Raw genomic sequence first — 259,287 nt, forward strand, 5'->3', positions numbered from 1 at the left:
TAAGGAAAAACAATGGTTACTGTATTCAAACTGTTACGTGATCTGAGTTATTTACGTTGCTTAGAGTTTACCAGATTCTTCACTGATGCACTGTAAAGTCCCAGACTGAACCCATGGCATCAGTGCATCAGTGAGCTCAATGTCAGCTTGACCCATGGTGGTTTGCCATCTGTGAGAAGGCAATCAAAATATAACCCACTGTAGTAATGAGCACTGTGATTCTAAGAGGAACTGGAGCACAGATTTGCACAGGATCTTTGTGTTTGGACTCATGAGCCTTTGACTATTCTTGTATTGAACAATAAGCAACTGCGAAAGCCCATCTATGCTGATATGTGCAAAAATCAAGCTGTTGGCTGTGCTTGATGCTACCTGCAAGGCTGGAGCAGATGTGTGAGTATATCCTATATTGTTTTCTTCACTCCTCAAAAGAAGACAGCAAGGCTTCCAGTGAAGTTTGTAGAAAGCATTTTTAAGTCTTATTGTACTTTAATGAAAACTTGCCCACTTTTTTTCAAGTATATAGCAGGGGCTCCAAAAAAAGTTATTGTCTCTGTGGCAAATTAGTGCTTCACAGCTAAATCCGTATTACCAGTATCCAAGAAAATACTCCTTATATAATGACAAGAAGTCATTTCTACTTTGAATTGAGTCCATTGCTGAAGGGAGAGAATATAGCTAGATGCAAAGTACAGTCTCTTAAAAGCCGCAGCACAAAAGTAGAGATTTTCCCCCTTTCCTGATCCAAAATACAGTAGTCACAGACTATTTTTAATTCATGTAAAATTATGATAACCATGAAACCATAAACTTTATGGTTTGGTGAGAAGGCTCCAATTTGAATCCCCTCAAGTAAAGGAGTACTGAGATCAGCATAATAAGATATACAACGGGAGACCCTGCAGATAACTTGTAGGCTGAAATGAAGATTAGGCCAGACCAGATGTAGCTACATTTATTGCTAGGCTGTACACCAGAAAATGTTAAGAATAAAGCATAGGGAATGAAGATTTCCAACCATATTAGCAGGCACTCTTGGGACGTGATCATATCAGTTTTAAGGCCAAAGTGGCTGGCAGGCCATCAAGTACTGTTTTTTTTATTGTTTTGTTACTAACACCATAGATAAATATATATGACCCAAAGCTGACATCTAGTGGATAGAGAATGAGAGCAGGATTTTCCTTCCCTTCCCAGGGATGCGCTTCCTTGTGTGAGACTTTGCTCTTCTCGTCAGAGATGAGACTTTGCTCTTCTCTTCAGAGGTGACTCGAAGGCTGTTTGCATCACGGGAGGCAAAGCGAGCCAAGGAACTCATTGGCACTCCAGCAATGTGTCACCTTGTCTTCTGCATGACACCCGTATCCATAGCTAGATGCCAGAATCAGGCTTCACAGTGCTGATGGACAGCATGAGCCCTGAAGGCTGAAGTTTGAAGAGTTTCAAAAGCAATAGTCATGCCTGGCACAGTTTGGGTAGAGCCTCATGAATACACCCAACAGAAGAATAGGTGTCAGTGACCTAGGATTTCTGCAGTCCTGGATCAGATCAGTCTCTTGGACACAAGGTCCTGAGGCTGCAGCTCTGTTCAGCTTCTAGCTGTTTCCCAGTCCTTTGGCTCACTTGCTTGCCCAGCTTGGGTGGGGAAAGCAACAATCCTCGTAAGACTTAGGGAATGTTTTCAGGAGTTCCTGCCTCACCCTCTGCACCTGGTATCATATGTTTATGAGAAAAATACCTTCATTGTCCATTATTAAAAATCAAAGTTTCAAGCTGTCATGGAAAATTTGAAAACATGAACCCTAAAAACTAAGAAAAACAAAGGTCAAATAAAACTGTCCAGTGTTTGCTTTTCATATCTTGCAAATTTAAGTCAATGCCATAAATCTGTTGGCACCTTAGTCGCGATTTGTAATGCTTAGCAGGAGAGAAGGAGAGAAGCTAAGAGAAGTCTCACCAGCTCCAAGCAAAGGAAAGGGAGAAGAGGGGTGGCTCTGCTGGGAGCTGACTGGTTGGGGAGCCAAAGGAGGGAATCTGCAAGCTCAGTGGGAGAGAAACTGGATCATGAGAGCACTCATAGTCCTTCAAAAATGGCAGAAGACAAGAGGGTGCTTCACTTGCTCATATACTGTAGGAAGAAAAACGCCTCCTTCACACACGGTGGTAAAGATTCAAGGCTCTGTAGCTGTGGGCTGTAGCAACTCACACTGTCTGTGGATCATCATTTTGGTGGGATTTGTAACACATTCAGCAGCAAGTTACCAACAGTGTAGAGATGCAATAAAAACCACTGAAATCCTGCTGCTCCCCTAAAGGAACACGCAGTCTTCAGCCACTGCTAAGGAGCACAACTCCAGTGCTGCTGACAAGGCTATGCATGTTTTTTGAAGGAGTTTTTAATCACCTGATAGCAAAACAAAGCCAGTGTTATACAAACAGTACAAAGTTGACTGCAGGGTTGAGCTTTAATCTCTGGTGGTTGCTTATTGACTCTGTTAAAAACAGCAGCTACTCAGTGAAAAGAGCTCCTCTACATCCTGTTTGCAGGTGAACTTGAAGGAGAGGATCTCACCACCTGCAGCTCTCCCTGAAACCCAAAGTAAGTCTGAGCTTAGATCTGAATTGGGAGACGATGAGGTCTGGGCCTGGGTTCTTTAAATTTCCCATTTATTTGCCATGGGAGGACTTGGTTTATCTTTTTCTGATTGCCAGCTTTGACCTTCCTAACAGTTGGAACAGCAGAAGTCGTGATATGTGGTTTATGGTATATCATGATGCATGATATACAAAGACTTGTGCTATCAGCAGTGCTTGATGTCTTGAAGGCATACAGAGAGAGTTTGGGATATTTTTATCACCTACTACCTAATGCCTGTCGGAGGAGACAAAACAATACCGAAGAGAGTCACATTTCTTCATCTTCCAGACAGTCCCTCTTTTTGGGCTCTTTCCTAGCTGAGAATCAAGAAGCCTTATTTTCAAGTATATACAAAGAGACCTCAGTCAGCGAGACATACCCATGTCTGCAGTTTGACAGGTTGGATCTGTGTACATAACACGTGTTCTGTGCCAGAAGTGCACAATGCTGGACACATAGAAAGGGTTCTGGTTCCCTTGCAACCCCTGCTAATCAGAGGTGGGAGGCTAATCCTGAAATCTCGGATATTTACTTCTTCCTGGACATTTTTAAGAGGTTCAACCAAACCACACTGGTTTAAAACGACATGTTTCTAGACACTCTACACAATGCCCATTTTAATCCTAGCTGTGGAAGTCATTGCAACAAGCAATTTAGTAAATTGATTTTGTCCGTGCTTTGTACATGTTGCCTCACACACAGGCATGGTTGGCCAAAACATTCATTTGCATAGTTTTTGGGCCTGCCTCATTCAAAAGCATCGAGGTGCAGGCATTTGCTAGGAAGCATTTATATTGGTTTATTTGGACGTGTGGGTCACTCAATGCCACTTCTGTTCACTGAGAGGCTGAGGACTTTAGAATCATGTTTCATGTTGTGGAATTTGCTTTTTGACAGTGTTTTCTCCTAGTTTGTCCAAATTCTGTATGCTCTTTTTTCAGTATGTATCAGTGCTCCAGTATGTAATGCAAACACCCAGAAGATATTTGCTACAAAAGAGAAATGAAGATGCTTTGTTTTTCCACAGTGCTGGCCTTGACAATGACTTGCACTCAGCGTCTGGACATACTTTTACAATGTGTTCATGCTGGAGCAGACTAGATGCAGACACTGTATTTACTTGCTTCCAGATTTCATGAGCTTGAATTTAGTCGCTGTGCTCTATAACAAGTTGTTCCGTCAGGGAGCCATCCAAAGGGGTAATCCAGCAAAGGATATTCTGGGACAACCTTTGGGGAGAATTAGTGGAACAAATGGCCCAGCTAGTTTTAAGGTGGAATTTATGACAAAATTACAGAATTGCTGCGTCTTAAAATAGCAGAGGACCTAAAATAGACAGAATAAAGAGGGTCACAAAGATTCAAGCTTCTTCCTAGACTTATGGCTACCTCTGCAAGTTTTCCTCATACTAGGGGAGAGAATGCACGGCTAGATAGATTGAGACAACCTCTCAGCAACTTTTCTATGAGACAAATGGGTCCAAGGTCTGCATTAAGTGACATTAGAGCCCCTGGAAGAGAGAAGGAGAGATGAAAAATCTAACTTCTGCTCCATGTTACTCTTTTCTTTAAGGTTTCCAGAGCCTCTCTCGGCAATGGCTATGGTGTGTCTTTCAGACTTTGAAGCTTATGCTAAAAAGCATTTACCCAAGATTGCTTGGGATTTTTTTGCAGCTGGAGCAGATGACTGTAGCACCCGCGATGAAAACATCCTGGCATATAAAAGGTAATGTGAGGAGGAAATGTTGTACTAGAAGCTTTAAAACTATGGTTTTGTGCAAGTGTTAGGGCTTCACAAGCAAAATACCTAGCACCTTGTGCTTTTAAGGTGGCCCTGAAGCAAAATGCACTTACTGGAATGACATACAGAGTATACTCTGATGCTAGGCTGAATATGACAGGTTGTATGAGGTGTAAAGGATGCTGAGGTTCAGACAAACAAACAGTAGGGTGTGGTATGGTATGGTGTGGTATGGAATGGTGTGGTGTGGTTGTGGTTGTGGTGTGGTGTGGTTGTGGTGTGGTGTGGTGTGGTGTGGCATGGCATCAGATGGCATGGCAGGACAGGAAAGGGGATGGATAGCTGTAATAGAAAGAGGTGTAATGGGGAGCATCTGGCAAACGGCAGGAAGCCTACCTGCAAGCAGGATGGGATTTGGGGAATGTGCTGCAGACAGTCAGAACAAGCACAATGTACAGTGAGGACAGACATATGAACAGTGGGGTGGAAGGCCTGAGTCTTGGCTGTGACCTGGGCTGGGCTGCAAGTCAAAGGAATCTGTGAGATGGAGAGTGGGAGAACAAGACCCAGTGAGCTGAGGTGGGAAATGCAAAGATGATGTATTGTGGCCAGTAAGCAGGAGTATGAGGCTAACGAAAAGTGAGAGTGGCTGAAGGCTGAACTACTGGCTGAATTGATGTCTAAAAGCAAGGAGAAAAGACAAAGAGCCTAGGTTATATGATGTTTTCTCTGTTGGCTCAGGTTCCTGCATTGCAACAGGTAAATGAAGACCTGGTTTCCATGAAACTTCAGAAATGCCACTGAACAGCCATTATCCTGAAGGATTTTTTTTTTTTTTTTTTTTTTGCTTTACAGAATTCATTTCCGGCCACGTATGCTGCGAGATGTATCCGTGATGGACATTAGGACTAAGCTCTTGGGGACTGAAATCAGCTTTCCTGTAGGAATCGCCCCTACTGGCTTCCATCAGCTAGCATGGCCTGATGGAGAGAAAAGCACAGCCAGAGGTACTCTTCTGCTTCATTGTCATGTAGCAAAAACGGGTTTCTGGAAAATGTTTCAAGAAGCTGTTAGGATGACTTGAAGTGTGTCTGAAGAGAATCTGCAGGCTTGAAGGGGCAAACTCCTTTTCCACTTTCTGACACCCCTTTTCATGGACGGCCCACTTGGGTTGGGTGACACAAGTGCATGGGAAGCTGTTTAGACATTGCTTTTATCCTCCAGCTACCACTAATGTGAGATCCACCCTGTTGAGGCTGCTCCAAACTTAAGGCAGAGGCAGTGGACACATTTCTGACTTACATCAAGAGCAATATGAGGTTCTTAGTCCTGGGGGCTCTAGATAGCATGTAAACATGGTGGATGGGACTCAGCCTGTAAACTCCTTGTTACTGGTTAAGAGCAGTGTCTGCCTTGGAGAAAGGATAACCTCTCTTCCCAATTCCTGTGGCAGATTTGGAGGCAGATCCCTAGAAATGTTAGCTTGTTTTTTTTCCTGTATGTGTTTCCATCTCCAGTGAGTGCCTCTGACATGCATTCCTACAGGGACAGAGTCATAAAGATAAAGCTGATGCTTTAAAAATAAACAGTTGCAAAATGAAAGCACCACTTGGTAGCTTACATCCCTTCTCACTTTCTCAACCATGATCCTACAACAGTGCATGGTAAAATGGCCATTTTTAATCCCCGGGGGCATAACTGCCAATTAGTCTCTGTAAGCAGGACATAGTTTTGTACCTGATATCTGGCAAGACTGTTCAAATAATTTTGGTTCTGATTGTTCTCCAATGCCTTCCAAAGCGGCCACAGCGATGAATACCTGTTACATTGCCAGCACGTACTCCACTTGTACATTGGAAGAGATCGCTGCAGCTGCCCCTGGCGGCATCCGGTGGTTCCAGCTCTACATCCACCGCAATAGGGCAGTTTCCCAGCAGCTGGTCCAACAGGCAGAGGCCTTGGGCTTCCAGGGCCTTGTCCTCACCGCGGATCTGCCCTACACGGGCAAAAGACGTGATGATATCCGCAATGGTTTCCGCCTTCCTCCCCACATGAAACTGAAGAACTTGGAAGGAGCCTTTGAGGTTTGTAAAATGAGCCTGTCCGTTCATTCACTGTGCTGGTGTGTACCACATGAGACAAAAAAACCCACCAGATAACTGCTGCTTTGGCATCTGCTGTATCCAGGATGTATCTTCTCCCTTTCTGGTTCTCCAGCGTCCTGGCTTGACCTCCTGCCAGCCTGGCTTCTGGCTTCAAAATCCCAGGCCAGCTGCCTTAGAAACACTGATCTCCATCTCCACTGTAATTATTCTCTTCTGAAGACATGTGCTTTCTGGAGCTGGTGAACGTGTCTGTTAGCAAGTTTAATTAATCTGTTTCATGGCAGGGAAAGACTTTAAGGGGCCTCTGTATTGCTACAGTTCATGAGGTTTCCTTCTGTCCTATGGCTGTAGGGGGATGACTGTTCCGAGTACGGACTGCCACCCAACAGCTTGGATCCTTCGGTAACCTGGAATGATATCTACTGGTTGCGGAGCCTGACCCACCTGCCCATCATCGTCAAAGGCATCTTGACGAAAGAAGATGCAGAGCTGGCAGTGAGACATGGGGTTCAGGGAATTATTGTGTCCAACCATGGTGGAAGGCAACTGGATGGAGGACCTGCCACTGTAAGTGAGAAAACAGATGTCCCATGAGTGTTTATTGTATGCACATCTGTGCTAATGTGGATATCTCTACACTTGTTTTTGTCTTTATGCTTTTGGTGGACTAGTGTGTTCATTGTGTGGCTATGGATGTGTGCAGATGTGCTTTAGTTTTAAACTGGCAAGATGCATGCTTTAGCATGTGCTACCACTGAAGTATTTTCTCAGCTTCTTGGGAGGGTCCTGTGAGCAGCACTGAACCCACACAGCTGCAGATAAACTAATGGTCTAAGTTAGTAATAGTTTTTTGCCTATGTCTTCAGTAGCTGGTGCAGTGCATAAATACTCTTTGTGCACTGCAGCAAAAATAAAATGAAGCTCTGGAACCAAAAATGTACGAATGAGAGCAGAATGTATTCTTGTTATTCACATCTGCCAAAACACACACAAACAATGCAGCTAGATTGAGGGAGATGTCTGCTTGTGTATTTACACACTCAAGTCTAAATGGGAATTTGTTGACTTTCATGAGCCAGAAAAAGAATAACTTATCTGAAGAAAGTAATCTGTACAAAGAAATCATGGTTTGTTTGGACGTATGCATGCTTCACTGGTTTAATTTGTCTTCTGTCAGTCTTCTCAGTTGTTCTTATTTTACAGTTCTATTTGCATAGTATCTTACGGACTTTCTTTTCTTTATATTCCTCTGTCAAATAAAAACAGGTCCAAGGAAATTCTCTTTTATTCTATGTGAAGACTGACAATAATGAATTAAAAATACATTAATCTAAATGCTAAGGACATAATAATGGAAATGGCATCCACATTGAAGTGCTCTTCTATCTTCGAAGTTTCTTAACATATACAGACAAACCAGTACATACGTAGCTCAGCTGTGCTACTCCTCTGGTACCAACCTTGGCAGCAAACGCTATTGTACCTTCTCCTGCTGAGTTGCTCCCGGAAAATTTCAGCCTGAAAGTTTTCAATCTGAAATCCTAAAAAAAAAATAGGACTGTTTGAAAAAATCTACCCAGTAATCTTAGTTACAGCTGCTCTGATTAACAAAGATGAAAACAAGGCAGAAGAGTATCTAACACTGCAGAAAAGGGTTTGCTGTGGAGTTATTTAGGTCTAGTGCAATGTTCTGTCACTGATTATACTGCCTTTGGGACCAGAGCTACCATTTCTGCGTGATACTGCCCTGCACTACCAGCCTGGCATTGCATTGTGCTCTACAAAAAAGGATCCTTAGAGAATCAGGAGACAACCTGGAGGAAATGTTACACTGACCATACCACATAGCAAACTAAATCCTTCATAGATGCTTTAGGGGGTTTGAGGAGGCTTTTGACATGTGGTTACCAGGATTAGATTGAAATGTAAGTGTCAGGGTAAAGTTTGACATCAGCCTTTTTTACAGACTTTTGCATCATTCATCGTTGTCTCAAATGAAAGTAAGATATTAATGAACATTATTTCCTTAGAAATTTATTTTCTAAATCTTTCAGAAAAAAACTGAAGAAGTTGTTTTTTCACTCATCAGAAGTGCTAGCAAAGAATATCAGTATAAGCAAAGCACTGGAAAATGAAACTCACTATCTGGCAAACAGAACAGGGAACTGCACTTTATTCTATAGCTTTTGGTGCTAAGCTATTTGTGAATGCACATTTAATTTCAAGCAGGTATGCTACCCAGCATTCCTCTTCAGAATATGTCCTCTTTCTCTTGGAATTAAAAGCTGACCTCAAAATGAGAGTGGCTGCTTCTTTGCAGATTGATGCTCTGGTTGAGGTTGTGGATGCAGTACAAGGAAAAATCGAAGTCTATTTAGATGGTGGAATACGAAAAGGAAGTGATGTATTGAAAGCACTGGCACTGGGAGCAAAATGCGTCTTTATTGGAAGACCAGCTTTATGGGGTTTGGCTTACAAGGTGAGTAAGGAGCTTTGATTTTGTATGTCTACTTCTCATACTCTCCAACACCCTGTTGTTATTTTAAAGTCATATAGTTTTCAGCAGTGAAGGATCTACTCTTTTGTTTTGTTTTGCTGAATTTTAAGTGGAAACACATCAAATTGAGTCAAACCCACGCATTCTCTGTGCTTTAAAAATACCACTGAATTTTACAGTTTTACACATGATTTTGACGCTGATAACACTGTTCTGTGGGACTTCCTTGGGGTTGTAGTTTGGTGCTAAAATACTGTAAGTCTTAGGACCATCAGTGCTTCAGAAAATTAGAGGCAGGCTTATTTGCTACATAGATCAGTCTGACAATTTTATTTGCTGTCAGCTTACTTGGAAACAATCTATGGTTTTAATACAGCAGTTTCACAGCCATGTTGAGAAATCCATCCCGAACTCCATCTCACTGATGTCTGTAACATTTTGAACAAGACCAAGCACAATCATGTCCTGTAGGTGCCTGAGCCACTACTCAAGCTTTGCTCTTCTTGACATCATCTTTCTATGATCCAGAGTCACAAATTAGGCCTCTGATGCAGATGGTTAACATAATATAATTAATATTAAAATGTAATTATACCAGTTGTTGGCTTTGCTGCATTTTTCCTTTTCAGCTCCTTGATTGGAGCTTTCAAGCTTTTATCTAAAAGAAAAGAAATACTTATTTTTATGGCCTAGAAATATTTCCTGTCTTTTAAATGAGACTCCTGTCCAGTGCTGCGATTGCTGTGGGTTCCAGTAGCTATGCTTTGAGCAAGAAATCACCTAAATCTTCTGAGAAACATGGAGGAGTTGGCAGCACCGTTCTGTTGCCAGCAGAGAAAAAGGGCCTGACATGAAAAGGATGTTGCTGTGAGTTGCCTGCCTTTTTCTACAGTGCATACAGGAAGGAAATGGGTTTTTGAGTTCATCCATGGAGTAGAATATCCTAAACATTGCAACACATCCTATCTCAGTGGCATTACCCAGCATGCAAGAGCAGAAGGGCATGAGCGAGCACTGACATTGGCTGCAGCCAAAGCATTCTTTATTGCAAGAAATGAAAATAAAAATTAAGGAAAAAAAAAGACAAAAGAAAGAATGCCCCGGTCTTTTATAGTAAGATCAAAATCATTTTATAGGATTTTGAGCTTCTTGGTGTCACTTGCTCAGAGGAAAACACAGAGTGTACTCTTTTTAAAGATTCAGTCTGGTGTTTGAGTAAATTGAAGTTTTTTAAGCTGTTCCATATTTAAAACTCTCATTACTGTCAGCATTAGAAGTCTTGACATTTTAAAACAATCCCATTGGTGGGGGTTAACTGAAACCTAAGAAAAAAACACCAAACAAAAAAAAAAGCTAGAAAGTATCAGCAATGAAAACCAGCTTTGTTTTCTTTCCCTGTTCATAGAATCTTAGAATCTCAGAATGGTTTGGGTTGGAAAGGACCTTAAGAGCATCCAGTTCCAACCCCCCTGCCATGAGAGGAAGAACATCTAAATTAATCTGGGAGAAACTGAACACATCCATCATACCATTTTAATCATTCATCTGTATGAGAGACTGGAATTGGCATGGACTGAAAGGACTGTCCCAGCTCTCACAGAGCAAGCATCCTACTGCATTGCTCTGTGCCAATGCTCCTTTTACCCTGATTGCTTTCTCTGTTGGAGCAGGGCGAAGAGGGGCTTCAAGATGTGCTGCGGATTTTGCAGGATGAGTTTCGCTTGTCAATGGCTTTAGCTGGTAAGCATTTGGCAGGTTGCTTGTAATTGCTGGTACAGAGGTTTCTGCATGCCAGCCATCTCAAATCTGATGGATGGGACACAAAAAGGGAATCCATGTGAGCTGTGCTGGTTCTAGTTGCTATATTTAAGGTGATTCTTTGCTTCCTGTGAAACCATTTGGCATTTCAGGTGTTCTAGCAATGAAGCTTGCAAGGAGAAAGTTCAAGCCGCTTTCTTACCCCAACTAAGGAGATGCAAAACTGCTAACTAGAGTTGAGCAAAATGTGGAATTTCTGTTCTTCTGGTAATTGCAGCATATGTTTTTGAGTATTTAATTTAATGTTTACCAGGGTAAAATGCAACCAATTTTCTTCCTGCATGAAAAATTCAGAAAAAATAGATGCAATTTTTTTCTCTATGTATTAGAGAACATGGTCTGTTGGTGCAGGTTCTAATCTCTCCATCATACATCCTTTAAAATCCTCTGTATCTCTCCAAGCTTTTACTGTTGTTCCTCATTCTGCATTTCCCACTTTCTGCTCCTACCTGTACCTGTGACATCTGACCCCCTCACTGAACAGCAAATTTACACAGCCTAGTACAAACTCCAGTTTCATACATGAACAAGTACAATGTGCAGATCCAGTGCAGAAGTATTCAGACATCAGCAAAGGATCTTATCCCACTTCAGGTCATGTTTTAAAGATTTTTGTGCTCTAGCAACCCTGAACTCAAGTGGATAGAAATGTTGACTGGGAGACTGGAACTGAAATCCCAGTGAGTATTTCTTAACAAGCTGGTTTTTCAGGTTACTCTTTCAACTATAAAGATTCCTACAAGTTTGGGGCTTTTTTTCCAGATTCTTTCACACTTCCTGAAATGCAAAGGGCACCGAACTCTGCAAGAGTAGCAGGCTGGGACCTTTTTGGCAGTGCTGTGAAATTCCACCCAGAAATTTACCAACTGAAATGGCAAATCTCTACCTCTGGTCGCTTGACACAGAACAATCCCTGTGTCTCCTCTGTTTACCTTTCACTTCTGGATGGATCAGATAGCTTCCTGCTCAGCTTGTTATAAGGAGCCTTTTTATTTCACGTTTCATACTCCTGTTGTGTGGCAAGCCCAATGCCTAAGCTCAAGGCTGACGATGCCATTGAGGAGTAGGGCTCTGCTGAAGGAGCTATTGAAGTACCAACCCATCCCCAAATGGCTCATACAAGACTGGAGTGGGGGCCTTCCAAGTTCCACCCACAGACCTTTCTCTTTCACCAACATGTTTCCTTTCTCTGTTTCAGGCTGTGCCAGCATCTCGGAGATTGGTCGACACCTAGTTCAGTTCTCAAAGCTGTGAAGGGCCTCCTGCAATGCCCACCAAACAGAGGCACCTCACGCTGGGGTCCCAACCAGACTGAAGAGAGAAAAAGGAGGTGCAGACATTGAATGTGCAAAAACTATCGGATAACGCCTGCAGAAAACTTCTTAGGAGATTAGGAAAGGCTCCATGTTGCAAGGGCTCGTCTCTGCTTTTACTGAGATCAATGAGTTCCTCAACACCTTGAGTAATCGTTGCTTGCTTTAATACATTTTCTTTAAACCAGATGCTTTGTGGCATTACTTGTATTGAGCCTAACTCCCAAGCTCTGCTGTAGTAGCCAGACATGGAAAATTAAGTCCCTTGATGTAAAATATCCTCCTAGTCCCTTCTCCCCTTTCAGATCAGCATGTATTCCAATGCCTGTACACATGGCTTATTCTGCATGCCCCTGGGAGGAAGGGGCAGGGAAGATTCTGATGGCCAGGTTTGTGCGAGTATGATGCCACAGGGATCACTACCAATGGGGAGCTGCTACAGAACTGGACATGTGCATCCTGGGCCAAATAATAAAGCTCTCTTTAGGTGAGGTTCTGAGGGCAAGCCATGGCCTGTGGCAGAGTACCACTCAGGGAAAGAGGCAGCTCACAGTGTCACAGCCCACTTTGTCACTGGCAGATGCCTCAGTGCCCACTTCCCTGCCATGTGCCGGAGGAGCCACGTTGTCAAGAAGTGACCTTCTGTAGAAGCCCTGCTTTCAATTTGCCTTAATGAGACAGAAGATTGAGCCCTATTGGTTTACTCTGTTTAGACCTGAATTTCTCAAAGAGATAAGAGTGTCTGCAGTGATCTTTCAAAGGCCTTCACATTGAGGCCTTTCCTCTGCTCCAGTAATAACAATCCTTGCTGGCAGACTGACAGCCCAGCAGATAAGACTCAGGAATCACACTACATTGCACACACTGATGGATTTCAAGGATGTACAAGAGACTGAGTCAGCTGGATGTGCTCAGTCCTGAGAAGGCTAAAGGCAAGGGGAGGGGGTGTCACATCGCTGTCTTTTACTACTGAGTCAGAGGAAACAGGAAAGATGCAGCCCAATTTCTTGGATGTGTGCAGTAAAAGGCCAAAAGGTAATGGGCACAAGTTGCAATGAGGAAAATTCCAGCTAGAAATTAGTGGGAATAAAATCAGCATGAGGGTGGTCAGACACTGCAACAGAGGGTTTCTTGAACACTCATCCCTAGTGATATTCAGAGCTTGACTGGTCAAGGGCCTGAGCAATCTCATCTGATCTGATGCTGCTTTGAGAAGAGACTGGGTCAGAGACCTCCAGAGGCTCCTTTCAATCTAAATTGTTGGAGGACATCACAGAATCATAAAATCAGAGCCACCCATCAGATCTGTACCCTGCTGTACTGGTGTGTTGCCATGGCCAGCTACCATGAAGCTGCAGAAGCAGTACTTTCCCTCTGTGGAAAAGGCTGCAAAAAGCATTTTCTGAGAGAAAAATAAAGCTATTTGGTGAGTGAACTTAAAAGAAGAGCTCACAGGGTTTGACCAGCTGAGAGTATATTGAACAAGGCCATCCTACAGCTTTTCCAAGACTCTGAAAGTTTTCTATGGTCTGGATTAAACCGACATGTACCAGTCTCATGCCCCCCATCCTGCTTTCTGTATTTGGTTATTGTGAATGTCCCTAATACAAATTCAAGTAAGGTCAAATCTTTCAAAAGAACTGTGCCCAAAGAGATCGTAAACATGTAGTTTAAGGACTAATCAAACCGTGCTGCCCCCAAGCATCTCTGCAGGATGTAGCAGGGCCAGGGAATCAGTCCATTTATCTAAAAAGTAGATCCAAATATAAGCATTTTGCTTTTGCATATGGTGCAAATATCTACAGCATTTAAATACATAATTCACTCATCAGTTTCAGTTGAGGAAACACAGCTCTGCCTAATGCTAAAGGGAAAATTAGACTAAATGGTTTTAGTTGATTGCCCAATTCATGTGCTGTCTAATATAGCAAAGGATCCTAACAAGGCTTTCTGATCTTGAAGATCATGTAACAAAAGTTTACAATCACTTTCTCCTTTCTAGAGGAAGAATTTTGGTATTACTGGAATAGGAGGTATTTTCTTTGTCAGGTTTGAATATACAGAAACACTGAGGTTTCTTAAGGTGGTTATCTTCATACCTTGGTTAAAGTATCTTAAAACTGCTCCCCACTCTACAAAGTTGTGTTTATTCAGAGTCTGATTCAGCACAGCTGTCCAAAAGTTAATCATTTAAGTCTTCTTGTCTCTTGTCAATGTGTAACCAGAAGAGAGAAGAAAGTGTTTCCAGGAGGGAACAGTGTCTCCCACCATGAAGGGGAGAAGCTTTGCTTGACCAAATTGATATCTCAAAGTACAACCTCTTTCCTAGAGCTGCAGGCATGTAGGCATCTTTAGTTTACAGGTATATGATGGCTCCTAGTGGTCAGAAGTCTGGTGGACTCTGGTCTTGTTGCTCGTTGACACTATTTTGGGGTGTACAGCATCTGCCTTTACGCCCTTCAGGGAACACCAGAGACAGTCTTGTTTGCAGCACAGAGAAGCTGTCACACCACCCTGCATTCCCACAGGGCAACATCAACAAGAAACAGAGAGTATAAATGTTGTCTTTAGGTGAGGCCACAGGAAGAACCAGCAGGTCTGCTCTGGAACTGAGCAAACTGCTGCTGTCTGATCCCTGGCATCCACAAGCAGCAGTTCAAATGGAGGCTGCTATGTAGCAATGTATAAAATTCCCTCAAACTAAGCCAGGCACCTGGCCCAGTAGTGCCTAAGAGGACAAAAGCACACCAGCACTAAATCACCCTACAGTCCCCAATGTAGCACTCATAGAATCATAGAATAGTTAGGGTTGGAAAGGACCTTAAGATCATTCAGTTCCAACCTCCCTGCCATGGGCAGGGACATCTTACACTAAACCATGTCACCCAAGGCTCAGTCCAACCTGGCCTTGAACACTGCCAGGGATGGAGCATTTACCACTTTTCTAGGCAACCTGTTCCAGCACCTCATCACCCTCACAGTCAAGAACTTCTTCCTTACATCTAACCTGAACTTCCCCTGTTTCAGTTTAAACCCATTACCCCTTGTCCTATCACTACACTCCCTGATGAGGAGTCCGTCTCCAGCATCCTTGTAGCCACCTTCAGATACTGTAAGACTGCTCTGAAGTCTCCACACATATTCTTTTATGAAGCACTACTCCTGCTAAACTTGGCCATTCTAATAAGTAAGCTTGGTTTAAGAGACTATTTTCTATCCTAAGAGGCGATGTTGTATTGCCTGTTTTTATAACGCCTCTTTAAGGCATTTTGTTCCCTTTCTAACAGTAAAAAGGAAGCCCTGTTTCAGAGAACATTGGTTGCAGCAGCAGGCTTTGGTCAGTTATTTTCCCTTGCAAAATGCGTACACTGCACACAATTGATTTGCAACAGTTTCTGATAAGAACATACAGTGTCAAGGTTCTTACTGAGGGAAGCCAAGGAAAGAAGCACTGATAACAAATTGTTTAAAGCTTTGTGGGGGTAAGGGAAGGATTCTCAAGGACTCTGTGATTGAAACAGTTGTCGCAACTCTGCCGTCTGTGTCAGCTAAAATGCTTCTCTTCTCCAACAGAAATGGTTTGGCTTTCTTCTGTCACTTGTGGGCTCAGTTTTGCTCTAAGAAAGTAACAATGTGGGGGTGCTGCCTCTATAGTTTTTCTCTTTAATGAGGGAACAAAATTCATGACAGAATTAAAGAAACGGGAGTTTAGCAGTTATTCACATGAATGCAAGCAGAGCATTTTTAGAGATCCATTCCAGCTGTGCCTGGGATCAGTGATCCCCTTCCCAGTAGTTTCAGCCTCAGTCGTTGCATTTCTGGGCTTCTTTGTAACTCCCTTCTTGCTTAAGCAGCTATGGATTTATCATCCTGCTTCAGTAGGGATGTCTGCCTGACCCTGTGTGAGGAGGAGAGGAAATACAGCCCCAGACAGCGTGTCCTGACAGTGCACAAAGATCCAGGAAGGCAGTGAAGGTATTAGGAGCTTCAGGCTAAGACCTAAGCCCTGCTCTGGTCCCACACCAGAAAACAGCTTTCCTAGAACTGAAGTGAAACCCTAGGGAGAAACTCCAGGGCATTTTCCCTATATTTTGGAGATGTAAAAGGTAACAACACAGTTGGCTGCAATGACACAGCCAGCCAGCCCCAGCCTTACTTTAACCAGGGGCCCTCACATCAGACTTTGCAGAAAGGAATCTTTTTTTCCCGCTGCTTTAGTGTAATTTTAGTGGTACATCAGACCTTTTCATGCCTTTGAATGCTTCAAGTGTCCTGAACAAATACAAAATCTCAGAGGTTAGCTTTCGAGCTTGTACAGAGGAAGTAAGAAACCCATGCTGTCATGAGGGAGCCCAGTATCCAGAAAAGTACAGCAGCAGAGTCCACTCCTCAAACCCTTACATCTACTCCTGCTATTTACATTTAATTGTAATGCCCTCTACCCTCATATTAACACTGTATTACACAAGCAAGTGCAGATACAGGGAATTATCAGCATGAGGTTTACCCTCCAAGGATCCAGGCACACAAGACCTTGCTGCATTCCTCCTCTTCGAGAGGGGGAGGTGGAAACACCACATTCGTTTGCAATGTGAGAGAGAGGGGAAGCAAAATGACCGAGGTGGTGCTCTGCAGCATATAAATACAGGCAAGTCTCCTCCACAGGCTTTTGAGCTCTAGAGAGGTGGAGCCAAGGATTGAAGCAGACTTTAGTGGGGTTTGTTTGGCATTGAAGTTGATTGGGGACATTTTCAGATTTGTTTATTTCTTTAATTTGTAATAGTCTGTAAAGAGTTTTTTCTTTGCATGGAAAAGTGTGTCGGCTACTTCTGAATAGGAATAGCTAGCAAAAGTAAGACATGCTTTAAGAACTGCTGTTTAATGCAGGCACGAACGTTTGTTTTCCAGGAGTCTCTCCTTTTGATAACAGCCTTTGATCTGTAAAGACTCCAGGTTGATGTTGTGTGTTCATTTCCTCAGGCAGGAGGGGAACCGGCTGGTGGAAGCTCAAGACGCAGCCAGTTTGCCTCCGAGGAGCAGCCCAGAGCAATGTCCCTGGCTGGGGTAAGCTGCCTGGTGACAGGAGCAGGAGGATTTCTTGGCCAGAGGATTGTGCGCTTGCTGCTGGAAGAAGAGGAGGCGCTGGCTGAGATCCGACTGCTGGACAAAGCCTTTAGCGAGGAAGCGCTCAGGGAATTTGGAAGTAAGTCTCCTCTCTTAAGGACTGTGTGTTGTGGGTGTATGTGCTGTTGTCTCATGTGAATGCCTGGAAGTCTTTGCCTCTCATCCAAACCAGTTTTTGCAGGTAGAGGTTTTATTTCAAGGAAGTCTTGCTTTATCCCTTCCTCTCGCACCAGCAATCAGGCATAAAACATTTTTCAGAAACAGACATTTATAGATTGATTGATGCTTGAGCATTGAGTGGTTTTGCACTGCTAACCCAGTACTGCTCCAAAGGGGAAAGAAAGTAGAGGAGAAGGAATATGGGTCTTTTTCCCAGGACTTTTGCTGCTAGAAAGTTCCTTCTTTGGGAATCTTCCTCATGGCTTTTCACTCAGTTTCAGACGTTCATTTGCCTTTATCACTGTATTCAAAACAGAAAGGCAGAGTAGCAGTAGAACAGCCAGTAGCTTGCTTAGGCCAAACAAACCAATAAATTGCTTTACCCTTTAGAAATGAAAATAGGATGCAATTTGTAATTTTCTCCTATGAATACACAAAGTAGAGCATTTGAATGAACCATCCAGTTAACCAAGGAGGTGAAGGTCTCTCATGAGGAGTGCCTTTCCCCACCATCTACCCCATGGCTGTTAGGACCTCTGTAAAACAGCACTAAGAAACTTAAGCTAAGTCCCACAAGCCATTGCTGTTTGCTTGAACTTTAAACAACACACAGAAAAGAGAAAGACAGTTTAGGGCAAATAGTCTGACTGGACTGGCCGCTGAGTCAGGCACTGCTCACAACAGGACACTGAATCTTACTGAATAATCATTGCATTTCCAAGCAAAAATTATCCCACAGAAAGCAGGGAACATTGCTTATGGCTCAGAGAGCACAGAAACCATTGGTGAAGTAGAAGCAGCTTTCCCAGTGGGTACTTCTTCATAATCACTGTAGGCAGAGATAGAGACCTGAGTTGAATTCATTTTGTATCTCCCACACACACATGCTTCTTCTGATCCCTGGGCAATGGTTTGTGCAGATGGAAATCAAGTTTCTCTCTGCTGTTCATCTCAGTCTGAAACCCCTGTCTGTCCATCATTTCTTCTTTCCTCCCCCTGCTTCCAAGATCACCTGCAGCTTTCCTTTTCCCCGGAGCAAAACAAGATCAATCTGCTGATTCCTGACAGGTAGCTGATGCTGGTAAAGTGAATCAGGCCCATAATGTACTTAGCATGACAACTTCTGCTGGCTGAAGTGGAATGGAGGAGCAGCTTTCCTACCTCATATCACACACAACTTAAATTGAAACCCCAAACAAGGCACAAAGCAGCTAGATACCAGATTTCTGGTGACTGATACCAACTATGCATCTAATGAGCTTTAGAAGAGATGTATCTCTTTTATATTTTTCCTGAAAGATTTGATCTGCATGTACAGAAACTCCATTTTTCTAACTCCTGCCTAGGCACAGTGGCAACTCTGAAGGGGCCACATGTGAGCATTTACATTGTGAAAACTATGTATGTCAGTCCTTTGGATTATTGCAACCTGCAAAGCCTTACTCATGGAGAACATCAGCCTAAGGGCTGTACAAAGATCAATGTTTATTAGAGCAAATCTAACTGCCAGGTGCTTAACAAAAAGCCTAGCCCCATAATCTGACTCTTTTGCATCCATGCAAGTAGAGGTCAGTGTAAAGCTTCTGGAAACAGAGCCCTAGGAAATGAATGCACTCTGTAAAATGAAAGAACATAAGGGAGCACGTGGCAGTGACCGGGTGACCGTGCCGGGCAGTAACTCTAGATTTAGGAACAGTTTTGTAAATGTTTCACAGATTTTACATATCAGACCAACTGTGATTAAAAAAATAGACCCTTGAGCCTATTGCCTCAGAATAATTGTTAAATTAATACAGGATTACATTCTATCACGCTACAGAGATCATGGGATAAAACCATTGTAAAAGCTACTCTGCTCGGTTCCAGATCCCAGCAGCTGTCTCTCTTCTCCATTAAAGACATGGGATGAAATCCTGCCTGCTCTGGAGCTGGTGACACAGCACTAAGATGGTTTCAGTAAGGGCTGAGGCTAAAAGCTGCATAAATGAATCGGGTTCTAAAACGGGCATTTGGTTGTGCTGGGAGAAGACAGAGGATGCCCCTTTGCTGCAGCCGCTTCCTGGGGAGCCCTCCAGTGCAGGCACAGCAGGGGCTGGCCAGAGCGCTTGCTGTAATGGCACCACCTCCTGAAGGACATGCTGAGAAAGTCCTCACAGCTGCAGCCAGTCGAAAGACGGGCCAGAAGAGCAGCATCGCCTCCAGGAGGTCATCCTCTGCTGCCTCAGTTTTGTTAATGCAGTTCTGGGCCGTATTAAAGGATGCTTCTGCCCAGCAAAACTTAGGAAAGGATGGCTCTGAGACCTAGAGCTCCACCAGGATCACACACACTGGCTCCTGGGAGGGCTTCTAAAGCAGGAATTGAAGCAAGCCAGGGTTGAGGTAGCTCAGGAGAACAGCCTTGAGAGTTCAGCTTCGGACCAGAAAGATGTGCATGCTAAACATGACCGCCCAGCCCAGACATCGAAATGAAGCCAGAGCTGGATTTAGAAGAGGCACAGTAAATCCTGGCCAAGATACATAAAAAAGATGTGTCAGAACTGAAAGTAATGTATTAAAGGAGCTGCAATATGGGCAAGGTCAAGGGGCAGAAAATAGGTGTGAACACAGCTCTGTGCACACATGCTGTGGGAGGAGAGAGATCATTTATCACCTTGAAGACAGGAGAATGCAATGTGTGGCTCTTTGGTATACTTGGATTATCACTTCTATAAAGAGCCAGTCACCAGAACAGACACAAGCGAAGCTATCCCTGCTGTGAACTTTAGAACAGTCACACCTGAAGGACGCTCCAGGCCCTTGATAGCAGTGGGAAAGGGTTTTCTTCTAAACAACAACAAAAGAGAAAGAACCATGGTGAATATTGGCTCCAAAAATATGGTAGGTAATTCAGCATACACTTCTAAAGCACTGTAGTTAGCACTGAATAATATAGCACTGGAAAATGCCTTCTGTTTAGCTAGCTTTAAAATATCCACTCCCTTCAGTGCTCTTCTGAGGATGCTTGGGAGGCCTTTTGCTTTGTTTTCTGCTGCCTTTGCAGAGTTCCAGGGTAAGACTGAGGTGAAAATCCTGGAAGGGGACATTCGGGATGTGATGCTCCTGCACCGTGCCTGTCAGGGCATCTCCCTTGTCATCCACACGGCTTCCATCATTGACACCTTGGGCCTCGTAGAGAAGCAGCTGCTCTGGGAAGTCAATGTGACAGGTAAGCAAGTGAAACAGCTTTCCCACAGCCGTGTCTACTGTGTCCTGATCCTCATCTGCTCAGGAAAGGGAGCACCCGGCCTGGTTTTCTGAGCCAGATTACCTGGGTACATCTTGCACAGCCATACCTGCGAGTGAAAAGCATGCCTTTGTGCAGCCCTACAGAGCTGTAGACCTCTCCACACCCAGTGTGCACTGGTCTTCTACTGCAGGATCATTTACTCTAGTCAGCACTCACATATGCCCATCCTGACATCTGCACAGATCTGCCTTCAGTGGGGATAGCCACAATACCATGCTCAGTGGACCTTTCTGGAAGCAATTAACCTTCTGAAATCTCAGTACATATCCGAGAAACCAGTTCTTATTCTCCCTCCTCATGAAGCATACTGCCTGTGTATATTTATCAGTTGCTACAAACACTGCAGGCTTTGGCTGCAATTACAGCAACCTTGTGTTGCTAACATCCCACCCCCTGTGGCTCTCTGCATCCTACCCTTTTTCTTCCTCCCCTTTACCATTATGTCTGTGTGTGCATGAATGCAGTTCAGAGAAGCAGCTGCTCTCCCACCTTGGTCTTATCATTAAATATCCCCCACCAAACTCAAAGCTGTGTGAGGGAGGGGTTTCAGTAACTTCTCAGCCAGTGATGGGACCTCCATTTCTACCAAGGAACCCCTGTTCCTCATCAGCTCAGATGAAGGCGAAAGCTTTTGTCTAGGCAGTGTGGCATCAGCTGCCAAGAAATTTAAATGTCCTAAAAGAACAACTTCATCTCACTCCCTGTGATCCCAAAACCCTCTGTGCCTTTCAATGAACTGGTGCTGCCTAACCTGCATGCACACTCACCTCCCTGGCTGTACTGCTTCAGTTCCTTGGTGAAGACCTGAGGACAACGTTCTTACTTCTGTGAGTAGTTTTCCTGGTTCTTTGTTCCTCTCTGCCATTGATACAGGGCTTCTTCACAGAAAAATAAGGAACATACCCCTACAGGCATCACATTAACAAATACTGGCTACTCACCAGCGTTCATAGCAAGGGAGCGTTCTTTGTAGTTGAGTTGTGGGGTTGGAACTAGATGATCTTAAGGTCCTTTCCAACCTTAACTATTCTATGATTCTATGCACCTTGAAAACAGTAGGTTGGCACTTTGGCTGTTTTCTCCTGGCTGTACATTCAGCTTCCAGACCCTTTCATTTCTGCTCAGTCAAAGCTTCAAACTGTCAGTCACCACAAATTAGAGCCCAGCAGGCAGCTTCTTAGCTCCCTGCCAGGAAGGAAGAGCAGAAAGGTGAGTTCCTGTAAACCTGTGCATTGGGTACTATGACAAATACATATACTGGCATGGTAGTTCAGAAAGAGGACTTGTGAAACTCTTTCTTTATGAACATACTCCTGCTACAATCTGGCTTTCACAGCAGAATGTGTTGCCTGAACCTATGGGGGGAAACAAAAACCACAACATAAACCTAGACAAATATTAAAATGTCCCTAAAGCAGAAAGCTCTCTAACTCTGAGCTAGAGTCAGAGCTAGAGAGTTTGAGTGTGCTCCATCATTTCTTTTGGCAGGTCTAGGCTTAAGCACAAAGTATTGAGGTTTGCATAAACCCTTCAGATCTCCCCAAACAGTGTACCTGTGGATGAAGTAAAGCCCACTGGGCCTGTGAGGGTTAGCTGATAACACTTGGTAGAACCAAAGCCCACACCAGACCTGCTCCTAGAGCCAACTGACCCGAAGATCAATCAGTAAACACTGCTGTCCTCTTCCCTCTTGGCCTCCATTTCCATTCTGATGTTTTTCTGGCTTTCTGACCAGCCAAGACAGTATATACTACATAGACTTGCAGCAAACGTGTTTTGGTTCTCCTAGAAAACAGAACTTTTATAACACAAATATGTCAAGAAATCAGCTGTCAATATTCACAACCCAGAACAGAAGCAAACAAACGCAACTCGTTGTGATGCAGGGCTTTGCTCTGCCTCACACGTCACACACGTGTGTGGCCTCAGCACAAAAATAGCTCTGTAGAAGGGGAGTGAAATTTTAGGTTGGAAGGGAATTAAGAAAATAATTGAATATAATCCAAACAAAAGTAGCCTGTGTGAATCAGAACCCCATCCAGAAGGGCTTCGTGTGCAAACAACACTTGGAGACCTGCTCCATGGCAGATTTACTTCATTACGTGTGAATATATGAAAGATACTCAAATTCTCATTACTGTAAGAATCTTTTCATTTTTCACGTACAACTTTGGGCTGCAAATAAACCACATTTTATTTGGGTGAACTGGATCTTGAACAGATACCAACTGTTAAGATAATTTTATGTTTGCTTCATTTGATTTTATCTAACCCTTCTGCACTTTATTACTTGCCCTCATGTTCTAAACAGCATTGATAGCAAGAATTGAGCTATTAGTTTTTAAAATAATATATTTTGTTAATTACTGTTCCAGATGAGCCTGGCTCGAGTGTCACCTAAACATAGTTCCTTGCATGGTTCCTTCACATTTTATTCCTGGCTGTGTAACCTTTTTTTCTTTGCGCTTCTTTGGTATTTCTTAAACCTCTTTCTTTTTCTCTTTTGAGCTTAGAAAACATAATTTTGGTGCCCTGACAATATTCAATTCAATAATTCTTTGCATTTTTCACTCATTAATGGGTCCATGTTTTGCTGCCAATATTCCTTGGTCCTCTGAACCCCTTTTATTCATTATATTCTCTCTAGCAACACTAGCCTGCTCTGCATAGTTCTGCCTTGAGTTGTGACAGACTCAGCAGACTTGTTCGATCATTCCTATGCCTCACTGCTAGTGTTTGATATTATCCCTTAGATGTTAGGCCACACCCTTGTGATATCTTATCAGTCATTTGGGTTTAATGTTCCTTTGCCAAAGACATTTTGAAACGTCTTTGCACTGTGTCTTCTGTTCCCAAGTCACTGGCCCTTTCACACATAATTTCTGTTGTTACACCATGCACAACAAATGAGGCAATTTGTGCCTCAAAGCTCAGAAGTAAAAGAGAAGAGTTTACTTGCAATTAAACCAGCACAACTGATTTAAGTATTTATATCCACTTGAATGTGCTCTCCTAGCTTAACCCTCTTGGCTATTTGAAAGACCCTGAACTTGCCAGTTTACCTCTACTCCCCTTGATGAAAGCATTGTGATAGGATTTTAAAAGTAAGAAATCCTGTACTACTGCAAATAAGAGCCAGAATATGCTGAAAAAGGAGGCATACGTACACAAGCATCACTTTGCTCACTGCACTTTATGTTCTTTTATTGCATGGTGTTGTGCATTGTTCATAAGATCTCCCTCTTCAAGCCCTGCATTGAACACAATTAGATAGTGTACAGACTTGCATGGGGTGAAGCTGATTTTGGAGACAACTTCTGAAGGTTCTCTGCCTTAAGCCAAGCCAATCCAACCGATCTCCAGCTGCAGAGAGGGGAGATCTAGCCAAGCTCACGCCAGAGATGCAGTTTCTGACCTAAGTCCCCCACTTTTTCCAGCCTGCGGAGCTCTAGACTGACTTGCATGTTTCTCTTTTGAAGGTACACAGCTACTGCTGGAGGCATGTGTCCGCTGTAACATCCAGCACTTCATATATACTAGTACTATAGAAGTGACAGGCCCCAACTGCAAAGGTGACCCCATTTTCAATGGTGATGAAGATACAGCTTATGAGAGTGTGTCAAAATTTCCTTATGCCCAGAGTAAGAGACTGGCAGAAGATTCTGTGTTGAAAGCAGATGGCCAGGTGCTTAAAGATGGTGGCACACTGATGACCTGTGCCCTGAGATCCATGTACATCTTTGGAGAAGGATGCCCATTTCTTCTAGGTCATCTGGATAAGTGTCTGTTGAACAGAAATGTCTACCTGCGCTTCTCCAGGAAGGAGGCTCTGGTGAACCCCGTGTATGTGGGAAATATCGCCTGGGCACACGTGCAGGCAGCCAGAGCCCTGCAAGACCCACAGAAAGCCAAGCACATCAGGGGGCAGTTCTACTACATCTCGGATGATACTCCTCATATGAGCTATGCAGATCTGAATTACGAGCTGACCAGGGACCTGGGGTTTGGGATTGAGCCCCAGCTCCCCATGCCTCTGACAATGCTGTATTACTTCTCTCTGCTGCTGGAGATTGTGAGCTTCTTGCTCCGGCCCTTTGTCAGATACATCCCCTCCACCAACCGTCACTTGGTCACTCTACTGAACACCCCATTCACCTTCTCTTACAGAAAAGCACGGAATGATTTTGGCTACGTGCCCCGCTACACGTGGGAAGAGGCAAAGCAGAGCACTGGTCAGTGGATTGCTTCTGTGGTCCCACAGAGAAGGCTGTACTTGAAAAGCAAGGCTGCCTAAGTCTTAGGAGGAGCTGAGACCTGGCTAAACAAGTAGGGCCTTGAGCTAGAGGAGAGCTGGGTGAACAGCAGCAGCAGCAGATAACTCAAAGTGTTTAAATGGAGACTTTGTGTATCAGCCTCCTCATCTCCCCTCCCAACCCATGGCAAATAGAAGTGAATCTTTCATTTGTTTGTTGAGTACAGGCTGACCAGGGTGACTTCACTGCACAGGCCATATCCACTTCTACATCTTGTGCAGCACAAAGACATTGCCTTAGTACAACTCCACACAACCCATGTTGTGAACACGCCCTTCTTTTCACTCCATGCCACCTTTAAGGCTTTTGTAAAGCACTATTTATCCTAGAACTGTGACTACACTTTACAAATATATACTACTCAGCTATATGCTGCGCACTCAGCTCTTGCCAGCCTTACCAAACACGGAGTAGGTAGAAGCCACATGATTGCAAAAGCTGTTACAAATCTTGCTCACATTTTCAAGAGCGTTGTCCGGTTTCATGCGCCATTCACCTGATAGTCAAACTTGAGAGCAAATCTGGGCCCTGTAAGCATTGCGAGGCCTAAAGTACAAAGTAAGTGAGACATAAGTTTAGTTAGTATGGTGTATGGAAGGAGAGAAGGGTGAGATTTTGTCAGATGAGTGCTTTCTCATCCATTGTCATTTTCTTAGTTATCAATTCCAATACTGCAGAAGATCTGGCTGCCCAGAAGAACAACAGCTTCAACAAGATGAAGAGGAGAAAAGTACTGCAGGACAACATCTTGGTTTCTGAAGGGTTTCAGCTGCAGAGTCATGGCATTTGTGAACTCTGAAGAAAAATAAACAGTGCTGAAAGTGAAAAATCATGCTGTTTCTGGGTTTCAGCTGTGAACAAAGGCTACCTTCAGCTGATAGCTGCATGTGTGCTGTCCCTGTGCTTTTCTGATAGCCACATGAGTTTCTGCAGAATGTGTGACTTGACTTTCAGACCAAAAATGTAGAAGCTGTCTGAATAAATAGATGTGATCCTCTGTTTGCCTCTTAAACATAGAGCTCACTTGTTGAGAACGACTCTGAAAGATGGGAATTTCTCTGTTCTGTTCAGGATGGTGTCACAGAAGCATTTTATCTGACTCAGTACTAATGTAAATAAATCACATTTCCAGAGATGTTGGCAGCTTAAAGTCTGTGTTCAATTATTCAGTGCCCTGGACATTAGATACTCCCAGTGCAAATATCACCATTTTCTTTACTAACATGTTGGGTGAAGTATGTGAGCTCTGAAGCAGAAAAGTACCAGCCACCAGGACTTCTGCTCATACTTTGGGGAGCCAGGAATAAGTTTTCCAGGCTCCCACTGATGGCTGTGTAAACACTTAGCAAACTAATACTTTGACAGATAACCATGTCAACATCTCTACCCTGCTCCACCGAGCAAACAGTATGCTGAACACCTTCATCAGAGTTCCTCCTTTATCACTGAGCACACGAATCTATTCCATCCTGAAGGATACCCATCCCCAGCCCCTTTGCCCTCTGCCCTCACACCACCAGAAGTCAAACCTCCAGGATCTAGCCCCCTGCTCTAACCCTATACCCTACTGCCCTCTGATGGGAGCTCTCTTCCTCTCCTGCTCCCTCCATCAGTGCTTTTTCTCTCCCTTCATGTTCTTATTCTGTCTAGACCTCCCTGGTGACAAATCTGTTTAGCTACAGCCCCTCTGTTCATGTCTTCTTCCCTTGAGCCTCACCAGTCACATTCTTTTCCCTTTCAGTCCCCTACATTTTTGGCTTTTTTCTCACCAAATGGCTCCTTTCCATTCCCCTCTGTACATACTTGGTTCCCCTCGGGTTCCCTCCATTTCTGTTCCCATTTACAGCCCCTTCTGGGCCCTTTGTTTGCAGTCTTTGTCCCTCCAGTCACCACCATTCATACTCTGCTCCCTTGCAGTTTCCTGCTTTCACTCTGTTCTTAGGCAGAAGACACTGAGCTGGCCATAAGCCTCCAAAAGATTCCCAAGTATGTAAAATCCACAGACCTCTGAGTGCTGCTCCTAAAGCTATTGATCAGCTCCATATACTTACATATACACAGTTATCTCCGTTGCCTCCAGGGTGGAATAAGGCTCTTTCTCTTTTGTGTAAGACAAAATACTGCTGAAGGCGGTTATTAAACCCTGCTTAGAAAAGCACAAAGAAGGTGTTTAACACAGTAACACCCATTATTTTTCTAGGCTAGTGGTATTTCATTCTGCAGTCTAGTGTAATGATGGGTGCAGCCATGGCTGCTCTATCGCTGAAGTAGGAGTAGAAAGGACAATCCGGGCACACGGAAACAGAGCAGGAAAGGAGTGGGGAGAACAGAAGAAGAGTGGCTATTTAATAGGGGAAGGCACTTAATACTTCAGAGAGCTAGCATATTACAACACGAACCAGAAAACTGGGACATCTTTGCCCAGGTTTAACAGAGCTCCTAAAATACCTACATACGCTGCCAGAGCAAATATAAAACAACTCTTCTTCCACAGTTCAGTGACTCATTTCATGAATATAGGCTCCCACTGTCAAAGCCTACTTTGTCATTTCTGCCTTCTCAGTAGGACAGTGGGACATCTTCATCTCTCCAACGGCCATGCCCCCAACAATCAGATTTCTAAGTATGGAATTCCTCTTTTGCTGAACTTCCTCCCTGTTTCTTGCTACCACATCCCTTCCTTCAGTCTCCATGACAAGATTTTCCTGCTTACAGGAAGCTTATTCCCACTTTTGTCCCTACCCTGCCACCCTCCTCACACCTCATCAGCAACCCACACTTACTGTGACAGGGGACCTTGCCTCTCCTTAGTGGTTTCTTCCTTCATTCAATCACACTATAGAACTTATAACTGATTTTTCTTTAAGGCAAGGCACCAATACTCATAGACCCCAGAGGAATGTTCTCCCGCTGCCTATTTCAGGTGAAGTTTACAGGGGTTGTCTTGGTTTCGAAGCACTTCCTGCAGAGGACACATAGGAGGTTTTTCTCCTGTATCCAGAGTGCTTGTCTCCTATGTCATCTTTTGGGTGGAGAACGATATCATGGAGGCCCTCAAGGGCATGAATGCTGTCATCCTGTCTCCCCCAAGGAGGTCTCCAGTGCATTTCTGACGTGGGCTGGCTCTCATATGCCTCTGCCTTGCTACACCACTGAAAAGCATTATCTTCAAATGCCTCTGGTAATGTCTCATATTATTTCATGTTCTAGGGACCATCTGCCAGGCGACCATCATCTTCATTTCTACTCATCAGCTTCATGAAAGAGAAGCTAACTTGAAAGCTCAGCAAAAAAGCAAGATAAGGGAAAGGACTTAGAGACTATGAGCCTTCACTACACTTGTTTAAGGTTGGACTTGGAGGGCAACAACCCTCCCTCACCCAGGGATTCAGGATTGCTGCCATGCTTAATCCCTGGCAACTAATGATGACCTGGCTCTGACTGTAAACTCAAAACCGAAGTGAATTTCCTGGCTTTATATTATGGAGCTACTGAATTAATTTGGTGTATTCCTCACCTTTGGAGATATTCTTGGGTAGAGCCTTTCCTACAGCCTCCTTGAAAATGGCTGCACACAGCTCCTTCTCTCCTTCCATCTGGAGACCACCTGTGAATGGATTCTGAATGAGGCTGCAGAGCAGCAGTAAACACCTCCCACACCATCATATCCTTCCAGTGCTGGAAGGACACTCTCCACTCTACAGGCTATCCCAGGTAATCACCTCTTAGCATGATCACTCCCCCATCCCTCATCCCATCGCCTGGTGAACTTGAGTGCTTGAGGAGCACCGGCCTCCTTGGCACTGCCCTTGCCTCCAGCATCACCAAGGCAGGGAAGGTGTCTGGGAGAAGCCCTGACCTCAGGCTCAGGTCACCATCTGGTTGTATGAGGGCAGTTATAATCTGCCTTTGAGAGTCTTCATATGTATGCCTCAGTTTTTGCCAATGATGACATAATTTATGGAGTTTTAAGGTCTCAATACACAGGAGAGTTCCCTTAGCTTGTTGGCCAGCTTGTTAACACTTCAAAGCCATGGTCTCACCCATAACCCTTCTCAAGGACTTTCTCCTTCAGCCTGGTTTGAAGATCTTTCTGTAGAAGTTATGCTGTAGCACTTTCTCCTCAGATTAATTACCAAGTGATGCTCTTCAGAAAGTCGTCCAAGCCTCTTAAAAATTATTACAACAGCTCTCAAGGCTAAGAGGACAATTGCACGGTGAGTTCTTACTGCCTGAATAATGTAGTCTGGAGCCTTTCAACCCCTTATGTCCAATGAGCCTAGTAACTTGGCCCCAGCTGAAACATATCATGCAGAAAAGCATCCAGACCCCATCTCTAGGTGTCAAGGGAAGAAGAATGTATCACTTTGCTTGGTGATTAGGCCTTTTCACTGTTAAAAATTTATAGCTTATTTTCTTTTATAATTTTATGGCTTTATATTTATAAATACAGATTTATAGCTTATAGTCTAGATCTGTCAAGGTTCAGTTTCTGGCTTTTGATTCTTGCTATGCTTGCTTTACTAGAATAAAAAGCTTTTGGAAGGCTGATGTTCCGCCCAGTGAAGGTACTTAAATACTCTGCAATCACCTCACCCTTTCATTTTTATTTCTTTATAGAAAAACTACCAGAATGGAGCATCTTCAGTTTCTCATTATAAGATGTTTTCTTTATCAAATAGTCTTGCACCTCACGTTATTCAATGTGGTGATTTCACTGGAAGCTAGATACACATTTTTATGCTAATCCCACGTGCAACTTTAGGCATTTAAGGTCTGTATTAAACTGAACCAAAAGCACACTGGATTTTTACATGCACTTGGGCTTTCTACATGCTCTACTAGTAAATGCTGATGACATAAGAAATGGTTCATACCCACCACGATGTTCAAGACAGCCACTGTCATGCCAGGCTTCTTTTGATGTCTCTTGTCTATGAGGCTCTTGAAAGAAACTCTGGCCCAGAGGTATTGCTGATACAATGTGGTCTTTCAGCTCCAAAAGGAATAATTAAGACATGAAAACCGTTTGATGCTGAGCACAGCAAGGTAAGTTTTGCCTTGGAAAATGTTGTTGAGGTGGATTTTTCCTCAGCCCTCCAAAATTTACTAGTTACACATCTACAGAGAGAAAACCTTCACTTTTACAATGATCTCATTTACTTGGAACACTCAGTTCATGGTGTGCTATAAATGAGTGAAGGGAAATAAGAAAATGTCACCACGGGAGCTTGATCACCCTTTGTCATAAGTGTTGTGATAGGCTGTGACAGGCTGCAAAGCGACCAGGTGTCACTGCAGGACACAGACCCTGGTTGGTAGCTGGATGCACTGTCAGCGTCTCTCTGCTGGGGCAGGGAAGCAGGAAGACGTGCTCTGAAAGCCGTGCTGGACATCAGGGCCCAGGCTGCGGGAGGCAGAGGCATCGAGGGCAAAGCTTCCTGCTGTAGTGGAAAGACTGGTGGGAAGTGGCCACTGGGCAGGTGTGGGTGACATCCCAGTGTAAGGACCAGGCCCACACGCTGATTTCATCACCCCTTCACAAAGAATGTCATGGACTGACTGCTCAGTGGGTGAATTGCTTCTTACGTGTCCCCTTCCTGCAGCTCTTGGACTAGGACACACCGGTCAGAGTGAGATCTGAGCCTAGTGCTTACTCCTCGGTGGCATCCTTTGCTTGTAAAGGCAGGAGTTTATGATCAACTAGGTGGTAGGAGTGATGCTTGTTTCGTGCAGTTTAGCTCTGCTGGTGCTGTCGGTCTATGCCTCTTACTACCACAAGATGGTATCTTAAGGAATAGTTTCCCCTCACTCGCTCTGAGAAGCTCAATTGAATATTCTGGCTGCGAGTTTCTGTGTTCACAGAACCTGCACTTTTATCACAGATAACACAGTGCAAGGTTGCTGGGGCAGGCTGCCTGCTACCAAGTACAGTAGATTCTGACAAACAGAGCCAAAGGATTAAGACTGATATGTCCAGCATCCATGCAAGTGTTCATCCTCCCTCCACTCCTGCTTACAACCCTGGGTGCTCTGCAACCCCTCTCACAAGTCAAAATTTCACAGTGTAGCTTGAAACAGATGCTTGACATGATGGATCTATTTCAAGAAAAGATCTCTTGTTCTTCCTCTAAAGACTGCTCAAGTGAGAGTGATGCCATGCGTAGCTGTGATGTCGTTCCTCCCTTCCCTTGTCCCTCCAGAACTCCTGCAGCAAGTGGCAGGAGAACAAGTGATAAAAGTCAAGTGTATGAATCCCATTCATTATTCACTTTGGAGTGGAAAAATAAACCTACTTGTATAAAGATCAGTGCAATAACCCTACAATAATTGTGGGGCTCACATTTATATCACAGAACATTGTACTCGGACATCACGTTATTCAGTGTTGTGTTTTGTACTTGGTTGCTGCGAGCCATCTCACTAAAAACAGGATGTTGCCAATTTTTGGAGCAGAGCAGTCAATAGGAGAAATTGCCTGCTCTGTCTGGAGAATGAAAATCTGTGTCTGTATTAGATTGAAGTTAAAAAACATTTGCTTTCCAAACAGCAAGTTACCCTTCCTTTAGTATCTTTAGCAGTGCTCAGGGCAAGCTTAATGCTGCAGTGCCCACCCTTGATCATTTCATGAGGCTGGAGACTCTACCAGACTGGGAGATGTGCCAACTTTTCTTTTTCTTTTCCTTTTCTTTCTAAAAGTGTTTCTCATCATTCTGAAAGAAAAGGGATGGGAAGAACTCGGAAATATTAAACTATGAGTGACCCAAAGGCTCAAAGTAAAAATCCCAAAACAACTGAAGACGTGGAAAAAGTTCCTCAAAGGTGTTATTTAGAAGCACTCTCAGGATTCTTGCAGCCTGCCTCAAGTGTGAAAAATGGGTGTTGTCAAGCAGCTAAAAACTCAACTACAGCCTTTCCTCAGCAGGAACCAGTTGTAACCCCACAGTATCCACAGAGGTTACTGAGCCCTCCCATAAGGTGTGTTTGCCCCCAGCCAGGAATAAGGTTCCTCACGGTCACAGTTCATGTCCCACATCACAGACTTGCCACTGTCCTTTGTGTTGATCAGTTCAGAACATGATGCTGTGTCCCCTGCACTCAGCTGGGTCTGCTGAGCCTTGCTGGCTCCTGAATCAGGGCACTTGGCACATCCTGGTCAGGCAGCTGCAGTAGGTGTTACACACACAGAGGAGGTTCAGCATCTGGGAGGCAGACGATGAGTGTCTGACGTTTGAACCTCATGTTCACCATTTTGGAAGTCAGTCTGATACCATGACTGAAAACAAATCACAGTTTTCAAATTTTGGGCAGACTATCCTGGATGTGTCTTGAACACATCAGTCAACAGAGAGGGGAGCAAAGTTGTACCAGCACTGGAGTACAGCTGTATCAGTGGACTTTTACTGACAGCTCAAGTTGGCAAAGAAGTTTCTACTGCAGGCGTAAAATACGGATGTGGGCAGAGTATTTTTCTGATGCAGCTGACAAGCATCTGGCACTGAACATAACCTGCTCACAGGGAACATCTCCAGGGCTATGCACCGTGCTCTGCCAAGGAGCTGTTTTCCTCATAGACTTCTGCTTTATTAAGAAATAGCAGAAGCAGGAACTGGAGGAAATCAGAGGCAGTATATAGAAAGGTTTACTTAGACTGCACACCTGGAAAAGTAGCATCTCTGTGTTATTAGAGCTAATAAAGAAATCAATGGAACGATGTCTCCTGAATGCGGCAGTAAATTTTCCCCTGTTGTCACTGAACTCATCAAAGTCTGCTTCAGAGGAAAGTCATTAATCCATAAGCTGATGACTGGTGACTACGCAAAGATTTGTGGGAGTTTTTTTCCTGGGGGAAATTTCCACTTCAGTTGAAATATATTCTAAACAGAACCTGAAAAGCTAACTTTGCTGTGATACAAGTTGGAATACAGATTCTGAGGTTACAGAAGCTTGGCATAAGGCTTTAGCAGACTATAGCATTAGTTTTATAGGAATGGTTGCTCAAGTAACACTGGTTCTAAGATTTGAGCATACTTACACCAATAATGTATGGGTTTTTTGAAATTATGTGCTTGGCTAAAGTTTAAACATTTATAACTGTGTCAATACATATTTAATAAGAGGACATTTGCAAAAATCCCAGTGACCTGTCAGGGAAATTTCTTGATGTAAACATAAATGAGTGTAGAAATAACTCACAAAGCACCTTAAGTAATAACTAGATACGTACCCAAATAAAGGACAAGATGAGCCATACGCAAGTATGGGCAAAATAGAATGCAAGAGCATGCATGTCATGGCAGTCAGGTGAAGTTCCCAACGACTGGAAAAAGGGAAATATAACCCCCATTTTCAAGAAGGGGAAAATGGATGACCCCGGGAATTACAGACCAGTCAGTCTCACCTCTGTGCCTGGCAAAATCTTGGAGCAGATTCTCCTGGAAGGCATGCTAAGGCACATGAAAAACAAGGAGGTGGTTGGTGACAGCCAGCATGGCTTCACTAAGGGGAAATCCTGCCTGACCAATTTGGTGGACTTCTATGATGGGGCTATGGAACTGATGGATCGGGGCAGAGCAGTTGATGTCATCTTCCTGGACTTGTGCAAAGCGTTTGACACTGTCCCACACGACATCCTTGTCTCTACATTGGAGAGACATCAATTTGATGGGTGGACCACTTGGTGGATAAAGAACTGGCTGGATAGCCGCACGCAAAGAGTTGTGGTCAATGGCTCGATGTCCAGCTGGAGACCAGTAACGAGCGGTGTCCCTCAGGGATGGGTGTTGGGACCGGTCTTGTTCAACATCTTTGTCGGTGACCTGGACAGTGGGATTGAGTGTGCCCTCAAAAAGTTTGCCGATGACACCAAGCTGTGTGTTTCGGTTGATACGCCGGAGGGAAGGGATGCCATCCAGAGGGACCTCGACACGCTTGTGAGGTGGGCTGATGCCAACCTTATGAAGTTTAACCATGACAAGTGCAAGGTCCTACACCTGGGTTGGAGCAAAGAAGAGATTCAGAGCAGCCCTGCGAAGAAGGACTTGGGGGTGTTGGTTGATGAGAAAATGAACATGAGCCAGCAGTGTGTGCTTGCAGCCCAGAAAGCCAACTGTATCCTGGGCTGCATCAAGAGGAGTGTGACGAATGAGGTGATCCTGCCCCTCTGCTCTCGTGAGACCTCACTTGGAGTATTGTGTCTGTTCTGGTGTCCTCAACATAAAAAGGACATGGAACTGTTGGAACAAGTCCAGAGGAGGGCCACGAGGATGATCAGGGGAATGGAGCACCTCCCATATGAAGATAGGCTGAGAAAGTTGGGGCTGTTCAGCCTGAAGAAGAGAAGGCTGCCTGGAGACCTCATAGCAGCCTTCCAGTATCTGAAGGGGGCCTACAAGGATGCTGGGGATGGACTATTCGTCAGGGACTGTAGTGACAGGACAAGGGGTAACGGGTTAAAACTTAAGCAGGGGAAGTTTAGATTGGATATAAGGAAGAAATTTACTGTGAGGGTGGTGAGGCACTGGAATGAGTTGCCCAGGGAGGTTGTGAATGCTCCATCCTTGGTGGTGTTCAAGGCCAGGTTGGATGAGGCCTTGGGTGGCATGGCTTAGTGGGAAGTGTCCCTGCCCATGGCAGGGGGGTTGGAACTAAATGATCTCAAGGTCCTTTCCAACCCTAACTATTCTGTGATTCTATTATTCCATGCAACAGATGGCATCTTCAGAGATTCTGTCTCTGAGGGTACTGATGATCTTTACTTATTTTGCTGTGCAAGAATAATTGAATAAAGTACTATTTGTGGTCTGCACCACTCTACCATTTTGGTATCATATTCCTTGTTCCTCATTTCTTGTTCAATAACAAATCTTCAGATAAAAGAGATTGGTGTCATATGTTGATAGCACTGTGTTTCAACACACTGCAGTCTCTTTCTGATTCAGCCACATCAAGTCTGGTGGTGAAAGTTCATCAAATAACTACATTAAAAAACTCCATAGCAAGTATTTGGGTGATTTTCTATTCATTTATATTCTATTCTACTCAACCAGCATAGCAAATGTGAACCAATTACTCCCATCCATGTAGATAAGAAAGCGGTTTTTTTCTGATCCAATGGCATTTTACACTTGACCTGTACTAGAAAGAGGTAATAGCACAAAGGAAAGGGCTTTTGTAAATGTGGGACAGGAAAGGACCTCCTATATCTTCGATATATATCAATATATATATATAGATATATATATCGATATATATAAAATATATATATATATATAACTTCGATATATGCACAACCTCATCTGCATGTGAACCGGCACCAACAGAAGAATGTTTCCTTTCCAAAGCCCACAGAATGCCTTTGGACGGAGAGAAGTCAACTCCCAGGGCTATGAGATGAAACCTAAAAATAGCCCATTAAGGATTAATTTTAGGATTTTAAAATAAAGCTAATTAACAAAAAGAGGAAAAGTGCATGGTCTTCAGGAAGGAGCACACACACAGAGTATACGAGGGAAAGAAGGGGGGGCGGGTGCCATGCAGGAAGAGCACCAAAGGAGAAATAAGAAGATTTTTGAGGATATTTGCTATGTATCCTTGGATAGGGGACATGCAACAAAGGTGTGTTTCAGAAGCAGAGGGATGAAGCACTTAACTTGAAGAGGCAGAGATAATGCAGTGCAACCACAAAGGATCCCATTTGAAGAGCAGTGAAGATAGCCTTAGGCATTGGCCAAAATGTTGTATAGAAGGAGAGAGAGCTTGGTAGTACTAGACCAGGAGGCAAGGTTTTGTGTGTCAGGATTCAGTGGCTGAAACAGAACGTCATTGATAGACACAGCAAACATGCTTTGCTACAAGAAATGAATTTCAGCAAGGTAGCTTAAGGGCTGAGCACACCACGGGAAGATCAATGGATGCAAAAGACGCTGGATTACCAGTGGCACTATGGTAGGACACTGGGTGCACTATGAACATGCAGTGCTTTTGTAGAAAGCTGAAGGCATAACTGGATCTGGAGATGGATGACACATTAGGAGGGCAGGCATGTACCTGGTCTTATGTGCTGCGCTGAATTACAGCACTTTGGAAGCAATTTTCTCTTATGAAGTAACTGACAGAGCTCATGCATCCTGAGGCAGAAGGACCCTGGCAAGTCTGAGCAACACCAAAAGGGTGACAGATGAGGCCCTTAGTGACGTGGGTTAGTGGTGGACTTCGCAGTGCTGGGGAACAGTTTGGCTTGATGATCTTAAAGGTCTTCTCCAACCAAGATGATTCTTTGATCAGATACAAAGCACCGAAACAGGACAGGATGGTAGTCATGGCATGCCATGGAAACAAGGCACTGCATATGAGCAGTATGGCTGATGTCAGGCAGTAAGCGTTATCTACAACTAATGGGAATCAGAAAGCAAATCAGGTTATTCACTTGCTGCACTGCAAAATGGAGAGCTATAGCAGCAAAAGGTGCAAGGGGGAAAATAAGCTCATCCAAAGTCATTTCCTCATAGCAATTTCCCTGTGAACAATATTAAACAACTACAAACTTCTTCCTTTCCGCAGAAGGCAGAGGAATGGATGGACAGAATTAATTGCCCAATTCACCATTGGGCTACTTAATATCAAGAAAAGCTAGGGGTTTAACCAGGTGTCTTATGAGAATTAAGTTCATTTAGTAACATCTTTTCTGCCTGCTCCATTTAGAATCTTCAAACTTTTTAGCCACTTCCACACAAATGCAATAGAAGGGTAGATTTGTTTGTGGGAATTGGTGGGTTTCTCAACAGCACATAGAAAGAACCTCAACTTGCTGTTGAGAGAAATCTGAGCAGTACAGCAACCTGTTCAAAGCAAACCAGGGTACATGGGTTTAATTTTGCAACAGGGACACCTGATACGTGTTTGACAAAGTCCCTAGGAGAGCTGCAGGGGAAAGAAAAGCTGCAGCACCATCAAGCCTATGAAATCAGGTCAGCTTCACAGCCTTCACAGCTGCAGGAGGTTGCTATTGGAGGCAAAGGACACAAATGGTACCTTTTTCACTTAAAGACATTCTTTATTCAATCTTTTTTATATACAATATTATTTTTAATCTGTAAAAAGTACATATGCAGGATTCCAGGTCAGAGGCAGAAGGTTTCCACATCAGAAGGGAGACTTTTGCCCTTTCATTATTTTGGAGGAAAAATAATCTGTCCATTTTAGACAAAGCAAGAATAAAGGCAGAATTCAAATCCAACCTCCACCAAGCAATTAGGATTAAAGGCAACAATTCACCATAACAAGTCAGGCTGTTTCCTTTGACTTTGATGGTTCCCAACTTCCCTGGGCAATTCCAGAGCAGTTTGTTAGAAGGGGCTGACAGCCAAAGCAGCTAGTGCTTATCATCTCTACTACAGTTGTATGCACATAACCTGCACATAACCTGCAAAAGAGCTTGGGTTTCCTCTTTGGATGGCAACTCAAACTCTTCAGTCAGAAGACTGTTTCTCAACATTCAAGGAGTGGAAAACGGATGTCTTATCAGGGTGAACAGATCTCCAAACTACAGTGTGGTTCAAGAGCTCGCTTTCATATTGCTCTAGTAACAAGAAGCCTGTTTCTTATTTGTCCCCTTAAAAACATGCACATAAAAGCCCAGCAGGGCTTTGCTTACATGTAAATTAGCATACGGTAGACCATTAATCTTAAAGGATGGTATTACAGGGAGTTTGTATTCTTGCTTTTCAGAACCCACACTCAACATTCAAATCTTGCAAAACACTGGGTGGGAATATGTCAGTGATTGGGAGGTAGAAGACAGTGATCCACAAATTTGAATTAGGGAGATAAAGAAGCCTCAGAGCTGTGACTGGCACAGGGAACTACCATTTTCTCCCTTTATTACAGGGTACTTACTATTTTTCATACTTTTCTTAAACATTCCATCTTTAAGGACTACATTGTGCAGCAAAATGAACACCCCACATATTCAGGGTTTTTTGCTTTGCTAAGAGGACAAAGCTAAGAAGCTGACTTCTTGATTGCAGGACACACAGCTCCAGGGTGGTCAGTGGAAGCTGCAGAAATCTGGCTTCTTTGAAAATTCAAGCTGTAAGTGTTAGGAAAAAGTTTACTGCAGATCCTGACAACAGGCAAGCTTAAGGCTCGGGTTAGGAAAAGAACTGAACATCCTTGTTTTGACTGCATGCAAACAGGAAATAGACAATTCTGGGATTTCCAGGCTCTTGCCCAAATCCAGTGTGCCAAAAACGTACATTATTTTCTGTTCTTTATTTCATCCTGTAAGGGGAGAGGGCATTGTAGAAATTGGTAAAATGGGACAGCTACCTAAAGAAAAGGAGGATTGTTTTGTTAGAGAATACAGTGCAAGACTTGGAAACAACTAGGACTAAAAAGTCATTTTGTGCTTAAATTTACACTCTATCTTCATGAAAGTAAGACAGCAGCCACAGAATGAAATGGCAATATTCTACTGTACCTTCTGTACCCAGAGGGGAAACAGTCTGAGCTTTGGGTTGTAACACCATTCTGCGCATCAGAACCTACTTCTCTGTGAAGGACTCAGGACAAGGACACGTCAGAGGTTTCAATATCCATAGTGCTTAGTTATTATGCACACACCTCACCCAGAACCCGTTACCTCCAAACTCAGCTTGCTCTAGGGAAATCTCAGGATGAGATTCTTGAATGACACAGTAATTAGTCCTTAAAATTCATTATTTTTGATAGATTGTGCACATCAGTAGCTTCTGGAGGAAAAGGGTAGTTTGTGTTTTAAAAAATGACAGACATTGTCACAAAAAGTGACAGCCATTGGGGTAACCAGAAAATGGGAAACAAGTGTTCTTTATTTGGTAGCTGCTGCTTATCTACACAAAGAAGAAATAGCAGTGCTGTATGTCTGTTTTGAGAAAAATACCATCCCAGAACATGAAATGGCTTAGGTCCTCAATGCAAGCATTCTTGTGGTGATGAGTTAAACCCATTGGGATTCATGGAGGAACTAATTTGAAGGGTTGCTCTTTAATTCATGAGAGGGGCTAGAGGAGCAGCAACAAGAAGTTTGCTGTTCTGGGACTCCAGAATTCTGTCCTTGCCCTTCCTCTGAACAGACTGGCAGCCATTCTACATGTCCATTCATCAGATGTATGGGAATGGGTGATATGGAGTGGAAAGTGCTTTTTTTTTTGGTATTTATTTTTTTAAACAGAAGAATCTGCTCTTCCTCTTTCTCCTTTGTACCTGGAGAAGTTGAGAAGAACAAGGAAAATCAAGTGCAATTTTAAACGAGCAATGGGAAAAAACTCAGTTTGAAAACACAACCTATCTGAACTTTGGGAAATGCAAAATGACCAGCTCTTCAGTAAGCCACTGAATACCAATTAGAAAAATAAGTTAATGTGGGACTGGTAAGAAGAATCCATTTATTAAGTGATTTCTGATTTTAGATAAACAATTACTTGATTCAGTATTATTTACTATATCAATTCCTTTCTTGGTTCTTCAATTATTTTTAAGCAACTGCTTCAACTTAGAATAACTAAGCAACTGGTATTGAGGTAAAAACACAGACACTGGAGTTTTCTCCAAGCTCTGTGTCTTCCTCCTCTGAAAATAAAGTAACTGTCTGGAAAAGAGCATCTGATAGCATTTTTTTCTTAGATCATGATTTCTATGTCTAAGTTAGTGTCAGAGATGAGTGAAGGAAAATTTTATGGGGGACATTGTACTATAATGTACAGTCAGATATGATAGAAAAGCTTTTCTATATAAAACTTCATATAAAAACATCTTTTGAAGGGAAAAATAGCACTCACTCCCTTTCTATCTGATGCTGCACTGCCGTAGCTCACTGAAGAGTTCTACCATTCACCTCAGTATGAAAACACAATCAAGATCTTTTAAAGACTCAACCTGTGCGCTAAATAGGAGGGAAAGGAGCGCCTCACAGCTCCTTTTCAGCAAAGGGGTCAGTCACCATGGCAAAAGGATTTGAGAGCTATAAAGGGGAATAGAAAGAATAATTTGAGCTGTAAGGATTCTGGAAAAACATTTAAAAAGAAAAAAAAAAACAAAGAGAGATTGAGATGTACCTGAAGAAACTAAAATTTCTTTTAGCAACTAAGTGAAGACTGAAGCAGACTCCATGTAAGTGATGCATAGCACAGTCCAGGAGCTCTTGGAAAAAAAAAAAAAACCACGCAGGTAGCAGCATCTCATTTCTCATAAACTAATGGAAAAAGAGTCTTTAGTTTCTTTTTCCACCCCTATGTCAGAGATGTTTCCAAAGAAGATCATGCTGATTTGGTACCAGAGCACCCAGGAGAAAAGGAGTTTTCTAAATTAAATGAAAGGCAGCTTTGGGCTTCCACACAAACCTGCAAAGAAGGTTCCATCAATAGTATCCAACTGAGGAAACTGTTTAGAAAAATATAAACCAACAAACTCCTGCTGCTTAGCTCAAGGGGAGAGAGCATTTTTAAGTGCCATCTATTGTATCCACCTATAGAAATCATGAGAGACAGTTTTTCTCATTTTGCCATCTCCGTTTTTTTAGCTAAAAGAACTAGGACTAATAGGAGAATGTTTTTTTCCATGTGACATGATTTCTGAGGAAGGGAAGCTCAGGTTCCTTCCTACTCCTGCAAGTTGCTCCAGATTCTGACTGTAGCTTGCCAAATGAAGAAAGCCCATGTTGCTGACAGAGAGCTACATAGCAAATGCTTACTAAATGGGTTTTTTTGGTTGCAAGCATACAACACAGATCTTTCAGCATTATTCTGAAAAGGGGAAAATGAGGAGGCAATAGTTTTTATAGTTTAAAGTTTAGTTTTAATAGCTTAGTGGCCCTGAGAATGGCTGCCAGTCTGGACAAACAGATGCTCCTTAGGAAATTCAGAGAAGGTACAGAAAGCAATTCAAATCCTGCTGCTGCTGGTGCAGTGATGTTGCTTTTGTTGTTGCTTTGCTCATGCCATCCTTAAGCAAATAAAAAAAAAATAAAAAAGAAAAAGAAAATCTAGGTATTTGGAAGCCACCTGATCTGAAGAGGTGACTGGTGTGTGTTCCTTGTTCAGAACAGCAGCAGCAGCAAGTTCCTCTCCCTAGACGGGAAAGCCTCTTCTTCCTTAAGCTGCTGTGCTTCTATTAAACAACAGATTCCATGTCTTGCTAAGGTTCAAAGCGCATGAAGTCTCTGTCCTGCAAATACCACACTAATGTGTTTTGGTCATGTATAAAACAGAACTTTTAACTTATCTATATGTTGAAGAGCTTCATTTCTCACGCTGGTACGTGCTTGACTCAGGTCTAGTTTTATCAAGCGTATGTCTCCTCTCCTGCTTAAAAGTCTCAAGTGGTCCATGTAAACAAAACAGAGCTGAAAACAGTCTCTCTTTCTCTTCATAGAGCTGTTTTTATCGATATGTAGGGTTTCCTGATAGTGTGGTGTTGGCTAAATGTAAAACAGGCAGAGGATGAGCTTCTGTGTTAAAAACCCAGTTGTCTAATGGTAGAAGATCATCATTGGAGAACAGCAGATACAAATACCTAGACATGAAGAGAGAATGGAAAAACAGTGGGTATTAAAGCAGAGCAATAGACAAGCAGGGGCAACACAGCAGCTTCAGGCCCCACCAGTCAGCAGTTAAAGCTATAAACAAGTTACTTGCTTTCAATCTTTGTATAGCACCTACAAAACCTTCTTCATTATAATGATCTGAAGAGTCATTTTGATCATGATCAAGCCCTTCAATGAAAAGTTGATATAAAGGCAGCATTTTAATCTTTCCAAGTAACTTCTGTTTTTCAAGACTCCTTTTGAAGGCTTGCAATGTAAAACAAACATCAAGACACCAAGCAAAAGGATTTGGGGGACAGGGGAGCAGAGATTAAGTTGGCAAAAAAGTCTTCTTTATAGAGTAAACCCACCTGGAAATGATTTATTCCAAATCAAAGATTTCAAAGAAGCACAAGAGAAGCCAGGTATCTGACTTGTCAATGCCATGCTGGAAGATGGTTCACCTTCTGATGGGAGGAAATGGGCCAATATATTGTGCAGAGGGGATTCATAAACATTGTACATTATAAAGCAATGCAGAGTAAATGAAGCATGGAACAAGATTAAGGTTTCTGGACATACATGGATGAAGAGTATTTCTTGGTTCTTTTTTCTTAATACATCCTTTTGATGTGGCTGTGCTATACTTTGTAGAAGATATTGGTGGAAGAGATCTTTGTCAAGGCTTCCAAACTCAACTGCTAAAATTCAAAAGACATTTATTTGTCCTGTTGCAGAAAACCTGACTGTGCAAGTGTAACATCATGGTTGCACAGGATTTCTCAGCTCCTGCTGTAGTTTGCTTTCCTGCCATCCAGAAAATGACAGGTCTTGCAGTATGTGACCAGGCAAGAGTGTCATTCCCATTAGTGGGCTCTGTCACATTCAGAATGTGCACACGTGTGGTTCTGCCTTCACTCTGCTGAGGCTGCTCTTACTTTGCTCTCTCTCAATCAGTGGCTGATAGTGTCTACTGTCTGCAGCCATGTGTCACTGCTTGATCATTCTCCCGTGGCCTTTATTTACCAGTTGTATCTGCAGAACAACTCAGTGAGCGAAGCTCTACTTCTCCTTCCCTTCCTCCCCAGTTAACTTCTTAGAGATGAAAATTTCTAGTTGAGATGATTCAGTTTTGTCCTGCATGTCTAGTCTCTTTCTCTACATTTTTCATTTGTCTTTAAAGTGTCATTCCTTTTCTTTCCTCCTTACTCCTACCTTGCTTTCTCTCCCTGTAGCTCTCCAAACTCTTTCTCACCACAGCAGCAATGTTTCACCTTACTCAAATTCACCTTCATAACTTTGTTCACATTTTTCCTTTGAATAACTTAGCAACCTATTTCTATGTCTTGCTCCTTCCCACTCAATAGCTACCTGCTTGCCACTCCTACTGGCCAAACTCTCTTAATTTGCCAAGTATATATGCTGAGCCAAAGTATCCAAGTACCAACAGAGCATGTTTGGGAGGGGCATCAATTTTGAATTTCAGGGAAATGAAGATGCAGAATATACCATAGCAGAAAAGATCACTGTAGGCATTCCATAACACACATTTCATGTCCCTCTTCTGAGGGACATTTTCATTTTCCTTATGGCATTACACCCAACCCTTCTGTCTTTATTTTCATTGCCATCTGCACTATCCTGACCTTTTGTTCTCTATTTTATCTCAAGGTGATACCAGTTTCTGGTTTGGCTATGCCAATTGCATAAACATTAGACATCTAATACCCAGCTCTCCAATAAAACTTCGTTTTGTTTCACAAATAGAAAATGATCCAAACCAAAAGTCAATAAAAATTTCTGAGTTCTTTCCTAGAACTGTCTTCTTCTACAATGCTTTCACTGCAGTACATCTGAGCGATGCATCAGTGAACTTTCAGATACCCTTGTGATTATTTAAGATGCAGACAGGATTCTGGTGATACTTCAAAGGTCAGCCTTGTCACCACAGAAATCCCTTAGGAGCAGATTTCATTCTTCAATTTAACTTTTATAGGCAGATCTATCACATCAGATCAGCTCCTGGGGAGGTATTGCTTCTCTGACTGGACCCATTTGAAACTGCTGCCTCTCTCTGTGGGAGTACAGCTTTTTGTCTCCAGAAAATGAAAGAGCAAGTAAAATAAAATAAAACAGAGGAAGTAGCAGTGGCTTTCTTTTTATAACAATAACATGGGGTAACAAAGGATTCTGACCATGGAGAGCAATTTGGTAAGGAGACAGAAGAACAGAATAGCCAGACTCTCCTTTTACACATGATGAACTCAGAGCCCCATCTTGCCAGTGAAACATGTTGTGGTTGCCTGAAGCAGACACCCGTACTGCCGCTTTCAGGACTTGCTTTCTCCCTGCTGCATTTTGAGCTCCCAATACCCGAAATCAATCTTCACGTACATCAGCTACAGCTAAAGCCTGAACATTTAAGATTGCCGATATATTGCTGTATAGAAACACTGTTTATTCTGCAAGCCTGCATGACATGCAAGACTGCCAAGTGGTTACAACTGTTTCTTTGTCATATAACTGTGTTATAAAGACAGAAAGGGCACCTAAATACATCTTTGCTGCTGACAAAGGGATGTATCATCCCTTCCATCACACATTGGCATAAAGCGGTGTAGATAGATAAGCAGAGGCAACAACTTCTAATAGCAGTTCTGGCTTCATTCACACTGCCAGCAGTGGCTTCTGGCTATGGATTTACCCAACTAAAACATTCTCCTAGGTGTTATGCAGGAGGAAAAAATGAAGGATAGGGAATATAGCCATCTCAGACACTTTTCTTCCAGAAGCAGACCATTCACAAGATTTCAGGGAGGTAATTCAGGAATCCTGGTAGATTTCAATGCCAGAACTATATAACTAAATTTACTGATGTAACTTGGGTATCAGGAAAATTGTCACACATTAGAAGTCACTGTTTTACAGGCAAAACCCCAGAGTGATCACAACCATGTGACAAGAGTGCTCTTGATTGCTGGTTTGTGTCAGTGCTGGAGGAGATGAATACATGCTAGCTCAGGTTTAATAAAATCCCACTAACATATGCCTATCTTTATGCTATTTTTTTTTTTTATACTGTTATCATGTCTGTAAGTCAGATGTTACAACAGAATTTCTTGTTATTAAATAGAAACATGGTGGAAAACCAATGACTTTGAACATTTTTACCTTGAATCAAATATGCAACAGAGTGCATTAGCTTATGCAGGGTGGACTACAGGTACCCTATTGATTTGACTAAAATGAAAAATATGCATGTAAGTATGTAAGAGATTATAAAATAGGCCTGAAACTCTTGCTTAGACTAAAAAGCATTCTAGAAAAATTATGGGATACAGTCATTCAAGGGCATGAAGGACTTTTGTTCTATGCATTTCCTCCTTTCCAGTGACACACAGAGGAGAAACATGTTCTACAATATCAGAGCATAGCACATACTTGTATGTGACATGTCAAGTCAGTGTATCTGTCTTTAAAACTAAAGGTCTCCCAGTATAAGTGTCTTGTTTGGGAAATTCCACTTGTATTTTCTGCTGGTAGAAGGGCTATCTGGGACCCTAAAGCTGGGAAAAAAAGAAAGCCCAATGCATAAACCACCCTGACAAGACAAGGGTTTATTTGCTGAGCCACCACATTCTTCTTGAATCATGTGGTTAGCTTTTAGAGTCAGAGGCAAGAGCGAAGAGAACTTACTTCAAAGTTTCAGCAAGGAAAAAACTCTGCTGTACATCATCATATGTAGGAGATGAGGAATAGACATCCTTGACACCAGAAAAGCCACCGCTGACTCGGCAATACTTTTCAATTGCCTGCAAATAGGAAGGGAAAAGGAAAATTTAATTGTAGAGCAAAATTTGGAAACATGAAAGGCTCGGGCTCGATCAACGAAGGGTCCATTCACCAAATTCATGTCTCTCAGTTTAAAGACAAGGATGTTGTGCAAGACAGTATCGAATGCTTTGCACAAGTCCAGGCTGACGACATCAGCTGCTCTGCCCCTATCCATCAGTTCTGTAGCCCCATCATAGAAGGCCACCAAATTGGTCAGGCATGATTTGCCCTTAGTGAAGCCATGTTGGCTGTCACCAACCATACTGTACTCATCTTTAGGGACTGTTGATTTCATCTTATAAACTCCTCTAGCTGCTGTTCTCTCCCCACATTTCCATCTCTGATATGTGCTCTTCTCCAGTTCCCCTTTATACACTGGCAACTCTAGTCAGCTTGTGTGTTGGACTGCAGGAGAGCTCTTTAATCTTTAAAGCATAAAGTTTAAATCCATAAACATTCTGTGCAGAAAGGGGCCAATGGATCCATGATTCAGAAATCACCCAGCTAGTCAGCTGCAACACAGTACAGCAAAAAGCACAATGGAAGAGGAGGAGACTGGAAAGAAGGCGTTAGTAGCTCAGAGGACCCCTCGCCTACACTTTCATTATTCCACTCACATGCACGACCTTACAGCACACAAGGATATCAGCCATTAAAACCAGCTCCAAAGAAATAACTCTGAAATGATTCACACGTTATTTGTGCTTCCCTGCTGCCTTGGCAGTGCTTCCTCAGCAGACGCCAACTCTTTTAATAGATTCATGCAGGGACAGAAAAGGAACAGTGATGAAGGAAAATATTTGGTTCAGGATGTCTGTCATTACCAACTACCGAACACAGCTACATGTAGTTCAGTAATCTATGATTCTGCCCGTTAGCCTGTATGAAGTTTTTTCTGCATGATGCTTTAGGTCTAGATTTTAATTAATTCTGGGTTTTGCCAGTTATACTCAACAGAAGCTGAGGGGAATCAAGGCAGGGGGAACAAATAAGTTTTGAATGATGTCCCTTTTTAAGCAGAGAAAACAAATTCTATCAAACTTAACTCTTCAAGGTCCTTACTATAGCCTCTGCATACTAGAAATACTTGGAAACAAAGGAGAATTTGAATACAGACACAAAGAATGCTGGCACATGCCATTACTGAAATCAGGAGAAGAAGTGAAAAGATAGTGAGTCACAGCACATCAGGTACTACAGCTAACCTCCTGCTAGTACGCAGGAGGTTACTTACTTACTTTCCACTCCCACCCTGTGGAAATGTGAGGTTGTTCATAGACCAAAGAATAATCCAGACTGTACAGAGTTCTTTCAAAATTCTGAAGATTTAAAAATTTTCCTTAAAAAGAAGCAACAGGCACTGGCAAAAGGATGTTACTGGAATGGCTGTGGCTCTAGAGCCTGAGCTTATGCCAAGAAAGGTATAGTGTTCCCTGGCAAGCTGGAATCCTCACTGTAATTCCTTATCTCCAGTGGAGCTTTCTCCAAGTTCAAATGGCAATGCTTACTTTCTGTTGTGACTTGAGCCTGAAAGGAAGAAGTGGCTGGATGAATTCTTTTCAGATGCAGTTACTGGTGCAGTCCAGGCTACACTGAGACTATTCACATGCTGGGATTTGGCTTGACCAGGTTTTTCTCTACAGTCTAGACAGAAAGGTGTACGCGACACACCTAGCCTAACAGCATCGCATGTGTGATGATCCCTTTGTCTGCATGCTCGTGCACAGCACAATTGATGCTGGATACTGGATATCACATGACAGCAAACAAGCAAAAAAAAAAAAAAAAAAAAGAAAGGAAAAGGAAAAAAGTAATTGCTTGGCTGACTTCTGCAGAACTAATGCATATGCTGCTTGGGGAACCATTTGCATGTTCCTTCCAACAAGTCCTACTGCTGCTAGGCAGTTGTTACATGAATAAACAAGAGCCAAAGTGCTTTCCTTTCTAGGCAGGAAATGAAGGCCTCCTCTTGTCACTGTCCCCTTGTTTATAATACTGCAGAATGTGACCTTGCCTCTGCTCTGAGCATAGCAAGAAGGCGGGAAAGCTCCAATGGTTATAATCCTGCCAGAATTTCTAGCATGCGTTGTCTGACCTTGAAGGTGCTCCTCTGGTCAGTGACTCGGCAACCCTGACACTGCATGCCACAGCTCAGACAGGAAAAACTTGAAATAATGGTGGCAAAATTAACAGAAGGAACAAATGGTTCCCTTGTTAGGGCACTGGCTCCTTCACCCTCAAGAATTACATTCCCAAATGAGCATAGGAAACACAACTTGTTTACTCTGGAGAGTGTAGATAACAGATAGCACTGAGATCTCACTCTGTGCTGTACAGGTCTCATACTTGGATAACCAAGTGCAAGGCTGGTGAAGCTAGCAGGCTAGGAACCTGAAGAAAGGAAATGTGTGGTTTATATTGATTCTCTCCCTCTTACAATTACGAAGTAGCCTTACATCTTCAGAAATTTCTCTCTGGGGAGACAGTCTCTGGCTAGACTGGAGTTCAGGATAGGTTGAGGATTTATCCTAGTTTATGAGAGATCTAGACAATGCAGGTAGTAGCAATGAACTGTAGAGGAAATGTTTCCTGGAAGACAGCTATACAGGTGTTCATTTACCAATGCATAAACAAACTGTCCTTGATTCAAAGGTGTACAGCACTTAAGGACACTGGCTGAAAAGCTTGGTGCTGTAGACAAGCTACTTAAAAAGCACTTGAAATTTGCAGTGTTCTGCCTTCTCACAGATCTCAGAGTACTTAATGTAGAGGCATCTGATTTGTCACCTAGATACTCTTCCACTCAAGAGCTGAAGACCACTCTCCTTGATAAAACGATGCTAATGTTATTGCACCCCAGAATACAGAGAAATCCTAGATGACTGGAAGGGTATCAAGGTAATGCTACGATTATGTGGCATTGGCAGTCTGAATAATTTTAGGACAGCAGACCTGATGTTAGTTCCAAACAACTACAGAAACACATGTAAAAAATATAGGAGAATAAGAGTACAACTGACACAAATCAGGACGATTTTACAGGAAACTATCCCTCTCACAAGCTTGCTCTCATTCTTTGAGGTCTACAGAACTGACAGATAAAGGGAACTGCAGAGGCATAATAAACTTGACAAGGTTTTAAAGCAATTGTCATGGTACCAAGAGATGTTAAGACAAAGCAGCACTATACCATAGCAATATCACTATCTTAATTTAAAACTGACTGACAGTGCTCTAAGCACACACTGGCAATATAAAATCATCACCAAACAGAGCTGCTTCTCACAGAGATCCACGAGGAGAGGTCTGAAGTTTTATCAACCACTACAACACTACTGCTGGCAAAAATGACATAGGTAAATAACAGCAGACAGTGTAATCTGTATTTAGCAACTGGAGCCCAAACAAAGTGAGTTTCATATAATCAGGCACATATCCCTAAATCTAGACAGAAAGGCTGTCCAGATTTAGAACCAGATTAGTCTGGAAAGTCAAGACACAGAGACACTTCAAAGAATTCAGTGGCCACATGAGACAATTCAGTCTGAGTTCCTGTTAGGATATTGTGGCAAGTGCACACACAGGGACAGTAAACAGGAGCAGGGACATCATTTGACTTTTGCAGAGGGCTCTGGGTAAAGTCAAAACCGGAATATAAAATCCTAGAACTCATTTTCATGCGAGGATGATGAACTGGCGTGGGTGCAGACATGAGGAGAAAATGCTTCACAGCAAGAGACAGTACAATTTGTTTACCATCTTAAGTAGACTCAGTAGCAAGCTTATTACAATCTAGGAAAACTCTTTGGAAAGAAAACATGAAGGAATAAAAGACATTTCAATATGGATATAAAGTCATACGAAAATCCAGTGATTGACAGCTGAAACTAGACAAATTCGAATGTAAAATAAAGCATGTATTTTTAACAGCAAATAAATAATATATAATAATAAGCAAATTAATTAATGGAACCAACTATGAGAAGAAGTGGATTTTCTAGTTCCCTTTATTCAAATCAAGAGCAGAACAGAATACGAGATAGTGAACTCTTGCCAAACACATGTATCTCAGCTCAAAAATGACACAAAGGGACATTTCAGGGGCTATGACATACAGGGAGGCCAGCTGATCTATGCTATTCAGAAATAAAATAGGAGGTGTCTCTAGATCAGACCGCAGCTCTCTCAGCTTCTCTGAGGGTGTTTTTGTGGTTCCATGTGTGGTGGTTCTTGACTATGCCAACAATATGCTCATAAAACTGTGCTACTTTCTCACCAGCTGTGGTACTCACAGCTTCCAACGGGTGAACTCTGAACCTGTGTTTCTTTCACCTCCAACCTATGCCTGGCTCTTTTCTCTCTTCCTGGCTTCACTAAGTAGACAGCTATAGGTCTTTCCACAGCCTCTTACTGTTAAGCCCCAGTTTGCCTGAAGTTAGCCTGAACTTGAGATCTTCTATATTATTTTCACTGTAAGCAGAAAGTCTGACTGAACTCTGCAGCCTCCATGGTGCAACCCTACTTTGTCAGGCATGCAAGTCCCCAACAAATAGTTGAACACTTCATTCACACAACTTAGATTAGTAATTGGCTTTACATACGTAACACAAAGAGGTGGCTCTTATTGCTTTGAAATAATTAGCCTAAAAAAGATTTTAGTAATTTTCTGTATTTAACCTGAATATCTTGCATGCATATTTCTGTAATACTTTAGCCAGCCCCCCAGCATACCATCATCCAATTTGGCTGGTCCAATATAAGATGGATGTTGTCTCTAGTACAGTAGTACTGTCTCTAGCTAAGTACAGTATTAGGGAAAACTAGCCTGCTGTTTATTAGGAAAGAGACAGAGAGCCTTGATTCCCTTGATTGAGGGAATATAAGATTCAACTTCCTGGTTCTTCCTCACAGTCACTGGATTTGGAGCGATGTGACTAAACAGGCCTCGGTTGAAGCACATTTGTACTAAAATGCTCAAGTTTTGTCCAAAAAGTCTAGATTATAAGGCCAAAAAGAAGCTTCCAATTGTGAAAGAGATAAAGAAAGTACAGCACAAAGCTCTGCAAACACACACAATCCAGCCCTCTGTGCAAATCCCCATTAGTAAGAGGCAGAGAGAGCTCTGGGCTGTGAATGCTAATGAAACTTCAGTCATGCAGTATACTTAAAAGCCAGGTGGTTCTGCAATGTATCCCTGATCATCTCTAAAGAGTTCTTAAATTGACAGAAGCAGACATCTAACATATCAGTGAGTTAACCCAAACCCATTTGGGTGGGGATGTATTCATCCATTCAAACCAGTAAACAAGGGACACCACCAAGAACTCAGGCATCAAACAAGTTAGACCATGTTCAGTGCAGAAAAATAAGACCATTTAGAACTCAGAAACAAAACTCTGTTTCCACAACAGTTTAAAAGAACAACCAGACTTCTGATGAGGAAACTATCATTCACCACAAGAAGTCTGTAATACAGATTTCAAAGTATGCTTCAGTTGTTGAGAAGCAAAAGGAAAGCACAGTGTTGTACAAGAGCAGCAAGCCAAATGCTCTGTGTGGCATACCAGATTCTTCTCTATTTATAAAAGGAGGAATAAACACAACCAGAGCTGTGTGTGGTAGGGAAAAAGGAAAAGTGGTGAGTAGGTGTGAGGAGTAAACACAAGAACTTATTATCTAAATGCAGGTAACAGAAAACCCTGGGGAACAAAAAGCTAAAGCTTCCCAAACTTCTGTGTTAGGATGATGGTGGGGTAAGAAACTCTGTAATTGTTGGAGGGAGGGGTATGCAAAACCATTTCTGAAGAGTTCAGAAATAGTTTTATGGCTATGTTGGATAAAGAAACTTTTTTATTGAGGAAGCAAGTAAGAAAAGGCCCTCTGTAAGGACAGAGGTAGTTCAGCACATGGGTTGCTTGCTTTACACAACTTCAATACAGCTTGACAGAAGGATAAACCAAAATTGTACCCTGCACACAGAGAAAACTGCAGACCGGGGAGGAGGGAGGGAGGGTTTGGTTTGCAAACATGAAGGCAAATGGAGAAAAGTGAACAAAATACAATTCAAAGACATGCTTTGCAGTGTCCTTAAGAGACAGATCCTGGCCTGAAACATTACATTTGTGAATTCTTTAACATAGTACACAGGCCCCCATCTCTGCTCAGATCATCCAGCCATAGCTTCTGCCAGGATCTGGTGCTACATCAGCAAGCCTTTGCAGTACCCACACCAGCAATGAGCAGGCTGCTAGATCTGTTTGTTTGTCATATTAGAGACATGCATAGTTTGGGCAGGAGGGATGATCTGACTCCATGTTTCATGCTTTGGAGAGGGAGGCAATGCATTCTCTAACACAAATGTGACAAATGTTGAACCTCTTTCCAGAGTGACATACTGTTAGTTATATCAAAACAGCCTACAAAGAAAAACTTTGTCCAGACTAGGACACAATGTTAAAATACTTGAACTCTCTATGTAGTTGTGACTGCACTGAAGGACTGATAGGGATGAGCTCAGCTAAATACTCTGACTCATTAACCATCTTTCACCTGAGGAATACAAGCTTCTCAACAGAGCTTTTCCTCAAAGTACTTTTTTAGGTCTCTTGCCTCTGGAACAAAGCTGGTTTTAACCTGCAGAATAAAGTTTCTCCAGGCACTTGGTTCATCTCTTCCTTTGCTCTTCCTCATGGCCTTTGGCTGTAGTCAAAATATTTCATTAGTGTCTTCACATTTTTAATATTCACTCTCATCTCTGAAACTGGCTTTGACCTGTGTTGCCACAGACAGCTGGAGCTGTAGTAGGGAAGTAGAGGAGCTATAGTAATCCACAGATCTTGAAGACGACCAGAAAACTGCTTGGACAGCAAATCAGTTTAGCACAAGCCCAACACAGACCAGCAGGTGGAAGCAGTGAGAAAGATGAGACCAAACAGCCTCACAAGTTGCCTTTTAAATGCTTCCGAGGGTTCAAACTCTTTTGGGGATTACAAATAATTTTTGCAGTTAGAATATTACACTGTTATGTGAAAATGCTGCCTAGTTATTCACATAGCACATAACCAATGAGTGGCAGATGAAGGAGTTATCTAAGTACAAAGGATGAATGAAGGAAGGCCATGAGCACAGATCTGTGTCTAACAACGAATCTAGGCTTCTGTAGACCAGTACTAGCATTTCTAATGAGAAAGACTCAGAAACATTTTCGCACTCAGGAATTTGACTAAAACATTCAACAACCAGATTTAAACCCGGGAAATCAGATAAAAAAAATCTCTAAAGTACCTTAGTAACAATTTTTAAGTTCTGCTTATATGACATTACTTACTGATTTATCATCTACTTCTTATAATGCTGTAATTTTTGTTATAATTAAGTAAATCTAAAATGACTGGCAATTTTTCTTCCTTCCAGTCAGACAACTAAGAAAAGAAAAAGCCATGATACCAACCCACATATACGTATGTGCACGCTATGTAGTCTACAAACCATTTGAGAACAGTCGTCCTACCACTTGTGTGATAGCTGACAAAGAAGAAACTGTAAGAAATAGCTTAGCTTTTATTCTGAGTGAGAACACATGCTTAGCAAAGTTATTTATAATACACTTTCATTTCCCAAGATGAATTACTTCTCTCAGGGGCCTGTGGACTACAGATAACAGTAGAAGTCATAACCAGTAGATTCTATTTCCATGCCTAAAACTCATCAGCTTTATAATGCTGAATGCATCTCTCATCTGTGCATCTGGTTCAGCAGTTGAAAAACAGGAATATCTGTGCACACCCCCATATGTATCCTGGTTTATGGGAACTTGTGAAAATCAATTACCATTTGAAGCGCTTCAGTACCATGAGCTTAAAGTAGCTACAGAAGAAAAATACATGGAATTAAATTATGGACAGATAATTAATACAGTTACCTGTGTTGCCTCCCAGCCCCACTGCCTGTACTTGGGATCGTGGGTAAACCTCCACATATACCAGTAGGTCTCAATCACCTCTGGTCTTAGGATGTAATACTTCTCATTCTGCCGCACAGCCACTGCCTCTACGCCACCATCAAATTTGAATGCTTCTGGACCCAGCTTTAATGCTGCAAAGGTAAGAAGAAAATAAAAAAAAAAGAAAAAGAAAGAAAAAAATGATTCAATGATTCCTTACCACTCTTTGCAGGAAGGGTGGGTGGGAGACTGCTAGATCCCAAGCATGTAAGAAAAACAAAATGAGCTTGTCTTTAAGCAGTTTCCTAAGTATTTCCTATTGTTGAGGCCTATAATTTGTTATGAATAATTTACCCAATTCCTGTGAGAAAAGTACCTATCTTGACAGTAATCCTCTTGAAACCTAATGAAACACTAAGAATATAAACACATTCATCATTAACACCTTCAATTCTAGGATAAAATTAAAGTGCCTGACACCAGTTCTTACCAACAAAAGGAAAAAAAGTCAGCAGAGGTTTGATGTCCTTTGATCCCAGCCAGCTCAGCAGGAAAACAACAAAACCAGGTACCACCATCTCAATTAACCTGCATCTTTAACCAAACTCTCTTGGTTTACGCTAGTGACATGCTAACTGATGTGCTTCATAATGTGATCCTCAAGTAAATGGTTTACAACTAGGCAATGAAAACTTAGCCACACCTGAACATAAATCTCTGAACTAAGAGATTCACTATTTCAGCCCTTAAAGAAGCTATAACAGCCCTGTGCCAGCATCTGGAAGTCTACTCATTTAAGAAGGCACCTGCAGAGAAGCTGTCTATAATATGAAGATGCAATTACATACATTTTTTATTATACAGCTACACATAATTCCTCAAAAATGCACCCTTATCTACAGCTGCACCCCACTCTTTACTTTAGCAGAGTTTTTAAGGTGCTGAACTTTGAAGCTGCCCTCAAACTTTAAGTATTATCAAAGCCATTGTGTCATTCCTATGGGCTAGAGGCTCCAATTAACCTTGGTCTCATGAGTCAGAGAGGGGAGCCTTAGAATACTACAATGAAAAATCTGAGCACTCCCAGTGTGTGCCCCAGCAGAAAATCTCCAACAAAGAGTTCCCTATTATTTTTGTTTCAAGGGAGTACAGCTCCAGATGCCAATAGAGAAAAAGCACTACTCTTACACTTCAGCCACACGCATGGCAAAGGAAAACCCCATCAAGAAATGGTTACAATAGTTCTTTCAAAATTGGTCATTTTACTAGCTTCAGTAAAAAAAAAAAAGTACAAATTTTACTGCAATATCAATGAGACTAGATACAGAATTTTACCTATCCAAAATTAAGAAGATAAGAATGGCCATTCTGGACCAGATGGAAGCTCTGTCTGGTGCAGTATCACTTCTCCAGCAATGGCTAAAATCAGACACAGATGGGGAAGAGAAAGAATGGGCCAAGTATATGAGAGACCTTTTCACCTTCGCTATCAGTCTGCAAATTTTTTGAGCTCAAGACTTCTCCTAAACTAGACATACTTTTGAACATGGTGGGTAATTTTTGATAGATTTATTTTCCAATATTTATCTGGTGTTTCACAGAATCACAGAACGGTTTGGGTTGGAAAGGACCTTAAGATCATCTAGTTCCACCACCCTGCCACAGGCAGTGACACCTTCCACTAGACCAGGTTGCTCGAAGTCCCATTCACCTGGCCTTGAACACTGCCAGGGATAGGGCAGCCACAGCTTCTCTGGTAAAACCTGTGTACGTCTTAAGCATCCAGACACACCTCTGCTAAGGCATTCCACATGTCTAATATCTCGTTGGTGTAGAACCACATTTTTTGTTCTTTTCCACTTTCAGCTCGGTCCCTGCTAGACTTATTCAATAGTCTGGAGGTCTTGCCTTAGAGAAGAGAGCGAACAACTGATTCCCATCCACTCTCTCCAGTCCCTGGTGATGTTGCAAATCTGTTGCATCCTACCTAGAATGTGCCTTTTCCATGCTGAAGAATACTACCTAATTCAATTGTTCTTTGACCGGAAACTGTTTCATATCTTTAAGTTTCCTCCTAGCCTTTCTCTCTGCAATTCTTCCAATGTTGCTATATCCTTTGTGAAATGAGAGGACCAGCCTGAATACAGCACTAAAAGTGTGGACAAGGTTAATATAGTGACATAATGACATTTTCTATTTTGCTCTTGCTCACTTTGTTTTTCCTGACTGCTACTAAGCTGGCATTTTCATAATCTCAAGAGCAATTTTCTGAGTTGTAATGGTCAGTTCAGAGCTCATTGTTTTATATGTGAGGTTATGAATAATTTTTTTTGCAGGTGCCTCACTCTACATTTAACTACATAGGATTTAATTTAGTAATTTATTGTAGAATTACTCAACCTCATAAAACCTCTGTGCAATTTTTCTGCTTTCTTTCATCCTTGGTATCCTGAATAGGTTTTTGAATTATTATCAGTATCTTTGTCTTACTGTTCCTGCCCTTTTCCTAATTATTTATATGTGTGTACATAGAATCATAGAATCAACCAGGTTGGAAAATACCTTTAAGATCAAGTCCAACTGTTCCCCAGCACTGCCACCACTAAACCATATCACTAAGCATCTATGGCCATGAATCAGTCCACACCAAAGCAGGTACATCTTGAAGCATCTATGGCTATAGTCATGTCTGATCTGCAGTAGTTACACCTCTGAAAGGGACTGTGGCTCAAGGATAGGTGAAGGTACACCTTGAAGCATCCGTGGCTGTGGATAAGTCCATGCTGTGATAATATGCGTATATTTTTATTTATATATACATATATGCATGTATTAAAATATAAAATATAAAATGTAAATATACTATACATATATAGACATCTATACACACACATGTATAAATATATATCAGAGCATCACTGGTTAACTACCATTTGTCCATTGCAAGACCTGACTAATTTACCTCTACCCTATTTGTTATACTACAGCCATTTATTTTCTCCATGCAGGTACTTGCTGTTTATGCAGTAGCTGCTTAATATCCCTGAAGGGCCTTGTGAAAAAGCCTTTTGGAAATATGGCAAACCGTGCAGCCGCATTAGTCTTATCTACCAAAGAAGCAGGATTTCAGGCAATTCTTGTGATGCATAACCTGCAGGAACTGTGACACCTCCACTTGCTTCGTAGCCTGATGGTGCATTGGATCTTTACTTATTTACTCAGATCTACTTCTAATGTTATTGGGCACTACAAGAAATTCTACCACCCAAGGATGGGTGACCCCTACATATTGTGACAATCTCACTGAAGTTTTACCTGAAACCAAGGATGAAAAATTAATCACAGCATTTCTACTAATAGCTGACTAAAGTAAAGAAGCTACTATGAACATAGTACCTTTCAAGGGAGTATTCTAAGCAAAGAACTATCTAAGGCCATTTTACAATGCTATAGTGGTCACACTTTAACCCAGGTATTTTAGCATTATTGGGGCTGATAGGCTGGGCAGGGAGAGCAGATGAGAACATCTCACATTATAGTGCAAAATTGCAAAGCTAATTAGAACTATTTTAAAAGATATTTTAACTGATGTAACACTTCAATGAGAGCTGTATTTAAAGCTGCTAAAACTAAGGGCAAAAAGGACTTCTAGATAAATATCTATATAGCTCCTTGTAGAAATAATCTTGAAAACAGTGTAATTTTTTTTGCATGTTCCTTTAAGACTAGAGTCAATCTAGCAATAAATTTCCTGAAAGTAATAATAATAATAGCAATAATAATAACTATTATTATTATTGCATAATATTATAATAATAGTTTCTAGGGCTTAATTCATATAAAATTTGAGGAAGAGAAACTCCAAGATCCTTTTTTATTGAGACTTTCTGAACCATTCCATCAACATACATTGTTATTTTATACTTCTCAATTATCTTGTTTCTTCCATCTTTCCCTGTTTAGTGCTTACTGAAAATCTTGGGACAGAGACAACATCTACTCATACCCTTACCATGTCTCATCTGAAACCTCAAGTCATCTGGCTTATTCTGCATTGGAAACGTCACATACATGAACCAGCTAAAGCTGTACCCAGACTTGAGGACAGTTCTTCATGAAATTTTAAAGACATGCAAAAAACTTCATCCTAAAATAATCTGTATGTAGTATGTAAAGGATTGACTGACTGTCAGCTAATGGCTGGGAAAATTCTCATGTGTAAGGGATGATATCTTTTACTAAAAACACCGTGTGCTATAAACCAGTACACGCTGCCATCTATATAAATAATCTTGCTAATTAATCTAACCTTTACAATACCTATGAAAGCTCGTTATTCACATTGATTTGTTAGTGGTCTTTCTGTTCTTTCAGTTTCATTGGACATTCTTTTTTTTTTTCACCATTCACGGATTTTGCATTAGCAGTTATTTTATGCCTTTGCCATATTTCTTAATTCTGCATGGAAATTAAAGTTGTTTCATAATGTAGTAATTTTATACTAAAATATTATAACACCAGGCATGTACTGCAGTTTATTATAAGCAACCCTGGGAAGACACAGGAAAGGACAACTCTGGTTCATCTGAAGAAAAGAGCTCTCTAGCCTCAGCACTCAGCCTCCTCAGGGGACAGCGAATAGGGAGAGTTCTTCCAAGTCTATAGGAAAAAGAGATCAGGCTCTCCCCTTTGCTGAAACATAAAGGTATCATTTGAATCAGGATGACTGTCTGCCTTCTGAAAGAGAGTGTTTTTCTGCAGCCAGATAGCTCTGCATTGAAGTGTACAATTCTGTTTCAAATCCTGTTATTAAATCATAATGAAGTTGATATTTTGCATGTAACGATTATTTGCTTTGAAAAATCAGTCCAGGGAGAAAAAAAACCCCACATTCCTGAGATTGCAGGATTGAACAAAAGAAAACTAGGGCACTGCAAACGTATAGCTGTCTGTACAGCTTCCAAACTGCTTCCTGCATGTGTGTGTGTCCTTATTCAGTCATTAAATATGCAACCCTAACTTCTACCCCTCACCATCTTTTGACTTATTTAGGGTACAGAAGAAACATCTGAAGGAATAAAATTAGGAGGGCACAAACAACTGTAAATTTGGCAGTGCTTACTTTTAAGTGTCAAATGAAACATTTAAATTAAGCTTTTCAGAATGCAACAACAGTTACTGTGTCCTACCTTTTCCCTTAAGCATTCTCCTGTTTTTTTCTTCCTTTTTCTTTTTTTTTTTTTTTTTTTTTTTTAATGCTGTTGCTACCCAGGTAAAAGCATCACTTATGGGATTGAATTCTTTAAAATGACAGGCAATTATACAGTGATATTACATAATCCTGTGAATAACACATGAATTCTCATCTTAAAACTGATTTTTAGTTACAATTACTTCTACTAGGAAGTTATTCTGGAAGCTCACTTCTCTGACGGCTACACAAAGCTATTTACAATTTCCAACCTACATTTATTCATGGCAAGCTTACTAATCTTGCTCTTGGTACAACTGTGTAGTTTATATCTTAAAATAACTCCTTCTTTTCACTCTTTACCCCTTGAGATGACAACAGATTTATTTCCTTTTTTGGCATTATTTTTCAAGGCTGAGCAGGCCAAGCTGTCTTATTTTTCAACTGTAAAACAAAAGCTCTGTTGCTCTAATAATTCTGTTGGTTCTTGGTTTGCATTTGTTCTGCTTGAAGTTCAAATTCGTATAGCACATTCTGGATGACAAACGATACATGTCTTCTAAGGCAGTGTTAATATTCCCTAATCTCTGTTGAAAATTCCTCACCTGATACAGACAAGGACTGCACTGAGCAGGTTCCTCTAAACTCCTAGTTTAGAGAAAGAGTTCCTGCCTTTTTTACTAGTGAACTTACTTCTGACAGTCCAGCCCTCAAGATCTTGTTTGCTATTCTGCGACTCTTCTGTTTTAATTGTGTCTTATGATCTTATGGCCACTGTAATTCCAATCAGCACACTCCAACTTCATGCAGAGGTCACTATTAAAAAATGCAAAATAAACCTGTTCCAAAAGACGGAACTTGGGAACCTTCCAGCTCAACAGCGAAGCCTGTATTGCCTCCTCTCTAGTCAGGTCTTTGGCTGTCTCACAGTTTGCATAATAGTCATCATCTTCTCTAGTTTAATTGTACTTATCCAGAATGTACTATCGCTAAAACTAATAAAAGCTGTATTTACAAATTTTTAACTCTACATAACAGTAAGAACAGTATATATGAAATGAAAAACTGCCCTATATATCTGGGAGGACAAGAGTCCACATACAGTCCTTCCTCCCTGCACTCATATAACCTATCTTAGCCGACTGATTCAAAAATAGGAAGGAACCACATGCAATCTGTTTTTACATTTACTCACCATGATGTAGATCACAATTAAATATGTGGATGTTCAAAATTTATACTGGTATAGAAACCACTGCATGTTAGATAAGACATAGGTCCATAACACATCTTAAAAAATAATTACAACAATTTCTGTATTTTAACTAGTGAAATAACTAGATTAGGAATAGATCTTACTTGTCCTGTCATATGACTCGTGACATGTATGTGCAATTTCAGCTCCAAGCTGCAAATAATGTCCAGCTTTATCATCTCTGGAACCATCTGCTCCAAGGGCAAACATTCCCCCTGCAAAACAGGTCAAGTGGCCCATCTTTCTTTCAAGGTGCCCGTTCTTCCACTCCCCAATGAAGGTCAGTCCTCCATTGGACTTTCTGACAAGATGCTTTTCTATGGCCTACAAGAAGATTAAGAGAACTTTTAAATACTGTTTCACATGCACTGTTTTACGTAACTAAACTCTCTTTGGAAGAATAAAGTACTGCTTTTAAAACAACAACAAAAAATTCTTCTTTCAAATTCACTTCTTAGCACTTCAGGAGCAAACAGCTATAATATAATTTCAATACATGCAAGAAATACCCTAACTGTTAAAAGATGTTAATAAGATCGAACACAGGAAAATAACAACACAGATAAAATTGTACTTTTAGCTGAGAACTCAGCATGTATTTTATGGCTCAAACAGTGTTTGTCTACTCATTAACTCTGAGAAGTACCTATACGTTCTGCTGTACAGTTTGTGTGTACTCCTAAGATACATCCACATTGGAATGTTTTGGTCAGCAATATATGTACAGGTAGCACCTGTACTTTCAGTCAGTCTTTAATAGGAAGTGACAGGAATGATCCAGCCCCCTTTTAGCTGCTTCTCTGTGGCAGCTTTCTGATTACATGTGGTCAAAGGATGGGTGAGGGTTAGAGTAACTGTTAAAAAAAAATATCACCTTACAGGTGAGGCAACTGCTGCCTTCTTTGCGCATTTGTACCTATATTGTTGCTTGTGGCTTGTAAATGGATTCTTCTGGTAGTAGGAAGGAGAACAGCTGACCTAACATTCCGAAGTTTGCAGGCTATGTGATACAACACATTTATGTAAGCCTCTTTCAGAGAGGTTCACAATCCCCACCAATCTACTGAAATACTATCTTAAGCATTAGACAGTTTTTCTTTTACCTAGGATCTTGTTACAATTGAGATCTATAATAGTAAAGGCAATTATCTTTTTACCATGGAGACATTGTTCCTATCTTCTCTTCAGAAATCTCCTTAGTACTTCCACACATAACCATCTGATGGGTTCACAACTTTCTTCAAAGCACATGACTGGTAACAGTACTCCAAGGCTGATTGGAGTTGAAGGATTAAAGTGCCTTTAAAAAGGCATTTTCTACTCTCCTTGCCATCCACAAGATCTATTACAGAAGTGAATTACTATCCCTCTTCATTAATTTTCTGGTATCTACAACAAATTACATCCCAAATGCCCACAACCGTTTGCACTGAAGCTTAGATATACTGAGAACATCCAGGCAGAGGATCCTGCATGTAAATGAAGCGGTTATTGTGGATATGGAGGTCATGTCTGCTGCACACCCTTGTCTCCTTGTTATCCACACAGTGCCAACTACGCAGTTTGCTACAATAAAGATTCAAGCAATAAGTACATAGATTAATCAGCTTGCAACCTGTAATTCAGGTTCAAAAGCAGAGAGCAAAATAGCTTTTCCCTCAAAATAAAAAACGTGAGACTGTTTTATTTTCAATAACATGGACAAATGAAAAGTTTCAAGGTCTTCCTGTGACTGTAGTAGTTATACTTCAGTGATACAGGACTGTTAGAGCAGATGCACTGAACCCATCAATATCTGGTAACATGGAAGTCCTTTATCCAGATACACAGTGCAGAGAGAACACAGAAATAACTGAGAGAGCAGAACCCAGTCCATCTCTGCCAGCTGCCAGAGTGGTTGTCCAACAATCATGCACATTGGCATTGGGTACCATGGCTTTCCGCAGAGCCCTGGGAGGAGCAGTAAGAGACTCTGGAGACCAGGAAGCTTTCTCATCAGTCCTCCTGATCACTGGGAAGGGGTTTGAAAGGGCCAGTCGAATTGGGCTATTCAACAATGGTTACAGGACTGGTGCCACAGACAGGGTTTCAACTACTTAGATCATGGGACTTGCTTTGAGAAACATGGGGCTTTAAACTAAAGTTGCTGGGGCAGGGGAATCTCAATCAATCCTGCTCCTACCAGTTTGATGCTATTGCCAGTAAGAGATGCCCAGAGCTTGCAGAGGGGTCACAGGTCAGCAGGAGAGCACCAGAACATCAGCACAAAGGAATTCCAGCCACTCCAATGAGTAAGCTGGCAGCCATATATCAGGTTAGGAAGGCTGAAGACCCAACAGAATTAAATCTGGCCAGGGATGTAAAGAACAACAAAGAAAGCTTCTGTAAGTACAGTGGGGATAAAAAGGAACATGAGGGAAAATGTGGGCCCTCTCCAGAAGAAAATGGGAGACCTGGTTACCCTGGACATGGAGAAGGCTGAGGTACCCAGCGACGTTTTTGCCTCAGCCTTCACCGGCAAGTGCTCCAGCCACACCACCCAAGTTGCAGAAGGCAAAGGCAGGACTGGGAAAATGAACTGCCTGCTGTAGGAGAAGATCAGTTTCAAGATCATTTAAGGAACCTGAACGTGCACAAGTATATGGGACCTGATGAGATGTACCTGTGGGTGCAGAGGGAACTGGCTAAGCCACTATCCATCATATCTGAGAAGCTGTGGCAGTCTGGGGAACGTCCTACTGACTGGAAAGGGTGAAACATAACCCCTGTTTTTCAAAACGGAAAAAAAGGAAGACTTGTGGAACTTCAGGCCAGTCAGTCTCACCTGGATTATGGAGCAGATCCTCCTGGAAACTATGCTAAGGCACACGGAAAATAAGGGTGATTGGTGACAGCCAACATGGCTTCACTAAGAGCAAATCGTGCCTGACCAGTTGGGTGGCCTTCTATGATGAGGCTGCAGCACTGGTGAGTAAGGGAAGAGTGACTGGTTTCATCTCCCTGGGCTTGTGCAAGGCATGAACACATTGTTCCACAATGCATAGAGCAGTATGGTTTGTAGAGGTTCAAACAGGTAGGTCTGGCTGAGGGAAAGCTGAATAGGAAACCATCTAGTGGTTTGCACATATCACAAATGAAGCAGGAACAGCTCAGTTCTTTCTCCCTTCTCTCCACAGTGTGTTTTACCTAGTCCCAAATTGCTTTGCTGTGTTTCCATTCAGAGACAGAGATCTGCCCATACATAATGTTTGCAAGACTAGGCTTACAATGGAGAGGATGAAATAATCACAATGGATGTTAAACACCAACTGCTATATATTTGTAAACCAACGGGACCCAATAAACTGTATTTTAGACTATTAAAAGCACTCAATTAATGTTTTGAACCACTGATGTTGACTTTAACAAAGCCTGGAAAGCTAAGAAAATTCAAAAGGACTGGGAAATAGCTAGTGCTTTAACAGTATTTTAAAAGGCTAATTGAACAATCATGTAAAATGAATGTTTGTTTGACACGTGCATACTGATATTAGGAATAGTAGGAATTTCTGGAATTTCCTTGGTATTGCACAAAATATTAGTCCTAAATGAAATCAAAGCAGCTCATAGGAAGTGGATTAAAAGTTGGTGTGCTAGAACAGTTCAAAGTGAAACCAACAATTGTGAAAAATCCTCATCCCGTGAAGATTCTGCAAAAACACTTCTATACAATGCTAGGCAGCATTTCTACCAACAATCTGCAAGAAACAAATGCTAAAAGAAATGTGCAGATTGCACAAAAATTGATGGAGCTATAGATAGTGATAAAGGAAAAGTCAGTCTTGTGAAATCATTCAGAACAGGGAACGAAGTGGGTTTTGCCTGAACCTGTTTTGGTAGGAATCGCACATCAAGGAATCATGAATGTAAATCACAGTAGTAGGAAAGCAGTAAATCAAAATTACTATAATCAACTTCAGAGCAAAACCAAGTGGAAAGCAGATGACACTGAGGCAAAGGTTAAGAGTGCAAACATAGCTCTTGGCTGGATGAAGAGGCGAATATGGACAGGAAATCAGGTGTTGAACCATTACATTCTTGTCTCCATACTGAAGATACTGGAAAGTACTTAGAAAAAAAGCTTAAGAAATAATTCAGAATCTGCTTTATATTATGATACTCAAGAAAATAATGCATCTCTTCTATGAGAGAATGTGTGTCACACCTTGGTTAGATACATAATGCAGATAACCCTGGAAAACAATGTAGGGGAGGAAAAAAGGTCAAGTATCTGAAAGTCAAATTCAGGTCAGAAATAAGATATATTACAGCTTCAAAGCAATTTTAGACTAGAACTTTCACTATATATCTTTTAAAATGTGAATTTTTAGGTGTTTTTTGCTTTAGGAGCTTGTGTTGAAGAAACACAGCATGCACAGATCATGGAACAAGTTAGGCACCAAGCACATATCTGCACTTGGACAAGACTACGCAGTCCCAGCTGCTGTTGGTACCCCAGCCAACTTGATTAAAACCAGCTTAGTTACTCTCCACATGTCTTAACTGTAGCACCGGCATGTTAGCATGTATAGGCACAAGCAAGCCTGACAAAAGAAGATGCCTGTGTATGGGGAAATTATAAGAAAGTAAGAGCTGGGCAGCATAAAGCTCAGAGCCACCACTAAAAGGCCACTGCTCCAAATCCCACTGAACTATCGGGCAGCGCTGCTGTGCTTGGGCAAGCACTACTTCATCTGTGAGAGGGAGCAAGATCACATCACAAAAGAACCACGAGCAAGGAATAGGTATGAACTACATTTTACAACATAAATATGGAATATAACCTCTAAATGTTTTGTAAAATAAAGAATAAAACAATTCAGAACTTCAACCCCTAAGTGATTCTGAACACTGGAAAGAAGTGACTTGGCTGTTCTGCAGACATCTTAGGGTTGTTCAATCTCTTTCTAATAAACTATAGCTTAGGCATTTAGATTATACAATTTTGGACAAGCTGATTATTTTTAGCACAACAATCTACATCAGATGTGTTCCACAATAACACTTCTTAAACTACGGAGAGTGAAAGCTAGTATTATTCACCACTTGATTTCTTAAAGCTTACATAATCAAAACCAGCCCTGGGGGTGCTTTGGTTGGGGTTTTTGGGGTTGGGGTTTTTTTTTTTAAGTATTAAGGATGGTTTTGCAGTTCAACTGTATGGGAAAACTCCATGAATTATAATCACCTCAATGGCATCGTCGTACATTTTTCTTGCCTCTGTGTCCATCTTGTCTGACATAAGCCAGGCTTTCAATAAATATTCATAAAAACTGTCTCCCAGCCCGCCCACGGATGTGTGATCTGTAAGAGAAAAAAAAGAACACACAAAAAAAAGAGTTGAATTTGTTATATAATAACACCTTAAATTTATTCAAAATAGAAACTTACGGTGTTAAGGCCTACTGTTGTAGTGTTACCAATATTCCAAGCCTGCTTAGCAGGACAAAGTGGCACCGTATCTCTTTCCACTTCAAACTTACTTGCTAGGTATGGAACCTGCTTTACGTGTTCACTGTCATTCTGCACAGGCTATCCCTCACATCAAAAATTAGTTTAACCTCTGTTTTTCCTTCATTCCACAGAACCTGACTGTTTTGCTGCTGGGGCTTAAAATCTTTTATATATGTTAAAAATTAAATGCAACACCCCCCCCCCCCCCCCCCCCCCCCCGTAAGATCTCTGTATCCAGGATACAATCAGGTCATGTGGCTGGCTATGAACAGCCATGAACTACACCAAACCCTATCTTTCCAGGAGCTTTTTATTTCCAACAAGGTAGTTACTTTCACAAGCACAGACACTGCTACTCTGTGCTGACAGAATAGCTCACACATGTAGGTAGTTCTTACACAGAGGGGTAGGTGAGGACTACCTGCATTCGTCTCTGGGTGAACTATCATGCATTCCCACAAAAAGCCAACTGATGGGGTGAGTCAGCCTCAGAGCTCCTGTGACAACCACAGTAAGCACTCCCTCAGTACACCCTTCATTCAAAAAGCAATACACTCACAGCATGAGAGTGACTTCAACCAGAACAGCACATAACCTTTTCTTTCCCAGTGTTACAGCCCACAAAACACTGGCACCAGAACAGTCTTAGTCTGCTCAGGCTAGGCGAAGGAAATGTTTAAGACCAACTCTGCCACAATACCAGAAATTCACTGCCCTAAACATGGCTGTTACACTCACACAAGTTCCCTTTTATTGGATGAAACAAAGATATGATACTTCCTTTTCCAAAGTACCTCCAAAAAACTGTATCATTCACAGCCTTCTGTGATGAAGGTGTACAAGAGAGGTCTGGAGCTCTCCTTCTGTGCTTTTTCTGTCCAAGCACTGTCCTGCCCCTGCATGCCTGCTTGTCTCTGAAGAGGTGAATAGGAGGTTAGAGCTGGTAGATGCTTCTAGCCTCTTGACTCCTCTGCTACGTACCAATGGATTTCTAAACAAAGGAAGGATCAAATGGAAAGCCTGTAGCCTTTCCACTTGGCTTCAGGTTGTGAATTTGCAGGAAATGACTTCATACTCATCTATCTCAGTATATTCTAGACAGCCTTTTCACACCCAGCTACTCAGTGATTTAGCTGCAATGAGTTTTCATAAGCTTTCTAGCTCTGAGCTGTAAGAGGACACGCAGGTCTGAAAATTAAAAGCAGTCTTTTTTGACAGATTGCGGGACTTTGACAACTTGCTCTCACCTGCAGTGAACATGCTGAAGACGTAGCAAATATATAGCTACTGAAATCTGTAGATCTGGGTCATCATGTGTCATTCTCTCCTATAAACAAGGTCCCTACCCAAACTTATCATCAGAAGGTCCACGGTGCTTATCACTCTCTTCTGCTTATTGAACTACAGCTCAGATGGATTCAGAGATTTAACTCAGCTCAACTCAAAATGTTTTGCTCACAAAAGTTTTTCAATCAGTGCTAACCTTGTATGTCAATGCAGAGTACTAAGAAGGAACACCTCGTGATTTGAATAACTGAGTTTACAATAGCACCTTGGCACTGGGTACTCTTCAGTAGACAGCTGTGAAGGTAATCATTATATTTAAAATGCTGTATTTTGCAAATTAAAAAAATGGATTTCATTTTTATTATATATTTGATCTACAAGAATTATCTGATTATTTCTATGTAATTCAAAGGCTTTTACTGTGAAGAAGTGTTTCACAGTGAAATCCTGAAGAAAAATTCTTTCCAGGTTAAGATAAATACAGCAAAGAGAACAGAGTATGAGGGCATATCAAATATGGCAGATGCCACATATTCTCTTCAATGACATGTACACATTCTTAATAACACTCATTCCTTCCAATCAAGACAAATTAAGATACATTTTTCATTCCCCAATTTTTTCAAATGCAGGCCCAGATGACTGGGCAAACATAAAAGGATTCCAGTCAAGGATTCCTTGGGAAGTCATACTTTACATTGGCATGCATAGTAGCTGCATTTGCAAAGAATACCTTCAACTATTGCCATAAAAAGTAATTCCAAAAAGCCCTGGTTTTTCACACACTTGAAAGTATGTTTTGTGCAAATCTGTGCTGTTAGTCTGTAGTCTGTCTGTCAGTTGAAGGCTTCCTCCTTGCCAGAAAGAGCCAAATATAATCTTAATAGAACGACAATGATATTTAACATTCACAGCACCATTTTTGCTCAGCTACTTCAAAAGCTTTGTATCCTGTTCAATATTGCCATTTTCCATAAACAGCATGCAATTGCAAAAAAAAATCAATTTCATAGAAATATTTTAATGAGTTTTTAATTTATTGATGAAAAGATCTATATTTAGTCAAATTTTAGTCATATATTGTGTCTCAGCTAATACTAAAAAAATCATGTCCACCTCTTTCCCACAGACTGAACGGAGGATCTTCTCTTAAATTCTCACACCATCAGTTATCTAATATTTCTAAAGCTAGTTTCACTCCAAATGATCTTAGCGCACTGCTGAAACAGTCTTCTCTTACAAGAACCCAGCAAACCACAGAATTACAGAGCAGGTCAGAAAGGAGTGTACATACTCTCTAACTGAAATGACAATGAATCTCAGCTCGAGACAGGAGGGAGAGTCTCTGGTGATTTGTCCTTTGTCAGTGAAATTGTTTCTTTACAAATCCGGAGAGACAAATCAACTTGTTTTTCCACAGCTAGTTTTTCAGGGCACAGGCTGCAGGGTTCCCTCTTCGCAATTACAACTGAAGCACTGTGATGGCTCTGGCTGCTCTTCCTCTCCAAGACTCATTTTTGGGGATAGTAGTAGATAATAGGGACAGTAGGCATTCACATAACTCATTCTCATGTTACAAATATGTGCTGCTTCCTTTAGTTTAGAGGGAAAGTTTAGTTCAGTAAGCAACACAGTATTTTCCACAACAACTGAAAGCCCCCTAAAGGTAACATTAATAACAAAACTTGCTCTAATGAAGGTCTACCTGCTCTCTAGAGCAAACTTAAGATGGGTAAATTATTTTTAAGCAGATGGCTTTAAGTAGTTAACAGCAGCTTAATGAGGCAAATGAAAAACAGTTCATGATTTGCTAAACCCTCTCTGCTTTGTGCCTTAATTGTTCAATTGTCATTTCTTGGCAATGAGCAGGAATAAAGAAAGAAGCCAGGCATTGTTTTAAAAGCAGCACATCAAGCCAGAACTGTTGCTGCAGTGACAACACCTGAGGGCGAGGCTTCCTGTTACCCATGAGCAGATGGGTAATGAGCTGCTGTCCCTTCTTGACCCCAGGGCACGTCCTCCTGTCCTTCCACTGTGCCCATAAAGGTTATGCATCATTTACTGCACGTGGAAGGAAAAGATGCAATAAAATGCTGAGCAGAAATATGTTTAGTGTGCATGGGCTGCTGTGCTGAAAAGCAGTATGGTGAGATAACATAGCAGCACATAAGCACAAGCAGGTGGAGATGAGGGTCAACTATACCCATAGCATTTTTAATTCATGAATTTGTAACTAAAACACTGATTTAATATTTTTAAGTACAGACAGCTAGAGAACAGCTAGTTGTTAGTTATGGCTCTAAAGTAAAGGAAAACTAACTTAAACCTGCCTCATGTTAAACCAAATAGACTGGAAGCATCAAGATGAACCAACTACTGATTAATTTAAACCATTTAATAGTACAGAACTACTTTGCAACAAGATAATAAAGGGGTAAAAAGGGGGGCTGATTTCCCTTAAGGGTTACAAACACATAATCTTTGGCAAAGTGCTATTGTAATATGTCAGAGAAGGAGTTCGAGTGGAAAAGATAAGTGACCTGGACGGCAGTGAAGTGATTAAGCTACTATTACTTTTGTTAAGAAATCCACACACTCCATGACCATTGGTTGTTCTGGGTATCAACTGACCTTGCACTGCAGAAGTCCTCTTTCTCTGTATTGGAAACTCTTAAAAAACTGTTTTCCTGTTTGTCTTTAGAGTAGCTCTGATTAAATTTCAGTTCAATCTTCACTTCATGTAGCTGGGCTTAGTGCCCCTCAGTTGCTCCAAATAGGTGCAAGCTCCCTTTCTAATCCTTTAATCCAGAAAGCTGGGGGCCTGGAAATTGCAGCAGCTGCAATTCACAGTGGAAATTCAACCTAAGGATGCCATAAACAATAATGGATGGCTTAAAAGTGCGAACACTTGTAGATTAACTGTAGCAGAGGCAGCCCTGATAAAAGGAGGTGGAGGTACAATTTCTAGTCAGCTACGAATCATTTATCACTAATGAACATGTTACCAGCATGAACATTTTTCTAAAAACATGCAGGTTGTCACATAACAGAACTACATTAAAAGAAGAGTTAAGCTTGCAAAGCCAAGTATTTTTAAGTTAGGAGATAGCTGAACAGACACTGCTTCCTATTCTACTGCCTGGTGCCACAGAACAGAAGATTCTAGGAACAAGAAGAACCCAACTCTGCTCCTCCCAGCCTGGGAATGTGTGATGGTGCCTGCTCAGCACACACCGCTCTACAGAACGTAGCAGCTCAACTCTGAATACTCCATATGGAGACAGTAGATGTATTTTTTAAAGACCTGGAAAAATACGGATGGTTTTCTCTTCAAGCAGTCCTGAAACAAGTAATTCCCATAGTATTTTATATCCAAAACATGATGGTTCTTGAGATTCTTAAATAAAACAAGATTTAACCTGGGTAGAATCACATTCCACCTCTAGCTTCACTGAGATACGGCTGAAGCATTTTTCTCAAAGCTGTTTCATAAACCCCAACAAAACAGCTTGAGGCAGACAGAATATTCCAGCTGGAAGAGTTGAAGTTTGGCAGCTACAAGAAACTGAAAACACAATCACTTAATGGAAAGTGTTGAACAATATTAATTGTAAGTGCTACCAGTTTCTTTTAAAATAAAACTTAAGCAAAACAGCCTCCTAGAACTGCAGTGATTATCAAACTAAAGATTAAAATTCTGAAGCTCACCCAATTCAAGTGTGTGCAAAGACACAAATAATTTTAGACAGACCAGCAAGTACAACTAGCTGAACTGGAACATATGCTTAGGTAACTCATGTTGTTAGAACAAAATGCATCTTCAAATTGAACGTAGTTCAAGGTTCTGTAATGTCAAAGGAGTATCCTCATTTGGTAGCTTACAACAGGCTCTCCTTTCACACTCAGGAATTCACAGCTGGAACAAGTATTTTCCTTTTTGTATTCAAACTTCCCTAAAACTTCAAAACATTCCAGCTATTTATAATTCTGGAGACTGAGCTCACCTCTCAGTGACCTAAATTCACAAATTAAAGAGCAATCATAGAATAATAAGGGTTAGAAAGGACCTTAAGACCATCTAGTTCCAAACCCCCTGCCATGGGCAGACACTAGACCATGTCACCAAAGGCTCTCTCCAACTTGGCCTTGAACACTGCCAGTGACGGAGCATTCACCACTTCTTTGGGCAACCTGTGCCAGTGCCTCTCCACCCTCACAGTAAATACCTCTTTCAATTAGAACCTATGACCCCTTGTCCTATCACTACAGTCTCTGATGAAGAGTTCCTCTCCAGCATCCTTGTAAGCCCCCTTCAGATACTGGAAGGCTGCTATGAGGTCTCCACATAGCCTTCTCCAAGCTGAACAGCCCCAACTTTCTCAGCCTGTCTTCATATGGGAGGTGCTCCAGGCTCCTGATCATCCTCGTGGCCTTCCTCTGGACTTGTTCCAACAGTTCCATGTCCTTTTTATGTTGAGGACACCAGAACTGTACACAATACTCCAAGTGGGATCTCACGAGAGCAGAGTAGAGGGGCAGGATCACCTCCTTCGACCTGCTGGTCACGCTCCTTTTGATGCAGCTCAATACACAGGGAGCTTCTGATATGCAAGCGCACACTGAAGACGGCTCATGTTCAGTTTCTCATCGACCAACATCCCCAAGTCTTTCTCCACAGGGCTGCTGAATCTCTTCTCCACCCAACCTGTAGCTGTGTCTGGGATTGCTCCAACCCAGGTGTAGGACTTTGCACTTGGCTTGGTTGAACTTCATGAGGTTGGCACTGGCCACCTCTCAAGCGTGTCCAAGTCCCTCTGGATCCCATCCCTTCCCTCCAGTGTATCAATCGAACCACAAAGCTTGGTGTCATCACAAACTTGCTGTGGGTGCATCAATCCCATTGTCCATGTCGCCGACAAAGATGGTGAACAGGATTGGTCTCAACACTGACCCCTGAGGGACACCACTCATTACCGGTCTCCAGTTGGACATTGAGCCATTGACTGCAACTCTCTGCACGTGACCATCCAGCCATTCAAACACATGAAGTCCATGTGCAAAAATCAAAGCCACATTACCCCTTTACATTGGTGCTTCTACTGAAAAGTGGCCTTTTATCACTTGAAGTTGTCTTTTCCAGATTACTACACTCACCAACCGAACCACCTGAATGAAGCATACTTGCCTCTCTGTCAAGTCTGGAGTCAGTGTAAATCCCACCTGTGCTGCCAGCTTTAACTAAGCTGTTGGAATTTGCAGTGGATTCATGGGAAGTCATACACATGTTTACCTGACAAGGTGGCTGTAAAAAACAGCTAAGGGATGATACCATCTACTACAAACAATACGCCTCTAGGTATGTGTCCACAATGCAAAAGAGTCCCTTTTGAGTAAGAGTTTCTACCTAGGGGGATTGTCAACCTCTTAGGGTCATTACAACCTTCAGTTTATTCACCTCAGTCTTCCTATAAAATCTCAACTCTCCTCTTGCAGAGTAAAACCAAGAAGCTGGGAGAGAGAAAAAACCTTTATTAGATTAAATCTAGCCCAATATTCTTCTATGCAAAATTAACTGGCAAAACCATTGTCAACAACTTTGCCCTCTCCCTTCAAGCTGTATTGATACATATTGACCATAGCAATTTACATGCTTAGATATGTACGTGTGTATATACATGACACATGAATGCTGACAGTCAAAAGAGATTCAAAGAAGCAATGAAAGACACTCCCTGTTTTTGATGTACTTACAGATTTCACCACATGCAATATAAATCCAGGCTACTCTGCATGTTTTCTTTCTCCTAGACTTGTGTCTATGTATGTATTATTTTTCTTCTTATGGTACATGCCTGAAATTGCACCTAGAGCTATTTGAAGTTTTGGTCACTATGTAGGTGCAAGAAAATTATGCTAATTGTAAGACTTACTCTGTCCATGTTCTGTGACTGAGACTGAGCTACCACACCCTACATTTTGACTGCATTCATCACCATCTCTCTCTTACTTTTGACTACATAGGCCAAGAAGTTCCACAGTGTGATCTGCAATAAAAGTCAGCTATGACTTCACATAGATCTCCAAGATGAGATGGTATTTTAGCTTGCTGCTAAAGGTAACTAAAGGTGCTAAAGCAACAGGACAGTCCAGCTGCCAGTGCCACTTCATGATTAAAAGAACTTACCATGAAGATATCTTAAATGTCCACTGAACAAAATGATAGACCCTGTCCCCTCAATGTCACCACAATGGAAACAATTCTTATGTGACCACCAGAAGGTAAATCTCCACAAGTAATTCAGAATATGAAGTCTTACATATTGATGACAGAACGAAAAGAAACGGACTGTTATGTGTCATCTGAATCTATCAGTGGTTGAGAGACCAATGCCAATATAAACACCTAGGTGCATAGCCTCCAACAAGTGATACAGAAGGAATAATATAAAAATGAGTAACTGTAATTCAGGATGTAACATGTTTGTAACTGGACTTTGATAGGCTTCCCTTTGATAAGAAATGAGTAAGTCAAGAATGGGTCAGAAACACAGCTTAGGTAGATAGAGATCAAGTACAAATATTAGTTATTGAAGAAGTAACGAGATTTCACAGGAGCTCAAACTTTAAAAGCTCACAGACCACATGTCAAAGGATGCCAATCATTTTAAGTTGGCTGTCTTCAAAGCCAACAAATTAAGCTCTCAAGAATATCAGGCAGTACCCTAAGACATGGGCTCTGTGTGAGGAGAATAAATGTTAAAGCAATTGCTGGACAGATTTGAAATTCTAGGTATCGATACACTCCCCACCAAGATCATGCTCTGAAAGCACAGTTTGGTGGTGTAGCAAAAGAAAATATCCACCACTTGCCGCAGAAATGTGTGCAAGCACTTTCAAAACCCAGCTCTGCCATATCCAAATCCTTTTTTTAGGAAGTTTTTACAGACACTACGTTTCAAATCCTTAACTCATATACATGTTTAACCTTCCAGTAACTCTAGAATCTTTAACACACTAAAAAAAGCTTTTATTTGTTCAGCTTTTGCAACATCTTGCTCAACAGACCAGCAAAATGTCTTAACCTTGTAAAGTTATAAAAGCACATTCTCTGTAACACACAGCTCTGCTGTATTTCATTAAAACAAAGTTTTAATAGATTAACTTGCTCTTGGCTTCTAATGAATAAACAAATTTGAATGCAGCCTTTTCTTGGAACAGTTAATTACATTTGTACAAGGTTGTAAAGCAGAAGGGCAAGGGGAATTCCCCAGTAGAGATGACACAGTTTATTTTCTATTCAAAACACATGCACTTTCCTAAATACAGAGCACGACAGAATATTTTGGAAAGAAAAATTAAGGACATCCTCCAAGACAGTGAAGAAAATGAAACAGCAGAAAGCCACCCCCACCTCCTCATTTGCAACTGGTACATGCATGCCCACTGCTGGAAGTCTGGAAGTCATGTTGTAGTTTTGTTTTTTATGTACTCAACTGAAAGCAGATTCAAAGCAAAAAACCCTCACCTCAATAAATGCTTGCACCTACCTCCAAACTAACCACCACATAGACCACATAGCTTGAGTTCTACAACCGATGTTCTTAGCAGAACTTTACTTACTCTATCAAATAAATGATGAAGTCAGGTCGGGAACTACCTCTACAACGGACAAATTAATTATTTCAATCCTTCCCCATTTCTATTTAAGAGAAAGAAAATCTTTCCTTATGCCAAAGGGGAAAAATCACCCCAAAATGAAAGCACTGGAAACTATCATCCACAAGTTCAAATTGAAGGTAGTTATCTTAAGAGTTCTGTAAAGTGCTTGGAAAATACAGGCTTACCTGGCACTATTCCCTTTCACTTCCTTCTAGGTTATGGATGTTTTGCCAGAATTTGACTTTAAATTTCACAACTTGATTTTTAGCTACTTTTGGCAATGCTGGTTTCTTAAATGTTGTCTAGAGCAAACAATGTAAGGAAGGAGGGAGAAAATGCAAAGTACCTTCATAGATAAAGAAGACTAGTAGCTTCAGTTGGCAAAGACAGGAATTTTCCAACATTAGCATCTTTCTCGTCACCCAGAACTAGACCATCAACCTCTTAATTTATGCTACAATTATATTTTTATCTGAAATATTTATCTGCAATATTTCTTTAATCTTTTGAAAGACCACTTTATTCTTCAGTCTTCTTCACTTCACCTAATCTCCCGGAGGTAGATGTAAAGACTGAAAGGGTTTCTTGCATCATTTTAACAATGAAAGTCCCAGTAATAGAAATTTGCATAGCGGTTTATTTCTCAACCTCTGCAGCACCTTTGAAAGTTTGTATTCAAGAGATCCACTCTTCCTATATGTCAGATAGAGCTCCCACTGCCAGGACAGCACTCTTCAGCTCACATGCTGACTGTTCTCAGAATTAGCATTCTCCCATGCAGGGATACGCGGAATGTGAGAGCAAAGATAAAGAATTATTCTGGACAAGGAGTATTCAGCATTAAAGAAATAATAAATGACAAGGAAACTGGTAAATTAAACACACAGCCATTAACAAGCAGGTGGTAACAGACAATAACACAGACCAGAAGCTTCAGCTACTGATTGATAGGCCATAAAAGGAAATGCTCTGGCACAGCCTCAGAGAGCCAATCTGAACTTTGTCACTGATAAGAAGGGGGAAATGATTGTCATGAGCATTATGAGGTATTTCAGGGGCCTTGCAGGGCTGTGCAAAATGTATTTATGGAAGAGCAGAACAGGGCTGTGACTTCAGTTAAAACTTACTATGGGCCATTTTAGGGCCAAAGGAAGGGAAAGGGAATGATCAGGGTGGATTAGGGAAGAATGACCAAAGGGAAAATGGAGAGGAGATGATTTAAAAGTACCTGGTCACATGTAAATAGGCTGGGGATTACCACACTTGTCTGCCTGCACCCTTGACCCTTCAGGAGCACAGTCTGCCTCATTTTCTTATTAAATCCTTTATGTTCTTGCATGTAATTCCACTCACTATTCTATCAGCAGCTGGAGGAGAGGCCACAGGTAGCAAAGCCTGCAGACCTAAGTGCCAGCACCTGGAGAACGTGGCATGCAGTGGAGGTCTGGGTGTCAGTAACTGGAGGAACTGGGATGTGTGTTGTAAGGTTGGAGTGCCAGCAACTGGAGAACGGGGCCTTCAGCAGGTCACAGGGGCCAACAGGTTAGGGTGGCAGTGGCTGGAGAAAAGTGGGCCAGAGGGGCCTAGGTTTGTGTTTCAACAACTGCGAAGACCCACGTGTGTTTGTTTTCCCAGTGAATTTAATCCTGAGTGCATATGTGTATGTGGAATTCACATCAGCAAACTTGAAGGTGAGCAGGAGGAGACCTGCATCTGAAAAGCCTGATGGTTGCATAGCCCTGGTCAAGGGTTCAGGCACAGGTATTAAGTAGACCGAGAGCCTCTGCTAATACTTGAAAAATCTGTGAGTGTACTTGTGAAGGGAGTGCAAGTGCATGCGTTTATCTGACTGAACACCAGGAGGATGAGCAAGACCTAGCCACCTCTACGTATGTGTTACATGAATTGTAGCAGTACTATGTGTGGGTGCTACAAAGGAAGTGTTGTCAGTGGCAGTCTGTGTGGACAGCCACATTAGTGTCATAGAATCATAGAATAGTTAGGGTTGGAAAGGACCTTAAGATCATCTAGTTCCAAACACCCTGCCATGGGCAGGGACACCTCACACTAAACCATGTCATTCAAGGCTTCGTCCGCCAAGGATGGAGCATTCACAACCTCCCTGAGCAACCCATTCCAGTGCCTCACCACCCTCTCAGTAAAGAATTTCTTCCTTATATCCAATCTAAACTTCCCCTGCTTAAGTTTTAACTCGTTACCCCTTGTCCTGTCACTACAGTCCCTGATGAATAGTTCATCCCCAGCATCCTTGTAGGCTCCCTTCAGATACTGGAAGGCTGCTATGAGGTCTCCACGCAGCCTTCTCTTCTCCAGGCTGAACAGCCCCAACTTCCTCAGCCTATCTTCCTATGGGAGGTGCTCCAGTCCCCTGATCATCCTCGTGGCCCTCCTCTGGACTTGTTCCAACAGTTCCATGTCCTTTTCATGTTGAAGACACCAGAACAGTACACAATACTCCAAGTGAGGTCTCACGAGAGCAGAGTAGAGGGGCAGGATCACCTCCTTCGACCTGCTGGTCAAGCTACTCTTGATGCAGCCCAGGATACGGTGGCTGCGAGCGCACACTGCCGGCTCATGTTCATTTTCTCATCAACCAACACCCCCAAGTCCTTCTCTGCAGGGCTGCTCTGAATCTCTTCTCTGCCCAACCTGTAGCTGTGCCTGGGATTGCTCCAACCCAGGTGTAGGACCTTGCACTTGGCATGGTTAAACTTCATATAGTTGGCATCAGCCCACCTCACAAGCGTGTCGAGGTCCCTCTGGATGGCATCCCTTCCCTGCAGCGTATCAACTGAACCACACAGCTTGGTGTCATCAGCAAACTTGCTGAGGGTGTACTCAATCCCACTGTCCATGTCACCAACAAAGATGTTGAACAAGACAGGTCCCAACACTGATCCCTGAGGGACACCACTCGTTACTGGTTTCCAGCTGGACATTGAGCCATTGACCACAACTCTTTGCGTGCGGCCATCCAGCCAGTTCTTTATCCACCGAGTGGTCCACCCATCAAATTGATGTCTCTCCAATTTAGAGACAAGGATGTCGTGTGGGACAGTGTCAAAGGCTTTGCACAAGTCCAGGTAGATGACGTCAACTGCTCTACCCCTGTCCATCAGTTCGGCAGCCCCATTCATAGAAGTCCACCAAATTGGTCAGTCACGATTTCCCCTTAGTGAAGCCATGCTGGCTGTCACCAAGCACCTTGTTGTTTTTCATGTGCCTTAGCATGCCTTCCAGGACAATCTGCTCCAAGATTTTGCCAGGCAGAGAGGTGAGACTGACTGGTCTGTAATTCCCCGGGTCATCCATTTTCCCCTTCTTGAAAATGGGGATTATATTTCCCTTCTCCCAGTCGTCGGGAACTTCACCTGACTGCCATGATTTTTCAAATATGGTGTCCTCGTAGGTGTGTGTACCTCTAGGATATATCCTCAGCCTCTCTACTGGCCAACCTGCAAATGGGAACAGCAGCAGCCACATCCATTGGACTGGAATGGAGAGACCTGTACCTCTCTGGACTTTAATAGCCGGGAAGGAGGAATAAGCAGATCTTGGATTGCTGGATGCAGTGGTTTTCTTCACATATTTAACAAAGTGCATTTAGATCAAATTTATTTAAAATTTTCCTTTGAATATTACCAAATAAATATAGACATATGGTGCTATGTATTTGATAAAATGTCATATCACAAATGAAAGTAGATAGAGTGTATTCCTCATGGTTTGTCTATTACATGCAAGAGTTTAAATTAAGCAGTTCAGTTAATTACCCAGCCCAGCCCAAGAGAATTAGCCTAACCCCAGCTGTACAAGCAGGCATAAAAAATGATGAATATTCACTCAGTATGTGCACTTATTTAATGACAGTGACTGAAAACTGGTTTTGTTGGTTTTGCTACATGGTGAAAATGGCACCATTTTAACAGAAGTGTAAATCTAATCCAGTTCAACTAAATTAACAGAATCTTTCCGTAAAAAGTATTTTAAAATTGAAAATGCTTGGTTTGGTTTCATTTAAGCACCAAAAGGTGCTAAGGCAGTGTGTGCAACAAGGCAGGCTGAACACGTGCATGAATCCCCTTATTTGTCTTCAGAGGACTTGTACATGACTGACAGCATTTAAATTTAGTGCATTAAATACACACCAGATATCACAGTGCTGGTGAGTCCTTGTAAAAGTGCTGACAGAGTGCCCCTCATTGAGTTTTTAACTTAATCCACTTGCAAATTTGACCAAAGGATCTTGGTTTTGGTAAGGAGACACGAACAAAGCACTGTAGAACAGACCAACTCTGAATGCTCATCACATCAACATTCAGTGATTGTAATTTCAGAATCTGCTGTTACATTCCTAATACCAACGCTCAGCTCATGCACCGTAAATTCACATACCAGCTTACTTTACAGCAATTAGTTTACATGCTCACATATCACTGAAGCATAACAAACACAGAATGGATTACTTCTTGCTTATTTACTTGTACATGGAAGCCATATACAGCCTAAAAACCAGTTAAACTGACAACTTCCAACCCAGGTAACTCCCAGGTGCAGGTAGTGAGATTTGAAGGCAGATATTTGAGTTCCACTTCAATAATGTTATTACTTCCAAGAGATGTTGGAACCAGATGAAATGCAAGAATTTATTCTCAGTACTGGAAAACAGAAAGAAAGAATGCCCAATCTATAGACATGTGCAAACACGAGTGGCACGGCCTGACCTGGCAATAACATGCAGATTGGCATTTTCTCTGCTATTGCTGTTTTAACTGGTATTCTAGTCTAAGCTGTTTGCAAATGCAAATTAGATTTAAATTTTCTCAACATATTTCATTTAAAATAAATATTTTTTCTTCAGTACAAATTCATTTCCATCATTCTGAAATCTCTTGCTTTAATCAAAATTCTAGTTGTTCTATCTGCTTAGCAGGCTTCTCTAGAAAGCACTGCTATTGGTTTTGAAAATAATCTAAATTCAAAGTTCTGACACTTGTACCAAACCAACTACTTACCAAGTGGAACAAAAAGCTAGCAAAGTTAACTGTAGGTTAACGTGAGAGGTTAGAAAATGCTTCTTGCCAACTATTTTGCTTTCAGTCGTACAGAAATGGAAACCCCAAGGCAGAAGTATTTTAAATCACTTGTTCCTACTGCACCATCACCTTACTCCATAAGTAAAAATTGCATCTGTCAACATTCCTGTGGGCATTATAGTTCTGCCTTCTAGCAAAAGCCACAGTGAGCTGATAAATCCTGAACTAAACCACCCTTTCTGTGATTCAACTCATGCTGTAATAACATCTGCACATTACAAGCTTAAACACAAATATTTAGCCTACACATATGTCGTGGTTTAAGCCCAGGCCGCAAATCAGAACCATGCAGTCTACTTCCCCCACACACACCTTTCTTCCCTCCGCTTCTGGAGGGACGGGGAGGAGAATCAAAAGAATGCAACTCGCATGGGTTGAGATAAGAACAGTTTAATAACTAAGGTATAACACAAACCACTACTGCTACCACTAATAGTAATAATGATAAAGGAAATAACAAGGAAGAGAATACAACCGCTCACCAACCGGTACCTCACCCCCACCCCGCAGTCCTCCAGCCCTTCCGGGGACTCTCCGTTCTACATCCTGGGCATGACGTGCTGTGGTATGGAATACCGCTTTGGCTAGTTTGGGTCAGGTGTCCTGTCCCTGCTTCCTCCCGGCTTCTCCTCCTCCCTGGCAGAGCATGAGACTCACAAAGTCCTTGGTCAGACTAAACATCAGTGTTATCAGCTTTGTTCCCAGGCCAAAAGTCAAAAAACACAGTGCTGCAACAGCTACTAAGAAGGAGAAAAACTGACTGCTACTGCTGAACCCAGGACAGTATAACATCATTTTCCTCCTCGGTACAATGAATTCCATTCCTGCAACACAGCAGTAAGGGTCCAGTTATGTATAGCTGCATTACAATGCATTTCCACTGGAAACTATGCAGATACAGCAATGACCAGTAAGCCGTTCACCCAGCAGATTTTAGGACTGGGTTTTATGCCATTCAAATGGAAAGAAATGATGGGATAGAATGGTAGTCCCTGCGCAGCCCTGCCTGCTGCGGCCCCCAACCCTGCCTGCTGCTGCTTCACAAGGTAATCCGTCACCAGAATCCTTCTTCAAGTGCTATGTCAAATGCGTTAAACTCACAGAGAAATATATATTCATAAAAACATACACATTAAGAAGACATGGCTATAGACTAATGTCACACTACATGACTTTACTCATCCCTGCAACTTGTTAAGGACCTGGAAGCAATGGTCACATCATTCTTGATGAACCCATACTAACTAATTGACTGATAATTACTTTACTGATTATATCTTTTCAGGTATATATATAAAGGTCTAATCAGAAGCACTGGCTGGATTGAACAAAACCATGTCTTTGTAAGCACCAGCAGAAGCAGCAGAACAATGAACAAACAGAAGAGTCTGCATGTCTCAGGTCACTGTCACCAAACATCATTCCCCAGCAGTGAAACTGCAGAACATGCTGTTTCTATTGTGATCAAAAGGCCTGCACTCTGATAAAGTAGCACTCTGATAAAGTAAACCACAGGAGAAATGACTCATCAGCCTTTGCATCCTAACATCTAAAGGATGGTAACACGGCTGCAGCATATCACATACAACATACTAACCCAAACCCAGAACAGACCACGTTTAAGCATACAGTTAAATGAGCAAAAGCAGACAAGACATAACAACATGGCCTAAGCTTTGGAGGCTAAAGACAGAAATATTTTGAGGCATAGAAAAAACCCCATAACAATTGCTGACACCCAAAAGGCCTGAAAGATCTGTCCAAAAGCTAGCTCATCATCATCATTCAAGAACCCTGCATAGGTAAAGAGGACTGGCTAGCTAGTGTCTCTTTTTCTTTGAGTCCAGATAACTTGAACATGTCTTGGTACTTATGAGTATGAGTGAATTAGACTTAGGGGAAAATCACAGTAGGTAAAAACAAGCTTGCTGAATGACCCAACAAACCCCCTAATCACTAAATTCCAGGAAGTAAGTTTGTGACTCATGAGCAGCACAGAAAAGTTAAAGGCTCTGTAATAAAGTTGTATTTCTTTTTATCCTAACAACTTAAGTCTCAGCCTGTAACCCTAACCTTTCATCTTGAACATATTATCTTTCAAAATTCAATTAATGAGTATGTTTGAGCTCCATCAAACTTCTGCAAAGTTACAACTCTCACTGTATGTTTATTCTTGGTGACCAAGATTCTTTTCTTCCCCAGAGCTGCTAATTCTGAGCATTATGATGTTGTGATATGCCACATTAGACTACTTCTGACAAAAATAGCAGGAGCAATTGGTTAGGACCAGAAAAAGAGGAATAGAAAAAAATATTTCAGAACAACAACATAAAATTGTGTTTTCTATAAATAGCGGGTGAATATTTGTATTCGTTCACTTTCTTTTTTTCCTGAATCCGTTGTTAAACCTAAATTTGTCTGAAGAATTTTTCTCCTCAATTCATGTGTCTGTCTCAAAGGGTGTCACTACTCACCCAAAGATATTAGATGCTTTGCAGAGAATTTTGGCTGTAACAATGGGATTAGACAACTCACTGCAGTGGCAGCTGCATTCACTTCCCTCATACACCAGACTCAAAGTCAGAAGCAAATACTTAGTTTGCAAGCCAGAACATGATCTGCTGGGTATTTACAGTGAACCACTGAAACCCCTGAAACCTGTCAATGATGTCAAACAGGACAGAAATAGATAGTCTTGCTTATTTTTCCTAAACGAACTTGAATTCATAAAAGAAACTGGAACAAAAACCTTGAAGGGAAAGATTCTCTTCTATCACACCCACTATGAAAAAACTACACTACTCAATTTTTCTTGGAAGAACCACTTAAAGAAATCATGTTTGCGTGTCTTTGTGTTTCTCTGACATCGTCAGAATCAGCAACAAAAACCTATTTTTCCTTTTCACTCACAAGCCTTTTTTTTCTTTATACGAGACACAATGATACCAGCAGGATCTATAAGGAAGGTCATCATGCCATGTCACATGGCACTAAGTATAACTATGTTTGTAAATGTCAGTCCTTAACACCAGGTGAAGGAGCTCAAACTTCACCACCACAAACATACATTACTTCTACACTGCCTTACAGTAATCCATTTTGCAGATGGTTTGCAGAACAAAACCAGGAACAAAGTCAAAATGAGGAAACTCCAGCCTCATTTTTTATTACTGAAGATTTTACTGACTGATAAAAGTAAGGGCAAGCAACAGGTTTAGTACGAAGCTGTTTTCAGAAAGTATCATGAAAACCAAGCTGCATGACTTCAGAGAGAGTGACAGGCAAAAATTGGTTTTGGGAAGTCTCAAGTCTAAGTAATCCTTCTACGCTGCCTGTTCTCAAGCAGTGCTGTTCGTACCCTTACAGAATCAGTTGTCTGTTCTCCTCAGAACAACTCAGTAACACAATAAGAAGTAGAGCCTGAATTCATAATGAATAAAATAGGAATACTCACGCTGACCCCATCGGCCTGTTCTTGGATTCAAATAATTTGGATAAAGTCCATTAGGACGATCCATTTTTTGAAGTAACTTCCGAATGTGCATGACCTAAATGAAATCAAGAATCATGATCACCACTAACAATGTTCATCTGCTCTCTCCACACAGTGAAATCTCATATGTTTTCTTTTTCTTTTTTTGGTAGTAAATTTTCTCAATCTGAACCCATAAGCTTTGAGGGCTCTCTGCAGATTTGTATGTTTTTGTTTGCAAAGGACTGCTCACATAAACATGGTTAAAACCTATAATTTTTAAATGTACACTGAAAGAAATAAGGAAACTTGTCATAAATTTCTACTTGAAAAAGACATTTATTTGGTAACAGAAATACCTGCATGCAAAAATTTACCTGCAACCAAGAATGCAAATAGAATTCAGTACCGAAAGTACATCTCCTCAAACACAATTTATCATGAAACAGTGTAAAAGACACTTGTATGATAAAAAAAACCTGAATTTGAGACCCACCTTGTTGTAGTATACAGGGTCCCCTGTCAAATAGCTGAGGTGGACAAATTCCATGTGCAGAGTACCAAACTCAGAGAGGATGCTGCTGCCAGCAGAGGCCCAGCCCCAGTTTCTACCTACACCACTGGATTCCAACAAATATGCATAGAAAAAAGGAGAAAACAACAAAAGAATCAGAATTACAGCATTAGTAACAATCACCACAGCACATTAAACAAGTAACAGCAAAATATTAACCCGTACTTAAGATTACAGGATTGTAGTTTGATTGATCGGTTGCTTCATTGGTTGTGTCTTTGTGGAAAAAAGATAGCATAACCTCATCAGCAAAAAGTCCTGTGATTAAAAGTTATAATATTTTGATGTCACAGAAATATAATGTCTTAACACTGGGCCCAATCTCAATTTCTTATTTATTGTAAATTTTTAAGAACAAGAATCAAAAGCAATTATCAGATGAGTATACTTCCAAAGGTGGCAGCATTTGCTTCCTTGTTCTGCCAAACATCTGCTCTGTTCCCTTTACTTGTGTGACTTGTGCTTCAAGCTAGTATTAAACATTCCAGTAGGATGGGAGTGGGTCCTATCTGTATCTACATAAAACAGTATGTTTACTATAGGCAGAACATTGTGATTTCCTCGAGCTGACATAAAGAATCAACAGAAAGCATCATATACCTTGAATCTTTTTCACTGTAAGAGATACCATCTTGGTAAGTCATAACTCCTAAACTGCCTCTGGTTTAACTTAATTTGGGAGTTTTCAACACCTTTCAGGATTAGGTCTTTTAATTTTCCTGGAGATGACTTCTACTTTTTCTCATAAAAGATTTCAGTTATCAGTAAGACTATAATCAATTAGGAATGACTTCTTATTTTTTCAATTACAAATTAGAAAGAGGAAATGTAAAAGAAAAATGTTGGTTATGGAGCCGTATTTGTAGCTCTGACCCCACCTTTTTATAATACAGTAACTAGAGTGTAGAGAGACAAAACCATAGCTTGTCTCAGGGTTTTTTTTTTATATGGGTCTGATAAAAAGAGAAAATGCAGTGTTTCATTATGAATGCAAAAAGCTAAAAAAGCCACAAGACAATAAATCACCAACTATTTCTTTAAGGTCTTGTCTTCTATTGCACGTGAGCCTCATGATAAATGTTCTCATATATGCCTGCTACTGTCACTGCCCTCTGGCATGCCAGCCACTGCTGTCTTGATAATGTATAGAACCAGTCAGCATCAGACAAGAGACTGATGCAGTAAATGCATAAACAATACCATCATGCAGGAAATTTCTGCCACTCCAATCTTTTCCCTTCCACCAACAGCAAATCCTGTTCCCTGGTCCAGCCTTTCTGACTGTCCTCTGTATGCTTAGCCTCCATGTTTTCCTGATAAGTACCCATGCATCTACTGCTTGCAGCTTCTTAAACCTCACCATCTGTGTTGCTTAAGCCAGTGAAGCAGATCCTTTGCTTCCTGAGGAGGATGGCCACTGGGGCCCTTCAACCATACTGGAATCACGGTGCAGTGATTGCTAACCAAAGCAAAAAAAAACCCCTAACTTATGCACAGAGGAATTTCAAGCCCTATGAAACTGCAGAAGGAACACAAGACTGAGTAAACCATAATTCTGTGCAGAAAGAACGTAAGGAAATTTAACCCAACAATAATTAATTGCACAGAGATCCAATAAATGGCCCTAGAGGGGGAAGTGCAGCACGAGCAAAGCAGAGAAAACCAGGGCAGGGTAGTGAGGCCCTGCGCCAAAAGAAAGGCAAACCACATCTCCATGGTCTTCACCCAAGGAATGACAGCAAAGGGAGAATTGTTTCCTGATCTCCAAAAGTCATGTAAGGCTAATGCTCTCAAAGTCATCTCAAACCTCAGCACAGTCTAATAAAGCACAGCAAATGTCTCTCCTAAAAGGAAAACAATTTAGAACAATTCAAAGCTCTCTGCTATTTACCATCATGAATTGCTTAGGAGTATACACACAATCTAGACATGCATCTCAACTCAGCTACTGTTTAAGTACATAAGAAAGATGTTAAAAACGCCTTGCATCAAAAACACTCTCCTAATCTAAGGGAAATCCCAGGACTGAACAAGCAATATAGGGCAAATTAACCAAGGCAATTCTCTTCCACAGGGCAATGAAAGACTATCTAAGTTCAGTGTCAGTCCCAAACAGCCACCTAAAGAAACCTCTCCTCCACGCATCATTGTGGATTTCAGCACACTAGCCTTTATAGCTCAGCTGAACTGTAAGATGAATGAATATCTGCAGCTTCCCGTTGTTTTCTCAAACACTGTGAGTCTTCTAAAGGTAACATACAGCTCACACAGTACATAAAACCCAGGAAGTTCAACCATGGCCTGCAAACTATTTTGTTTTTTTCTATAGGCTCTTTAAAGAACCAATGATTGAGCTCTAGGGCAACACATATAATAACGCACTGGGTATGTTCCAATGCCATATTGAACTCTTATTGCAGAATCAGGAGAAAAAAACCAACATGGTCACAGTTTGTTGCAGTTAAGGAGACAGGATGCTCTGAACTATTCTAAAGTGCCCAGAATGCCAATTTGTCTTGCAGCATCTTCTGCAGTCCCACTACTAAGAAAAACTGACATATGCCATTACTCATTGTAAGTTGGGAAGGAGGAGAAGGAACACACTTCCCCACAAAAGAAAATTCATTACCTTTTCAGATTCACCATTGCCCATGGTATACCCGTAGGTGTGTTGAAGGCTGGAAGAAGTTTTCCTGCCAGTTGCACTGCTTTGATCTTGAAGACCTAAGATAGTAGGATCAATTGCAAAGAGTTACAAAGCCTGATCTACCTCCAAGAACTAAAAAGACTGAAACCTCCTTGCCCCACCCACCTCTTTGTATTAAAAAGCTTTACATTGTAAAAAATACGGTAAATTATATTTTTTTTTCAGTTGTTCACTTTATAAATTTCATTAAGATTTGAATGTGGAAAGAAAACTTGTCATTTTCATTTCTTTCCTTCCCTATTCACCAGCAACAGTGCTTAGGTTCCAGTTAAAGAAGGAAATAAATTCTCCTCCCACCTCCCTCCACCAGTATAAGGAATTTCAAGTGTTTTCTAAAGGAGTCTTTAAACCATACTTTATATTTTGTAGCTAAAAATCAAGAGAAGAGAAAACTCCCCCATCCCACACACAAGTATTTTAACTTTTACAGACTTCCAATCTCTTTTTAACAAGAAATATATATATAGTGCAGACAGAGTTTCTATTGTTTCATGAACATTGTGCAAAACCATATATACACAGTTCCCTGCCGCTTTTCCTTCATTCAGAAAGTATCAAAAAATAATTATAGGCTTCATCTTCATCTCAAATCTGACTACTCATAGAAATACTGATGGGACAAAATGTCTTTCATTTCTAGTGTTGCTTCTACTTACTTTTGGGCGATAACTCTGTAATAGCCTCATTCATAGCCTAATATTTACTAGTTAAACGAACAATTGAGAGAAAGTTCCTTCTAAGCCTATAAGAAGCACCTTTTTCAAAGAATGCATTATTTAGTAGATCCCCATGACATAAAACTGGCTTTACCAGCTAGTTGCTAGCATACATTTTCAGTATTCACTCCATTTCTGCAGAAGTATCTTCTTTATTTGGAGATAACATTATTAATCAGTTTGAAGCATTGTATGAACATATAACTAAAAGAGCTACCATGCCCCCAAATAACTTATGAAACATAGACATCGGACAAGGGGTACTGGGTGTAAACTGGAGCATAGGAGGTTCCATGTGAACGTCAGGAAAAACTTCTTTACTGTGAGAGTGACACAGCACTGGAACAGGTTGCCCAGGGGGGTTGTGGAGTCTCCTACGCTAAAGATATTCAAGGCCCGCCTGGACAAGTTCTGTGATTCTGTGATCTGTCTGGTGACCAGCAACAGGACACAAGGAAATAGAATGAAGCTGTATCAGAGGAGGTTCAATTGGACATAGGAGAAGGTTCTTCACTGAGAGGGTGGTCACAGCACCAAGCCTGTCAGAGTTCAGGAGTGTCTGGAAGATGTTCTTAGTGAAATGGTTTAGTTTTAGGTAGTCCAGTGAGGGGTAGAGTTGGACTCGATGACCCTTATGGGTCTCTTCCAACTTGACATATTCTGTGAGTCTATTATCATCAACTACCTGAGCAATATTCTGTAATCAAGAAGAATAAAAGCTTTAAGAAGGACTGTAAGAATGGATTTATAAAAGGCTTTGTTGGATTTATAAAAATGATTTCTCCCTTTTCTAAAGTCTATGGAGGAAAACAGAAGAGATACTCACTGAAGAAGCAAGCTGAAAAGTTACTGAAAAACAAGCAATCAAGAGCATCCTCATATTTCATATGAAGGTGGGAAAAGATCAATATCTTAATATTTGAAAAGATGACTAGTGAGACGTGAAATAAACCAGAAAAGAATATTAAAGCTGACATCTAATTGTATTTGATGCAGTGGAGTATGGAGAGATGGAGGTGGATCTGAAAGCAATGAGCCAGGAAAAAGAACTTTTACAGAGGTACTCTAAATGAATTGTAAGATGGGATATGTCTAAACTGAAAAAGAGGACACCTCAGAATATAGTTTGATAGAACTGTGAAGAGAGGCAATATGGCTTGAATGATTTTTAGGAAAGATACTGACAAAAGACAACCTCTGAGAAAATATGCATAAATTTAGCAATAAAATCAAGATAACGCATTCACCTTGAATAGAGGACCAAGTCAAAATAGGAAGGCATAATATAAGTAAGAAGTATAATACAGGTAGAGTCTATGGTAACTGGGGAGAAAGAAACCCTGAAGAGAACTGAAAGCTCAGTTCTATATAAACTACCTGATGTGCATACACAAATACATGTCAAAAATTCATGCTGAACTTTTAGATTTGCAAGTAGTAGATGGGTCAAGACCAGACAGAACAATCTATAGAAAGTCATCCAAAGGGAGTTCTTCTAGTTCAGACAAGCTTCAACACCTAATCCAGAACAGAATGTTGACTTCCAGTTAATTGCCCTAGTTTGGAAAGATATTTGCTTAGCTTCAGCTTTTGGATCCTGCACCCTCTGGAAGTGCTACTGTATTATTCATTAATAAAAGATACTGAAGCATTAAGGTAAGAATATTCAATGAGAGAACCTCCCTAGAAAATTCATTGCTAGAATAATATTCTTAATGGGTAACGATCTACTGCTATCTAACTTTTAATCAATTTGAAATATACAATGATTTTGGGGAACAAGTTATAGCATTAGGAACAGGTTTTAGTAAGAGTGTATGAAACAAAGTTTGAGCTAATCTAAATGTGCGGGAAACTAGACAAGGTCAGTTAAAGCAAAGCAATCAATATGCCGCTTCAGCATGTGAGCAAACCAGAGCATCAGCAACCACTGCTACTTCACATAACCATGTTCAGACAACCTGCAAAAACTTGCTGTGCCCTCCTGGCACCTCTGTTGGCTTCAAGACTCTATGTAGCATCAGAAGTTAAAACATTACCTCTCTATATCCCTCCAAGACTGAATGCAAAGAAACACTTAAAAACTTGTCTGAAGACATATCTTTACTTTCCATTACTGCCACCTCAGTCCTATCTCACTGCTGTTTCTGGATAACAAAACCACCCAGTGCCTAATCCACTATTAACATATGCAGACTGGAGTGAGAACTGGAAGACAGTTGCATATGTTTTTATCAGAGCAAAGTGACCAGAAGAGCATATTTGGAGAGATGTAAAGAAAGAAATGTAGCCAGCAGCAGCGGATGAGATGCCCTTTATGGGAGACTGCAGATGTGATGAGAGTCCTCTGTTGAGCTCATTACAGTGACTTCTTTTACTGAGTTTCAGACTTACCATAAAAGCTTTAGCTTTTAGATAACATGGTGGCATCAGGCAAAGTGGTTGCTGAGCACACAGGAAAGATTTTTACTCCTATTTTTTTTTTTTTAATAGGTTGAACGGATAGACTCTGTTTCAGCCCTATCAGTTTCCTGTTGGCAGGCAATGCATTTCAAGAAATATATAGGCAGAAAGAACAGAGAGCAACAAAATGAGTGGAAGCCTGGAAAATAGATCTCATTAGGAAACAGCAAAAGAATCGAGGTTATTTAGTTCAGAGAAAAGACGTTCAAGAGAGGACAAGATAATGAATGAATTTCGGTATATAAAAGGCTAATACAATGAAAAAGACAGGATTTTGTTTGTTTTTCTGTGGACATGAAAAATACAAAATAACACCAAAATGAAGCAAGAAAAAGTAAATTAGTTATTAGAAAAAAAAGTTGGTTATAAGGATAACTAATACCAGAGTGTGACTCTGCTGCAGAGTCATCCATACAGCTTGTAAAAACACACTGTACAATGCATGCAACTACAAAGACCAATGTGGTTTGACTCTGCCCGGGAACAGAAGACTAAGATCTACACAGCTTCCTTACTGCTCTTCCAGCTATACTGCTCTAATGGGTTTATCTGGCAAGGTTTTGGTAGTGGGGGGCTAGAGGGGTGGCTTCTGTGAGAAGCAGATAGAAGGTTCCCTTTTGTCACACAGAGCCAGTGTCAGCTGGCTCCAAGATGGACCCATCACTGGCCAAGGCCAAGCCCATCACTGACAGTGATAGCACCTCTGGGGTAATGTGTTCAAGAAGGGGAAAAGACCTGTGCAACTACAGACAGAGAGGGGAGTGAAAACAGAGAACCAGCTCTGCAGACACCAAGGTCAGTGACGAAGAAGGGGAGAAGGTGCTCCAGGTGATGAAAGCAGAGGACCCTCTGATGCTCCCTGCAGCCTGCAGTGCAGACCATGGTGAGACAGACTCTGCCTCTGCAGCCCATGGAGGTCCATAGTGGAGCAGATAACCCCCTGCAGCCCATGGAGGTCCACAGAGGAGCAGATATCCTCGACCAGCCCATGGAGGTCCATGTGGAGCAGATTTCTCCCTGTAGCCCATGGAGGTCCATGGTGTAGCAGACATCCTCCTGCAGTCCATGGAAGTCCACGTGGAGCAGATATTCACCTGCAGCCCACAGAGGTTCATGTGGAGCAGATATCCCCCTGCAGTCCATGGATTACCCCAAACCAGACAGAGGAATGGCCGAAGGAGGCTGTGAACTGTGGGAAGCCAGTGCTGAAGCAGCTCCTGGCAGGACCTGTGTCCCCATGGAGAGAGGAGCCCATGCTGGAAGAGGTTTGCTGCAGGACTTGTGACCCTGCAGGTGACCCATGCTGGAGCAGACTGTCCCTGAAGGATGCACCCCACAGAAGGGACCCACACTAGAGCAGCCTGTTCCTGAAGAATGCACCTGTGGGAGGGACTCACACTGGAGCAGTTCATGGAGCTCTCTCCTACAGGAAGGACCCCACACTGGAGAAGGGGAAGAGTGTGAGGAGTCCTCCCCTGTGGAGAAAGAGGGTCAGAGACAATCTGTGATGAACTGACCACAACCCCCATTCCTAGTCCCCTGCACCACTATGTCAGAGGAGGTAGAGAAAATCAGGAGTAAAGTTAATCCCAGGAAGAAGAGAAGGGTGGGGAAGATGTTTTAAGATTTGATTTTATCTTCTTGTTGGAGCTGATTTGACCGGCAATAATTGAAACTGGTTTCCCCAAGTGGAGTTTGTTTTGCCTGTGACAGTAACTGGTGAGTGATGGCCCTTGTCCTTATGTTGACTCACAAGCCTTTGTTGTATTCTGTTTTCCTGCCCTCGGTCCAGCTGAGTGGGAGTCATAAACAGCTTTGGTGGGCACCTGGTGTCCAGCCAGAATCAACCACCACCAGTGAATCAAATGGCTTGTTCCATGCATGTAAGAGGAAAGTGTTTTGTCTCTCTTGGGATCTACTACCTATCCTGTAGACTCACACAGCACCTTTGTAACTGGTGCATAAACCATAGAGACCACCCACCCACCAGTTTCTTTGCTATGTGCTCCAGAATACAGAACATTGTAAGAGAGAAGGGGCAGCACAGAAACTGCTCTCCAAGAAGTGCTGTTCCTGCAGGCTAAATCCATCTGTTTTCAAATGTGCATCCCCCACCTTGCATTAACGACAGAATTTAGCATGTGCAGGTAACAGATCAGAGTTTTCTTAAAGTAAAGACCCTCTAACAGCTCTAGCAAGACATCCTAGTTTGGAGATGCAAACCTGCTGTTCTAGGTAAATGTGTAGTAATCCCAGGGGAGTTGTTCTGTCCAGTCTCAACATACAGACATTGATTTCAGAAGTGTTTCAGAAGCCACCACAGACTTGGAGAAGTATTTCCATTTCACACACCAAAATCTAATACACTAAATCTATCAGTTTACATGGTCTTAGGTAGGCTAATGCTTCCTTCTGCAAATGCTGTAAAGCAATGGAAGAATTTTTCCCACATCAAATACAAATCAAGCTGTTTACAGGTAAAATGGAAGAGAGTGAAAATTACCAGAAAAGGCAAATCTCAACTCTTAAATTGGGTGAATCTTTCATTAAGATGAAACCGTCAATCAGTATCTACAGACCAGTTGTGAGGGCCTGAATCATTTTCATCCATTAAATTGATGCTGCCACCCACCCCACAATATGAAAGCTTGGTTCTGAGTCTATTAATCCAAGTAAGGCAAAAACATTTAGCAGAAAAGGCCTTAAAGATTAGGATGAGCCTTCAAAAGCCTTATTGATGTAACCAATGACTGCTGAGATGCATTGCTGCATCTCTAAGAAGACTAGATTATGCTTAATACTGCTGTTAGGTGTTCTATTTCAGCACTGTGAATGGCAAACAGCCTCGACTGGCCTCTGTTTCTAACTCTAAGGGGGGATTATAGATGTTTTATACAACTAATGAATCTCTTTTGTTTATGTGCATAGATCAGTCTTTGAGTCATTCTTCTTACACAGTAACAAAGGCCAGATTTCTGCTTAATCTGAGTTATTAACTAGTGAGTGTGTGTGGTTATGCAATGTGGCTGGTTCTGTAAGTTTGGTAACTTTTGATCCTCAAGAAACCATCACACAAAACAGACATACTGCACAAGTTCACAAACACTCCTGTGTTTTACAGTGTTCCCAGGGCATTCCCTATTACAAGCAGGGACCACCCTGCTACCATGAAATGAAGAAATTACTACCTCTTTACATATTTGCTTCTAATAAATTTAATGGATTTAATTACAAAGGCATCTTGTGAGATAAAGGAGATGCAATTTAGATTCTGGTAACATTTCAGCTATCATAGTATGACTTGAGAGTGGGAGAGCACTTTGGATATTTTTTATAGATGTTTGTGAGTGATGATTGAAGAACTGGTCCCAGAGAATGCAAATCCATGTTCCTGTGAGATTTAGTAAGGCAGCTACAAACTACACCACCTATAGTGCCAAAAAAATGTAGAATTACATAAATACAACAGCATCTCTTCAGCATTGTAGGTCTCTTGAGCCATAGCAGATGTTCAAGGAAGGAATATTTGCAGATACTGTAAAGACAATGTCATAGCTAAAGTACTTCTTCTGTCTTTGGTGAGCTGTAATGACTACCAAAGTACTTGACGAAGAATACTTAGCATTTCTGAAAGAGTGAAAATCTTTAAACAAGAGAAGACATATCCTGAAAAAGGATGCTCTAGGAATTTAGATTCATGACAGGAAAAAAGTAATATGAAAATTAAAAATCAAACTCCAGCTCATCAGTCTAAGATTAGAGCTAATAAAAAAGAGGAATCAACTTGAATCTGGACTATGGTGTCAACTTAAAATGGCTGTGGTGTCAATTTGCTCTGCTTTCTTTACTTCTTCCCTTCAGATATCTGTACATATTGACAAGGTCCCTCCCAAGCCTTCTTTCCTCCAGGCTGAAGAGTCCCAGCTCTCTCAGCCTTTCCTCAGATGAGAGATGCTCCAGTCCTTTAAACATCTTTCTGGCCCTTCACTGGACTCTCTCCAGTATGTTGATGTCTCTTTTCTACTGGGGAGCTCAGAATTGGATACAGCACTCCAGGTGGGTCTGCACCAGCACTGAATAAAAGGAAAGGATCACCTCCCTTGACCTGCTGGAAACACTCCTAATGCAGCTCAGGATATTCACTCTCTTTGCAGCAAGGACACATTGCTGGCTCATGGTCAACTTGGTTTGCGAAGCTGCTTTGCAGATGGTTAACCTCCAGCATATATTTGTGCATGGGGTTGTTCCTCCCCAGATGCAGGAGTTTGCAATTGACTTCATTGAAGTGCATAAGGTTCCTGTCAGCCCATTTCTCCAGCCTGCTGAGATTCCTCTGAGTGGGTCCCAGTGTGTTGTCATCAGCAAACTTGCCAAGGGTGCACTCTGCCTCATTAATGAAGATATTGAACAGGACTGGACCCAGTATTGATACCTGAGGTACACCGCTAGTTACTGGACTCCAAATATATTTTGCACCACTCATCATTACCCTCTGGGCTTGGCCATTCAGCCAATTTTCAATCCACCTCACTACCAGCTCACCCAGCCCATACTTTACCAGCTTCATTTTGAGGATCTCATGGGAGACAGTGCTGAAAGCCTTACTAAAGTCTAAGGAGACAATATCCACTGCCCTCTCTTCATCTCCCAGGCCAGTCATTTCATCACAGGTTTTCAGGGTTGGCTGAGCATGACTTCTCCTTTGGGAATCCACGGCAGCTCCTCCCAATCACCTTGTCACTCATAGTCCAGGGAACAGAGTAGTTTTTCTAGAGTAGTTGTTCCATCACCTTCCCAGAGACTGAAGTAAGACTGACTGACCTGTAGTTCCCTGGGTCCTCCTTCTTGCCCTTTTTGAAAGTAGGAGTGATCTAAGGGTGATGCCATTCATCTTGTGTATTAGCTTTGGTACCCAATGACACCAATTTAAACCTCAGCCTCTTAATGTACAATTCTGTAAGGCATGCAGCTGTTTGCGCAGAAGATGTTGACAGGCAGACAGAAAGAAACTGGGCTTGATGCCTTAATTCTAACAGTCTCCACAGTTTTTAAACACTGCCAAATTCACCCTGATGGAAGTACAGGACCAGTTGTTCTATTCATGCAACTGTTGCTGCAGAGTCCTCCTGTGCTAGGATAATTCTGGTCAAGACCAACAGGATAAAGCAGAAATTACTTCATACGTCAATACTACATAGCTTGCTGATTTACTTGTTTCATAAGACACTAAAATGCTTCATGAAACATTCTTTCTTCCAAAATAAAAAAGAAATAACACCAAAATAAAAAAAAAATAAAAATCAGGAAGTCAACATTTAAACACTGATGAACATTTATGACTGCCTCCTCCTGCACCCATTCTGATCCAGACCTCTCTTCCCTTTACAGGTTTCTAAAGCCAAACCAGGTATTTTTTTCCGCAAAAAGAAAAATAACATTCTGAAGCGCTTTTATGAAACTCCTTTAGTTTTCAAAACATGCAGACTAGGCTGATGGTTTCTTTAGCCAGTGAGACCACAATCAGATTTCTACAAAGAGAATCATGCTGCCTAACTCCCTGAAAGATCTGCTTTGAATGACAATTTGAACGAACGGTAGGATGGCAAGAAAGGCTGTTCAGTTTCAGATGATGCATGAAATTAGGTGATATAACAGTTGCTTCCGATCTAAAAATAATGGCTACACAGTCCTGCTGTCTGTTAGTATGTCTGTCTGAAATTCAGAGACTCAACTTGTAAAAAAGATTTAATGCCATGTATCAGAATTATCCTGACTTCAAAGGAAAAGGCAGCAACTGTGCACATTCTCCTTCTGAAATAAAAAGCTCAGTAAAGCCCACACAACTGTACAGGCCCATTCATACCCCCATGCTACCAGGTCTCCTCTTTCCTAGAGACTCTAGACTTCTGAGATGAAAAATGTCACCTTCTTAGTGTAAGGACACCTCACACTAGACCATGTCACCCAAGGCTCTGTCCAGCCTGGCCTTGAACAGTGACAGGGATGGAGCATTTACCACTTCTTTAGGCAACCTGTGAAAGCGCCTTACCACCCTCACAGTAAAGAACTTCTCCCTTGTATCTAACCTGAACTTCCCCTGTTTCAGTTTGAACCCATCACCCCTTGTCCTATCACTACAGTCCCTGATGAAGAGTCCCTCTCCAGCATCCTTGTAGGTCCCCTTCAGATACCAGAAGCTAAGGTCTCCTCACAGCTTCTCTTCCCCAGGCTAAACAGCCCCAGCTTTCTCAGCCTACCTTCATACGGGAGGTGCTCCAGCCCCTGATCATCTTCGTGGCCTGCTTTGTACTTGCTCAAATACTTGAACTGCATTAGTTACATGCAGATAAGACAGATTACCTGGTTGAATACGACCTTTCCTATTTATATTTTACAAATTAGCAAATATATGTTCAAATGCTCCTTCTTAGATACAAGATAATAAATACTATGGTGGCTTTCTACCACCAGCAGAGAAAGAATTGCAAACAGAATTCTTAAGTGATGTTATCTTTATCTTTTACTTTAAGTTTTCCTAAGCTGCTTTCCTGGACAACAGAATCTAGTTACTGTTGACTGAAACATCTTAGGATCCAATGAAATATTCATTGTTTTCACACTATTTATTATTTGTTTAAATCCACATGAGAAAGTTTGGGCATGTATTAACTTATCAGAAATATTTGGAATTTTTGCTCTAGAAGACCTAGCCATAAAAATCTGGCATACACTGGCCACCCAGCTAATCACATTTTAACTCCCTGGCACTGGCTAATAACATCTCAATTAAACCGTATCATTTTGTTCACTTCAATAGCTGTGTCAGCTTCCTTGGCATGGGTTTCATGCATATCTGAGTAGAAAAGTTAAACATTCTCCATTTTTAAAGGGACTTCAAATCTGAAGCATTTTACACCCGTCAGTCAACACCACAGATCCCTTAAAATTCAGAATAAATGTAATGAAAAACTGGCATATAAATGCCTCCTCGAGCTGATCATTCCCAGAAGAGATATATTGCACTGGTTTTCCTCCTGCCTAACTAAGCCAAAACCCATGGTATTCTCGAGTTTATTTACTCTTCTATTATTATTACTATTATTAGAAAGTTGCTTCCAGCCTAGGCAATTTTTATGCTTCCTCTTTCCTGCTTTTCATATCTCTTTTTCACTGTAAATTTACCCACACAAGCAGTATTAACCTTCCAGATTAGTTACATTTGTAAGTAAATCGTTTCAGGACTAGAAGCAACAATCTTGATTTTGCACAACATACCAATCATATAATCAACCTTTAAGATCAAGTCCACCCATTACCCCAGGACTGCCAAGACCACCACTGAACCAGCACTCATGCCTAAACATGCTCTAAGGGTAGAAGAGGGCTTTTAAAAGAGACTCATTTCAGACAATTTCTTGTTGTTGCAGGAGCTGCGGTAGCACAGGAAACCAAGATGTGAGAGCACAGACAATATCTGGCATCTGGGTTACATGTTTTCCTGCTAGTTGCTGGCAGCAAGAAAGATTGATTTAAAGAGTGTGGAAAGAAGGAATGCAGAAAGAAAGGAGAGAAAAATGAATCCGAATGGCCATCAGGAAACCAAACAAAAGCGCCATCAAGGGACAGAAGATCAGTATGGAGCTTTGCCAGCAGAGAAACAGAAGTAGTAAAAGATAGGGTTTCCAGTCTCCCACCTCACAGAAAGGGAAGTGTCAGGGAAATTGTTAAGAGAGCACAAATAGGAGCTGAAGGGAAGAAACAAAAGGCATGAGAAGGAAGGACAGGGAATGAATGACAGGCCAAAGCAGACAAAGCATAGCAAGGGACTATGTAGGAAATGCCAAGAGTGTAGTTGTAAGGAATGGGAGTATGAGAAACATCTTGTGGAATCTGATAGGGGAAGAATGCTTTTCATCTCTAGAACATATTCTTAGGACCTAGAATTGACCCCAATATATCAGCCTTTCAACATGCCTTCATAGCGAAACGCAACCAAGCAAATCAAATGGTAAGAATGAATCTCTCTAATTAATCAGCGATCTTTGGCATTTTGGTACTACCCATTGCTCTACTGAGTTAAGTAACAGACTGCATTGTGCCTGAAGGTCCCAACCCAACCGACGATCTAGTCCCTCTACGGTTTTTAAGAAGCAAAATCTATATAAAAAACCCTAAGAAATGGTTCTGAAGACAAGTAATTAAGCTATTTGTGCTATACTTACAAGCCTTATGAGAATCATTTTTGTGCAATAAAAATTATCTACCTTCTCTGATTATTAATCACTCTTCACACTGGCTTTCTTTGTGGTAATACCCTCTCCCAAAATGTTCTTCACTCATGTCAAATCTCTCCTTGATTCCCCACATATTTTTCTCTGCCAGGTCATCTTTTTTTACACTCTTATCAATTTCTACTTTCTTTCTCAGTTATTCCTGTCTCCTGTTTCTCTTGAATGTGCTGCCAAGCTCTTCATTTTAAATTAATCTTGATTTCCCCTTTAGACATTGCCAGAAATTACTTAGTCCCCTTTAGACTGTATTTGCCTACCCAAAACCAGTTAAACAGAGATGAAATTACATATTGTTTCACATGATGTGCACTTTTTACACACAGAGCCTCCCTCCTCTCATTGGTATGATGAGGGGTTGGAATTAGATATTAAGGTCCTTTCCAAACCTATTTTATGACTCGATGTTACAGATCACAATGCAAAATCAATCTAGGGAAAAAAAAAAAAAATCACATAGCTTTTACTTCTTCAAAACCAGATCCTTTACAGACCATCAGACGCAGAATCCATTGCTTTACACTGCACTGATGAAATGCGTTAATAGTGGTTTGCATGTTGTTTGGGTTGGTTTTGTTTTTAATGAATAGGTTTGTTTTCAGGGATTTACAGACATATTTAGTTCATCTACAGTTAATTTACGTATTAGGACCAAGCTCTGACAGAAAATTATTTGGCAGATAAAAGCAATGAGCAATGACTTAGTAAGCACTAAATCTTCAGAGCTGCATAAATTCTGCAAAGCACTTGAAAAAGCAGACATTTCTTTTGAAAAATGAGAAAAACACCCTGATCTCCTACAGCAGAACTTAGAGATCTCAGGGCCAGAAATAACATGCAAAGACTATTTTATGCCATGCAAACAAAAATCAAAGGCTCAACAGAGCAACAATGTTATCATCTATATAAATTATAATTATCAAGCTACCTTGATAATCACATCAGTAAGTAGCATTTAAGCAAAGCATTGCTTCCAGAGATAGATCTGGACTGAGTTTTATACCACATACTGATTATTCATGTGTCCAGGAGGCGTAACTGTCAGTCCTCTACCTTTTCATTATTTTCCTACCTCTTCTGCTGGTTTTGCACATCCTTTTAAGAGCACGATTACCACGAAGTTTCAAGCAGAAATAAGTTCCTCATTGTAGTCAGAACTACTATTTATAAATCCAAATGCTCATAGGTCTTTTGCCACAAGATTTCATTCCAAAATTCAAACTGCCCTCCTTGCCTTTTCCAAGTTCCACATACTCTTCATAGCTATAGCTACTGAAAACATATTCCCTGGTCCTGTTCCCATGTTGGTCTAGCCAGCATGGGTTGTTTGATCTTCTTGTAAGTTACAGCCTGCATCTACACCATTAGTAACATTAAAATGGATTTAACCTACACACACCAAGTTGAACAATTGATTACATTTCTCTGGAGTTTTCTATTTATTTGTCGTTTCAGAATGAGAAATCTACAATCAGCTATAAATTCTTCTGAGAATATTTATTGTCAAGTCACTACTTCAATGACGATCTTTTATTTTCCATTAATTGAATTTCTGGGATAGGGAAGAGAAATTAAATCAGACAAACTATCTCACGGATACCTAGGTCACCTTAAAGGACCTTTTCTGAACCTGGACATATATAGTTGGGTTCTTTTTGCTTAGGCATTTATCTGCAATTTTCTATTTTGAATTTTAAAGATGAATGTTAAAAGGCTTGAGAATTTCTTGGTCACTTCTTTAAAGATTTGTTTGCTGATTATCCAATTCATAAATGATAACACAATCCTACTGTAGACAGCAGCCTCTTGTCTCCTAAGAGACTAGAAGAGTGCACCCTCTTTCTCCTGTGATGACTGCACATGTCATTAGAGGCAACGTGATTTGTGTTAATATTTTTGCTAGGTTTTAGTAATTTTCCTTCACAGTCATTGTAGCATTCATGGCGTTTATTTTTCTCTCACAGTACCTATTCTTATCTCTAAAGTTCCTTTTGAAAAGGAAAATGTAATAGTTAGCACTGAATGAAAACAAGTTCAAAAAGGCAACACCAGCCAAAGACACCTGGTTTTAAAGTGGTATCATGTCCAGAGTCATACCGTTGTTTTGGTTTAAAGTGAAAAGATATCCTACTGAAAGAGCAGCATTTTCAGTTGACAAAAGAGAATGCCATGCTCCCTGTCTGGATCAGCTCAAGCATGAAAATCCTTTATGCAGACACTAACTTAGGAGGAAAGAACATAGGAAAACTCATTGGGTAGAAAGTCATGTATTAGTGTGCCAACAGTAATGCCAGTAAATGAATGTCTGGATACTGTGCTTGCTGTGACTGGTGCCCATCAGCATCAGTATGACCGGTTTAACTACTGAAGAGGCAGCCAAAATAGACATGGTCATCAGGAGATACGTGGCATATGAGTAGCTGCAAAAGATCTTGTCTTTCTCAGCTTTTGTAGCCCTCTACAGGAACATGACCAAAGAGTAAGCTTTAAGAGTGGCTACCCCTGCACAGTTAATGTATTTTCTAATTCTAACAGCTTGTCGTTTATTTGCATCAGTTTAAAGCATGTTATACTAAAAGGTCATGCTATTTCCAATCAGACTTTAAGTAGAGGGAACTAAATTGCAATGAAGTCAGTTTCACCCTCTTTGTCTTCTCCTTGGTTGCCCTGGGGTACCAAAATGCAGCAATAAATTGGGCTATGTGTAATTTGTCAGAAAATGCTTACTACAGCCTAGTAAACACATTACAAGGTTTACTATCTGCACTGCAGCAAGCAGTGGCACTGCCCAACATGTGACAATGCTTTAACACTCAAGAGAGAAAAAAGGATTTCTTTTTTCAGGCTGTGTCCTGCCTAAGGACCAGGGAGCTGTCATGACTACTTAGGAATAAGCAGCTCAGCTTCTGGCAACAAACTGAAATCCAATCTTCATTGGCTAGCACATATACAACGCTGTTATCTCTTTCGATAGTTTTAAACCTTTGAAGGAAAACTTCATTTAGAAAAGCCCCTTCATAGGTACAGTCAAAACTTCTGTGAAACCAGTTTACAAAACACATTGTCTTGCTTACCAAAACCCTATACTTTAAATAGATAGGTCAGTTGTTGGGGATATCTGTTGGCATAATATACTATATTATAATTTTACTAGGGAGTCTCCTGAAGAGAAGAGATGGTGCCTGGCAGTTTGCTGAAAAGGATTCGTTTGATTATCTGTTAATAGATGTCCTGGTTTAGCAGTAGCAGTCATTTTTTCTACTGGTGCAGTGCTGTGTTTTTGACTTTCCGCCTGGGAACAGGGCTGATAACAGCGATGTTTAGACTGACCAAGGACTTTGAGAGTCTCATGCTCTGCCAGGGAGGAGGAGAAGCCAGGAGGAGGCAGGGACAGGACACCTGACCCAAACTAGCCAAAGAGGTATTCCATACCACAGCACGTCATGCCCAGGAGGTAGAACTGAGAGTTCCCGGAAGGGCTGGATCATGGCAGGGTGGGGGTGAGGTACCGGTTGGTGAGCGGTTGTATTCTCTTCCTTGTTATTTCCTTTATCATTATTACTATTAGTGGTAGCAGTAGTGATTTGTGTTATACCTTAGTTATTAAACTGTTCTTATCTCAACCCGTGGGAGCTGCATTTCTTTTGATTCTCCTCCCCGTCCCTCCAGAAGCGGAGGGAAGAAAGGTGGGGGGGGAAGTGGACTGCGTGGTTCTGATTTACGGCCTGGGCTTAAACCACGACAATAGAGTACCAGGCAGTTGCTACCATCTCTTGTTCTATTTTAAATGAGATTTCAGGCTTGATTTATCCACGTATTTTATTATTATTTTGTCCAAAAAATGTGTCATTTCAATGGTGCTTATACAGATGCTAAAGGCAATCAAAAGAAAAGCAAATGCTTCATATCTAAGGCTGGCAAAGGTAAACACAGTAAATATTCTTATATATATATGTTTATGGTATTGCAAATACCATAACTAACTTTGTTCAACAAAAACCAAAACAGTAATCTACCCCTTTTACTGTATTAATAAATCAGCAGCAACAAGAACACTTCATCATAATGGTGTGTTCTCCTGCAACTATCACACAACATAATACTCACTTTGTTTTCTTACTTGAGACCATTACTCAAGCACAGCCACGTACGCCACACAACTGACCCTCTATCCATCTTCTGTCATTCCATGTGTTACTGCTAGCAGGAGTATTTTATTTGCCACTACCAGTCACACCAGGAGCTTTAATGATTTGTGAAGCTCCATTTAATGGAAAAAAGGCAAGCAGTCAACAGTAGCTTATGCATTCTCTCCACAGACAAACACTGTTCATACCAGATGAGATGCTTAGTTACTGTAAAGGCAAGATGGTGTTACTCCTTGCACACCTTACAAATCTCTTTATGGACTATTAACAAATGAGCTCACGGCAAAGCATGTAAGTGTCCCTTAATAATCCTAATTGTCAATCACTTGCTTTACAAACCACAACATATGCAATAACTGGAACCAAACCCTGACACCTGCTGCAAACAGCTGCAGTGAAACTTTGTGGGGAGAAACCCAGAAGCCATGGGCTCAACACAGTTTTTACCAGATGTCAGTCAAGAGAGTTACACCTAGATTTTCACAGTCCACTGCTCACTGCAACATTCCTTTTTCTGGTTCACCTGGCTTCAGGAAATGTTCTCAATCTTCAGTTTTAAGGACTCTAATGTGTCAGTGAGGGCCACAGACACTCAGGGTGCTAACTGCTGAGTAAAGGTGAAGTTATACTTCTGTTCACTAAAGCACCCCAACTCCAGTGAACAGCTTCAGTACTTTTATCCTTAAGTCTATCCACTATCCAATTACCGATGTTTGAGATTAGCATGACAACAGGCACTTTCACAAGAATACTGCAAACCTTCATGAATGAACATTTATGGCACACATGCTCAACAGAGCTTTACAGAAAAGAGTAAGAACAGAATGTTCATCCTGGGTGCATAAACACAGGTGTTAGCCACCCACCTGCCAATACTCCTGCACAGAAGCTTTTCCCCTTCACTTTTCCCCCTGGCTGCGTTTGCATTTCATCCATATGCATGCAGACCTCCTAAGCACCCTGACACCTACTGACCATCTCGGATCTGGAACAGAGGAGTGGCTGTAGCACCCCATGTAGCACATGGGGAAAATGCACACTCAGAAAAACCACCTTGGAAGATGCATTCTACAGCCCGTGATACAATTAGAAATACTCACAGAACAGGCCTATTACTGCTTCCTAGTCTCTTCTCACTAGGGATGATTCCTTAAGAGCAGAGATAGTCAGATTTATTTATGAGGCTGGTTCCAGACCCATAAGAAATTCACATTTTCAGCCTTTATATTGTCTTCCTTCCTTGTTGAGAATGATGGTGATGGCAGGGGCCTCATCACTAGAATTGCCTCAGAGAAAAAGGAAGCTGCAACTTCTCTGGATGCTCTAAGGAACAAATAAATGGTACTCAAAGATAGTACTCAAGGGAGATGCCACACTATCCAGAAACAGAGGACATTCCTTTGATTGGGATCCCTGTGAAGATACTACCATTCCTGTAGATTTCCTCAAAAATTTGGACTTTACTTATTTATTCTTTGAGAAGTTGGACAGACATTTGGCATGTAATGTAATACGAGTGTATCACATTCACTCTAGCAGTGGGTACAGGCACTGTCAGAGGCTATTGGGCAGGAGCCAAAGAGAAGCAACCACAATTCATTAACTGCAACTGTAAAGGAATCAAATTTTGAACACACAGCAGTCAACTGGCATCCTTATGTTTTTGCAAAGATCACTGTTGTTCTTTATGTTGCTTATGCTTTAGTGCTCCTATGGTCATTTCATTATGTGTTTAATTTATGAACATTCATAATGTGTTTAATTACAGGATTATTCTGTATGTATGCACCACCTGGGCTCTACAGCTGTTTGTCTTTTTCCTTGAACAAACTCCCATTTAGAGAGCAGAAAGTTCAGTTACAGTGTCTTCACAAAGCTTGGAAGTGAAGAAATCACTCGTAGCAGGGTTCAGCAACTCACTGCTGCCTTTTGGATGGTCTTCAGAAATGAGGAACAATGGGCTTGGATCCTGCAAGATCCTTCAAGAATCTCCATCTGCCTTGAGGGGCTCAAAGAACTTCACATAGCCAATATTAAGAACTGCACCTTGTTTCTGCTGGCATTGTTGGTCTGCGATGTCTTCCTTATATTTATTGCTCCTTCACTAATCAGGTGTGGGAACAGCACAATGGAAATTATAGCTCTTGGACCATTTGATTCAGCACACCATAAGAAAATCCCACTTCTGCTTAAGATTCTACTGTGGTACCCTACCTCAGGATCTGACAGAACTTTTACTGTCCTAAGCTTTGAGAATATTGTAATTCCTGGTCTCCTGGTAGCCTACCCTCACAGATCAAACATTCAGGTATACTCATCATGGATCAATTTTGTAACTTCTATTGCAGCTTCTAGCTGTGGTGTTGGCAAGCTTTGTTGTTTCAGCATTAGCACAGAAAGATCAGCCAGCTCTTTTCTACTTTGTGCCATTCATTCTTATTGTTTGCCTGGTTGTTGCTTTTTTGCACCAGAAGCTGAGAGCTTTATGGACAGGCAGTGATTTTATACATCAGGCCTCCTGTTCTCAGAAGTCAGTATCAAGTAGCCTGACGCCCAGAAAGACCGAGATCCACGAATAGGATGAAGAAGGGGAAGAACATGTAAATCAATCATATGCCAAATAAAGACCAATTAGATAATTTGTGTTGAAAAGAATAATTTACCAATACCAACATACATAGTAAAGAGAAAACCTCATGTCACCTAGTGAAAAAGCAATCACCAAGTATGACTGATCTTGAACAAAATCTTTAATCAGAGAACTGCATAGATACCATGGAAGAATTCCAGAGCCGCATCCTGAGAAACCAGCTATTAAATATAGCTGATTTCCAAGTAACAGAGAAACCTCCAGAGGAAGAGACTTTAAAAGACTGTATGAACAGCTCCAATCTAAAAATAAAAGTGTAACTTGCACTTCACAAAAAGAAAAAAGGTGCTATTGCAAGTGCTTTATGTCACTCTGACCTCTGTGCATACATGATACTCTTCCATTATGCATTTCTACATTTCTACCCCGGCGCTATTACATGCAATAAAGTGATATCAAGCTATTTTATTAGTGTTGGATAAGAAGTTGAAGATAACCACAAAGTACACTGAGCATTCTTATACAGCAAGTCTAGGGAACTGGAATAAGCATAAAGGAACCTGCTGTTCCTTTATGTCAATGCTAAATAATGCCTTGATAGGCATCAAGAACCATAAAACCCATGGATTCATAAGATAAAAATTGTATTGTGTATGGTGTGTATTGTTTGCTGTGAGCAAACTCCAGAGGAAGACCTAAACCTAGCAGATTCTGAAGGCAGAAAAAGGCTCACTCCCATCAACGCAAGGTCAGCTTTTCAGTTGCTACAAAGGAGAGGGAAGTGCAAAATTATGTGCTTCTCCTTCCCTTTGGGCCTCCTGTAACAGACCACGTGAACCACCAGCAGAAAGCACTGCTAGCAGTTGATCCGACTGCAGATGGGGGACTTGAAGAGTGTTGACAGTAAAGAAGGTGAAGCAGGTAGGACTTGATGAAAAATAAACTAGCAGTTTCTTTTAACATATACACTGGGTTTTTTGCTTTGCCACTAAGCTATTCTTCCAAAGAGAAAACACTCCTATAACAGAAAATTCACAGATCCCAGAATGATGCCCAAGACATAAAGAACCAACATATATGGGGTTTTCTCCTGGTTATTTTTAGAGCTGTGGGCTTAAAATCCCTGGAATTCGTTGATACGTATAAGGTGCTCTTTTTTTAGGGCAAAGACACATACTCTTACTGTGAGGATGGTGAGGCGCTGGCACAGGGTGCCCAGAGAAGCTGTCGCTGCCCCATCTCTAGCAGTGTTCAGGGCCAGGTTGGACGGGGCTTGGAGCAACCTGGTCTAGTGGAAGGTATCCCTGCCCGTGGCAGGGGATTGGAACTCTAGATGATATTTAACGTCCCTTCCAACGTAAACCACTATGACTCTATGATATGAACACCTGAAAGTGCATCAAACCTTAAGCCATGAAGTATGTCTGGAAGCTAGATGTTTTAGGCTTTAGAAGGGCCATGAAAAATAAAGGATAAACTCAAACAAATCAAAGACATAGGTAATATATCAAAAGATATCAGAAAACCTATGACTTAATCTGTAGCATGGTATCGAGCATGGTATGTGAAGAGGTCACAGCAATGTTATTGCTGGACCAAAGAAGTCCATAGTTGCAGGCATTTGGGTATATGCAGCCTTTCAATCTAAGCATGTCTTTGCACAAGTGCTCAGAAGTAGAAGTATCCAATCTTTTTCAATAGAAGTTTCAAAAGTGGGATAAAATTGGCTTGATGTTTCTCAGTTTGTCCCAAAGAAAATTGTAAGATTACGTAGCTCTTTTGTGAAGTAAAACTACAGCCTTGCAGGACAAGTGACAAAACTATTATTTCTACCTTCCTGGAATTACAGAATATCAAACCAAGCTATTGGAACAAGAAGCTAGTGACTTGACATTTCAGGTTTACTTGAGTGGATATATCTTTTGAAAACATTTTGATAAAAGAAGCATTTCAAAGTTCTAATAAAATGGTCCTAAACTGGCCAAGACCAGCACAGAAACAAGTTTTGAAGTTCTCATAATCTAAGAATTTGGTTACTTTAGACAACTTACTGCTGTAAAATTAGTTTGCAAACTACAGAGAAGCCAAGAGACTAAAAAATTCTTCCTATGCAACATTTGCTAGAATACATTAAATTTGACAGATACATTCATGTCTTCTTACCTCTTGTCCTGAAAGGTAGTATGCTGCTAGAAGACCGCCAATGAAGCGAATATTGACCTCAAAAACAGATACTTCAGAATTCTAGAACAGAAAGAAAGAGTCAATATTTAACTAACTCCCTAATCAGGAATGGGAAAATAATCATCAAAGCAGAGGCTTTGTTTGTATTGTTTCAGTATCTAGATTCATACTGAACTTCCCATGCACATCTTCATGACACCAAATGATAATTCTAGTTATAACTTCAACTGATTTTTAAAAATCAAACTAGTTTTTCTCCTGCTCTCTAATCTTATCACCACAAAGTGCAATTAAAGTTGTTTGGGAATAGTGGGAAGGAAGAAAAGACCTGCGTATTTCCATAATACAGCATCTTTTCTCTTACATTTAAGCATACCACTGCCATCCCTGGAGATGTTCAAGGCCAGGCTGGATGTGGTTCTGGGCAACCTGATCTAGCTGAAGATGCCCCTCCTCATTGCAGTAGGTTTGGACTAGAGGAGCTTTGAAGGTACCTTCCAACCCAAACTGTTCTATGATTCTCTGACACCAAATCTTCTGGGTTTACAGGATAAAGCTAAATAATAATTAGGTAATTCCTCTAATGCACTTTCTTAACCTGAATTACGAATGAGTCTTAAACTTAGAGCTCCATTTTAACATAGTCTCTATCTAGGAATAGCATTTACGTATCTAGTGACATGACACATAGTACTGCAACACCATCGAGAAACTCAAGACTAAACCATTTTACTGCCTTCCTCCACATTAATATCATTGGGCTAAATTCACCAGTATCTTATGACTCATTTGAACCATTGAAAATTTAAGAGGAACTAGCTTGTTCTTACATCTGTCTGCCTCTGCACTCCATTCACTCCTTTGCCTGCATACATCCTATCTGCCTCCTTCATAAACTTCTAATTCAAGCCGTTAAACACAGAAATGCAGTTATCTTAGAAGATTTTGAGATAAAGGAGACTTCTCCTTTCATCCAGAAAAGTCACTACAATGTACGCTGTACAAGTTGACCCATCTGTTAGTGCACAGTTCAAATTTATGGGTATATCTTTCCTTTCACACTATTTCTATGGCACCTGAAGTTGTATTGTGCATTTTGCTTGTATCCAAAATAAATGTGCTTTGCACATATTACGTATTTCAGAAAGATTCTATGAATACTCTAACAGGTTCCTCGAATAGCATTGATGATTAGAAGTCTGAAGTTTGAAATACTCCCAAATATAGGTTTTTAGTAAAAAGATGTTTTTCTTCACATATAGGTGACACAAGAAAAGTATCAACAGTGCAGCATATTATTCCACTTAATACCTATGAAGGTCATGAATCACAGAAGCAATAGTACAGTGTAGAGTGAAAAATGATTTATATTTCCTAATAAAAGAATCCAAGAGCAACAAATTTATATATTTATTTATAAACTTCAAGCCATGTAAGGAAATTACTCAAATCTGGTGTACAAGACAAGTCATTAACCTTCAGAAGTGTTCTCTGATACATAGGAAGCTGTCATTGAACCTTAGACTCTTGGAATACACAGTGTGATTCTAAACCTACTTTGAGGACAACCTTCCTGGTCTAGTGGAGGGTGTCCCTGCCAATGGCAGATGTTTGGAACTAGATGGTCTTTAAAGGTCCCTTCCAACCCAAACCAGTTTGTGATTCTGTGATTTTATGTGAATTTCTACAATTTATATTGAGACAACTTTAGATCAGACAAAAGTTATGGAAGTAATTTAGTTTACCCTCATAACAGTACCATTATGTCTATGCTTTCTGATACATAGCATCTTCAGTTTTAGACTAAATAATTATCTGACATTAACTGCAAAAAGCAGAGTAGAATTTCTTTAATGTTTGCCAGAAAGTCAATGTATAAAACAAAAGGAAAACACTCAAACAAATAATTTCTGAAACATAAGGTATAACATAAACCCAACAGGAAGAATCTGCTCAATTCTGACTGTATCCCTACATTTCATTTTGTGCATTACTGGAATGTCCAGTAATTGTCCAGGGTAAGTCCAAGGATTGAAATACAAATTGCACCACGATCTGGTGACAGTCTCTGAATCAGTAATAGGAACACTAACTGAGAAGGATAAAATAAAGCCATTTCTTCCATTTTAACACTTCCCAACTCTGCACACACACACAAAAAATATTGCTGTATGATCAACTGGGAAATTTTTTTGATAGATTCAGAACAGGCAAACTATGATGATCCAGATGGCATTCTTCATGTTAAAACATCTTAAGAACATGGAAGAAGAAAAGATTTTACTGTTAGGTAATTTATACACTATGGTTTGGGAAGAAATTGTCTTTTACAGTTCAGTTACTTCCAACTACTATGACCTAGTAAAACCTCATTTCTGCCTTCATTTGTGACACCTTGTTGGTTCTCACTGACCACTTCCTGTCCCTTCCACTTTCCAATTATAAGTTGGACTTTGGAAATACAATATATAGCTATATCTTTGCTTATAATTTGAAGTGTGAAAGGGTTGGGATGTTGCAAACAGAGAACTTTCCTAAAGCCTACACTGATACTTTGAATCCTAAGTTTTTTAAGTTCCAGCTGAAAGACCTCTTCTGTCTCCCCTCCAAGTGGAACACTGTGAAAAAGACTAGGGAAGTATTAAGGACAGCTCTACTTACCACACTGAAATCAAGGTTTTTGTCAATCCACTCTTGTCCTTCTCTGAATTCATCGTGAAGCCCCATGATATAAAGAGTATCCAATGCATCTACTATGGTAGCACCCATTTGTGAGTTTCCTGCACACAAAAAGAAGGATTTCTATTACAAGTGGTTATTTTATTACTTTTCTTAAACTTCACAAGCATGAGAAAATAACCCAAGTGGTAGTAAAGCAAAGTTACAACACAGATGACAGCACAAAGAATAATCAAAACAAGCAAGGAATTAGCAGCTACATAGGAGGATAACACTTCTCTTTCAAAACAGCAGTCCTCCGGCACAGTTTGGCTTCTGGGGACAAAAAGACAACTAAAGACAGAAAAAAAAAAAAAAACCTTCTCATCTGCTTTCCTAACCTGACCATAAGCAACTGTACTTTGACACAAAAAAAGGACAGAAAGACATCCAGCTTCAAAAAGCTATCAGGAATTCTAGGACAGAAGTGTTAAAAAAAAAAAAAAAAAAAAAGGCAAGCATATACAAGATAAAGCAACTGGTACTTGCAGTAATGCCTTGCACTTCCCAACACTGACTACTGAAACAGTAATTATAGAAGCTACCTAGTCACTAAAGCATGGGCTGATGAGCATGGACACCCAGACCTGGCTTGACTGATAAAGCCACAGCTCCAAGATGTTCGCATCATTGCCTGCAAAGGACCTACACTATGAGATGCTGATGGATTCCTCAGCTGCCACCATTTAAAGTGTAGCATTTAAAGCCAAATAAAAATCAATGGTGCTTTACTCTAAAATACTGTTCGCTTGAAACAGCAGCAATTTCCAGGCGATTGATGAGTGACTCATCAGTTTGTACAAAGGAGACAAGATGAGGAGGTGGTGAGCTACTGCCCGTGTTGGCCTTGACCTCCTTAGTCCATCTCAACCTAAGCTGTTGCCTTTAGTAGGCAGAGGTCTTCGTTTCTAGAGGAAAGCAAAAAATACCATTTTTTGCATTTATTTTCATGGTGTGTATGAAACTTCCTATGCACTAAAAGTAGCCAAATTTCACTGTTCATACCAGTATTCTATAAAACAGTACAGTATTTTCATGATTAGCAATTTAATGACAGTAGTATCCTAGCAAGTTACGCCAATTTTATTTTTTTAATGTGCTTTTCATCCACAGCAAAATCTCTGTAGTGCAGTGTTCCTGCTTGTTGTTTCTATTCATTCATTTCTGGTTTTTACAAGTTTAGAGGGGTTTTTTTTGTCCTCAAGCATAACAATAACTGAAGCCATCATCCCCACTGTATTTCTTTTCCCACACCTAAATGACACTTATATGCAAGCTTAACTTCATTTTCAGGGATTTCTTTCCCTGAATAATAAAAAGCAGCCTCTATGACAAAGTAATCACCAACTAATTTCTTCAGAAACAGCCATGCATCTGTTTTAATTTAAACTAGATATGGAAAAACTAAAGTCATGGTGTTTGTTAAGAATATTCAAGTATAGAACAGGATACGCTACCTTTCACAAGATTAAAGACACATTCTTCAACAAATGGGCCACCAGGCATATCTATAACTTTCAGGAAATGAATTCACTGTGGTGGGGTAAGTACTGTAAGGTTGAATGCCTTCAGCCAAATGACAAATTCCACTACTTGTGCTGAAGTGGAGGTTGCTTTGCGCAGAGCTACAGCATGCATTTGACTCTGCACCTTTTCATAAGTATTAATGTGACAGTTATCTAATTAAGAACTTTAAATACACAAATCAGACCATGACACAATGACTAACTTCAGTATTAGCCAACAAGGCATTTTTGACCTGGAGCTGAAGTGTGTTATACTGCTATGGCACTCAAACCAATTTCTGTTCCTTATTAAATCACACTGATATCAGCAATTTCCAAATACACTCAGTGTTTGAACAAATAGGAATAATCCTGAAAGTTCCTCTTGTAATAGTTTCAAAAAATAAAAACTTTTTGACTTAAACACGGTTATAAACACATCAGTAAGCTCTCATATTTGACATCTAGCATGGGGTGTAGAGAATACACTGCATGGGCATGGACTGGTGTGTCATTGCCCCTCCAGTCCAGTAGAGCAAAACAGACTTGCTCAGCATTTTTTGCCCCTAAGAGTCAATTAAAGGCATAGATACATATTGTAAGATTTTGTCTGGGCTACACTCCAAAATTTTCTTCAATCTCTCCCGGATGATGCCTTTTTGCCCCTCTCATCTTTTATGTCTATCTTTCCTAAACCTACAAACATCCAACAAAACATGTGGGTGTGAACAAAGCCCCTTCCGCTCACACACACTTCTTATACGAGCAGTGATGGGTGCCTGTTTCTGAAATGCAGATCAGTATGGTTTTAGCTTCTAGACTCCATGCGAGAGCTCAACTATTTCTTACCATGGTCTCCTAAGGATCGCATTTATACCACAACCCATAATAAATTATTATTTTTTTCTTATTTCTTACTCATAAGTAGGCTATTTCAAACAAATTTGGTTTGGTTTTCCTTTTTAACTGCACACCAGCCTGTTTTCCTTGAGGAAGACTCAGCACAATCTTTGGGTTTTAAACCTTTTTGGCTGAACACATTTCCAAAGGGCCAAGAGATGACAAGCCAGCGTTTTGCAACAGACTGTCTACCCAGTCTTCTCCCTTTACTGTCAATCAGGCAGCACAAAACAAGCTAATTCCCTCTTCTGGACACTGAGGGAGAAGAATCCAAAATGCAGAGTTCATACCCAGAAGTCTTGTGCCTACAAGAACAGAGGACACAATGCAACAGAAGTCAACGCACATAACACCTTGGCTGGCCCATGTTACAAGATAGGTATAATTTACAGCCATTTGCAGGCTGCACAAGGTTGGGTTAGAGAGTAAAATTAATGAGTTGCTCTCAGCTTCTCTCTTGGAGGACAATGTAGAAAGGATGTCATTCTTAATTTGTTTCTAAGTAATAGCTTTCATGAAATCCGTCTGTATCTGCTGAGGTCCATGACTTAACCAGAACAGGCAGTGATGCTGTCATTGCTGTCTTACTCCATCTAAAAAACGCACTGCACTGATAGCAAAAGCTAAAGCAGGAAGAAACAGTAAGTGTTCAGTGACCACTGGCCTGCATTGGAGTCACATGTGACGCTACAGGGAAAACAGGCTACAATGGATAGGCAGCTGTACTTCCCCCTCCTGATATTGATACAAGCCATTCAGTCTAAAGTCACAAAGAGAAATCATTTTCCATTCATAACAGAGTATGGGTTTTTCCCTTTCATAACCATACTAAGATTCATCAATTTTGCCTTAAAAGAGAAGGGGAAAGTCTTTCTGGACTTAAACTGCAGAAAGTGTCATTTATAAGAAATGAAGTAACTCTAAACAATGAGATAATAGTATACACTGCTTGCTACCACCTCAACCAGTCTGATCTATTATTGCTCTGAATACAGAGAGAGCAGATGTCTCATTGTGGTGAAAAAGGCTATAAAACAGTTAAATTATAACAGAAAATAACACTTCTCCTAGCAGAAGGCACTCCTCCCAGGGTCTGCCTCTGTTCAATACAAAGGCTCAGTTGGTCACGTTGAATAAGATAATAACTGATTCCAAAAGGGCTCAGTTTTACAAATGTCAGATTAGGAAGTTTCCTCTTTATATAATTATAGTTCTAGTTGATTGAGCTCCAAATTTAATGTAGTTTGCTTAATGAATGCAATGCTCATTCTTCTAAATAAAACAGAACATCTATCATGAGCTAATGGAAGGAATTTAGCAGTGAAATGGCTGAACTATTAACAAAAACATGCACACTTTCATTAAGCAAGAGTATTATTCCAAAGGACTGCAAAATAGTAATTCAGATTTATATTTAGGTAGACCTCAGTTTCCTGGGATTAGACCAATAATACCTTCACTTGATAGCACATAAATCTACAGTCGGAAATATCTAACAAATCATATGACTAAGTGCAAATAGCAGGGCCATTGAAAGAAAAATTGTTTTCATATCTAAAATTCTTTCAGTATGCTAACATGCTAGATGAAGAATTGGTTTATTTATACCATTTTAAAGTCTCACAAGAGACTATCAAAGTACAAGGAGACAGATCTTTGTGATGTATTCCATGACAAAAGGAATATGAAGAAAATAAATAGCCCATTTCCATTGTACCATAAGTATAGAGATTTAGAAAGTCTGATACTTATTATGTGGAAGCAGAAGAGGCTATGAGCACTGAGGTACTAGAGAAAATAGGTGAACCAGCATAGATCAATTATGACCAGAGAAGACCATGAAAATCTGAGACACAGACACATTATGTAAATAAGGAACTAGATGACAAATTAAAATTCTACACCAGCAAACTGAGGTCATGCATACTGAGGAATCATCAAATAGGTGCTTCACAGAAATTTCCATTATTTGACACACTGAATCACAGAATGGTTTGGGTTGGAAAAGATCTTAAGATCATCCAGTTCCAACCTTCTGCCATGGGCAGGGACGCCTCACACTAGACCATGTCACCCAAAGCTCTGTCCAACCTGGCCTTGAACACTGCCAGGGATGGGGCAACCACAGCTTCTCTGGGCAACCTGTGCCAGTGCCTCACCACCCTCACAGTAAAGAGCTTCTTCCTTATATCTAACCTGAACTTGCCTTGTTTTAGTTTGAACCCATTTCCCCTTGTCCTATTGCTACAGTCCCTGATGAAGAGTCCCCCCAACTCCAGCATCCTTACAAGCCCCCTTGAGATACTGGAAGTTGCTGAGGTTTCCACGCAGCTTCTCTTCTCCAGGCTGAACAGCCCCAACTTTCTCAGCGTGTCTTCATACATATCCCATATCTATTCCTTTCTTCAACAGGTATACACCAGAGACAAGTTCATTACTTCTTCCAAAAAAGCACTTCCACGGAGGCTTTCTTTAGCCTGAATTGATGGCTGAGCATGTGTACTGGGTCTGGTTGGAATACAGTTATTTTTCTTCACAGCAGAACATATGGTGCAGTGTTTTGGATTCATGACTAAACCAGTGTTGATAACACACCAGAGTTTTGGCAGAACAGGGGACAGCCTGGCACGCAGCCATTCCTCAAGGACCACTTGGGCTTCAGTCTGCTTGTGGGAGGTGGTGAGTGAGTGCCTTTGCATTACTTTCCCCCTCTCACCCCTTTACTTAGAGAAGTACCTTTTCCTCAATGCATGGTCTTTCTTGCTTTTGCTCTTCCTGTTCTCTCCCCTCTCTCACTGGGGAGAAAATTCTCCTTCTTTCCCTTTCACCATCTGTCTGTACTTCAAAACTCTTGTGTTACAAGTGTGTTAGTGTCTTACAACACAATTGGCATCTACCCAAAGATGAGTTAGAGGAGTAACAAACCCAAAGGAAATTCAGCCTATTCAAATGGATCTCTCATTACCAAAATACACATTAGGTCACAGCAGGGCTACTACAAAGTCAAGGCAACCAGCCTAAGTGGAAAGTTACCATGAGGCCACTCTGCCTCCAAGGAAAGTCATATACAATAGGTCTAATAGGTGCATGTAGCCATTCTTACCCTTCTCCCTTATGCAGTGACCAAAAAGGAAATATTCTATTACTAAGCAGAAAAGACAGCAGATTAAAGATCCTGAAGTGAGATGCTCATCAGTTTGTTTACAATCAAAGTAGGGTTTGACTATTTCCTCAACCAGTGACAAAAATCACAGAGGAATCTAAGAGACCGTTATTCTGGTTTACAAGGATAGCCTATGGATACCACCAGCAGCTATGTTTTGAAGAAAGCTAAGGGAATTGGTGAGACTGCTCGAGTAAAAACAAGAAGTTGGGTATAGTAAAAGCATTTGGACTGATATAGAGGCAACTGCATCTACATCATACAAATAGCAAGTAAGTCTGTTGCAATCCTTGCTATGGAAATAAGTTATTTTATACTCTAGAAAGCCAACTTCTCTTCATAAGCATTAGAAAGCTGGAATCTATAGTTAGTTATACATAGAGACTAGAGATCTGCATTTAAGGAAATGGCTTTCACTCTTAAAACAGCACAGCCAATGGGATGATCATACTAATGGACAGAACCATAAGATACAAATAGACCTTGCGTGCAAGAAATAGTATTGTCTCAGCCACTTTCATCTAGCTCATTTTTTCAGGGCCCTGGACAGACATCATTTACTCGAAGCAGAACTTATTCCTACTGGTTCAAAACACCTTTGATTAGTGGTCTCATTAACTGGTGGTGGAAAGAGGATTCCTCTGAGAAAGGAATCTAAGAGGAACAAAGTGCCAAGTGGCAATTAAACTTAATTCCTAAGCTGAATTTCTGCTCTGTTCTGAACCAGACAGTGATCCAGCACTACTGCTAGAGCAACCCAATGATGAATGAGTCCAAGCATAGAGCAGCTCCTCCCTTATTCCATCACCATGATTTGAGAAACTGAATAGATGTAAACCCTTATGAAAGTAGCATACCCTGGCACACTTTGAACCTAAAAGATCAGTTATTTTTCACACAGGTGTTTTAATCCTTAGCAACAGAGTGAAAATGCTTCCTTGATAAACTCAGCCTCACATTAAGTATGGAGTTATTAGTCTTAAAGAAATAAATATTCTTGTTATTGATATTCCTGCCTGCGCAGTTTCAGAATGCCTGAAAAATGCAGAGTGGGCAAGACTGTACTGATGTAGGAAAAATATTGCAATTGCTACTCAAAAAGATTCACAGAATTCAAGTTTTCAGACTGTAGCAACAGGATTTCTTAATGTGATAGACAATTACAGCTGTGGTAGGAAAATACGTAACATGAAAATTAAATGCAAACAATTATCAACCCAGTTTTCTGTAGATCCAATGAAGCTCTGGCAATAAAGCTGCCAGTACTGCAGCATACCACTTGTAAAGTGTCTTAATGACTCAAAGAACAAGGTAACATTTAAGAAAATGAATTAAATTTTTGAACAAGAGTTTAATTACACTGTGAAAACAAGTGCCTCAAAATTAGTCAATGAAACTATGCGTTGCATACAAAACTGCACTGTATTTCAGCTCAGCTATAAAATGCAATGAATAGGCCTTTAAGTATCAATGAAGAAACCAATCACCTTTAACATTTTAGACTAATTAAAAAAGCAGAACAAAAACCTAAGCATGTTGATTGCTGAGTTCTGTTAAATTCCTGATAATAGACAACATGAAAACGAGTTTTTAATCTTTTGTACCAGACAGTATTTTAGCATATAAATTACATTAAATAATCAATTGCAATGCTTGCCTTAATTTTATAAATGAGGAAGAAATGGAAGTGAAGCATCAAAGTGTATGTCAGTCTTTGTTAAAGAAGCGGACCTGCAGGTAGATGTTATTAATCAACAAACTGCTGCTTAAACAGCTACGTCCTTAAGACCCGAATTTAAAAACTCTTAGTATTTATACTGCAGTAAACCTTCCCCTTCTCTGTTCCTCACTTGACTGCTTCACTTTGCTCTCCAGCTAAATCTTACATAGCCTTTAGCTACATTCAAAATTCATACAAGCAACAGTTGAATGCAGTCCCTCTAGTACAAAGTCTGAGTGTTCTCAAAACTAGAGAAAGGCTTAACATACTAATTCCAGACAGTTTCGATTTTCTACATTTCCACCCAATTGTCTTCTCCATATTTTTCTTATTTTGGTTTTAAGCACAACCACAAAACTGAATTATAGAAGATAGGAAGACTGTGTGCATACCATAATTGTGATTAATGCTGAAACTATGATCTGAGTTAGTGGTTAACACCTAATATTAACTGAAAGGCTGCAATGTCATGACAGAAAGATTAGGATAGGCTTCAGAGTAGGAAAGGAATGACTGAGAGGAGATTCCATTGAGTACAAAGGAGGGAACAGAAGCATATCAGAAGGGAGGCAAGAATAACAAATGAGAACAGCATGGTGATGGCAACTGGCTACACCCATGAAGCAATCAAAACTAACTAAATACACATATCTGGAGCAACTCCATTTTGAGAAATCAAGAAGTGGAAGATTGATGGGAAGAGGATCTGTGAATGATGGCTCAAAGGTATGTAGAACCTAAATACAGGCAGCAGCCAGCTAAACCCAGCAGCTTGCAAAGCAAGATTAATATTTGACAATAAATAAGAGAGTGAGAAGTTATCTGGACTCAAGCAGAGTTACGTGGCCTGAGTGTAGAAATCTTATGTATGAAGCAAGCCAAGTACTGATTTTCCAAGGCAGTAAAGATACAATTTCTTACAGATAACTGTAAGCTAAAGTACTTTGTCAGCTAGGCAGTAGGAAAAGTATCACAAACCCCACACCTCTAACAGCCATGTCAGGTAAGCTTTTCTATCTTTAGATAACAGCTTGGGCTACTTCCACACATTTTGGCCCGAGCTACATTCTAAATTTTCTTTAAGACAGCTGAAAGGGAGCCTATTCCAGTGTGGGAGCCACAAAAATTCATTAGAATGGTGCAAAATTTGAGTGAACAATATTGGGTGTGTTAGGCACAAGCACAGCACTGCACACATGTGGTTGAACTGTTTCTAAATTACAGCTGCCTCATACATCTGCTGGCTTCATCTGATAGACAAAGAGTACTTGCATCTGCCTCCCACTTTGCACACATGCCGGTGGAGTTGTCCTTAGTATATTTAGGTTTGGAACTCAGTACGCTAATCCTTCTTTAGTTGTCATGCCTGTTTACTTAATATTTTAACACAGTCCAAAATAGACAGCACAGCCTTAGTTTAATTTCCTTATCAAAACCCCTGTTCTTAATTCTGAATGATAGGAAACAATTTTGAACTTGGAAATAGCATTCCCACAACCTAAATAATTCCCAAATCAAAACAAACATAAGTCCAGAGATTCCCAATGGGAAACAAATACATTTTTTTTCCCCCTCAGAGCAAACCATCTGGTTTGTAAGAGGAAAAACAGGAAAGGATGCCTTTAGAGAGAATACAAATTCTCAAATTGAGCCTGAGCCTTGAACTCTAATATGACTGAATTTCTTCATTACCATTTGATTTAGATATTTACCTCACTATAAGACAGGTTACAGAAATGAGGTGTGTTTAATAATGCCACAAGATTAAACATCAGTTCAGAAATACATAAGAAAGCCACTGAGCACAACTGACCTAAATGTGTTGTACATGAGCTAATACAAACTGGATGAGAAGAATTCAGTGGGAACAGCGCATTATTAAAAAGAACAGAAGGCAACAGCTGCTCATGGTGAATTTTCCTGATACGCATAGGCACACTTGTAACAGTTTGATGGATAGCAGTACCATGCAAACAATATTCTTAGCTAACACAGTTGTCTTTATCTATGGCACCAGTATTGTAAACCAGTTAGAGGAAACAGACAGCCACATTGCATCCTGCCTGCACACATTTGCAAGTTTTAGAGAACAACCATATTATGAATAACCATGACATCTATGGCAGTGAAATAATAGCTTGCTAGTTTACAAAACACTATTAGCAGCAGCAGAGGACATCTTGAAATTAGATCAACTGAAGAAAAGTCAGAAATTTTGTAAAGGGAACTCATATCTTAGCACCAATAAGTGTCTTAAAAAGCAATCCAAAAAGCAGTCTTTTTAAGAAGTGAACTTGCATATGGACAGAGAATACATACAGAAGGTATGTGAGAACATCCCTTAACAAAGGTTCTTCAGAAAACTAACTTGCCACAGGGTAAGAGAAAAATCATATTCTCAGACGAATAATTGTTTAAAAGATAGGAAACAGGGTAAGTGTAGGCAGCCAATACTCATTGCAAGGGAAGACCACCAGTGGCATCCTGCAGAGATGAATTGTTAGGCACATGCTTATTTATGAAATCATTTGGAAATATTTATAAATCATATTTATAAATAATTCAGATGAGGACTTTGAAAAGGAATGCCACTGCAGAAAAACCACCCTAGTGTGAGTTTCTAGACTCCGTAACGACCCTAAAAGATGCAAAATACAATTATTATGAAAGTATCTATGAACAAAACGAGAAACAGAACAAAGTTTTAGTCATCCTCTCAAAGAAAAAAAGACAAAACAAATCAGACTTGAAAAGATACAAAGAAAGCTGATAACGTATAAAGTATGAAAACACAGATGTATGAGAAATTACTGAACAGACCAAGACTCTCCATGTAAGACAGACAAACAGGTGAGGGCATAAGCAGTTCTAACTCATGAATGGCAAGGAAGAGATATATAATGGGTCTTTTTTTTTTTTTTTTTTCCCAGTACCAAAACCTTGGACAGTGAGCAGACATCAAAACTAACAAGCTGACTACACAATATGGAAACAAGCTATGGAACCACTTGTAATGGGATATAGTGGGTGCTCTGAAATTCAGACTCAAAAGCAGATTGGACAAAATAATGGAAAAATAAACTATAAGAGTAAATAAAACTTGCTGCCTCTGACCACAGAAGCACTAACACTGCACAAACCTCTGTAAGCCTGAAGAGTGCCCTGAAAAATGCTCACTTAACTGCAGGCTTTTCCTGCTCTTATATTTCTTCCTTAGATACCTGCCATGAGCAGCAAGTAATGATCTGTTTGATCCTTTGTCCAACCCAAAAGAACTTTTCTTGCATTATCAGAACATTGTTCTAACTCCAAATTTGGCCAGCAGCTCCTGAGAGCTCTTTCCTAAAATCTTATCTTTCCAAAATTTGTGTCACTGGCCAAAAAAAACACACACTCAATGTACATATAATAGTCAACATGGTCTCAGTGTAGTCACACATCACCGATCTCGCAGAGGACACAGCTGCATAGGCCTGTCCTAAGGCTGGTTTCATTTACTTTAAAACTGAACAGAACCTGAAGTACAGAAATGGGGCTGATGTTTGCATCATTAAAATTACCTCACTTTACTAGTTAGCATGAAAGGATTTTCTTTCTGCTTTCATTTGCCACAGAAAAAGGCAATGATGGCTAGAACACTTGGGCACACACAGTTAAGATGAAAACTATTGTTAAGCAAGTAGGTTGGGTTTGGGGGTTTTTTGTTTTGTTTTGGTTTTTTTTGTTTGCTTTTTTTTCATCAAAACAAGTCAAGAACATATTTGTTTACATTCCTTTTTTGTTGTCATTTATCCTCTTCATGGATTCAGAGACTGAACCCATGCAGAGAAAGATGTTGAGCAGAAGTTGTTTCTCCTGTCTCTTCATTACGATTTTACAATGAGATGACAGGAGAAGTTTTTAGCCATATTTTCAAGAGCCTGTCCCTCAGTCCTTAGGGTACATCATCTAGTTTCATCCCAGTGAGAGTGTTTGTCTCCATCATGTTTCCAAATTTATTGGCAGGTCATTGGCAACTAAGAAAAACCCCAGAAAAACAAAAGATCCACAAAGCCTGACAACCCTGACACTCAATTATGCGAGTTTCAAAAGGAAATTAAGCTAATCAGATGACAACTTATATGCTGTTGATGACATTGTCAGAGCAGCTTGGGGAGCCCAATAACTGTTACAATGACAGATGACAAAAATATTTAATAAAAAATTCCCAAGGTCATTAATAATCTGTCACAGCACTTTCTTGTAGTGGTTACAAAAAAATGGCCTATCTCTCGTTTTCTAGACCACAGTCTGGATAAAGAAATGCCACTAACCTCCCAAGCTATACTATACTTGCGAAAGGTATCGGGAAAACAGAATCCTTTGCCCAACTCAGCTCCTCTCGCAACAGCCTTCCACCCTTGCAGCCTGACAAATGCATTTTCCCCGCAGGGCTTGGGAGTAATGCTGCTCCGGCTCCCCAGCACAGTGGAGAAATACACAGTCAGATTTCCATTGCTAAGCAACACAAAGTTCTGCAGCAAGAGCTTCCCACACTGCAGCAGCAGGCAGTTGGCAGCTGGCTCAGCAACTTTCTCCTATGTCCTGGGGGGTTAAAAGCAGCACTGCTAGCAACAGGCTGAGCCACGCTGTGCAGCGAGACAGGCAATAGGATGCACTGAGCAACATGGTAGGAACCAAGTAGTGCATTTTCAAGTTAAAAACCAACTCAGCTCACTAGCTACCCCAGCTGAATTCTTGAGTTGTTCCCTTGAACACATCTTTCCTGTATATCAACATACACCTTAAAAGTTCATTTTTCCATATGTGTAAAGCAGGAGCACATCACATTGACATAGAATGTAACAGACAAAAATCTCTCATAAAAGAACGAACAACATTATTTGGTCATATGTTCAGGAAGAGACATGGCACTGCACTGTAGCCTTAAGGCTCTACTACATAATACAAATGCAATCACAATGTGACTTCACTGACAGTTCTCTATTCCTCTTAGAAGACATGATTCCAAGATAGAGCTGGCAGACATCTCAGCTTAAATTGACCATTTGCATGCCATGCGAGATGAGAGAACAGGAGAGGCATGACAGCACTAGAGATGTATAAGAAAGTGACAAAATACAAAATAATAATTTCATTAAGTCCTTGGTGTATGAGAACAGGCATGTCTCATGTATGCAAGTATCTACATCATTGTAACAGAGGATCTTTTCACACCCTTTAAAACGTATCTAGACATGTATCTGTTTCTGTACGTATACATTATCAGATCATCTTATGCAACTCATCTCTAGACAGAATACATCCAAATGTGAGGTTTAGAAATGCACTGCTAGTAATATGGGAAGTCTACAGTTTAAGCAAAAGTGTGTATCAGCACTTTGTCATGCGCTTATTACCTGACAAACTGCAATCTTGACTTTATTCTTAGATAGTTAACATTAAAAGAAAAAAAAACCACCCAACTAACTGAAACAAAAACACAGCACGAATTTCAGAACTCTCATTTCAGAAAGCATCAGGTAAGATGACAGCCCAAAAAATTACTAGTTTTGCTGAGGACAATGTTCTGAGTTGCCCAAGGATTGTGGTCTCATTATTTTTTGTTCCTTAAAGTCATTCAGGTTCTCAAATTAACACTGTTTAAGAGAAATAAAAAATTGAAGACTGATACAAACCCACTAGTACAAGCTGTGCTATTTAACTTACAAGAAACCATCCTCAAAGCTTGTGCTACAGTACTTACTTCATAAGATATTGAAGTAAAAGATGTTCACCTAGGGGTCACCAAACAAGTGCAGGGACAAATCATCTTTCTGTTTCAGATGGCTACTCTGATCCTCAAAAGCAAATTTATTCAGATTTCATTACAGCAAAAGAATACAACAATAGTATCGGTCACCCTGACTCTTGCTAAACCCAGAAAATCTTCTGGAGTAAGCACAGTGTTTGCCATGCTTGCTCATTATCTTACACTCATCAGATTCCATCAGTCTTTTCTCTTCATCCTTCCTGTTCTAATGAGAACTTGACCCAGATGCTCTACAGCCCTATGTCTGCAATAACACCCTGAGGCTGTCATCAAATTATTCTGGCAATTTAAGCAGCCCAACAAAGAAGTTAACCTGGTTTTTGGTTGGTTGGGTTTTCTGTACAGGGTTTTGTTGGGGTTGGATTTTTAGCTCAGCTGCTACAGCCAACAACAGACCTGCAAATAAAATTTTAACATGAAAGAAAAATTAGAGCTCTCTGTTACACTTCCTACTTGCCTTTTATATTTTATCTTATAGGGAAGGAAGAAATAACAAATCTTGGGATTACCAACACTTTCAAAAAGAGGCAACTTTCATAAAAAATAGGAGCAAATTCCCTGTTTCACCAACACAGAACCTATAAAGGTTTGTTTTATAGGTCATCTAAATAAATGTAACTATCTTTAAAAGCCCACCAATATCTAGTCATACCTTCTCAAAGCAGCACCATGCTACTTATGCTGTGATCCAGCAGTTGAAGTGTACATTACAATTTAACTACTGACTGCACAGTTTGATAGGCAACATGCTTAGCAGGCTTGCCTTTACAAATTACAGTCACCCAGTCCAACATCTCAAAAAGACTGGTAAGAGCTTCTATTTGTAGGTCAACTAAAGCAAACCCAGCAAGTTTTATTATCTACGTGAAACTAGTCATTGGGGTGGCCACTGGCATGCTTCAGTGTGGCACAGAGCAGCTTGCTTTAATGTTTATCCCCCTTACTTATTTTTTAGGGACTTTAAGATTTATGAGATCAAAGCAGGCCACATTCTCTCCCCTCTTTGATTCCAGTCTGAGCCCTGCTAGATCTTGCAATGTTTGGAACACTGATGTTCCTCTTGGCATAGACATAGATATACACTGTTCTAGACGGAAAGAAAAGTCCTACAGGGAAGATTAATGGCTTATTTGCCTTCTAAATTGAATCTTATTTACCTCACTTGAGAGTTACCAGTAAACCCTATTTCCTAAAGATTAATGCAGAGGGTTCCAGTGTCATCAGACAATACCATCTCCATGCTGAATCTCACAGATGTGCTGTGAATTGCAACGGAAGTACAACAGACTGCAGTAATAGCAGAAAATAGTTTGGGTCAAATCATCTTTGAGTGAATAATAAAAACAGGTTTTGCTGAGCAGCTTCTTATTAAAAATAGCATCAGATTTAAAAAAGAATTATGTAATGCTTCTATAAAGGCAAATACCACTGGGTATGGTGCCATCATGGGTAACAGAAATTGTATTGTTATTGATAGTACTTTACCAACCTAAACACTCCTCATTACAAAGACCAATTTTCACCTCCACCTCCTTCTCACCAGCCACCCACCAAAATCAACAATAGCTGATTCTATTTCTAGACCTGGTATATACTGAAGACTATATATTTCAGGAAAGTTTTATATATGAAATAGCCCTGAACTGAGCAATCATTACATGACCAGCTAAAAATGAAATGGTACAAAATAGCATCTGGATTTTAAGACGACAAACACTTGGGGAATTGGCAGCTAGAGTTAGCTGGAATAAGAGAATCACAGAAGTTACATGTGGAGGAAGACTGCAATTTCTTTCAGGCAGCAATGCCAAAACTCCAAGAAAAAGCATTCCAAAGAAGGGAGGGGAAAAAAAAAAAAAAGTAGAAATCCTCCAGACTCATTAGGAGACACATGAGAAGCAAGCAGAGGAGGAATGCAAAGAAGAGGCTAGAGTTATACTGTAATTCAAAATTGCTTCAAAACATTGTGCTAGTCACAATAAAAATAAACATTAGAAAAATGTTTTCCTGCCATATAAAGAGAAAACCCTCACTTCATAGAGAGTCCAGGTTACAAACCAAGGCTGATCTAAAATTATACTTGGCACATAAAGCAACAGAATTGCCTGTAAATTCAACAGCAAAGACTACATGATCATACAGGTGAACCCTGTCAGACCTATAATATAAAGGAAAACCATAAATTAGAGATAGCATACACTTTAGTCACAAGCAGCTTCAGAAGAGATTTTTCTAATAGAAATGAAAGCAGTGCCAATGTGCAAGGCAGAAAAAATAAAGTATTTAAGAATTACTATATAATACTTGCTTGGAATCTAAAATCTCCTTCTGACCATCACAGCAGAAGCCTGCCACTCCAGTACCCCTGCAGCCTCACACTCTCTCCTTATGCTATACTCAGTGCTGACTATGTATTCGACTCTCGATTTCACTCTTCAAACTCCTTGTCCAGTACAGATGCTTTTTTTATTTTCTCCTGAGCACGCTAACTTAATCATCTTTCCCCTGACCCAGTCATTGTCTTTATAAAGAAATATAAAGAAATTTAACAATATCAGCTTTCACATCATATTGAAGTGTAAGAAACCAGGTTCTGGTATCTAGAATAGAATCATAGAATAGTTAGAGTTGGAAAGGACCTTGAGATCATTTAGTTCCAACCCCCCTGACATGGGCAGGGACACCTCACACTAAGCCATGCCACCCAAGGCCTCATCCAACCTGGCCTTGAACACCACCAAGGATGGAGCATTCACAACCTCCCTGGGCAACCCATTCCAGTGCCCCACCACCCTCTCAGTAAAGAATTTCTTCCTTATATCCAATCTAAACTTCCCCTGTTTAAGTTTGAACCCATTACCCCTTGTCCTGTTACTACAGTCCCTGATGGATAGTCCATCCCCAGCATCCTTGTAGGTCCCCTTCAGATACTGGAAGGATGCTATGAGGTCTCCACGCAGCCTTCTCTTCTCCAGGCTGAACAGCCCCAACTTTCTCAGCCTGTCTCCATACGGGAGGTGCTCCAGGCCCCTGATCATCCTTGTGGCCCTCCTCTGGACTTGTTCCAACAGTTCCATGTCCTTTTTATGTTGAGGACACCAGAACCGCACACAATACTCCAAGTGAGGTCTTCTCATGAGAGCAGAGTAGAGGGCCAGGATCACCTTCTTCGACTTGCTGGTCACACTCCTTTTGATGCAGCCCAGGATACAGTTGGCTTTCTGGGCTGCGAGCGCACACTGCCGGCTCATGTTCATTTTCTCATCAACCAACACCCCCAAGTCCTTCTCTGCAGGGCTGCTCTGAATCTCTTCTCTGCCCAACCTGTAGCTGTGCCTGGGATTGCTTCAACCCAGGTGTAGGACCTTGCACTTGGCATGGTTAAACTTCGTAAGGTTGGCAAGAAGCAATCAATGCCAGGCTCTAAGGGGTTTGTTTGCAGTACGGGTGAAGAGTTCTAACCACAGGTAGGATTAGTACAGCAGCTAAGATTATTCTCCTATGGATTTAAATAGGTTTCTGTGCACCAGAGGCCTGGAGGGAAGGTTGTTATTTGAGAGCAGGTTTTCAAAACTTGCTCTTATCATCAAAATTCTGTATTTTGAATGCCCTTTTTTTTTTTTCTTCCCCTCTTTAATTCCAGTCTACAGGTTCAGGAGCACGTCACACATCAAGTAACAATGTCACTTGCACTTTACCAAGATCTTGTTTTAAAAGCTACTTTAAATTTCACATAGGTCCTAGCAGTTTTTTGGCATCTTGCAGAAGCATTTTGTCTTGAACCACATTCTCATGGAATTAAACACAAAGACCTAGGTAAGATGAAGTTGTTAAAAAAAAAAAATCATTTATATTCATAAACAGACAGACACAGTTTAGCTTTGGCAACAATATGAACATATTAAACCCCAGAAGAGAGTTTAGTGAAGTAATTCACTGAAGTACCACTGAAATAAGCAATACACTTCTACCATGCACATTTCAAAAGATTTATATTAAAACAGAATTTGTTAGGAAGTCTGGGTTGACTTTCAAAGAGGGTGGCGTGGACAGAAATTGTAAAACCAAAAAGCAAACAACCAAACAAAAGAAAATCCCCAAACCAAACCAGAAAACAGCCTACCAAATACGTTGGTGGAATGTCCTTTCCGGGCAATTGGTTTGAGCTCATTATGTCCCCATCCATACTGCCTATAATTGTCCCAGGCATGCTTCATCATCTAAGAGATGGGGGGAAAAAACAAAAAGGATTTGATTACATTATAAAACTACTTTGTACAAATAAAGTATTTTACTCCTTATTTGAGAATTCATCTTTCACAGTCATCCCAGAACACTGATAATTACTTTGCTGCTATTTCCATCTGCTACAGAAATTGGATTATACAGCATGAATAAATTTGGAAACAACTTTAAGTCTATTTGACTCAAGCTATAGAGCCTAATGCTCTGCATTAGGTAGTTTTCTTGTTCTTTCTTTTTTTTCCTTAAATAGACACACAGACATTTAAGAATTCAAGCGTCAGGAACTGGTGGAAAGTACTGACTAACATCTAAGACACTAACCAAAAGGAAAAAATAGCTACCAATATCTGAAGCATATAAGGAAGTTATTTACATTGGTGTATCCAAGTATAACCACCTAATTTTTGCAAAAGGCATACAACATTTTTTTATTAGCAACACTTACTTGACAAAGATACACTGTCTTACAGCCTCTACCAAAAGAAATGCCAGAAGCTTTGTTCTTTAGAAAGCATAATGAACAAAGCAGTATGAAATTGTCAATATTTACTCCACAAAACATTCTCAACTCTTTGTAACAGATGTTTCCATCACCTAGCAAGCAAGATACATCTAAGAAACAAAAGGTCTTGTTGACCCACAAGCATTAGTTGTGCACATCAGCTGCTAAGCAGTGCTTTTATGGATTTGCTAAAGCTTTTCAAAGCTCTTCCTTGTTGGTTACAGCAGAAATTCAGTGGCTACCAAATTGCAAAGCAAATACAATTAAAAAAAAAAAATAAAATCAGCAGTTACCTAAACAGATCAAAGCAAGTAACAGAAAGACTCCAAAAGACACTGCCCCAGACACAAGAACAGTTGGAAATACACCAGTTCTAAAACAGCAGCCATTTGGCTGTATCCACAACATTCAACATATTTTTCACATTCCAGCTTCAAAATGGTATTAAAACATTGTTAATATAAAGAAAAAACCCAAGAAAATGTATAGGACTTAAGTCACAATTTCCACAAGTTTAAGAAATACTCTCTAAGATGAGAAACTATGCTAATGTAACTAACAGACCAACACTAACCCTTTTAAGAAACTGATTATATAAGGGCAAGTAAAGTCTTCTCCAATTTACAAGATGTAGCTTTCTTATTTTAATCACAGGGTCACCATGCTCATAGAAAACAGTAGGGAATAAGGAGGCACTGGCTAAAAAGTCAAGTGCAGCCAGCTGCCTTAGCAGCACTCCCTCACATAGACACAGTTCTCTCACTGAGTTCAGGATATAGTGGAAGTCAGCATCTAACTGCACCAAAACTGCATGCTGAGACATGCCCTGTCTCCCTGCAGCTATCAAGAGATCCCTGCCCAACCTACACAGCTGTAATTCCTTTGACTGTAAACCCCCTCTAAATTTCCCATGGCTCAGTTAACTCACGCCCAGACAATAAATGTGAACCACAGCAAAGGTACGCACAGGCCTAGCAGCTGGGGAGCACTCCTGTGTTAAACCGACATCAACCTAGGCACAGATGTCCCTCTCAAGATGCCAGAGGTCCCACTCCTACTGCTTGTCAAAGTCAGCTCACATGTTGCTTTTTGTATTTGCACTAAAAGATTCTGACACCTGATTAGGCAATAATAAGGTATTGTTTCTTTTAGTGTCATCAACCTGCAATGTAAGAAAAAGAGGATGCAAATATTATACTAAAAAAGAAGCGAAAAGCAATTTCATTAGCATTCACATATTCCTTACTGTTTACAAAGCATGTATCAAATTGACCAGTTAATAGCTATTAGAACTTCAAGATGACTCAGGTAAAATGATCCTCTCTTGACAGGTAACAAAACTACGGTGTGACAAACACAATAAAAGCCTGATCACAGGCAGAAGTTCCTCCAAGATCTCTTGCTAACCTTATCCAGAATCAACCTACACATTTTTATATCGTATTGTTCATCAATTTAAGAACATAGAATCAAGAATCACAGGCTCATTCGGCAGGAATGGACCTCAGGATGTCTCTCATTTAACCTCCTACTCAAAGCAGTATCAGTTATGGGATCAGACTGGGCTACTTGAGGTTTTAGCCAGTCAGAATGGGTCAAGACCTCTGTTGTCAAGACCTCTGTGAAGTGTTCTGTTCTAACTCACACTTTGCCAGTCCACTTCAAAGTCCTAAAAACTCTACTTCGGAAAACACAGACCTACAGTTTTAGAAGGCATTAGATGGTGAAACTAAAGAATTACTGACCACTGTACTCTATGTGAGTTTGGTAACAGATGGATGTCTACACAACAAGGTGACCATGACATGGCAGATCTAACCAACTTGCTTCCACACAAGGGAAACTGGGCTTCTGAGACCTTTGGATGTGTTAAATATTTCATGAAGAATAACCAAATGACCATTGACATTTTATCTCTTTAAAAATCTCAAAGTGTTGGCAAACTCCAGTATAAACCAAAACTAGTTAAGCCTAAAATAAGGACAACAACTTGTTTCCTCATGGCAGAATGTTAATTGTGGAATATTTCACTGTCACAGTTTGCTTCTGGGAGGAAGGTACAGATTTTATTGCAGACTATTTAGTTCTGAGAAAACCCAACGAAAGTATGAAAATGACAAAGGGCTAAACCAGACTAAATCAGTCTGTTTCTACATCCCTAAGAGAAAATTTATCCTAAGATAAAATTCCATTAAGATAGAAACTGTAAAGGAATCAATTTCACGAGATTCATGAATTAATGCAGACGTAACTTCAGAATACACTGCTGAGACCAGAAACTGCTGAACATAGGAGACTGACACAATTGACTGCATCATCTAAGGTTCTAAGATAGGAAATAATCTTTCGAGGAGATTAAGCTACTTTGATAAACACAGACAAATGTTCTGTCCTGTCCCATCCGCCTCCCCCAAGCGGTGTACAAAGAACATGGTGGTATAACTCCTCAAGAATATTTTGACTTCACTATACTGATTTGTCAACTGATTTTTTTCCAGATGAACACTGGATATTACTCTGGGACAGAGCTCATCAGCACCAAGTGAGCAGACTTTAGGGTATCACGTTAGCAAATGACTGCATGCTACATGCAAGTGAGAAACCCCACAGCTCTTGTGTTTGTAAGGATGACATGCCAAGAGATCTTATAACAACATGGAGATTTCTGTTACTGCTGGAGCTGGTAGCATGATACACTATAGATACAGCATCTATACTACTGGGAGCAGTTGTGTACACAGAAGCTTTTGAGAGATAAAATATGATAAATGCATCTGCCAGTTAAAAATTGAACAGAGGATGCCACTTTAGGTTAGGAAGCACAAGCAATGTGAACTACTGATCTGAAAAACAAGATTCTCTCTGTGAATGTGCCAGGTAGCATTTGCATAGTGAAGGCTGGAAATGCTGAAGAAGAGCTGCAGGTATAGATAGGCTTTTCTTCAAAAAAAAAAAAAAAAAAACCCAAAAAAAAAAACCAAAAACAAACAAACAAAAAAAAAAAAACCAAAAAAAAACACCCTGGTCTTTAAAAGGAGACGGAGAGGTCTTAGAAACTGACTGGAACATCAGCATTAATGATAATAGAAGGAAGGCAAAAATACTTGCAAAAAACTACTCCCAACACTTAAAGAACCCATGACAGAGGCATCTTAAGCTCAGCAGACTGGGAATAACAAGCTGGTCCAAGCATGGATCAATAATTATGAAAAAGGCAAGGCAGAGATTTCCATAACTGAAACTTCCATATCTAACAGCAGTCTGTCAAAGTGAGTGTTTGGAGCTTGATGGCATATCATATAAAGATCTTCCAATCTGTTCACCAGAGAACAAATAGTTTTAGTGACGGACTTTTTACTGACACTTTTCATGCCAGATTTTGCTCTTGAAAGCAAGATACAGGATAGGTCCAGTGAATAACAGCCTTGAAAACGTTTATTATGGGATGCACCACATACAACAGCCAGCAAGATGTTGTTGCATGTGCAACTTGATAGTTCAACAAAAAGATTAATTTGGACTCTGCTGAAAGCAAGCCAGAATGGCAAGAAGCAGGGCATGTCAAATGAAACCGCTTTTGTAGGTACACCATTATCTAGATGCTTTTACTAACTTTAGAACATGTTCATAGGATCTGATGATCTTCTGTAGCCACTAGGAGATCCGTTTTTTATAGAGACAGAAGGAATGATGCCTTTGACAAAATCATAATCGCAACAGTAAAAGGAGGTTACAGTAATTGAAGAGACTTTAGTAAGGGAGTTCTATCACTACAACAGCACGTTAGAAACAATAATTCAAACCAAAGACTGGTTCAAAAGCCCCCTTCCACTCCTCAAAAAAGGGCAGACACGTAGCAAACAGAAAATAAGAGTCCTGAAAAATAAGCAAAGGAAACAATTTACTGGCAAATTGCAATATATACTGGTTGTGCCTAGAAACAAGAAGCTTACCCTCTTCCTGCCCTACCATCAGGAATATGCATAAGAGACAGCAAATGGGGTTTGCTTTTAAAGGAATGTATTCTGGTCAAGGGTAGGATTTCACGAGATTTATATAAACTACCTTCAAATTCCGTTTTAAAATTAACACAGGACTTGCTAGACAATATCACTGCTCAACTGGCAGATTAAAAATAACTACTTTCCTACTGTTTGTAGAGAACATTTTTTGGACATTAAAGAATGATCTTTTCCTTGTATAGGTACTCACATTTCTGAGGAAACCTAGAAAAATCATACAGGTTACATTATTCTTTTGGGAGCTACAAATCTCTACCTAAAGACAAATTATTTCAGGCATCAATCTATGATTCCTTCATGCATTTCTGAACACTGCCAATGAAGAAGTCTGTTCCTGACAGACACAGAAAGCTGAGGGTTTTTTTTTTTTACTGATGAATCTGGTAACAAATCAATTACTAAAATAAAACTGGCTACCAAATGTGTACAAAATGGGAAGCTTGTCCTTTTTTATTGGCAGGAAATACTTGAAGTCTAAGATGCCTGATGGAACTCTCAGGCCGGTGGGAACTGGAACAGTAGATGTAAAGAGCTAAAACTTGGAGAGCTTACAGCAGTGAACCAACTGCTCAAGTTTGTACAAGAAAGCCAAGTGCTTTTTTCAACTTTGCATGTCCTCACCTTTTCAAGAGATACAGGTGCTCATGGTTTTGACTGATCCTGTGGTGCTCAGAAAGCTCCCAGATCATCTTTGTAAACAACCAGAACTGCATATCAGCCAGCAGAAAGCAGCTCCTTTCTTTCAGTCCTGCCTTCTTCCAGTCTTGCCTTTTCAGGCATCAATCTAAACATTTTCATCAGCTTATCCATGTACCTCTGCCAGTTTTACTGTGTCCTTTCTGAAGCTGAGAGACTAGAACTACATGAAAGCATGCAAGATGCAGAAGAACCTTAGTTTCACATGCTACAGAAAGAACCTTGCCTGTTTTCTTCTCTTTTCCTAAAATACTGAATATTTGCATTTTTGTCTGCTATCAAACATTACAGTGACATTTCCAAAGAGCTACTATAAACACAAGCTCTCATTCTCAAGTGGTAATAAGTCACCTCACAGCTTTTCATATTAAGCATAATGTCGGAATTTCCTCCCTCTCCAGCCTGAATATGTATCATTTTACGTTCAGTTGAGAAATAAAAGGGGAGATAATCACTCAGTCCCACGAGATTTTTCTGCAGTTCTTCTGTTTTCTACTCCAAATCTACATGTTGGCAGCAAAAGTTGATCATACCACTATTCATCCACTTACAAACTCTACATAATCAATTTATGTAATTTAGAGCATGGATCCCCAACACACATCCTCTGTGGTTTCCAGCACCATTTAACTGTACTCTCCAGTTCCTGCCTTCTAAGCAATTTCTCCAGGCAGGGACACAATCCTCCATCTCATGGCTGCTTAGTTCAACTGTTGTTAGTGATGGACCATGCCAAATATGCTTTTAAAAGTTATATATATATATACCATATCTCCCCTTGTCCACATGCTTGATGATTCTTTCAGGGATCTTCTCAAGCTTTGCGCATCATGACATCATTAAAAATATACCAGGAAATCTTATGGATCTCTGTGCTCAACAACCCTATTCCCTGTTCTAGTTTCTGTTAATTTGCAGCTCATTCATCAGGCATAGGAATCTGTAGTTCTTTGATCTCCCCTTGAACTCCTTTCTAAAACTGATGTCTTGTTGGTCACCTTCTAGTCCTCTGGTAACAAAGCAGAAAATAAGAATAAGTGCTACCAGTGCAAATCAAGAATTCACATCACAGAGCAACTAAGAGTAAACTGTTGCAAGTTTCAGGTACTGCAGTACTGTCTATGTCTTAAAGAAACACACCATAAGAAGTTACTCATCAGCTACAAGTAGCTCATTGTGCATCAATGACATCATTACTATCAGCAACTCTGAGATGTAACATCATCAAGAAAACTCTATGTAAAGGACACGCTGCCATATATTCTATGGAATTGTAGGAAAATGGAGGGTACTACAGCAGAAATTATGTAATGATAACTAACAAGAAATAGAATTTTTATTGTATTTAAGAGAATGTTCTTGCTTTCCAATCAAAGTTTCCACAGCTGGAAAAAACATTGTTACTTGTGTAATAGATCTTGTGTAATTTAATATGCAGTGCTCTTCATCTAGCCGCAATTCATTATTTTTGCTACTAACATTTCTCTAGCAAGGTCTAATCAGATATCACAGCACCTTTTGGATTTACCCAGTTCTGAAGAGAAGTCATTTACCTGGGGTTTTGCTCATTTTTCTTTATTACATCAAGGAAGTGAAATAAAATCACAGAATACGTAGTGCTGGAAAGGACTTTAAAGATCATCTAAGTTCCAACCCCCTTGAAATATTTCCTTGTATTCTTGACTTTATTTTAAAATTATGAATTTTAAATATTGCAAATGTGCTAGTTCATTGTTGAAAGACAGCTTCTTCTCACAATAGTCTGGAAAAAAGCTCTCTTTAATAAGGAAGACCTTCCTGAATTTATAACATGCTTCCAAGAATGCACAAGTGCTAGAGAATCCAGTTATTGCTACAACTTGAGTAAACTGACTCATATTTTAAATATCCTCAAATACAAACCTGCATTCCTTATTAGCAGCACATTTTAAGTTAGTAACCAAAGCAATCTATGCAGCTGGAATACTGCCCCATCCACATTAGGAGGTTTATTTTCATTCTTCAGTTAAAACAAAATAAGTACACTAAGCTACAAAGTTTCTCGTAGAGAAAAATTGAAGATTTACAAATGTAAAATGAGTTCTATATACAATCATCCCAACATGCTGGGACACAACTTTCTGTAGGTCTATTCCTAACTTTCCTGGACAGGCTAAGGTGGTAATTGCACAATTTCAATTCTAATATATCAATTGAAAATTAATTCTCCAACAGGCTTGATCAAAGGGAGTCCATCCTTACATTACAGACATTTTATTCATGGTAAAAATAAGATAAGTATTAAAAAAAAGTGCAGGGAAACTTACTCAAAGCCAACTTGGTAGCTGTCAACATGGTGAATTACATTTGAGAATCCAGAACATAGAGAATTCAAAGAGTGCAAATAAAACTACTTAATAAACAATCTGTGCATATACGTATAGATACACATACCTATGTATCCGTATGCATAGAACCAAACACTTATATACACATACAGATACAAAATGTGTGTGTATATTTTACACAAACACACACAACAGGGTATGTTATCTTAAATACTTAAAAATATAGGTCATAATACTTATTGTGCTTCATTTCTATTGGGATCAGTGCCAGGATCAGTGAGCTACAAAACACAATGCAAAACTGTTAACACGATAGACATGTATTACTCAAAGTTCATGCCCTAACCAACTAGCAATCCAAGTAAGTTTGACCAAGTAAATGAAAAGAGTATAAAGTGTCAGCAATGACAATGACAGAATTCTTCTGGATTGATCTCAGATACTGGAAAAGGTCTCCCAGTCACAGAAGGCAGCCTACTTGGCAAGGTCAAAAACACTGCAATTACAACAACATAAATGAATAGTAACTATGAAAAGAGGAACTACACAGCACGAAAAGACCTCTACATGACTAAATATTTCTTCTGCAGAGCTCTTTTCTCAGTAAGCACACAAAACATAACACAGGTAAAAGCACACTTACTGTTTTTAACCCGATTTCTGAAGGGAATAAGGCTTATGCAATCTTGCTGTCTGAACATATATCTTTTGCCATATACATTTGCAGTAGCCTTTGAATTTGAATCTATTCTCTCATTAAACCTGACTTTACAGAGTTGGAGGAACCAGATACCTGGGACCTCTATGGGATTTACAGGGAGGGGAGAAAAAAATATCTATGGCTAGATAAGGTAGACAGACACAGATTCACAAGTTAGTACCCCAGAGAGGAAGGTTGTTATAATCCAACCCTTTATTCATCGAGAGGTGCAGCACTTAGCATGCAGGCGTATTAGCTACTCCTCCCAGTTACATCTTTAGCAAACTTGCTGAGGGTATATTCTGTCCCATCATCCAGATCATTAACAAAGATGTTGAATATTCAAGACTGGACCCAGTATCCACCCCTGGGGATACACCACTAGTTACCACCCTCCAAATAGACCTCAAGTAACTGATTACCACCCTCTGGGCCCAGCCATTCACCAGTTTTCAACCCACCATACTGTCTGCTTATCCAGCTCATACTTTATCAGCTTATCTGTGAGGACTTTATGTGAGTTACAGAAAGTAACAAAGTTACAGAAGCCTTACCAAAGTCTAGGAAGACAATATCGACTGCACACCACACTTTTATTAAGTCTGTCATTTAACTGTACAAGTTCATGAAGAGGGTTGACCATAATTTCACCTTTGTCAATCCATGCTGGCTACTCCCAATCACCTTCTTGTTTATGGGCCCGAAAGTATTTCCAAGATTGTGCCTCCTCAGGGATTGAGGTAAAACTGCCGAATCTTTCTTTCCCTGGATCCTCCTTCTTGCACTTCTTGAAGACAGGAATGATACTTGCTTTCCTCTAGTCTTCAGCCACTTCTCCCAGTCACTATGATCATCCAAAGATTACCAAAGGTCTCACAATGACATCAGCCAGCTCCCTCAGCACTCCTGCGTACACCCCATAACGCCCGCAGACTTATGCACCTACAGTATTTCTTCAGTCAATTCTCTTCCATTAAGGGCACATGTCTTTCTTGCTCCGGATTTCTCAGGGGTCACCAGGGCCTAGGATTCCTGAAGACCACTCTTACCAGTTCAGACTGAGGCAAAAGAGAACCTCAGCTTCTTCCATGTCTGCTGTCACCAGGTCCTTTGCCTCATTCAGTGGCAGGCCCACATGTTCTTTAATCTTCCTTTTGTCACCAGTGTACTTACAGAAGCCCTTTACCTTGCCTTTGACATCCCTTGCCAGGTTCACTTGTAACTAGACTTTGACTTTCCAAACCCCATCTCTGCAAGCTTAAACAGTGTCTTCGTATTCCTCCCGGGCAAACTGTCCCTGTTTCCACCTTCTTTATGCTTTCTTTACATATTTGAGTTTTGAGAGAGTTCCTGGCAGTTTTCCTTGAACTCCTGCTCATTGAGATGGACCACTTTTGAGCTTGATGGAAGTGATCCTTCAATGTTAACCAGCTTTCTTGGGCCCCTCTTCCCTCCAGGGCGTTATTCCAAGGGATTATACAAAGCCTATCTTTGAAAGGGCCAAAGTCCATTCTCCTGAAGTTAAGGACTGTGAGCTTACTTTTTGCCCTTCTCTCTACTTTCAGGATTCTGAACTCCACTATCTCATCATCCCTACAGCCAAGGCTACCTTTGAACTTAACATTCCCAACAAGCCCCTCCTTCCTTGTGCGCATGAGGTTTAGCAGAGCACCTCTCCTCACTGGCTGTAATATCATTTGGAGGACTAAGTTATTATAAATGCATGCCAGGATACCCTTGGATTGCTTATGGCTTGCTGTGTCTCCAGCAGATACAGAGTTGAAGTTCCCACATAAAGACCAGGGCCTGCACACATGACGCTGCTCCAATCTGTCTGTACAGCACCCCATCTACTTGTTATTCCTGGTCAGGCAGTCTACAGCAGACACACACTACAATGTCACCCATAAAAGTCTGCTTTTTAATATTTACCCATAAGCTCTCACTTGGCTCACCATCCATCAACAGACAGAGCTCCAAGCACTCCAAGCTGCCCTCTCACATAAAAGACAACTTTACTCTCTTGCTTTTCTGGCCTGCTGTAGAGTCTCCTCCAGTGCAACACTCCAGTCATGCAAGTCATCCCACCACATCTCCATCCATCTCCACATCTCCCAGCAAGATCCCAGCTCTGCAACTGCACACAGATCCCTGACTCATCATGCTTATTTCCCATACCTCATCCATTATTGTATATGCATTTCAAAGAGGTACCCTAGCATTACCCAGATTTCCAGAAAAGGTTCTGGGGATTTCTCCATAATGGTCCCTAGTAGGCACTTCCGTTGCTTATATGCAAATACTAGGTGACCCTGCTTAATCTCTATTTTGCTGATTTTGTGATCCCTGTCTGTCAAATCGCTGCAGGTCCTTTGCTCATCCATCCTGTCAGTCACTTCCTCACAACACTGCTAATTACTCTCTGCCTCCCCATCACTCCTAGTTTAAAGCCATCCTTACAAGGTCAGCCATCCTGCTGGCAAAGATGCCTTTGTCCTGCCTTAGTGAGGTGGATCCTCTCTTCCAGACAGAAAACAGCATCCCATGGCTGTAGAACCCAAGACCCTGGTAACACCCCTGACTCCATAACCAACTGCTGAAGTGCATTACCAGTGCCCTCTTCCTCACACCCTTTTCCCCTTACTGGCAAGACCAAGGAGACCACTACCCAGGCCCCTCACAATCATACCCAGAGCTCTGTAGTCAGTACATATGTAATACTGACATTGTATGTAGTACAATACATACAGACTTGGATGTAAAACTTCTACATTCATTCATTTCAACAATCCTCAGAGGACTCTATGGGCTTTAACAATCCAAGGACACAAAACAAATATTTCAGTGTTTAGAACAAGGTGTATAGATAGAATATCCTGCATGGAATTAGTACAACTATTGAGTGCAATACACTTATTTTAACGAAAATCAAAAATGAATGCTCAAAGTAAGAAAATATTGTGAAATGTCAGGCTGAAATGAAAGAAAACCTGAACCTTGAGTAGGGTAAAAGAATTATGAATTTTTCCTTATCTGACTGAGTAAAAATTACCTTCTCAAGGAAGCAACTCATTAAATAAAGAGCACTATGTAATGATTACATTTAAACTGCAGAAAAAATACTGGTACCATTTAAAAGACTATATATACTACAGAAGTGCTACAGACCATATACAGCAAGCAGATGGAAAACCTTTACTTCTCAAAGTTTTCACTTTGAGAATCTAAATTAATCAGCCTACTCATAAATGGTCCTCATTGAAATATCTGAATTAATAGCTTGTATTAAGAATATAGATGAACTATACAATTCTGAGAATGAGGTACAATTGAGAACAACATAATACTAAATATAAACATCAGAATCAAAAGACACACAAAAACCAGAACATGCAAATTCTGCTCCTGGTTTATTCTATAAGCATAAGATGCTTATAAACACCCTCTTTGTGCTCAGTAAACATTCTTCTTATAGAAAGCTTTCAAACACTTTACAAAGCTCTCAAGTAGCCTTACCATTTTTCTTTTTTTACTTTTATAAGCACTTCAAAAAAAAAAAACAAAATATGCATTCTTAAAATATTCAAGTGCTGCAAAACTGCTCCTTATATAAAGGTCTGTTAAAAAGGGACTTTTCCAAGTTGGGTTTTGGAAAGAAAAAGTAGCAACAAATTTTCTGTAAAAATATACAGAAACTGGTTTCCTGTTTGAATGTTTACCAGTTTTCTTCCGACCGTAAAGGCCCACGTGCATGTTACAAACATGTAACCCAACAGTCAACCCAATCCTGTGTAGTTTTTCCACTGTTTGATACTAGTCAAAGTAGGCTGTGTAAATTAATTCTACTTTTTTTTTCCCCTCCAATTTAAACAGCCTAAAGCAAGTTCCTCAAATATGCATCAGAACACTTAGAAGTCAACCAAGGCATGAGCCAAATGCCTTCTCAGGACCACCTGCAATTCTGAAGCCATCTATGCAGCCTTCAAAGAGCTAGAAGTTTCCCTGTACTACTTTTCTGGTCTCAATCCAAGCAATCATAATGTCTTGCATGTCAGAAATGCTATATATGCTACGTGTAGACCTATGTTAGAGATACTGCCTCCTGGAACTTGTTCTGTCTTTGCTAAGTCTATCTCATCTATGAAGACTATTTGTATTATTCTACACTGGTTACAAAAAACAGTGACAGAAGACCTTGGTGATAATCATAACATTTTAAAATGCACTTTGCATCTCTGGAATTCCTGTAGCCTGCTGTGATATACCTGATGTTGTCAAAAACAGGTTTTGGGCAAAATATTCTTCATAGGACACTGTAGATGTGTGTTTTCTCAGACATGCTCTATTTGTTGCAACATAGCAGATGCCAAAATCCAAAAGTAGAGCCAGAGGCCAAACAAAAATGACAATGTACGAATAATGGGTTCTTCAGCATTATCATTTGTCCATTCTCACTAGCACACCTTCCACTCCTGTATTCTGCACCTTCACACATCTAGCTGTAGAATTGATAAGCTGCTGCCCTGCATCAAAAAAGATTAACAATTCTGGAGATTCCCTGGTAGGTACAGTACTACCAAGACTGACTCAATGAAGGCAATTCACACAACAAAGACAAATTTCCATCGTGCTAGTGTGATCCTGAACTGTTCAAGCACTGTGGTCACACCACTGAAGACTCATCAGTACAAATGTAGAATTATCCTAACTGAAGTACCCACCTAACGCACAGTCCCATAAAAATCTTTGGTGTATGAAAAGCTACATGTCAGAAGTCATAATAGGAGCCATCAAAAAGTTACACAATAAAAAACCCAGCTTGTCAAAAGGACTCACATGTAGGCTGATCACCAAAAGTAGTAAGCCTTTTACAGCATGAGATTTCTGGCAACTGCAGCTAAGGATCACCAGAGCTACTACCTGGTTATCCTTACTCACAAACTACTCTGGATTCCTTACTCACAAATTGCTATACTCTCAGGTTTAGATCAGCAAGAGCTATCCAAACTCCATACTTACATCACCAAGAAAATTGCCATTCTTTATTAACCAATAGCTCCCCATCTCCTCTCAGTCTACATTCTGACCAATCCACCCTACACAAGACATTTTGAAAAGCAAGATCCTCTATATATTCTCACAGGACACAGTTTTGAAAAGCAGTAGAGCCTTTTGAAATCCACAGTTCAGTGCTGTACTTTGGGGAAAAGTCCTAAAGAAGCAGGGTCAAGGGGGTTCAACATCACATACAACTTCTCAGTCAGAAGTGCTTTTGCAGTAGCTAACAAAATAGGCATGCCTTCCAGGAAGGATTTGTTACTTGAGAGATTCAAGTAGTGATATAGCTCTATGATGCATCACTCTTATCGTAGGCAGCTGTTTGTTATTTGGTAAGGACAGATTTCATCTAGTCATCATTAATAGTCAAAGTAAAATACCAACTTGGATGATTAACCCACAGCATGGCACTTCTCTCCAGCTGCAACTCCTCCCTATTACAAGGACAGGTACAAATGACCTATTTTTGTTTAATTTTACGAGCTAATTATAGATTACAATAAAAGATTAAGCTGCTGGAACTGCCAAGTGCTGTGGTCCTGGGTGTTCTCTAGTGACAGACCCCGGGCTTGTCTACCTCTGGCCTGAACTCGATTTTTAGGCATAAAACTAATAAGATAGCAGGGACAAAAAAAAAAAAAAAAAAAAAAAAAAAAAGAAAAAAAGGCTGCTGTACAATGTTCCTGTCATCCCAGTTAAAAATACAGACTCAGAAAATGCCTGGCACTAATAACAGGAAATTGGCATTGCCAGTACAAAAGAGGACAATGAATCTCACTGCCAACCAGGAGTTGAAGTGTAAGACCAGAAACAGCAATTCCACCAGATAATCTGCCACAGAACCAAAAGCCTAAGCCAGCATCTTAGTTTGAATGTTTTATAGGTAAGTGAGGCAATCTACTTAAATGAAATCCTAGGTTTTAGACCAATTTAAATCTTATTTTGAAAAGCACGTCATAACTCAGTAATTTGCAAATTTTAGCAGCAGGTCATTATTTTCCCATATATTTTCAATCCACCTTTTCAGCATTTTAAAGTATCTTGTGTCGCACTAACATATCCCTTCCTTTGACTGGAATCTGACAAAGTCAGTCTCTGCTTCAAAGATGCAGTTGTTGCTGTTCTGTGTGTTAATGACAAACTCACTTTGAACCCATACCAATAAGTTTAATAAACCCTTAAAATAACTTTTGTTATCCAGTGAAATAGTAACACCCCAACATGCAACTAAACATATGCAATAATGCTGATGTTCATTAATACTTGATGTGCACTTTTAGCTTATTGTTTATTAAAACAGATTTTTGTAGTCCCATTTTTAATATAAATCATAACAGCAACTAAACAGTGTATAAATAACTGCTATCAGATACAAGAACAGGTAGAACCACATCATCATCATCTTTACCTCTTTAATTTTGTTCCTCTTCTCTCGGATATCTGGGTCTGCTGGTTCTCCACTGTTTATCCCTATAAGATTTGGCAAAGGAACAGGGGGCAGTGGCTTGCTGTCTTTCTTTTTCAACTCTTGCACTACTTTGTTCTTTTCTGTCTGAATCTCAGCTTGAATCTCATCACGTGATTTCTTCAATTTCTCCTTAGCCTCTTCCAGTGCCTTTTCATGATCTGCTCGGATCTTATTTCTCAGACGTTCCTCTTCTTCTCTAGAAACACAAATGTTAGTCAGCATCTTATTAATAAAAACCACACTGCTTATAAACAAAATGCAGCTTCAAAGCAGAAGCCACATCCAAGCTGCTTTACTCTAATTCTAATGACTCAGACAAGTTTACTTTATTATGTTTGTTCACAATCCTCCAGTCCTTTTGCCATGAACTCCAGAAGAACAGTGCACACACCAGCAACGTTATTGTGGAAAAATGTATCATTGGGTTTTATCTGTGAGCACCTTTGCTTGCCTACTCAAGAATTTGGAGACGAAAAGCCCTACATCCTGTACTTCAACTACAGATGTCTGCAGAGGCACATCTAGCAATCATTCAGTTTAAGAAACAAGATCAGAAGGGCTCTTCCTAGTCTTGCGCACAATAAATACATTGTACAACTTTTCAAGATCTGCAGTAACCACCATTTAAAAAAAAAGATTCACAGCCACTCCTTTTATTACCAATAAGTCGGGAGCTGCAAGAGCTGCAAACTCCACCACAGCATGTTTTGTCTTGAATTCAGAATTCATTGTTCCAATCAGTGTGTCCATAAACCTCACACATTAAACGCAGAGTTAATTATAAAGCTATTTAGGAACATAAGAGCTTTCAGTAAAGCAGGGTTTTGAAACTCACTGTCAACAAAACCGACATCATCTTGGTTCTAAAAGCACAATCTTCTTTCATGATCTTTAATGATCAGTAAAGATTTTGAGATTCACACGCAAAATGAAGCTTGCTGTTTTAAAGCCTGGGTTAAACAAGAGATGAAAATGGCTCATTCCAGTCTCAAAATATTTCAAGGCATCAGGAAGCTACACATCAGACTCTCAATATAAAATAACCTTTTCAAGCTTCTTTAAAATATCAAGTTGCTTAGTGACTAATGTAAGCCAGAATAGTTGTAGGGATTTAAAACAAGCACTAGTTAAAAAAAAACAAAAACAAAACAACCCACACTCCCTCTCAGTTCCTCCCCCAGGCAAAAATACTTTTTCCTCAAAAAGCATTAGGGAGGAGACAGTGGATAATGGAAAGAAAGGCAGTCAAGCAGTAAGCCATGTAATAAATATTAAGCTTAGCCTAGCTGCTTTTAGGAGGAACCACTTGACCCATATTGCATGGGGTTTTTTCCAGTATACTGACAACATACCAATGAGGAGAAACCACCATTTGATATGTGAGAATTAGACAAGTTCAGCTGGAAGGGACCCCCAGTGATCATCCAGACCAACTGCAATTAAAAGCCAATCCAAAAGTTTACAGGAAAAAAAAAAAAGAAACCCAAGATTGACAACTGTTAACAAACATTGTCAAATATTTTTAACAAATTTTGTAAGGAAAATATCCCAATTTATATTATATAATATATTCCTCATTTTGTTGTCAAAGTCTGTGGTGAACTGCTAACATTTCCAGAGACTGAAATCAATGTTAAGAAACTTGCTGGGCTGCTGTGTTGGAATGTTTGGGGATACGGACAGATCTTACTGAGCTTTGCAAGTATAGCAGAACTGGTTTTATTAATCTCACAGATCAAGATCATATAATGTCTTTTACAAGCACTGCTTCACCTTTACAAAAAGAAGGTCAAAGAACGAAGCTAATAATGAATAGCTTGCAGAGAGTTATGATACTATTGTATCAGAGCAATCCCACCAGACTGATTCATTTTGTGCAAGATTTATGACTTACAGTCTTCTGCCAAAGGAGAGCTGATTTTAAGTCAAAATGCAATAAATCAAGCTTTCAGTTCCAAATATTCACAGTTCAAACCCCCAGCGCACCAACCCTGAGTGCTATTCTCATGGACATGCAGTATATTTTTAAGGTAAAATTTATATACTCTTTTCTCCATTCTTTAGCTTGGGCTCAAAACCTCCGAGACTTTTAGACACACGTTTTATTCTCAAGTTGGCAAAATCTGGTATCACTTGTCGTCATTCAGAAACTGACTTCCCAGTTTACAGGCCAATGTGCTTAGCATGCAGGGGGAAAACCACAGTACTGCAACATAAATGGTCTCAGCAAAATGTGCTGTTACACAGAGTGTTTTATTAGCCCTTCCATCGTTCTGAAGTGCTATTAGGTTTGAATTTTAAGAGGCTGTAGCAGCATTATTACCTTTCAATATTTCAGTACTAGAAATACAATGGAACTTTTTAACAGATGGACTGACTGAAAGGCTTTGAAACTGAAGTTCCTCAGCCACTTTTCTCAACATGACCCACAGCACATCCACATTTCTCCCAAACAAAAAAAAAAAAAAAAAAAAAAGACTGCACTCCTCAACTTTGACTATCAAATTGAAACTCATTAATGTTGTTGAGCAGTAGCAGTGCTTCTCTCCCTCAACTGTAGAGCAAAGAAACAACTTTAAAATAGTGTTTTGTCACTTTGAAAGAGAGATAATACGAGTAATATTTAAGATAATTTTTACTTCTACTATGACTCACAGAAGAAAATAAACTTCCTTGTATTTTTGCAAAAGTTACACTCGCTGTGGCAGTAAAGTGCTCAATTCTGTAACAAAAGCAGCTGAAATTTCCTATCAAGCAAAAGATTTGAAACCATAAATGTGTAGTCTGGAAAGCTTTTCAAGACTAGCAGAGGGCTTTGCGCAAGATGCAGCTAAAGAGAATGAGAATGAGGTTGCCAGAATGAGACACATCATTCCCCAGAATCAAGAGGCAGCATGCTGTGCATGAGCCAAAGAGATGGCTTACAGAGGATGAGAAATATGAAGCATTGCTGAACATTAAAGAAATCAGAAATATTTCAGTGTGGGGATAATGTATTTTGGAGATACAGTTCTCATTTTCAAAACAGTTTCTGCAGGCAAGTGTCAGTCTTTACCTTCAGACCAGATCTACCATTTTGTTAATAAATATAGAAATTATTTCTCCAAAAGAAAGAATTTTTAGGAAAACAGGATAACAGCGTATCTCAGACCTTAAGAAAAATTAACTGAATTTGGAGGTGATGCTTTACAATGAGCGTGCTTTACTCATAAATAGAAAAGGGCTTGGTAAAACCCCTGGTTCACATGCATGTTCCCAAAAATACTAAAGAGATTAATTATGTACGAGTAGTTATAGTGAGTCTGACTCACTAAAATGATGTGCTTTGCACACCTTCAAGATAAGTGCAATGAATATTTTGCCTTTACCTTTTCTTTATATTTTCAGTCCCAGGTGCTGCATACAACAGTAATAATAAAAGCTCTATCACTCTGCCATCTTCATCTATTTCTAGATTCAAACTGCATGAAACAGCCATAAATTGGAAAACAAGTTTTCAGCTCATGTCTATTTACACTGCAGGATCCACTATAGAAACATACAAAAGCTGCCGACTTCTACAGCACTATAATACAATTAGAGTCATTAAGGAGATTTGAATGATAGTCTGTTCGCCTTCAGTCACTCAGCAGAACACGTAAGTATTTCAAGAAAATACACCGAGACTCAATAGAGATGAAAAACTCCAGCACTAACTGTACAACCAACTCCAAGTCTTCCAGGAAGTGACATTTTGAGACAAACATGAGAAAACAGTAAGATGAAGAGAAAGGTCAACAGGTATTTGAGGAAGTTTACAGGAGACTGTCCAAGAGCTTCTGCAGAAATATCCTCTGTGCAATTACCAGAGACAGCATGAACTACAAGAAATGTCATATTCTACATTCCAGCTGAAGACATATTTTATCAAATATATTCAAGTATATAGAATCATAGAATGGTTTGGGTTGGAAAGGACCTTAAGATCATCTCGTTCCAACCCCCTGCCATGGGCAGGGACACCTCCCACTAACCCATGTCACCCAAGGCTCTGTCCTTGAACAGACAGGGATGGAGCATTCACAACTTCCTTGGGCAACCCATTCCAGTGCCTCACCACCCTTACAGTAAAGAACTTCCTTATATCCAATCTAAACTTCCCCTGTTTAAGTTTGAACCCATCACCCCTTGTCCTATCACTACAGCCCCTAATGAAGAGGCCCTCTCCAGCATCCTCATAGGCCCCTTCAGATACTGGAAGGTTGCTATGAGGTCTCCATGCAGCCTTCTCTTCCACCTTCTGGGCTTAGCATGAGCAAGGGCTGAGAGTGCCAGCTCCCTGGTGGAAAAGCAGCACTTTACCTCTGGCAGGAAGGGCATTCCTGGTGAAAATGACTGCCTGCAAGTATGGAAAGGTGGGATCTTGTTACCCAGCGATGACAGAGCACGGTTCTGCCCAGATGCTGCCAAAAGGATTGCCTTCTTCCTAGGGGTTGCCTGAAGCCCCACAGTAAGACAACACTATCCATATTCTTGCCCTCATGGGAAGAACGCTGCCCTAGAGGCGGCCTTGGCAGCTCCACATCCCACCTCTCCCACTAGCCTATCCCCTTCACAAGATGGCGGATGCCGCCATCGCCTCAGAGCTGCTGCCCGCCACTCATGTTTCTTCTGAGTTCTTAAGCAACAAGAACTAAGAAAATAGTTCTGAAATACAGAATAAAATGCAGAATACTGAAAATACAGAATAAATAGAATTAGAAGATTGAAAATGTGTGAGCAGCTGACACCCCCCCAAGTCATAACCAAACACGAACAAGCTGCCCATCTAGCATAAGAAAGAGTCAGCAACAATTTAATACATGTAGATAGCACCACATTCAAATACTCAGAGCGAAAGAAAGGAGACCTCAGAAAGGATCCATCTAAAAATGTAAGATTGGAAAGAATCCCAGCATAAACACATATACCCAAATGTGTCAAACAGTTTCCCTATCCAACTACCCACCCCACCCCCGCTTCTAGGCAACATAAGCAAACTTAAAATATAGAGTGTTTTGAGCAAATCTTTAAAACCCCTTCCTAACAGAAAGCTGCTGCTTCCTTCTAGTGTCGTGTGTCCCCCCCTCCCCAGTTTACTCTGAAGTCTCAAGACAGAGAGGTTCAAGTACCAGGAAACAACAGCAGTAGCTACTTTAAAACAAGCAGTATTATTAAACAAATCTGCAATTAGACTCTCTTTTGCCAGCAGGAACCATAAATAGACTTAAATTAGAATCCAAAACTAGAAACACACTCAAGATTTTTTAAAACAATCCCTGTAAATAACCATTGCAGCTGCTTATGCAGAAGCACTAAGCACAAAACATTCCAAAGCTGTCTAAATGCCATTCAGAAAAGACCACAAATTATAATGCTTGATAACTAAATCACTAACCAAAACTTCATGTGCTTTAATCATGCACGCAGTAGCGAGCCTTATGAACTTAAAAGCTACTAAGGCTTCACTTGTCAGGATGATGATTTTTAACATAAGAGTCTCCTATCTGCCATGACACAGAGGGCTCTTTGGAAATAAATTACAAAAAAGTAAAACCATCAAAAAAATGCTTTCAGTTTACTTTGTGAGATTCAAGATCAAAAAAGGAAACAAAAATTAGCATGGAGACAAGAAAACTGGCCACCAGTAATTGCTCTCTTATATGAAAAAGCAAAGCATTTGGTCACTAGAGCAAAAGGACCCCCAGTTTATTATCATTTGGATTTTCAGCAGATAGACAGACAAGAACTGTTAAAGCACATAAATATTTGTGTAAGTCTGTCATCCAGAAATAAAGCCCTGTGTGGAAATTCTGAACTCTTACTCTTTTCTCAAATTTAATCTTCAACCGGAGGCTACTTTTAGAGACAGAGTGAAACAAAGACAGGCACTAATACTAAAAAAAACCCCAAACAAACAACCCAAACAACAAAATACACAATACCCCAAACAAACGGAGAGTCAGTGCCTAAAAACCATTTCACATGTGAACTACAAAAGTTGCTTTTCCCTCCAATCTTGCAGCATACACGATTTTATAACATCCACACATCACAATCCCATCATGCTCTCCTAGTACATGGAGTATACAACACAAGGACACTGGAGAAATACGCAATGCCCCTCACTGCCCAGAAAATAAACCCAAATTGCAAATTCCTTGAGTGGTTTCTTTCAGACAAAGGTGACAGTAGAATTTATTTCTAGGAAGTGGTTACATTTGCATATGACATGAGTACGGCTCCTTAAATACAAGGAATATGAGACTGAGTCCTCATTCCAAGTCCTCTTATCCCTCTTCAACCAGTATCAGAAGTTTTTCTCTTGCTGTCACACTTCCCTTGATCTTCTTCACATTCTTACTTCCTGCCTTCCTTTACTAGTACCAACTTAAGCTCTGCTAGCTTGCTTCCTTGGTCTTCTACAAAGGCATGGCTTCCAATTTGGATGCCAGCCCTCCTCACTTCCCATCATTAAACTTCTTTAGACCATGCTACAGAGGACAGAATTAACTTGCTGACACAGGCACTCTCTTTTACTTCTAAATGCACCCTCTTAAATTTCATGTAGACCTCCTCCAAACTAAACTTCCTTCCACCTCTGTGCAATAAATTATGTCCCTAACTGATCTCTTCTGCAGCAAAATCTTAGATCAAGACTCCCAGCCTTCAGTCACCTTCATCACTGCTTTCAAACTCTCATCTCTATGATGGAAATTCACAGATCATAGAATCATAAAATACCAGATTAGAAGGGACCTCAAGAATCATCTGGTCCAATGTTCCCAGGCAAAGCATGATCTAGACTAGATGTCCCAGCACTGTCCAGCCAAATCTTAGCAGTGTCCAGTGTTGGGAAATCCACCCCTTCCCTGGGGAGTTTATTCCAATGGCTGACTGCTCTCATTGTAAAAAATTTTCCTCTCGTGCCCAGCTGGAATCTCCCCAGGAGTAGCCCATGTCCATTACCCCATGTCTTTCCCCTTGTGACTCCATGTCTCCATCTTTTTTGTATCCAGTCTTTAAATACTGGAACATGGTAGTAAGGTCACCCCGAGCCTTCTTTTCTCAAGGCTGAACAAACACAGCGCTCTCAGCCTTTCCTCATCTGGCAGGCTTCCCAGTCCTTTGGTCACCTTTGTGGCCCTTTTCTGGATCATCTCAGCCTGTCCACATATTTTTTGTAGAGCGAGGACCAAAGCTGAACCCAATATTCCAAGTGTGGCCTGACCAGTGGTTTCACATCTGCTCTCTTGTCTAAACCAAAACCTCAGTCTCTTGACATTTCTTTGTAGCTGCAAGTCAACCTTCAAGCCGAATGAGCTGTGACTTACTGTTAATCTTCCTTCCACATCTTTTGTTCAGCAGTGGAAAATTCTCCATTGCCCAGACTGCCAGTGTCTGGGCACTCTTCCTATTTCTTAAAACCCGACTACACCTAAATTTCCCCACTCCGCTTCCATTTATTTTAAATGCAGGTTTTTTTAACTCATACAGCTAAAGGCCCTGAGATCTTATTCTGTTCACCCAACAATTCTGTTAGGATGACAGTCCACTTAAGTACTTGCATCTTTACCTTTCTCTTCTGTATTTTTTCTGCAAAATTTGTAATTCATTATATGTATTTTTCTAGGCACAACAGAAAGAAAACTGGCCACTTCTGGATGCGTAAACTAATGGATTTCCATGCTGATCATTGAAGGCCACTGCTGATTGCTACTTCTGTATCTGTGTCTACCCAATTGCTTTCCTTTGTCTTGTAATTGAGGCAGGATCTTTGGAAGCAACTCTGGAAGAAGGACAAACGAAACCCTTGGGGAATACATTTAGCAAGAATTTCAGAAGCAGAGACTGAATGGGCACAAAAAGTGCAAAAAGGGAGTGGAGAGTTGAAGTACATCCCTTACGCATGAAAAGCAAGTCATCTGTGAAACTGAAAGCAGAAAAAAATCCTTACTATTGCTAGGTATCTTTCATAAGGTTTTTTGAACACAGAGAGAATCTTCATAAATTATAACGCAGTAACACCCAATTAAATACTTCATTAGTAAAATACACTAACACATAAGACATCTCTCACTTTCTTTCATAATGATAATAAAAAGTACAAAACATGCCTTTCAGTTAAGAAAAAAACAGTACAGATTCCATTACCCTATGTGGAATAACCCAGACTGGTTTGGGTTGGAAGGGGTCTTAAAGATCATCCGGTTCCAACCCCCTGCCACAGGCAGAAATACGCATAACATTCGAATTAATAATAATAATAATGCTGCAGGCAAGAGGTCATCCTTTGGGAATTATTTGCTTCCTATGTTATGAATGTTAATACGATAAGAATTGAAGAATTGGGAAAATTTATCTTGAGATTCTGTCAAGTGCTGTGACCATAAGCAAAGGTTCCTCACCCATCTTCAGCAGCCATGTAATTCCAAATATCAACATAAAAAAAGAAGGAGGGAGCCAAGCTCAAGACAGTGGCTCTCTTGGGACCTGAAAGCACTGTTGTAGCTGGTAAAGTCAGCTTAAGTTTTATTACTGAAGAAAAGTAGATGTGTTTTTTTATATATATATATATAATTATATATATATATATATAATTATATATATATATATATATATATATATTAGCAGCCAGGCATCTGTCAGCACTAAGAGGTGTCACTAGACACTAGATAAGCATTTTCAGCTTACATGAAATTTCCCAGTTTTGTAGTTACATAATATTAGCCAAAAAGGACTTTTTAGAAGAATCAGATCAACTATCTCAGGAAGAAATATGATAATTTTTTTAAGACTACAACAGCAGTGAATGCAGCTTTCATTACTGAGGAACAAATAAATGCTATAAATTACATCTAACACTTTACAGAAGTTTTCAACTACATGTAATCAAACTCATTCAGTTTTTAGTGTCTTAATGACATTTGGGTAGAAAAGCACTTTGTTAGGAAAAGTGATAGAATCATAGAATCATAGAATAGTTAGGGTTGGAAAGGACCTTGAGATCATTTAGTTCCAACCCCCCTGACATGGGCAGGGACACCTCACACTAAACCATGCCACCCAAGGCTCTGTCCAAACTGGCCTTGAACACCGCCAGGAATGGAGCATTCACAGCCTCCCTGGGCAACCCATTCCAGTGCCTCACCACCCTCTCAGTAAAGAATTTCTTCCTTATATCCAATCTAAACTTCCCCTGTTTAAGTTTGAACCTGTTACCCCTTGTCCTGTCACTACAGTCCCTGATGGATAGTCCATCCCCAGCATCCTTGTAGGTCCCCTTCAGATACTGGAAGGATGCTATGAGGTCTCCACGCAGCCTTCTCTTCTCCAGGCTGAACAGCCCCAACTTTCTCAGCCTGTCTCCATACGGGAGGTGCTCCAGGCCCCTGATCATCCTTGTGGCCCTCCTCTGGACTTGTTCCAACAGTTCCATGTCCTTTTTATGTTGAGGACACCAGAACTGCACACAATACTCCAAGTGAGGTCTTCTCATGAGAGCAGAGTAGAGGGCCAGGATCACCTCCTTCGACCTGCTGGTCACACTCCTTTTGATGCAGCCCAGGATACAGTTGGCTTTCTGGGCTGCGAGCGCACACTGAAGCCGGCTCATGTTCATTTTTTCATCAACCAACAGCCCCAAGTCCTTCTCTGCAGGGCTGCTCTCAATCTCTTCTCTGCCCAACCTATAGCTGTGCCTCGGACTGCTCTGACCCAGGTGTAGGACCTTACACTTGGCATGGTTAAACTTCACCAGGTTGGCATCAGCCCACCTCACAAGCGTGTCGAGGTCCCTCTGGATGGCATCCCTTCCCTCCGGCGTATCAACCGAACGACACAGCTTGGTGTCATCGGCAAACTTGCTGAGGGCACACTCAATCCCACTGTCCATGTCACCAACAAAGATGTTGAACAAGACCGGTCCCAACACCCATCCCTGAGGGACACTGCTCGCTACTGGTCTCCAGCCAGACATAGAGCCATTGACCACAACTCTTTGCGTGCGGCCATACAGCCAGTTCTTTACCCACCGAGTGGTCCACCCATCAAATTGATGTCTCTCCAATTTAGAGACAAGGACGTCATGTGGGACAGTGTCGAACGCTTTGCACAAGTCCAGGTAGATGACGTCAACTGCTCTGCCCCTGTCCGTCAGTTTCGTAGCCCCATCATAGAAGGCCACCAAATTGGTCAGGCAGGATTTCCCCTTAGTGAAGCCATGCTTGCTGTCACCAGCCACCTCCTTGTCTTTCATGTGCCTTAGCATGTCTTCCAGGAGAATCTGTTCCAAGAGTTTGCCAGGCACAGAGGTGAGACTGACTGGTCTGTAGTTCCCCGGGTCATCCATTTTCCCCTTCTTGAAAATGGGGGTTATATTTCCCTTTTTCCAGTCATCGGGAACTTCACCTGACTGCCAAGATTTTTCAAATATGATGGCCAGTGGCTCAGCAACTTCATTCGCCAGCTCCTTTAGGACCCACGGATGGATTTCATCAGGTCCCATGGACTTGTGTACATTTAGGTTTTTAAGATGGTCTCAAACCAGATCCTCTCCTACAGTGGGCCTAGGGTCCTCATTCTCACAGTCCCTGCGTTCGCCTTCAAAGACTTGGGTGGTGCGGTCAGAGACTTTATGTGATAGACACATAAAGTTCAACAATATAGAGCTTTCAATCACTACAGCTCTATCAAATACACCTCATTTAGATCCTTTCTACTTCTATGCTATAAAAGACAGTACAGTTAAATTTGCCTCAAGGAACATAAAATCAAAAGTAGGCATTATTTCATAATTTTTGCTGATTAAAGAAACATCATTTAACAGCTACAGCTAATACTGTTGTGCAGAATATTAAGCCTCTGCAGAACAAGGTCTTAAATCTGATTCTCAAAGCATTTACCAAGCTAAATTACAGGGAAAAATATTAATCCATTCTAAAAAAAGGACACTGAAAAGCTAAAATCTTAGTAAAAGTTTATGACATTTAGGATCTCTTCATGCTTATCAAGAAAGGTAAATAAGAATGTTGCCACCTGCCCTGTGTAAAAGGATTTAAAATAGCTTCCTGTCTCCCAGCACCAAACTGACTACAGCATCAGATCTTCCTTTCCAGTGAGTATCTCCCCAAGACCGATTTAGGTTTATGATTATTTTTTGAAGTAATAAGGGCAGAAGAACTTTACAAGCAGCAAGACTGGAAAATACATATAGAATATGAGAATAAGAAATTAGCATTAGTCAGGAGAATTGGGTAGGATAAAACTCTTCATATGGAAATGAAGAGTTTATTTTGATGCAGGATTCCAACAGTACCAAAAACCAGTAGGACAATTTTAATTGAAAACTGCAGAAGCCTACTACAATTAGCCATGTCAAAATACAGAATTTTCTACTATCAATCACTCTTAATGTGATTAATCATTCTTTAGCTGGAAACACTGCTATTGTACAAGTTTAGACACATATATAGAAATCTATATTCAGGTCAAGTCTAAGACAGGATGGACAAACACCTTGCATACTGTATTATTCACTGATATAAAAAACATTTTGATCAAGGCAGAATAATACATTAGCTGGTCCTGTGATACTGAGGAAGCAATGAACTGGGTTCTCATGCCAGAGCAATTTGTCACCTCTGCTTCCTATTAAAGAAGGGACTTTTACAAATAAGCACATTTACATATAGGACAATGCAATCCTGCTGAAGTTGATGGCACGAATCGGGTACTGAAGCATGTGCTCAAACAGAAATGAAAGAAACCAGAGCACTCCCACTACACAGCATCAAACTCTTCTATATTATTTTATAGCTAGTCTACTACTACTGCCAAAACCTAAGTTTCCAATAGGAAGGAAAATACACAACTACTACAATCAAAACACCACACAAACCCAGCAACACAAGCCAGAAAGGAAAAAAATTATTTGGCCTATATTGCTTCAGTCTGAAGCATTCCTGTATTTTCCATGCCACTCAAAGCTCCTATCTTTCTCAGAAGCCATCATGCTACCATTTTTACAGAAGTTTTTGAATTTTTTATAGAATAAGGAAAAATAAACTAGTTGTAAACACTAATTTCTTTGCAATGATAAAAACAAACCTGCTTTGATAGCAACTTTTCCCAGGAAAATCACAATCCTACTTAAGCTGCCCAATATTAAACAGAACCCTAAAATTAGCCAGACTTAAGAGACTAATTTTAGATTCAAACACTTGAAAACCAAGAATGTGACTGGTTTCTGCTACACCTTAATTTCTCACCCTTCTGAACACACGAAAAGCCATATTCAAGTTGTATGTGCAAATGCAGAACTAGCACTTCCTACAGTACTTAACATTTTAACATTCTCTGGAGTGAAAAGGATTGGTTTTTTTCAAATATATAGTTCTTACATAATTTTTTACCCCAAGAAAATGAGTCATGGGTCCGTTTGTGCACAACATCAGAAACTGTTTCAGTGTATGCTCTAAGGAAGCTCGCACTCCATCTTCAGCACTACTTCTGGGAGCAGATGGGAGCAGAAACCAGAAGGAAGCAACAACAAATGAATTCTAATCACAAATCTGCATTACACACAGCATCCTTGCTCTCCTTTCTTTTCTGATCTTTGCCCCCAGAATTAGAAATCCCCCTTTTCACACTCCCAGAGGAGAAAAAATAGTTCCTGGAAGTATGCAGAAAGTCTTCAGGAGTGACTGAAAGGATCCAAATAGCCTCCAGAAACTGAAAAAGATAGAAGTAGGAGCAATAGCTAGCCAAGAAATTCCTTTTACTTTTGCACACCTACCTGGCAAAGAAAAGGAATTTCTTAGCACATCTATGGATTATAGCACGCTCTTGATCAGGTAGTTTAACCTAATAACAAATCACGTGGTATAGTTTGACTAACAAGCTATGAAGATTTTCCTAACATTTCACCCAAGATACAGGAACATCAATGTATGAGAGAACATTCAAGCAAAAGAGAAACAGGATTTTACCTGTTTAACTTCGCAAGATATAGCTTGAAAACTTTCCTCCAGCAGATATCAAAGGCTTGCTGAAATCACTACACAAGAACATCACAGAGAAAGCTGCATTAATGCCTTGCAATAGAAGCGCTAAATATATATGTATTAAACATTTAATATACCAGCATAGCCTCACTCTCCACATGTGGTAGACAGATGACACTTCCGTGACATTCCACATAGATGTTACAAGCTTGTTCTAGAATGAAGAACAAGAGGGGGCATAGTTGAAACCTATAGTGCCAGAAAACACTTGCTCTATAGAAGTGTTTGAGGGTAGGGTCTGTTTTTCTGAGGAAACTAAGAAGCAGCAATCACTAAAAATTATGACAATCATTTTAACATCCTGGTGATTCAGAATGGTAAGTCTGGTGGTTTACATCTGTAAGAAGCTTCACCAATTGAGCTAATAGCAGGAGGTTGCCATCCTCTATCAGTTACTATGTAGGTCAACAACAGAGGAAGAAAACAAATACTTTGACAGAGTGGAAAAAAGAGACTCCAGCTACAGCTCCACATTATATTTAAGCTGATTAATACCTAGCTACTGCCAAGTGAAAGCTCCCACTCAAGCCTGCACCAGCTCTGGCACTTGTCAGTGGCTGGTGACCTGATTGTCTTACCACAATAAGCTATCTGAAGATTGGTAATGCTCTCCTGGGCGTTTATTTGTTCTGTGGATGGCTTTTTGCACAGTTATCTCCCTGACTTAGCTGATAGTGAGGTCAGATGACAGCCAAAGCTAACATTGGTAAAGAAGAAGGAACTATCTTCCCTCTACAGCTGAGTCCACAGAGTCTTCCCTTAACAGAGTCTGCCAGAGACTAATGCGCAAATGGTAGCTTTAAAGTGACTTGTATAACAAGAAATGAAACTAACCGTAGAGCGCCGAGGTCAAAGCAAACAGTAATACGGCAAAACTAAGAACTACTGGCCAAAATCACAGTGAGATAAATGGACTGAGTGGACAACCCACACAGCACCTTGAGCAGAGATCACCAACACAAGCACAGGCCATAGCAGGTTAAGCTTTGGGAAGTTCCTCTGACAAACTCAGAGGAGACCCATCTGTAGACACAACTTCCAGTCAGAGAGGAGATGACACTGTCTTCACTGTATGCCTGAGATAGAGAAGTCCACCTGTGTGGACTGGTAAGAGAATATGCTTAGACGTGTAAGAGTTGCTCATCATCAGCATGGGTCCCCTTTCCTGATAACCAGTCAGATAGTGCACAGGAACACAGCTTCCCTGGTGTTGCTGCAATGAGGCACTGATGGCTAAAAAATGAATGGTTCTGTAGAAACAAGACAACCAGTATGTGAAGGATGCTGTATGTCCACACACACTGCTGATTTATTAGGCTGAAGATTGGTTGTGTATGAGTGCAGCATTAATAACAATAACAATAATAGTTTGCATACTGGTTTATGGAATAAAGGATGACTCTATATTCCTTGCATGGGTCACCATCTCTGGGGCAAACCACTCAGTTTCAGGGCTTTATTCACCCTACAAAAGCAAGCTCCCTTACTCCTTAGGCCGGTACTCTGGAGATCAGGCAACAAGCAAGTCAGCCAGAAGCGAGCTGAGCCTGCTGAACAATCACTGACCATTTCAGGCCAAATCAGGTCTCCCAACTGGCTGGCTGCCCAAACGCTGCTGTTGGCGCAAGGATATAAGCAAAATTAAGTGGCTGGGGACACAGCAGAACAGAGCATGAGCTTCTAGTGTTATAGACCTGCGTGTTCAGGGATGTTAGAGCCCAAGCTGTAAGGAGCACGTTTTCTGCACAGACTCACATGGTCATTAACTAGTTATTCCCTCCTTTACCATCACCTCTATCCCCTCACTCAGCCATATGATTTCCTCTTCTCTAGTCTATCCCAGTGATACTGCTTCCTCCATCAAGTAAGAATCACTCCCTACCACCCTAATTTTTATTTATGCCTTAGTGAGCACCAACTTGCTTCAAATATCTCCTCTTCCCAAGTCCAGATTAGTTTTTGATATCTCACTCAGCCAATACCCACCTCCTCTTATGCCTCACAACAACACCGATCTTGTTCTTAGGGAAAAAGGGAAGAAAGCAAAAAGTACTCTTTCACAGTCATCCACCCCTTTTAATTTGCTCTGTGTGCAGTTTCCATCTTCAGCTTTCAAAGAATAAAATTAATTGCTTCTCCTCACCACCACCAAGGCTCTCTGCCTCCCTGGGCTTAAATTCCCCATCCAGGTTCCTGTTCCTTATCAGGTACTTCTTTCCTTTTGGCCACCTCCTACACTGGAAAAATGAGAATTATATTAACTGAAGCAATGTCTTCTTCCTGATGTCTGTGTTCAAAAGGGGTACCGCAGTAAGCATGGTAGCTCCTTCCTTTTATACCACAAGTCTTCTCAGCAGCCTGATCTCCTGCAGTAAATCCCCAGACTCTCACCAGCTGAAGAAAAACAGCTGGACAAAATTAGCTAGTTAAAGCAATAGGCATATTAGTATGGTCTTAGTCTAAAAATTCTCAATTGTTCACATATAAAATAAGTTGACAGCGAAAATACACATAAAGAGATAAAGGCCATCACAAAGTGAAAGTAGCAAATATCAGATAATGTAGACTCAGAGATGGCAAACTTTCAAGTAAGCAGATGGTACTAGACTTCTCTGCACAGGCAACCCTCTGGCAGGGCCTACAGAGCTCTAAGGAAGCGACTACCCTCACACAGATGTTCTGTTGACACATGCTACCACATTTCCATAACGCTATTTTACTCACCCAGCCAGAGTTGCTTTGCACATCCCAGAAGCAACACTGCTTAAAATACCATCTTGGAAATTCACACGTACTGCTCAGATTTATCTTCCCGCTTCACCTATAACTGTTACCATATAGCTATATGAAAAAAACCTGATACCTGTCTATCAATGCATTTAAAAATAGTAGTTAACGTTTATAGTACCATAAGCCACGTGCTAAAACGTATGGCAAAGAGCTTGAACATGAAGAGGGGGGGAAAACCCTGGGATCTACCATTTGAGACTGATACAAGCTCCCCACTATAGGGGGACAATACTACTAGGGGTGTGCAGCTTAGTCCAAACACAGATCTACAGCAGTTCCTCTTGACTTGCTCTCTCACTACCAAGAAACAGTTATGCACAACACTCCTGTCTAATACAGCATCAGTGCTAGTCAGCTTTACTACAGCACAGGAGCAGCATTTGATTTGTTTGACAGACACAGATGAGCACCTTATACTGCAGGATCAGCAGGACCACAACAGCCAGTAGTGCTCCTGTCCTTCTACGTGGTAGCAGTTTAAAACATAGGCCTGCTTCACAAAAACTGGAATAATTATGTGGCAAGAACAGGAGAAAAAACTAATTTGAACTCAGTCTCAGAATAACAATCACTTTCAGAGAGTTTACAGGTCATGGAAGGAGGGGCTGGCCACTTGGGAGGAATATAAGGCTGCTGCTAGAGGATGTAGGAAGGCAGCTAGGATGGCTAAGGCCTCCTTAGAATTAAATCTGGGGAGAGGGGTCAAGGACAACAGAAAGAGCTTTTTCAAATACATGGCTGATAAAACTAACACCAGAGGCAAGGTTGGCCCACTGGTGAACGGGATGGGTGCCCTGGTGACAGAAGATACAGAGATGGCAGAGTTATTGAATGCCTTCTTTGTCTCAGTCTAATCTGCTGGAGGCAGTCCTGAAGAGCCCTGTACTCCTGAGACCTCAGATGAAGTCAGGTCACTGGAGCAGTTTGCCTTAGTCGATGAGGAATGGGTTAGAGACCAGCTGAGCAATCTGGACATCCATAAATCCATGGGTTCAGATGGGATGCACCCGCGGGTGCTGAGGGAACTGGCGGAAGTCATTGCTAGACCACTCTCCATCATCTTTACCAAGTCTTGGGAAACGGGAGAGGTGCCTGAGGACTGGAGGAAAGCAAATGTCACTCCAGTCTTCAAAAAAGGGCAAGAAGGAGGACCCGGGTAACTATAGACCGGTCAGCCTCACCTCCATCCCTGGGAAAGTGATGGAACACCTTATCCTTGATGCCATCTTAAGGCATGTCAAGGATAAGAGGGTTATGAGGGGCAGTCAACATGGCTTTACCAAGGGGAAGTCATGCTTGACCAACCTCATAGCCTTTTATGAGGAAATAACATTGTGGATGGATGATGGCAGAGCGGTGGATGTGGTCTACCTTGACTTCAGCAAAGCATTTGACACAGTCTCCCACAGCATCCTCATAGCTAAATTAAGGAAGTGTGGTCTGGATGATCAGGTAGTGAGGTGGACTGCAAACTGGCTGAAGGACAGAAGCCAGAGAGTTGTAGTCTATGGGGCGGAGTCTAGTTGGAGGCCTGTATCTAGTGGAGTGCCTCAAGGGTCAGTATTGGGACCAGTATTATTTAATATATTCATCAATGATTTAGATGAGGGAATTGAGTGTACTATCAGCAAGTTTGCTGATGACACTAAGCTGGGAGGAGTGGCTGACACGCCAGAAGGCTGTGCTGCCATCCAGCGAGACCTGGACAGGCTGGAGAGTTGGGCAGGGAGAAACTTGATGAAATATAACAAGGGAAAGTGTAGAGTCCTGCATCTGGGCAGGAACAACCCCAGGTTCCAATATAGGTTGGGGAACGACCTGTTAGAGAGTAGTGTAGGGGAGAGGGACCTGGGGGTCCTAGTGGACGGCAGGATGACCATGAGCCAACACTGTGCCCTTGTGGCCAAGAAGGCCAATGGCATCCTGGGGTGTATTAGAAGGGGGGTGGTCAGTAGGTCGAGAGAGGTCCTCCTTCCCCTCTACTCTGCCCTGGTGAGACCGCATCTGGAATATTGTGTCCACTTCTGGGCCCCTCAGTTCAAGAAGGACAGGGACCTGCTGGAGAGAGTCCAGCGCAGGGCGACTAAGATGATTAAGGGAGTGGAGCATCTCCCTTATGAGGAAAGGCTGAGGGAGCTGGGTCTCTATAGTTTGGAGAAGAGGAGACTGAGGGGGTACCTTATTAGTGTATTATAAATATATAAAGGGGGAGTGTCATGAGGATGGAGCCAGGCTCTTCTCAGTGGCAAACAATGATAGGACAAGGGGTAATGGGTACAAACTGGAACACAAGAGGTTCCACTTAAACTTGAGAAGAAACTTCTTCTCAGTGAGGGTGACAGAACACTGGAACAGGCTGCCCAGGGGGGTTGTGGAGTCTCCTTCTCTGGAGATATTCAAAACCCGCCTGGACACATTCCTGTGTAACCTTATTTAGGTGTTCCTGCTCCGGCAGGGTGATTGGACTAGATGATCTTTTGAGGTCCCTTCCAATCTCTAACATACTGTGATACTGTGAAGTTATTTTGTGATGTGCCATGAGAAAATCCCTGACAGGGCAGGAGCTGCAGTCATTGTTCTGTTAAGCACAGTCCTTACTTATTTCAGGGGAAAAAAACAAATACACATAGCACTTATACTGTGATTCAAAAGGATTTCATACAAAAGGACACAGGCTGCAGTGTGGATATACTTTAAACAGTAATGTTAGATTAATTAAAATAGAAATACTCTATAAAGGTCTTCTCTCATGCAGCACCACTAGGACTGGCTACAAGTAATGAGCAGCAAAGCTTTATATATCACTGCTTGGCAAAAATCAGCCAAAATAGTAACTAAAGATAGCGCAACAAAATACCTGGAAATCATGACATGTGGTCTAATCTACACTGCACAACAGAGCAAAACTGTATCTCTTTATTCCCAGAGTTCTTTAATCTTGTCAATAAAGCAGAGGATGAAAGACAACTGTGTGACAAATTATTTAGCCTTCCTTTTAAGGTAGGTGCTTTTAAGAAGTTTCCACATTAAATAACCCACCCTGCTCATAAACTACACAGTTATGTAGTGGACTTTCGTCATATATAAGCAAGCTGCAAAGAATATGAGTGATAAGCTCCACTCTGAAAGACACCTTCCCAACTGCAACTTCTTTCCCACTGGGAAAACAATACTGTTGATAGCCAGCTATGTTAGCAAAATTCAGCATGTAGTCTAAGGAATGACTGATCCATGAACAAGGTAAGAATGTTAGCATCATGATGGAAAACACAACAGAATGCAAGAAAAAGTATAAAAGAAGAAATAGTGATGTGTAAACTGCTCTTACACATTACAATGAAGTCAGCTAAAGATGACTTGGCATTCTTCAGGAACTGCTAAGCAAATCTTTTTTCATATACTTCTGCAATAAAAATATTGTCAGGATACAAATGAAACAAAATACAGCAAATAAGCAAAGTTTCAGTAGTACATACATCTAAGACTCTAGTATAGTAGAGCATCTAGTATATACATCTAGAACTATCATGGACATTTTTCATAAACCTATAATAAAACTAACACATTAAAGCAACTCAATGTTGGTTAATAGCTATGAGTGCCATTTCCAGTATCAGTGAAACACTTTAATATTAAAATCTTCTACAGACTACATATTCAAACTTTAAGATGTATGCAACAACCAATGAGCTGGAGACAAACTACTCTTGAAATTACCAAGACAGAAAATACACGAAGTATAGTAGCCAAAAACCTGCATCTAAAATAATGGAAGAGGTGGGGATACAAAATGTCTCAGCAATTTGATCTGTGAATTTTCTTCAATAGAATCTCAGATTTTTCAGATAGCTTTACGAGCAGCATATAGTAAACACTATTATCTTTCTCTGTTAATTTACTTAATACAATCTTCATGAAAAAAGGCAACTTCCTTAACAAATACGTTATATTATAACAGTACATAATTAATAAAGAGATGACTCAAACAAGACATCATTGTTGATTTGTCTAATGGAAACTCTGGAACTAGAAAACAACCCACAACTTTTTCCTTCACTGGCTGTAGGCAACAAAATCATGTTTATTTTGAGAAGTTCAGACCTAATACTTTCAAACACATTGGTCCAGAGAAACCAAGCATGCAGTCCCAAGATCAAACCGGGAGATTCAACTCTTTATGACGCAAAGTCCAATGTGAGCTCAGGCTCAGCTCCAAAGCCAAACTGTTACATTATAAGAGGATAATCTCATAAGCCACAAAAGGCAAGAAAAACAGTGAAATTGCTGAGACATTAACTTAATTCATGAGCAAATCAAAAAGGCATAAAACCTGAGAAAAAACAGTGGAGTTGTAATATGCTGACTCAGTAAGATCAAGAATCAATCCACTCCAAGATTCAAATATTTTCCTACCTTTTACCTTCCAGGCCACCAAGGACTCACTCAGCTGGTAAGCACATTAATCCTCAGTAAACAGCCTAACTGGCTAGGCTCTGCACGAGCCAGCAAGTAATTGCTGTGGTTTTCCTGCTTGAAGAACCTCTGTGTATGCTAGAGGATCCCAAACACATACCCACAGCAATCTTATATAGAAAGACTCTATTTCTGAAGATTAATGCTGTGGCAAAAGGTCACACCCTTGCAGCTGTTGTCATGCATGGAAGTTAATATTAGTTGGAAGTTTTTTCCAACCCTAAAGTAAAGATACCACAAAATCAAGCACTCGAACTAACAAATGAAAGCTTAACTCCCTCCCCTATAAACATTATGTCACCTTCAGTTATTACGATTTTGGATTCCAGAGAGAAGGGATGGAAGAAGAAATAAAGAACACAAAACATGGTATTTAAGACAGCTGTCAAAGCCTAAAGTAGCTTCCCTTCTTGAGGGCTGAAGTTTTATGGATGCTTCTATTTACTCTCGCTTCTTAAAAGTTCAGTCATTCTCAATGGGTTAAAAGAAGATGAAGTAATATTAGCCACCCACCAGCACAATGTGTTTTGGGACCACACCTAACCTTTGTGGGAAAAAGGCTGAGGCAACAGTTATCTGTGATCTGAAGAACAGCATGACATAAAGGAACAAAAGAAAAACTTAGAGGTTACACTTGCATCTAACTCCTCCTATGCTTCCCTTCCCCATCAGCTTTCTAGTCTCCAGATAGAAGAGAAGATGGTGATGCCGATTTAGATGTCACAATTGAATAGCACTTGCCACCTTTACAGCTCTGCTTTATTTCAACTGCTGGGCACTGAACTGAAAACTGTAGGGTCAAACTGCTATAAATAACTAACCAATTCTACAAAAAGGAGGGGTAGAGAAGAAACTGAAAATAAAACATAAAACCAAAAACCATCTGCCACAAATGGCTTTGAACAGTTTGATGTAAATATAAAGCTTCCTAATTCTCAAAGGGCATTATATTTTAAGCATTACTGAACCCACCTGAAAGCTGGTGAGGCAAGGTTATGGTTGATGCAGTTTAAGGCAACTTTTCAAAGCAGCTTGGAAAAACTCTACTTAGTCTGCAGAGGTTCCAGAATTTCTTCTTAGTAACTGAAGTCAGATATAAAAATGAATGCGTGAAGTATGAAATTTAAGGGATATTTTAATTGTTTTATATTTTCACATGTTCTCTAGTTACTAGAACGCTAGACAACATTACTTGGTTTGCTTTTTTCTAAAAGTTCCATACTATGAACCCGTGAAGGTTCAAAACAAACCTCCTAGAGAACCGACAAACAGTAAGTAAATGCAACTTACTCAAAAACTATACATGCAACTTCAGAGATACAGCTTGTTGGTTTGTTTACTTGTTACTGAATGAAAGGAAGTTCCACAGATATTTCCTTGAGATTTTTTTCCTTTTAAATTCAAAAGGCATTTGAAATTCTCCCAGGATCACAACCAGCAAATTCTAGACCATGAAAAGTGTTGAAAAAAATTAGTGTTGGAGCAAGTCCAGAGGAGGCCACGGGGATGATCAGGTGGCTGGAGCACCTCCTATATGGAGACATGCTAAGAACACTGGGGCTCTTCAGCCTGGAGAAGAGAAGCTGCATGGAGGCCTCAGAGCAGCTTTCAGTATCTAAAGGGGACCTACAAGGATGCTGGAGTGGGACTCTTCATTAGGGTGTAGTGATAGGACAAGGGGTCAGGGGTTCAAACTTTAATAGGGGAAGTTCAGGTTAGATATAAGGAGGAAGTTCTTTACTGTGAGGGTGGTGAGGCACTGACACAGGTTGCCCAAGGAAATTGTGAATGCTACATCCCTGTCAGTGTTCAAGGCCAGGCTGGACAGAGCCTCAGGTGACATGGTCTAGTGTGAGGTGTCCCTATCCACAGCAGGGGGTTAGAACTAGATGATCTTCAGGTCCTTCCGTACCCAAACCATTCTATGATTCTACTAAACCACAATCTCATGCTCCGGATTGACCAGATGACTTGTATCACCATTTAAACCTCCCAGTCTAAACTAAAGGTGGCATTTACTTTGCAGTGCCTGAAGTTTCTCCTGCAAGTGTTCCTGCAGGTTACATTACCACTAGAAATGTCACATATTTCATTGAGCATAATGATTCAGGCATCTTGCCAAATTGACATGAATATGTCAAGCCTCATTTTTCTTTGTAATAGCAGTAGACTGGATGATCTAGTCCCACTGTAGTGCAACAGCCAGCTGCTGTTCTGAGAAAAAAAATATATCTAAAGAGGATAGTAGGGGCGTCAAGCAAACAGCTATGCACAACTGCAATAGCATATCCAGCTGAATAAAATTAGTGCTCATGTGATTTATAGAAACCAAAATAAACCTATCAAAAACTACAGATGCATAAAAAAAAGGCCAGAGAAAACAAGGACCTGGGTTTCATATATAGTGTTAGTAACATGATCTCAAAAATTCTGCTGTTTCACAACACCATACAAGAACAAAGTCACCATTAGGCATTTGATTTCATAAGTCAATAAACTGTTCCCATTGCCTACTCTGGCCAGCTAGCAGCTGTCAAACGTTGCAATGCCAGCACAGGACTGAATAAAAGCCAGCCAGAAAGATTCTAGGTTCTCTTCCATCCCTGGTTTTTTGTTGTTCTTTTTTACATTAAGTAACACCAAGAATGATGAGTTGATGGGAAGTTTTTTTTGTTTGGTTTTAGGTAGTGTTTTTCGGTGAGTTGTGGTGGCGTTCTTATAAAAACAGCTTCCTTTGGTTACCAATACAACTTTGAAAGACTATGAATGATTCTCAAGTGTTCTCACCAACATTACTACAAGAAAAAGATGAAGCAATTTCACAACAAGTTGTTCACAAAAATTTTCAGTACAATATCAGTTACCTGGCTGGTTTTAAAGTTTCATCTGCAAGCAATGAAATGACAGTAGTGGCAACTGATTACTCACTTCACTGAGCAGTTTATAGATGTTCTATATACAGATACCTTGTTAAACTTCCACAGGTGTCAGTCCAGTGAGAAAGTTTGCAGATATTGTATAAAACAAACAAACATTTCTCAGTTGACAGTTATAGCAGTGCAGTTAAGTTCCCTTCCATCATCTGGGATGTGAACTAGTAATTAATTTCACATAGAAGTAGGCATGCATAACATTCATATTCTATGAACGACACTGATTTGAACCAATTTAACAAGTATAATAATTCATAGATCCAACTCGACAGTTTTGAAGTACATAAATCAGTTTTAACAGTCCAGAGTAACAACTGGTTAAAATAATGTACAAGGTACAGTGCTAAAACTAAAGTTAAATAAATGTTTTCATTCTTAGCACTGTTTTCCATTTGTTTTGATTTTTTTCTTTTTACTGGAAAATAGCTGTTTCACAGATCCATCAATACTTTAATTGCCATGGATTCCACTGTTTCTAGAAGGTGGAATTAGTCACAAAAGTAGAAAGCTGAATTCCTTGAATACCCTTCATAACGTCAGAATTCCATGATGCAGAAGAACTCACCTGCCCCTCTGCAGTATCGTCTTCTCCAGAAGACTGTGTATTGCAATTAAGAATTCAATACATGCGTTACTCTAACTTGGAGAACACTCTCCACTCGAATAGAAGCCGACAGCAGCAGAACAGATGCCTTTTGGAAACTAAAGATGTGTGATTACAGCCCTGGGAAAACAGACACATGCTTGCGTCATCTGTGATTATTAAGTTTAGAATTAAACAGTCTTTAGTGTTTCCAAGATAAACCTGATCAACAAGAGATTTAAAAGGTCACTAGGAACATGGTTCTCAGTCAAACTAATTCACGCTTCTATGTTTTCAGGACTGAATTTTCTTTTTCTTTGGAGGACAGAGGAAAGGGAGAATATTGTATCTTATGCAGAAAAATAACTCCCCTCTTCTCTGAAAAGCATCTTTCCCACTACTTTTGCCATCTCATATAAGCCCAGAGAGCCACAGAATTTTCTTCAAGGTTTTTTTTAAAGCATAGAGCAAATTTTATTTCATGAAAGTAATGAAAACAAGCAGGAAGTATATGGACCAGAAAGTCAGCTATGGATTATGATTTTGTTTATATATACATCAGAAAGGATGCAAATGTTCTGAAGCAAAAGCAGATCCCCTAACTTGAAGAGGGAAAATAGCAAACAGCATTTAAAATGCAACACATTTGTAATGACAGCACCACATCCAGAAAAATCAGCTAAAAAGACAGCGTATGTTGTAAGCTATTCTTACTGGCCAACAAACCTAAACCACAAGCACAACCCAGTGTATTCCGGACAAGTTTACTTATCTGGCAGGATATTCAGAGCAAGAACATGGCAGATGTGATCTTCCCCATCCCACCAAAGGATTTAAGGGATATGCCACTCACATGGACAAGATGTTTTTCTTAACCTTTGTGAGCACATTCAGTTTGAACCAACAAAAAGTAAAAGGGATTAGTTTGATTTACCACTGGCAGTCATCTGCTCGTAAGTGGCCTGACTGTACACTTAGAACACATCAGCAGGTCCACAGAAAAATGATAACAAATTACCAGGAGAGAGAAACTACTTAATGCAGCTTGCCTATGCAAACTTCAAACACCTTGCTGGCCTACAAACAGTGCTAAGCCTCAGCAGTAATGAATGCCATCTTGCAAAAGTCTTCCAAGTTACTACCAGCACACATTAAATGTGAAAATTGCCATTTCTGCATGCTGGTGTTAAGAGACACAAAGTAATCTCATTTAAGAGCTTTTTAAGTCTTTATACAGCAAGAAAATACTTCCATCTTACGCGCTCCCTCAAAGCTGAGATTTTGCTCATGCCATACTGATCATACATAACTTTAAGCCAAATTAAAACCTTCAACTTGCTCTCTCAAAAAGAATTATACAAAACAGCTACCTGCCACTGCAAGCCTCAACAGCAGCAAGGAGCTGGGGAAGCATTTACAAAATCCTCTGGTGGTTTAAGAGGTGACTAACAAGTAAGAAAAAACATAAAACATGAATGAAACAAATGCCAAATGACATATGTAAGGTGATCCAGTTCATGGATTCGCATCATATTAAAAAAATAAATAAAGGCAGCAAGACAGTCATAAATATGTTTCAACATTTGGACAAATAAATCCCATGATCAACAGTTGTGCAAAGTTAGCAGAACTTACGTAGCCCTATATTTCATACGTGAATGGCCTTTAGCTTTCTGTGCCTATAAGCCCTACCACCTCAGTAATCTATCCCATTACTACTGGCATCCCATAAAACCCAGCAGTTCCCTGCCACATCATTAATTTATGATCATCCTTCTCCAGCAATCAGTGAAGAACAGAGGACACATGCTGTAGCTGGTTCAGAGCAGCTCTTGTGCAGATAGACCAAGCAGCAGACTACGCATCTTGGGCTTATAGCTGTGATCCCTCCTTCAGCATCGTCCCTAATTAAGGCCTTTCTCTTTCAACCAGCACTGATATATGCAAAAGATACAGAAACATACTTGACACATTATCCTTTGCTGCTGATAGATGTTATGGGAGAGAAAGAAGGAATACAGAACAGAACAGGGTCAGCGAGTGCTACAAGCGAACATAAGGCACAGCCACATAAACTTTGCTGCCTTAGGAGACAAGGCTAAAGTTACCTTTAAAGATTAATAAATAGCCTAGAACTTATCTTCTCAAATTTTTTTTCAAGTTCTATTTTAGAAACACCAGTGTATCTGGTTCAGTTACCAGGTCCCACAATGGAAGTTACGAGGCATTTTTGAGAATACCAGTTATTTCTAAGTTCTTCAAACACTAAATAATGACACAGAACCTCCATATCTTTAAGAGATTAGATGAAGATACATAATTTGCTCTGCAGCGGACACTAGATCAGACAACATAAAGACAAAAGAAACCAAAGGTTACAAATTTTATAAGCAAACGTATGACAAGAACTTAGCAGTTCTCAAAGCTTTTCCCAATATTTGCTCCTGATGAATAAGTGTGTGCACTGTCAATGCAATAGGTTAATAAAGTAAAATCTATTTGTTGAATTTGAAGACAAACAGCAGAAGTCATATTGATCAAATAAAAGGTAAATAACTACACTGTAAATGCAGCTATTTTGGAAAAGTTACAATCATACAGAACATCTGGAGCCCTCAGACTTTTTATTTCAAGGTTTGGGGCAGGAAGGGAAAAGTGCTTAAACCAGGACATTCCCCTTACTACCTTACTGGCCTCACACACTCCTCTCTCCAACCTGCTAACTTGCAACAAAACTCTCAATGTTAGTAACAAAGTGATCATGTAGTTACTGAATCAGGAGAGGTGGCAGCCCCCACTTGAGCTTGCAGCTGGAAATGGAGGGGAAACAACAAATCCCACAAGCTGTATTCAAACGTATACCCTCAAGTTTCTGCTTCGATAGCCTGAATAACTACTGTGAGAAACAGCTACCTACCCATCCATCCAGACTCAACACTGAGAGCTGCAATACTGAAAGTGGACTTTACAGGCATCTGAGGGAAGAACATAAGAGAAGAGGTGTTACAAAACTTCTCCTCTTTGCCCATATTCAGTCTCAGTTCAATTGTTATGAAAACATGTATACACACACACATTATATCACCAACTTGCAATTAGTTTTACATACATTCAGAAAGAAAAAACTCCTTAACTCTGAACTAGCTGAGTAGGATCAATGTTCGTATTTACTAGAGGAAATTGAGAAGATCAGAAGATGTGGGAACTCTTACAGTGCAATTTGCCCACAACTAGCCATAATGCTTACTATTGCCTACACTGCTACCATCATCAAGCAACCCACATTTATGCTAAAGCTCTTTTGAGATTTTAATCGACAAAACTCCAAATGAACCAAAGTGCTACTGCCTCCCACCCACCAGTACCACCAGTAGCTGGACTAAATCCAGCCAACAGACTTCCTGCAGTTTTCCCATGCCTGATTGTTTTCCAGCATCCAGACAAAGTGTAGATCATGCAGAAAAACAAGTTAAAACTTTTACCTTTTTTTTTTCTTTTTTTTTTTTTTTTTTTTTAACTGGAAAGGGTAAGAAATGGAGAGCACCAGCTCTCAACTCCTCTCTTTCATAATACTGGAAATACTTTGACAAACTGGAGTGCAACAAGATAACTTGAAGCAAGCAGTATTCTACATATGATGTAGGCTGTTCAACAGATGGGGGGGAGGAAGGAGGACATCTAGACAGATGGTCTAGAATTTGCATTTTGTAATTTGAAGATGGAGGCATTTCTCAGCCTACAACACAACACATTAATTTTAGCAGAATCTTAGAAATAATACAAGGGGGTACCTCTCTCATGGTCCAGTACAACTCTGGGAGAGATTCAAATTGAGTTTAAGGGTATAACGTGGGGACTCCTGAAGAAATAGAGAGTAATCAAACTCCCGTTAATCTTCAAGGACCAGCATTATTTCTCAAATCTCTTCTCAAAAAGACAAATGGAGAGTTCCAGAATAAAGAATGGTATGTGGCTACTAAAAACTCCAACTGAGAAAAGTCTTCAGGTAACGATGGGCAGTGCTCTTGAAATAGCTTCAACAGTTGAAGACCAGCACCAAATAGTTACATCTTCTTTGTCCTAGACATACCAGATGTTTCTGAATCCTGACTTGGCACATACTACTCCTGCCCACTTCAGCTCTGTACGTGTGTCACCATGAGGACATGCATCTCTTGCATGTTGCACCCTAAAAACCTCTTGCTTCCAGATCAAGCACCTCAGCTTAAACTCAGTGCTCAGAGACAGACTGTGAAGTCTACTCTGAAGACAGGCTCAATTTCATACAATAAAAAATTGGACAAAGTAGGAGTTGGGGCCCAGCCACTACAGTGGCTCCTGATTTTTCAGCAGAAAAAAACAACAAAACAGGTTCTCAGAATCACAAATAGCAAGTAGTCTCAATAGTCTCAGAATAGCAAACAGTCTTAATTACACTAATGAGCTGTGCCTCATGTAAAGGTGGGAAAGGAAGAGCAAAGAGTTTTATGCGCTGTTATACTTGATGGCATGGCAGAGGATAACAGCAGACACTGATCCCACTGAGTAAGAGGTTAAATTATCTCTGCTGCCCACTTCTACTACGGCTAATTAAGCCATAGACCAGAGAAGATAAACGTATTCAAAAGAAGCATATAAAGCCTTTCATGTTTCTTTGAAAGAAAGAAATAAATACAGGATTTAAGAGAAGAAATTAAAACTGAAAGCCCTTCAGAATAATTTTTGCTACTTTCACCTCGCCTCCTAAGAGTAGAGACAGCAGCTGCTACTGCTGTAGAGACAACCATATATTAAGCAACAGAAGTAAGAGCACTTTTAGACTACTGCCATACAGCTGCTGACCCAAAACTGGACATTATCAGGCTGCTTGGCAGTATCTCTGCATAACACAGGAGCCAATATTCCTTAACTTCACAGAAACAAAGTCAATGGCATGATTTACACTGATGTATATATACTCACACAGAGAGGCCAAGGCAGTCAAGGTGGCCAGTTGTAGTAGCAGCACCTGCTTATCAATGTGATGACATGAGGGTTAGTTTGGGGGCTGTTTTTAAGCTTAAGCAGGAGATATGACTTAAAGGAATACAGAGGAATTCAGCAGCTGAAGATACAGCTCTGCAAATTCTGAAGGACTGAATTGGTGGCACAACAGTAGTCCAAGTGCTATTAAAAAGTGGCGTTATAGCTTTGAGCTCATAAAATTATGTTGCCTCTAAGATTAATGTACTTTTACCACAGGAATGATCTTAACTTTTGTCAAGTAATATAAGGAGCAGCTGCTTGACACAGCATTAAAGAAGCCAGTCTACTAAATTTTCAATTTGCGGATAATCTTATTTTTTAAAAATCTGATAAACTGAGGAGATTACAGAGCATCTACATCCTCACTTATTTACACTAGATGCCAAGAAACCGTAAGAATATTTTGTTCTCCTTCCAAACTATCTTCCAGGCCTCGTACTGAAGAATAAAACACGTAGATAGCTGGAAAATAACTGGGTAGTGAAAACACCTGAAATGTTTCTGTGCAGCAGGGGAGATGCAGATGTTTGGGAGAAGTAACAGTTATCTAAAACAGTGTAACAAATTTTGAGCTATGTGTAGTTTGCTTGGCAAGACGTGTCTTGGAAACTGTGCTGCTCTCATTCCAGAATCTCTGCAACATCCTATTTGAAATGAAGAGAAATTCATCTTCGGGAAGTGCAATAGGTTTTTAAAAAACATGTATATGCACATATCTTCACAAGTCCTGGACTAGTCTCTTCCACTTTCTTCCCAGAGGCAAAATTTCATGGTACACGTGCAAATGAAGAGCTTACCAATGAAAGAAACAGCTAAAAATGAGTATTAACTTGCACTGCTGCCCATTCATTTCCCAAAATATAAACTGCAGTTTTACTTCAGATTTTAACCATCTTCTTACAAGAAAGTTGTTTTTCTTTGGATTATGGACAAGGACACTGTAACTCTTGAAAAAATACTTTAGACTATCAGGAAGAGAGTGGGATCTCCTTGCCTTTTGATGCCTGGAAGGTGAGAAGTAAAGAAGGACAAGAGCAGTAAAAAAAAAGACAGCTTAATGGAAGATGCAAAGTTAATGTTGCCAAGAGCTAACAATAATAATAAAAACACTCAAGAATGCCAAGGGGGCCTAGGAGAAGAGGTGGGAAAGCAGTGTGAGGAATACAGAAAACATCCAGTAAGAAACATTGCTTGTACACCCAACAGTAAATCACAGCTGCATGACAACCCTCTACCTACATCATCTCTATATTTTGCTAGAAGATAGAAACACAAACATGCTCCAATAGCCTACTAAGCTCAAAATTTGAGGTGTAGGAGAAAATAAGCATTAAATTATTATAGCCTATATACCAAGGGATCAGCATAATAATGGTATGTGGGTTTTAATAATCTGATAGAGGTCAAAACCAGCATTCACAGAAGAAAACACTTTCCTTCAGTCACTAAATCAATACCTGTCATTTCATGATCAAGTGTATATTTCATATGAATGACCTCCAATCCAATTTCTTCTGAAGTCCACAATTCTTGTAAATATAGTTTATCAATCCATCATCACAGTACAGATCTTAGACCACATTTTTCTTTGTATCCACAGTAGGTTAGCTTCTCTTGATCTTATGTACCGTATCTCCTCTTGATCTTATGTACCATATCTCCTCAGTGCCATCCAAAAAACAACACTTAAGTTGACACTTGACTTTGCTCCTTGATAGTAAACTGAATAGTTTTCCCTTCTCAAACTGGGGTAACCTAGAATTGACTACTGAAGACCCTATACTTTCTCAAAATACTGTCTGTCAACGTCCCTACAATACAGGAGTAGGAACTCAACAACGAAAACGGCAACTCATATTTTCCTTTATGGAAAACAGTCACTCCATCATCTCAAAGTTAGCAAATGTCCTGTTGATAAGACTATGTGGTAATAAGCCAAAAAAGTTGCTCCAGAAGCAAAGCACAACACCTGGGTTCACATTGATTAACATGGCATTCACCTAAGTGTCTTACAAGCAGGTTAAACAAACAGGGGTTTTTAGTAGTTAAGACTTGCCTGGAGAAACCCAGTGCTCTGCAGGGCTCAAATCTAATTTTGGCTCAAATTAAAAAAAAAAAAAAAAAAAAAAAAAATCAAAACACAACCATAAAAAAAACTGTACATAAAAGGGGCAATTTTAGGTGGTGGGATAGGGGAAGGTACACACATTCATAGTTAATGGAGGGACCACAGGAGAGTTAACTGATGACAGGATAACCACTTTGCTTAAGAACAGGTCTCAAACAAGCAAAACACATTTAGCTCCAATAGTTGCAAGTTACTGCTTATTCATGTATGACAGAAAAATAGCATGCATATCATTACTAAAGCTGTAGCCCACTTAAAGAGGAAACCCAAAAAGGGCCCATGTAACTGGGTTAAACAAGAGCATCGCTCCAGAACAATCAGTATCAGCAAACTTCGTTTTCTATGGCCCGTCTACTGAGCAACACAAGGTAGAACAGTCACAGTTGGAGTTAAGAACATTTCTGAACTCTTCCTTCTTTTGTTGCACCTGTCTTCTATTTTAGAACCTGATTTTCAATGCATGTACCACAGTGACGGGGGGAGCTAAGAATTAAGATCATCAAAAAAAAAAAAAAAAAAAAGACAATGAAAGATGAGAACTTCAAGGGCACATTAGAGAGTTCCTAAACCTATGTTTTTGTGCAACATTTAACCACACAAGCAATTAATGCCATAGACAAAAGAAGTTCTTGTTAAATATTAAGCATCCATACCCCTTCAGTTAGGGAAAAACAGTGCATAAGTGTCACAAGGCATCCAACAGCAAAGATGCATTAAGAAAAAATACCACAGTATTCAGATAGTCTTTATAACTTGTAACAGATGAACAGAGAGGCACTTACACCCTCTCCTTTTAATCTAGCACAAATAACCTTTAAATAATTCTTATGTCAACAGGATATATTTTAAACTGTTCTCAAAGGAAATGCCATCAGCATAAGTCATCTTTCTTTAAATTTCACTGTATTACTAATTTGAGTATGGAAGAGCTTATATTTTATCACCCATGATGATCACATTTTCACATCTTTGACAGTGAAGAGAGATCAGTCAGCTTCACTATGACCCAGGCACTATGGTAGGATTTAAGCGTTAAAGTACGTTAATATAAAGAGCAGCTGCTTGACACATCATTAAAGAAGCAAGTCTGCTCAATTTTTTATTTTACAGATAATCTTCCTTTTAAAAATATCTGATAAATTGAGGAGATTACAGAGCATCTACATCCTCACTCATTTACATTAGAAGAAGCCATAATGTATAAAACAGATTTAAAAACTTAAATGAGGGTTGAAGGCTTAACTTCACACGACTTTGTCTTGAACGTTTAGAGGTCTGTGCTGCACGAAGCTTTAGGCAGCTCAAAAAGCTATCAGCAGCATGACATTTACCCTTCTTACTCTTCATTACTATTCTACCTTCAGTTTCTTCACACTGGCAAACACGGTTATGGAAACTCAAGACACCGACATCTCCAACTGTCTGGATATAGCGTTATAACAAGTGATTTTAATGTACAGAAAAGGGGACCGTGCCATCTAAACTAGTTCTGTGTCCTGCACATCACAAGCTGACAGCCTCAGGGTCACAGCAAGAAGTCTTTGTCAGATCAAAGTTCTTGCCACACTATTCAGCAACAAGCAGCTGGTTTTGAATAAGCACATAACATCTATAGAAAAGATGCAGCGGCTTTTCAGCCACATATACTGCCTCCACAAATGCCATAACTTAAACCCCTTCTTCCCACGACTGACCCTGAGAATTGGCTAGAGTGAGAAAATAAATCAGTATTTTATCCTCCCAGCCCTCTCTAGCTGGGAGGCTAAATTCACAGTGGAAAAGAAAACACGAAACCACAGCTACATATGGCAGCTGGAGGACACAAAGCTAGAGCCCAGAAGTTGACGCTCGTTAGAAAGACATAAGCATGTCCGAGAAAGGAGCGACAGGGATCCGGGAAGGACCTGTTTCAAGGGATCTCCCTTCCACCTGGTCCAGCTCCCATGGGGACCCGCTCGCTCTCCACCGGCAAGCCAGGCTCTTACCTGTGCCGGTGCTCGTCGTGCCCTTGCCCGTGAATGAGGAAGCCGCCGAGGTTCTTGCCCCCTTTGCTGGTGTCCACGTGAGGAATGAGAACATCCTCCAAGCCCAGGTCAAAACGCTTGTGCTTCGAGGAGTCGGGGAGGAAGAAGAAAGCCCCGAAGCACAGGGTGATGAAGGCACTAAGAATCAGGAGCAGGATAAATTTTTCGGAGAGTCTCAAGGTAGCCCTGTGGTGTGGGAAGGCGGAGGCGCCCAGGCTCAGGTGGGGCAGCCTCCGCCCGGAGAGCGACAGCAAGGCGGGAGTGGTCATCCTTCTGCTAGCGACCACCCCGCGGGGCACGGCTCATCCCTCAGCCCCTGCGGAGCGCCACGGCGATCTCCCGGCCCGGCGCGGGAGCTGCGGGCGGCTTCACCATCCTCCCCGAGGGCGCCGGGCCGCACACTCCCTCCCCTGCCTAACCACCGCGCGGGGGAACGGAGGAGAGGAGACCGGACCGGAGAAGAGAGGCCGGGCCGCCCCAACGGCCCCCCCGCCTCCCGAGGAGCTCGGGCCGGGGCGCGGCCGCCCCGCTACCTGAGTGTCCTTTCTTCCCTCCCTTCCTCGCCCCGGGCCCGGTAGGGCCCGAGCGGGCGGCTCCGGTCAGCGGCGCTTCCCGAGCTCCGCAGCCGTTCGACTGCGGGACGGCAGCGGCGAACGGCAGCAGGCTGCTGGAGGCCCGGCCTGGCGCGCGGCGTCCCTCCGCCCGCGTCCCCTGAGCCGGGCCGGGCGGAGGCTCATCCCCACCGCGTCGCCCCGCTACGAGTGGCGCCGGTAACGGCCACCGCAATCCCACTCCGGACCCTCTGCCCGCACTTACAGCGCAGGCGCGGTGGTGGCGGCCGCGCAGGCGCGCTGCAGAAAGCGAGGTCTCCGGGAAGCGGCTGCCAAGGGAGCCATGCCGCTTCGGTGGGAGGGGCTCGGGCTCGGGCTCGGGCTCGGGCTCGGGCTCGGGCTGCAGGAGGGAGGAGCGCGCCCAGCCTGGTCTTCATTTCTGTCCCGTCCTTATTCCTCCGTTCCCCGGCGGTTAGGTGTTGCCCCCTGCGGGAAGCGGTGTGTCGCCGCACCGCTGCGGGCTGGCTGGTGTCGGTTTTGGCCGTGCTCTCAGGTCTGGGAGCAAAACCCGAGGTGTCCCGTGGAAAACATCGCGCACACCTCGCTTAGCGCGGGTCCGCTTAATCATCCCGGGGACTTCGCAAGATAGGGCTCAATGGGAGAGTGATGTTTGTCTTTGACAGGAGAGACACATCGCAAGGGAGCAGCACAGAGCTCTGGTGTGAGCATGTATTCTGATACCCCACGGAGGCATCAGGCTGTACATTCCGCGGTGTGGTTGTTTTGGTTTACCTGAAGGGTGTCAGAGCACATTACCAGGGACAGTGCCCTGAGACAGCTGAGGTACTACAGCAGTCAGCTTTAGTGACCTCAGCTGTGGGAGTTCCACAGCTCCTCAAGCCGCTTTGAACCTGTGGGGTGATGATGTTAATGCAGAAGTGCCATAAGAAGGGGTGTAGATAAAGTTACAGGCAGAAAATACTCCCATACAAACGCAGCCTAAGAACGCTGGGGTTGTTCAGCCTGAAGAAAAGCTGCGTGGAGACCTCAGAGCAGCCTCCCAATATCTGAAGAGGTCCTACAAGGGTGCCGAAGAGGGAATCTTCATCAGGGACCGTAGTGATAGGACAAGGGGAAATGGGTTCGAACTGAAACAGGGGAACTTCAGGCTAGATATAAGGAAGAAGTTCTTCCCTGTGAGGGTGGTGAGGTGCTGGCAGAGTTTGCCCAGAGAAGGTGTGTCTGCTCCACCCTTGGCAGTGTTCAAGGCCAGGTTGGACAGAGCATTGGGCAACATGGTGTAGTGTGAGGTGTCCCTGCCCCTGACAGGGAGGTTGGAACTGGATGATCTTAAGGTCCCTTCCAACCCAAACCATTCTATAATTCTATGAAAACGTATCTGAATTACCCTTTACAAATATTAAATGTGATCATTTTACCCTGCTCAGTCATGGTTGATGCCTGCACACATGCACAAGGGAGAGTTCCCCAATCTGTAAGGGTGTCATGCAAAAGCAAAAGGTTTAGTAAAGGCCTGGTCAAGGTAGCTGCAGGAACCAGGTTCAGAGGAGTTAAAAGAACAAAAGCAGATCATAAGTTTGGGAGACAAGTTACACCTGCAACTCTTCTCAGAGTAGGGTGTTTTTCACCTGTTAAAGATATCACTGGAGCCTTGAGTACTGCTAGATTATGGAGAGCAGACTGTGTTTAGCAAACCTGACAGATGAGACTGAATCCCAGCCAAGGAAACATAAAGGCAGGGGAAAGGACAGGTCAGTTCAGCCTGCTGAGCATGGAGAGGACTTCCAAGGAGCAAGGTAGTGTTCCCAGACTGTGGCAGGAGTAACAGGATGAGAACTGAATTCAAGCAGCAGGCAGCAGCTCCCTGTGGTGAATGCCCCAGCCACATTCCAGAAGGGTGAGGAATCCAGTCTGCAGGTGTGAATACACAAAGAAAGTGGAAGAGAAGGCATTGAGGCATATGTCCTGCAGGCAGACAGTGGGCACAGAGCCAAGGGTGGCTGCCCTGAATGCTGCCAATGCCCATGAGTGGGGTGCCCTTGATCAAAGTCCCACCAGCTGCTGGTATCTGACCAGAGCAGGTTTGATAACGGTAATACCAGGCCTTTAGGTCTGTTATCAGTCTTACACATTGCTTTAAGTATTTTGAATCTGAGGGGAATTACGCTGGCCTGTGAAAAAAACATCTCAAGTCCAGCTGGACATGCTGAATTAATGAAGGTTAGTGCTCAGCTTCTGGTCTGAGTATGGTGTACTGTGGAAATTAAGCCCTCAAAAGAGGCTAATTTGGGAGGATTACAAGGAAGGAAAGCAGCTGAGCTACTAAAGCACTCTGATGGTCAATGTAATGGCACAGGTCTGGGTGGGGCAAAAAATTCCAGATTAATAAATCCTTAGAGTCAGTCAGGTTATCTGAAGTTAACTGATCAAGGTGAAGGAAACTGCATTAACTCTTTCTCTTTGATCACATCCTACATACAGTACTCATATCCAAGCTATGAATCACACCTTGTTAGATCTTTTTGCCTAACATACCAGAGAAAGTAGCCTTTCCCCTCTGTCCAGCCAGCGGAACTCTTACATCAACTTAGGTTTTTGCTTCCTCTTCCCTGTTTTTTTACAAATAGGGCCATGATAATGCTATGCAGCAAACAGCTGGACCCTGCTCACTAGTCTTGCACTAGTAAAAAACAGAATAAAGTGAGAAACTCTGCCATGAGGTAATAGAAACCAAAAAGCCAGTGTGAGGCAAAGATACCAAAGAGAGGATGTATATGAAACTGTATAATCAATGATACTACAGTGCACTCAAACCAGTACAGCAACTAAACCTAACATTTAATGTTGTTACTGCAGGATCAACAGACTTCAACTGGTCTGTTGGCCATTTCAGCTGCCTTATAGTTTTGATCTGGTAAAGTAAAATATCTTCAAATATGTTCAAGTCTTCACTTGTTAAATTGCTTTCACACAATGGAAAAAGAAAAAAAAGAAAAGATCAGTCCATGAAGACTTTTGTTCTTCAGTCTTTTTGCCCTTTGCCAACTGCTAGTTTTTCTTTTGCTTTAAAAGACTGAGCAGAAGCTTCCAATTTCTTTATAAAAATGTATCTTTGTGTTTAGCTCATTGCAAGGAAGTGACATTTCTGTAGGTTTTATAGTTTATGATGACCTTTCCAAATTATAAAACATCTGTGTCTAAACCATGATGAAGTTTTGTATTTCTTCAATTTTGTGCTTGTTTTGACTTCCCTACTCTTTACCAAAGTCCAAGACTAATTTTTAATCCTTTGTTTCTGTCATACTGGGTAATATGCATATCCCTGTAAGTCTGCCAGTGATTTTCCACACTGCAGTTGCTCTGTAGCTGAACTACATTAAATATAGAACTATATTGAATTAGTTGTTTCTGTGAGCCTGTGCTACACTATATAGATTCTGCATCTATTAGTGCTTTCTCAGAGATGCCCAGAACATTCTCAGAAGTGTCCTGTGATGAAACCTAAGGGTTTTCACAAGAACCAGGAACTTTCTGTACTGCCTGCCTTGTCTTTGATTAACTACTAATGTAAGTGGGAGCTCGAGGTGCAGAAGTGCTTGATTGTCAGCACTGAAGTCACTGTATTTCTACAAACCAACATTTTGGAAAGTTGTTAGGGTAGTTCACATCTTTCAAAGGTAGACAAAGTAAGTCTTGTTGAAGTACAGATCCATATCCATGTATTATTTTTTTCTTCTTGAAATGACTGCAGTGCTCCCTTCTAGCATCACAGTCTGGGCACCAGGTCAATTGCAATCATTATTTGCAAAGCCTTTTCTTCAATTTTCTCCTGAACACTTTCCAGTCTTTCCTCTGGCCCCCAGGTTCCATTGAAAGTCTGACGCAACTCAAAACAGCATTAACATCTCTTGAAGCTAATGGTGACTGCAGTCCCATGAGAACTCTCTTTGTGAAATCTAGTCTCTCATTGCTCCTGTGACTGTCTCCATGTTTCTTATCCTATCTCTCCAATCATTACTTCTTTGGAAGGGTCTCCACCCCCAGCCAAGCTTTCTCAAGCCCATTTCTCTGCTTTATGTACCTCTTCCCTGTTTTGCTGAATGTAGGTAAACATACATTTTAATATCATTTCTATGTGGACAACTCATAAGTCAACTTCTCTAGATCCCATTTTGTTCCAAATAATCCTTAAACTTAGATCTTTATGAGGAAGACTAGCCTTGCTCATCCTCAGAGCGGCTATAGCAAGATGATTCTATGCATGGTCTCACACTCTGAATTCTCCTTACATCCCCACATCCAGTTCTGAAATCACACCCTGTTGAGTTTTTTCTGTGTATCATATCAAAGATCTTACTCATGGCAGCTTCTGTACAGAGACACAAAATGGGCATAAATATCAGATTGTAAAAGAAAATGTGAGATCTATGAGTGTGTAGTGGGATCAGCAGCAGCACTGTCATTCTTTAGCTGAGAAAGTGAAAATAAGTTTTCTGAAGATGCTCAGAAATAAGGGCTAAGAGCTTCATGACTTTAGGACCTTGAGATCAAATAGTTGTCTGTAGCATATGCTGGAAGTACCATCCTGAAATCACTGGAATCTGTTAAATGTATGGAAGAGATTGTGTAACAAGTTAAATATATCATCTGCATGGTGGTCTGGGTTTGCATGTGATGAGACTTGATGACTGAGGTTGTCCCTGGAAATAAAAACGAATTCAGATGGACACAAATCTTACACATTTGATGTTTTGCATCCAAGCACAATCTGCTTTAGAAGAAAAACAGGATTTATGCCCCATTTGTGCAATATTAAAAATAGAATTGCGAAGACATCTTTACGATAATGGAGATGAGAAATTTCTAAGTAAATAAATTATAGCTTCCCATTACCAAACATTTATTACAGAAATGAGTCAAGATAAAGATGTTCAACATTACAAAAAACAAGTCAAAGTACTCTTAGAAACATAATTAAAAAACATGTCACCCATTGCCACAGGATGGACAACACGTAGCAGTGGCCCATCAATCAATGTTTGAAAGGCTCATGTTTTCCTTAAAATTCCAGCCCAAGTCTGGTAACCACTACAGGAGAGCAAGCAAATCACCTTCATATTTCATACAGAAGAGTTCTTCCATTCTATGTTTTGGAATATCTGCATGTCCGTGTTCCTCTATGCAGATCTTCATGCCTGTCTCAATGAGCCTCCTTGCAGGCATATGGGTCCAACTGCACTGATTACTTTGCAGAACTTGGGGTTAGAAATTACAAAGCCACATGCTTTATAATTGCAAACTCACTAACTTTTCCCAGTCTTGTTCAATGATCCCAGTGGGGCCTATCTGTCATCATTTCACTAACTCCATGTTTTATCGAGATCCAGTTTTATTCTTTGCTTTCAAGTGATTTTAGTCTATATCTGTATATTGAAAGATATTAAAAAAAAAAGTTTCTATTATAAGAAAATCAGTTACAAATATGTAGAAAACTGAAGGCCGCTTGCATATTTTGCCATTTGACATGTTAACATTGCATTGTTGATAGTTCTGCATCATCTTCATTCCACGCTAAAAGAACAATTGAAAGACATTTCTCTTCAGAAAGAGAAAAAAACCCAAAAAAACCAAGAAAGAAAGGTGGACGTTCAAGTCTAAACAGCCTTAGAACTACAAAAAGCTGATAAGCCAGTCCTTTGGAAGCGTAATCTTCAGGTAAAATATTTTCATTCAACTCACGCTACTGAATTAGATTTGGTCCATGCACAGTAAGTGAAGGAGAATATACCACTTGATGTGGTATATTCACAGATGTGGTATATAACAGAGCCAGCTCCCACATTAGCAGCTCCTTTCATTAGCCCAAGCCATATGTCTGGAGGGAAGAAAGGCTCTACACAAACAGAAGCTCTCCCATGCTATACCTATATTACCATTATACCCAGGATCTTGTAGGCTAGCTCAAGCTTGAGGATGGAGTTAGAAGCATCAAGGCAAATTGACCAGACACAGTAGCTGCCAGTTAGTATGATACGCCATGGACTGTATGATGTTCATGTACCAATGCTCCCTTGTTCCAAATGAATTAAAAAAGCCAGATCACAGGCACCATCATCAGCTACCATGGGCAAATTCCTGACTTTGTTGCATGGATGTTATGCTCAGCCAATAAATTCCTGGCATACTGTTATCTAGCCTGTGTTTATCTTGTTAACTGCAGACTGATATGCAGTAGGGAAAGCTGCGTTGCTGTGTCCTAAGCATTGTGTTCATCCTAGTTACCTTGTGAAGCCATCAGGGTGCCTATCAGGACTGGCAACAGTAAGACAGGGTTTTCTCATCCACTCCTGTGCAGGTTGGAAGCCAAGCCAGTGGAACTGCTTTCCATGGAAGATTATATTCATCACCCAAATACAACACCTCTTGATTTGTCAGTCTGCCCATTATGATTTTCAGTGATCTTCTCCCTCACTTATCTAATACTTTCTCCCTCTCCCTCATCATTCCCTCGAAGACGTCTAAAGCCACCTAGCCCTCAGGTCACCACTGTTCTTCCTTCCCATAGTCTCTGAGCTGAGTTTGTGCTTGGGTCTGTAATTACACATACCCAAACATCAGGCTAGCACTGCAGGGCTTCCCTGCAGATGCTGCAATGGAAATATATCAAGCAAAGGCCCTACGTGGTGTCTCCGAAGTGCCTCTTGTTAGCAGCTAGGACATGCCTTACGCACCTTCTAATACACTCCCCTCTCCCACTGCATGAGGCTTTCTAGACACAAATCCCAGCAGATCCTACCTGTATTACAGCTCTGCCATGTGAGGTTGAGTATTTTTCCACTGCTGGTCTGGGTTTTCTCCGATGTACTTAGGCGTTGTGAGTAGTAAGCCTGAGCTTTTGGATGGTACTGCATTTATTAAATTTAAAGTATGAATCAAAGTCATACATACACAATGAACCCAGCATTTGCTGGAAATGCTGGTCTGGCTTACTTGACTGAATAGCAGACAGGTAATTGAGTCCAGTGCATCCTCATGGCATTGGCTCTACTTGATGGGTACACAGCAACTGTGTGAGGTGTGTGTTTGAAACCATTGTGACTTCAAGACATACAGCTGCCCGCCTGGAGCAACTATGCAGGAAACTTGCAGCCACCTGGATCTACTAGATACACTTAAAATCCTCCAGTTCCACCAAGGCTGAAATTCTGGATACCAATCCAGAACTTCTCTGGGAAAATCTCAGCATGTGACCACATGTGAGAGAAAAAAGTTCGTCATGTGCTGCCTTTACTGGTCGAGGTGACCTGTATTTTCACTGCTCATGGATATGCCAACAGAGATTAGACTGGGAACTTCTGCTCTACTGTATCTATGATTATATATCTGTCTTCACCGTCATTATAGAGTCTCTTCCCTTCCAGAGAAACACACTTGTGTGCACACTCTCTGACAGCTAAGAACACCAAGCCCTCTCCCCTCAGGAAGAATGAACCCAGCTTCATCCCTTCTCTCTCAAGCATGAATAAAAATCTGCTGACCTTACCTGAACACCTTCAGAGTTTTACAGCTAGTCCTTTCATGCCTCAGAAAGCCTATCCAACCTCCCTTTAAATTGGAAATTCCCTTCTGCAATGGAAGTTTCATTTTCCATCCGATAGTTAAATAACTGCTGGCAGGTTAATGGAGTCCTTAAAGTGAAAATCACAAGGCCTAGTAAATATAGAAAAAAGAATAAGGCCATGGAAAATTATGCTGGATCCTCCACTTGGGTCACAACAACCCTATGTGATGCTACAGGCTTGGGGAAGAGTGGCTGAAAAGCTGCTTGGTGGAAAAGGACCTGGGGGTGTTGGTTGGCAGCTGGCTTAATATGAGCCAACAGTGTGCCCAGGTGGCCAAAGCAGCCAACAGCATCCTGCCTGTATCAGCACCAGTGTGGCAGCAGGGCCAGGGCAGTGATTGTCCCCTGAACTGGGCACTGGTGAGGCCGCACCTCGAATCCTGTGTTCAGTTCTGGGCCCCTCACTACAAGAGAGACACTGAGGTGCTGGAGCAGGGCCAGAGAAGGGCAATGGAGCTGGTGAAGGGTCTGGAGCACAAGTGTGATGAGGAATGGCTGAGGGACCTGGACAGGTTTAGTCTGGAGAAGAGAGGGCTCGGGGGGGGGGGGGGGGGGGGGGGGGAGGGGGGAGGGACGACGACACACCTTGTGCTTTCTACAGTTACCTGAAAGGAGGTTGCAGTGAGGTGGGTTTGGTCCCTTCTCCCAGGAAGCAAGAGACAGGATGAGAGCAATTGGTCTCAAGCTGTGCCAGAGGAGATTTAGACTGGAGATTAGGAGAAATTTTTTCACCAAAAGAGTAGTCAGGCATTGGAACTGGCTGCTCAGGGCAGTGGTGGAGTCACCATCCCTGGAGGTATTTAAAAGACATGTAGATGTGGTGCTTAGGCACAGTTTAGTGGTGACTTTGGTAGTGCTGGATTTACAGTCGGGCTCAACAATCTCATGTTTGGGTTTTTTTCTAATCTAAATGATTCAATGTTTCTAAGATGTTGGATGAAAATTACTAACCTCAGTAAAGAAAAAAAATCATAAAACCAGAATTACAAAGTTTCTGAATGGCATTGTGTAAATAACCTGGCAAATTTAAAAATTAGGAGAGATGCTGACGAAATCTTGCAAAAGTTCAGATTCAACCAGCACTTTCTGTTGTACCTGAAAATCATTAGGGCTAGTAAAAAGGATGACAACTGAAGTAATCCCACTGTTTTGGGGAGTACTGGTTGCATTTTATATTAGGAGATAAAGGGAAACATTGTTTTGAAATGCTAACGCAAAAGTAGGAAGAACATTATGTCCATATGAAGAAATGCTACCTATTTTCTTAGTAGGAGTTAGGAAAAAAAAGGAAGTAGGATTAGTTTCCCCCCACACTGAAGAGTTCTGTTGTTTGTTGTGGCGTTGGTTGGTTGGTTGGTTTTGTGGGGGTTTTTGGTGGTTTGGTTTAGGTTTTTTTCTAATTCAGGACTATTCATTAATGATAAGAAAAGCTGTGATTCAATAAAGAAAGGAATACCTGAAAGACCGCTGAAATAAAATCCCAAAGGCCTTTAAAAGGCACAGGTTACATGATACTAAGCAACCCATTTTAAACAATTACAGTAAGGGTTAGAGAAAATAAAATAGCAAAGGAAATAAACATGCCAAACAATGTCAGCAAAACAGCAGCTGGCAGTTGTAATAGAAAATGTTCAAATGCAAAGGAAAAGGCCACCAATTGTAGTAATGAACCCAACTAGTTCATGAAGATATACTGTAGTGATAGTAAAAGGGGTAATGGGTTCAAACTTCAACAGAGAAAGTTTAGGTTAGATATGAGGAAGAAGTTCTTTACTGTGAGGGTGCTGATGTGCTGGCACAGGTTGCCCAGAGAAGCTGTGAATGCTCCATCCCTGGCAGTGTTCAAGGCCAGGTTGGACAGTCTTGCATGACATGGTTTAGTGTGTGGTCTCCCTGCCCATGGCAAAGGGGTTGGAATTGGATGATCTTAAAGCCCTTTCCAACCCAAACTATTCTATGGTTCTGTGTACACACAAGGCAGGAAAATATTTATATTAAAGACAATGCCTGGGAATAAGGAGCAATTCTGGCAGAGATCTTGTTGCTAACTTGACATCCTCTCCAACCCATCTTTCTCTTATCATAAGGTCTATCAGCTTCTCAATTTATCAGCTACATTTTTATGAGTTTATGTCATCCCATGCCCATGTTTCCTACCTCCTTTGTGCTGTATTTGACTCAATTTGAGTTGTCTGTGTGCAAGCATGTTCCAGGAATTCATTCTTCAGTGATTTTACTGTGAGGGTGGTGAGGCACTGGCACAGGTTGCCCAGAGAAGTGGTAAATGCTCCATCCCTGGCAGTGTTCAGCGCCAGGCTGGACAGAGTCTTGGGTGACATGGTCTAGTGTGAGGCGTCCCTGCCCATGGCAGGCAGTTGGAACTGGATGATCTTAAGATCCTTTCCAACCCAAACCATTCTATGATTAAAATCTTCTAGCATCTGTTTTATATATATAGCTATTATATATATAATATATAGCTTATTTATATGTATATACTATTATATATATAGCTATTCATTTATATATATAGATAGCTATTAATTTTTGTTCAAATGCTACTTCATGTACAGTTGATGACAGCACATATATCTTAGATGTTTTCTATCATCAACTGCACTTTATATACCTCACAGACATTGTTTAACAATTAAAATGTATTAGGAAACTAATTTGTTGCACTTTAAGAATAATTTTAAGGTACACAGGTACATAATAGTCTTGGCATGGATCCTAGGAAGCAAAAGAATGAAAAGTTAGGGCAAGCAACCTATTTCCACCTTCCACACCTCTCCCAAAGGCATATGCATTGTGAAAGTTACCCTCCAAATTCACAGCTCAGCTTCTCATCTTCACTTGCCTGTTGATCCTCATTACCTGTTTCACCAGCCCACTCTGCCTCCAAGACACAGCATCAAATAGCCACACAGCCAGTCACACACAATTCTTTACTCCCACTTCCCTTTCTGTCATCTCCTTCTTTTTTTAGAAATGTGCTGGCACGTCTGCACTCTGTACTCCCTGACACGAGGTGTGATTAATGATAGCTCTTAAAAAACTACAAATGCATTTTATGTCAGCATGGCCAACAACTAGCATTTCATATGCTAGCAGCTTCATCAGTCTTCAGGCAACAACCAGTGACACATTCCCCACAGGTCAGAATAAATGTTCCACTGTGAGACTTCTTTATCATCACTAAAAGGGAAATGCACCTAAGAAGAAAGCACCCAAGATTCATTCTGAAAAATCCTTCCAAAATTCCCCTTAGTCTGCTTTTGCTCAGTGCTTGAGGACACAAGTTGTGGGAAGCAGGAGAAATACGTGCCTACACTGAGCTTTTTTTGGGAGAAAGAAAAAAAAAAAAGGAAAAAAGGTTGAAAAGTTGAGATTAAACAGAAGATACATCAGTAACAATATAGTTTTATCAAATAAGTTATGCTCATTTTGGTTAGGCTGTGTAAGGGTTTAAATTCTAATCCCTGGTTTGTAATTACTCATAATTGTCTTCTGACAAAAATTTCCCATGCCTGGTTTGTCCAGTTGCTGAATTTTCTTCTGTTAAGTTTAAGCAAAACCAGTGTTGGCCTCTTTCATCAGGAAAGCAGGGGAAATTCCTGCTTTGTTACAATCTTACCTCCAAAGTGTCTCAAACTTGAACAAGTTGAAAATAAAGTTGTGACTGAATTAAGCAATGAGACTTTGAAAATGCCTTGCTAAATGTATGCAGTCAGGGCATTTGTTCCGCAGCCAGGGAGCATTCAGGATGGCTTTCCCAGCCAAGAAAAACCACCCCATGGTTCCATCAGATCCTCTGTCCTGATTTACCTGAGTTTCTCTAAGCTTGTCCATGAACATGAACTATCAGCCAAAGTCTTCCACTCTTTTGCCAAAAAAGGGGGCATTTTCTTTCACAATCATCTAACGGAAACTGTGGACCATTTTATGTATGGTTTTGAGCTAGAGCTATCACAGTGGGTGACCTCGGGCTCTTCACAATTGCTCACATCACACTTGGAGCTGCACCACAACATGGTCCTGTTGAGCCCAAACCCACCTACTGGCATGTCACAGCATGGCTGCCTAAAAGCAGATTGAAAGGAACCCACACCATACACCATCTGAGGAGCCCACCACCCACTGATACTCGCTTCTGAGTAATGAAACACAATTGCCCAGCCACAGGTTCTGCGTTGCAAATAGATACTGGGAGCTGTCATTTAGCCAGTTAATCCAGTTAATGTGGGCTTTCTTCTCATTGCTCTGTGCAAATTTTTTGATCAGTGTAATGGAGGTACTAAATCAACTGCCCTATAAACAGCCATATATACTATATCCACGTTGTTGTCTTTATCAGTGCAACTTGCTGTCTTCCCAGCACAACTTTCATCTGACTAATTTCCCTTAAAATATGCTAACTGACATTAATTATGATCTTCCCCTTCAGGCCTTTCTCAGCTAATCCCTTAACCACTTTTCCCTTATTTTACCGTGACTGAATCAGGCTAACTAACTTATAATTAGTGGCATAATTCTCATTCTCTTTGGATATGGACACAGTTTTATCACTGAGACTTGATTTTCTGGTGTTCTTCCATCATTCAAAGATCTGTTACAAATTATCAGAGGTGCAGAAGTCAAGTTGGCCAATTCTTTTGTGACAGGAGCAAATACTTTGGGCCCGCAGATTTAACAATGTTAGCAGCTAAATTCAATAATTTCTGGGTCAGAAACTAGTTCATCGGTCTAATCTGACATGTATATATCACACTGCTTTCTTCCAAGTACAGTAAATAGTGTTGTCTCTTTTCTACACCATTAGAAGCAATTTTATCTGCTGCATCTAGCTATGGGCAATTATTTCTGGGGTTTTATTTCAGGTTTTTTTTTTAATACTACTTTTCTTAAATGACTTAATACTGTCCTTTCACCTTCTAGCCAGAGACCTTCTTCTTTGGAATTCTTACCTTCCCATATCAATTTTCCAGGATTTGTAGCTCCTCATTCATTGTTCCTACAACCTATTTCCATTTTTTCCATTGTTATAAAGTATTTATTTCTAATCATGGCTTTCACATAGCAACTGAAAATAGTACAAGCAATATTCTTTTCTTTGACAGTGAGTTTTGGACAGTTAATAAAACCCTCCTCAAAAGCCACCATCTTCCATTTACATTGTTCTGCCCAGATATATTTCCCAAACTGATTCTGCTTATGACTTTCTTGAGAATTAAAGCTTTTGAGGCTGTTTGTATTTGGGACTCTCCTGTGCTTGGCCATGCTACATATAATCGGGCCATGAACACTGCTTTCTTGGCAACCACCAACTTCTAATCCAGCAACTTTCATCTTCATTCCTTGTAGTGAAGTCCAAAACATTTCCCTTATGCTGGTAAGGCTTTTAAGTTATGTAAGTGACATTTTACAGATTTTTTGGAGCAAAGTGGTTAGGTCACCATCCCTTTGAATGCAAAAGACAGCATTAGATCTCATTTTAAAAGACAATCTTTGATCTACTTCTGAGAAAACATTATCCAGCCTCCTCACAGGGAGGGTCAGCCTAGGTGAACAGGGAGGTCTCTTCTGGCCACAAAGAACCAGAAATTCTGTTTCTCTCTGAATTCTGAAGAATTCCCTGAACAAAACAAAAAAACTCTATTGAGGCTTGATTGATAACTCCAAATCTTCCAGTTTTTAATTTCACCATAACAGTACGGGTTTGAATTCTGTCCATTATAGAAACCTGCTTAGGTTTCTCATCAATGCAATTGCTAGTTTTCTAATCTTTCTAAGCTAAAAGGTTGGCCCTTTTCATATTCCTCTTATTCTCTCCTTCCACCCTCCTACCTCAGCTGTATTTTCCTAGACAGTGCTAGTTGGCACACTGGCCTCTGGGCATTCGTGAATCTTCACTTCTGACTTCTCTCCTCTTGCAGGTGCACAGCAGTAACATAAGAAGCAAAAGACACCATTGAGAACACGAGAAATTCCAATTATACATCAGATTTTTTGTTTTGTTTTGGGCTGAGGTGGGTTTTTTTTCTACCTTGAAAGTGATCAGATAGTGGAAGAGGTTTTCCAGAGAGGTTACAGGATTCCTTCCCAGGAGGTTATTCAAGACCCAACTGACATGGCCCTGAGCAACCTGAGCTGATTAAACCGGCTTTGAGCAGGGATGTTCTCCTAGATGATCCCCAGCGGTCCTTTCCAATCTGAATTATTCATGGTTCTACAGTCTTACCCTAAACCAAGGTGATTTTATCTTCTCTGTATAGTTCTACCTCTAAGTCTCTTTTTCCCTCTCTATCCTTCTTAATCACATCATAACCAGAGGTGTTAACATTCACATTGTTAATGTTTGAGCAGGTCGATATCATTGATAATGTCAGTGACATTAAAATGTCTTTTTATTAAAGCTGTTCCATTTCTTCAGGTCTTTTCCTCACCAGACTGCAACCCAATGCTTCATAAAAACAAAGTCTTTCAAAACATGTCTTATTTAAAATGTTAGTATGCCACAGTAACAAAGTACTCTAATGCTGATCATGACTTTTTGTAGGATAAAAATAGTACATAGCTGAATTAATGCATTAAAGGGGGTGTTTGAATGGTACTGCACATAGGCAGATACATCTGTCTCAGTTAAGAGGTTTTGATGACACCATTCTTGCACAATACTGGTTTTAGTCCATTGCTCCTTCAGGCCTATATAAACAAATGCACTGGGAAAGGCAGGTATGATGTGTGCGGGGATTTCTGAGCTTTGAAGCACTTGCTTTTGCAATATAAATGTAAATCTAATAATTATTAAAAAAAATAGTTTGCGGATTATATAATCCTTTTTTGGCACATTCTGATGGACGAAATGTTTCAGAATATTGCTAATAAACTCCACAGCTTTTCACTTAAATTTGCCAGAACTGCAATGAGATAACAGAAGTACATTAAATAACCTTGAAGAAAATTTGAAGATACTTTGGCTGTTAGATGTAATGTACTTTCAAGATGAAGTATTCTGAGTTCTAGAAGTTACAGTATTTTAAGAGTAGGTCCTAATGATGAATGATGACAAAATATAATGGGAACTGCAGTGTGGGCCGAATAGATTTTTAGGAGATCAGAACTATACAAACAGTCCATCAAACCTCTGAAGTTATATATCATTAGAAATTACTAGGGTTTTTTTCCTGATTCATGCACTGTTGATATAGTACACACTCACACAAAGGTATGTATAGGCATCTAATGTAATGGTCTTAAAAGATAAGGTAAGAAGTGTATAATGGACTGTGAAGAACATGAATACACACCAAGAGATAGAGGCAAATATTTAGCAGCAGAGTGACTATAGCTTTTGTAACCTTACTTCGTTGCTGAAAGGAAGAAAAACTCTATGCCTGAGAGCCTTTTATAAGGATGATTACCTATTAATAAACAAACAAGCTTAAAATGCATTCATATCCTAATAAAACAGTGTTTCCCACTAAGCTAAATAAAATCAAGCAAGATAATGCTCAAATTAACATTGCAACTGGAATAAAGTGAATTAATATATTTTTAAGATATGGTATGAAGTCAACAACTGCATTTCAGATGAACACAACTCGGATTCAGATTGTGAAATTACCTGTCTGAGCCTTAAAAATCCATAATAGTGGTAATATGCCTAGCTTCTTTCAGTATCTTTGAGGCAGCTGCTAGACTTTCCAAAATTGCTATTTACTGAGCAACTTCTGCAATTTCCCATTATTCAACCTAATTGCTCTCATTTCATTCAAAATGGCTTAAAACCCCTTTTCCCATTTTGGCAAGCTAATATTCTCCAAACACCGTTTCCAGCCCTCACAATGCAATATGATTGAAGACGGCAATTTCTACATGTTTGGCTGCGTACAAGCTACCATGCACACATTCTTAATCACAGATTCTAAAGGTTTCAAAAATAACTCACCAGTAGGCTATCTATACGCTAGTTTGCAAAGTCTTGAGCTGTTGTCTGCTTTGAATTAGCCTCAGGACAGCAGTAGTCTGCATTTTGCTAGTCCAAAAGGAAATTACCTGTGCTATTTACTCTTATGGATGGGATCCTTCTTTCTTTGTAACTCCCTAAATGCACTGAAGGATGTCTCATCTTGCATCTCTGAAATATGCTGTTTCCTCTCCTTTTGCTGTCCACTTTGACTTCAAGGGATTATCCTCAATTTAGCCCCATGTCAAACCCTGAAAACTGAGTTCTTGTGCTGGCAGCTGCATACTGTCACCCTCTTTTACAACAATGATAGAAGAGTCTCAACATAGGAAGCTTTCAGGATGAGAAAGTGATTAATTACTGCACAGCTCTTTTATCAAATCCCATGTAGGATAGAAGTGAGTTGATGAAGATGATGTCCATTTCTGTCATTTACTTTGCCTGCTCAGTTTCATTGATGACCTAATTCACCAATGTGTTCTTTGACTTCATTGATGCTCCCAGTGAGCCTGTCAGTATTTTGTACTCTCTCAATGATTCTTCAATCATTCTTGATCCTATCAGCAGCAAGTGTCAGGGAAGTAAAGTAATTTTGTTCACCCTAGCTAGAGGAAGGTCACCCCAGCAAAAGAATTGTCTTTAGTTCCAATAATGAGAAATTCAGTTAAGCAAATACTTTCCTGTGCTACGCTCAACATTAGTAGAGCGTAGCATAGGAAAGTATGGAAAGAGAGGTTTAAATTCCCAAGCTTACTTTAAAAAGGGTTTATTATTTCACTGCTGTCTCCAAGTGATGGCTTCAAAGAGAAACTAGTAATTCTCAATACCTATAAGAAAACCAACACAAAAGTGATTGTAAATTGTCATCTTAACATCTTATGTGATTATTTCTGTTTTTCAGCAACAAGTTTAAGTTACATATAAAATCAAACCCTTTAAGAGCAAAATCTTCTGTTTTACATGCCAATTCTCTTTTGATAACATCTCCAGCCAGTGCACTTACACTGCAGAACAGACCACAGTCATGTTCTTTCATTTGCAGACATTTTTCTGTTTTATATTTTTAGCTGGAGAACTCAAATGTCATAATTCTTCCAGTTAGCATAATACAGAAAAAGAGTGAGTCTATAGGATGCACGGGCAGGAGCACTTCACTACATCAGCATATATACAGGGTAAAGTGTAAGCTCATTGCCTGAATTCAAATTTTATGTATTTAATTCCCTTGTATCACATCAAAGAATCACATTTTGTTTAAACAAGTTGCTAAACCAGAAGCGATGAGAAAGAAATCCTCTCCGAGGGCACTTGATACTTCAATCTTCATTTCACAAAACTCTGGCATTGTATATTAAAGAAACCTTGCTCCCTGTTTAACTGGAACATCCTGTAGGAAACAGCCAATTAAACAACCTTGAGGACTGAAGTTTAGATGTAGTTCCCCTTCCCCATGACAGCAACTACTTCTTTCCCTGAATCAGAACTAAACAGGGTGTGCCTCAGCACTAATGCAGTTCTCATTCCTGGACAACTGTAAGGACTTGCTGAAATGGGCCCTGGGATCAGTAGAGTTTTAAATCTCTGTTTTCCCAGGCACTGCTGGACATTCCTGTTTTCCTAGGAACTACAGTAGGTACCTTCTATGAGATTTCCTTTTATCTCCCGAAGTTTTTGCCATACTCTGAGGTGAGAAGATGTGCGATGTTATTTTCGGCAGGCATTGGTAATCCCCAGTGACCACAAACCTAACCGAAAGCCATGCAGGAGCTGCCCCTGGTCATGAGAGGATGGAAAAAGTCTGCCCAGTTAGGGCTAAATCCACCAAAGTTTCTCAGTACCTAAGATGGTTCCTGGGCTGGATTTAAGTCATCCAAACATAGACTGACAAGCATGAAGCCTCTTTTTGGCTGTACTTAACCAAGTTGTATTGGTCTCCAGGGTTTCAGGTTTCTCGGTGACAAAATCTGAGATGCTCAGAGAGGGTTTACTAATGCAGGCCCTAGCAAAACACAGTCCTAGCCAAGGCTCAGTAGAAAGCCTTACCTCTCTTTCATCTTGTTTGATGGACTTGACACGGTTGTCTCAACACATTTATTGAATCAGTCTGCAAAAACTGGATTGTGGGTGCTTAGTCCCTTTGAAGTGTGGCTACAAGGATGATGTCTCTCTCTGCCTATTAGGTTGGGACTATTTTTATAGCTAGTTAGAGTCCTCATTCAGAGGTGGAGAGGGTGCAGGACAATTCCTAGTCTTGCCTGTGAGATGTCTGTATGCTTCTGTCTCTCATTTTATGGAATATCTCTGCAGACAGCTCCTGAAACTGAAGTAAAAAGAGAAAATACTGCTTTACCTGTATGATGAGAGCACTCTCGCAGAAGATGTCATTCCTGGTCTTCTTTTCTCAGCCCCAAGCCACTGCCAATGCATTTGGCATAGTAATATTTAACAAAATACTCTTAATACAGTCCCGGGAGCAACAAAATTAATCCAGAGCTCCCATGTCCCATATGAAGCACTGGAAAATTGAGGTCATTCTGCTCCTTATCATTCTCTGACCCAGAGACTTGGTAATTCTTTTGTGTAAAGTTGAACTGGTTCAGAAGTTTTTGGTCCTGCTCCAAGAGAGTCTTCAGCCTTGTACATGGAGTAGTCCTGCAGTGTGAATAAGTCAGAATTTTCTCTGTGAACCATGAACCTGAGCCTCCTGTGTCCTGATTGAGTGGCCTGGTTCCTAAACAAAAGAGAGAGGATTTGCTTGCACTCCTCTGATGGAGTGATGCATGCTGCTTTTTAAAAGGAGGTGATGAAGGTCCTCATTAGCAGAAGAAGCTTCTTCTGTTAATGTGCATTTATATGGTACTGTATTTGTACTGCAAGTTAAATTCTGCATGTTTTATTTTTCCTGTAATTTTCATTTCAATTACATTATTCAATAATTTGTCATGGTAAAACTTTTTTCAGAAGGTCTCTTTCAGTTTTACTGCAGTTTACCTTTTGAAATGTCCCATGAATCTGTTTTTTTCCTAAAAATTAGTTTTCATTTATAAAGCTTTATTTATGGGTTTCCAAGAAAATGTAGCAAAACTAGTTACCATACGTCAGTACTGTACCCCCTAAAGAGTAACAGATTTTTTCTATGAAAACTTCACATTCTTTGTTCTTTATGTAATTCTTTCCGTGCCACTTCAATCTAATGTTTTAATATTTGTGAATCCTGAGGGAAAGTAGGCACCTATTAGCACAGAATAAGAAATACATACCCTAGAAAGTGGTCCGATTGAAGACATATTTGTGCCGGATTCTCCCATAGACTCATGTATGTGGCTCACTCATCAGTGTGCCAGTTGTCAGCATTTCAGTTCTGCAGCGCTGCATTCTCCCCATGAATTGTGCAAACTCTGTGTTTAGCATCTCCTATTTTCTGGATGTGGGCATGAAAAGACTTAATTATAATAGCAGTCTTGCTGTAACCAGGATAGTCTAAGAGAAGCAAAGTTTGTAGAGGTGATGTTTGCTACTGGAGCAACTCATATAACAGGAAATAGAAAGCAGGATGTCAGGCCTTTTTCCAGCCTTTCAAGCTCTTCCTGTTTTTTCCACCAATAATTGGGTCTAATAAAATATATTTCTCTGTTTACAGAACTTGTCTTACCAATTTATAGCAAAGAATGTATTACCACCTTTCCTAGATATTGAAATTTGCCCCATATGACCCATTTGGGGAATACTCTATGCCAGGGTTGTTTCCATTTCTCAGAATGAGCTGTGACTCAGGCAGTATAAACAATACAGTTTGGCCTCCCAATCTTTTTGTGATTTGTACCCACAGGCCACTTAGCAGAGGTTTTGTCCTTAGTGGTACCCAAAGACTCTAGAGGGACTATGCTGAAACAATTCCATAATCATACTTCCAGAGTCTCAAGATATCCCCTAACAGTACCTTGAGTACTTCCCTGTTGTTTACTGTAACACACCATTTTCTGGAGCTCATCTTGCCTTTTAATCAGTTGAGCATCATTTCTGCATCAGCATTTAACGGATTGGTGCTAATGAAGAATGTCTTAGCACCCCTTATGGCTTTAACAGAAAACTGAGGACCTCCGTAGGGCTGAGGGGGTTCTCTCACTGTAAACTGAGTTGTTCTTCCTGCTGTAGGTGCCATCACCCTGGATCTGGGCTGCTCATGATTTCTCACCTGTCTCCCAGATGGGTACTTCAGCCTCAGGCAATGGATCACACAGTTCCTCTGGAAGCTTTTTGGGGTTCCTAAGGAAGGCAGCACTTACTTCCATTACCTCCTTCTCAGTGAAACCAAAAACCAGCTTACTGAGAAAACCTCTCCACAGCCTCACATGATTCAGTACACCAGATTTCTTGCCTTTGACCATTTTATTTCATGCTTTTCACACTCTGGCAAGCATCTACAAAATGTCTGCCTACTATAAGTAAAATCTACTTCTAACACTAATCTGGCAAGTAGTACCTGTGTCAGCTTGGTACGTCTGCTGAGCATGGGGGATGCAGCCTGAGCTGCTCACAGCATTCGCACCCATGCTGTGAGTGGCAGGCAGATGTCCACGTACACTTCAGTTAATCTCTTGCACATCATCTTACCATAATGTGTTTTGCAGTATCACAAGCAGCTCCAGATTGGCAAATTTTAACCTGAATCCCTGCTGCACATTGGGAATTTCAGCAAGGCTCTGTGAAGTTCATAGCATCTTATCCTTGCTGCTACATATCTCCAGGGAAAACCTCTTCAGAGCTGGAATCTAGGCTCCAAGGAAACATCTTTCCAGATACCTCTCAGCTTTTGGGGTTGTGCTGTATTAGAAATACAATGTTTAGTGTGACCTATTTCAACAAACAATGTGGTTCTATGTACACTAACATGGAGATCAATTTTCAATCCTTACTTGGATTCAATCCTTCACATTGTTTTTGCAATTTCAAGGTTTTTTCCTTCAGCAACAGACAAAAAAAGATGACTGAATGGTTGACGAATATTCACTCTTAAGCCTGAGCTTTCGAGCTCAGTCTGTGTCTGAATAATTGCCTACCTTTTCTTCATGATCTACCATCAAGTATTTTTTTTTATCACTAACACTCTTCGTGTTCTCCCTAACCTCTTCTTAAAAACCTTCTGATCTACTGCTAACTCCTAATTCAATTCTACAAAATCCCTGCCTCTCTGTGGTCTTCTGATGAAATTTTCATGTGTTTCAATTAAAGCCTGATCTAATTTCTCTTTCCTTGCCTAGACACTGTCTCTGTCTTGCTCCAAACTTCATAGATTCTCTTCCAATATAACCACATTGGGTTCCTATTTAATATGCCACTCAGCAAGTTTTTTAGAGAGAATCACAAGCAATACATTGCAAGCTGAGCTTTCAGCATCAAATATCTATTATTATCAATAACAGTAAAGGCAAAGCTAACGGATAAATGCGTAGCAAAGCTTTCGCTATGAGCAAGGAAGCAAGTCCCACCCACTGCACCACAAGTCATTCAGTGTCTTACAAAGGACACTACCTCCTCATCCAACTGCAACCAGCCTGGCTGGCTGTTGTTTGAACAGGTAAAAACTGAACTCAGTAAATTTGTGTGACTTTGAGTATAAATGGTGATACTCTGTAGGCAGAAAGACAAAGAATGTAGCATTTCCAATCTTATTACTTCCAGTACAATGTTTAGGTCTTATCCATCCTTACTTTTGATGATGTCTTAGAGTAGGGGGAAGATACTCCATCATCTCTGAAAATTCTATACACCTCTCCTGTTTTTCTTGTAAACTACAAGACTAAGTTGTAAGCAAGTAAAAAACCTGAAGCCTGTAAAAGCTCTTTGATCTGAGATTTTTGCTGAACTTGTTTGGAAAACACTTAAATTAGATCCTATTAGGTTTTAATCAGCCTAGTTGAAGAAATTATTCTTTTGGCTGCTTTCACAGGAAACTTGAGTTAAATGCAAATTATAGTTCTCTGATTGCTACAGACTGGAGAAAAATACTTCCTCTTTTTCACTCCTAACAGCCTACTTCTCTATTTTTAATCAGAGCTATTGAGTAGTTTGTCCTGGGCAAAGAAAGTCATGCTTAGAAAGTGATTTGGAATTCATCTCTAATAATGTTTAATGAGCAATAGATACAGGATGGATTTTCTTCCCATACAGCCCTTTTTGAATGCCATATATAAACTGTGATTCAGACACAAAAGGCTTAGGTGTGAATAATGTTTGATCTACATCTGGCAAGTACAACTGCAGTCATTAAGCCGAACTTTTGTGAGGCTCACTGCATGCTCATAAACCAACTTAAATCTTAACAGATGAGAAAGTTGCAAGTTTTACTAAGCTGGCAGAATCAATATGGGGTTACAGGAGAAATCAAATTCCATGTAAATAAGTTAGCAGTACAGAAAAATGAAGTTACCAGTCTATCATAGAATTATACATACAAATAGCCAAACACATAAGCATAACTTAGTCATGTAGAAAAATCAACTAGAACATGGAAACCCTGGCAGCTGTGGTAAAGGTATGGCCTTTATTTTCTCTGATTTCCCATAAATGTTATGGAATAGGTCCTGATACCACTATTCTTATATAACAATCCATTCAGCTGTATTTTCATTGTGTCATCAAATCTTAAATTAACTTGGTGACTTTCAGCAGCAGAGTATTGGGGAAGGGCAAACAGTTTTGTCTAATCATGTTGAGAAACTTCAGTCCTTGCCAAGAAATCTATTTCCCATTCTATTAATATAAGACCTATTTAAGCAAACAAAAGTGAATGAAATTTGCCAGCCATGAAAGGTAAACGTTATTCAAAAAGGGTTATTTTCTTCAGGCAAAATCCAGGCAAAAGTTTTCTTGAAGACTAGGGCTCTACAGTAGCTCAGGGGCACTGTGATTAACACTGGCACTTGTGGGAGAATTCAATGTGCTTTGAAAGAAGGGGAATTTCAAGTTAAAAAGAGGAAGCTTCTTTTGACCACAGGCAGCTTGCTTTAAGCAGCACACACGTATTTGTGATAGGAAAGGGTTGATTTTTCTGTGTTTTGGGCATTCTGCTTATGGTGGAGGACAGGCACTGAGGACAGAGGAAAGAATGAACATTTCTGTTGTCAAGATCCATATTGGAGTATTTTGCTGCCTCTGAGACAGGAAGCCTGGAGAAAGAAATAAGGTACTCCTTATTTGTAGTACTCTAGACTTGTAATACTGCTTTTTATTGAATGGGTTTGCTTCTTTATTTATCTGATAATAATCTGAGCAGTTTCAGAGGTGTCTGTCATGCTCCTATAAACAAGTAGGAGCATATGTTTGTAAAAATGTAATTGCTATTAGTAAAGTGACTCCACAGCTGATCTCCATTGCATTTGATTCACAGCTGCTAATTGTAGCAGCTCCACACACATCCCTTATTCCCTGGAGCAAGCTGACCAATCTATACCAGAAAGAGCCAGAGTCCATTCTGTAGTAGCATCAACATAATTATTTCCTGAATTACTGGAGCAGGACATATATAATCAGAAACTGGGCAAAAGGACCAAAGTGAACCTGCAAGGCATTTTCCTATTATGTATGTTATAAGGATGGTGGTCTTAATTTACACCAGTAGATAGGAGAATCAGGTCCTTTCTTCCAGCTGTTGTAATGGTTGTGGTTGAAGGGAGGGACTGAAAACTAGGAGGCAAAACCTTTTCCCTAGCTTTGTAAATCAACGTGCCATGAGAAGCACTGTGAGAAACCCAGTATGTTCCCAGAGTGATTTTTGCACTGAACTGAGAGCAGGGGAGCTTGGCTTATTTAACTGCACTTCTGAATATCACATCTAATAATTGAGATTAATTTATCGCAAGAAAAAGAAGCTCCTGCTCAGTGATCCTGCTGTTTAAAAAGGAGTATGAGGTTTGTATCACATGCCCACCTGATTTTGAAAGACACTTACTGAAAAAAGGGTTATAATACCTGAGGACTAAACATAAAACATATTATATAGCTGCTAATACTTTTTAGGAGTGTTTGGGTACAGGTTAGGAATCAACTATGGATTTATCCTTTTGTGCACAGTACATATCTTGCCGTCATAAGTGCCCTAGATACTGACATTTGAGGTTATGGCTGTACTGCATTGTGTAGCCATGCTGCCATTTCCAGGCAAAGTGTCCTGTGCAGAAGTAGGAGGCTCAGAAGAGGGACAACCTGGGAGTGGGCATTTGAATTCCCCCTTCTGTACAATGACTCTTGAGGAAACTGCAGCAGCTCACAGATCTCTTAATGAGCTGACATAGAATCATAGAATCATTGGGTTGGAAAGGATCTTGAGATCATCCAGTTCCATCACCTCTCTGGAGCAGGGGTGCACTCCTCTATTTCATTGCAAAGTCAAACAAGGTCGTGTGTCCTGGTGAGAGCTGAATCTGGCAATTGCTACTCCCCTGCAGACAAGTTTGTTTGACTAACCTTGAGGCAAACGCGAGCACTGAGAAAGGATGACAGACATCACCTGATGTGGTACCTGTGATGCAGAAGCGGTTCAACCAACTTGCCAATTCTGTGGCCCAGTATAGCTTAGAGTGTCGAACAAATATGACAATCTACCCCGTCCTTTAGGTGGAACTCAGAATAAACACCACGGCTAATCCCACCAAATGTCTCATTCTGGCTGATAACTTTCTTCCCCTCCAAATTTCCCTGCAGTTTCACTTGCGTGGAGTACATGTTCATGTCCCGAGCTTTGCTGCGGTGGCACTGTGTGTCATTAGGCAGTCACTGTGCTCTCTTTCAGAGATACCTGCCCTTCAGTTGTGGATGAAGAATTCTGCTAGCAGAGGCAGTGGAATGCTCCGTGATCTTTCAACCAAAGATATTATTGAAATAATTGGTGTTGTTTAATTGTTATTAAAAGAACAGTTCTGGGCATTAGAGCAAAGTGATACCAGAATCACAGAGAAAATCATAGTTCTTCTGAAGATCTTAGATATAATAAAAGGATGTTATTGAAACAAGCAGTAGTGAGAAGGAATACAAACGGTAAAAATTAGGGAGACAGAAGGGTTTTTAAATGTAATAACAACATAATTAAACAACAAACCCAGAATTTTTAAATGTAGCTTAGAGTAAAAGACTGTTCTAAAAGACTGAGCAATAGAAAAAATCTAGCAATTGATTAAAACAGTTCCACTTTCTAACTGGAGAAACACGTAGGAAACACAAATTGCCCGACAAAGGTATACTTTTAAAATGTGTGCCTTGTTGGATAGTTATGAGGTTGTATGGCTTAGTGTTTGGGTGGAGGGCATCCGAGAATTCTCTGACTGTGCCATGTTAAAGGAATTTCCTTGAGTTGTGATTTCCTTTGACAATGCTTGTTCAAATCAGCCTGCATTTACAACATGGGAGAAGGATGGTGAATACATCTTCTGGATGTCTCTAGGCTAGCTTTCTGGTCAGAGGTGGAAAGTCACACATGCCCTGTCTCCAGGAGACTCATGTAGCTACTCAGTGTTGAACAGGGTAGGAATTCTAGAAAAATTCCCTACACTAGGGGAGTCAAAAGAGTCAGTTTCTACTTCAGTATCTGGTTTTGTTTTGAGCTCATTGTGGAACGTGGGGAAGGAAAGTCTTCTCATAGAAGATGTAAGATGTAAGAAGATGTACCTGATGTAAGAAAAAGAACTAATGCCATGTAAGAACATGTAAGAAAGGAATGTTTTGAAAGCTGCTGAAAGAATTTAGGAGTCAAAGAGCACAGATTTGAAAGTGTCTTTCAAAAAATAGTTACTATATCCAAAAATTAAAACAGGAAAAAGAGAGCAAATGAAAACCCAGGCAAGCATATCAGACACAAAGTCCTTGTTTACTCCAAGACTTTCATGCTTCACTGTGTGCATTGGGTTTTCATATGCTGGATTGGGAGGAAGAAGAGACAGAAAGCACAAGCCAATCTCAACATAAGTCACACAGGGCTTTCTGGCACTTGCCCTCAAAAGCAAGGGAAGCGAAGTTGTCTCTTTTTCATGAACAACAATCTTAGAGCTCCTCAGTGGAGGAATCCCCCTATACTCAGCCAAGTGGGAACTGCTTCTTGACTTTTCTGAGACTGATTTGGGCCAAACCAAAGCAGTCACAAATAGGGTCAGTAAAGTACATATACTCATATGGTTTCTTCTCCTTATAGTGATTGTACTGCAGATAGTGCCTAGAGGGTTGAGTGTGACTGCTGACTGCATACTGACAGAATTTCAACTAATACACTTCTCCATTTTTCATCTCTGACATCCACACATGACTTGTGAGTCATGGGGACATCTCCAGGAATGAGGAGGTTGACAAAGCCTCAAAAGGCAAGAAAGACATGCCACATAGTGCTGGCCATATTTAGCAACAGGAAATTACTACCTCCCAATGGACTTATGTAATTCAGGATGACAGAGATAATTTGTAAGCCCCAGGTCTTCAAACCACTCCTATCTTATCAGTTATCACTGGCACTGTGAGAAAGTGCTGCTTCCACAGCTGGATGTATCCAGAAAAACTGCACATACATACACATACGCATGCACATGCACATGCTCTGAAGTGAAGCAGAGTGCTCATGCACTGGGCCATGGCCACTCTGAGGGCAGTTTGGTCCGCACCTCTTGCCAGCAGCACGCCATACCCTGAAGCAAAGTCTCCCTTTCTCCTCTTGCCTTTAGCAGTCCCCTTTGGCTGCTAAACAGTTCTGGGATACAACCAGTCTTTCAATGGCCTGCAGATATAAAAAAAAAAAAAAAAGAATTGAGCACGGAATTTGTATTGAATATGCCAACACAGAAACTGTGTAATTCACCTTCTTCCCCTCAGTCCTCTGGACACTGGCTCAAAGAATGTGCATTTGCTGGTTAAAGGCATCTTGTAAAAAAGGGGAAAGAGAAGCTACTTGCCATACTGGAGTTTTAGTGGCCCAGTTCATGATTCAGTAGCTCTCACATAAGAGTTCAAGTAAGACAAGCAGCTTGTCACACTCAGTGACCTCCCCGTGCAGGCAACATGGGTGTACACCCCTCTACAGACTCACAGGATCCTTCTTCATGCAGCATGCCTTCTCCTTGAAAACAGCAGCCAGGAAACCATGTAGGAACATTGAGGCTCCTGTCCTCAATGCTCCAAATCCAACCCATGAAGCAAGGCAAGCAGTGTTATCTGGTATTTTTCCCTGTGTTTTATTTCTCTCTAACTCTTAATTCCAGTTCCAGTTTTGGTCTTTGCTGCTGTGAGACAGTGATTGCAAGACATGCCTAGCTATAGCAGTACTTTCCCTGCTTAGTTTCCAGTTGCTAAATTGTTTTAATTTCTCTTCTAACTCTCATGCACTGGATAAAAATAAATAGGGCTATTTTTTTTTTTTTTTACTTGAATGGAAACAAAACTTCTTATTCACTGGAGGAAAAGCTGACTGCTGAGCAAGAGTTTCTGTAGTTTTCAGTGATTTGGCACAGGTGGTTTTATTTAGGCAATCACTTGTGTGGTTTAATTCAGTGGGGCCCAGGCTAGGAGGAAAACCTCTTGACAGAAATTCAGCATCTGAACTTCACCACAGGCAGCTTGAGCAGAAAGAGAATGACCTCCTACAACAATGGATTCTGCACAGGCCCTCCCTCCTCTTTTGCTGATAGATGGATCGCTAAGAAAACAATCGGTGTCCTCTGAGACATTTGGGCTTCTTTCTCACCTTTCCTAAGAAAAGGCAGGATGAATCTGGTCTGGAAAAATATTCACAGTTCTGTACATTACAGTACACAAAACCCATATCAGCTGACTGTGGAACTCTATTAAACAAAAGAGACTCGGGCTCCAAGGGAACTGGGGTAAAGACCCCAGTAAACCAGCCATCCTGGGTTCAGCGTAAGTTATTTTTCTCCTCCCCAGTAGCTGGTGCAGTGCCGTGTTTTTGACTTTAGCCTGAGAACAACACTGATAAACACACTGATGTTTTTAGTGGTTGCTAAGTAATGCTTACCCTGATCAAGGACTTTTCAGTCTCTCATGCTCTGCCAGTGAGGAGGAGCACAAGAAGCTGGGAGGAAGCAGAGACAGGACACCTGATCCAAATTAGCCAAAGGGGTATTCCATACCACAGCACGTCATGCCTAGTATAGAAACTGGGGGAAGTTACCTGGAAGGCCCAGATCACTGCTTGGGTCAGGCTGGGTATATGTCAGCAGGTGGTGAGCAATTGTATTGTGCATCACTTGTGTTTATTGTTTTCTTTTCCTTTTCCACTTTTAGTTTTATATTCTCTCCCCTTGTTATTTCACTTATCACTATTATTATTGGTGGTAGCAGTAGTGGTTTTGTGTTATACCTTAGTTAGTGGACTGTTCTTATCTCAACCTATGGGGTTTACATTCTTTCCATTCTCCTACCCATCCCTCCAGAGGGAGTGAGGGAAGAAGGTGAGGAGTGAGCAAGCGGCTGCATGGTTCTGAGTTACCGCAGAGGTGCTTTTTGGCACCCAGCATGGAGCATGAAGGGTTGAGATAATGACAGATCTGACCAGAGTATGTCTAATCATATTTGTGATTCATTGTTTTGGATTATTAGTCACTTATCACAGTGTTGATTTATTTGCTCTTAGAGTTGTTGCGCTTGATCTCAGAGTTTCAGCATGTCGTACCTTACTTACAGCTGGTATTTGCTGTTTTAGTGTTTCTCAGCTGGGAGACCTGGGCTAAAGTTCTTGTTTTGCTGTCCTTCATGGTAATGACTTGTAATACAATAGACTCATTGATCATGAAAATGGGCTGGCATGCATTGTCAACATGATCATCACCTCTATACTTTGGGAGGCATGTAATGGGAATTGTTAACAATTACACCTCCTTTTTTTCCCCTTTAGAAGGCCAACCTATGGAGGATACATCCTTCCCCCTTTTGACAAAAAGCAATCAGGAAGCTGTACTACTAGTGAAGACAGAAGTCAGCAATCTCACTGGTTTTAAGCAGTGTGAGAGCTAAAGAGTTTTTACATCTGCTCCAGCAAAAGAGGATTCTTTGGAGCTGTTTAAAGGAGGAGAGTGAAGGACCTTAGCAGTGGTGGTGTGGAGGCTTCTCCCACATATGTGGAAAAGACACTGAAAGTGCACAAATATGTTCCTAAAATGCAAACCAGCCAACACAGGCCAGTCAGATCCAGGTGCCATTGTCACCCCAGTGCATGAGGATGGCTTGTGGCTGTTTCCCGGGATTATAGGCCCTTTATACCACATAGAATCATTTTGCTTATGAGCTGTAGGGTTGGTTTTTTTTTATTTTAAACAGATCCAGATTTCTTAACCACAAATAATTGCTGTTTAGATTCAACTCTTTAAACCATATAGGATTTCTCTCAGTTATATTTTACTGTTGTGAAGGATAGGTTCCTGTTACAATACTGAAGGTTAAACACTTCATCACTTCTGGTAGCTGGCATCATCACCATGTCTCTCTCACCCCCTCCTTCTATGTCACCCTCTCCTTCCCCTTTGCTTTCAATTCCCCCTTCTTCCCCACACTGCCAGGACAAGCATGTTCCCCATTCCGTTTTCCTCTGCACAAGGTCTTTTGGGTATTCATCCTGCCCTTTGCACCCTGGGGGCTCTCTGTTCCTCCCACGGCATATCCTGTCCTGCAGGACTGTGACAGCAGTCCTGCACTACATCACCTACTCTGTAAACCAGAACTCTGTCATGGCATGTTTCTTGTTGCTGAAGGCTATGAAGCACACAGAAGTCTTTGCACCAGTGCATGGGAAAAGGTGAGATTAACTTTCTCAATAGCCTCTCTCTTGCTAAAACTTCTTCCTGTTTTACCACTTCTTTGGGAGTACTGGAGAAGGTACTGGAATGTTTTCATATTTCATATTTCTTCATATCTCTTCATCAGGGACTCTAGCCATAGAACAAAGGGTGATGGGTTCAAACTTTAGTAGGGGAAGTTCAGGTTAGATATAAGGAAGAAGTTCTTTACTGTGAGGGTGGTGAGGCACTGACACAGGTTGCCCAAGGAAATTGTGAATGCTCCATCCCTGTCAGTGTTCAAGGCCAGGCTGGACAGAGCCTCAGGTGACATGGTCTAGTGTGAGGTGTCCTTGCCCACGGCAGAGGGTTGGAACTGGATGATCTTAAGGTCCTTCTCAACCCAAACCATTCTGTTATTTTATGATTCTATGTTTCTGTGATTTCATATTTCTTTCATTCTTCCTTCTTACAGCGTCATGGAGGTCTTTATATTCTTCCTTTATGCTATGATACTTCTCCCAGGTAAAAGGCACATTTTTAATTGTCAAAACTGCTTTCATTATTTGTGTCCTGCTATGTGATACTTTCTCATCCACTAAAAAGCTCATTCCTAACAGTATTTAATAATTTTCATTGCACAACCAAGGTCATACAGCCTATGCAATGTGTATTTAAATTGTGTGCAGGGACTCTATAAAATATTTAGCAAGTACTTTCTCTCTTCAACTTTATACCTTTACATTACACTTGCTTTACATTGCTCTTTAAATTTTCAATTTAAATCTGTCTTTCAAGTGTGTTCATATGGCCCCAGTATATTATAAAGGAAAGCAGTATTAAATTGAAATCCCACAGTTTGATATGGGACTACTGGAGTTCTAGACAGCGGCAGAGATCATTTTGCAGTCTGGTGCTCTTGAAGAGCAGTCAAAATTTTGCACCAGGAGGAAGACTGTAAATCTTCTCCTCCTTTTGAACACAGCAGAGGTGTTTGTATCTTTTGAGACAGAGGACTGCATTTCGCATTCCAAGAAAAGATGGTCTTCCTGGCCCATCACCATGCATAACAGTGGATACATGCACTGAGGAAAGCAAGGGGAAAATCATCCCTTATGTACTACAGTTCATCCTTTACTTGCATGAAGGCATAACTGTGTTTATTGACTATTTCTATTCACAAGATCAGCAACAGAACAATTAAATCTGACATTTAATTTGTCATCAAATTCTAGATTAATTACAGAAGAGTTAAATCTGGCATTTAATGTGTCATTAAACTTTAGATTAATTCTTCATGAGACTGAAAGTGTTCACCTGTTTCTGACCTACTGGTTATATATTCCCTAGGCACCAGCATTTACCACGCAGTGTGCACTTCACATTGTTTTCAAAACTGCAATGCTGTGTTCTTTTATTAGGAGAACAAACTCAACTTTTTAAAAAGAAATTGTGCATCTATCTCCTTTATGGCAACATTTCATTATCCTTGGGATGCTACACTCAGGGTGCAAGAATGGTTTGGATCTTTTGCCTGCGAATAAGTATAGGCGCTTGCAGCCTCTGTGTGGTAGGCCTTCCTTGGAGAGTAAAATATAGGAAGGAAAACAACAGTTTTATGACCTTAACTCCACAAAACTAAGTGAGTCAGTTTGAAGAACTACATGTCTTGTCATACCTAGTGGGAGCATTTGTGTCTGAATGCTGGCAGTTTACTGCTACTGTCATTAAGTCTTGCCTGTGTGAGTGCAAATACTTGGTGTTCTTCTGTAGCTGATGGAAATCTTCTTTGTCGAAGGTACTTCTGGCACCGTGCATCAAGTGAAGTCATTTCTCAATCACACTGCATACCTATCCTGCTATTTTCCAAACTCTCAGAAAAGTGACATAAAGGATTTAATAGTTTTTTGGCAAAAAGGCCTTGAAGTGGTACATGAAGTATACTACGGCCAAGAAAAACATGATAATATTAGTCCTGAATATAAAAATCGCACGAAGATGGATATGGACAAATGGACCTTGCAGCTGTTAAATGCAGGAATTGTGGATGAGGGACTGTATGCGTGTATCATACAGCAGAGAGTTAAAGGAATTCCAAGTGTCATACATCAGTCTGAGTGCTTACTGGACATCATTGGTAAGTAAGCTTTCCTAATAGTCATCTGGTCTAGGGATTGGTGGGGTTTTGTTCAGTCCAGAAATATCTGGTATTGTCCCACAACTGGAGTTGTCCCCAACTCGCGGAAGATGTACCTGCACTGGAGCTGGATTTCTAAATCATAGAATCATAGAATAGTTTGGTTTGGAAAGGACCTCAAGACCATCTAGTTACAATGCCCTGCCATGGGGAGGGACGCCTCACACTAGACCATGTCACCCAAGATTGTCCAGCCTGGCCTTGAACACTGCCAGGGATGGAGCATTTACCACTTCTTGGGCAGCCTGTGCCAGTGCCTCACCACCCTCACAGTAAAGAGCCTCTTCCTTATATCCAACATGAACTTCTCCTGTTTAAGTTTGAAATCCTCAGCTCTGAATGAAATGTACTCAGGTGAAAGTAATCAGAAGAAGGAGAAAATGAGTTAATAATTTGCTCAATATTGCATATTCCTGAATCCCATCCTTTCACAGTTGTAGTGAAAACCATTCTGCCTTCTTCCTCTTGCCTCCTGGAAGTTCTATGGCTTTTAGGACTCTGGAAAATACACTTCTTCATTTGCATCTGATGCACTACCTTCTATTAAAAGTAGCAGTACTTATCATCGTTGGTGGTAAATTACAGTTGGAACATCAGATTTCTGCAAACACACAGCTATATTATGATCATATAAATCACAGAGAAAATAAGAAAAGAGCAATTCACATGGAGGAGTAGAAATTCATATGTTCAGTTAGAGGAAGACTGAAAATACTCTGAGGAAAAAATGCATGCATGGATGAGATTAAACCTGATTTCTTGCATGTTATCAGACAAAAAGGCAGCAGATCATTCAACAGGAGAATGGAAGTGAGAAAGCAATCTTTTCCCAATACCTTCTAATATTTTTTAGTAATTCCTAAGATATTTTCCTACGGTTTTTCTATTTTAAACTGTTCTGTTAGTAACCTTAGTCCACACGCCTCTCTTCTCTCTTCCACTGTGATAGTACATTGATAACAACAGCTTCTAACTTCCGCTGGTGTTTTCAGGCCTCAAGATACTGTTTCAAAAGAGAGGAGGCCATGTGTAACTGCAGCCAAAACCAGAGTATGAGGATGTCTGAGCCTATTTAGCTTTGTGCTACCAGCAAGATTTCTCTCAATCCACAGATAGAAAACCTAGAAGATCCTCCCAGAATCTACTTGACAAGTATTTTCAGCAAAGTTTTCTAACTCAGAAACTCACAATGTGCACTCAGGATCGAGGCTTCCAATTTAAGAGAATCTAAGCATCAACTGCTCAGTTAATTCAAGCAGTTAGTTGTAGCTTAGCCAGCATCTGAGCAACATGTTATAGAAGTCTCATAGTTAGGCACTGAAACTCTCCTAGACCTTTCAAGGAAGACTGTTTTACACTGTGTACTGCTGTTTTCCTTCCAAATGACTCTCTGTTCAATAAGCTCCCAAAGGAAGAAGCAGAATAAAATCATACTTAAAAAAATGAGAAGGAAAATACAAATGTTGAAATGTGCTTACCTACTGTGTCTTAAGTAGAGTCTCGTATCATACATGGAAGGCTTTTTGTAGTGTGGAATGTCACACTTAAAATGGATGTTAGAAAGACTGAGTGCTGTACAAGAATGACGGGACAGTTATACAAAGCTATCTTGATCACTTGGTTACCTAGCCCATTCAGAAATCCTGAAGTACCTACGGTTTACATGTGTTATTTATATATATTATATATAGAATATTATATTAGGCAAATATATAGATAGATATATGTATAATAAGTATTGTGTGCAGCCAGGATGATTTATATAAGAACATGAGGACATCTCCTTCTCCAGAAGGTATGGTGGGCTTCACAATGGAAAGCTTTGGCACTTGAAAAAAACAAGGTAGGGACAATGGTGACAAGCAACTTAACTGGAAATTCTGCTGCTATAGCATGCCTCTAGTGCTTCTTTTTGGTGGATCAATAAGGGAAGTAGTAGGTGAGACTAGGGAAGCTTTTTCAAACTATGTGCTAAGAGTAAAACTGATGTCAAAAGAGAGACATAAAATTCTTGTCCTCTTTTTAAAAGGGATGTTAGAAAACTTACAAGCATAAAAAAAGCTCTACTAGAGTTACCAGAAAGCTGGAAAAATACAGTCCAACTGGAGATATTAAAAGATCAATCTGATTACACAGAACACTGAGAGGAGACTGGTTTTCAGAGTGCGGGAACATGAAATGCACATAAAACACTGGATATTGAAGAAAAAGCTAATTTGTTTAGTGAAGATATAAAAACAATCAGCAGCTGGAAGTAGGTAAAAAGTAAGGGAAATTGTCACTTTAGAAAATAGAACAAAACCAGGTAAGTTGATTAAGCCATTGAGAAGGATATTAAGGGCTTGGAAGATATGCTATCTTTAAATACAAAAGACTTCCTGAAACAGACTTCTCTATTAACAATCCAAAACTCACAAATACATAGCCCATACCCTGCATGCAAACAACAACACTTTTCAGTAAACTGAGGTTCCGAGAAGCCATAAACCAGAAGTGCTTTGATCAGGGTATATTCCTCTGCTTTTACTTGTTTACTGTCAATAGGATTGAAACTTAAATCGTTGGGATGATTTGGCAAATTTCATAGGCATGGAATGCATTTGTGCCCTCCCTATAAAATGCCAAGGAGAGAGTAAATACTGTAGACCAGAAGCTGGAGTGAGCAGTCAGCTAAGCAAGTCAGATCTTGAGGAGAAAGAGGAAGTCTGAGGTTTCCTGAGGGACAATTTAACTAAATTTAACTAAATAAAGAAGGTGGGAATTTTTCCATTTTGAATTCACAACCATGGATTATCTTGGAATTTCAGTGAGTAAGCTAAATCCTGCTCCATGTGTGTTGGGATAGAGCAAATAAAGTAACATTGTATTTCTTCATCCATCCATACTAAGAATTCATTAGGGCGAGGATTGGAGCCTGGATCCAACACATTTGAGCAAGCGTGCAAAAGAGTTAGACTCTTTTAGACTCATATTTTTCTAAGAATCCTTTTCCACTTCCCCAGTGCTTCTCCATATTGCCTTTAGTCCTATTGCCACTAATGTAATGAAGTATTCTCAATGAGTCTTGAGTCTGTTTCTTGGGTTCTGGTTTTGTGGTTGGTTGATTTTAACTTGCTGTATGCCAATGTGCAGTCAATATTATGTCTACATTCTCTCCTTCTTTTCCTTTATAGTCTGCTATTTCCACTATGACCTTCTAATGAAAGGAATCCTGGTTTGGGAATATTTGGTAGATTATTTAATAAAGAGTACTTCCATTTAGCATTCATATTCATAGACCCATTGTCTGGCTGATCAGATTTATGTCCTTGAAACGTTCTGAGGACAAGGAGAAGCAAGTCCAGACATACATCATAACAAACCCTTCTTGGAACTCCAATTGTTTTCCTGAGAAAATTTCTTAGACTTGCTTCTGCCTGAAAATCTTAAATAATTGGAAGGAACTGCCATGAGATGTAGTATGTCTGACTCATGATGCTTTCTCTTTGGTCTATTTCAGCCAACTATAGTCAACCTGAGATAGCATGGCTGCACAAAGGGGAACTAAAGCCCAATGAATATTTGAAGCTTTGCTGTTCTTCCAGTGGAGGTTATCCAGAGCCCAAGCAAATGACTTGGTTAATTTCACATGAAAACAGAACACGCAGGTTTACGAATCACATGAATATCTCACAGGATGCTGTAACAAAGCTGTACAATGTTACTACCAAGCTGAATACCACAGTTCCTACAAACACCCTCACTAATATCAGCTGCTTGCTTCACCTTGGAGAGGAGCTGGAGAGCCTTGTCTCAGTGCCACTGGGCATAGGTGAGTGCCCATTTGCCCTTTCCATTTTTTGCATGGGTCAGAGAAGGGCACATTTTAGTAGAGCTAAATTACAGCAGCATAGTCAAGGCAGAGACTAAACACTAAGTAGCAGTAGGAGTTGGTTACAAGGGTTGTATGTTCTCTATCCAGTTCACCAACAGCCACAGCCACCAAATTCCTTCTTCTTTCCATACGGGAAGTCTTGTTACAGCAAGAATTGGGCACAGAGAAGGAAGGCTACTGCTACACAACCCAGAACACAGTCCTGTTTGTCCCCTCCTGAGATGCTGCTGTAATAAGCAACAAAGCAAGCTGGATGTCTGGATTAGGTGGCAACCAGTCTCCAGAGGTGACGGCTGTTGAGAGAGGTTGCCACTTCACATGATTAGAGAACTGCTGAGATTGGAAGAGGCATCTGGAGATTATCCAGGTCAAGCACTCTGCCCAAAGCAGGGTCAATAGGTAGTGCAGGGCCTTACTCAGTTGAGTTTAAAATATCTCCCAGGATAACTTCTCTTAACAAACTGTTCCAGTGTTTGATCACCCTGACTGTAAAACCATTTTTTTTTCCCCTGATATTTAAGTGCTTGAGCTGAATCACTCCTTAGAGAGAGATAGAAGGCTAAACAGAAATGTCTCTTGGACCAGATTTGGCTCAAAATCTGCCAGATAGACAGTGCTGAGTTTTAGTGTAAAGGCCATGAAATTTTGCCTAGTTTTAGAAGCATTCCTGGTGGTTTTCATAACATTTGGCAGGACAAAATATGCATCCCGAAATTGCTATCTGGGGACTTTTTTTCTCTAAGATTGTCTTTTTTTTTTTTTTTTTTTTCACACGCTGCTTGCAAGAAGAAGCTGAGGACCCAAATTCCAATAAGGCTTTTCTGCTGGATCATCTCAGGGTTCCACATGGATGATCCCTTCTTTAAAATAAAGCTATATTTTATATATCTCCTAGGAAAAGAAAGCATCCTTTGACATATTTTTGTTTGTAAGCTACAGCACAAACACATCAAAATAAAGACAATTCCTACTTTGGTCATAAGTTCATTTGGCTTGCACATGTTTCCTTTAGACAGCATTGAAGACGGAGAGCCATGCTTCAACTGACAGGAACAGGGAGCCAAGAGGGAATGGTGGAATTGCAGGAAAGCCTGCTAGGGTAGTATAGGCATGCACCTTACTACTGCAGATGTAGTAGATAAAAGAAGTAGATAAAAGAAGCTTGCCACTTGTTCTGAAGAAGTTCCAGGATGCTGTTTTCTTCATATAAATCTAGCTAAAGTGTTAAGTCGTCAGTGCTCGATGTGACAAAACTGCCTCTGATGACCTGGCATTCTAGCATTTTTAAATAATGTTAAAATACAATACAGAAGTCTTCTGAGGTTTGAACAGCTCTACATGTTGCTCTACGTGAGTGTTAACATGGCTAGATTAGCTGTATTAGCTAATATACCTATTAACTATATTAACTCTATTACCTATAGTGCTGCATCCTCCTCTTCCCTATTGAATTCTTCTCTCCTCTCTGGTCCTATGAAAGTAGCCACATGATAAGCAGTGACGGTGGGTAAGAAACCAGGAACTTCACATAAAAAAAAAGCTCTGTTTGGCAATAACTGAAGCTCTATCTGTTGCTAACCTTAGCAACCAAAATCTCAAAAGCACAATAACCAGAAAGAAGGAAACTCCCTTGATTCTCTGCCACTTTCACATCCCTTATGGCATTTCATTAGGCTTTGACCACCATTTACACAAATACCAAGTAGTAACATATCTCAGGTTCTTTGAACTTGCACAGCAGCACAGAGTAGCATTAGCACAGCAGCTGCCTCATAGGCTCTTGTATTAATTAAGTTGCTGTTCTCTCACGTTACCCAAATGTCATAAAGAGTACTTTGCCTTACTCTTGTTGAAGTGGCCACAAAGACCTGGGAGTCTCACTAGTTATTGGAAATGGAAATAAAACATTTGAGAATGATGTATTTGCAATATTATAGCACTGTAAAAGCAAAGGATGCTGAGGCCCTTTCCCTAAAAAATTTCTAATTCACATAACTTTGGGATAGAGTGTTTCAGTTAATTGTCACCAAATTAAATCTTTGTTGTGTGTATCTCCTCTGTTTTCTTATTCAGAGATAATTCAAGGCGAAGAAATAGAGCAAGTGAAGATACATTTCTTTGGCCCACTTATAGCTGTGATTGTACTGATCACAATTCTTCTAGGTTTTGTGATCTTGAGGAAGAGAAATATCTCATCCAGCAACCAGAGTAAGTTATTACTTCTCATTCAGCTCTACTGTCCCTCAAATCACAGACTTTGCTCTTTGTAATTATCTCTTCACCTACATTCAAGCTGCTGACAGAAAGTTAGATTTCATGCTGGCCTTAAGCTAAACATCCTTGAACAATTCAGTTCTTGCAACAACTTAGCCCATCCAGCAGCAAGTCAAAACATCTTTCTCCTGTCCTGTCCTGGGCTCCACTTCTCCCTCCACTTTGTGCTCTATGAGACTGCCAGGTACCAGCTTACCACTTTTTTACTGCAATTTCATCCTTTTGTTTTTCCTGGGGTTTGGTTTTGGGTGTTTGTTTGTTTGTTTGTTTGGTGGATTTGGCTCATAAAATCATTGAACTGTAGAAAACTTTCTTGTCCATAGCCATTTATAAGAAAGGTGGTGCTGGGGGAGAGGTGAGATGACATTTCTGTCGAGTGCAAGTATCTGTCAAGGCAGAGCTGAAGGGCCAAGGCATTGCTCTGCCACAGGCAGCCCAACTCTGGACTGGAATGATCATCTTCTACTAGGAACAGAATTTGAACTTTGCATTGCATTTTTCCATTTTGTTCAAAGACTGGGTCTCAACAGTCCAGGGTTTGTCCTGCACTTAAAGGATCCTCTTGCTGACGTTAGAATCTACCCTTTCTTATAGCAAGAGGGAAATGCATTCTTCACAGTCCTGTTTCCTTACACAGCCAAGTCCTGACCCCTACAACTTTCTTTCTCCAAATCCTAAGATAACTAAGACATTTACTATAAACTCTCTTTCCGCTCCAATTTCTCACGTTTCTGTAAATCACATGTTCATCTATTTTAGGTGTCAGTCTAGCAGTCTAGAAGCTATCCAACTTGAAACTGCAGCCATCAGCCAGACTGCTGACTGGAAACCATCTCTGCACATAACAAGGCCTGAGGTCCTGTGTTCATACATGGTGTGCCAGAAAAAGAATCCTCCCCAGATATCCTACAGAGCAGCATGCAACATTTTTGCCTGATGGTTGAAATACACTGTCCAGTGTTCTTTGCTTTTATTTTTGTTCCAGAATGGTAGTAAATATGATGCTCTGCCGGTCTGCATGGCTACCTTTTTGCTGTATCTTCCATTACATACCGTGACATTGTAAAACCCTGAAAGTCAACGAAGAAAGCAGAGCTGTGTGGGTTTCAGAAGATTCAGAAATAGAAAGTGTTAGGCCACAATCTGTGAATCACAACCACCACTGGAAACATGATCAGAGGCAGGTTATTAACTATGATCCATAAACACTTTTGGGATAGCCAGTGTGACCTTGTACCAGTAACTTTCTTGTAAAGCTCCACCTCAGAAAGAAGAATTTTAAGGCAATTCCCCACCCTCTGAGACAAGTTGTACAATTCCTATGAGACATTTGAAACTAGAAATCACCTGAAGGAAAGACTTGCTTTAAACATAATTGCTGGTTATCTTTTTTTTTAGTACCTTTCAATCTTAATAAGCCCAGACAGTTAGTTCCTGGACTTCCAGGAATTCTGACTGGATCCTGTACTAGTTCAGGTGGATGCAGGGATAGAAAACGAAAGCATGAGGTATCATTCATATGTGTAGAAATCTACATATACAAAATTAAGCTAATCATATAATGAAAAAATGTAAGTAGGTTGTCTGCCGATTCGTTTAACTGTGTTCTCCTTTTCTGAAGCTTGCTTCAACCCCTGAGGACAGAACAATCCATACACTGTGGTATGCCCAGCTATCGGAAGTAGTTTTAGCTTTCAGGAAAGATTCTCCATTTCACTCAGAACGTGCCAGTTCTCCAATCTTGAACAATCTCTGCACTTTACATTCTTCAACAGCATTGATATCTTCCAAGAGGAAGAATGCAGCAGAACTGAGATAGAATTCTGCTGAGGTCTTCATTATGTTTGTATGTCCTGATATTTTCATCAAGAGCAGGGACGTTACCATCACATTGCAAGACAAGTTTCAATGTGTTGAAATTTTCAGTTTGGGGACTTAGAATCTCCACAGTTTCTGCTGGGTACAAACACTCTTTTCTGTTAAATTATGTGAGTTGCTAGATTCCACCTAAATTTTTAGTCCCCTTTCAAGTGTGTGAGAGAATTTGCATGTCCTTTTGAGTCAGCTAAACCATTTGGGAGTCAGTTTATTAAGCTATTATACTAACATTCCAAATATTGACATTCAGATTAATATCAGTCAAATTTTATTAAAAGTTAAAGTTTTTATTTTTATGTAAAAGTTTACATTTGTTAGTAAACTTATTTAATGACTTAATAAAATACATGTCTTTTTCTGTGTTGGTGTTTTATTCTCCTTCCATTAAAGCATGAAGGAAATACCCACATTTGCTGTTCTCAGGGAGGAAAAACTCCCGGGATTATTTCTTGGAAGCAAATGAATAAAAAAGGAATTGCTGCAATGACCAAAAATAGCACAACTGAAGGTTTCGTTTATGGAGCTGGATATATGTACATGATATATCCGTGTATTCATACCTCCTTGATTTATTGACCTATTCACCTCAAAGATTAGATACAAAATTACAGTCTGAAAATTGGGCCTTTTGATTCTATGCTGCAGATTGTCAAACACATCTCCAGTAGGTCACACAATCTTTAACTTGATTAACATTTGGTTCCTTAAATAAAGCATGTGTTGAACTATTAGGTATACTAAGTCAGGCAGATGCTCATTAGATTTGTGTTGTCTCTCCTGCCTTTTTTAACACATGCTGTAATTCAGTTGTTTTTTTTCAACATTTTCACCTCCCGCCTAAGTTATCCACCTCAAATCCTCACTAACATTGAGGTTCAAAACAATAGCTAAACCCTACTTTGCTCCTACCCAAAAAAGCTTTGTGGATCTTTTGTCTTCCATATGCCTAGGTTAACAAATGCACACATACACTCTCGAGCTCACAGTCTCAGAACTCTCTTACCGGTCCCTAAATCCTGATGTGCTGTTTATGTGGTCAGCTTTCTGCAGTGAGGGAAAAAACACTTCACCATGTTTTTCCATAGGAGAAAACCAATCAGCAGCTTCTTCACAATGGAGAAGGTATCTGGAAATCTATGCTACGACTCAAGAGTCCTACTCTAGAAAATTCACTTAGCAGAAAAAGGAAGAATTCTGAGAGCTTGGAATTCAACAGGTTTTGCAACATGTCCTAGTACCTCTGGGGGGGCTTTTCACCCCAATACACTGTCCACTATCACCATCAGCAGTTGTAACCAGTGACAAAAAGCCACGCATATGATGGGTTCATTTTTTCATTTGGCAACTCCCTTCCATCCTTAATTTGTTCCCCATTAGTAAAGTTTTCTCCCTTCCCATCCCTCTACTTTAGGCTACCAACCTCCTTCTTTTACCTGCTCAATTTCTCTGCCTCCTCTTTCCTTGCTCTTAAAATCAACTGTATTCCCCACCAGCAGGTAAAGACAGTTCAGGGGGAAAGAAACAGAAGGGCTTCAGGGAAACTGTAGTTTGTGTCTCTCTGTTCAAATGCATTAATCCTCTGCACTAGCAGATGTAATGAGCATGGTAGAAAGGCATAAGAAAAACATAGCTGCTTTGCTGGCATTTCTGTCCTCCATATGAATCCATTCAGGTTTCCAGGTTATCTCCTCATCCACTTTGTAGTCTTTTCTTTGACAGCATGCTTTCAGACATTTAGTAACTCCATAAACATGGCAAGCTAATGAACGAGTGTATGCTCACTACATACCACAGCATGGAACAGCTTCACTTAAAAACACCATTCCTTTATTTCTAGGCAGAACATTGTGAATTCCAGAAAATGCTAACAAAGAAATAGAAATGGTGTGTTAAACCAGTAAACAATGCCCTAAGGCATACCTGTCATCGGACTTAGAGGTGTGATTAATTAATTGCTTTAGGTTCACTGAAAAACCACCACTGAATCACAGAATAGTTGGTGCTGGAATGGACCTGTGGAGATTATCCAGTTTAACCCCCCTGCTCAGGCCTGGAGCAAGTTGCACAAGTTCATGTCCAGACAGCTTCTGAGCATCTCTGAGGAGGGAGACTCCACATCCTGTCAGGGCAACCTGCTGCAGGGCTCAGTCACCATTCTCAATAAAAAAGGGTGACCAAGCCTCTGTTCCTTGTGTTCAAAGGGCAGCTTCTGGGTTTCAGTTTGTGCCCATCAACTCTGGCACTGTCAGTGGGCACAAACAGCACCTTTTTATCAGTGTCCCTTCAGGCATGTATACACACTGAGATCTCTTTAGGGCTTCTCTTCTCCAGGCTAAACAGTCCCAGTTTCCTCAGGCTTTCCTCAGATGAGAAAGACTCCAGTCCCTTAATCATCTCTGTGGCCTTTTGCTGGACTCTCTCCAGTATGTCGATTACTCTCTTGTACTGGAGAGCCCAGAACTGGACACAGGACTCCAGGTGGGGCCTCACTAGTGCTGAGCAGAGGGGAAGGATCACCTTCCTCAGCCTGCTGGCAATGCTTTCTCTGATGTAGCCCAGACACTGTTGGCTGCCTTTGCCACGAGGGCGCACTACTCCCCCATCTTCAATTTGTCCACTAGGCCATCCATGTCCTTTTCTGTAATGCTGCTTTCCAGATGGTTTGCCCCAGCCTGTACTGGTGCATGGGATTATTCCTCAAAAGGTGCAGGACTTTGAATTTCCCTTTGTTGAGGTTCCTCTCTTCCTTCTTGAGATCCCTCTGGATGGCAGCACAACCCTCTGTTGTGCTACTCCTCCAGTTTTTTGTGATCTTTAAACTTGCTGAGGGTACACTCGCTCCCATCATCTAGGTCATTACTGAAGAGGAAAACCTGTTAGTTTTACTGTGGACTTCTTAATGTCAGCCTATGGCATCAAGTAATATTTTCCTACAGGTAACTGGTGAAGGGACAGGGAGATCTTGCATTTCCAGAATAGTCCACAATCAGTTCTGAGGGGATTGTCATTTAACAGGCCATCTAATGGAAAATGTCCCTTAGTGGACTTTTTGCTCTTCAGGTGAATTGTTTGCTGCTGAGGGTTACATTTGACCACAGAAATTGGCAATTTTATTAAAGAAATCTAATTATTGAGTATATTGCCTCTTAGGTTTTGGTTTCAGATTCTAGTTCTCCTTCTTTTCCAAACTCAGAAGGAAAAAAGGAAAAGGAAAAAAAAAGAGATTAAATGCTTACCCACACTGGAATGCTGGGCTGCCATTATTCATACCTGGTCTCACTTTGTTCCCCCATCTTCTGCACTAGAAGGGCCATAATGCTGGGGCAGGCAAGGGTCTAAGGTGCATTTTCTGATCTCAGGATGAGCTACCAGAAGGTTCTCAAGACAAAACATACAATTAGGCAGGAAAGCTGGGGGAGATGATATGGGCTGAGAAAACGTAAGGAAAAGAGTGACACACCAGGCTAGCTGCCACAGGAAGTGCACATGCATCAAGTGCAGAGTCTAGGCACAAGCCCCTGCATCACAAACCCTAGGAAATAAAACATTCTAACAGCTGAGTGTTGCCTACTGTGAAAAGCTACCCTCCACATAGCAGCAAGGGCAGGTTCCATGCACAAGTCCTGAAACCTGGAATATTCCCACAGCCCTCAGCTTGCCGTACCTCCTAACATACTTGTGAAATGTATGGCAAGTGTAAGTAGATAGAATTTGATAGCAGATCAGATTTTCCTACACTCGGTATGTGTTTGATGTCAAGACCTGCGTATGTTTTGTCCACTGCTTTTTTTAATATAGTTCTTAAACAAAAAATCACGAGAATCATAAAAATGATGCCTAGCCACCCCTTCCTAATAAGCAGTGGTTATTATTTCAGAAGAATATAGATCTAGGAAAAGAATAGAAAAATGAGGTGAAAACAGCTCAAATTGCAGCTACATACATCCATGCACAGCTGATGAACCATGTACATTGCCCACCCTCTACAGAAGAAGAGAAGTTCAATGAAAACCATAGCTAGTTTGTTTCAGAATAATTTCTAAAACTTTCCTCAGCCTAGTGCTATTGCTGTTAGCAAGAGAAACTGCTCCCTTTTCAGAGTGGTCAAAACTGAGAAGCTTTCTTCCACTTCAACAACCTTCTTTTACATCCTTTTTCATCTTTGCCCTCTCTCTCTCTCTCATACAAGTATTAGAGAATCCACAATCTGAGAGAATTTTCTCAAGGTACACCATGAAAACAGCCTTTCAGTTTGTCAGAACTACAGTCTGTTTCACAGATGAGAGGGCTAATGCAATCCTTCCAGGTATGGAAAAGGGACTATGACACAGAAGGAGAGATCTTACTTCTTTACCTTGCACTGTAAAATGCACTACTGAACCCAGAACCTTAAGTCATATTTTTAAAAGATGCTCAGCCTGGCCTCAGCCCTGACCCCATTTGGAGCTGGAGGGTGGACCAAAGACCTCCTGAATCATAGAATCAACTGGGTTGGAAAAGACTTTTAAGATCGTAAAGTCCAACCATTCCCCAGCACTGCCAAGGCCACCACTAACCCGTGTCACTGAGGGCCTCGTCTACATGGTGTGTGAACACTTCGAGGGACAGTGACTCCAGCACTGCCCTGGGCAGCCTGTTCCAATGTCTGAGCTCCCTCTGGGGAAGGAACCGTTCATCTCCAGTCTAAATCTTCCTTGGTGTAGCTTGAGGCCGTTTCCTCTTATCCTGTCAGTTGTTCCCTGGAAGAAGGGACCAACCCCACCTCACTACAACCTCCTGTCAGGTAACTGTAGAAAGCGATAAGATCCCCACTGAGCCTTCTCTTCTCCAGACTAAAACCTTCCAGGTCCCTCAGCCGTTCCTCATCACACTTGTGCTCCAAGTCCTTCACCAGCTCCAGCTGCCCTTCTCTGGCCCCGCTCCAGCACCTCAGTGTCTCTCTTGTAGTGAGGGGCCCAGAACTGAGCACAGGATTTGAGGTGCAGCCTCCCCTGTGCCCAGTGCAGGGAACAATCACTGCCCTGGCCCTGCTGCCACACTGGTGCTGATACAGGCCAGGATGCTCTTGGCCTTCTTGGATACACCAAAGTGTACTCGGGCATTGGAACAGGATGCCCAGGGTGGTGATGGAGTCACCGTTCCTTGAAGTGTTCGCAAACTGTGTAGACGAGGTCCTCAGTGATATGGGTTAGTGGTGGCCTTGGCAGTGCTGAGGAGCTTGTGGAGTTGATGGTCTTTTCCAGCCCAGCTGATTCTATGATTCTATGATTAAGGAGGTCTCTGGTCTGCCCTCCAGCTCCAAATGGGGTCAGGGCTGAGGTCGGGCTGAGCTGCTCAGGGGTTTGTCTACTCGGGTCTTGGAAACCCCGACGATGAGAAGTGCAAAGTCTCATGGGGGACTTGGTCTGCTGCTTGACTGTCCTCACAAAGAGAAAGCTTTTCCTTATACCCAGTCTGAACCTCTCTTCTTTCACTTTCTGGCTGTCGTCTCCCATCCTCCCACCATGCACCGCTGTGAACAGCCTGGCTCTATCCTCTCAGTAACCTCCATGTAGGTGTTGGAATTTGTCATGTCTCCTCCAGGCCAAACAAAGGGACCTTCGTCAGGCTCTTCGCAAGTGCTCCAGCCACATGGCCACCTGGGTGGTCTCCCACCAAACTTACTCCAATTTATCCACATCTTTCTCACACTGGGACACACTATTCTAGATGTGGTCTAAGAAGTGCCAAATAAAAAGGGGAAGCATTGCTCCCTTCACTCTATTGACATCAGCAATAGTGTCAATACAGGCCTGGATACCACCAGGCTTATATGCTGCCAGAGCATTCTTCTGTCATGAGCTACATGGACAGAAATCATCCCACCAACATCTTCCTCTCTACTGAAATCTGAAAAACTGGTTCCTCTCTACTCTTTTTGCCTTTTTCCCAGCAGCAGCTAGCGCTCTTGGAGATGAGGTATTGAGAGTCTATGCATTCACTCCACCAGTCTTTTCCTGCCATTTCCCCTCTTTTTCTCAGGCCTGGCTCATGACCAATCCCACAAGTCTCAACAAATCCTTTGCAATTCGTTCCACTCACATTTTGGGAACTTTTCATGTAAGACTAGAAGGTACTCAGAAGATACAGAAAAAAGGACATTTATTCATGTGAACAGAACTGTAAAGCAGTTCAGACAAAAAAGAAGCCATAGACTTCTATGTCTTCAAGACTGAGGTTTAGAAAAGAGGGGGAACGAATTACAGCATATGTTTGAAAATGAAAAGATATTCAGCAACTGACTGCAACAAGAAGAATGACTTTGTATAGACAATTGAGAATCTGGATGACAACACATCAGAGATGGACAGAGGCTCTCCAAGGGGAGAAGTTCCTTTTTTATTAAACTTAAAAAGCACGCAGGTAAAAGTTGCAGTTGATAGAAGGCAGTTTTCTCTTGGGGAAAATATTAATAATTTGATGTATATTCTCACTCTTAAAAGGCAAATTATGTGGGGGAAAAAAAAGGATTTGTAAAAACTGAAAAAACATCCTGTCCAAGCATTCAATTCCAATCATGTCAGTCCTGTACAATGCAAACAAAATAAGGATCAGAATAAGAACATATAAAATATCAAAATAATCCTTGTTGAATTTCAATTATTTGCCCAACTTTCTAAAGACAATTTTACTGAATTTTTTGCAGCATTTTCAAGAGGAATAAAAAACTCTGTTGACATTTTCTTTAAGGGCTGATTCCAACTGACGTAAAGAGGAACACTGGGAGACTGGGATCTACCAGGAATAAAGAGGCCTGATGGTTTTGGTTAGATAGAATCCACTGTCTAGTATATGCCATTAGAAATGTATGAATTTCAGTGTTTTTTAAGCTACATAGAATAGTACAATTCCATTGTGTATACTCTTCTCCATCAGCTGTATATCCTGACTCTTATACTGGTGTGAATAAGTAATATTTCAAAAATAAATAACAATAGGAAAATAATGGAATTAATACTGCTAAGAGCAAGAAGGTCAGAAAAGAAAAGGCCCTCTGAAAAGAGTCTACATGTGGCAGAACTGTGAAAAGACAAGAAGTGTAGTACTAAATCCTTTCAGTTTGTACTAGCACTCCATACAATAGAACATCAGCCACCTGAGACATGAAAATCCATTTTCTTACATGCCTCTGACAATTTCCAAGCATTCAGGTAGTAGGCACCTGCAGGAGAAGGCTGCGGCATCACTTTTCTTATACACCCATAATGACATGACTCCCACTGCATAATGTAGAGTAGCACTGACAGAAGTGTGAAGCTGGGTAAGGGTGTCACAGTGACATTTTGCAAAGTGTGATTTTGTCTCATTCACTGGTGACCTCAACATCTTAAGGAAGGGTAGTGTTATCATGTCCTTATGACACTACCTAAGGCAGAAAGTGAAGAAGAGTTTAAGCTTTGTCAGAATGAAGCAAGTATTCCTGTGATTATGGATTTTTAGCAGCCAACTTTTGCTTTCCCTGAGCATTTGAGGAGGTAAACTGAAGAGCACATGGGACTTCAAGTCTTTTAGACATTACCATCATTATTTATTGGCTTTATATTGAAATGTTACTTACCTATTACTGATGTGCTCTGCGATCCTTTGTGTTTGTGTGCATTCCTACTCTGGCTATGCAAGCAATATTAACTGAAGTTTTTGCCTGGGCAGTATTTGAAAAGTACCTTAAAACCCCACTCCTTTTTCTTTCGTTTCTCCCTCTCATATGTGCAGGAAAGGAAAGAAAGAATAACAGTGAATGGCCACCCTTCTGGTCCCAGCAGCAGCTCTTCATGTTCCAAGAATACAAAATATTCTGGAGGAAAGCCATCAATATCACTTGGGCTGTTGCAGTTGATACCTTGACTGTAGCAGGAGTCTCTTTTTTCTGCCTTTCACTGTACATGTCTGAGCAATCTGAGGCAAAATAATAGTGTCTGTCCTGACCTTGCCAGCCCCTAAGCCCCTTTGACTCAGACACAACAGTCGTTGGACCCTCCATGGACTTTGCTCTGCTAATATGAGAAGAAAAAAATGCCTGAAAGCCAAATTGCACAAGAAGCTTTAAAACCAAACCCAAGATGCTTCAAAAGCATCCAGAGAAGTAAATTTCCTGATTCGAGTGCACTCCTTACATAACTTCTAATACATATGTCAACTGATACAGTATATTGGATGGCAAGCAATTGCAATAGGTCTTTACCTTCCTAGTTCTTCCAGGTGATGTAAATACAATCAAAATGCTTTTCATGTGAAAAGGCGAAGACAACAGCAGATTACCACAGGCTTAAATGATTTCTCCACTAAGATTCTTTGTGAAAAAAATGGAGATCTTCTGTAGCTCCTGATGAAAAGTTTCTGAGCATTGGTCAGGTAAATCTATATCTTGGCACATTAGGACCTTCACAGTAGCTCAGTGGGAGAAAATCAGAGAAATTTCTTAGTATATTATGGCAGTACTGCTACTGAGCACATACTCAGCATTCAGTGGGGAGATCCACTGCTTTTATATATAGCTGGTAGTGTCAGGAAGAAGTGAGTTAAATTTTACACTGTATAGAATGCAGATTGTTCTGACATGTTTGTCCAGTGGTCTTCTCCTAGTAATTAACTAAAGAGGAACGAACTTGCTCTCTTCCTCGTTCTGAGAATTGGAAGCAGCTGATGTGATTAAGTAGCTGAGTGATAAAGTCACTCTTAACTGGCCCTGGAACCAGTCCTGCATGAACCATGCTGGGAACTAGTAGATATATAACAGCTTCATCATCTTTCTGGTAAGTGCGTGCAGACCAGCATCTAAAGGTGATTTTATCTGTGTGAGTTTGCATATTTGGAGATGTGGGTGTTTGGTGCTTCTTTACATGGAAAAGGGTAAAGATGTTTGCCTGAAGCTTCATTCTGTTCAGAAACTTCTGCAGTGGAGTGGCAGGTGAAAGTGCTTTCAGTGAAAGAGAAATGTGGTTGTTCTGTTAAGCCATCCAGCCTAATTTAGAATTAAACAACTTGCGTGATATATCATAAGGAAAAAAGTATTAAGATGAATATTTGGGGGGAATTTTCTTTTTTTTTTCATTAAGTAAGATTTCTTGATTCACAGACCAAAGGAGGAATCTGCCACCTTCAAGTCATAGAAAAAGAATTACAAGGTCCTCTACTGTGTCCCTGGTGAGAGTAAAAACCAAGTTACTGGTGTTGTGGGCCCTTACCCTTAATGATTTCTCTCCTGCAGCTTAACTCCCACATAAAAATAGAGAACTAAGACCTGGCCCACAGCTATCTTCTACTGGTTTTCTTGCTACGGAAACATATCCTGAAATGGAGTCTTCGCCATAAGGAAATGTGCCTGGGCCATTAAGTTACCTTCAGTGAGGGAGCCATGTGAAGGCCTAATTCTGTATGTGTCCTATTCATTCTGTGTTACAATTGGCTACATTCTGATTTATAATCTGGCAAAAGTGAAACTTTTCAGCAATAGGGAAAGCCTGGAACCGAAACGAAGGAGCTAAATGACTCCAAAGAAGAGCTTAGGAAACTAACTTTAAGGGAAGATACATGTGAAGGTCCCAATGTCTTTGTAACAGTGAGGTGTATGTCAGGGCAGAAACAGAAATTGGCATTGGAGCTATCTAGACATTTGGGTGCTTAATTTGTCAGTATCACTATAATATACAAGAAATTCCCAAGGGATGTAGACAAATACTGTCAGGCTGTGCCAGCCATGGGAGGGCTAAAGCACAGAGTTAAGCATTTTGGCTGAAGCCATACAGAAAAGCTTTCATAGAGAAAGGTACAGAATCTGATCTCCTGAGAATCACTCCACTCTGATTCACAAGACCATTCTTCCTTGTTGAGTAAGCTTCTTGACAACGGATCTCAGTCACTGCAAACCACTTTTCCAACAGCAAATACACGTTCTGGGCTTTGCCTTGAACCAGGTTAATAGAAGAATGTAGATGTTTCTGAATGGCAACTGGGTAACAACCAGGTTTAAAATCTGGACAGGCTTCAACCTGCAAGGGAAAAAGAGCACAGTGGAGGAAATAAGTCAAGTCAGAAGCTTGAAAGTAGCAGTTTGACAAATCTGGATTAAAGTAAGTATTGCTTTATTGGTTTAAGTATCCTATATTCTTATTGGAATATATGCTTTTATACTATCTAAAGCAAATATGCCTGCTTGTCATCCATTGAAACAAGTATACTTAATCTTTCATTAATAACTCTATTTCTTAAATCAGCCATTGGCATTTCCATGGCTCCTGGATCCTAGACATGTGCAATCAGTACACAGCAGTGTTAATAGATTTTCCATAGTAATCCTTCTGTAGTTGCTCACTTCCCAGGCACCTAAGAAAACATGTTGCATCAATAGTACAGTGCAGATATTAGCTAATGGGAAATGCCAGGAAGCTGTCAGTAGGCAGGAGGGGCCACCTTACTAACCTGATCAGACACTTTTGGACTTTACCATGATGGAGAATATATAGAAATAGACTGATTGCCTTGTGAATAATTTCTTGTCTCATGTGCAGCTATCAAGAACATGCTTTCTTATGTGTGCATATCCATGTGGCTAATTAATGTCTCTGGTAATTCCAGTCCCTGTAAAAAAAACCAACAAACCTTCATGTTACCATCTCTTTATCTTAATGATCAGGTCTCCTACTCAGGATACCTGTATCAGCACTTTTTTTCTGTGCTGATCTTGCTGACCTGTACCTTTTTGACAGCTCTTGATACAAAGCTAGTTACCACAAGGTGATGCATATGAGGAGTTTTGCATTGCTTTTAAACACAGTCCTTCTTGCAACTGGTTATAGATTTTCTGAAGTAATGTTGTTCATTAGGAAAAGCCATCTCTTTGAAACTAGCCCTGTTAGGGGGAAAGATCAGCTTTGCATAAATTGACTCAGTAAAATCTGAGGAATAAGTTATGCGGTTATGAGATCTGAATTTAATGTTTTCAAAACGAAGCCTTCTTTTTCAACTGGAAAATCTTTTTGTTTCCAATATTTGTGTTTTAAAAGGTTTAAAATATTCAGAAACTCAGATGGAAAAAGTGGGTTTCAAAATCAGCCTAATGACATTTCAAATCTCTCTAACCTTTTGTTCCCCTCAGAATTTCTATTCACTATATTTGATAAGCTTAGGGGTGTTGTGCCACCTTAAGAAGAGATAATTCAAAATCAGACCTTCAGAGAAACAAAAAATTGCTTGAGACTCCTCTGTAAACTTTCTTAATTTTTTTCACATCACTGATGCCTATTCAGATATTGCAAATCAGGCACTCTTCTAAAGCGGTTCTTACTGGGGCCTTTGCCAATAACTTTGCCTATTTTCCAAACATCTGCTTGTGTTTAGCATGGTTCATTTAAAATCACAGCCATTGGCAAAATGACTACATTCCATCATGCCCATTCCTGTAGATCACTACAGGACACTAGGTGTTATTCAGTCTTTCTAGATCAAAGAAACAACCATTTCATATTTCAGTTCCAGGGTCTGAAATACTGCAAGAACAATCGTCTATCTGTACAATACTGTGCAATTTCTACTTTCATTCTTGGCTGATGAGGGAAAGTGAAGAGATATGTAAGTACTTAAAAGCATAAATCAAATCTGAACTTTGAGTCCTGATGTTTAATACCTTGGACAAAACACACCTGGCATTGCTGTTGTCAAGCTCTGTATCCAGCAAGCAACTTCTTTTATACTGACTGTGCCAGCCCTGGGTCCCGTGTGGAGATTTGATACTCAGGGTTCAGGGAGTCAATTGGAACCTACAAGAAGGCTAAGATTTAAACAAAAGTATTGCTGCATTATATGCTGCATATAACTGCATGTGTTTCAATATGTGTGCTCTTCTAAAAGTGGACAGAGTAGAGATATGTACACATAAAATTGTTGCAAATGTCATTCATTCATTAGAACATGGGACTGAGCATTGAGTATCTCATCTCTAAAATAGGAATAATAATACTTCCTTGCCTGGGTAGGCTTCAGTCTCCTCTTTGGTAAATCACACTACAAAGCCACATTTTGGTAATTTTTTAGCTATAGGATGGGTTAGTCATTTAATAACTACACCACTAAAAAAGTATTTGGTCCTCCTAAAAATTAGATCTTTGATGCTGTAAAAACAAGGTCCACAGAGTAAGGAACAGCATCTGCTGTTGCCAGCCATTACTTTTTGATTGCATTACTTGACTTTGCACCTCAACTTTACTCACATTAGTGTCCCTGATCGTTAGATAAGGTAATGGTCCCCCAAGCTACAAAAACACTTCAGCATCCCTAGACAAAAGGTACTGTGGAAGCACAAAAGAACTGTTTACATGAGTTAAAAAATAACTTTCAACCTTTGATCTTGAAGATCTATTTCACCATATGCTCAAAGGCCTGACTGGATCAGCTGCACCTTTTTCCTGCAGATGCACTCTTTGACTTCACAGCCCTTATGCTTTTAGCTTGATGGCATCCAAGATGTTTCTTAGCAATCATATTCTGCCAGCAACACACATTCTTTGCTCCTCAGGATCTGGGAAATTTGCTGCATTCCTCTCTTTTTCCACACTGCTCTTTGGAGAAGTTAACCTCTGAAGAAACCCAGGCAAATAAACAGAAATCCCTCAAGCATAAGGGATCTGCAGCATGTTGAAAATGCATAGGGGTGGAAAAACAACTCTGTAGTTGTCAGCTGAAACTGATCCAAACAATCTGATTGAAGATGATAACCCGACTTTGCTTTGTGCAAAAAGACCTTTGTTTATACAACAAGGGGAAACCATTAGCAATATTAAAGTAGGTGGCTTGGAATAAGAAATATGATGGCTAGAAGAAAGGAACAGCACCCTGAAGAAGAAATTCAATTTTTATAAGGCTTCTGGTGACAAAGGAGAAGATGGTACGGAATGTGGAAGGTTTACTTCAGGGCAAATATTTTTTAACTGACACTTTGTCTCTAATAATTGACTTAGAGAATGTTTTGGGGCTATGAAATGGGTAGGAATAGGAGCAGAGTTGGCCATGAACACCTTACACAATGCACCTGTATGGTGATTGTGTTGAAAGGCTTTAAAACAAAAGCCAAGGAGGCTGCTTGCCCATTCCAAAGGGTCACAAAGAGGATGAAAATGTGAGAGAGGTAGGAGACAAGACAGAAGCTTCACACTGAAAGTGCTCAAGTACTTTAAAGTATTTGTAGATGAAAAGTAGGACAAGGAGATGAAAAGTAGGACAAGTAGATGAAAAGGCAGATTCTTTCCCTGCTCTCAACTCTTCCTTTCTTGTCTAGCAGTCAACTAATAATCACAATGGACTGCGAACTGGCTGAAGGATAGAAGCCAGAGAGTTGTAGTCTATGGGGCGGAGTCTAGTTGGAGGCCTGTATCTAGTGGAGTGCCTCAAGGGTCAGTACTGGGACCAGTATTATTTAATATATTCATCAATGATTTAGATGAGGGAATTGAGTGTACTGTCAGCAAGTTTGCTGATGACACTAAGCTGGGAGGAGTGGCTGACATGCCAGAAGGCTGTGCTGCCATCCAGCGAGACCTGGACAGGCTGGAGAGTTGGGCAGGGAGAAACTTGATGAAATATAACAAGGGAAAGTGTAGAGTCCTGCATCTGGGCAGGAACAACCCCAGGTTCCAATATAGGTTGGGGAACGACCTGTTAGAGAGTAGTGTAGGGGAGAGGGACCTGGGGGTCCTAGTGGACGGCAGGATGACCATGAGCCAACACTGTGCCCTTGTGGCCAAGAAGGCCAATGGCATCCTGGGGTGTATTAGAAGGGGGGTGGTCAGTAGGTCGAGAGAGGTCCTCCTTCCCCTCTACTCTGCCCTGGTGAGACCGCATCTGGAATATTGTGTCCAGTTCTGGGCCCCTCAGTTCAAGAAGGACAGGGACCTGCTGGAGAGAGTCCAGCGCAGGGCGACAAAGATGATTAAGGGAGTGGAGCATCTCCCTTATGAGGAAAGGCTGAGGGAGCTGGGTCTCTATAGTTTGGAGAAGAGGAGACTGCGGGGGGACCTTATTAGTGTATATAAATATATAAAGGGGGAGTGTCACGAGGATGGAGCCAGGCTCTTCTCAGTGGCAAACAATGATAGGACAAGGGGTAATGGGTACAAACTGGAACACAAGAGGTTCCACTTAAACTTGAGAAGAAACTTCTTCTCAGTGAGGGTGACAGAACACTGGAACAGGCTGCCCAGGGGGGTTGTGGAGTCTCCTTCTCTGGAGACATTCAAAACCCGCCTGGACACATTCCTGTGTGACCTTATCTAGGTGTTCCTGCTCTGGCAGGGGGATTGGACTAGATGATCTTTTGAGGTCCCTTCCAATCTCTAACATACTGTGATACTGTGATACATCACTCAGCACTGTCTCACGATGACTTGATCTCATATCCTAATGCATTCAGTTCTACTCTCCACCTCTCCCTCCTGGGTCCCAGCCTTCCTAAGCATGTAAGAATGCCATCCTCAGTTGTACTAAGAGTAAAAGAACAGTCCCCGTGTGGTTTAATTCTCTTCAAGGTTCTAGAAATCCACCAGCTCAAGTTGTCCCCAAAAGCCAGAACAATCTTGGGTAGAAATTTCTTTCACGAGATTGTCAAACCCCATTTTGAGCATATATGTACTTTTGGCCTCTGTGACATCCCTTGTCACTGAACTCCACAATTTATGAGGAAAAGACATTCTATCCTTTTGTTTGTTTGACAATTCCCCATATTGTTTTACTGGACTCCCAATCCACTTGTATTATGAGAAAGTTGGGGCTATTCAGCCTGGAGAAGAGAAGGCTGCGTGAAGACCTCATAGCAGCCTTCCAGTATCTGAAGGGGGCCTACAAGGATGCTGGGGAGGGACTATTCATCAGGAACTGTAGTGACAGGACAAAGGGTAATGGGTTAAAACTTAAACAGGGGAAGTTTAGATTGGATATAAGGAAGAAACTCTTTACTGAGAGGGTGGTGAGGCACTGGAATGGGCTGCCCAGGGAGGCTGTGAATGCTTCATCCTTGGTGGTGTTCAAGGCCAGGTTGGATGAGGCCTTGGGTGGCATGGTTTAGTGTGAGGTGTCCCTGCCCATGGCAGGCGGATTGGAACTAGATGATCTTAAGGTCCTTTCCAACCCAAACTATTCTGTGATTCTATGAAATCGCAGATTTCTTTTTCAGTTTTTCCAAAGCATTCATGATTTTGCAGACCTCTACCATAACCATAACATATCTCAGCTGCATCATCTCCAGACTGAACAGCCTATTTTAGTCTCTCCCTGTATGTAAGCTATTCTAGTGCACTGACTATTCTTACTCCTTTACTTTGTGCTTTTCCTTGTTCCAGTATATTCCCTTTTCAGTGGGAAAGACCAGAACTAAGGACAGCATTAAAGATGTCTACTTGGATTCAACAAGAAGCTGAAAGGCAAACAACTGGTAGCTGAACTGCAACCAGTTGCAATCAGTGTAAGATGCCTTGTGCCTTACGAGATGATAGATGATGATTGTATTTCAAGCTCCAAACAAAATGAATTGGATTCTGGGAAAGTTAAAAAGTTAATAACTGTAATACTTTGTGAGGGTGGAAGGTGCTACTTAGAAAAGCAAACAATGCAAAGTTAGTGTGATGACTAAAAGAGAAGGCAAATGGTGAAAGCAGTATGACAGCTACTGATGGAGGACTATGTAATGATCGACATAAAGTAAAAGGTAGAATACTAAAATTAAGACTCTGAAATACTACATGAGATATCATCTGTGAGTACTGCCATTCAGTCATTCCAGATTGGAAAACTGTGAAGTGATGATACTGATTGCCAGGCCTTTGTTATAACAAGTAAGTTCTGTTTAAAGTGCTTCCTCTTGTTTCAGAGTTTACAATGTGTAATGAGTTGAGTAACTAGATTATAACTGTACTTATATCAATCTTTCCCCAAGTCTCTAGAAATTTGAGGTGAGCACTGAGAGGCAAAAACTTGAATATCATTGAAACTCGATTACACTAAAAGTAGGGACCTTTCAATCTGAGGAGTGACTTTAGCTTACAAAAGCATTTTGAGAACTCCTAAGCAAGGCTTAGCCATTTGGAAGAATCTTCCTTGAACTAATCAATGTTTTCTGGGTTATTTCTCAGAACAGTTTCAGGAACATTCAAGGAATAGAAACATCCTTTCTGGCCACTTTTTTACAGCTATTTCTCCTGATTCAGGCAGGTTCCCTTTCTATTCCCATCTGGCCTCCTTAGTTGTGATGATACGAATGACTGTGAGGCTGTATGGGGAACAGGACCAAATTAAAAACATGCATTTTAAATTTTGATTCTTTAATCAGAACAATTCCTCAATTTTCTGTCCATGTTCACAGTCAGCCACACACAGAAAAGAAGGGTAAAGGAGTTTTGGGGACCAAAGAAACAAGTAGGAATTTCTTAACTTTGTGGCCCTGATAGGAGGATTTTCTTGAAGCTGTAGCTTCAGATGTAGACAGGAGATGTGTATCAAGTTAGGCTCTTTCTTTCTGCTAGAAATACAGAACTATTGGTGCTAAGACAATATGTTCATTTGTTTTATTTCAATAGGGACTTAGTCCCTGCATCAGCTTCCAGGCAGAGAAGAGGATGTGGTGTTAGAATCAGTTAGATAAACTGGCCAGTCATTGACGGATAATGAGGTAAACAAGATCATACCGGGATCTGTAATAGACAATTACACCAAGTCACAGCTGGTAAGATGACCTAAAGGCCTAAGTAATAAATCACTGCCCAGCAGTGAAGAAAGAGAGAGACAGATTGTCTGTTTGCAGAGTTACTTATTCTTGTAAGTATCTGTAACTATCTGTGCAATAATGAATACAGATATTAATTCCAGTGAATTAATACCTATTTGTGAAAGAGAGGCAATACTTAACTAAGTGTGTCTTTGGACCAATGAACTTTTCAGAAGCAAAGTACTTCCTTAATGAAGACATTTTGTCATAGAAACTATGAAGACTGATGTAGAAAAAGCAGGTAGTACAACATATAGCTAAACATGGTAACACTTCTTCCCTTGCCTTTCAAATGTGATGTCAATATTGACAAATAACTGAGTTTTTAAAAGCCATCCAGGAAATTCTCATTTTCTATAAAAGCCTAAAGGGTCACCCTACCCAAGCAATATGTTCTAAGGCATGATATGGGTGGAGAAGTATATGGCAAAAAGTATGTGCAATATAATAGCCACATTTTAAATTACTTTTCATGTTTTTTAAAAGAAACAGAATGTACTTTCTGATGTACATGATGGATATCATATCATCCCATTAGCAGCTGTGATACAGAAGACAAGGAATTACTTATTTCCTTTCTTTAATGACTAGATTTATTTAGTTATGGCTGAAGAGTACATGTGACCATTTCACAGGAAAGCAGAGGGGGTTAATGAGAGCTTCATTAAGACTGATGACCAAACAATACTGTAATAAAGGCATAAATGCAGAGGCTGGGATGTTATAAAGACAGGAGAAAGCACTGTGAACATTAATCTGACCTTTTCTGTACCAGAGACTGCTGGATTTGGAATTAATGTCCTGACTATTAAAAAAACCACAACAAACAGTTTTGAATCAAACAGATTTATATTGCAGGAGATTGTACCATAAATTGTTTGTAATTGTTCTGACAACTCTGTCAGAAATATTACAAAACTTACTTGATTTCAAGTCTGATTTTGCTTAAATTGAAAACCAGTGTCTCTTGCCCTGCTAAGTGTCTGTAAATGCAGGCACGTGGGTGTTTGTCCATCACTACCCATCTCTTTTTGCCTAGCTTGGAACACCAAGCAGGTACAGTTATCTACTTTTGGCTTTACTACCATAAAACTGTCTTTGGCTTTGAAATTGAAGAGCTCTCTATTACCACTTTCCCCCTGCCATGTTGATACTTGATGGCTGTAATAAACTCACTGTTTCACCTTCTTTTTCATAAACTAAACAAATCTGTCTCTTTCAAATTTTCACTGAGGCATTTTTTTCCAAATCTTAAATACTTCTTATGTCCTTTTTCTTGCTCATCTTTTTTTAAGGCCATCTGTATTAAAGTGAGAACACTTGCACTTGATACACCATCCCATCTGTTGCCATGGTGCAAATCAGAGGCAGAAGATCTATAAATGAATCACAGTTTCTAAATGAATACCTTTCTGTTCAGCATTGTTCAGGTGAACCTGATGTTCATCTACATGTTCAAGCTTTCATAGCAGTTGAGGACTACGCCCTTAATGAATACATGCATGAATGTCAGCGTGTGTGGATTTCTCATTGTGAATGGCCCAACATCAGCTAAAGAGGTTAGATTGTTGTGAATGACTGAGTAGAAGTACTGAGGTAAGACTGATGTCATTTTATGTGAATCTAAAAAGATACTGATGATACTGAGAACTACATTCATCCTGGATTTAAGATGGGTGAGGGTTTCCATCTACATTTTAAGGTCCTGGCTGAAGTATCTTGGTTAGGAGCAAAAATTGCCCCATGCTGCCTCTCTGCTCCATAGAGACAGGCACCTCCAGCAGGCTGTTCAGATCTCTTGATAGGACCGTATACTTTCACTCACCTTCTGTTATTTTTTTATATGGTAAGTATCCTAAAGGATCTGCATTACAGATCATGCTTGCACTGCCAGTTCTTCATCTTTCTATTGTTATTAGAGAACAATAGGAGACAGCAACTAATTTGTAGAAAAGCAGGTCCTTGTGATTTATATGGAGGAGTGCATTAGCATTCAGCTTTTCCTACAGTACAAACTTTCACTTACCAAGATTGTTTGGAAAAGTAGCTATTAACCTTCGTCATCATGAATAATTAACCACAACAGCAGCTGAACTGAAGATTCATCTCTCAGTTAATGCTTGGTCCAGACAGATAACACCAAACACAAAACCCACACCATACCCAGGCAGTCTGTCAGAATCTGCTCCCACCTGCGACCACGTGAAACAGAATCGACTCTTTAAAGAAATCACATTTTAAAGTTCTTTTGAGCGTGTGAGCTAATGAAGATCAGGCTGTTCTTAGAAGGTTGTTTATTATTCAAAGTGTACATTCTCTGGGAATGCTGCAATTCTGGGACAGATCGTATGTACAACTCAAAATTGGAACAGAAATTACAAGAGAAGTTGGGAGAATAATCCAGAAAAGCAATCTTATGTGAATATGGCTAGAAATCTGGCTAAAATGCAGCACTTCTGTGATATGCTCTCTTAATAGAAGTGCAGCAGAGATCAGGAAGGACAGGAGCGAAGGAGCTATGGGAAACCAGAGGGAAGATCACAAGGCTTCCTAAGAATAAATGAACGCTTAAGTTCAGTTTTAACCTTGACATTTTTGAATACATACATATAGATCCTCCAAAAGCACTTCAAAATATAGGGGAAGAAACATTCTTTAAGATATCCATCTGTAGCTTCAAAGTCTGATTTCAATGTAGCTCTTTATTTGTTTTTAATCTTATGGCATAACTTTTGCTTGGGTTGTCAGTACTGAAGGGATATTTGGAAATCTCCTTTGAGGTCAGATTTGATGGTTCTCCATCCCAGTGCTTCACTTGCACTAATTGCAGACTAACACGGGGAGTAACATTTACACACCTGCATATGTACTCATCACTAGTGCCTCAGAGAGATGTGCTGCTTTTGTGCTTTAGTCTGAATGAGGAGAAAAAATACAGGGCAGAGTGAACAAGATTTTTCTGTGGTTCTCCTGAACCAAACTTTGGAAATATAGGGAAGAAATAAAGGTGAGGAAATGAGGGAAGACAGTGAGAGAAGTAATGCCAGAAGGAAATAGGGCTGGGGGATGGGGAAGGGAAAAAGAAAAATCAAACCAAAACAAAGCAAAACTTACTGAGGAAAGAAGATCAGAGAATACAGGAGGAGCCTGATTGAAAAAAGCATACAGCCAAACACTAGTAAACTGCCTTCATTTCAGTTATTGTGCTACCACTGGAAAGTTTCATATTCAGTGGCCTGTTTTTTTCAGGCTAGCTTTCTCTTTTCATTGATGAACAAATAGTTCACCACATTCATTTTTAAATAGTTGTTAACGGGCTCTAGAGCTGCAATGTGGAAAGCAATTCCTGCCTCTCAGAATTACTGTTTAAGCTAGCAGCATTTTGGTGAAGATATTACTACATCCATTTTGACTGTCTCACATCTAGAAAGTTTTCTTTGCCATCACAAAAGGTGGACATGAAACTGTTCTTGTATCCATGGCTAGCTCCTGAAGCACAAGATGACTGTCATGAGAGAAAACAGCCAGCTCACTAAGCTGCACCAAGTAGGCCAAATGTGACCTATAGATCAAACAAATGCAGGGACTGAATAACAAAGAAAGGAGCTACAAGAGTTATAAATCACACTTCCAACAAAAAATTCATTGCTGAAAAATTATAGCAAAATAGGATTTTAATAAGAGTGTGCTCAGCTGTGATTAATAGAGGGACAATGTTCTCTGTGTGCTTCTGCTTTGATATTCAGCAAATACCTTGGAGCTTTGGTTTTAGATTTTCATACTCCCCAGAGCAGGGTATTCCAGGGTTGCTCGACAAATAACTGCTCAAATGATGTTGGTTAGGCTGCTTGCATCTGCCAGAGTAGCCCTGCCCAACTGCGCAGATCCTTTTCAGAAAGCTAAAGAGGGAAAAGAAACCCTTAAGAATAACCAAATAAGAAGTGCCTATGCCTGAAAAGGGAATACAAGAACAAAAAGAATGAAGAGGGAAATGAGTAAAGAAAAGGTAAGAATGGACATCACCAGCTATTTCCAGATCTGTACACAAAGAACAGAGACCCAAGAAAGTAGAACATTTCAAAATGAGTTTGGAGGTGGTCCTGGAAAATATACATGCAGAACAGCTCTGCAATGGCAGCAGGGAGGATGGACTGGATGTGAACTTAGTGGGTCTTTTCCATCTCCAGTTTCTATGAAAACAGTCACCATTCTTTAGCAATATGACAAATATTTTAAAAATCATAGATACAAACTACATAAAACATATTAAATAACAAGTTCAGCCAATTTAATCATGACTTTTCAACTTTTCAAACCAAGACAGCAGGGAGGAAGAAGGAACAGGCTTGAGATTTTTAGTCCTCTTTGTTTAAGACTAATTCACATAGGACACACCTTCATGAGACTTGTTCAATAACATTTGTGGAGCTGGGCTGGAATTGTTGTTGGATTGCCCTCAGTCCACAGGGCTGCTGGTTTTATCCAATGCACACTGGGTGCTGTCTCTCTCTAGCAGCTTTTAATTCAGATTTTACCTTGTTTATGTTTCACTCCTAGCTGGACCAGTAGATTTCATTTTGGGTAGTGTAATAGCAGTCTAGTCCTTTCAGCATTTAGATACTAAAACTGATGCCTTTCTTCATTCCTGCAATGACCAAAACAACATCAGCTGCCCTGCAAGAGAAAACCTGCTTCTCTGTAAGGGATCTATGTGTTGCAGATACACAGACTTCATGGTCCTCAGCAGGGGAAGAAGAATTTTTGGCTTGAAAAACATAGAACGCATTATCTGAGCACATGGTGTATCCATAAAGTCTAGCTGCAGTGAAGGGACTTGTGTTCTGTGGGGCAGCCACTAGACAGTGATATAGCCACATCGACACAACCAAAGCATGTCAGCTTCATACCCCTGTAATAGCCCCAGCCTTTCTCTAGCGTTTCCTTCACAGGCTAACAGCTCAAATTTTCTCTGAATCCCAGTCAAAACTCAGCTTGCATACATCCTTTCTGAGCATCCTTTCAGTCTCAGCAGAGAGGAAGGCTTGAATAAAATCTTTTCTCCTATACAAGCCAAAGATGAGGAACCTTCTGGGGTAGAGGGAGCCAGGGATATGCCTTGCCTGTGCTGCTCAGCTTGTCCAATTGAAAGAAGACCTCACCTTCTGGGCTGTCAATCTTCAAACCACCGGTCTAGCAATAAAAGTAGTTGAGGCAAACATAGCCATTCTCCCTCTCACATGCTTCCCTAAACTTCTGTAATAGAACAAAACAATAAAGCCTGGTTTAGGCTGTATCAGTATAATTCTATTCAGCACATTGGGCCTTGGGAACAAGACTCAGCCATCAGTAACCTGGCTCAAATTTGGGCTTCAGCTTCCCAGGCAACTGGCTCAAGCCACTTCCATCCATACCCGTTGTATTAAGCGTATCTGGAAAATGCCAGCTGCATTCTCGGAAAGCTTTGTCAGAACAAACATCAGACTTTCCAGTTATTCCATCTGACTTTGCACCTTGTCATCGAGCCTTTACACCTTCTTCCTCACCCTTTCTTCTTCTCCTGCCGCATGCACATCCTGGATGAAGGACACAGATAAGCTGGAAGAGGCCAGTTGACAGAAGCAGCAAGTTTGCCCTAGCACCAATCCACCCTCCTGCTCAGGGCCAGATGAATCATGTGGCTTTCCAAGACCTTTTGGAGAGCTGCCTGACTGCTGCACTTGAGAACTACAAGAGTTCTGTTTGGGACATCACCTACATCTTTGCCCAGATTGTGGACAGAGCTGTCCCTCTGCAGAGTTACTGCAGGAAAATGCTTTTGGGAAGGACACCCAGAGGGGACCAGCTTGTATGCAAAGAGCAACCTTCAATACTTTGTCTTATAAGCTGACACCTGCCCTGTTCACACCAACACATTACCTCACCACTCCCCATGCCTTTGCGAGACTCCATGGCATCTGCACATTCCCTACTCTGGCTGCTTACTAGGAAAGCAACTTGGTGTGGAGAAAGTCATCCACATAGACAGTGTAAGATGGGTGTGCAATGCCATCCAACGGAGCAGTTATTCCTGACCAAGGATCATCAGAGGCATCATCAAAAGAATCAGCAGCTTAACGTAACTTGTCCAACTGTACCCTATAGGACAGTCCATTATATCCTATTTGCCTTAATTCTGCACAATAAGATGTGTTACATACATAAAACCTCAGCAGGTCCAAGTGACTACAGATGCCACTCCAATCCATGGTCTCCTCCAGGACTCCTTCCAAGGATCTGCCCACCTCTCTTCCAGCCTGCTTTTGCCTCCTAGTTGCTAATATGCCTGGGCATCTGACAATATACAGTAGAAACCATACCAGCCCTGCAATCAAACAAAACCCTTGCAAGAGGAAAGTAGCTGTTTTTGAGGGTCCTTCTGAACTCTCTGCTTATTCTGTGAGGCACCCCTTGTTTCTCCCTGAAGAATCTCCCTGCTGATACCAAAGGTGTCTTTCCATCACAGGGTATCTGCTGCAACTTGACAGACAGGCTTGACAATACAGCCTTTGATCCCCTGCAATCAAACCCTGAAGGAGAGACACAGTGTAGTAGAGGTGACCACACTATCCTGGAAACCAAAGAAGTCTCTTGTCACCTCAGCTTCTCTCTCCTTTACCCATAGGTCTGGTGTTCCAGCTCAGCACTTCCTGGCTTTCCTTTCTTTAACTGCTTGTGGTATTTCCAGGAAATAGTCGAAGGTGGTTTTGATTTGTCATTTAAAAGTAACAAACAGCTGCGTGTTCTCAGTAGTTCTGTGTATTCCTTTTCTCACGTGTGGATCTGAAGTAGTAGTGATCCTCAGTATTTGTTGATTTACTTCATTCACAGGCAATGTACCACTGAGCTACTAATGCTGTTTAGTATTACAATAAATAGGGAATGAAATAATAAAAATAATATATTTGGCTTTTACTTGTTATTTTTAATGCTGTATTTTAAGCATATGTTGCACATGGCAAAGGCAGAAAGAAGCTGGGACATAAGGACTAGCTCCCAAATCAAGCCGCTACTGAAGCTGGCTTGGATCCAGCATCTCTACTAAAAATGGCCCTTCATCTGCAAAGAGAGTGATAAAGTCAAAGCTGCAATCAACTGTCATTAGCAGAGGATTCAAAATATTAGCATTTCCCCAGTGCAAGGAACTTAATCTTTCTTTTCCCTCCTACCTATTTCAAAATAAAATGAGCCCATGTGCAACAAAAGGAAGGATAGCATAGGTTTAAAATAATTCTTCCTCTGGGATGCTCAGTGGCCAACTGTTTACTCTATTTCCATGCTAAGTGAGAAATGTGGGTTCAAATCTGCTTAAACACAGGAGGATGTGAACCTTCTACATCCTGGCTGAGCTCTCCAAACACTAGGATTTGAGGGTGCCCTGACAAAATGCATTCTGGTGTGGTCTGCTTGAACACCACAGGTGAGATAGAGGAGGAATGCCTGTTGTGTTGCCCAGTCTTAGATGCAGGGATGTAACTTGACTACCTTGACTTGTCTAGCTGCAGGGAGCAATGAGTCGTCCAGCAGGAGTACAGAAGGTCCCTATGGGCTTGATATCCTGCCTCTCCACTGTTCCATTTTTATCAGCGGAAACAGTTTTTGCTCTGTTGCTACTTACCATGGTGAAAGAAGCAATCACAAAGTGATGAAATGACAGATAACAATGAAGCTACAATTAATATCAAGTGAAATAAAAAAGTGAAACCTTCTGTTACATTGTTTCTTGTTTGATACAGCCACTGGGCCACACAAACCTATGATGTAAATCGCATGGTTGGCTAAGTGAGGGTAGCGCAGCAATAGCTGATTTACAGACTTTGTGGAAGAAGTTTGGGAAGGTACCACAATCTGACATCTGACCTGGATCATTTCCCATTTTAAAGGTTTTGTTTTCTTCCACCTTTTCTGGCTCTGCTTGATAACTATAGCTAGATGTTAAAATAGCCAGCTTCCTCTTCTCTTCCAGTTTCTGCACAACCAGAGAACAGCCTTGAAAAAGTTTATATTTGTTGTCATGCCACGTTGCTGTCCTGAAAAACCTGGCTCCGAATATTTGGTGTATCAAGAAATATCTACACTTTCTCCAAACAAGAGTTTATTTTGACTTCAGATTCGAAACATTAACACTTCTGACGGCTGCAGGGAAGTGTTTGGTTTGCTTGGGTTCCTAAATGAACGTTTAGTTTAACTTTAATAGGGAATTCTCTGAATTTGTAGACTTTTTATCTGGTACCATCTCCAATTAAGCACGATGAAGAATTAAGAAAGCTATTCACTCACCTCTGAAATCAGTAATTTCTTTCTCTTTTTAATCTGAAAAGTATTTGCAGTCATTTCATTATGGTTGTGCAATTGTACTGAAAACAATACATACGGATGATGTTCTATTTCTTAAAAGTTTAATGTACTGCAGTAGAAGCAGGAAAATAAATACAATAGTTTACCAAAATTAACTGCATTCTAATACAGGAAATGCTACTTGAGGACCTAAGTGGACTGAAGTCCCTTGATAGTTCTGCAATAATACGTGGACTATACATTTACTGAAGTTAGGTCTTATGGATCTCCTTCAGAAATAAACGTGCCTGACACTTCTTCAAGGTAAAAAGTACAATACACTTTTAATATATTCTAAGTGTCACTCTCACCAGTACATTGCAACTCTAACAAGATTTTTGTTGTTATTATTCCAGAAAATGAAAAGTGGACTTTCAGGACAGACCCAGACTGGTTGAGCTAGGATGTAGAATGGCACCAGAATCCAAGTATAGGATTATGTGCTACTTTTCCTTAAAAAAAAAAACCAACAAAACACCCAAAACCCAGTATGTGGTTAAGAGATTTCAGATATAAACTGTGTAGTGATCCCGAAAGACAGTGCTCTTAACCAAAGCTGGCAGATCTTTGGACATGAAAAGCAGTGTAGCAACATAAGAGCTAGCAAATAATGATGAAAACATTTCGTTCTCTGCATTTCAATTCTTAAGATGGAAATAAACCATCTGATGAGTATAGCAAACCTGAAGCGTGCATGGCCGCACAACCACACAACATTTTAACTATATAGAGCAAGGTGCTGTTTCTGCTTGACGAGATCCAGGTCTTGGTATCTATACTGCATGGGGTTCAGGTACCAGAGAAGTGGGCAGCCAAACTTTTTCAGTGTGAACTGGAAAAAGACCCCAGTCATGAAAACAAAACTGAGCAAGCAATGGGGCGCTTTTCTGTCCCCACAGCGGTGTTCTGCTGCAGGGTAAGGACTCGGGAGCCAACCTGCCGAGTGTCGCTGCATTGGGAAGCTCTGGCCCTGCGGCCGTACCCCAGTGCTGTGCAGCGGCCCTCGCACGTCCATCAGCGCAGCAGCGGAACAGTTCGCCGAGAGGTATCCGACTTCGCGGTCCGTTCTGGCCGGTGTGCGCGATGCCCTGGCCAGGGACGCCGTGCACGGGAGCAGCGCGGAGCTACCTGCGGGCGCAGCGCGGGGCGGTGCGGAGCGGGACGCGCCCGGGCGGGTCCCCGCGGTCGCCGCCGCCGCCCACCCCGCCTTGCGTGGCCCGTGGGAGCGGGCCCGGGTGCCGGAGGCGGCTGGGAGGGCTGGGACGGGGCCCTGGCCAGGGGTTTCTCTCTCCCCCACCCCCTCCTTCCCTCGCCGCCGGTTCCCGTGAGGCTGCAAGTGCCGCCGCGGCAGCTGGGGGGCCGGCGGGGGAATGCTGCCGCCGCCCTGCCCTGCGCCGGAGTGAAGCCAGGAGCTGGTGGCGGCAGGAGCAGCCTCGGCGGCGGGACGAGGTGAGCGGGGCGCGGGCCCGCGGGGCAGGTGGGTGCGGTAGCGGGGCCGGGGCGGGCAGTGCTCCCGCTGGGGACAGCCCCACCGCGCTGGGGGCACCAGGGAAAGGGACGGGGCGCAGCCTGCGGGGTTTGCACGGACGACGGGGCGGGGTGGGGGGAGACAGCCCGCAGTTGTAGCGCCGGGGTCTGGCTTTGGGGTGCAGACACCCGGAGGAGCAGAGCCCCCGGAGAGGCGGGCTGGGGAGCAAGGCGAGGGCGGAGGGGAGCCAGGGGCATTTCAGGCTGAGCGCGGCCGATCATGCCAGATGCAGACGTAATCCCATGGAGGGACCCCACCGCCTCCCCTCCCCAAATCTTGGGCAGGGTGGCTTCTGAAACATGTAGCATCAGGCAAAAGGCGAAGTTTCCGTAGAGCTCTGACTTGTTTTCTCTGGCTGAAGTTATCTAGAAATAATATTGAGGGGAAGAACAGTCATTCATAACAAAACTTTAAAGAGCATCAGGTTGTTTTACTGAAATCACACGCGCTGGGAAAAGAATCACCTCAGGTGGTGCTGATAGAAAACGGCTAATGGCAGCATCGTTCATACCTATTTATAACATAATTAGGAGATTTGGAGTCTCTTAGCACTACTCAAAACAAATTTCACCTTATTTTTGGAGAATCATACTTTTCATATGTTTGGTTGAAATGTTTGCCTTTTTACTGATGATTTTCCTATTTGAAACGGGTGGTCCATTTTGCACAGCCCTCCTGTTCACTGTCAGGCTCTGCCACCCAAAACCTTCTCTGTGTGTCTTTTTTGCAGACCTGGTGCAAACTAGAACTAACCCTGGGCTGGAGTCAGAGAAGTAGGGGAGGTAACGGACCACTAACCCTACGTCTCCCAACCATGCCGGTGCAGTGCTCTTGCTACATCATGTATGTGGGGAAGAGTGGCTTTGCAGGCTTTTCCTGATTTTCCTTTTCCAGTAGTGTCTCTGTCACAGAACGTTTTTGTCTCCTACTCGAGTTTCACCACCTGGTGTAAACGCAAAGAGGATGTGCCGGGAGGGGCAAGGTCAGGGGAGTATTAGTGAGGCATTGCTACGGCTATTTCCCAGGCAGTGCAGCGTCCCTGAAAGCGTTTATGCTAATTGTGGACCTTAACTCCTATTCTGGATTTAGGCTGGGGCTGGGCAGCTGTGGGCTCTTTTCAGTTAATGTCCTCCCCTTCTCTGCTCACCATGCTACAGGGCTAAGCTCTCCTTTCCATGAGAAATGTGAGTTCCAGCCGTGGGACAGGATCCAGTTCTGTTCCCTGTGCATGCACTGGGGTCCTGTCATTGATCCCAGTATTGTAAAGTCTGGATCCAGACAAGTCTTCTAGTTGTGAGAGAGGAAAAAAAATAGTAGGATGATTATTAGGAATATTTTTTGCTGAGCTTTACTGAGTGAGGGTGAAGGGAGCTGATGGCTGTTCAGATGAAACACTGTTTCAATAACTATGTTACATCTAACGAATGTGTTTGAAGTTCTTGAAAAGTAGATAGTTTTAAAGCAGATTGATTATGGCAGGTTGATGATGGGAAGGCATCCCAAAGTGATTTCTTTTATTCTAGGACATGACATGGTTGATGTTTGGAGTGATCTATAAAATTATTAGGGTGATCCCAACTCTATGCCCAAGTGTGTGTCAGTCTCATCACAGTATTTGACACAAGACTGTCCTACCCATAACCTCTCCAAGAGGCAGGTGATGGAGTGGGTGGCATGCAAGTAAAATTTTTACATCACTCTCAAAGTAGCAATAGAGCAGTACAGAGGAGGCTGTATAGTTACCTCATGTGCTAAACCTTATGGCTCAATGAAAGAATTCCGATCCCAGGTCTGTCAGTCTGACATCCTTTGCACCATCCTCAATACTTTCGTGATATTTGATAAGCTTGTTAGAATTATCATCTCAAATACAAGCAAAAATAAGTGAAACAGGGGCAGCTTTTCAGTCCACTCCTATTCCATCTGCATGTTGGTTGCAAACTGTTGCATTTACTGGTGGTTGCAAACAACCTCTTCTGCATAAGTTGATAGAGTTTTTCAGTCACTTATTAACTGCAAGAGTGCGAAATGCTCTACCTGCACTAATCTGTGCCAACGATTGCAAGAACATTATTGACACTCAGATAGACTGAGGGGGGCATTGACAGAGTGGTAGTAGCTTTATTACCAAAATCTTCTCTGCTGGTGTATCAGGGATAGTTTTTATTCAGCTGAGAAAGTTAGGATAGATGGACCACTCAGCTCACAAAATACAAGAGATTGTAATCTCTTCATACACACATGAAATGCTAGCAAAGGCAACGCAATCTGGAGACTTCGTTGTACAGACAATTCCGGAACCTGTTCTGGGCTTGAACATTGACCTTGGGCAATTCATTTCCTTTCAGTTTTCCAGTTTCAAAAGTGGGGATAGGAACTATGCCTCACAGGGTCTTGTAGAAACATCTTGTTTAGAAATGGATGTTTATAAAGCACACTGGAATTTCCATGCAAAGAGCTCTGTATTGTTCTAAGGTATGGTTACCATGTGGGAACACACACAGCAGAAGGGCGCAGAAGTTTCTGAACCTTTTTCCCTCCATTTTCAGAAGGATTCAACTGACTGTCGTGGTGCACAGGGTCAGGCAGCCACTTCTTTGTTCTGCAGTCTTCAGGTGGACCTTATAACTAGATCCCCTGTACCTGAAACTAGCTTTAATGATCTAAATCCATTTTGGAGTTGGAGGGAAAACTTCATGCTACTGAACTTGATAATAATTTCTATTTATTAATAGTTTGGGGCACATGGAGCTAGCATATTAAGCTGTTTCTGCCTGCAGTGCCTGGCACTGGAACAGAGTCTACTTGGTGCCAGATACTTTGGTAGACAAGATACTGACCACCTGCGAGAATGTCTGATATGGATATGGCAGTTAGTGCCTGGATTCTGATTTTTGGTTGTCGAAAAATGGAGGGGCAGGGGGATGAAACACAACTGTGACATAGATAGAGACATGCAATATGCTCTTGTCCAGAAAGTGAGGGCTGTAGTGCTGTGTCCTAAGTCTGGAGGTACATCTGAACCATTGCACGTCAGGACTTATCAGTGTACTGGTGGTTATTGGTGGCACTTTGCATGCTAACAGTGACCATTCCAACACATTGCACATGGAATGGGAATTTGTGATGCCACATATAAAGAGAAGAAAAAGAAGACAGAGAAAAGAAAGAAGGATGGGGAAAGAAAAAGAGACAGGAGCAAGGGTGGCAATAATCCTAGCAAAGGAAACATTTTCCAGTAAGCAGTTCTAAATGTGATATAAAAAAAAAAAACAACTGAAAGTTTTATTTTACTACACTGAGCCCAAATTCTTCCTTTGATCTCTGTACAAGCTTCCTTTTGGCATCTGTGGGAGATCAGTGGAGAGAGGGGAGTGTGTAGTCTTAAATTTATGATGCAGCTCATGGACAGTCATAAAATGGAATTCAATCCTCTCAAAAAATGAATACATAGCCATGAGTCAACCAGAAAGGTGCACTCATGGTCCTAAAATAAATGCTGAAAATCAGTGTGCTCACAGACATCTCACAACCAAAACAATATGTAAGTTATCTAAATACTCTGTTCATTGCAGCTGAACTGTTGGCATATATTTAAAACAAAAATAACCAAAACAACTCAGTGTCCATGCTACTTTCTACAGGAATTCCTTAAGCCACTTGATTTGTGTAATAGTTCACAAACTACACTATTTTTGAGACTTTTACCAGTATTCAGCATCTACAAACAGCTCTCTCAGCTTAATAAGTTAAGAACACAGTAAACAACTCTAATGAGTACCAATAAATGCAGCACTTTTTTAAATTATGGGATCAGATTAGTAAATTTTGGTAATTAAACTTACTACTTGAAAATAGCTTTAAAAGATATATAACAGATATAGCAACCTTTCTGAGCAAACCAAATACACAAGAATTCATAGAACTTAAGATTTTTTTTTCAGCTGTTTGTCATAAGTAATCCACAAATAGGTCTATTTATTTACAGAAAGCACGCTTTAACTGGAAAGAGTTTGACATCTGATGTTTCTGTTTGTCTATTGTGCTATTGCTGTACTTGGACGCAATATCTTCAATTAAACTGTTGGGAAACTAGGGGCTTTGGATTTTTTTACGTACATCTTGCCAGAAACAGAACATTTAGGAGCACCTATAAATCATCCCTGCTCTAAGAAGCTCTGCCTGCTCCTTGCTGTCAGTCAGCAAGTCCTTCCAGCACTATGACACTGCTCAGAGCAGTCTGCTGGGTTTTGCAAGTAGCAGGGCTGCTGACCGTTACTTGTCTCCACTTAGGAGGACATCTTATAAACCAGAACAGTGGTTCACAGTATCCTCTTGCAAACAGAAGGGAGAGCTGGTCCCTTTCATGAAGTGCTGAAGTTGTCTCATGCAGATTAGGTTAAGAAGATGAAAGACAGTTCATGTTTCCATTTCCTGTCATCATCTCCTCAAGGCAGAGTTTAACAAATTTAAGTCCTTTTTCGTCTAATCTGTATTTTCTGCTTTCTGTTCTCTGTGCTTTATTTTTGTCTTGAAACATTAATCTTTTTGAAAAGTGGATGTTTATTTCCCATTCCTCTTTTTCTACCCTCTGGCTCACAAATGGCCTGGCACCATTTTTTAAGCATTTGCTTGTAAAGTTTCTTTGTTTGAGACCTGCCTGTGCTAAAGGAGTGCCACTGAAGATGAGCTGTTGGAGGAATATAATATTATGGGGAGGTTTCCTCTATCCCCATTACTCCTGGCTCCTCTAGTACCAAATGGAAGCATCAGGAGGGGATGGGAGCAGACTGATTGTTTCAGTGAATGCACAGATCTGTGTCTCCTACACCAACTGATAGTGTCAAAGCATCCAGCAAACTCAGGAGCTCTCCAAGAGCATCTGCTCGTGGCTGTGGTCCCATGGTCAAGTGCACAAAACTTTCCACAGAGGCAAGGCAAAAAGGGAAGTTGAGGCCTGGTGGTGATGGGTTCATCAGTGAATTTACAGATTAGTGACCAAGGTAGCAGCTGGGTTGTTCATCCCGTCTTCTACGTAAATCCTTTTTTAAGAAGTCTGAGCTAGTCTAGAGCTTGCAGATGGTTTTGTTGGCACCCCTTTTCCCAGAAAGGCTCAGGTACCTTTAAAATACACAGTGAGTACCATTTCAGGTGCACAGCAGTATGGCACATAGCCTGCAGCAGCTGTGCTCCAGAAGGGCAAGGATTTTTGCAAGTTAAATCTGCACATCTTCCAGTGCAGTTCTCTGATATTCCAGCGAGCCATGGTGTAAGTGGGTTTAAATGTCTAAACTAGTGCCTCAGGAGTCGATAGGTGGCAAGGATTGGATCCTTATTCCCATCTTTTTTCACCTCATTGCTGTGCAATGCAGTGCACGTTTCTGCTCAGCTCTGTGGTGCCACTTGAAACCAAGTTGAAAGAAGCCGTGACTGAATAGGTCCTCATGTAACATACTCAGTCTGCTAGGGTAGCTGCTTTCAAGATGACCTATTTAGCTATATGTGTTTTTAAATATTCCAAACATGTAATCATTGGTTCTTATTAGGACCTTCTGACGAACCCTGAGCAAGTCAGCTGTCCTGCCACAGTAAGTCCTGCAACAGCAAGCCAGGCTTCAGGTATCTGTCTTTGTTTACATCTTAGAATGTTTTACCTTTAGCCTTTGAGGAGGAATTGAACTAAGCTGTACCCAGTCTACACCAAGCAGTACACTCTGCACCATGCAGTGTTACAGCTGTTCAGATGCCATTCTCTCTACACAAGTGTTTTGTAAGTATTTTGAATTGTGGAGGTAGCTCCTTCCAGGTGACTTTGTACTGGAAAGACAACAGTCTGCTCAAAGGACTACTAATCTACAGCACGTTGAAGTCCCACAGGTGTTTTATGTCTTCTGCAGAGCCATATATTTTGCAAGACTATCATATTCTTGCACAAATTATAAGATGTCAAACCCTGCTGATGAGTTTCCTCAATTCAGTGGCCTTCAGCCTTGGGAAAATGCACAGATTTATAAACTGAGCTCTAATCCTAAATCTCCTGCTGCCTGTGTTTATTACTTCAGGGAACCTGTTTACAGTCCTTATCGTACCTTAGGGAGGCAACTGTAATTCTCCTGGTTTATGTATTAGAGATTGAAGGGGCTGAACACAGTTAGTGAATGACAAATCTGGTTTCTAAACAGCAGAAGTAGGTTCCATCTGTTGTGCCACAATGTCATTTAAATACATTACTCCATATGATACCCTTGTCCAAAGCATTGCAATAAGGATACAAATAGTAATAACAACAGTGGTGTGTGAATGTATATGTGAATGAATAAGCATGAATTCTTGATATAATTTAGACTTCCGTCTTTAAAAACACATCAATAGCAGATTATGCTTCTTTTACTTCCCAGGATGGTCTTAGTTTGAGTAGTTGCAGCAGCTAGCTAAGGTACGATTACGGCTGCTTCCATTTCTCGGGAAGTAGTGTTCGCATAGTTAATGATTTCTGATGTGTCATGTCCATTTTCATGGACATTTGCGTATGTAAATCTTTGAAAGCAGCCTCAGTCAGAAAGCTTTGCTTAATCTTAAAGAGATTATGAAGTGGTGCAGCACAAAGTCAATGCACTGGCTTGCAGAGATGAGATCTCAGCCTGCTAGGCTATCTGGATGGCACTTCTGAGGGTGGAAAGATCTGTCGCTCAAGTGGATGATGAATATCTGAATGAGTCCAGGTGAGCAATGTGGAGAGAAGTGCAGTGGTTCTCCTTGGTTGGACTTCCTATGAGCAGTGACAAAGCTGAAGATACTCAGCTAGGGGCCTGGATCTAGCCTTTTTTCAGTACTTGTCAAACTGGAATTACTGTAGCTGAAGTAGAACACGTTATATCATCAGCACCAGGCAAGGTAGCTGTCAGCACAGTGCAACGAGAAGCCTGTCACTGAAACCAGTAGTAGTGAGAGGGTGTGAAGCAGATGTGGAGATCCCACAAGAGGCAGTGGTGGGTGGGAGCTGAGGCTGACACTGTCCCCTCTTACAGACCTGCCTAAGTGAGAAGAACATCATGCCTTCTGTGGCTGTGAGAGCAAACAGGGTCAGTGAGGTAAAACAAGGGCCTGCAAGGCTGAGCGCTTCCGGTTTGTTGTGTTGTTTGTATGAAGGTGGTGTGCTTTCCCTATATAATGCTTGGTTCCTTTCTTCCCTCATAAACTATTCCTTGCTTTCTACATCAACATGTTATTTGTAGCAATAGACTTATTGTCTGTTAATGCCACTGAGTCATAGCACTTAATTCCCATAATTCTAGGTGAGGACTATTGCTGGTTATAGCTGCATTTGACATTTTTGAAGACCCTTTAGGTTGGTGGCAGTGCCTGGCAAATGACACTAGAGATGGCAAAGACATCCTGCGAGAAGAGACTATTGACAAGGTCCTTTCCAACCCTAATTATTCTATGATTCTATGATTTTAATGCCACTATATCAAAATAATGTAAATAACTTATTTTGAAATTACTTTTTTTCCTGAAAGTGTTATACTTTTGCCAAAATATCTTTCCTATAAGCAATGCCATGATATTGTTAGTGTTTGCAATTTTTAGAGTGAAATCTTATTCTAGGAGGTGATTTGTAGTAGTCTTATTTTCTTATTCAGTACCTCTGTTGCCATATTTATCAAGGTGATGGCTGCAGTTACTAAAGACTGGAACAAATCTTGGCACTGTGGTTTATTAACATTGCAAGACCAGCGGAGCTGACACAATGGTTTGTATTCCCTCTCTTCATGTGCATTGCATAATTACTGACTTGTAATTGAGAATTATTGACAGTTGTGCCAACAAACAGAAAGGTGTACAGAAGAGTGTAGCTGAGGGCACACTGAGTGCACAGTTTGTTCTGACGACTTTCTGTTGCCATTAGCAATTTGCAAACTGGCAGGTAAGACTGAAGGGATAGCCATTAAAAACAATAACATCTTGTAAATTATAAAGAATGTACTTGCACACAACACATGTGGAGTATTAAGATTTTGATTTTATAGGCACTTTTTGAAACAGCCCTACATTATATGGCCTTGTTTGAAAGCTCTGTCTGTAGTAAATCAGAGCATGTTGAAATAGCTGTCTCAGAAATAACAAAAGTTGGCTTGATTGAGCCAGGATTTGAACATACAATTCCGGACAGTAAAAACAGTTGGCGACAACTTGGCATTCAGATATTTTCTATCATTCAAAGATCTAAAAGGGCTTTTAAAAATGTCTAATTGCAACATAATGGGTTACCATTTTGTATGAAGGATTATCAAAGTAGAAAAAATACACTGCTATAATTTCAGATTCATATTTCAATTGTTGGGTACTTACATTCGTATTATGCTCATGGTTTTGATCTAAATATGGGGTTTAGATGGCAACTTGCATTCGCATTTGAAAAGTATCCTATTTCCAGACCAGGATGAAAAGTGAGAGTTTTTTATGAGCATATAAAACATTTAAAAGCCTGAATATTTTGTTTCTCACTGGGATTTGTGCTTTTAAATTCCTTTTGCCTCTGGTAACTTTCTCTGACTTCAGGCAGTAGTTGCCACCTGACACATCTATGACAGGTACACTAATATTATGCTACCTTCTTCAGAAGCAAAGCAACCACAAAAATTATTCAGGAAACATTGCAGGAACAATAACTAGGAAGTCCTAATTCTTAGTTAAGCATGTAACGTGGCCATGCTGGCGTGCACCTAACAATGCACATTTCCTCCTAAATGAAGGATTTTAGGTGAGCAAGAGTTCACATCCTGCTGGAAAAAGGGATTATGAGATGTATACCTCTTAATTAAGGGAATACAGTTTCACTGGTACAGTGGGGTTAAATAACTCACAGGTCTCATTTTTTCTTTTCTATGCTGTGGACTGATAGAAATTTAAGATGAACACGATAAAGGGATCTCTCTGCTTTACCTGTACACTTTGCCCAGTTTAAGTGCTATCGTATTAATTTTATGGCATTGTTTCATCCAAAAAGTTCATGGAGTACAGTTTTTCTCTTTCCTCAGTGCCTGCCAGCCCCCTTGATGTTTCTTATAGTTGGGGAAAATACCTGTGGCAGTTAAAGTTCACCTTCTCCCAGTGGCCCTCAGTCATCAAAACCCCTGCTGGAACCACAGGCAAGTGTGTGATGTACAGTGTGGTCCTGTAGCTACATGGTGGCATGCAGGGCCGGGGCTGGCTTCACTGTTTATTACTCAATTTGGGCAACTGCAAAGATGGCATAAAGTTTTTTTTATTTCACCTTCTCTGGGCTTATGCCAAGAACGAATCTAGGCATGACTTGTACAGCAACATTTACGTATGTGTAATTGTTCATTGCAGCCCGTAGTCCCTTCTCAGTCAGATGTTTAAGCTATGGATTGTAACAGGTGCTTAGATTCATTGCTTGCTGCTATCTTTATTTTTTATTAATAAAGTAATAAAATCTTTATCTGCATGGACTGTGTAAATCCGAAGGAAGCAAACAATAAATCCCTCTTCCACTGCTTATTTAATTTGTACAGCCCACTGCAGTCCTGACATCTGTTTAACACAGTGCATGTTAATAGGTACAACTTAAATGGTTTGAAGTAAGAATTACGTATAAAAATGTACAGATGCCCTCACTTCAAACAAAATCCGTAACTGTAATAAAATTACAACACTTATCCCTTTACTCACTATACCTCTATTTTTCCTAAATGCTTGAAGAAACAGAAAGGATTTGTGATTCCTTTGCAGGTTGCTAACTGAGCTGTCCTTGTTACACTGGTATTATTCTAGGAATATATTGCATGGATGTGTAAATAATCATTACAGGATAATGCGCATCTCAGCTAGTTGAGAAATCAAAAAGTCATTGTCGTTTATTCTATACTGTGATGAAAAATGAAAACATGGTTGAATAGAGCAGTGCCAATTTGAGCTCATGTTGTGGAGCTGAGCCAGTTAATTCTTCATCTCAGTGCCACCACAACTGAAGTTATTTCAGCTTATTTAAACAAAATAGCTGTGATTTGAGGAAAAGCTCCTGCTCCCTGGTTGCAGGATGATTTAATCATGCATAAGTAATCAGGTAGTTACAAATTGAATATAGATAAAATTGATAGCAGGTTCTGAAATTTGAATTAACTTTACACAGCTTTTAATCTTCAGAAATTTCTATCAGGAATTAATTTCCTTTGCAGTTCTTCATGCATTGTTTGCTATTCCATAGTCTTAAATTATTAGTTTAGAAATTAGAAAGCACATATGCAGCTACTGGATCCTTTTAAGGTCATCTGATACCAAGAGAAAGAAGTTTTCTCAAATGTTATTTTTCTGAACAACTCTCCTGCACCTTTGTTCAAATCTGTGTCCTCTTTCAATCCATGTCCAGGCTTCTGGTACTGTGCATTTTTCGCACACTGAACTAGGATTTCCTCTTGTCACACCTTCCCCGTGTTGCTAAGATTGATTCAGTCCTCTTGCTGTGTGGTCTGACCAGTGGCAGAGCATGTTTGAAGGCTCGTGCTCTGCAGGCAAGAGATGTGTTCTTCAGCCTAAGTTAACAACCCTGTCTCTGGACCCTGACCAGAGGTCTGAGCAGTCTAGAGTGCAGGTACATTCACAAACAAAACGGCTGGTTCTTGTGGTTCTGTGTGAATAGGGTAGAGTCTGAGAATGTTTTGTATTATACAGCTCTAGAGGAAATGAGGATAGTATTTGACATAATAAGTGAAATTATGTAAATCAGATAATGGAAAAGTATAAAAGTTGTATTGGGAAAGTTGTTGATTTTTCTTCAAATACACAATACAGTTTTGGGTCAAAAACAGGAAGACCCCTTTCATGGTTGAATGATCATAACCTAATGTGCTGGTGGATTACTTGCTAGGTAGGATGGCCCAGTTCTAGCCTTTCAGCCAGATCAGAGCCAAGTAGACCTAGCTGGATTCCAGAAGGTGTGTGTTGCAGACAAGCGCCCATCTCACCAATGGCACTGGCCTCACTGAGCACTGAGCAATGTTTCTTACATTTCTAGCTTAAAACTGAGAGAGTTCTTGCAGTTCTTCTGATGTGGAATGGAAAATATGACCTAAGTTCTCTCAGGATTTGCTGTATGGGGGAACTTTTTTTATATAGCTTCATTATAGGGGTGGCTGACGTGTGGTTTTGAAACTCCAAGTGACACCTATACAGTAAACAAGTACTCCTTAGACACGTGTAAACCAAACTCCTGATGCTTTTCAGCACCACCTAGGTTCTCAAGAGTTAGATTTTTAATTAATACCTAAATATATGATTAGTAGCCTACCAGGCTTTCACAATGCCCCTAATCGCCTAGCTCTTTCTAGGCTTCAGTTCCCAAGTCTGAGGACCCAAGTCTGGAGTGTTCATTGAGATGGCAAGTGACAGTGGTATGTCATTAAACCGTAGTCCAGTATGTTTTCTCTCACTAAATTTCCACTTCTTACTTTCAGTTGTTAATTTCTTCATTTCCTATTGTTATCAATCATCGTAGCTGTCTTTATTCAGAAATCTGTTTTGCTGGAGGTATATCAGAAATAGGTCTCTATAGGCATACATATTTATAGGCCTATATAAGACACTCTGGCTCAGGGAAAGCTGAACTAACTACAATGATTCATGCATTTCAACATGTGTCAAATGCATTAACAGCAAATGATGCTTTAATAGCTGCCTGCCTCAAGGCCTGAACTTCTTAAGGTGATAGAGCTGTGTAAACCATGCTGGATTGGAACCCGTGTTCCAACTGCAAGTGAGACGTCATTTTTTCCCCCTAAAACCTGTGTTTTTTTAAAGCTGCAGGTAAAGACTAATTTGGTTATTTTTACTGGGCTGACATGATGCAAACTTCATTCAATATGGCTATATCCCAGAAGACAGCATAGCTGACAGTCTGACTAGCAAGGCCAAAGCCAGGAAGAACAGGCTGGCAGACAGAAACACACTGCTGGGTTTATGTTACTCTAAATACATAAATACATTAAAGACCTGAATATAAATCAATGTTTATAAATTCAGAAATATTAATCACCCACATATGCAAATAAGAACAGTGATGGTGTCTGATTCATAGTTCTTGATAGAAGATATGATGACAAACACACATAGTAAGGACAATTGAGTTAAAAATGGCTCGCCTTTGAAGAAGGAAAAGGAGCAACTGGACTTTCTGGATTTCAGCAGTGTTCCTCTTTTTTTATCTCCTAAGTACAGTTTGAGCATTATCTCTTCCTCATGGTCTTCATGTATGCACAATAATGTGTTTGGGGTCACTTAACCAGCCCTTCAGTCAGAATAGATACAGAAAATCAGTATAGGTTTTTAAAAGCATTCTGGATATATATGTCAGTCAGTGGAAAATTTAAGCAGCAGAGAGAATTTATAGGCCTAAGAATATAGCAGGCTTGGAAAAATGCTTTTTTTAAAAAAGAAAATACTGATGAATAGTCATAACACTAAAGATATTCATTGCTAATGATGGTGCTTATTGATAGAAAGATGAAGTCCTTTAAGCCTTGGTGCTTAAATAACTTACAACTGTTGGAGATGACAGTGGGACCTGAGGTGGGAGGTTCATTATCCCAGCTCAGTGTATCTTGTTCTGAAATACCTGAGGAGGATTTCTGCTGGAGAGAGAACCCGGGCAAGTTTTGCAGAGGTGTGGATCTATATTTTTCTTTGTCTGTACATAAATGTTGGTGCTTTTACTGGAATGCTGATAATCAAAATACCTGTTAAAATAGTCCCCCCTTATTAAGCTCTCTCTAAAAGAAATGATAGAAATTTTCTTTTGTCTCTCCAGAAAGCCCTTTGTAGGCTTCCTCTAAACTCTGAAGACACTTAGTGTCCCTTGATACTGATATGCCAGACAGAGCTATTAGTGCTGAGCCTCCAGACACAGAAATTGAATTTACAGGCTCAATATTTTAAGGCTTCAAAGAGCTGAAGAGGTGGAGAGATGCTGGCATGAAATAGAATACTTTTCCTGATTTCAGTTTTGGGAAATCAAATAAACATTTGCAAATAAAATAATTAAAGCATTTTTCTAAAATTAGGTGTATAAGCATTAGGTGTTCATTATATTCTCCCACTTGCAAATTATAGTGAGGAGCCATTTGTCTTCCAAGACTGTAGTAGCAAGGCTTAATTTTATGTTGATTAGGAAGTCTTGGATCCTTGGAGAGAAGCTGTAAGAGGAGCATGCAGTATCAGTATCATAATTTTATGTATAATACTATTCTGCTATTTTCTTTTGCTGAGGAACAATGATTCAGTCTCAACATCCTTCATCTTCCACACAAGAGGTCAAAGCTAATTGTTACTGGCTGGGGGAGCAGAGATTCCTTTTGCTGCATTCAGCATAATAAGTAAATGAAGCTATCAAGAAGTAAGGCATACCCAGTGAGCACTTGAAATCTTACTGGTGTAGTTGTTTACAGGAGTACCTACTACTACTGTTTTCTTAGCGATGTTTTTGTTGCAAATGGATTGAGCTGAGGAGGTTACAAATGCTAACGATAGTTTTGTGCTCTCTTTGATTCATTGCAGAAAGGCTATGGAGGGGTTACTTTGTTTGGTTTGAAATGGTTTCCTTCAGCTTTGCAAATAACAAGAGACAAGAATATGCTGTCTTCTGAAGGTTTAGGAGCAGCCTGCCTTGGTATTTTATCATTTAAAAAGCTGATTGTGCTGAGGCTTTAGCAAGGCTCTTTCCAGTGTTATTGCATAAAACAACAAACAAACAAAAGGGCTGAACAATTTGATTAAAATTTGCTGCTCCTGGTCTAAATGTTTGTTGCCTTGACTTTTTCACTGCCTATGTGGTATTTTCATAGAGTTTTCTAGTTTACAGAAATCCAGATTAGCTCATGTGTGTTTCTGTGGTACACCTTAGGTCTGTCTTTTCATTAGTGGGAAGATAGATAATATGGCCATTATTTTCCACTGACAGATTAATTTTAAGAGTGTTCACTTTGTATTGTATTAGCTCTTTTTGCTGTCTAAAGATCTGGTAGACTTGGACTTACCAAGGGTGCATTTTGAGTACTGAATCTGTACAGTCAGAGGAGAAAACGGGGTATCACTTTAGTGAGAAGCCTCAGGAGGGTTTGAGAATGAGTTTTCAGGTGCAGTGTTTGTACTTCCCCTTGTAAGTATGGGCAGCTCTCATAAAAGTGAGGCATCAATGAAATGACCTCTTGCTCATCTGTATTTATTCTCCTTTTGAGGTTTGCTGTTTGCTCTATTCAGTTTGTAAGTCAAAACAAAGTATCACACCATTGCTAACACTGCAGGTTTTAGCCTGCTATCTGAACATCAAGCCAGGCTTGTTCTGCTTCACTACAGTAGCACCCACAGGAAAAGGACTCTGGATCTGGAACTTATCAGTGTTTTTTGTTTATGCTTGAGACAAGTGTACATATGACCTAGACTTCAACTTTTACTGTGCTGACACTATAGGAAACACTTCCCTTGTCAGTAAGTTGATATGTCAACAGCAGAAGGAGTTACAAGAGTTACAACTAGTGGCTACTTTTTTGGCTATTTTTCTGGTCATTTTTTTAGATACTGTTAGAGAACTGCCTAAACAACTGCAACTTGACAACTCTGCTTAGGGAGTTAATGCCTTTACAACCGAAGTTCAGATGATCTCCAGCAGAGCTCAGTGTCATATCCTTCTTAATCTATGACAGTTACACATCTGTAGCACATTCTATACGCATGTTGGCTTTCCTTATGCCGCCAGCTTGTGTTATGCCCTGAGAAGCTTGCAGTAAAACTGTCATGGGACCTACAACATTATAGATACCTTTCCTTTACCTAAATACTATGCGTATCTTTTGCCCCACATTTACTGAGAAGAAACAAGCCTCTGAGTCATGCAGTGATTGCATCCCCTGAAGAAATATGTCTGATTTTTTAAGATCTTATAAGTCTATCAAATCTCTGGGTTTAAGTTTGTTATTTACATCTCCCTGTGCAAGTCTAGGGAGATAAGAAGAGAAAACAGTGAGTTAGCTGCACTTGGGATTCTCGCCAGTCTTTGTGGGATGGAAAATTCCTTCCTAATTCCATATCTGACTTTAAATTTGACCCTCAGCGTGTGAGCAAGATAGACCAACACACATACTTCAGGAAAAGAAAAAAGATCCTTTCTGTTCTACCAGGACACTGGTGCAACCTTTTCAGGGTCCCAGTCTAGCCACTGCCAATCAGTGAAGCTTTGTCTTCCCTCCAGCATCCTAGAGCCTGTGAGTAAATTGGGCATCAGAAGAGGGAACTGTCCTCTCCCTTCTGCAGGCTGTCAGCAGAAGCCTTGAAACATGAGATTTTGCTGTAGAGTTCATTTCAATACAGAGCTGCCAGAAAGATGGGTATGTTGAGAACAAAGCAGGAAAACACTGGTCCCCAGGGAGAGTTGTAATTTTGTATATTCCAACGTTACTGACCACTAATACATCAAAACTATCTTCTTCACTGCTAGCTTTGTGTTTTTCTCCATCTTTAACAAACAGTTTCAGTTTTACTATGTAGAAGACTGATTAAACAATATTGAATAGGTTCAGAGTGAGATTGATCTCTGGGTGTTGTCTTTAGAAATTACTTCGCTCATTGATATCAGGCCTTTAACAAAACTTTTGAGCTCTATCCATAGACTAGTTTTGAATCTTTCTATTACTGGCACTTTTTACATTTGTACAGTCGTATGCCTTGAAGCAGTCCATGTTTTACCCTATGCAGTTGCCTTTATCAAGTCAGCTTTTCATAAAAAGAACAGTGGGGTTTTTTTGACAACATGGTGCACATTAATTGTATTTTATCCTTGTTGATTTTTAGGAAGAATATTGTCTTAACTCGTTTCCTCATTGTATCCATATTGATGTTGGGGTACAGTGTCTCTAATTTCCTGGGCCTTCCTTCTTTAGTAGCTATTTAATACCTAGATACACTTGCAGTTCTCGGACCCTTTGGAATTTTCCCATTTTTCCATGAGTTGTTCAGTATCAACACTAGTGGTTCGGAGAACTCCTCATTGAGTTTATGTAAGACTCCAGGCCTGTTGATTCGAAAACATTTAATTTTAGCAGACCTCGTCTCACATCTCCTTTTATTACCTACAGTGAATTTTGTTGTGCTGACGTAATATGGGATGATACATTCTCCAGCTTCATTCCAAGGACAAAACAATGTGCGAAGGACAAAATGTTTATTGGATATTTCCGCCTTTTTTGGATTGTCAGTTGCAGTTTTATCACCCGCATCCAGCAATGGGCTCATGGCCAGGCTCAAGCACACTGATACTCATAAAAATATCTTTTTCGTCTCTTTACCTCTGTTAACTATTAGTACTTCCTTGATTTTATTAACTGCATTCATAAGTTCCCTGCATACTGTATCTTAAAATGGTTATTAACTTTTACTTTCCTTTTTCTTCCATGCTACAAATAAGTGATTTTTAGTATGTTTTATTGAAAGTTTTTTCCCAGACAGCTTCTGATTTAGTATAAATATTTTTGTGCTTGTAAGTGCTTATTTGGGCTGTGATTGGGTGAGCTTAACACTTCAGTTTACTTTTCCCATTTGATTTTACATTATCAGTCAATTGAATTGATTATTGTTCTAAGCTTGAAGTTTGGCCTGTTGAAAGCTCCAAGCCTACATTGTGGAACCAGTACTCTCTTACTGGTTGATGACGCGTTCTGTTTGCATATTGTAATTGTAACCACATCACCCAGTATTGGTACCTGGGAAATTGCAAGGTTCAAGGAAAGCACTTAAAACTTCTAGTCCATCACAAGCAAGTCGGTGGCTGAGCTGTTTGAACTTCACAGGGAAAATTATATGTTACCAGTAGAACCCAGGGAAACTTGACCATCATTTTGTTACTGGCCACTTGACATGTATAGCACATACCCTTTGCAAAAGCACATTCCCATGACCCAGTTTATTTTAACATAGATAAAGATTATTTCAAGTTAGCAAGGGAACTGTAATAAGAAGTGGGCAAGAAATGTGAGCAAAAAGTCATTAAGAACAATTCCAATTAGATTTCCAAAGGAAGCATGAGGGGTTGCCTGAAAATCCTTCATTTTTTTTTTCCCTTCTGCTGGCTGCTCATGCTTGCTCCATGCTGTTTGCCACCCCTGCTGTTGTGCTAGTGGAAGCGTTTATAGAGCTGTGCTGTAAATAAGAGCACCAAAACCCAATCAGATTTTGTAACCAATGATGTGTTCTGATTTATAGCAGCATTCCCTGGAAGTTTTATCAGACAAATATCTATTCTTGGCAGTTTTAATACCAGACTGAATAAAGCATAGGACAGTATATACTGTCCCTGTCCCCAAAGCAGAGCTAAGCTGGGTATAGGTTATTCTTTACACAGTGGCACAGTGGCTCGGGGCAACCCCTGGTATCAATACAGGCTGGGAGATGAAGGGATTGAGAGCAGCCCTGAGGAGAAGGGCTTGGTGGTACTGGTGGATGAAGAGCTGGATATGAGCCAGCAGTGTGTGCTTGCAGCCCATGTATCCTGGGCTGCATTCAGAGGAATGTGGCCAGCAGGGCAGGAGAAGTGATCCTGCCGCTCTGCTCTGCTCTGGTGAGTCCCCACCTGGAGCACTGTGTCCAGCTCTAGAGTCCTCAGTATTGGAAAGACATGGAGGAAAACCTGTGAGGAAAGGCTGAGAGAGCTGGGCTTGTTCAGCCTGGGGAAGAGGAGACTCCAGGGAGACCTTATTGCAGCCTTTCAGTTCTTAAAAGGGTAAGAAATAAGAAAGATGGGAGAAACTTTTTTAGCAGGGCCTGTTGTGACAGGATGAGGGGAGACCTAGTTGAAGATATCCCTGCTCATTGCAGTGGGTTGGACTAGATGAGCTTTGAGGGTCCCTTCCAACCCAAATTTTTCTATGATTCTAAGTGTAGCTGGCATGCTGACTTCTGTAACTTCAGTGCTGTATGAGCAATCTTGGCTGCATCTTAAGGAGGTTTTACTCTGAGATATTATAGGGCTCCCCCTTAGAGAGAAAAGGGAGAAAAAAGTCAAGTTAAATACCTGGGATCTTGTTGGGGATGATGAAAGC

General features: G+C 40.9%; 4 protein-coding genes across 5 annotated transcripts; 3 read left to right on the forward strand and 1 right to left on the reverse strand.

Annotated features, from left to right (window-relative positions):
- Positions 1-4,232: 4,232 nt before the first annotated feature.
- On the forward strand, positions 4,233-12,052 carry HAO2 (hydroxyacid oxidase 2; the record flags this gene model as incomplete). Its single annotated transcript, XM_080612206.1, has 7 exons — positions 4,233-4,363; positions 5,234-5,385; positions 6,179-6,462; positions 6,835-7,050; positions 8,804-8,962; positions 10,651-10,720; positions 11,997-12,052. The coding sequence occupies 7 exons, from the start codon at positions 4,233-4,235 to the stop codon at positions 12,050-12,052; spliced, it is 1,068 nt and encodes a 355-aa protein (XP_080468332.1).
- A 5,108-nt stretch (positions 12,053-17,160) lies between these two features.
- Positions 17,161-24,974, forward strand: LOC308219172 (3 beta-hydroxysteroid dehydrogenase/Delta 5-->4-isomerase-like; the record flags this gene model as incomplete). The annotated part of the gene is made up of 3 exons (XM_080613774.1): positions 17,161-17,314; positions 20,435-20,607; positions 24,168-24,974. 3 exons carry the CDS (start codon positions 17,161-17,163, stop codon positions 24,972-24,974), a joined length of 1,134 nt encoding a protein of 377 aa, XP_080469900.1.
- A 12,053-nt stretch (positions 24,975-37,027) lies between these two features.
- On the reverse strand, positions 37,028-175,153 carry MAN1A2 (mannosidase alpha class 1A member 2). 2 transcript variants are annotated; one of them, XR_013956361.1, is made up of 14 exons: positions 174,310-175,153; positions 141,251-141,506; positions 126,416-126,512; positions 109,136-109,254; positions 106,454-106,534; positions 86,008-86,102; positions 83,301-83,424; positions 82,787-82,880; positions 65,004-65,119; positions 59,881-60,100; positions 53,310-53,482; positions 45,251-45,366; positions 41,034-41,544; positions 38,304-38,322 (listed from the first exon to the last, which is right to left on the reverse strand). XR_013956361.1 is itself a non-coding variant. In XM_080612219.1 (13 exons), exons 1-13 carry the CDS (start codon positions 174,615-174,617, stop codon positions 41,412-41,414), a joined length of 1,932 nt encoding a protein of 643 aa, XP_080468345.1. In that variant the 5' UTR covers positions 174,618-175,153; the 3' UTR covers positions 37,028-41,411. The 2 variants fall into 2 exon arrangements, 1 of the variants encoding a protein (XP_080468345.1); XM_080612219.1 differs by having other exon boundaries at positions 37,028-41,544.
- A 29,072-nt stretch (positions 175,154-204,225) lies between these two features.
- LOC308218512 (T-lymphocyte activation antigen CD86-like) lies at positions 204,226-214,437 on the forward strand (the record flags this gene model as incomplete). Its single annotated transcript, XM_080612691.1, has 7 exons — positions 204,226-204,293; positions 204,749-204,798; positions 206,072-206,410; positions 209,970-210,281; positions 212,418-212,552; positions 214,017-214,126; positions 214,240-214,437. 7 exons carry the CDS (start codon positions 204,226-204,228, stop codon positions 214,435-214,437), a joined length of 1,212 nt encoding a protein of 403 aa, XP_080468817.1.
- Positions 214,438-259,287: the final 44,850 nt, after the last annotated feature.

This window comes from Psittacula echo, assembly GCF_963264785.1.
Source record: "Psittacula echo genome assembly, chromosome: 3".
In the NCBI taxonomy this organism is placed as follows: Eukaryota; Metazoa; Chordata; class Aves; order Psittaciformes; family Psittacidae; genus Psittacula; species Psittacula echo.

What these genes read in the sequence shown, in the direction of transcription:
- MAN1A2 (XM_080612219.1), bottom strand. Translation starts at nt 174,617, where the DNA reads ATGACCACTCCCGCCTTGCTGTCGCTCTCCGGGCGGAGGCTGCCCCAC. An exon ending in GCAATGGTGAATCTGAAAAG is followed by an intron (nt 83,425 to 86,007) that starts GTAATGAATTTT and finishes GTTGGAATCCAG; the next exon opens with TGGTGTAGGTAGAAACTGGG. An exon ending in ACCCTGTATACTACAACAAG is followed by an intron (nt 82,881 to 83,300) that starts GTGGGTCTCAAA and finishes GATTTCATTTAG; the next exon opens with GTCATGCACATTCGGAAGTT.